Source organism: Dendrobates tinctorius, unplaced genomic scaffold, assembly GCF_039654945.1.
Source record: "Dendrobates tinctorius isolate UK_male_01 unplaced genomic scaffold, ASM3965494v1 ptg000437l, whole genome shotgun sequence".
In the NCBI taxonomy this organism is placed as follows: domain Eukaryota; kingdom Metazoa; phylum Chordata; class Amphibia; order Anura; family Dendrobatidae; genus Dendrobates; species Dendrobates tinctorius.
In genome coordinates, this window is record NW_027362100.1 from 4,731 (window position 1) to 293,088 (window position 288,358).

At 46.6% G+C, this 288,358-nt stretch overlaps 2 protein-coding genes across 6 annotated transcripts; one reads left to right on the forward strand and one right to left on the reverse strand.

Moving 5' to 3' along the window:
- The first annotated feature begins 46,982 nt into the window (after window positions 1–46,982).
- On the forward strand, window positions 46,983–56,045 carry RPL31 (ribosomal protein L31). Its single transcript, XM_073564229.1, has 5 exons — window positions 46,983–47,137; window positions 47,374–47,482; window positions 50,493–50,618; window positions 52,822–52,934; window positions 55,973–56,045. Exons 2-5 carry the CDS (start codon window positions 47,376–47,378, stop codon window positions 56,002–56,004), a joined length of 378 nt encoding a protein of 125 aa, XP_073420330.1. The 5' UTR covers window positions 46,983–47,137; window positions 47,374–47,375; the 3' UTR covers window positions 56,005–56,045.
- A 22,629-nt stretch (window positions 56,046–78,674) lies between these two features.
- TBC1D8 (TBC1 domain family member 8) lies at window positions 78,675–237,727 on the reverse strand. 5 transcript variants are annotated; one of them, XM_073564222.1, is made up of 21 exons: window positions 237,463–237,615; window positions 237,146–237,292; window positions 188,594–188,704; window positions 184,057–184,175; window positions 180,316–180,544; window positions 177,652–177,892; window positions 139,653–139,860; window positions 136,035–136,217; window positions 133,703–133,852; window positions 122,949–123,099; window positions 121,945–122,159; window positions 121,556–121,673; window positions 120,985–121,270; window positions 120,586–120,715; window positions 118,244–118,342; window positions 115,626–115,694; window positions 104,924–105,164; window positions 104,736–104,801; window positions 102,229–102,318; window positions 102,048–102,148; window positions 78,675–79,720 (listed from the first exon to the last, which is right to left on the reverse strand). In XM_073564222.1, the coding sequence occupies exons 1-21, from the start codon at window positions 237,533–237,535 to the stop codon at window positions 79,292–79,294; spliced, it is 3,456 nt and encodes a 1,151-aa protein (XP_073420323.1). In that variant the 5' UTR covers window positions 237,536–237,615; the 3' UTR covers window positions 78,675–79,291. The 5 variants fall into 5 exon arrangements, with proteins under 5 accessions (XP_073420323.1, XP_073420322.1, XP_073420326.1 ...); XM_073564221.1 differs by having other exon boundaries at window positions 188,561–188,704; XM_073564225.1 differs by lacking the exon at window positions 237,146–237,292 and having other exon boundaries at window positions 237,463–237,727.
- Window positions 237,728–288,358: the final 50,631 nt, after the last annotated feature.

The following is a 288,358-nucleotide window of genomic DNA, read 5'->3' on the forward strand; positions in this document are numbered from 1 at the left end:
CCCAGATATACATGCAGCACTGGCAAAACTATTCACCCACATCCTGAGTGCTGGCTACTTCCCAAAAAGCTGGAATCAAGGTCTCATAACGCCCATCTACAAGAATGGAGACAGATATGATCCAGCAAACTACAGAGGAATATGTGTTAACAGCGTTCTGGGAAAACTATTTAACAGCATTATTAACAAAAGGATCATCACCTTCCTCACCCAGCGGGACACCCTCAGCAGAAGCCAAGCTGGGTTCATGCCAAACCATCGCACCACGGATCACATCTACACCCTGCAAAGCCTCATCAAGACCCACATCCATAGAAAAAAAACGGGGGAAAATATTTGCATGTTTTGTGGACTTCAAGAAGGCCTTTGACTCAGTGTGGCACCCAGGTCTGTTCTTGAAACTCCTGGAGAGCGGAATAGGTGGCAGAACCTACGACGTCATCAAGAGCTCATACACTGAGAATTGGTGCAGCGTGAAGGTGAATGGAAAGAGGACGGCCTTCTTCCGGCAGTGCCGTGGGGTAAGACAGGGCTGCAGCCTGAGCCCAACTCTATTTAACATCTACATAAATGGACTGGCAGCGGCCCTGGAATCCTCCTCTGCCCCAGGTCTCAGCCTACACAACCGAGAGGTGAAGATCCTGCTGTATGCAGATGACCTCCTGCTGCTTTCCCCAACCGAGAGAGGCCTCCAAGATAGCTTGGCCGTGCTGGAAACATTCAGCACCACATGGGCGCTGCCCATCAACCAAAAGAAGACCAAAGTCATGGTGTTTCAAAAGAGGAGTTCTAAAGAAACCTCCACTTCCTCCCTCACACTAAATGGTGCCACGCTAGAGAAGACAAGCAGCTATACCTACCTCGGTCTGGAGCTAAGCCAAACCGGGAGCCTCAAGCAAGCAGCAGAGACCCTGAAAGGGAAAGCATGCAGAACCTTCTATGCCATCAGAAGACAAATGTACCACCTCAAACCACCGGTGAGAGTCTGGCTCAAGATATTCGACAGCGTCATCACACCTATACTGCTATATGGCAGCGAGGTATGGGGTCCAGCAACCTATCCAGACCAGAAAAAGTGGGATTCCAGCCCAACCGAAGTCTTCCATCTGGAGTTCTGCAAATATCTCCTCCAGGTACATCGCAGCACCTCAAACATAGCCTGTCGGGCAGAGCTGGGCCGATTCCCCTTATGGCTCACTATACACAAGAGGGCGCTATCACACCAGGCGCATATACAGAACAGCAACCCCAGCTCCTACCATCATAAAGCCCTGCTGAGCCAGAGCCAAGAGCAAGCCAGGAACCTCGGCAGCCAGCTCAACCAAAGTCAGCAACACACTCTAACTAAAGCCCAAATAAAAGAGATCTCAGAGAGCTGCAAGATGCAATACATAGAGGGTTGGAAGAGTGAATTGGAGAACTCCCAGAAACTCACCATCTACCGGTCACTGCGGAGGGACTACACACTGGCTCCATACCTGGAAAGGCTACGCCACCCCAAAGACAGGCAGACCCTGAGTATATACAGATTAAGCGCCCACAACCTAGAGGTGGAAACAGGGCGGCACCGACAGACATACAAGCCACGAGAGAACAGACTGTGCCAGCACTGCCAGCAGGGGGCTCTGGAAGATGAGGTGCATTTCCTGCTGCACTGCAACAAATACTCAGCAGTGAGGGACTCCCACTTCCAGAAACTTACCACCCATACCCCAGACTTCCCATCCATGGACGAGGAGAGGAAACTCTGCATCCTGCTGGGGGAAGAAGAATCAATGGTGGAGGTCGCCGCCCAATATGTCACCACATGTCATAAGATGAGAGGAACTAAAGACCTCCAAATGGACAATCACTCCCCATCCCCACTACCCTAATCCACTCCCCTGCCACACTTCTTTTCTTGCTTTGGCAACACTAATTGTATTTTGGTCCTGCCAATAAAGCCAATTTGAATTTGAGAGAGAGAGAGAGAGAGAGAGAGAGAGAAGGAGAGAGAGAGAGAGAGAAGGAGAGAGAGAGAAGGAGAGAGAGAGAGAGAAGGAGAGAAGGAGGGAAGGAGAGAAGGAGAGAGAGAGGGAGAGATTTTTTTTTGTCCGGCAGCCAGAAAGAATTTCGGGTTAAAATAGTGTCTGGAGGATCCGCCAGAAAAAAAAAAAAGTTGCAAGCTCCGTTTTGAAATCTTTGAGGATGATAATGGACAGCAACTTTTGGCGGATCCGCAAAAAAAACGGATGCAACGGACGGCAATCCGTCACAATCCGCCCATAATGGAAGTCAATGGGGAAAAAAACGGATCCGTTTTTCTCAAAACCTGGCGGATTGTGACTGATTGTAAAAAACTGAAGTGTGAAAGAGGCCTTACATATGACGCATGCAGGTGTAGTGCCTGGGCGTGTAGACCTGGACGCAGCTAGCAGCGTCCACACAAAGACTGAATAGACCAAACCAAATCAAATGTGAACATTAGCAAAGACAACTTAGCTCATATGTGGTTGGATCATGTCAATACCTATCACACGTAAAAGGGATGCATTACATTGGTGGTGAATCTTAAAATGCCGGGGCAGAGTCTTTAATTCAGCCATGTCCTCCGTATTTTTAGCAGCCTCAATACCTAAAACGTGTTCGCGTACTCTCACTTTTAACTGACGTGTAGTCAAACCGATATAAATTAATCCACAAGGGCATGTGGCGTAATAAATTTCGGCCTTTGATGTGCAGGTAATATGATGTCTAATTTCATAAGTTTTATGATTTCCTAAATCCGTAAAATTCCGTGCCCGATCAATATTAGGGCACGCCACGCATCTACCACAGGGTTTACATCCGTGAGGTGCTCCACTATTAGAGAGAAAAGTTACCGATTCATTCGTATAGTGGCTGTTGACTATTAAATCCCGTATATTTTTCCTATATGTAATTTTTGGTCTCTCCCCTATATAGCGTGAGATCACTGGATCTGCTTTCAAGATGAACCACGATTTTTCCAACAATTGTGCCATTAGTTGAGTTTGACCATGATACTGTCATGATCCATGCTGGATCAGGACTGATATAAAGCACAGGTAACCTTCTTTTTTTCTAAGCTGTGCTTAGGTTTGGTTTTTGCCCCTGGTGGCCATTAGGATTATTGCACTGTGGTGTCTTTTGTTCTAAATTTTCCCCCCGGTGGTGGTGAGCATCACTGCACTCTGGTTTCTTTAGTTAGTGCATATGATTATGATGCAGGTGTGATTTCTCTGGCTCTGCCATAAAAGAGTCACAGGTGTTGCAATCAGTGTTGTGATAGTGTTCATTTCAACCATCCTTTGTGGAGGAAGGAGCTGGAGAGCGTTCCTTGCAGCACTGTCTTAGCCCTGATGTGGAAGGAGTCATAGGGGGATCTCCTTGTAGCTCTGACAGAGCTTGGTGGCAGCAATTCAGGAGGAGAGCTGCATTCTGGTGGTGGACTCTGTTGCCAGGAGCAAGTGCAACAGATTAAAGCTAAGTGGTGTTTCCCTGTTTGTGTTTTTCCTTAGAGTGTATTAGTACAGCGGTGGGGCCAGTGCCTGCGCCACCCAGCTCCCTAGCAAGGGATAGATGTAGGGTGTGCTAGGGTGACAGGTTCCTGATTGGCGCCCGGTGCAGAACTGGCATAGGGAACATTAGGAGCATTAGGGACACTGACTCAGGGGAGTGCAGGAGGTCTCAATGTCCCCTTTCCCCATCACAGGGCCCACCGTTGTAACTTTTTCCCCTTTCCCCGTGTCTTGTTGCTTTAGTTACCGGCCTGCGGGCCGTGTCACACAGGACAGTATCACGTGCCGCGTCTTGTTGTTTTAGTTACCGGCCAGCGGGTCGCATCACACAGGACGGGTCATCGTGAAAAATACTGTGTTATAAACCTCACAGTTGAATCAGAAGTCAATGATTTGGTTGAGTAAAGAGTCTCCTCTTAGTGTATATTTTGCTCTGTTGTAGGCCCTCTTGATAGAGCGCCTACTATAGCCTTGTTCAAGGAACCTAGCTTTAAGTTTCATAGCCTCTTTTTCAAAATCCAGATCACTTGAACATATCCTCCTAATTCTAAGAAACTGACCAATAGGTATTGATTTAATCAGAGTTGGAGGATGTGATGAGGAGGCATGTAGAAGTGCATTGACACTCAGTTTTCGAAATAAATTGGTTTGTATATAATTTGATTCATCCCTATTAATTTTGATATCTAAAAATTCAACCGATGTCTTATCAAAATGAAAAGTCAGGTGTATATTAAGTTGATTATTATTAAGTGTTGAGATTAATTCTTTCAATGACTCAACACTACCCTGCCAGATTAAGAAAATGTCATCAAGGTACCGTGCCCAAAATAGGACACGGTCCATTGATGACAGACAATCTGACAGGAAGAGGTCCCTCTCCCACAGCCCCAGGAACAGATTAGCATACGAGGGCGCAAAAGACGCCCCATACAGAGGTTTTTTAGCACAGTACTCAGGCAAACAAGGGTGCAGAGTAGAAAAAAAATTAAGCACACTACTCCCATAGACCTGGGTGCAAAGTAGAAAAATCTGTTTTAACAGTGGGTATGGAAAGTGTTCAGACCCCTTTAAATTTTTTCACTCTGATTCATTGCAGCCATTTTGTACAATCAAAAAAGTTCAATTTTTTTCTCATTAATGTACACGCTGCACCCCATCTTGACTGAAAAAAAAAAAACACAGAAATGTAGAAATTTTTGCAAATTTATTAAAAAAGAAAAACTGAAATATCACATGGTCATAAGTATTCAAACCCTTTGCTCAGTATTGAGTAGAAGCACCCTTTTAAGCTAGTGCAGTCATGAGTCTTTTTGGGAATGATGCTACAAGTTTTTTTACACCTGCCATTCTTCCTTGCAGATTCTCTCCAGTTCAGTCAGGTTGGGTGGTGAACGTTGGTAGACAGACATTTTCAGGTCTTTACAGAGATCCTCAATTGGGTTTAGGTCAAGGATCTGGATGGGCCAGTCAAGAATGGTCACAGAGTTGTTCTGAAGCCACTCCTTTGTTATTTCAGCTGTGTGCTTAGGGTCATTGTCTTGATGGAAGGTGAACCTTCAGCCAAGTCTGATTTACTATTTTTTTATACTGTATGTATGTATATATATATATATACACATACACACACACACACACACATATAATAAATCTATATATTCTATATAACATGGGGATCTATTTGTTTAAGTGAGGTGACTTAACATATAAGTCTCAATATAAGGAAAAGAGGGAGTGTGAGTCAAAAAATAGGGGTGTGAGTAAAGATAATACACAGTATACAAGTTAAACATTATTGTTATGAATGGGTCACCGAGGAGGAAAACAAGACCAAGCCACAGAAAACCAGAGAGGTTGGTAACTACGCGGATTGCAGACCCCTGATCCTAACCACACTACTAACAGCAGCTGTGGAGCGTACCTACGATGATTCTAGACGCCTCGTCACAGCCGGAGGACTAAATAAGCCTAAAGCAAGAAAAGGGAAAATCTAAAACTGCCCCAGAGCAGACCCCAAAGGAATAGACAGCCCCCACACATGTATTGACGGTGAGACAAGATGAAAACACGAACACAGGTAGGAAAATAGGCTGAGCAAACGATGGGGCCCACACTAGCTAGAAAGGACAGGAAAGGAAAGATACTGTCTGCAATCATGCCAAAAAACCCTGCAAAAATGTCCAACACTTCTGATAGCAAAGAATACCCTGAAGTCACTAGACTTCTCCCACTATATCAGCACTCTGGCATATTCTGAGAACAGAGCAAAATGAGGCCAATCTAATAAGGGACAAAAAGCAAACTGGCACATACAGTGACATAAGAGTGGAAATTCAGCACAGCCCTAGCCGGGGCTGACTGACCACACAGACTGAATAGACCAAACCAAATCAAATGTGAACATTAGCAAAGACAACTTAGTTTGAGAAAGCAGGAACTGAGCTGGAATCTAAGACCTCTGGAGGCGGGAAAAAAATCACCAGCATGGGAATAGGGAGTCGGCTGTCTTAAATCCAGTCTGAGACTCCAGATGTCCACTCCTCTTCCTCATTATCAGGTGGCAGGTCTCTGTTAATTAGATCAGCTTCACTACCTCCTGCCACCACTAGAGGGAGCCTGGAAAGAGAACTCACAATTCCTCTGTCAGCACAACCAGCTCCCTCACCAGAAACCAGAGGCAGACCAGATAATGAGTTCACAACACATTATGATGCAATAGCCATAATCAATTCAGGCCAAAACCCATCCAGGTTAATGGGCCTATATAGCAGGTTTCTCTCATGTGTCGTCAAAACACAGAAAACAAGCACCAACTCAAAGATGCAATATGGAGGAGAGTGGGGGGGGGGGGAAAATCACAGAAAGCAGCCAAATTGTAGCTGCTCATTGAGACCATCCAGAGATATACTTCTCATGATCCACTTAGCCTCCTTCTGCAATATCAGTTGGTCCCAATCCCCCGCCACTAAGTGAGGTAGCCACTTCCATGACCATAAAGTAAAAAATTAAAATCTCCACCATGTACATCTCTAACGTGCCTTGAGATAGGGGTATCTTGGGTGTCAAAAATATCTCCCACATGCTCCCCCACTCTCCTCCGAAACTCCCGTTTTGTCTGCCCTATGAAGTCAGTAGGGCAGGTGCACTGAAATTACCCCCACCGTGTTAAAATTTGAGAAGTGTCTACATTGGTAGACCCTACCTGTACTGGTGCTGGAAAAGGTACTTGTTCTCAAAATATATTTGCAGAATTTACATCTTCCACATTTAAAATTGAATTTTTCCCAATTTTCCAACCATGTTAATGATCTTACTATGGGGGAGTAGGCACTATGCACCAGTTGGTCACGCATGGATCTCCCCTTACGGTAGGTCACAGATGGAGATTAGGCGATAAGGCCGCCCACATCCAGATCTGTTTTTAATATATTAAAATACTTTTGTATAACCTGTATCACTTCTCATTATTTATTGTCAAAGGTGCCAATAATTCTAAACTGAGAATCAGAATTCTCCTTCTCTTTTTTCTTCAATCGTGATGTCCTGTTTTTTTGCACTAGATCCCTTGAATGCATCATTCAACACCTCCAAGGGATATCCTCTGTAAGTGAATCTACAGTTTTTCTGAAGTCACGGGCCTGATGGTAAAACTTTGAGATTGATGTACAAGTCCATCTCACTCAAAGATACTGGCCCTTAGGTATCCCCCTTCTCAAGCTGGAAGAGTGGTGGCTGTCCCATCGTAGAAGATTGTTTGTAGCAGTGGTCCAGCAGGCCACAAATGTGCATGTGTCTGCACAAATGGTTAGAAACCGACTCCATGAGGATGGTCTGAGTGCCTGACGTCCACAGATGGGGGTTGTGCTCACAGCCCAACACCGTGCGGCCCTCCAAAGAAATGCCACCCCACACCATTACTGACCCACTGCCAAAACGGTCATGCTGAAGGATGTTGCAGGCAGATCGCTCTTCACAGTGTCTACAGACTGTCACATGTGCTCAGTGTGAACCTTCTTTCATCTGAGAAGAGCACAGGGTGCCAGTGGTGAATTTGCCAATCCTAGTGTTCTGTGGCAAATGTCAAGCGTCCTGCACGGTGTTGGGCTGTGAGCACAACCCCCATCTGTGGACGTCGGGCACTCAGACCATCCTCATGGAGTCAGTTTCTAACCGTTTGTGCAGACACATGCACATTTGTGACCTACTGGAGGTCATTTTGCAGGGATCTGGCAGTGCTTCTTCTGTTCCTCCTTGCACAAAGGTGGAGGTAGCGGTCCTGCTGCTGGGTTTTTGTCCTCCTACAGCCCCCTCCACGTCTCCTGGTGTACTGGACTGTCTCCTGGTAGCGCCTCTGGACACTATGCTAACAGACACAACAAACCTTCTTGCGACAGCTCGCATTATGTGCCATCCTGGATGAGCTGCACTACCTGAGCCACTTGTGTGGGTTGTAGAGTCCATCTCATGCTACCACGAGTGTGTAAGCACAGCCAATATTCAAAAGTGATCAAAACATCAGCCAGAAAGCATTGGTACTGAGATGTGGTCTGTGGTGCCCACCTGCAGAACCACTCCTTTATTGAGGGTGTCTTGATAATTGCTAGTAATTTCCATCTGTTATCTTTTCCATTTGCACAACAGCATGTGAAATTGATTGTCAATCAGTGTTGCTTCCTAACTGGACAGTTTGATTTCACAAACGTTTGATTTACTTGGGAGTTGTATTCTGTTGTTTAACCCCTTTCTGCCATGAGACGTACTATCCCATCCATGTGCCCTGGAACTAAGGCTACTTTCACACTAGCGTCGTGCGACGCACGTCGCCCTGCGTCGGGGTGACGTAGCGTCGCACGTTGTGAAAGTTTTGCCCAACGGGGGCAGCAGATGCAGTTTTTCAACGCATCCGCTGCCCCATTGCAATGTCCGGAGAGGAGGGGGCGGAGTTTCGGCCGCACATGCGCGGTCAAAAATGGCGTACACGACACCAAAAAACGTTACTTATAACGTTTGTGTGCGTCGCGGCCGCCAAAACACGACGCATCCATCGCACGACGGATGCAACGTGTGGCAATGCGTCGCAATGCGTCGCTAATGTAAGTCAATGGAGAAAAAACGCATCCTGCGGGCAACTTTGCAGGATGTGTTTTTTTTCCAAAACGATGCATTGCGACGTGCGTCACACGACGCTAGTGTGAAAGTAGCCTTAATTCCCAGGGACGGGAAACTACATCATAGCGATCAGCAGCGCCCACGTGGTGAGCGCCGCTGATTGCGGCCGGGTGTCAGCTGATTATCACAGCTGACACCCGGCACAATGTGTCAGGGGTGGTCACGGACCGCCTCCGACACGTTAACCCCTTGCACACCGCGATCAAACACAATCGCGGTGTACCGGGGTTAAAGGGAAGCATCGGCAGGGAGGGGGCTCCCTCCGTGCTTCCCTGAGCCGCCCACGGGGGGGAAATCGCCAAATAAATTGGACAAAAAAAAAAATATTCCCCCAATAAATTCATTTTTTGGAAATAAAAAAAACAAACAAAAACAATAAAAAGTACACATTTGGTATCGCCACGTCCGTAATGACCTGCCCTATAGAACTGTCCCATTAGTTAACCCCTTTAGCGAACCCCCTTAACACCCAAGGGTGGTTTGCACGTTCATGACCGGGCCAATTTTTACAATTCTGACCACTGTACCTTTATGAGGTCATAACTCTGGAACGCTTCCATGGATCCCGGTGATTTTGACATTGTTTTCTCGTGACATATTGTACTTCATGTTAGTGGTAAAATTTCATTCAAATAACTTGCGTTTATTTGTGAAAAAAACGGAAATTGGGCAAAAATTTTGAAAATTTTGCAATTTTCCAACTTTGAATTTTTATGCCCTTAAATCACAGAGATACGGCACACAAAAAACTTGATAACTAACATTTCCCACATGTTTACTTTACATCAGCACAATTTTGGAACCAAAATTTTTTTTTGTTAGGAAGTTATAAGGGTTAAAAGTTGACCAGCGATTTCTCATTTTTACAACACCATTTTATTTTTAGGACCACACCACATTTGAAGCCACTTTGAGGGGTCTATATGAGAGAAAATACCCAAAAGTGACACCATTCTAAAAACTGCACCCCTTAAGGTGCTCAAAACCACATTCAAGAAATTTATTAACCCTTTAGGTGCGTCACAGGAATTTTTTTGAATATTTAAAAAAAAATGAACATCTAACTTTTTTTCACAAAAAAAATACTTCAGGTTCAATTTTTTTTATTTTACCAAGGGTAACAGGAGAAATTGGACTGCAAAAGTTATTGTGCAATTTGTCCTGAGTACGCTGATACCTGATTTGTGGGGGGGGGGGGGAGACGACTGTTTCGGCGCATGGCAGAGCTCAGAATGGAAGGAGCGCGGTTTGACTTTTTCAATGCAAAATTGGCTGGAATTCAGATCGGACGCCATGTCACGTTTGGAGAGTCCCTGATGTACCTAAACAGTGGAGACCCCCTACAAGTGACCCCATTTTGGAAACTAGACCCCCCAAGGAACTTATCTAGATATGTGGTGAGAACTTTGAACCCACAAGGGCTTTACAGAAGTTTATAACGTACAGCCGTACAATTAAAAAATCATTTTTTCCACAAAAATGATCTTTTCACCCTCAATTCTTATTTTTCCAAGGGTAACAGCACCCTAAAAGTTATTGTGCAATTTGTCCTGAGTACGTTGATACCCCACATGTGGGGGTAAACCACTATTTGGGAGCATGGCAGAGCTGGAATTGAATTTGGCTGGAATTGAGATCGGACACCATGTCGCGATTGGAAAACCCCTGATGTACCAAAACAATGGAAACCCCCCACAAATGACACCATTTTGGAAACTAGACCCCCTAAGGAACTTATCTAGATGTGTGGTGAGCACTTTGAACCCCCCAGTGCTTCACAGAAGTTTATAACGCCCGGGCGTGAAAATAAAAAATTCGTATTTTTTCCACAAACATGATCTTTTAGTCACCATTTTTTTATTTTCCCAAGGGTAGCAGGAGAAATCGGACCCTAAAAGTTGTTGTCCAATTTGTCCTGAGTATGCTGATACCCCATATGTGGGAGAAAACTACTGTATGGGCACACGTCGGGGCTCGGAAGGGAAGTAGTGACGTTTTGGAATGCAGACATTGATGGAATGGTCTGCGGGTGTCATGTTGCCTTTGGAGAGCCCCTAATGTACCTAAACAGTGGAAACACCCACAAATTACCCCATTTTGGACACTAGACCCCCCACGGAACTTATCTAGATGTGTGGTGAGCACTTTGAACCCCCAAGTGCTTCACAGAAGTTTATAACGCTCGGACGTGAAAATAAAAAAATCATTTTTTTTTCCCACAAAAATGATATTTTTGCCCCCAATTTTTTATTTTCCTAAGGGTAACAGGAGAAATTGGACCCAAAAATTGTTTTGCAATTTGTCCTGAGTAGGCTGATACCCTACATGTGGGGGTAAAATACTGTTTGGGCGCATGGCAGAGCTTGGAAGGGAAGGAGCACCATTTGACTTTTTCAACTCAGAATTGGCTGGAATTGAGATCAGACACAATGTTGCATTTGGACAGCCCCTGATGTGCCCAAACAGTGGAAACCCCCAATTCTAACTCCAACCCGAACCCCAACACACCCCTAACCCTAATCTTAGCCCTAACCCTAGCCCTAACGGAAAAATGGAAATAAATACATTTTTTTAATTTTATTATTTTTCCCTAACTAAGGGGGTGATAACGGGGGGTTTGATTTACTATTTATGGCGGTTTATGTTTGGCAGCTGTCGCACGCTAAAAGACGCTTTTTATTGTAAAAATAGTTTTTGCATCACCACATATTGAGAGCTATAATTTTTCCGTATTTTGACCCACCGAGTCATGTGAGGTCTTATTTTTTGCGGGACAAGTTGACATTTTTATTGGTACCATATTCGGGCACGTGACTTTTTTTGATCGCTTTTTATTCCGATTTTTGGGACGCAGAATGAACAAAAACCAGCGTTTCATTAATTTCTTTTGGGGGGTGCGTTTACACCGTTTCGCGTGCGATAAAATTGATAAAGCGGCTTTATTGTTCGGGTCAGTACGGTTACAGCGATACCTCATTTAGGTCGTTATTTTATGTTTTGTTGGTTTTATGCAATGAAAACTATTTTATATAAAAAATTATTATTTTTGCATCGCTTTATTCTGCGAGCTATAACTTATTTTTCGCTGATGATGCTGTGTGGCAGCTCGTTTTTTTGCGGGACAAGATGACGTTTTCAGCGGTACCATGGATATTTATATGCGTCTTTTTGTTGGCGCGTTATTACACTTTTTGTTTGGCGGTATGATAATAAATCATTTTTTGCTTCGTTTTTTATTTTTTAACCCCTTTCTAAAAATAAAATGGTGTTGCAAAAATGAGAAATCACTGGTCAATTTTTAACCCTTATAACTTCCTAACAAAAAAAAATTTTGGTTCAAAAATTGTGCTGATGTAAAGTAAACATGTAGGAAATGTTACTTATCAAATTTTTTGTGTGCCGTATCTCTGATTTAAGGGCATAAGAATTCAAAGTAGGAAAATTGCGAAATTTTCAAAATTTGTCAAATTTCCGTTTTTTTTTTCACAAATAAACGGAAGTTATTTGAATGAAAGTCTTAGTTACTCACCGGTTAACAGTATTTTTCGGAGTCCATGACAGCACCACCTGAGAGAGGGGAGCCGCCCTTCAGGAATAGGAAACCTACAGATACAAAAGGGCGGCACCTCTCCCACGCATCAGTTGGATTACAGAGCACAGAGGACCACAATGGTTAATAGCATAACTTATATACAATACTATACACAACTATTTAAATTACCCGTGTACGTATAAGAGGAAGAAGTGCACACCCAAAATAGACTAAAAGGGAGGGAATATATGGGTGCTGTCATGGACTCCGAAAAATACCGTTAACCGGTGAGTAACTAAGACTTTATCGGTCGTCCATGACAGCACCACCTGAAAGAATTACAGAGAGTAATAACTATTTAGGGAGGGACTACAGCCTGCAGCACCCTTATACCAAAAGAGAGGTCTGTGGAAGCACCCAGGTCTAGCCTATAATGACTATAAAAGGTGCTCGGAGAGGACCAAGTAGCCGCCTTACATATCTGGTCGATGGAGACTTCTGATCTCTCGGCTCACGAGGTCGCCATGGCTCTGGTGGAATACGCCCTCAGCTTCCCAGGTGGCGACCTGCCTTTTGAAGTGTATGCTACAGAAATTGCTTCTCTAATCCACCTGGCTAGTGTATTTTTTGACACTCTACAACCTTTCCTAGGGCCTTGGTGGGAAATAAATAGGGTATTATCTTTCTTCCAAGGATCGGTAGCTGCCAGATATTCTATGAGGCATTTCCTAACATCCAGGGTATGTAGTTTTTCTTCCTTCTCATTAGCTGGATTAGGGAGGAAGGATGGAAGGACTATTTCCTGAGTCCTATGAAAGTTAGAAACCACTTTAGGTAAGTACGCCGGATCAGGTCTGAGTATTACCCGTCCTAACCTGTATATAAGGAGGACGCCTAAATAATGCCTGGATGTCGCTTCGTCTGCGAGCTGAGGTTAGAGCTACCAGGAAGGCTACTTTGAGGGACAGATTTTTAATGGAAGCTGATGAAATAGGTTTGAATGGAGCTTCCGTCATGGCCGTAAGGACTAGATTCAAGTCCCATGGCATGAATCTATCCTTCACTACTGGCCTGGACCTACCTGCTGCCTTAATGAACCTACTGATCCAGTAATTACCTGCGATGTTGCAGCTAAAGAGAGCCCCCAAAGCTGATACTTGTACTTTAAGAGTACTGGTGGAGAGTCCCATATCCAGACCTTTCTGAAGAAACTCTAAGATCTGATTTATTGGAGTTGAACCCCCAGCAACTATTTCAGAGCGCTGCAGGACCTTCTTCCAAATTCTAGCATAGATCTTGGTAGTAATGACCTTCCTACTCTTAAGTAGGGTGTTAATCAAGTCTGGGGAGAAGTCTTTTTCTTTTAAGAGTGCCCGCTCAAACTCCACGCCGTCAGATGTAGGCCAGCCACCTGAGGATGGAAGACTGGGCCGTGGGATAGGAGATCCGGGATGTCCGGAAGAACCCAAGGATCGGACACTGACATGGTCCTGAGGCATGAGAACCATGCCCTCCTGGGCCAAAATGGCGCAATGACTATGACCCTTGCTCTGTCTCTCTTGATTTTTCTCAACACCAAGGGTAGTAGCGATAGGGAAGGGAAGGCGTATGCTAGCCTGAAGTCCCACTTTATCAGAAAGGCATCTACTGCCAGGGGGTTCTCTCTGGGATTTAGGGAGCAGAATAGTCTTAATTTCCTGTTTTCCTTGGTGGCGAAGAGATCTACCTCTGGCTGTCCCCATTTTTGTATAATCAGGTCGAAGATCGAATTGTTTAGGGACCATTCTCCTTGTTTTACTAGGTTGCGGCTTAAGAAATCTGCAATCATATTTTCTTTCCCTTTTATGTGTAGTGCTGTCAAAGATAGAAAATGCTGCTCTGCTAGTTGGAACAACCGTTCTGCCACATTCATCAGGGGTTTGGAACGAGTCCCACCTTGGTGGTTGATATAAGCCACTGTGACCTGATTGTCGGAGAACACTCGCACATGATGGCCCTGCAGATACATAAGTAACTTCTTAGCTGCCTGCTCTACTGCTGTCAGTTCTTTCAAATTAGATGACATTTTTCCTGTAAGGATGGGGGAGAGTGTAAGGGCCTGTCAGTCTATACCTGGGCCCCCGTCCCCTTCCAACCCCTACCGTCTGTCGCACACATGGCTGACATAGTCTTTTGGGGTGGCCGTCTGGTAAGGGGCAACTACAGAGGGCACATTCCCTGTGCTTCTGTTTTACCGTAGCTTTCCTCCCCTGCGAAACAAGCATAAGGGAACACTGCATCAGGGTACATTCACGGAGAACTCTTACCCATGCAGATGAGGCAGGTACCGGATCACGGAGGGAGGCAGGGGGAATCCTTTAGACTGGAGGAACTTCTGCGGCTCTGCTCACTCGTCCGCTTTCTCTTCTGCTGGCCACTCGTATGAGGCTTCACCAAGGCCTCCTTCTGTGGGCGCTCCTGCACGTCCTGCTGCTCTATGGGGGAGCTGTCATATCCATCGCTGGGCCTTCAGAAGCACCCCGGCAGCATCACCTCCTGCCCTCTAAGGCCTCCCAGTATCCGGTCAGCAGGGCACTGGCGTGGCACCTCCCCCAGGAACCCTCCCCGGCATGCTCCGTCCCCCCCCACCGCCTCGGGTACCGCGCGTCCCCCCGGATCGCCGCACACACGCGGCGCACACTAGGAAGGCGGCTGGCACCCGACTTCCGGTTTTGGCGTTCCCGGCCCCGCCCCTTCTGCCGCGTCACTTCCGCCGCGCGTCAGAGGCCGCGGGAGCGCGCGGAAAGGAGCCGGCACGGCGCCCCCGGCTCCGGTATGCCCGCCGCCCCCATGCGCGCCAGCCTGCGCTTGCCGACCGGACGCAACCGCCGACCCAGCCGGAGGGGGTTTGAGACCGGACCCCGGGGGAGACGCATCAGGAGGGGCCTGCATACATACCTGGTGCCCGCTGTCCACCGGACCCTTTGCTCCACCTGCTCTAACCGCTGCCGTGGCGACCTACCCGGCCCCACCGTGGCGCTTCCAGGTACCCCGAGCTTGACCGAGGTAGGAGATCCCCCCGCTACCTGAGTCGGTCAGCCGGCCTGGGAATCCCTCGACGACTCCATGATGGATGATCTGAAGGAAGTCCCGTCCTCTAGGAACAGGAAACCAACTGATGCGTGGGAGAGGTGCCCTTTTGTATCTGTAGGTTTCCTGTTCCTGAAGGGCGGATCCCCTCTCTCAGGTGGTGCTGTCATGGACGACCGATAAATTTTACCACTAACATGAAGTACAATATGTCACGAGAAAACAATGCCAGAATCACCGGGATCCATGGAAGCGTTTCAGAGTTATTACCTCATAAAGGGACAGAGGTCAGAATTGTAAAAAAATGGCCCGGTCATCAGTGTGCAAACCACCCTTGGGGCTTAAGGGGTTAAAGGGAATCTGTCACCTATTTTTTGCCCTATAAGATGCTGCCACCTCTCCCGGCGCCTGTGCACTGCAGTACTCTGCTCTGCCCTCAACAGGGCAGAGCAGTGCACCTGCGCAGGAGCCACGACGGGAAGCAAAGAAGAGGACGTCACCGTTAGAAGATGTGAGGCGCCGGACCGTGACACCCATCGGACCAAAACCGGACCTGGACCGCCCCTGGGTGAGTACAATATAACTTGTTTTACTTCTCTTTCAGGTTACATCGGGGGCTTATCTACAGCATTACAGAATGCTGTAGATAAGCCCCTGATGGCGGTGCTGGCAGCTGATAATCGAAAAAATAGGAGACAGATTCCCTTTAAGCGTTCCCTTTATTTTTTTGAGCAGTGTATAAAGAAATTAAAATTATTAAAACATTCAGAATAAAGAATAGCAGATTATGCTAATCTTCTGATCCATAGAAATGTGTATTTTATAATGTTATTCAGCTGCTGCGTTTCCACGGGTCGTGAAATCTCTTGCAATAGAAAACATACTAATCGGCAGCGTGAACAAGTCCACATATTCTTCCTGGTTTCCTTTGTCTGTACATAGTGATTCAAGTACTGTATATTGTGCCAAGTACTATGAGTTGGCACCAGCAGTTATATGAGGGTGCCGGTCCACTCTCGCACAGAGGCCCACCGGATGATTCTCCTGTGGGCCAGTCCCAGCCTGAGGGCTTTAATTATCTGTAATGTAATGTAGAATACATTTTTTTTAATGTGTTGATGTCTATCCTGACGTCAGTGAATACTTAACAATTAGGAAACTACAAATGTCTTGTGTAAGTATAGCCATGGTTACACATTGCAAATTACACAAGTCATCACTGGATGACTAACTAGTTCCCTATTGTCTGCTAACTATACATGCGTTCAGTTTCATAATGATTGAGAAGTTTTCTCCTGACTACACCCCTTTTGTATCAATTTTATTAAATATATGACATCAGCATTCATGTGTACATACAGAGAGAATTAATTCATTAGGTAGAAAGAGGAACATAAGTTATATTTAAAATTCACAAAACACCAAAGTCAAAGAACTCTAACAGTCCCTACATTTGCTTACAATTTTACAGTATTTAATGAGTACAAAAAAAAAAAGTTAGTACCGCCAAATGGAGCTGCCAATTTTAAAGAGAACATCTGATACATACTGCCCAATCGGGCAGCATGCAGGGTCAGACTGGGGTGTCTAGAGCAGCTGACAGGGGGAATATCTGCAAATATCTGTTAGCCGTTATCCCCCTATAGTGGAGCATCGACTGTAAAACACAGGCGGCTCCTGCACATCTACTGTGCGCCCCCATAACTGGGATGTACAATTACGGCAGTTTGCATTAAAGGGTTTCTTTGGTTAAAACAAGTTATCACCGATCCATGGACTTCACAGGATAGGTGATTGGTGGAATCCGACCATTGGAAACCACACCGATCAGAAGAATGTGGATGTTTTATCCCTGATAAATCACTTATCCCCATTTTAAAATAGAGGAGCAGGTGGGATATCTTACAGCACTTCCATTCATTCTCTTTGGGGCTTCCAGAAAAAAACAAAAGCAGTGCTCGGAGCCACTGAGGGAATGAATGGATCAATGGTCAAGTCACACATGCCGCTGCATTCTAATGGGAATAAAAGCTCTACGTTATGCCTATTGGGTCCAAGCAGTCAGACCCCCAACCTCAACAGGCCAGAGAAGTTCGCCTGCGTAGAAGTGCAATGTCAGGTAGCCATGAAGCAAACAGGAGGGAGGTGTTGCAAGAAGATGGGAGGTACCAGACCCGGACTTGCGACACCCATCAGACCGGACCGCCCACCTGGGTGAATATAATAAAAGTTATTTTTCTTCTCTTGCAGGTCGTATCGGGGGCTTATCTACAACATTGCTGCAGATAAGCCTTTAATGATTGAGCAGAGAGTTGATGAAACGTTCTGCCTGATTTAGAGTACTCCTGAAATGTTCTTATTTGCAGAAATCTCTCCTTCCTGGTTCTGATCTGTATGGTCAATATAAGGCAGCAGGAGAAGCTGATATTTACAATGTAACATAGCCGCAAATGTCTCTTCCAACTCCTGACCTACAACGACCAGTATGATCAGAAGTGCAAGCTAGAAGCGATGTATACTTTGCTTTACAATTCCAGGGAATTGTTAATATGTAGGTCTAAGGTGGACTCTAGGACCCACCAGTGACATTAATTCCCAAATACTCCAGTCTGACAATGAATACAGTAGTGGAACAGAGCTCTTTTACCCTTTCTCCACTATTCAGCTTGTACATCTAAGGCCGGGTGCACACGGTCAATAAATAGCAGTACTTTGGACGCAGCATATGTCCGCTGCTTCCAAAGTGCTGTCGGCTTTTGAACTCAGGTGATTCCGCATGTGTTCATTGAACCATGCGGATTCACCGCGTCCAATACATTGCATGATTGATATTTATCTTGCGGAGACACGTGATGGGCTGTGTGGAGAAGGGGAGATGATGAAGAGGGGGATGTGCAGAGAAGAGGGGTTGATGATGATGGGTGGCTGTGCAGAAAAGGGGGATGATGATGGGCTGTATTGAGAAGACGGGATAATGATGACGGGTGGCTGTGCAGAAAAGGGGGATGATGATGGGCTGTATTGAGAAGACGGGATAATGATGACGGGTGGCTGTGCAGAAAAGGGGGATGATGATGGGCTGTATTGAGAAGACGGGATAATGATGACGGGTGGCTGTGCAGAAAAGGGGGATGATGATGGGCAGTATTGAGAAGACGGGATAATGATGACGGCTGGCTGTGCAGAAAAGGGGGATGATGATGGGCTGTATTGAGAAGACGGGATAATGATGACGGGTGGCTGTGCAGAAAAGGCGGATGATGATGGGCTGTATTGAGAAGACGGGATAATGATGACAGGTGGCTGTGCAGAGAAGGGGGATGATGATGGGCTGTATTGAGAAGATGGGATAATGATGACGGGTGGCTGTGCAGAAAAGGGGGATGATGATGGGCTGTATTGAGAAGACGGGATAATGATGACGGGTGGCTGTGCAGAAAAGGGGGATGATGATGGGCTGTATTGAGAAGACGGGATAATGATGACGGGTGGCTGTGCGGAGACGACGACGACCTGTGCGGAAATGGGGGATGATGATATTGATGATAACGAGCTGTGTGGAGAAGAGATGATATGGGGCTGTACAGAGAAGGGGGAATGATGATGAAGGGTTATGCAGAGAAGGGGGGGTGATGATGAGGGGCTGTGTGGAGAAGGGGTGGATGATGAGCGAGGAAGGTGGAGGGTGAGGGTGGAGCTGTGCGAGGAAGGAGGTCAGGAGGACCAAGGGCTGTGGGGGAAGGGGATAATGCTGCATAGTGGAGGACTGCATGCTGGGTGGCTGCAAAGCGGCTGCGCAGCGAAGGCAGTGATGCTACTCACGTGGTACTGCATGTAGGATGCTGCATTGTGAAAGGTAATTTCACTCACGTAGGGCTTATGCCGAGTGGCTGTGTTGAGAAGAGGGTGCTCTTACTCGCGTGCGGATGCATACTGGGGGGCTGCAGTGATGTCACTCGTTGGACGATGGTGGTGATGTTACCTGCATTGGCCTGCGTGCTGGGAGACTGATGCATGATTGTGCTGCGTGGAGCTGCATGCTAGGAGTGTTAAGAGTGGTGTAAGGAACTAAAAAAAAAAAAAAAAAATTAAAATGCCTTCGCCACTCGGGGTCCACCGTGCGGTGGATGACAAAACCGCTGCTGGGAGAGGCAGCGCACTAATATGCACAGGGTTCTAACTCACCCAGAAGCAATAAGGCAAGCCCTGTTAAAGCACACAGAGCTGCAGGGAAAAATAACACAAAATAGTGTCGCTGAGCCTGTTAACAGCACAGGATCTCAGCGGCACACGTGCGGTAGCCGGAAATCGGAGTAGTTAAGGATAGTCACTACAACCGAGTGGACTTACCGTGTACACGTGTGCTCGGCATCGCAACTGCGCACGCCTGGAAAGGCTGCAACCGCAAATATCGCAAGCACGATGCAGGACGCTAAGCTGCTGGAAGATGGAGCTTGTGCGCGTTGGCGTTAGCGCAGGTGCTGACAGAATACCACTCATACAGACGAAATAACCGAGGGAAGGGGTTTCATAATGAGTCAGTCACCAGTCCAAGCATCCGTCACCATACACACAGCAGCAGTATAAAAATACTAGCGCATGCCATAGCGGCCATGCGCACTTTTTATAGCATACGGGACCTGCCAGAAATCTCCAGAGCCCTGAGCTAAGCCAATGGAATCAGGAGCAGGACCTGAGCTCCTGACCTCCAATGGGAGCTCGTCCCATGGGCATGCTCAGAAGTTGGAAAAAAGGACTTCGCCTCTGGAGACAAATGTGAGAACCTGGATTCCAGCATAGGCAGCATAGAACCCAGATTCCTAACAAGGAGGCTGAAAAGGGAAGGGAATGAAGTCAATCTGGGACTGTATGCTGAGGGTCTGCATGGTGAAGGGGTGTAATGTCACTCATTTAGGGCTGTATGCCGTGCTGCTGCTCGAGTAGTGGGTGATGTTACTTGCGTGTGGCTACAAGCTGCTTGGCTGTATGGTGAAGGGATGATGTTACTTGTGTGAGACTGCATCTTTTGGGGTGTCCTGTGACTTCACATGCATGGGGCTACATCTGGGGGAGATTGATCTGCACAGGGAAGAGGGTGTTGTCAGTCTGTTCTTTTTCCTTTCATCATCACTTATCTCTAACGTGGCTTGATTCTACTTTTTTGTCTATGTATCACTGAGGTTGCTAGCTTCATTGGTATGAACCTAGAAAAATGCTCCACCACACTAAGTGCTGAGAGGGATTAATTGGCCATATTCAGGGCTAGGTTTAGTAAACATCTATAGAGTGGGTGGGAGGCTGTTCACCATATCTCCACCCCAGGGTGAGGTTTAGGAGGTAAATAGTCAGCCTTTGGTGTCATTCAGTGTTGTGTGTGCCTGGAGATGTGAACTCCAGAGCTGTATGTGAAGCAGAGGCGTAGCTAGGTGTTTGGTTCGGGGAGGCAAACTTCTGAGTGGGCCCCTAACCATGTAACCCTGATTACAACTATGGTGGCGTACCCTCACAGTGGATGTAGGGAAACCTAAGCAGATCACTGCGCTATTACTAAAAAAGATCTCCATACAAAGATAAACATCGATATTAATGCCATATGGCGACAGTGGTAGATACCAGCCCTGCAGAACATATAAGACTACAGCACAGTTATAGATGGTGGCTTACAGCTGACGATCTTTCAGGTGGAGTCATTCACTTTTCCTGTCTTTTCCATCTGACCCTGACCGACAAGACGAATTCTCCAGCCAGGACTCGTCGGCAGAGATTACAACAAAGACACATCTGACTTCTCACATATCCAGCACTGTTTCCATCTATCCATAACCTTCTCAACCTGCTCATACACCAATACTGAGCAGCTGCTGCCATGTGTCCCTATTACTGCACCTACTTTGTAGTACTGTGTGCCCTCTAATTTTTCTCCTACTGGAGCCCTAGATTTCCCTTTCATTTATGAGGTCAACAAATGTCCCCCACAAACACTAAGATACCCCCATAGTGACTTCCTCATCAGTACCCTCTACACGCATAGCATGATGACCCTACTGTAACCCACCCTGCAACTGTCCCGGAAAAGTATGGTGACCACAACACAGTATGCTCCCCCCAACTGTGACCCCCACACAACTCTCCATGTAGTATAATGGCCCCACACCTCTCCACACTGTATATTGCCCCAACACAGTATGATGGATTCTGCACAAACTTTCACACTGTATAATAGCTTGCATACAGTTTAAAGTCTTCCATATAAGCCTCTAAATATTTGAATAGCCCCATACAGCATAATGCACCCCATTTCCCATATAGTATAATGTACCCCAAGTCCCATATCGTGTAATGCATCCCCCCATGGCCCATACAATATAATGCAGTGCTCTCCAGTCCATACTCAATGCAGCAGCCAGGATCGTCCATCTGGGTAATCGGTACTCGGACGCGTCCGCTCTTCGCCAGTCCTTACATTGGCTGCCCATTCATTATAGGATCCAATTCAAAGTACTTGTTCTCACCCACAAAGCTCTCCACAGTACGGCACCCCCTTACATCTCTTCTCTCATTTCTGTCTATCGGCCTAGCCGATCGCTGCGCTCTGCAAACGACTTTCGACTAACCTCTGCACTAATCCGTACCTCCCACTCCCGACTCCAAGACTTCTCCCGTGCTGCTCCTATCCTCTGGAATGCTCTACCCCAAGAAATCAGGACTATCCACAATTTGCATAGTTTTAGGCGCTCCCTCAAAACACACCTGTTCAGAGCGGCCTATCACATTCACTAATCAAAGTCATTCTCTGTGTAAGTGTGCGTGCGTAGCCCATTCACTATCTCCATCCATCCTTCACTCCTGCAAGATGGCTGGACCTTCATTGTAAATACACCATTGTAAATACACACCTGTACTCTGTATCTCCCTCACCTCATTGTAGATTGTATGCTCTCACGAGCAGGGTCGTCTTATTTTGCTTTAATTATTGTATTGTTAGCGTTGTTACTTATGACTTGTGTTTTGAAACTGTTAAACTGTAAAGCGCTGCGGAATATGTTGGTGCTATATAAATAAAGATTATTATTATTATTATTAATGCATCCCCCCATGGCCCATACAATATAATACCTCCCCCCATGGCCCATACAGTATAGTGCATCCTCACATGTTCCTCACAGCATAATGCATCCCCCCCCCATGGTCCATACAGTATAATGCATCTCCACATGGTCCACACAGCATAATGCATCCCCATATGTTCCTCACAGAATAATGCGTCCCCCCATGGTCCATACAGCACTGTCAGTAACACCGCGCTGCACTTGCTCACTGAGCCAGTGCGCGTGTCCTGAGTACAAAGACAGTGTACAAAGATACCTGCGGAGCGAGCAGCAGTGGTGACAATGCATGCTCCAGGACCTGAAGCACTGTTGGGGGCATGGCCTAAGCTCCACAGAGCTAGGAGCTGCAGGGAAACTCCTAGAAAGGTAACTATAGGACAATGTTACCAAGGGGCAAAGACAGACAGAAACCAGATCAAGCCGAAGTCAAAGCACGAGATAGCAATACAGTGCCAAAGGATTAGACAGAATGGATAGTCAGGACATAGCAATAGATCAGAAAATCAGAACGGGCATTAGACGGTACAATAGGGGTAAACTGTAACAGAGTAACGATAGCCAAGCCAGGAGGTCAGAACCAGAAAAGACAATAGTTCCAAAACGAGAGATGGAGTACAGAGCGAAGGAACAAGCCGGGTAATACACGGGAAGCAAACAAACAACGCAGAGTACACGCATACGAGGGGTCAGACACACCAGAACAGCAGTATAACTGACAGAGAATGCTAGTTTAGAGTGAGTATAAATACCCCTCCCAGATCCAAAGAGAGGCCGGCAAAAGTTAACCCTGTGAGAACAGGACATTAACCATGTCCTAACCATGACAGTACCCCCCCTCTTAATGGGCGGCCACTGGACCACCAAGTTTATCAGGGTACCTGGCATGAAAAGCCCGCACTAGTCGATCAGCGTGCATCGAACTGGCCGGAACCCACGACCGATCCTCAACGGAATATCCCTTCCAATGGATAAGGTACTGAAGTCTCCGGGGGACCCACTGCGAATCAACGATGCGCCCTACCTCGTACTCCAGTTGACCCTCTACCAACACTGGTGGAGCCACAGATGAGGGATCTTCTCTAACTGTCCCCACAGGTTTTAATAGGGACCTGTGGAAGACGTTAGATATTTTGAAGGTGGGCAACTGTAGTCTGGTATGCCACCGGGTTGATCACCTCTACAATCTTGTATGGGCCAATAAATTTCGGGCCCAACTTCATAGAGGGTATTTTAAGTTTGATGTTACGGGTGGACAACCAGACTTTTTCCCCCACTGTCAATGCAGGAACCACCCCCCTCCTCCTGTCTGCAAAATGTTTGAACTTCTTCTGGGCTTTGGAGATGTTCCCCTGTACCTCCTTCTAGAGGGTTTTTAATTGTTGTACCATCCCCTCGGCACCAGGGCAATCCGAATCCATACGGGAAAATTCCCCAAACTGCGGAACAAACCCATAATTGACCAGAAAGGGAGACTTTCCTGTAGACTGATTAATCCGACAGTTGAATGCAAATTCTGCCATGGGTAATACCTCACACCAGTCTTCCTGTCTGGAGGAGCCCAGGCATCTCAGAAACTGCTCCAATGACTGGTTGGTGCTTTCCGTTTGTCCATTGGATTCCAGGTGATAGGCAGAGGAGAATGACAACGTGACCCCCAACTTCATACAAAACGCTCTCCAAAACCTGGCCACAAATTGCACACCCCTGTCCGACACCACGTTCACAGGCACTCCATGCAGTCGAACAATGTGCTGTATAAACAAGCGGACCAAGGTTTCAGCGGATGGTAATGCAGGTAATGGCACAAAGTGGGCTTGCTTAGAAAGTCTATCAACCACTACCCATACCACTGAGTTGCCCTTGGAAGGTGGAAGGTTAGTGATAAAGTCCATGGACAGGTGTGTCCATGGTTTATCCGGAATTGGCAAAGGCACCAATTCCCCGGCCGCCGGACCTGAGAGCTTTTAGAGCGCGCACACACCCCACAAGTATTCACAAACCTTTTTATATCAGTACCCATAGAGGGCCACCAAAAACCCCTAGCTACTGCCCCCCGGGTAGCTGCAATACCAGGGTGTGCGCTTAACACAGAGTCATGAAATTCTTGAAGGAGTGTGGGATGGAATTGTTCAGGTACAAACAATTTACCTGGGGGTTTATTCCTGGGAGCTTGTGCTTCCAGAATCTCTCTCTGTAACTCAGAAGAGATTTCGGCTACAACCACTCCCGGTTGAAGAATGGAGGAAGGAGGTTCTGGAGGGGACACAGAATCAAAACTTCGGGATAAGGCATCTGCCTTTACATTTTTAGACCCTGGTTGGAACGTGATTGTAAAATGAAATCGAGGAGAAAAGAAAAAAAAAAAAAGTGCCCACCGAGCCTGTCAATATCTTAGCAGACTCGATATAGGACAGGTTTTTATGATTAGTGATGACCGTAATGGGATGAGCGGCCCCTCCAAAAAAATGCCTCCATTCTTCGAAGGCCAATTAAACTGCTATCAATTCCGTTACCGACATCATAGTTTCTCTCGGCCGAAGAGAACTTCTTAGAGAAAAAGGCACAGGTTTGAGGTTAGTCAGGGTATAGGGGCCCTGTGACAATACAGCCCCCACCTCCGAAGCGTCGACCACGACGATAAGAGGTCTTGATGCATCGGGTTGTACCAACACAGGGGCTGTAGTAAAACTCTTCTTTAATGCCAGGAAGGAATGTTTTGTGGCCACGGACCAATTTTTTACATCTGCCCCTTTAAGAGTGAGGTCCGTCAAGGGTTTTACCACCTGCGAGAACCCTTTAATGAACTTCCTATAATAATTAGCGAAGCCCAGAAATCGCTGCAACCCCTTCAGGTCATGAGGCTGCACCCAATCTGTAATGGCCTGAACCTTCCCTGGATCCATGCGGAATCCCTCCCCAGATACAATTACACCCAGAAGAGACAGTTCTTGCATAAAAAAATGAGCACTTCTCCAGCTTAGCATACAAATGGTTCTCCCGGAGTCTCATAAGCACCGTATGCAGATGATGCAAGTGTGACTGACTGTCCTCAGAGTAAATCAAGATGTCATCCAGGTAAATGACTACGTAACATCCAATCAAGTCAGAAAAAACAACATTAATAAAATTCTGAAAAACCGCAGGAGCGTTAGTGAGGCCAAAGGGCATAACCAGATTTTCAAACAGCCCCTCAGTTGTCAGGAATGCTGTTTTCCCATTCGTCCCCCTCCCGGATCCTTATAAGGTTATAAGACCCCCGTAGATCGAGCTTAGAAAACCATTTGGCCCCCGTGAGTTGGTTGCATAGATCAGGAATCAACGGGAGAGGGTACGTGTTCTTAACAGTAATTTTGTTCAGTTCCCGAAAGTCGAGGCACGGTCGCAACCCACCATCTTTTTTCTTTACAAAGAAAAACCCCGCTGCCACAGGTGAGACCGAGGGCCGAATATGCCCCTTGCGAAGGCTTTCTTTAATGTACTCTTTCATAGCTTGGCGCTCAGGCCCGGACAAATTAAACAAACGAGTCTTGGGTAATTTGGCTCCAGGTACTAAATCGATAGCACAATCATATGGTCTATGAGGTGGGAGCGCCTTATACTCGCTTTCGGAAAACACATCTTCAAAGTCTCTCAGGTACTCCGGAATACCCTCCAGACCGACAGATGACACAGATTTTATCGGATTGACAAAAGGAACTGGGATACAACACAGACCAATATCATTACATCCCCATCGGGTGATCTCCCCCTTCACCCAATCAATAAGAGGATTGTGGCGTTGCAACCAGGGCATTCCCAATACCAGTCCTGCAGGCAGATTATTCATAATGAAACAACTTAAATTTTCCACATGAGTGGAACCCACTTTCATAGAAAAAACTTCAGACATAAAACAAATTCCATCCCGGGTAAGAGGGGATGAATCCACAGCCACAATTTTAACAGGGTCTTTTAACCTGACTGTCCCTATCTTATTAAGAGTCACAACTTGGGCATCAATCAGATTAATGGAGGAACCACAGTCAAAGGCAGTGGTCATAACAGGACCGCCAGCAATTTCCAATTCAACCTGGAGCACCATTTTTGTACGTGAGAAAAAATGTACCTGGGAGTCTGGACAACCTCCTCGATTGTTGCCCAGACTCAGTCGTTTCTCTGATGGTTTCTCTGAAGAAGGGCAGGAGGGGCAATTCCTTTTCCAATGTCCAGAGGCTCCACAGTAAAAGCATAGTAGGTTGTCTCTACAGTGCCTTCTCTCTTTCTCCTTAACCGAGACTGACCCAACCTTCATGGGCTCAGATACAGGTGCAGTGTCACACAATTTGGGGTACAAGGGAGACTCTTGTTGCATCATTCCTCTAGCACGGAGTCTCCGATCCATACGGACCGCCTGCATCATGGCGCCCTCCAGGGTATCAGGAGGCGGATGTAATGCCAGAGCGTCCTGCAGACGGTCAGAAAGGCCCCTGCGAAACAACCCCCTCAGGGCGGCGTCGTTCCAGGATACTTCGGCGGTCCAACGTCTAAACTCTGACCAGAACCATTCAGCAGAGTGCCTTCCCTGTGTCACACTCATCACCATATCCTCAGCCAGACGCACTCTATCAGGCACATCATAGATGTGCCCCAGAGCCTCAAAGAACAAGTTCACTGACATATGTTCAGGAGCAGAGGAAGACAGAGAAAGCCCATGCTTGCGGAGCCCCCCGAAGTAGGGAAATAATGACCCCCACCCTCTGGAACTCATCACCGGAGGAGCGGGGCCTTAGCGAAAAAAAAAAAAAAAAGCTTGCATCCTTCTCTGAAAGACCTGAACTCCTTTTTATCCCCTGAGAAAGGGTCGGGCAATTTGACCGGAGATTCAGGGGACGCTAATGACACATCTCTATCCCCAAAACGAGAAGCCCCTGCATCGACAGCCCCCTGCACAGTAACCACCAACTGTTGCTGGGTATGGGCCATCGTGCTCTGTTCCACATTGAGTTTATGGAACATTTGGGTCAGGTGCTTGACCTGATCAGCCAAAGCTTGTATGGGATCCATGAGGATAACACTTTTTTTTTCCCCTCTTCAGAGGAAAAAAAAAACTGAAACGGTCAGTTATAATGTCAGGAACACCGCACTGCACTTGCTCACTGAGCCAGTACGCTTGTCCTAAGTACAAAGACTGTGCACAAAGATACCTGTGGAGCGGGCAGCAGTGGTGACAATGCATGCTCCAGGACCTGAAGCACGTGACTGCTGGGGGCGTGGCCTAAGCTCCACAGAGCTAGGAGCTGCAGAGAAACTCCTAGAAAGGTAACTACAGGACGTTACCAAGGGGCATAGACAGACAGAAACCAGATCAAGCCGAGGTCAAAGCACGAGATAGCAATACAGTACCAAAGGATTAGACAGAATGGATGGATAGTCAGTGTTAGGAGTGGCGGAAGGCACAAAAAAAAAAAATTTAAAGTGCCTTCGCCACTCGGGGTCCACCGTGCGATGGATGACAAAACTGCTGCTGGGAGAGGCAGAGCACTAATATGCACAGGGTTCTAACTCACCCAGATGCAATAGGGCAAGCCCTGTTAAAGCACACAGAGCTGCAGGGAAAAAATAACACAAAATAGTGTCGCTGAGCCTGTTAACAGCACAGGATCTCAGCGGCACACATGCGGTAGCCGGAAACCGGATGTAACGTCCGTCTGCAAGTCTGGGCTGCAGAAAGACAGCGCCCTGAGTAAACCAGATACCCTTTGACCCCTATACAGGGATCTGGATTTACAGCAGAGCCCAGGAGGCGCTGTCAGAATAGGTGCAGTGTGCCAGAGCAGGACGGTCGCCAATAGAAAAGCAGGAAGGAGCCAAAAACATAGAACCAGGCGAGCAGTGGAGGTACAGAAACAGCAGGCAGAGTCGAGAGTCCAGGCCAAGGTCACAAAACGGGAGGGTGGTAGAGGTGCAAAAACAGCAGGCGGTAGCAGAGTCGAATATCCAGGCCAAGGTCACAAACTGGGAGAATAGCAGAAGTACAGAATCAGCAGGCAGAAGAGTGGTCAGGGGTCCAAGCCAAGGTCAGCGTCAGTAGTCGGGAGAAAGGCAAAAGTACGAAAACGGTAGGCAATAGAATAGTCAGAAATCCAGGCTGAGGTCAGAGTAAACTATAGTAAATCACAAAGTAACACGCAGGGGAACCAAGAATATATCCGGCGGCTTGCAAGCCCAGTCCCAAGGTATTTGAGGGATCAGGTCATCCCTCACAGGCTCCTGGGCTGATGATGTCATCAGGACCGCCCCCAGGACCAGAGCTGATGATGATGCACCAACCCCTTCATGACTGACAGAGGAGCGGAGTCTGCGTCCACTAGACGCCTGCGCAGAAGCCCTTTCACTGTTGCCGCCATCACTCGGGCGTGAGCCACGGCGCTTCCCAGTGGCCAAGGCAGGAACAGCAGGCCCCGAGTTCGACGGCGATATGTCAGTCCGGCGCCTCCTGGTGGCCGAGGCCTGGACAGCAGGCCCCGAGTCCGAGGGCGGCATGACAGTCCATCGTCTCCTAGTGGCTGAGGGCGGAACAGCAGGCCCCGAGTCTGATGGCGACGTGACAGTACCCCCCTCTCCAGGAGGGGCCTCCGGACCCTCAAAACCCGGTTTGTCAGGGTGAAGGAGATGAAATCTCCTAATTAATGCCTTGGCATGGACGTTCCCCGCAGGAACCCAGGACCTTTCCTCCGGGCCGTAGCCCTTCCAGTGTACAAGATACTGTACTGAGCCCCTCACAAGGCAGGAGTCAAGGATACCCTGGACTTCATACGTCAAGGTTCCCACAACCGAAACAGGAGGAGGGGACTTGACAGGGTGAACTGGGGAGTGATACAGCTTGAGGAGAGACTTGTGGAACACGTTAGGCAATTTGAATGACTGTGGAAGTTTTAAACGGAAGGCTACCGGGTTAACCACCTCTATAATTTCGTATGGGCCGATAAACCTGGGACCCAGTTTGGCAGACGGAACTTTAAGCTTGATTTTTTTTAGTAGAGAGCCAAACCTTGTCTCCAACTCCCAGGTGCGGCCCCTTAGATCGTCGTGTTTGCAGCCGAAGCCTGTCTAACCTGAGCCCCTTTCAAATTTGAATTTACCTCAGACGAAATTGTTTTCAGACAATGTATATTTTGCTCTACCCCAGGGAGCTCTGACATCCTGGCCGAGAATGACCCAAAGCGCGGATGCAGTCCATGGTTACAGAAAAAGGGGGTAGTCTTAATGGAGTCCTGGTATCAATTATTGAGAGCAAACTCAGCTAATGGCAGATGTTCCACCCAATCGGACTGATGTCCTGACACATAACAGCGGAGGTATTGCTTCAGAGCCTGGTTAGTACGTTCAGTTTGACCATTGGTTTCGGGGTGGTAGGCCAAGAAGGATAACTCCACACCAATGCGTTTACAGAACGCCCTCCAGAATTTTGAGACGAACTGAGTACCCCTGTCGGACACAATATTTGCCGGAACACCGTGAAGACGTACAATATGCAGAACGAACAATCTACTCAAAGTGACCAAGAGGTGTATTAAATGCTGTTTTCCTCTCATCCCCGTCCCTTATGCGGACTAGATTGTATGCCCCCCGGAGGTCAAGTTTAGTAAACCAACAGGCTCCCATTAGCTGATTAAAAAGATCAGGGATGAGTGGAAGCGGATACTGGTTCTTTATAGTGATTGCATTTAATTCCCGGTAGTCAATGCAGGGTCTGAGACCACCATCTTTCTTCTCTACAAAGAAAAATCCAGCCCCAACTGGTGAAATAGACGGTCTAATAAACCCTTTTTTCAAGCTGTCTGTTATATAGTTGTTCAAGGCCTGACGCTCAGGACCAGAGAGATTGAATATTCTCCCTTTTGGAAGACGGGCATTTGGAATCAGATCTATAGGGCAATCATACTCTCTGTGGGGGGGGGGGTAGCTTCTCAGACTCTATAACAGAAAAGACATCTTCATAGCCCCGGAGAGCAAACGGTATGAAGGGGGTTTTAAGCTTAACTTGATTTACTGCTAGTGATATGCATTTATCCTGACCCTGCGAACTCCAGCGCACCACATCTCCCAGGTGCCAGTCGATGACAGGATTGTGCTGGCGTAACCAAGGCATTCCCAAAATAACTGCAGAGGATAAATTATCCATCACAGAAAAAAAAAAAAATAAATAAAAAAATTATGATATAAGCTCGGTATGTAATGTTCCTACAGACATAGCAATCTTGGCAGTAATAAATTTAACCCCCTCCTGAATAATGGACGTGCCATTAATAGCCGTGGTTTTAATTGGGACATTAAGTTTTAGTAATGGAACACCAAGATTTTTAGCAGCCAAAGAGTCCATAAAATTCCCTTCAGACCCGCTATCCACATAGGCCTTTAAACACAGAGATTTCTGACCAAAATACAGAGAAATAGGTAATAAAATTTTAGCAGCATCTGCGGGCAGTACCTGAGCCTCTGGGCAACCATAGCAGGAGTTGCCCAGAGGCCAATGTTCCCGGGGTATGGATTTCTGATGTTCAGCGTTGTCCCTGGAGTCTCTTGACTGCAGCATGCTTGAGCAGGAAGGTGAAAATGAACTTCCAGGCTGTGCACTGAGGCTAGTAACAGGTGTTTTAGGCTAACAATCAGCTCAGGCAGAAGAAGAGGGAAAAAAAAAAAAAAAGGTTCAGGGAAACTGCTTTTATATATGTTGGGTATATATACACAAGAAGCAGTTTTATTTTGGGCCGGATATATTGTAACATCCATCTGCAAGTCTGGGCTGCAGAAAGACAGCGCCCCCGAGTAACCCCGATACCCTTTACCCCTATACAGGGATCTGGATATACAGCAGAGCCCAGGAGGCGCAGTCAGAATAGGTGCAGTGCGCCAGAGCAGGACAGTCGCCAATAGAAAAGCAGGAAGGAGCCAAAAACATAGTCAGAACCAGGCGAGCAGTGGAGGTACAGAAACAGCAGGCAGAGGCAGAGTCGAGAGTCCAGGCCAAGGTCACAAAACGGGAGGGTGGTAGAGGTGCAAAAACGGCAGGCGGTAGCAGAGTCAAATATCCAGGCCAAGGTCACAAACCAGGAGAATAGAAGTACAGAATCAGCAGGCAGAAGAGAGGTCAGGGGTCCAAGCCAAGGTCAGCATCAGTAGTCGGGAGAAAGGTACGAAAACGGTAGGCAATAGAATAGTCAGAAATCTAGGCTGAGGTCAGAGTAAACTATAGTAAATCACAAAGTAGCACGCAGGGGAACCAAGAATATATCCGGCAGCTTGCAAGCTCAGTCCCAAGGTATTTGAGGGATCAGGTCATCCTTCACAGGCTCCCGGGCTGATGTCATCAGGACCGCCCCCAGGACCAGAGATGATGATGATGCACCAACCCCTTCATGACTTACAGAGGAGCGGAGTCTGCGTCCACTAGACGCCTGCGCAGAAGCCCTTTCACTGTTGCCGCCATCACTCGGGCGCGAGCCACGGCGCCTCCCAGTGGCCGAGGCAGGAACAGCAGGCCCCGAGTTCGACGACAATGTGTCAGTCCGGCACCTCCTTGTGGCCGAGGCCTGGACAGCAGGCCCCGAGCCCGAGGGCGGCGTGACAGTCCGTTGTCTCCTAGTGGCTGAGGGCGGAACAGCAGGCCCCGAGTCTGACGGCGATGTGACACCGGAGTAGTTAAGGACAGTCACTACAACCGAGTGAACTTACCGTGTGCTCGGCATCGCAACTGCGAACGCCTGGAAAGGCTGCAACCGCAAATATCGCAAGCACGATGCAGGACGCTAAGCTGCTGGAAGATGGAGCTTGTGCGAGTTGGCGTTACCGCAGGTGCTGACAGAATACCACTCACTCACACAGACATAATAACCGAGGGAAGGGGTTTCAGAATGAGTCAGCCACCATACACACAGCAGCAGTATAAAAATACTAGCGCATGGCATAGCGGCCATGAGCACTTTTTATAGCGTGCGGGACCTGACAGAAATCTCCAGAGCCCTGAGCTAAGCCAATGGAATCAGGAGCAGGACCTGAGCACCTGACTCCTGAACTCCAATGGGAGCTCGTCCCGTGGGCATGCTCAGAAGTTGGGAAAAAGGACAGCCTCTGGAGACAAATGTGAGAACCTGGATTCCCGCATAGGCAGCATAGAACCCAGATTCCTAACATTACCCCCCTCCTAGGGTCCCCTCCTCCCTGAACCTTCCGATCAGGGGAGACGAGATCGAAAGGTCTCAGGAGGGACACCCGGGAGACAATAGGAGTTTTAGGAGGAGGCCGCCGTGTAACGGCGGGCGTAGCCACACTCCGTTCGGGAAGGCTATCCCGAGCACACAGGGTGCATGCCCGAATAAACTTTTTTACGTCCCGAGCCCTGTGCGGCCACCAATACTAACCGGCCAGAGACTTCGTGGTCTGCATATAGCCACGATGGCCGTCCGCATTGGGCGCGTGTGCCCACGCGAGGACTTTAGACCGCTGGCAAGGAGGGACAAAAGTCTTGCCTACCGACTCACCGTCAGACCACTGCGGGGCGCCTACTTCCGGAGAAGCAGTGGGTGCATGAAAACAACCGCATATGGACTCATGAGCCGGACATGTCTCAGAAATGGCGCGATACACTTCCATGGGCTCGGATGGCGGAACCTCTGGCTCGGGCGGATCCAGAGATTCAAAAAATTTGGGAGCCGGGGTACCTCTCCGTTTGGAGTGAACTCGCTCCACACCACGCTCCGAAAATCAGAGGTCAATCCGCGAGGAGATTGATATTAACTCCTCGAGACTGGTAGGAATTTCTCTTGTGGAGAGAGCATCCTTTACATGCTCTGCTAATCCCTTCCAGAAGACAGGAATCAGAGCCTTGTCTGACCACTCCAACTCGGACGCCAGTGTCCGAAAACGGACGGCGTATTGACTGACCGAGAGTGATCCTTAAGACAAGGAGAGCAGTTGGAGAGAGGTATCGTGTGTAACCCGCGGACCAAGAAACACCTGTTGATAGCAGTTAGCAGATTAGCTGCGGTCCGAATATCCGGGTCACCACGCTCCCATAGTGGCGTAGCCCATTCCAGCGCCTTACCCGACAGTAGGGATATAATAAAGGCCACCTTGGTCCGCTCTGTAGGGAATTGCGCAGCCAGCAGCTCCAGGTGGATCGAGCACTGGCTGATAAAACCTCTACAAGAGGCGCCATCCCCAGAATATTTTTCGGGTAACGGGAGGCAGGTAACTGTCGGCGTAAAGGCGGACATGGACATACACCCTACCGCGTCCGTGAGTTCTTGGACAGCAGCATCTGTGGCCTGTGAAGCTGTAAGCGTTCGCTCAAGGGTAGCCAAGCGAGTCTCGAGCTGTTGCATGCACTGCAACAGTTGCTGCTGATCTGCCATCTCCAGCCAGACCCTGGCGCTAGTAATATGTTAGGAGTGGTGGAAGGCACTAAAATAAATAAATAATTAAAGTGCCTTCGCCACTCGGGGTCCACCGTGCGGTGGATGACAAAACCGCTGCAGGGAGAGGCAGAGCACTAATATGCACAGGGTTCTAACTCACCCAGATGCAATAAGGCAAGCCCTGTTAAAGCACACAGCTGCAGGGAAAAATAACACAAAATAGTGTCGCTGAGCCTGTTAACAGGACAGGATCTCAGCGGCACACGTGCGGTAACCGGAAACCGGAGTAGTTAAGGATAGTCACTACAACTGAGCGGACTTACCGTGTACACGTGTGCTCGGCGTCGCAACTGCGCACGCCTGGAAAGGCTGCAACCGCAAATATCACAAGCGCGATGCAGGACACTAAGCTGCTGGAAGATGGAGCTTGTGCGCGTTGGCGTTAGCGCAGGTGCTGACAGAATACCACTCACACAGACGAAATAACCGAGGGAAGGGGTTTCATAATGAGTCAGTCACCAGTCCAAGCATCCGTCACCATACACACAGCAGCAGTATAAAAAATACTAGCGCATGGCATAGCGGCCATGCGCACTTTTTATAGCATACGGGACCTGCCAGAAATCTCCAGAGCCCTGAGCTAAGCCAATGGAATCAGGAGCAGGACCTGAGCACCAGACTCCTGAACTCCAATGGGAGCTCATCCCGTGGGCATGCTCAGAAGTTGGGAAAAAGGACAACCTCTGGAGACAAATGTGAGAACCTGGATTCCTGCATAGGCAGCATAGAACCCAGATTCCTAACAGTCAGGACATAGCAATAGATCAGAAAACCAGAACGGGCATTAGACGGTACAATAGGGGTAAACTGTAATAGAGTAACGATAGCCAAGCCAGGAGGTCAGAACCAGAAAAGACAATAGTACCAAAACGAGAGACGGAGTACAGAGCGAAGGAACAAGCCGGGTCATACACAGGAAGCAAACAAACAACGCAGAGTTCAGATACACCAGAACAGCAGTATAACTGACAGAGATGCTAGTTTGGAGTGAGTATAAATACCCCTCCCAGATCCAAAGAGAGGCCGGCAAAAGTTAACCCTGTGAGAACAGGACATTAACCATGTCCTAACCATGACAAGCACAAGGCATCCCCACCTGGTCTATACAGTATAATACATCCTCTCCATGGTCCTCAGTATAGTTTTATCACCACACAGTGTTCTACAAAACAATAAAATACAATACTCACCTCTCCTCGTTCCTCCGCTGCTCTGGTCTTCGCAACGCCATCTTGTCTTCTGAAGCGTCACACATCTCAGCGTACAGGATGCCATTTAGTGACGTCATCACACTGAGATGTCAGACGCTGAGGAAGAATGATGGGGGAGGAAATGTCAGCTTTCATCTACAGTATATCGGTACTCGGCAGATGCCAAAACTGGTAAACTTGCTGGAGGGGCCCTTTGACAGCACTGGAACCACCCCCCCTCTGAGACTCACGGGCCCTATAGCGGCAGTGCAGGGAGATCGTGTCACCGTGCCATGCAAAAAATGACCCAACCTGATGATATTGAGGCATTTTTGACTGTGCTTAAAGGGTTGCAGAGTGGGAGAGGCTGTCACCAAAGCAGTGTGCTGAGGTGCTGGCCCCCTATTTAATTTGGGAACCCTAAAAGGCTTATTATGACCTGGTCTTACAGGATGCAAAGTAGTATGCCAAATTAAAAACTGACATATTGGTACGCTCAGGAGTGACTATGTCAGTTAGAGCCCAAATGGTCCACCACTGAGTGACAAACCCCCTCGCTGCCAAATGTTCAACCTGCTGCATCTAGTACGGAAGTGGTTGTAGCCAGAGTCCTTCACCCCAGCCCTGATAGTTGAGCGCGTTGTTATGGACAGATTAATTCACTCCTTTCCTAGGCCGGTGCAGAGCTGGGTTGCCCAAGGAGACCCCCGGAATGCGGACAACCTGGTTGGCCTCGTAGAAAGGTACCAGGTGGTCGAGAGGTCCTTAAGGAAACCGGGCGGTGTTGCATCCCCGTATTGGGGTGCCCTGAAGGAGCTTGACTCATCTAGAGCAACAACTGGGGGGAGTCGAGGTCTCGAAGGGCCGCTGAAAAGTTGCCACAGGCCACTGTAAAGCAATTTATTTATGCTAGTCCTGGGAATATAGCTGTTCGTTGTCCTATGTCCACTGGACAGATGGACTGCAGCGTAGGAAGATGCTGTTCCTATTATGCCTATCCAGCTTGCATTGTGGACTATCCGCCCTGTGAGGGGCCATAATAAGCGTGTCAAGTAACAATAAATGGGCTACTGGTGTCCGGACTCTTGAAGTTTGGTAACCTTAGTAAGGGCCACACTCCCCCACCAGTTGATTTGTGGAAACTCATGGACATCCGCTGTATTCACGGGGATGCCAAAGACTACCCTGTTGCTAAAGTGACTATAAAAATGAACTGCGGCATGAGGTCGGAGTAGTTAGAGACCTACTACACCCAGTGATAATAGGTAGAACTTTAACTTGTTCTGAAACTTATTGCAAAAGGCAATGGTGCCAAGTCACTCAGACAGGAGCCGCTCGAAGCATGATGAATACCCATCGCTGTCGGAGGCGGATAAGTTCCCCCTTTGTGTCCTTGCTGGCGATGAGGACGAGGCAGTGACTCATGAGGTCGAGATTCCTGAGTTAGGGGCTTCTGGGAGGAAATTTTGGATTGCTCAAATGGAGGACCTTACATTAAAAGGAGACTTGAATAATGTTATTGTGATAAATGGGGTTGTCCAAGAGGTGGGGGCCAACACCAGGTTTCCATATTTTATGGTAAATGAGGATTTGCTAAATTGGGTCACTAAACTGAGAGGGAAAGTATTAGAGCAGCGGCTAACACCAGGACCATATAGACTTAAGGTACTAGACCTCGCTCATTCTCATGTCTTGGGTGGGAATCTGGTCGTGGACCTGTCCTACCTGTCAGCTAACTGCTCCCATCTCCCACTTCCACAGTCCCCTAGTGATGTTACCCATTATAGAAGTCCCACTTGACTGGATTGCCATGGACCTTGTCGGGCCCATAGTTTAGTCTGCCAGGGGGGCACCAATATATCCTGGTGGTCTTGGACTAAGCAACACGTAACCTGGAGCGGTACCACTGAGAAACTCCTCTGCCAAGAGTATAGCCCGAGAGTTAGTCCACATTTTCTCCCGGTCGGGTCTGCTAAAGGAGATCCTGATGAACCAAGGAACGTCATTCATGTCCAAACTAATAAGAGAGCTACAGTGGGGCAAAAAAGTATTTAGTCAGTCAGCAATAGTGCAAGTTCCACCACTTAAAAAGATGAGAGGCGTCTGTAATTTACATCATAGGTAGACCTCAACTATGGGAGACAAACTGAGAAAAAAAAATCCAGAAAATCACATTGTCTGTTTTTTTTCATTTTATTTGCATATTATGGTGGAAAATAAGTATTTGGTCAGAAACAAAATTTCATCTCAATACTTTGTGATATATCCTTTGTTGGCAATGACAGAGGTCAAACGTTTTCTGTAAGTCTTCACAAGGTTGCCACACACTGTTGTTGGTATGTTGGCCCATTCCTCCATGCAGATCTCCTCTAGAGAAGTGATGTTTTTGGCTTTTCGCTTGGCAACACGGACTTTCAACTCCCTCCAAAGGTTTTCTATAGGGTTGAGATCTGGAGACTGGCTAGGCCACTCCAGGACCTTGAAATGCTTCTTACGAAGCCACTCCTTCGTTGCCCTGGCAGTGTGCTTTGGATCATTGTCATGTTGAAAGACCCAGCCACGTTTCATCTTCAATGCCCTTGCTGATCGAAGGAGGTTTGCACTCAAAATCTCACGATACATGGCCCCATTCATTCTTTCATGTACCCGGATCAGTCGTCCTGGCCCCTTTGCAGAGAAACAGCCCCAAAGCATGATGTTTCCACCACCATGCTTTACAGTAGGTATGGTGTTTGATGGATGCAACTCAGTATTCTTTTTCCTCCAAACACGACAAGTTGTGTTTCTACCAAACAGTTCCAGTTTGGTTTCATCAGACCATAGGACATTCTCCCAAAACTCCTCTGGATCATCCAAATGCTCTCTAGCAAACTTCAGACGGGCCCGGACATGTACAGGCTTAAGCAGTGGGACACGTCTGGCACTGCAGGATCTGAGTCCATGATGGCGTAGTGTGTTACTTATGGTAGGCCTTGTTACATTGGACCCAGCTCTCTGCAGTTCATTCACTAGGTCCCCCCGCGTGGTTCTGGGATTTTTGCTCACCGTTCTTGTGATCATTCTCACCCCACGGGGTGGGATTTTGCGTGGAGCACCAGATCGAGGGAGATTATCAGTGGTCTTGTATGTCTTCCATTTTCTAATTATTGCTCCCACAGTTGATTTCTTCACTCCAAGCTGGTTGGCTATTGCAGATTCAGTCTTCCCAGCCTGGTGCAGGGCTACAATTTTGTTTCTGGTGTCCTTTGACAGCTCTTTGGTCTTCACCATAGTGGAGTTTGGAGTCAGACTGTTTGAGGGTGTGCACAGGTGTCTTTTTATACTGATAACAAGTTTAAACAGGTGCCATTACTACAGGTAATGAGTGGAGGAAAGAGGAGACTCTTAAAGACGAAGTTACAGGTCTGTGAGAGCCAGAAATCTTGATTTCTTGTTTCTGACCAAATACTTATTTTCCACCATAATATGCAAATAAAATGAAAAAAAACCAGACAATGTGATTTTCTAGATTTTTTTTTCTCAGTTTGTCTCCCATAGTTGAGGTCTACCTATGATGTAAATTACAGACGCCTCTCATCTTTTAAAGTGGTGGAACTTGCACTATTGCTGACTGACTAAATACTTTTTTGCCCCACTGTATGTAAGGGTATGTGCACACGTTGCAGATTTTGATGCATCGCTCTCCCCTTCCTGAGGAAGACGGGGTTTACCATAAACCATCATACGTTGTGTTGGGGAGCTTTTTATCAAGATACAATGGCTGAATCACGGGAGCAAAGGATTTAAAAAATTTATAAAAATCAATATGGTGTTGATTCACTGCTACAGGTAAGACTACAAGTTACAACAATCCCTATCGTAACATTTATCAGCGAGTCAGCTGAATTAATTCTGCTCAGTATTAACTGATACAAATAATTTAAAATAATACTAATTATATTAAGATTGAGCAGAATTAATTTCAGCCTATTGGTTCAGCCTCCACAAGTCACAGTCTTTCATGTGGCCCCATCATGAAAATAATTTGGCCACCACTGGCTGTACTCAGCATAAGGAAAAAAATTACAGCATGCTGTGATTTCACTCTGAAATCTGATGGGTGTGAGAAAAAAAAAATCAGATGCCTTACGGAACATCAGTATAACATCCGATTTTTACTGAAAGGTAGAGGTCACACTTGTGAGTGCAACGCGAGAAACTCGTGCAAGCCTCTCGCCTCAATACCCGGCACTGCCGCCAGCGGTTCGGATCAGAGAGTTCAGCTGCATAGAAAGACATGCAGCCACACGCTCCAGTCCCGAGTGCCGGCGACAGTGATGGGTATTGAAGTGAAAGACTCGCGTGAGTTTCTGGCATTGCACTCGCAAGTGTGATCCCGGCCTTACATTGGAATTCTGTACAATGGGAAGCTGTAAATGGTCCTGAAAATGATTAATAGCTGCTGAGTAGAAAAAAAAAAACGATTGTATATGGACAGCACACGGATGGCAAGTGAGAAAAAATTGTCCCAATCTCCTAGACATGAATGGGACTGATTATTTAAATGCTAGTGTGAGCAAGCCCTTAGAATTGAGCAACAGTGCTTATGCTCAGTACGAGCTCCATTCTTTTCCTATGGGGCTGCCGAGCGCTCTGCTTTTTCCAGCAGATCCATTGAAAATGAATGAAGTAGGGGTCAGGCATCCACAAAGCCACTCCAGTTTGTAACGGGAATATAAATTCCTCATTTTGCCAATTGGTGCAGGTCCCAGAGGTCGCACACTCACTGATCAGCAAGTTACCACCTCTCCCATAGTTAAGCGATAACTTTTCACTGCACAATCCTTTTAAAAGGACTCTGTCAGGACAGAATGACTATTCAAACCAAGCACATGCACATACACTCTGTGTACACTTGGTGTGGCCAAATATTTAAGTGCTCCTTCCCATCAACTTAGTTTTTTCTCTATTTCCGCCCTCCCTCTACTTTGACAGTTCTGGCTTTATAGAACCAGAGATAGAAAACAAGTAGGTGGGAAGATGCCCTTATATGTTTGGCCGCAGCAATGGTGCATTGAGGGCCTGTGCTTGGTTTGAACAGTCATTCTGTGCTGACAGACTCCCTTTAAAGCCGGCGTCACACTAAACGTATGGAAAATCTGTCTGAGTCTCCCTGCTGAGAGTCGCACAAGTGTTCTCCTTATGGTAATTTGTGTGTAATGCGTTTGCAATGCGATGATGCGATTTTCTCGCACCTGTGTATGACATCCGTATGGCTTTACATTTCTCACTGATTTTCCCCATTGAATTAAATTGCTCAGTGGGCTGCTATGAGGAAAATGTGTGCGTATTTGTCGCAAGCTAGGTGGATGGTCCGTTTGATGTCCGAGATTTTCTCGCACCCATAGGCTTGCATTGGCGAATCTCGGACGATATACGCGTACAATCGCAGCATGCTATGATTTTACACACGTTGAATACGCCTAAGGAAAAAATAAGGTGATGTGAGCTGCCCCATAGATTAACACTGGTCCGAGTGCTATGCGATGTTTTCTAGCACAGCACTCATCTGTATTCTATGGTAGTGTGACTCCGACCTAAGGCCCTCAAACATATTAGAAAGCTCTCAGCCTTACAGCCATTTGGCCGACAGCTATCTATCCTATCACATACACAGGAGCAGTTCGCCAAATGTTCTTGTGCTCTCTACACACATCACACTGTGGCTGAACCTGGCGTCTTTCGCCTTACATGCCTAGAAGCCAGTAGAATAGACAGTACTACTGTGTGCACGGTTGCATAAGATTACAGCCCTGATTCACAAAGAACAGAATTTTGCATGCCAGCCCTAATGAAATGTAAACCGGAGTAAGCTGGGCCACTTTGCGCATTTTTTTAAATTTGCAATTAATAACATTCGTTTATTATCGCTTTTTGTTATATAAAATATCACACACCGCTGATTGTTCAGTTTTGATAGAATTCAACTTTTCCTGAATGTACAAGTCTCGGCCAGCACCACTATTTTGAAGAGTAGGTGGAGATTTGCAGGGAGAGGGGTGACGATGAGAGAGCGCAGCCGACAGAATAATCATAATTTACATTACAAAAGTGTCATAAATCATGGCAGGAATGATCTCCAGTGACCCAGGAAATTCCTGTTATAATTTTACACTTCTGTATTGTAAGTTATGAGATCTCTGTCGGCTGCGCTCCGCCACTTTTCAAAATGTTGGTGCTGCGCCCAGGACTGGTGGACATGCAGCCAAAGTGCGCAATCTGCGCTGTGGGTAAGTTTTTAGATTACAAAAAGCAAAAATGCAAGTTTTGTTAAACAGAAAAAAAAAATTGCCCTATAGAAAGAAATACATAAAAAATATAAGTGTAAAAAAAAATCACGTATAACTTTTGATGTTTGTATATACGGCACAAGTAAGATGCTGACTACTAGCGTGTTTGTCATTATGAATCTCCTTTGAAACCCTGAGCGTGGTCGGGCTTCAAAGGAGACTGTGATTTCTGCTATATGCGGCGATGCTGTACCGTTGCTACATATAGCACATGCGATCAGACGATCGCATCTTCAAGCTCCCTAAGGGGGCTCACAAGAACATTAAAAAGTTTAAAAAAAATGTTAAAAAATTAAAAAAGAAAAAAAAAGTGCAAATCACCACCCCTCCTTTTCCACCATTGAAAATAAATTATTAAAAAAAAAATTAAAAATGCACATATTTGGTATCACCACGTTGAGAAGTTGGTCTGATCTAGTAAAATATAAAAACAATCAAGCCGGTTGGTAACAAATGATCAAAAAAAATCACATCTATTCCAAAATGGTACTAATAAAAATGTCATCTCACCCTGCAAAAAATAACCAGTCACTCAGCCCCATCAGACGAAAAATAAAAATGATATGGGTCTCTGAAAATAGCGACATCGCCGACAAAACTTTTTTTTTTTTGCAAACTTCAGATTTTTTTCCACCAGAATCATATTAGACGGTCAATTTTACAACAAAACGTACACCGTAAAAACAATTCCCAAAAAACAATGTGAAAGCTGTGAGTTTAGTTTACAATTTCACTGTAGAAAAATAAGAGTTCTGGCTCTGAGGAGAAGGGGGGAACGGAAACGAAGAAACAAAAATGGGCTGCGGACTTCATGAAAGGGGTTAAAAACGAGCAATTCCCTAAAAAAAAGCCATGAAATCATTACAATTCTAAAGCTGCTATCTATAATAATAAATGCCCTAACCAGCTTCCGGTTGTAACAACTTCCGTCCAGTTGTAACCGGTGACGTCACCACACACACACACGCACATATTAACCCTCAACACACCACACCGCCTCAACACACACTCCTCTCACCTTTCACCTCCACTCATGTCCACTCACTCTTTCACTCCACATACGTTCCTTTCTCTCACTCCGTTTCTCATACTCACACCGTCATCGTCGCTGCCCCGACATCTTCCTCCGCCGCCGCGATCCAGGATCCAGACGTTCTCCAGGCCGCCGACATGTTCTTGCGGGACGCCATCTTGGATTTCGTGAAATCCCGCGAGATTCAAGATGGCGTCGCCGCAACAATATGTCGCTGGCGTGGACGACATCGGGATCCAAAAAGATGGCGTCGGCGAAATCTCGCGAGATTACGCCGACGCCATTTTGGATCCCGATGTCGCCCATGCCAGCGACATGTTGTTGCGGCGACGCCATCTTGAATATCGCGGGACTTCACGACATCCAAGATGGCGTCCCGCAAGAATATGTCGCTGGCGTGGGCGACATCGGGATCCAAAATGGCGTCGGCGTAATCTCGAGAGATTTCGCCGACGCCATATTTTTGGATCCCGATGTCGTCCACGCCAGCGATATGTTGTTGCGGCGACGCTATCTTGAATATCGCGGGACTTCACGAAATCCAAGATGGCGTCCCGCAAGAACATGTCGGCGGCCTGGAGAACGTCTGGATCCTGGATCGCGGCGGCGGAGGAAGATGTCGGGGCAGCGACGATGACGGTGTGAGTATGAGAAACGGAGTGAGAGAAAGGAACGTATGTGGAGTGAAAGAGTGAGTGGACATGAGTGGAGGTGAAAGGTGAGAGGAGTGTGTGTTGAGGCGGTGTGGTGTGTTGAGGGTTAACATGGCAAGAGGTGTTAACGACGTCCGCCGACGCCATCTTGCATTCGTGAAATTGCGTAATTTACCTCACGCCGACTTGCTGTGCGGACGCTTGGCATTGCCTGTACCACCATAACTACTGCTGCCTTGGTCCTATGCCTGTTTACTGCCGGTGTCTAATTACTGGACCAATTTGCCTGTACCGCCATAACTACTGCTGCCTTGCTCCTCTGCCGGTGTCTAATTACAGGACCAATTTGCCTATATCGCCATAACTACTGCCTTTGTCCTCTGCCGGTGTCTAATTACAGGGCCAATTTGCCTCTATCGCCATAACTACTGCTGCTTTGGTCATCTGCCTGTTTACTGCCGGTGTCTAATTACAAGGCCAATTTGCCTCTACCGCCATAACTACTGCTGCCTTGCTCCTCTGCCGGTGTCTAATTACAGGGCTAATTTGCCTCTACCGCCATAACTACTGCTGCCTTGCTCCTCTGCCGGTGTCTAATTACAGGGCTAATTTACCTATACCGCCATAACTAATGCTGCCTTGCTCCTCTGCCGGTGTCTAATTACAGGGCTAATTTGCCTCTACCGCCATAACTACTGCTGCCTTGCTCCTCTGCCGGTGTCTAATTACAGGGCTAATTTGCCTCTACCGCCATAACTACTGCTGCCTTGCTCCTCTGCCGGTGTCTAATTACAGGGCTAATTTGCCTATACCGCCATAACTATTGCTGCCTTGCTCCTCTGCCGGTGTCTAATTACAGGGCTAATTTGCCTCTACCGCCATAACTACTGCTGCCTTGCTCCTCTGCCGGTGTCTAATTACAGGGCTAATTTGTCTCTACCGCCATAACTACTGCTGCCTTGCTCCTCTGCCGGTGTCTAATTACAGGGCCAATTTGCCTCTACCGCCATAACTACTGCTGCCTTGCTCCTCTGCCGGTGTCTAATTTACAGGGCCAATTTGCCTCTACCGCCATAACTACTGCTGCCTTGCTCCTCTGCCGGTGTCTAATTACAGGATCAATTTTCCTCTACTGCCATAACTACTGCTGCCTTGCTCCTCTGCCGGTGTCTAATTACAGGGCCAATTTGCCTATACCGCCATAACTATTGCTGCCTTGCTCCTCTGCCGGTGTCTAATTACAGGGCTAATTTGCCTCTACCGCCATAACTACTGCTGCCTTGCTCCTCTGCCGGTGTCTAATTACAGGGCTAATTTGTCTCTACCGCCATAACTACTGCTGCCTTGCTCCTCTGCCGGTGTCTAATTACAGGGCCAATTTGCCTCTACCGCCATAACTACTGCTGCCTTGCTCCTCTGCCGGTGTCTAATTTACAGGGCCAATTTGCCTCTACCGCCATAACTACTGCTGCCTTGCTCCTCTGCCGGTGTCTAATTACAGGATCAATTTGCCTCTACCGCCATAACTACTGCTGCCTTGCTCCTCTGCCGGTGTCTAATTACAGGGCCAATTTGCCTAAACCGCCATAACTACTGCTGCCTTGCTCCTCTGCCGGTGTCTAATTACAGGATCAATTTGCCTCTACCGCCATAACTACTGCTGCATTGCTCCTCTGCTGGTGTCTAATTACAGGGCCAATTTGCCAATACCGCCATAACTACTGCTGCCTTGCTCCTCTGCCGGTGTCTAATTACAGGGCCAATTTGCCTCTACCGCCATAAGTACTGCTGCCTTGCTCCTCTGACTGTTCACTGCCTGTGTCTAATTACAGGGCCAATTTGCCTCTACCGCCATAACTACTGCTGCCTTGCTCCTCTGCCGGTGTCTAATTACAGGGCCAATTTGCCTCTACCGCCATAACTACTGCTGCCTTGCTCCTCTGCCGGTGTCTAATTACAGGGCCAATTTGCCTCTACCGCCATAACTACTGCTGCCTTGCTCCTCTGCCGGTGTCTAACTACAGGGCCAATTTGCCACTACCACTTCATAACTACTGCTGGGCAATTACAGGGTCAATTAGTATCTGTTTACTCTACAATACTCCAGGACGCCTTCTTCACTGCCAGATAACTGCCAAATAGACTCCTTTACCTGTGCCAACATGAGTCATAACAAAAAGTATGCCAATGCCAGTGAAAGGAAAGCAGCTTTAGCACTACGACAAAAACAACGCCGTGCTAATGAGACTCCTGAGGAAAAACACCATCGCCTTGAGAAGATTAAGGCTTATAAACGCCGTCGCCTCACACACGAATCCCCTAACTCTAAATCCATAAGATTGGCTGAAGAAGCCTCTGCATGCCGTCACCGCCGACAACAGACGGCCTCTTCCTCATCATTATTATTAGACTCACAACAGGATGCTTCCACATCAGCATGTGGAACAATTTACTGCTACACTTCATCCCATATGCCATTCACTGACATAACTAATCAGCAATCTGTTTCTGCCCTATCAATACCACCATTCAATACCGATGCACAGTATGCCAATGCCAGTGAAAGGAAAGCAGCTTTAGCACTACGACAAAAACAACGCCGTGCTAATGAGACTCCTGAGGAAAAACAGCATCAACTTGACAAGATTAAGGCTTATAAACGCTGTCGTCTCACACACGAATCCCCTAACTCTAAATCTATTACATTGGCTGAAGAAGCCTCTACACGCCATCACCGCCAACAACAGACGGCTTCTTCCTCATCATCTATAATAATAAATGCCCTAACCAGCTTCCGGTTGCAACAACTTCCGTCCAGTTGTAACCGGTGACGTCACCACACACACACACACGCACGTTAACCCTCAACACACCACACCGCCTCAACACACACTCCTCTCACCTTTCACCTCCACTCACTCTTTCACTCCACATATGTTCCTTTCTCTCACTCCGTTTCTCATACTCACACCGTCATCGTCGCTGCCCCGACATCTTCCTCCGCCGCCGCGATCCTGGATCCAGACGTTCTCCAGGCCGCCGACATGTTCTTGCGGCGACGCCATCTTGGATTTCGTGAAATCCCGCGAGATTCAAGATGGCGTCGCCGCAAGAACATGTCGCTGGCGTGGACGACTCGGGATCCAAAAAGATGGCGTCGGCGAAATCTCGCGAGATTACGCCGACGCCATTTTGGATCCCGATGTCGTCCACGCCGGCGACATGTTCTTGCGGCGACGCCATTTTGGATCGGCAAAATCCCGCGATAGTCAAGATGGCGTCGCCGCAAGAACATGTCGCCGGCGAGGACGACGTCGGGATCCAAAATGGCGTCGGCGAAAACTCGCGAGATTTCGCCGATGCCATTTTGGATCCCGACGTCGTCCACGCCGGCGACATGTTCTTCCGGCGACGCTATCTTGACTATCGCGGGTTTTCACGATACTCAAGATGGCGTCGCCGCAAGAACATGTCGCCGGCGTGGACAACGTCTGGATCCAGGATGGCGCCGGCGGAAGAAGATGTCGGGGATCGTGGAGCAGCGGCGATGACGGCGTGAGTATGAGAGACGGAGTGAGAGAAGGGGTCGTATGTGGAGTGAAAGAGTGAGTGGAGATGGTGAAAGGTGAGAGGAGTGTGTGTTGAGGAGTGTGTGTGTTGAGGGTTAACATGGCAAGAGGTGTGATGCTATCGCATCCTCCCGATGCGATAGCGTCGGGCCATAATCTAGTGTATATATAATAATGCAATGTGATTATGCTGGTGCTCGGTGTCCCCCTCGCCCGGTCAGTGATGAGCCCGCTCCAGCAGATGCTGTCACCTCAGCACTGACTCTAGAATGGCGGCTCCGGAGAGATCCTCCCTACAGCACCTCCATTCTAGTCACCTCCCCAGGTCTATAGTGGAGCTGCTGGTAGGAGTCTCACAGGAGCAACTCCAATCTAGACTCAACCGCTCTGCAAGCGCTACGCTCGCAATGCGCATGCCCAGGTTTCTGACCCGGAAGTTTTCCTTCCATCGTAGGGTACACGTCTCCCACAACCCCTATCTCCTTCCTTTCCGGCATTGTCCCTAGACGAGTGAGTATGGGCCCGAGGCGGCTCCTCATGTGTATCTGTTGCCATCCTCCCCTCCTAAGCCGCCCTCCATCCCTCGGCTCCCCGGAGTCGCAGTAGAGATGCATCCACGTGTGACCGGCGCCGTATTTCTGCCTGGCTGCGGAGGGCTGGAAGCATTGTGTGTTGTGGCCGGTGCAGGCCGAGCTGCTGCCGCCGTGTGCCGCTCCTCCATTAACATGCCGTGTTTGTGTCTACAGAGATGGCTCCTGCAAAGAAAGGAGGCGAGAAGAAGAAAGGGCGCTCCGCCATCAATGAGGTGGTCACTAGGGAATACACCATCAACATTCACAAGCGGATCCATGGCATGTAAGTGTGTACACCGTACAGACCGGTCATGGAGCAGAGCCGCCCCGGTATTGGGGAGCCGTCGGTAAATTTGTCATCAGGTCGTTATACCTGCACAAAATCTAATGTAATTGGCAGGGGCGCACGCTGTAGCTACAAGGCCGGGGTAATGGTGGACGGGGGCGCACGCTGTAGCTACAAGGCCGGGGTAATGGTGGACGGGGGCGCACGCTGTAGCTACAAGGCCGGGGTAATGGTGGACGGGGGCGCGCGCTGTAGCTGCAGGGCCGGGGTAATGGTGGACGGGGGCGCACGCTGTAGCTACAAGGCCGGGGTAATGGTGGACGGGGGCGCACGCTGTAGCTACAAGGCCGGGGTAATGGTGGACGGGGGCGCACGCTGTAGCTGCAGGGCCGGGGTAATGGTGGACGGGGGCGCGCGCTGTAGCTGCAGGGCCGGGGCAATGGTGGACGGGGGGCGCGCGCCCTAGCTGCAGGGCATGGGTAATGGTGGACGGGGGCGCGCGCCGTAGCTGCAGGGCATGGGTAATGGTGGACGGCGGCGCGCGCTGTAGCTGCAGGGCCTGGGTAATGGTGGAAGGGGGCGCGCGCTGTAGCTGCAGGGCCTGGGCAATGGTGGACGGGGGCGCGCGCTGTAGCTGCAGGGCATGGGCAATGGTGGACGGGGGCGCTCGCTGTAGCTGCAGGGCATGGGTAATGGTGGACGGGGGCGCACGCTGTAGCTGCAGGGCCTGGGTAATGGTGGACGGCGGCGCACGCTGTAGCTGCAGGGCCTGGGTAATGGTGGACGGCGGCGCACGCTGTAGCTGCAGGGCCGGGGTAATGGTGGACGGCGGCGCACGCTGTAGCTGCAGGGCCGGGGTAATGGTGGACGGGGGCGCACGCTGTAGCTGCAGGGCCGGGGTAATGGTGGACGGGGGCGCACGCTGTAGCTGCAGGGCATGGGTAATGGTGGACGGGGGCGCACGCTGTAGCTGCAGGGCCTGGGTAATGGTGGACGGGGGCGCACGCTGTAGCTGCAGGGCCTGGGTAATGGTGGACGGGGGCGCACGCTGTAGCTGCAGGGCCGGGGTAATGGTGGATGGGGGCGCACGCTGTAGCTGCAGGGCCGGGGCAATGGTGGACAGGGGCGCGCGCTGTAGCTGCAGGGCCGGGGCAATGGTGGACGGGGGCGCGCGCTGTAGCTGCAGGGTCGGGGCAATGGTGGACAGGGGCGCGCGCTGCAGGGGTAATGGTGGACGGGGGCGCATGCTGTAGCTTTAGGGCTGGGGTAATGGGCAGTGGCGCACGCTGTAGCTGCAGGGCAGTGGTAATGGTGAACAGGGGCGCACGCTGTAATTGCAGGGCCTGGGTAATGGTGGACAGGGGCGCACAGTGTAGCTGCAGGGTCGGGGCAATGGTGGACAGGGGCGCACAGTGTAGCTGCAGGGTCGGGACAATGGTGGACAGGGGCGCACGCTGTAGCTGCAGGGTCGGGGCAATGGTGGACAGGGGCGCACGCTGTAGCTGCAGGGTCGGGGCAATGGTGGACAGGGGCGCACGCTGTAGCTGCAGGGCCGGGGCAATGGTGGGCAGGGGCGCACGCTGCAGGGGTAATGGTGAACAGGGGCGCTTGCTGTAGCTTTAGGGTCGGGGTAATGGGCAGTGGCGCACGCTGTAGCTGCAGGGCAGTGGTAATGGTGAACAGGGGCGCACGCTGTAATTGCAGGACCTGGGTAATGGTGGACAGGGGCGCACGCTGTAGCTGCAGGGCCGGGGTAATGGTGGACAGGGGCGCACGCTGTAGCTGCAGGGCCAGGGTAATGGTGGACAGGGGCGCACGCTGTAGCTGCAGGGTCGGGGTAATGGTGGACAGGGGCGCACGCTATAGCTGCAGGGCCGGGGTAATGGTGGACAGGGGCGCACGCTGTAGGGGTAATGGTGGACAGGGGCGCATGCTGTAGCTTTAGGGCCGGGGTAATGGGCAGTGGTGCACGCTGTAGCTGCAGGGCAGTGGTAATGGTGGACAGGGGCGCACGCTGTAGTTTCAGGGCCTGGGTAATGGTGGACAGGGGCGCACGCCGTAGTTGCAGGGCCTGGGTAATGGTGGACAGGGGCGCACGCTGTAGTTTCAGGGCCTGGGTAATGGTGGACAGGGGTGCACACCGTAGTTGCAGGGCCTGGGTTTGTGCATCCAGGTATTTGTAGTTTTCTCACTACTGGTTGCTTTGAATAGTGCAGACTCCAGTGGTAGTCTTCTAATACCCTCTAACTTATAATGAGGTCTGTCTCAGGTGGCCGCAGACTTGTCACGTGACCGGTTCAGCACTGCCGTCATCGTTGCCATTATAAGACAACCTCTCAGTGTTATTAGATGACATCTGGAACATAAGGCTGTAAGTTGGAGCTATGGGAATGGTTACCCAGCGGTTTTCTGTTAAGTTGTGGATTTCTGCCATTTACGACATCAGGACGTGCAACCATATTGGTTAATAGGCACCGTACATACTTTGCCTTTTGTGCAAGATTGTGGTGTGTGTAGCTCCCGCCATACACCGCATTATAAATAGGCCTCCCGCACCCGGCGTATCCCTTCCGGGTCCTTTGTACAAACCTTTGTTTTTTTTCACAGTATTGGGAAGCGCAGTTGGTTTTCCTACGCCGAGGGGTGCCGTAGTAAAAATGGATATTGCAATGTATAGAGTTGAAATGTTATGGCTGCTTTGTCTGTTGCTGCAAAAATTGCACAACCACATGATAGAAAAAAAGACTTCTTTTCCAAATTCCAACTCCAACTATTGCTCCGTCTTCGTAGTATATGGACAAATTTATATTTGGGATGAAAATCACCCTTGTAAGTCAGTATATCGGTGGTTTTATTTGGTGTTAGATGCAGCTGGCAGATGTGGACCACACTGTTAATTTATTGCAGTTTCCCCACATTTCAAAAACACAACATTTCATCTTCCATTTAATTTTTTGGTGCCGTTTTATATCTCTCAAGACTTAATAAGTTTGTGCTTCTTTTTCAGTGGCTTCAAAAAGCGTGCTCCCCGGGCTCTCAAGGAAATACGTAAATTTGCAATGAAAGAGATGCGCACTCCTGATGTTCGTATTGACACAAGGCTGAACAAAGCTGTGTGGGCTAAAGGCATCAGGTGAGGCTTTACATATACAGAACTGGCAAAAAAAATCTTTACAAGTTCAATGAAACTTGATTGATTGTGATGGGCAACTAAGCCAGTTTTGCTATTAGACAGTTTTTGATTATCTCCCCCATTGGGTGCTTTTTTTTGCTCAAAAAACGAGTTAATACTTTTCTAAGATTGTGGTAGGACTTGGCAGGAAGGGGCATGTTTGCCCCTGTCCTGGCAGATTATAATTCACAACAGATTGGAGTGAATTATAGTGGAAATATCTGCTCATAGTGTAGATCTCCATTTATTGTCCATAGACACCCCATCGTGCACCAAATGTGTTGACAGTTCAAACCAGTGGCATGGTCGTTGCTGGGGGTCTGCACTCTACATTGGGGCTTTAAAAGGCAGCTGTGCCTCTGCAGCATTAAATGGAGCATAAGGGCACTGAAGAGGTCTGGAGGGGATGATCAGAGTTGCCTCTGTGAGCTCTTAAACACTCCTTGCCGTGGTTGCTGCTAACTTAAGGCCCCGTTACACATAACGATGTCCCAGCGATCCCACCAACGATCTGACATGGATGCGATCACTGGGACATGGTTAGGTTGATCGCTGGTGAGCTGTCACATAGCCCCTCCAGCGATCAGGACCAGCTAGCAAGGTGGTTTCCAATGTAAACAGCGGGTATCTAAGAGCCGCACCGCTCTTGGTTACCCGCTGTTTACCTTGGAAACCAGTGTCGTTGATCGCTGGTCTCTCTGCCACGCGCAGCGATGCGCGCTGGCCAGCAGGAGACCAACGATCAAAAAACTGCCCAGGACGATCCTGCACGATCAACGATACCCGGCTGGGGGGCTGGCCGCTGACACATGTCACACACATCAATATCGCTGGCGAGATCGCTGTGGCGTAACAAAATCAGCGATCTCGCTGGCGATATCGTTGTGTGTGACGGGGCCTTTAGGCAACAAGCAGTAACTATAAGATCCCTGTTTTTGATAATAGCAGATAATTAATAAGAGACAAGTTGCAAAGTTGTTTGTGTTTATCCATATAAGAAGATAAGACAAACCCCTTCAAGACAGGCGTGTCAAATGAGGTTTTCTAAATTTCCCCCATCGTTTTCCCATCCATTCGATGTGATTCTTGGACTGTCTCATAACTGCTGCATTTCTCATCTAATCTTCAGTCGTGGTCATGTTCCAGTTTTCAAATCTCTTTTCTCATTTTGTAATTCCCTCTGTCTCGTTTGGAAAAAAAAAAAAAAACACTGCATAAAGCAGGTTAACAGCACAAGTGAAAATTTGCTCACCTGCTGTGTGAAGGAGAGGTCATTGTGGCCCAAAAGTTACGAGCTGATGGGAGACCTGGGACATAATGGGTGGGTGATTTAGAAGACTTTTATAACACTGCTTGGTGCCTCCTGTCCCAGTTTATATTTATGGTCAGACATTTGGAGGATATATCCTCTTTCCATGACATTTCTGGCCTCTGTAAGTTACAAAACTTTGCACAAGGGGCATTTGTGCCAAAAATGTTTGACCTTGTGCACCATCTGTCAATTTCTAAAGTGTGTGAGACTTTGCTAAGGGCCCAGAAAGATGCCACACATAGCTAAAATCTTTTATCAGCTTTGTGATTTTTATTTTTTGTCACATGGCAACCCAAAGATGTGCTAAATTTATCAATACATAAGTGTCTCTTATTGTTCAAAACTTGCATGTAAAACCCTGGTCTTGATGAATTCCCTCTTTCTTAGAGCGAGGACACTAGAAGTAAACACGTTCTCATGAGTACATCAACTGTATTCATGGTCACCTATACAGTATTTGATTACAGACCTTAAAAGGGGTTGTTTCATGAAGATCCCCTTGAAATGAAAGCATACAACTTAAGGCCCCGTCACACATTGATATCGTTGTCAGGATCGCTGGTGAGTCGCTATGTGTGACTCCAGCCTTAGTGTTGGAGGCAGCATAGATCCCCAGCACTAATGTTTCACTTCTAAATCCTCAGTGCTTAGATACATGGAGCATCCTCTGGTCTACATCCTGGACTGTATATCTACCTGTGACTGTACACGGGTCTCCTGTAGATACCTGTGATGTACAGGGCGCTGAAGAAGCTCATGTTCTCACCATAGGAAGTAGTTACATTGTCTCTGCTATTGAAAGCAGCTGCTGTATATGTGTTTTATTTGTATTGCTTATTTTTTTGTTTCTAGGAATGTGCCTTACCGTATACGTGTACGCTTATCCAGGAAGCGCAATGAGGATGAAGATTCTCCCAACAAACTGTACACATTGGTCACATACGTGCCAGTTACAACATACAAAGGTACTAAGCTATGTGACGTTTGTCAGTGCTTTAGTGAGCCATACTTACGTTATAATGACACATAGACTGTGTCCGCCACACTTACAGTAGACTCTAACAGTATCTCCCAAACTCCAGTCCTCACGGCCCCCAACAGGCGGTTGTTTTCAGGATTTCCAGTGAGTGAACCTGAGGAAATTTCTGATCTTCCCAACACCTGTACGATACTAGGGAAATCCTGAAAACATCTGGTGGAGGCTGTGAAGACTAAGGCTAAGTTCACACCAGGGCTGTGGAGTCGGTAAGCCAAACCTGCGACTCCGACTCCTCAATTTCCCTTACACCGACTCCGACTCCACGACTCCGACTCCCACACAGATTGCTTATTTTTAAGTGAAAAATTTATTGTAGTACAATGTGAACCTCAGACATTTAATCATTTTTATGATCCAATAATCAAGATATTTAGATAGAACAGAATATATATTGGTGTACTACCCGGTTTTCATTCTTTTTGGTACAGATACGATATGGATAGACAGATATGGATAGATAGAGCAAATTTCTAATCTGCTTTTGCTATTGAAAACATTATCTATGAGCTCAAAAACCTTTCAGGTGATGCAGTTTTTTAAAAAGCTGATCTGCTTTTGCAGCTGAAAAACGTATCCTCAAAAAACACAGGAAAAATGCTGTGTGTGAATGTAGCCTTAGATCAGGAATAGAACAGCCATTTATAGGACATTTCATAACTTTCCCAAACTCCTATGAAAAAATATTCAGCACATCCTGCATTGAATTACTGTACCCAATTTATTATATATTTTAGGAGTCGGTCCATTTTATACCGACTCCGACTCCACCAAAATGAGCACCGACTCCGACTCCACAGCCCTGGTTCACACGTAGCGGAACTCTTGCGGAAATTACCGCGAGAATTCCGGAATTCCATTCCGCGGGAAAATCTCATTTTAAATTCCCGCTGAATAGCATTTTGCAAGCGTAATTAGCTTGCAAAATGCTAGCGTTTTCCAAGTGATCTGTAGCATCTCTTGGAGAACTGATTGACAGGTTGGTCACACTCGTCAAACAGTGTTTGACAAGTGTGACCAACTTTTTACTACTGATGCTGCCTATGTAGCATCAGTAGTAAAAGGATGTAAAAAAATAATAAAAAAAATGGTGTTATTCTCACCTTCCGACGTCCCGCACAGCCATTCCCAGTAATCCTTTGCGAAAATGCCCGCAATGACGTCCGTTCTCGCAGGATCGCGATGACGTCGTGCGACTTTGCGATCCCGCGAGAACGGACGCCATCGCGGGCATTTTCGCAAAGGATTACTGGGAACGAGAGCGTGGAGAGAGGCGGGAAGGCTGCGCGGGACGTCGGAAGGTGAGAATAACAATATTTTTTATTTTAAATTCTATTTTTTACAGGGATAATGGTGCCCAAAGCCCGGAGGACAGTCTCCTCTCCTCCGGACCATGGGTACCATCCGCAATTGTTCTACTTACTTTTCGCATGGTGTGCACAGCCACATGCGGGAAGTAAGCGGAACAATGCATTCCTATGGGTGCGGGATCGCCGCGATTCCACAAAATTAATGAGCATGCTTCGGTTTTTACCGCGAAGCGATTCCGCCGCGGTAAAAACCGCAGCATTAGCACAGCATTGCGGAATCCCATAGGAATGCATGGGATGCTTATTTTTCGCGGCAAAATCGCACGGTTAAAACCGCCGCGGAAGCGCGAAAAAATGCAACGTGTGAACTCAGCCTAAAGTGTACTAAACACAGCAAGATATTTTTAAATTTAAACTATGAAAGGGGTTTCCATTACTAGATAATTACAGTCTCTTTCAGAAACTGCCACCCGACCACGGGTTTTACTTAATATTGTAAATAAGGCCCATTGAGGGGAATGGAGCTAAGCTGTAATACTACCCATGGTACAGCATGGCTCTGTTTCTCTTCATTTTCTGAGAAGGAAATTAGTAGCTACTACTTTCATTCAGGAATACCACCATTTAGCGATATTGATAAAATATAAAATCGACTAAATACGTTTTTTTGCAAAAAAAATGTATGCCAAGCTACTCCACCTCGTCAAGGTAACCCGTATTGAAGCAGTCCCTATCTAATGTATTTAAAACCTGAACATATGAACAGTGTCTAAATGAGCAGGATTAAGACAGGCGCTTTCTAGTATGGGCACGTGGTGTAAGACAGCTCCTTATGTGCATATCACACAAGAGAGGGGTGGGGTCTCTCAAATCATGCATAAGCATGATTTTTTTTTTCATGCTTATGCATGATTTGAGAGACCCCACCCCTCTCTTGTGTGACATGCACATAAGGAGCTGTCTTACACCACGTGCCCATACTAGAAAGCGCCTGTCTTAATCCTGCTCATTTAGACACTGTTCATATGTTCAGGTTTTAAATACATTAGATAGGGACTGCTTCAATACGGGTTACCTTGACGAGGTGGAGTAGCTTGGCATACATTTTTTTGCAAAAAAAAGTATTGACTAAATACCCTGTATTTGTTGTTACCTTTTATCAGCACTTGCTGACTACTGTCCTATGTCTTACTGCAAGGTATTTCTGCACATTTGTCATTCTGTGCTTTTTGTTTGTGTTTCGGTCAGTGGGTGGTGTGAACATTGTCCAACAGACTTGTTCACATTTGTGCATGTCACATGTGTTTTTAGTCAATTTGTAACTGCAGACTTGTGAATCCTCACTGTGCACACTGTCAGGATACTCCAGTGCTGGCAGTGGTCGGGCATGTGCCAACTAGATATGCTCTGTCTTGCTCAATACAAGTGAATTTAGGAAGGCCAGACTCGTCTAGTCAGAATGTGGCTGGATATGTGCAAATATCGTACTTGCGGCTCACATGGTCACTGCAGACCTGAACCCCAAGCCTGGATAACAACCCCTTTTAATAGTGTTCATCCCATGCTCAGATTCGTAGCCATTTTCAGGCTATATAGCTATTTTAGACTTGTGGGGTTTTTGTCACTAGTATTAATTTATTATTTGTATGTTTTTCAGGTCTTCAGACAGTTAATGTGGATGAAAACTAATTTGTCAGCATTGTTGAAATAAAAAAAAAATCTAAAACATGCACCAGTCTGAAATTGTTGTATTTTATGTATCTTGGCAAAGTGATTCAAAAGATTAAGGACCCTGACTTATTTAATTTGCTCCGGTTTGGATTTGAAACTTTTTTTCTTTTTTGCACCCAATGTATCATTCTAATTGTGCCTTTTTTAATTCTATTTTATATGTGCTTGACTTTTTTTCCCCCTCCAGTTTTGTGGGTGCAGTCTTAGCAATTCCAGATGCTTTAGCTTGATTCATCAATTGTGACTTTCTAAAAAGTGGTAAAATTTGACCCAACTTCACTCTAGTCCTACTCGAGTATTTTGAGTACGCTAAACTTCTGGCACAATTTTTGTAACTTTCCGGTGACAAAAGTCACAACGTTCACTAAAGGAAGAAATGCCATTTTTTTTTTTACTTTGCACCAAATTCATGAATCACATGCACCATTCTGATCAATTTGGCACCAAAACTGTAACTAATACCAGAGGACAAAGGAAAGTGACTTTAAAACCCCCCTGCAAATGATGAATCTGAAGGGGTGGCTAAGATTCTTTAGCCATTCCATCCCTGTGGGACTGTACATGGAGGTAGCTACTACTTTATCTTTTGTGTGTTAAACTGTTTCCTGACGCTGGATCTGTGCCACGCCATGGTCATTGTTGGAGCGCTGCTTAACAGCAGCCAGGGATGGTGCTAACACTTTTCTTGGCTATTTAACCCTCTGGATACCTGTCACTCTACATTGTTGCATCTATGTTGTTGTTAGAGGGATGGGGCTACTTCTCGCTCTTCCCATCTAAGGCCTGTTTCACACTTCAGTTTTTTGTGTCAGTCAAAATACGCCAAAATGGCGGAAAGCGGATCCGTTGGTAAACTGATGTGAACGGATGCCACCGGACCGTTTTTTTGACAGATCCGATGAATGAAGAATTTTAAAGGAACCGTAGCCCGGGGAGGAGAGAGAATTTTTTCCGTCCGCCAGAAATGATTTCAGGGTTAAATGTCCGGCTGACTTCCTTCCTCCGGGCATGCGCACTCTAAAATGCGGATCCTGCAGCAAAAAAAGTTGCTTGGTCCGTCCGGGCATGTCGGCGGACGCAAAAAATTTGGCGGATCCGCAAAATAACGGATCCAACGGATGGCCATGCGTCAAGATCCGCCGGTAATGCATCTCAATGGGGAAAAAAACGGATCCGCCAAAAAAAAACGGCGGATTTTGACTGATGGTCAAAAATGGAAGTGTGAAACAGGCCTTAGTGTGCAGATGGTTGTCAGACATAAATTGGCTCAAACAGGCTTCCTGTCAGTATAAAGCGTCATTCAGACATCTGTGATACACATCTGTTTGTAGATCATGATGCAAAGGCTTGCCACAGGTCTCCTGACCTGAACTTCACAACCTCATAGGGGCATATATGATGCTATTAAGCTCAGGTCAGGAGACACGTGGCAAATCGCGTACATCATGAATCTGTACACTTAACTATATTTTGTTATGTCTGAATGACATTTTATACAGGTGTAGTATGCTGAATATATGAGTATTACAGTATGTTAAACCAATGATCAGAGTATTCAGGTCCTATACTTGGGGCAGAAAAAAAACGGCCACAAACATTTTGCCACTACAAACGCATTTGTGCAAAAATAAAATTGTACATACTGGATATTGGGCCCAAAAAATGAATACTGTAAAAAAAAAAAAAAGCGCTATATTTTCATCATATACAAAAAAGAAACTGGAATCAAAAAGTTTTACAGGTTAGGTTCAGAAATATTTGGACAGTGACACAAGTCTTGGCATTTTAGCTGTTTAACAAAACATTATTCAGTTATATCAATATGGCCTTAAAATGCAGACTCTCGGTTGGTCAGTATTTTTACCTCAGTATTTGTAATCCAAAATCAGAAGTGGAACAGTCAGAGGAAAAGTATGATAGAAACACGTCACCACTTCTGCATTTATCACCCACTCTGGTTTTGACTCACAAATACTGATGTAAAATACTGAACCTGTCCTTAATTTGAGGGTATTTGCATCCTAATTGGAGTAAGGGTTTTGGAATTACAACTCTGAAAAAGAGGCATGTTAAAATGTTCCCAAAGTAATTGGACTATTATCTCAAAAGCTCTTGAATTGGCTTTCACACATTATTCCATCACCAATTAAGCAGGTACAAAGGACTGGAGATTGCTAGGTGTGGTATTTGCATTTGGAAGCTATTGCTGTGAATCCATAACATGGTCATGGGAGCTCTCAGTGGAAGAGAAACAGACCATTAATAGCTTAAGAAAAAGAATTCTGAGAGAGCAGAAATGTTAACTACAAAGTTAACAGTTTGGTACAAAAAAAAAAAAAAGTACTGGTGAGCTTGGGAACTCAAAAAAGGCCTGGACATCCATGGAAGACTAGAGTGGTGGATGATTGCATGGTGAGGGAAAATCCCCTTCACGACGTCCACCTAAGTGAAGAACAATCTACAGGAAATAGTTGTTTCAGCATCTGTCTATGATAAAGAGAAGACTATGGGTACTGATACACATAGCGACGCACCAGCGCTCCCGACAACGATACAACCTGGTAAGGATCGTTGGTGCATTGCTACAGTCGCTAGTAAGCTGTCAAACAGGCAGATCACCTCAACGCCGCAGCAACGATCCAGCGATCTGTATAATGACCTCGGCAGTCGTTGGGACCTTGTCACGCAGCAGCTATTCTGACCACTCAGACCTCCATAAGCGTGATTTCTGCGTCCGTGTCAAACACAGCAATGCATGCTGGCCAGCGGGACACCAACGATCAAAAATGGCCTGGGACATTTGAGCATGATCAGCGAGATCGGGGGGGGGGGGGGGGGGGGCCGCTGCTATGTGTCACACATAGCGAGGTTGCTGTTGCGTCACAAAATCGGTGACGTTCTAACGATCTCGCTTAGTGTGAAGTACCCCTATGAGAGCAAGTACCAGGGTTCAACAAAAGGTGCAAATCATTAATCAGCTGATTAGATTTTGACATAAAACATCTAAAGAAGAAAGCCAAGTTTTGGAAAAGCATCTTTGGACAGATAAACCAAGATCCACCTGAACTAGAATGACGGGAGGAAGAAAGTATGGAGAAAGCTTGTGATGGCATGAGCATACAGGACTTCAAATGTCACTGGGTCACTAGTGTTTAGTGATGATGTGACTGAAGATAGAAGCACCTGGATCAATTCTAAGGCTATGTGCACACGGTGCGGATTCTGCTGCTGATCCGCAGCGTTTCTGGCCCTGCGGGTCCGCAGCAGTTTCTGCTGCGTTGTACAGTACCATTGTTTCCAATGGTAAAACCAAAAACGCTGTGCACATGCTGCGATTTCACATCTCTATTGTAGAGGTGTGAAACCGCAGGTCTTTTTGACCTGCGGTTTTTCCAAAATCCGGACCACCGAAAACTACGTGTGCACATAGCCTAAAGTGTACAGGGTAAAAATTTCACCGCAAAATTCCAAGTGCGGTGAAATTGCAAAAAAGCGCAATTCCACGGCTATTAACAATTAAATGGCGCTTCCGGCAATCGCGCCAGAAATACGCACACCGGTGACCCGCCTCACGTGATCGCAGGTCTGTGGTTGTCAGGGACAGAATGCTGTGAGCGCCACCCATAGCAAGTCAGCAATTCTACTACATAGAGGCGATCTGATCATCGCCTCAATGTAGCAGAGCCGATCGGGCTATGGCAGCTTCTAGTCTACTATGGAGACTATTGAAGCATGCCAAAGGTTAAAAAAAAAAAAAGTTCAAATCACCCCCCTTTTGCCCCAATCAAAATAAAACAATAAAAAAATCAAACCTACACATATTTGGTATTGCCGCGTTCAGAATCGCCCGATCAATAAAAAAAAAAAAAAGGATTACCCTGAAAAAAAATCGAAATGCAAAATGCAATAACGGGCAATCAAAAGAACGTATCTGTAAAAAAGTGATACCATTAAAAATGTCAGCTCGGCATGCAAAAAATAAGCCCTCACCCAACCCGAGATCATGAAAAATGGAGATGCTACGGGTTTTGGAAAATTGCGGTTTTTTTTTGTTTTTTTTAAGCAAACTTTGGAATTTTTTTCCATCACTTAGATAAAAGAGAACCTAGACATGTTTGGTGTCCATGAACTTGTAATGACCCAGAGAATCATAATGGCAGGTCAGTTTTGGCATTTAGTGAACCCTTGCAAAAAAAGCCAAACAAAAAACAAGTGTGGGATTGCACTTTTTTATGCAATTTCACAGCATTTAGAATTTATTTCCCATTTTCGAGTACAGTACATGGTAAAACCAATGGTGTCGTTCAAAAGTACAACTCGTCCCGCAAAAAATAAGCCCTCACATGGCCATATTGATGGAAAAATAAAGTTGTGGCTCTGGGAAGAAGGGGAGCAATAAACATGCAAAACTGAAAAAAGCTCCGGTCATTAAGGGGTTAATGGTATGTAGGCAAAGGATTTGCCGCATATAGATCTTGTGTAAATTTTTGATTCCTTCTTTCAATAGTTTTTGTAGTGTACCTTGAAAATTGACAACAGGATCATGGTGTATTTCCTGATGGTTATTTGGATAACTTAACTTTCTAAAGTTAAGTGTCTTAACCCTAGAACGCATGACCATAAAAATTTACACTTTCACATACCTGGGGCCTTTTAGGCCCCTGTGCAAATAACATGGAATAACTCAAACAAAAATAATTTTCAAAGTTTATTTGAAAATTGCAACGTAAGGATGCATTCCCACTAGCGCTGGTGTCTGCCAGGAGGAGATCTGTAATGGATCTGACCTCCTGGTGACCTCAGCTAAGGCTGGCGGAATCCCGGCATTCCAGCAGCCTTAACTGGAGTTACCAAGAGATCAGATCCATTACGGATCACCTCCTGGCAGACCCCAGCGCCAGTGGGAACATAGCCTAAGATGTGAATAATTCAAAACATTACTATGTGCAAAAACAAAAAACAAAAGAGTAACTGAACGGGCTTAAAACGCCCAATATACGCATTCAATATAACTCTTTATAATAATGTTTTTTTGTCTAAAAGTTTTTTATATAAAAGTTGCAGTAAACATGCTGCAGGAATATCTCTTTTCAAAGGTTCCTTTTCTACTTTACTAATGACCGCAACAACTTTCATACGTTATCTGTTCGGAAGAATGCTCCTTGCAGACATTTTGTCCACAAGTAGTACAGACACGCTCGGATTTCCTGTCCTTCTTTGCTGGACAAATATAACATCGCTTTCTTTTTTTATCTCTTGGCTCTGGATGTTCCTGAAAACGTATACCACGTCGGATCATAGCTTCTGTTGTTTGCCTTTGTAAGCATTTTGTTCTGCTTCTCTCCATCATGTTAGGCATTAAAAGTTCATAGCAAAGTTCTGTCACGTATAGACGTCTCTTGTCCTTTCTGTTGGCATGGAATTCTGGATGAGTCTCACTATAAACAATATAGGTATTGAGGGCTGACACATCTAGCATATTATAAAAAAGAACTACAGGCCAACGTTTTGTCTGCCTCTTGCACTTTGGTTTTATTATAATGCAAGATGATTTTGGGTTTCTGCTTCCTGTTATTGGTGTCTATACTTCCATCACGGTGCATTGTACTCAGTAATATCACAGATTTTTCTTTCTTAGCTTTATAAGACACCATTGTCGCTTGATTGCAGAAACCAAATACACTATCATAAAGTTGTTGATGTTGATTGTGCTTCATGATTGGAGGAATTTCTCTGCGGTTTTGCTTCATTGTACCAACAAGTGTAAGTTGTTTCTGAAGCAAAAAATTGCCCAGTTCAAGATTGGTGAAGTAGTTTTCCATTGTTATATTTTTTCCAGAATAGAAAATTGGTTTCGCAAGTGTTTTCACTACGTCAGAACATAGGTCTTTCTGGACTGGAGCGTCAACATCTTTGCCACAGTAAATCAGACCATTCATTCCATAATAGCTTGTAGAATCAGACATCCAGAAAATTTTAATACCATATTTAGCAGGTTTGCTGGGCATATACTGAATGAAATTGCAACGTCCCCTAAATGCAAGAAGTTGCTCATCCACTGTCACATTGTCACTAGAATGGTAATGCTTAGTACAGTTCTTGATAAAGATTCCAGATGTAGCTAATGGGGGCTAATTTATCTGTTTCCAACCTGACAGGACGAGTTCTCTTGTCATCAAAACGAAGGCTTCTCCAAATATCCTCAAATCTATTGACTGACATTGTAGCTTTGTAATGTGGATCTGAAAAAGGGTTCATAAAGAGTTCTCTGATAGGAACATCAAATGATTTTGTACTCCCTGCCAGAAGAGTAAGGCCAATATAAGCATACAGTTCTTCTTTTGTTATATGTTTCCATGTTTTTTTTCTTCCTGAAGCGATACGTTTTCCTTCTAAGTTAGTACACAAAACTACCTCATCTACAATATCATCTGAAAAAAATTTACAGAACATATCTCTTTTGGACAAGAATTGTGGAATTCCTACAGTTCCTTGAGCAACTCTTACAATATTATGTGATGGGGTTCGTCCAAGAACCTCAGCAGTACTGTTCCAAAAAAACATTAGTTTTGGATGTTCTATTTGTACGTTCTGCTGGATCCATTACGTCTTCATCATCTGAAGAATCACTGGACGATGAAGTAGAGACATTAGCTGGTGGCATGTACTCTTCATCAGAGAAAGAAAGTTCACTGTCTTCATCACTATCAAAAATGATTGCTTCGATTTCTTGGTCAGTCAAACCCCTGGATGTAGACTGTGCCATTGTAACCTTAGAAGTCAGTAAACTAAAATGAAGAAAAAAAAAAAAAAAAGATTACAATCAGGGTTGTACACTCTTTGTTAGTGTGTGTGTGCTAAGGGTAAAGTGCAGACCCCTCCTCTCACCTTCAGCAGGTCACCACTTTCTTTTAGGTGCAGTAGAAGCTTTTGGATTTTTGGAACTTATAAAGTTTTTTTTTTTTCAAGAAACAAGAAAGCTGACTCCTTCCCCCAAAGTCTCTTCAGCAAGTAGCACACAATGAACAGTGTTCAGGACCTATGATGATGTCAGAGACGCATGACATTGTGAGGGAGTCTCCTTCCCAAGATCACATGACCATGTAGTCAGGCAGAATTCACACTCTTCATAGCAACAGCAGAGTCATAATGACTGAGTCAAAGTCTTCCCCAGCAACAGTGAAGACAAAAAGACTTAGGATCACATGTAAACCTAGTACGGGCCTAAAAGGCCCCAGGTATGTGAATATGGGGTATTCACAAAAAAGAGTTGTTATACCAAAATGCCTGTAACATAAAAGTCTTAGGATCACATGTAAACCTAGTACGGGCCTAAAAGGCCCCAGGTATGTGAATATGGGGTATTCACAAAAAAGAGTTGTTATACCAAAATGCCTGTAACATAAAAATAAATGAACAACTGGAAATGACAAACAACTATATACCTGAGGAATACCTAGAGTTTCAAAATTCTAACTAAAGTAATCTTGCAGAAAATAGAAAACAAATTAACAGGGTGGGCCTGCGAGGCTCCAGGTATGCGTTCTAGGGTTAATAACCTTGCATTCCTTAGGACAAATACTCCACCCTTATCTGCAGGTTGTACTTTTAGTTCTGCATTTGTTTTGGTCTCAATCATTGCTGGTCTCTCTTCATGCGATCAATTCTGATTGCCATTGATTTTTCTCTAATGTACAACCTTCAGTATTGGAATATCACTTTCTGTCTATTCTTAAAATGAGTCAAGAATGGATGCTCTCGTGTATGCAATGACTAAAGACTTTGGGCTGAAATGTCTCTGTTGTTTAACAACTGTGTGTTTCTGTGATTGTAAATGGGTTGTCCACTATTAGGACAACACCTTCTTAAACTAAATGTTCAATAAAATATTAAAAAAAACATATTCACCTCCCATGAGGGTGTGCCGTTCCAGGGGTCTCTGCACTCGAGGTCCTGGAGCTCTGTTGTGGTGGAATGACACATGTTGCCCAATCAGCGCTGGCATCACTGTCCCCGCCTTCGTACAGATTGAACATGAGGAGGAAGCCAGAGATCAGCTGCAGCCCAGACTTCCTCTTCATGCTTGACTGACAGCCTCTATTCTGTGTGACTTCTGTCAATGGAGTTGTCAATCAGGAGGAGGAGGCGCCGTGTGGGGAATAGAGCTGGAGTGACAGAGGCTTCAGAACTACATAGCTCTTCAGCTTAATTTACATATAGTTTAAAATACTGATTTCTCAGTTCCAGAGATACGGAATGGCCATATAAAAGTATTGCTAGATTCGTCTTTAAAAGTGTCACATGTGCATATAAATAGTGAAATCGTGATGGCAATTTTTCTTTAATTTTCTCTCCCCCCAGTGCAAGAGTAACTACTTGTACCAAAGCCTCCTAACAGTGGCTTCAACACAGTGGTGACAAGGTCTGTTGCCATTACTTTCCATGTATATTTTCTTTTTTGCAGAAAGTCCCATGTATTAAATATCATATAAATAGTGAGGGGGTGATTCATTAAGATTAGTGTAGCACCCGCCAGCCTTGAGCGGTTTTCCAACCAAGCACATTTTAATTAATAGATCTTAGAATAATAATAAGCTCCACAGTTGGATGTGATAAAAAAATATTCCTGTGTTGACAATCTTATAAATGTGACCCTGCTCTCATCAAATTGTCCAATACAAGTGGCCAAGTCCCACCTAGATCCAGGAGGCAGATTTAGAATTCCTGAAGGTTTATGAAAGGGTAAGCCCATTGCCTTATTCAATATTTATGCTGCAACCTCAGGGCAACTAATTTTTTTTAGTTTCTGAAGTTTTTTTCCCTCCTTCAGAAATTATACCCTGCGGCTTAATTGATAAGGGGGTGACTTTCATGTTCCCTTTTCTGACGTGTCGGATGAGATTTCGGTGGGGGGGTTCCCTCCTCTCTGCTAATTTGAAAAGACTGTATAATTCAGTAAACTGGTTAGGAATACGGTAACTCCCGGTTTGATCTCTGGAGAGTAGATCATCCTGGGGAAATTGCATACTCACTCTGCTCTTTTTTTGGTTAATGTTTTGGCTCTCAGATGGGAGAGGGTTGAAATGGGGTCCATTACATGTTCGGATCATGCACCGATAGTGTTGGATTTGAGTCCAGCTTCCCCTCAGTGTGGACTTGTCATTGGAGTTGTCAGGATCTTCCATACCTGATACTTTTTTCCATTCTTATTTCATTCTAAAACCTAAATCTGATAATTCCCTCGACTATGCAAATTATAGGCCAACTGCTCTCCTCAACTCTGAACTGAATATATTTACTTGTCTTCTAGCCAATAGATGTAATATTTGGTTACCACAATTGATTCACAAAGACCAGGTGGGATTTGTCCTTTCCATCAGGGCAGGGATAACACTAGAAAGGTGGTGGATTTCATTGATGTGGATAATAGTAAGGCCGGGGTCACACTAACCAACGCAAAATACGGTTAGTATTTTACATGCGTAATACGGATGAATGGCCCCTAAACAGTGCTCCTTATGTCATCCGTAATCAAGGTGTGGTCGCGTATTTTGCGCATGTCAGCATCCGTATGGCATCCGTATGGCAAGATTTTCTCGTAGGCTTGCAAAATGGACATATAATGGAGCCCTATGACAGGGTTTCTAACAGAAACCAAAGAATAGATATAGACACAATGCATATATATGTCTCAAAGACGTGTGTATATATATATATATATATATATATATATATGTGTGTGTACTCTATGTGTCTATATCCTTTCGTTTCTTTATTAAACCTGTCAGTGTGAGTTTACTGTATAGCGCACTGAATTGCCGGCTTTGCTAAAAGACACCGGGTGCGTATTTCTCGCAAGTCACATGTGTGGTCCGTGTGTAATCCGTATTTTTTTGTGCACCCATAGACTTGCATTGGCGTACTACGGCCGCAGTACGCTGACAATCGCAGCATGCTGCGATTGGCACGGAGCGTAGGATACAGATGAGAAATATACGGCTGGTGCGAGGGACCCCATAGAGAATCATTTGTCCGTGTCTAATGCGTGCTTTTAGCGCCTCTCACTCGGCCGTATTCCTCGTTAGTGTGACCCCGGCCTAAGACACAGGCTCTTTTGAGTCTGGATGTGGCGTGTTTGATCATCTTAACTCGTCCTTTATGTTTGAGACAATGAAGAGTTTTGGTGTTTCGGGTCCATTTCTGGTAGAACTAAGGGCACTTTATAAATCCCCCACAGCTTCTATAAAACTCCCTTATCACATTTCATCTAGTTTTAAAATCTTGAATAATACATGACAGGGGTGCCCATTATTAGCTATGTGTATTGAACCTTTGGCAGCGGTTATTCATCAAAATACTGATATCTCAAAGCTATATGAAAAAGATAAAATGTTTAAAATGTATCTATTTTCAGACTCTTATTAACCCTAACTAAACTTCATGTTACTCTGCCCAACTTGAAGGAGGCCTTCAGGGATTATGGGATGTTATCAGGGTATAACGCTTCAAAAACGGGAGTGCTGCCGCTTAATATTCCACAAGACGTATTGGACTATCTCAAAATAAATTATAATTGCCACTGGAAAATAGATGCAATAAAATATCTAGATGTTAACCTCTTCCTATAATACCTAGTATTTCGGTAATTTGCCATCACTTTTAAGAGACTTAAAGAATTTACTAGCTAAAGGGAAACCCTACTAAATTTCGCTTTAGGTCGTATAGTTGCTGTGAAAATTGCACTAATCCCTAAACTAACTTATTTTGAGACTCTCGAGGTAAAGGTCCTCTTAGGAGAACTTAAAGGGAACCTGTCAGCAGGATTGTGCTGAGTAACCTACAGACAGTGTCAGATCGGCTCCGTTATACTTATTAAAATGATACCTGGGGTGATTAAATCAGTGTTGTTGTTTAATCGTTATATTCACTTTTCAGTTAATGATATGGCGATCCGATAGATGCTACTGCGTAGGCACTGCCAGCGTCATTTTGCTAGAGGGAAAAAAAAATTGTCTCCACCAGAACGCTGATAGATGCTACTGCGTAGGTGTTGCCGGCACCATTTTGCTAGAAGAAATAACAAAACCTCACCAAGATGGCGTCGGCGGCACTGCGCAGTAGCATCTATCAGCATTCCAGTGGAGACAATTTTTTTTTTTCCCTCTAGCAAAATGTCTCCGGCGGCACCTGCGCAGTAGCATCTATCGGCATTCTGGTGGAGACAATTTTTTTTTCCTCTAGCAAAATGGCGCCGACGCTTGCACAGTAGCATCTATCGGATTGTCAATAGATGCTACTGCGCAGGCGTGGATGGCGCCATTTTGAGAGATTTTTTTTTCTGAATACATGTATCTCAACAAATAAAATAGTTACATGAATATTATAGATGCGATCATGATACAGTGCAGGCGCCTGCCTGTTGAATGTGAATTTTTTTTTTCAAAACATATTATATTCAGTATGTAAAATAGGGGGCAGGTCAGTGAGAGATCAGTGACCGGTCATAAGCCATACAGATGAATATGTAATCAGAGCACCACAAAGTATTGGTAGCCACATTAGGTCCCCACTGTATTTATTAGAACCCTTACAGTTTACCAGAGATATTTTGCGCTCTTGCGCAAATAAGTTTTGGTTGAAATCTCCAAATTCAAAAATGACATCATTCATCTATCAACTCATGATTTCGAATAGTTTAGAATCTTCTATGGTTTATCTGTGGTTGTTTACGTATGCAGATATTGATGATAAGTCCACACCTCTGAGTATATTAAATCTAAGCTTCCCATACCAACTGTGAATTTTTTCAAAATATTCAAATTAAACATTTGGCGTCTTCTCGGTTTGGCTCAGAGGGAGTGTTTCAACCAAACGATTTTGAGAAATTGTGTAGGAGGGGCCCTTCCACCAAAAATTTGATCTCTGATATTTATAGGATGCTAGGCCCATTGCCAGGGTCCTCTCGGGTTAAGAACTCTTATATGATCAGGTAGAAAATTTTCTTGGGGAGGGACCTGTCACAGCAGACCTGGCAGATAATTTGGGATAGGGCTGCAAAAACATAAATTTGTATATTATATAAGGAAAAATCAATATAAAATCTTAATCTTCTGGTATCACTCACCAGACCTACATAAACTTAACCCACTGTTTCCGGACGTCTGCTGGCGCTGTTGGACCTCGTCAGGTACGCTCACTCACATCTTCTGGTCATGTCCTGGAATTATGGGGTTCTGGCTCTTAGGTGAATCCCTGATCCACAAGGTATCCTGGGATCCTTTGATCAATATTCGCAATGTTTCTCCTAGAGGGATGGGTAAAAACTCATCCAAACAGCTCCTTCATGTTAATTGCAGCAGCTAGATGTTTGGTTGTTCTCCAATGGAAGAACACCCCCTCTTTTCAGTACTTGCTCTATAGAATTTCTGGTATTAGGAGAATGGAATATGTGGCGGCTGACCAGAATGCAGCAATTGCATTATTTGGGTCAATATGGGTGCCCTGGGATTATTTTTGGGCGCAACACAATAGATAATTCTTTTACATCTCTCCCTATTTCATCATTCCCTCTGTGTGTTTTTGTCTTGTCTATTGTCAGTCCTTCGATATGTTATAGATTGAACATGGCTGGGTAATATAAACTAGTATTAAAGGGAAGGTGCCGTGTTTTTTCATAATTTAATGTAAAAAAAGAAAATAGTATAAAAAGATAATGTCCCCTAAGCTTGACTCATTGGTGTGTATGTTTTTTTTTTTTTTTTTACTGTATTAATGCAGCCACTGGGGGCTGCCATCTTACCTTTCTGGCTGCTGAACGACACTTTTCATGCTCATTTACGGCAGGCCCTGGGCATAAGAGACAAGAGTCGGCTCCCGACCCGATCTGTATCATTGTAGCAGCATCAGCTGTGAACTGGGCACGCCTCTGTGGGCAGCTCAATTCACAGCTGTAGGTGTGGCCAGGCGCCATTTTATTAGAGCCCAGTGCTTTCCTTTTAGCTCCATTTTCACTCTATTGCAAGCCCTGGATGCTGTACTGTTCCAGCATAACAGGGCTTGGATATTCACTCTGCCCATACCAGCTGCAGGAGAGCATACAGGACGAGTTCCTGGAGACCAGCTGCAGCCCTTGCTCTTGCAAAACATAGAAGGAGCTGCTCCCTGCTCTTTCAAAACACTTGGCCATCTGCTGGACATCTAATCCTCTCCTGTGTGATACTGACTGCTGAGCCGTGTATCTAATCCTCTCCTGTGTGATACTGACTGCTGAGCCGTGTATCTAATCCTATCTTGTGTGATACTGACTGCTGAACCGTGTTTCTAATACTATCATGTGTGATACTTTGTGCTGAGCCGTGTATCTAATCCTATCCTGTGTAATACTGTCTGCTGAGCCATGTATCTAATCCTCTCCTGTGTGATACTGACTGCTGAGCCGTGTATCTAATCCTATCCTGTGTGATACTGACTGCTGAGCCGTGTATCTAATCCTATCCTGTGTGATACTGACTGCTGAGCCGTGTATCTAATCCTATCCCGTGTGATACTGCTCTTCTGAAATACTCTGTGCTGCTGTCACCCTGCTGGTTTTATGTGTGATCTACATGGTGGTATTGTGTATGATCTATATGGCGGCATTGTGTGTGAACTATATGGCAGTATTATCTGCTAAAAGGGGACCCATTCTGGGGTGGTTCTGGCTGAGCACCTGCACACGGGTGAGGGGTAACAGTTAGGTGCAGTCAGGGGAGGGCTGGTGAGGCAGCTGAAGAGAGGGGTCTCATTTTTATCGTTACTGTATGGCTACATTTCCCCCAGCCTGCTTCCCAGCGTCACCCCGGACTGCGCCTGTCGCCTCGCTTTCACACATCGCCAGGACAGGATCTGAGGAGGGGAATGGGGTCTTTGCATGCAAAGTCTGGATCAGAACAGGCCATCAATCAGCAGAAATGTTTCCTGGATTTCTGTGTTGCTGTCACCCTGCACCTCCCCCATATATCTCCCTCTGTGCCCCCATAGCCCAGCACACTGCTCTCCTGAAATACTCTGTGCTGCTGTCACCCTGCTCCCAGCATCCTTGCTGCCTGCCATCCTCGGTGACCGAAGACCCCATTCCTCTCCTCAGATCCTGTCCTGGCGATGTGTGAAAGTGAGGCGACAGGGGCCTGATATATGGTGGAAGGAGCACGGAGTATTTCAGGAGAGCAGTGTGATGGTCTATGGGGGGGGGGCACCCTGTTCGGTGCCAGGGATTGTACATAGAGCGCTGTGTTTTATACACATGGATGGACCGTCTTCTTGTTTGCTCCACAGAAATCCAGGAAACATTTCTTCTGATTGATGGCCTGTTCTGATTCAGACTTTGCATGCAAAGACAGTCAGTAACTTTGCAGGCCCCATCAAAATGGCTGCTCCTTGTGTTCCTAAATGTCTTCCTCTTTTTCCCTTCGCAAACACCCAGAAGGGGAGGAGAGGAGTGACATCACACCCATGTCAGCAGATTCCGCCCATAATTACTGCAGGGCAGTAATGTGAGCTAGTTGTACACTAGGTTTTTGTGCCAAATTTCAGTAGCTGCTCCCCATAGTGTTAACAAGTGTAAATGCCAAACTTTTTAAAATTATTTTTCAAAATTAAAAACAAATGATAATATATTTTAAGAAAATGTAAACATTAATTCTTCACATTTTTTCAATTGCTGAAAAAATTTTTTTTGGATGGCACCTTCCCTTTAAGTTGATTGCTTATGTTACGGGTTTGCTGAAATTTTGACTGTAGTTTTCTGCTGGATCTCGGCTGTATAAAAGGATAAAAGCTTCATTGTGCTTTACTCTGCCATACAAACTTCATTTGAATGGGGTGTGTGTATGTGTGTGTATATATATATATATATATATATATATATATACACACACACACACACACACACACACACACACACACATACACACACACACACACATTATGTTATTTGTAATTTTTCAAAAATCTCAACAAAAATTACAGTTAAAAAATAAAAAAGTGCCCCTGCTATGTACTGTGTAATGGCTGTGTCTCTGTGTCTTACCATGCAGAAACATGGTCTGATTGCACCACATCTCCTGGCCAGGGGAGGAAACACAAGATATACAGACATCACAGCACGGGATCACAGCTGATTCTTTCTGTGGGGGTAAAACAAATTTTTAAACAAGCAGGGAAGTGTTTTTCCTTACAGAAACCAACAGCTGTGATCCCATGCTGTAATGTCTGTATACTCTCTTGCTTCTCCCCCTGCCCAGGAGATGTGATCTGATCAGGCATGTCCCTGCACGGTCAGAAACAGCCATTACACAGTACACAGCAGGGGCACATTTATGAGATTATCTCAGCACAGGACCTTTTTTTTTTTTTTTTTTAAATAATTGTAATTTTTATTGAAATATTTTCATGTTTAACAAAGAGGCCTGAGAAAAGAAATAGGGATTAACAGAGTAAATCAGCCTTGTGGTATCTATGTAACATTATAGCTACATTCAAATTTCTTATATATACACAACAAACTAAAAAGTAAGGGAAATACATATAGGACATACAGGTAGACAGAGGGGTAAGGGGATGACCAAGGGTGTTAAGCGTTAAAGGGTAGGTGGATATATATGACCAAGAGGAGAAGATTCCTAAATACTCAGAAGTGCCCAAAAAGTGTCCCATGGAGACAAAATGAGGTTGAATTTCTTGACCGTTTTATTCTAGCAGTGCAATATTCAAAATTTCTGTTCTCTTTAATCTTAGTATATATAGATGGGGTGTTGATTCCATTGAGAGGCTATCACACATCTTGCAGCTGTTAGTATGTGTGGGAGAAGTCTGGAACATTTTTTTTTAAACATCTAATTATAAAACTTATTACTGTTCCAAGATCTATTGATGAATGCACTATGATTGAGGGACAATGAATCAGGAAACATGGATTTTTGTGATAACTCACCGTAAAATCCTTTTCTCCGAGACGCTCACTGGGGGACACAGATACTGTGAGTGTATGCTTCTGCCGCTAGGAGGCTAACACCAAGTGAAAAAAAGAGGTTAGCTCCTCCTCCGTCGTATACACCCTCGCCCCTTTTGCGGGCGGAACTCAGTTTGGTGCCAAAGCAGTAGGGGGACAACAAAATCAGCCTTAATACAGGTACAAGATGTCCAGAGAAGGACCACCCTTATATCACATAAATAAATCCGTATTAACTAAAGAGAAACAGAGCCAACTGGCTAACAGGGTGGGTGCTGTGTCCCCCAATGAGCGTCTCGGAGAAAAGGATTTTACAGTGAGTTATCAAAAAAATCCATGTTTCTTCTTCACCTCATTGGGGGACACAGATACTGTGGGACGTCCTAAAGCAGTCCCTGGATGGGAGATTGACTCACCGATCCAAGCTATATGCACCTCTTGTTTAACAGGTACGCCACCGCTGCTTGAAGAATACTTCTACCCAGGCTCGCATCCGCCGACGCCTGAGCATGGATATTATAATGTTTGGCAAATGTGTGCAGGCTGGACCAGGTTGCTGCCTTGCAAACCTGTTCCATCGAAACCTGGTGCCGAAGCGCCCAAAAGGCGCCCCCTGCCCGGGTAGAGTGCGCTCTGATCCCTGCTGGAATCGGCGTGCCTCTAATGCGGTAGGACTCCTGAATTGTCCAACGAATCCATCTGGCTATGGTCGATTTTGAGGCAGCGAGTCCCTTCCTGCGCCCTTCGGGGAGCACGAACAGCGTGTCCGTCTGACGAAAGGGTGCCATCCGCAACACATACCTCCGGAGGGCTTTTACCAGGTCTAACGTGTGAAGAGCCTTTTCCACATGGCGCACCGATGCTGGACAAAATGAAGGCAAAATAACATCTTCATTAATGTGAAAAGAGGACACGACTTTCGGCAGAAAAGGTGGGGCTGGTCTGAGGACCACCTTATCCCTATGGAAAGTGAAGAACGGAGCTCGGCAGGATAGGGCCGCCAGCTCTGAAACCCGCCTGATGGAAGAGATGGCCACTAGGAACACCACTTTCCAGGTAAGGTACCTCAAAGAGATATTCTGAAGCAGTTCAAATGGAGCTTCCTGCAGGTTAAGGTCCCAGTCGTCCATAGGCGCCTTATAGGGAGGTACCAAGTGGGAGACTCCCTGAATGAAAAGTCTTCACCTGCAAATTGGTAGCAATTCTGCGCTGGAACAGGATGGATAAGGCGGATATTTGTCTCCTGAGGGAACCTGGGGCAAAGCCCGAGTCTAATGCTCTACCGACTGAGCTATCCAGGTTCTCTAAGCTCGACTGGAGAAAAGCCAAGATGTTGGGGATCGAGAATCCCAGCGGGGAAACACCGCGGTGTCAACACCAAGCAAAGAACACCTTCCAGGTGTGGTGGTAAATTTGTGCTGAAGCAGGCTTCTGGGTGCCAATCATTGTAGCGACCACCTCGCTCCCGAACCCTGCCTGGGTTAGAATCCAAGGATCAACGGCCATGCCGTCAAACACAGGGTCCCTGAGTTCGGGTGGCAAATCGGCCCTTGAGACAGTAGATTTGGGCGCTCTGGCAGGCGCCAAGGAACGTCGGCAAGCAGCTGCATTAGATCTGCGTCGCACGCTCGATGGGGCCAGCAGAATCGCCGGCACCCCTTCCGTCTTGATCTTTTTGATGACTCTCGGAAGTAGTGGCAGTGGGGGAAATAGAAATGGGAGGCGAAACTGACTCCATGACAGAACCCACGTGTCCACCGCGAATGCCTGCGGGTCCCTGGCCTGAGCGACATGTGGGCACCTTGGCATTCACTCTGGAAGCCATCAGGTCCACATCCGGAGCTTCCCACAGTTGACAAATCTGCTGAAAAACTTCAGGATGTAGAGACCACTCTCCGGATGCAAGACCCTGCCGGCTGAGAAAGTCTGCCGCCCAATTTTCCATGCCCCGGAATGAGGACAGCCGAAATCACCAAGTGGTTTGCTTCGCCCACTGAAGAACAAGCTCCCCCCCTCTGGTTGCTCTGCTGCGGGTGCCCCCCTTGATGATTTATGTAAGCCACCGCCGTGGCGTTGTCCAATTGAATCCAGACGGGGTGGCCTGCTAGAAAGTAAAGAAACTTCAGCAGAGCCAGCCAAATTGCTCGTATCTCCAATAAGCTGAACGGGAGGCGTGCCTCCTGTGGCGACCACCGTTCCTGGGCTGTGTGGTGGCGAAACACCGCTCCCTCACCGAGGAGACTGGCATTGGTTGTCATTACCAGCCAATGATCTGGGGGGGGGGAAAGGTTTCCCCTGGGCCAGAGAGGAACTGGTTATCCACCATCCGAGCGACTGCCTGACTTGAGAGGACAGTCGGCACCGCCGATCGAGCGTAAAAGGATTCTTGTCCCAGGCTGACAAGAGGGCGTGCTGCAGGGGGTGAAGGTGGAACTGGGCGACAGGTATCGCTTCCATTACTGCCACCATTTTCCCTAGAATCCTCATCCCGGATCGGATGGTATGAGGGACTGGTTGGCGAAGTGTCCGGACTCCCTGCCGGAGATCTAGCGCCTTTTCCTGAGGGAGAATTACCAACCCTCGGCAAGTGTCGAAGATCATTCCTAGGAAGGAGATCCTCTGAGCTGACACAAGGGATGACTTCATTGCATTGCCAACCATCCTAAGCGGGCAAGAGTATATAGCGTGATGTTGACCCTTTCCTCGCATGCCCGTATTGACGGGCCCTTGACCAAGAGGTCGTCCAGATAAGGCAAGACGACTATGCCTCGAGAATGCAGTGTGGCCATGAAAACTGCCATAACTTTTGTGAACACTCTGGGAGCCGTGGCTAGCCCAAAGGGTAGCGCTACGAACTGAAAATGTTGATCGCAGATGGTGAAGCGTAGAAACCTCTAATGAGGAGGAAAAATGGGAATATGCAGATATGCGTCCTGGATGTCTATTGAAGCCAAGTATTCTCATTGCTCCATGGCCGTTATGACTGAACGGAGAGACTCCATCCGGAAATGTCTGATCCTGATGAATTTGTTCAGAAGCTTCAGGTCCAAAACAGGCCTGACAGACCCGTTCTTTTCGGGAACCGCAAAAAGGTTGGAATAGAAACCCTAAGCTCTTTCGTGTTCCGGCACTGGAACAATGACTCCATTGTGCTGGAGCGATTTGATGGCTCCCAATAGAGCCCTTGCCTGGGTATCCACCCTGGGAAGAAAAAACTGTCTTGGAGGATATCTGACAAATTCTATTCTGTAACCCGAGGCCACCGATTCCTTTCCCCATGAGTCGTGAGCGACATTGACTCAGAGGTAGTGAAACCAGAGTAGGCGGCCGCCCACCTTGCCGGTGTTTTCTGGTAAAGGCCTTGAGTTATTTGGCCGACGATCTTTGGGATCTGGATCCCCTCGATCTGAGCTGCTGCGTATGCATTCTCCCCAATGGGTTGGCTCTATATGAGACCTGCCGCTCCCTATCCTGGTTGGGGCGGCCTGAGGCGGCGGAATTGGCCGCTGTAGTCCTCCCGGGGTTGCGAAAGGCCCGAAAACGTGCCTGAAAACGAGTGATGAAAAAGCGTTTTGACCTTTTGTTGAGGGAGAAGTCCGTTCTTTCCTCCTGTGGAGTCGGAGATAAGTCGAACCAACTTCTCCCCAAATATATGGCCGCACTGATAAGGCAGGGAAGTCACGGACTTCTTAGAAGTAGGATCGGCTCACCATGTCCTTAACCATAGGGCTCTTCTGATAGAAATTGCATTAGCGGCAGCAAGCGCCGAGCAATTGTCCGCATCCCAAAACACATTGATTACATAGTCTCCGGCCATCGCCATCTGACCTGCGACCTCTGAAATCTCTGCAGGTAGATCCTGCTCCTGCGCGACCTTGTATTATGTTTCTGACCATGATATCATAGCCTTGGCTACCCAAGTTGCTGCGAATGAGGGAGCGAGCACTGACCCTGACGCCTCATATACTGAGCGAGCTAAGCTCTCTATAAGGCGATCCGTGGGATCCTTAATTGAGGAAACACTAGGGATGGATAGCAGGGTCTTAGTGGCTAGGCACGAAACCGGATGATCCCCCAACGGGGATTCCATCCATTTTTTACGGAGGTCCGGAGCAAACGGATACCTTGTTTCGAGTGCCTTTTGACCCGAGAAACGCCTGTCTGGACGTTCTCTGTGCCGCTGCACTATGTCCTCAAACTCCAGGTGAGAGGAAAAAATTCTGTGCAGGCGCTTCACTTGCTTAAATGCCACTTTATGCCCCGTAGCTGCTGCAGGATCATCCTCAATCCCCAGGGTCCGATTGACGTCTATGAGGCTGTCCACTGTTTCACGTGACCCTGGAGTGTCCAGGTCAAGGGGCTCGTCTGAGTCGCAATCTGAGGTCTGCTCGCTATCAACCACTGGTGACGGGGAGTGAGAAGCTGAGCTTACGGATGCCAAGGCACCGGATGGACTGGGCGACACCGTGTGGATTCATTTCCTCCGGGTCTGCCTGGAGTGAGAGCGGCCCCTGCAGGCCGGAGGCTTTTGTGAGGTGGAGGTTCCCTCTAAGGCCAGCGAGCCATTGTCCCTGCCCCTATCTGGGGCTTGAAGGGACTCTATTGCTCTCGTAAGCGACACCATGGACTGTGACAGAGATAGGGCCCACTCCGGGGACACATTGGCTACAGTCGCAGGTGAGGGCTCCTGGGCGCGTTCGGAGTCACAGGCTTCTGGCTCTGTGCTCATGGAAACCTAACCCCACAAGAAATGCATGCGGCATAAAGGAATGTGTGCAATTTACCTTTTTCGGTCATATTGCTGCCAGGCCTAATTTATATGAGGGTTGAGGGGAAGGGAGGAGGAGGAAAAAACCACCTTTAATCGCCCATAGTGCACCTCTAGGGTCGGGGGTCACACTTACCCCGTCCTGTGACCCCACGTGTTCCTGCCGCTGCGCAGCGTTCCTTTCCTCTGGGTAGGCCAGGACGTTCCTCTCCCGGTCACGGCCTACCCTGCGATGAATCCCGGGGATCAATTTGTTCGGCGTCCGCCCTAACCCAGGGGGCGGCGCCGGAAATGACATCACGCTGGAGCGGGACTTCCGCCCGCGGCCTAGTCACGGCCGAAGCCGCGGGCTAAATTTTACATGGCCACCGCAGGGGGGTGGTTACGCGCTGGCAGCCTCTGCCTTTTCCCCCTGCGATCCCTGCCGCCGGAACCCGGCGTCCCCGCCTGGCGGAAGGAGGCAGGAGGGAGGAGAGGGAAGGAGGATTGCCTTACACTCCCTAAGATGCCTGGAGCTTCAGTGGTTTCCCCGGAACGCTGCCGCAGGGCCCTCCCCAGCCCTCCATACCTGACTCCGGATCTAGCACACACGGTAGAGGGGATGGGGTTAATTTCTGGACGGTGCAGGCACCCTAGCTCCGTCTAACCCCTTCAGGGGGTGAGGAGAGGGACCGTCCGCCGCCTTGTAGCACCGCCGTCTAGCGTTGATGGAGCAGTGGGGGCAGCACAGACTAGTCTTGTGCCTCTGTACAAGCCCATGGTTTCTATACCTAGGGGTGGACATCATGTCCGGCATCATGTCCCACGTCGCGGGAGAGGATACGTGGAGGGACACTCGCACGTGCTCGCCCGTTGTTGGTTTGGGGAAATTGGAACCTTTCAATAGGATCCGTTGCCCCTGTCTTATCTTCATAAAATAAATAACAAAAATAGAAGTCTGGGGAAAAAGGCCCAGATATGTCCCTCGGTGCGGGAAAGGATACGTGGAGACGATACTCAACACGAGCTCGCCCGTTGATGGTTTGGGGAGATCGGACACTTTCAATAGGATCCATCGCCCCTGTCTTATCTTCATGGAAAAAAGAAGTCTGGAGAAACCCAGACACGTGTGCCTCCAAAGACACTAAGCAAAAAACTAAGTTCCGCCCGCAATAGGGGCGAGGGTGTATACGATGGAGGAGGAGCTAACCTCTCTCTTTTCACTTAGTGTCAGCCTCCAAGCGGCAGAAGCATACACCCACAGTATCTGTGTCCCCCAATGAAGTGAAGGAGAAAGTCTGATATATAGTGTGCACTGGCCAACCTTTCTAAAGTATGGTAAGTTACGCTACTTTAGTGGTGTAATTTATGATGAATTTGACTGGTGGGTGTGATAATGCCTCAATGTTGCCCATAACACCAATAATAATTTTGCCTAACTGCCAAATTACTGTATGTAAAAATATTGGGACTTATTGAGGTGTTTACAACAGATTTCTAGCATAAACATCTTAATGAATCGCCTTCTATATGCAAATTAAACTTTGGGGCATGTTCACACAGTAGACTTTATTTCTAAATTCTGCAGCATTATCAATGAAACTAAAGGCCCCGCTAGCGAGATCGCTGTGTGTGACGGGGCCTTAAAAGGCTGTTAGTAAAGGAAATCTGTAGTCGGGCTTGGCACTGCAGTCTGAGCACAGACAATAAAATACACACTCGTGAATTGCACTTCATTCTAAACATCCCTTTGCTATACTTGTATGAAACAAAAGGTGGTTTTGCTTCAGTTTCTGGAAGTGTTGCATAGAGCAGTGCATTTATCCACATTTAGGATACCACAGGATACCAGTAGATCAAAACCTGAAATGTCACATTGAAGGGAAGTCAATGTAAAAAAAAATTTTTTATTGAAAAGTGCAGCTCTTCACAAACCAAGACAAAAAGCACATAAGTTGACATCTTAATGACATAAAAATTCAAATGCAAATCGAACAGAATAAAAAGTTTCAATTTCCAGCATTGAAACATTACTATTAGTGCAAACACAAGACTTGAACTCACATATACAAAACATGGGACAAATGACAGAAACCCTGAACAAAAGTCAACAAGAAATGTTTGGCATGCCAGTACTGGATACAAATGAGTTTTGGAAGTTGTGAAGGCATCTCATCTCCTCAGGATGGTTTCACCAAAGTGATGCATCTTAAGAACGAGACGTCATCCAGTGTGCTTTGGTAATTCAAGAATGTCAGTGTTAGCCACTCATCTGAGGCATCTCTCCATCTTAGCAAGTCTCAACCACATGTCTTTGTGGACTGAATGGAAGTTAATCCTTTTAAAGTTATTGTTTCCGTCCTATTTTAAATTGACCTTTTTAGCTTCCTATTTAGGAGTAAGAAAGTCCAAGCTGCTCAGCCATATTGATAATTACTGGTGTTAACACTTTTAGTGTTCCTTTAGTAGGCAGATATTAAAATCTAGGAGTCCACAAGACTTGCATTTATTCAGGACAGCATGGGTGATTGCTGGCTAATTCCATTAGTCTTGAGGCTGTATGGATTTATTTTAGCACTTTCTAACTTTGGCTTCAGATCCCATGGTTTCTCAAAGAAATTCACCAATGATTGTTCTGTCAAGAGAGATGCCAAGATGTGTTCCAGAGAGACAACCCAGTCAGTTTGAGGGAGTGTGTGGGTTGGCGTACTAGTGGTCTCGGAGAAAACACAGTCATGGTCTGATGAGCAGGCCCCATTTTCTGAATCTACAAATTCATCTGAAGCACTACCTGAGCTTATGCTACTACTGCGCTGTCCAACCTCTCCAATCTGAAGTAGAAGGGTCGTCACTGTGGCAATTGCTTGATACAGATCGTTCTCCTCTGGGTCTTTGTGAAATAAGCTGTACAAGGTCTTGCAGAATTGAATGAATTCCTTCTGATAATTGAAATAAAAGAAAAGCACGTTATAAAGGGTTGCTAAGCATACGTTTCAGCTGATCTGATCTCCATATACCGTCTAAATAGTTCGATTAATCTTAGGTCACGGTTTCTTTCAATATAGATCACTAAAGAAAGCAAAAAGCAAAAAACACAAATATCCTGAACTAAAAAGTAAAAAATAAACTGCAAATAATGCATAAAGGTAATAATAATAAGAAGGGTATTTAGTAAACATAATTTTGATCAAAATAATGTACAAGCCATCCCGCCACGTCACGGCAACCCTTGTGGGACAGTCCCTACTCTAGTATTTAAAACCTTTTCACTTGCCAAGTGACGTGAATGTGAACAAGGATCGAGCGGCTGAACCACTAATAAAAGCATAGGCCAGACAGGATGGTTTTCCCAGCTCAGAAAGAGGGCGGTTTATTTTTTACTTTTTAGTTCAGGATATTTGTGTTTTTTGCTTTCTCTGGTTAATGGTCATGTGTTAATATGCACTTACATTGTGCATACACATTAACTTACTTTTTCAGTTCAGATTCCTTTTTTATTCATTTCATTGTGAATTCAGTGCATATATGGGTGTGACCGCCCTCTTTCTGAGCTGGGAAAACCATCCTGTCTGGCCTAAGCTTTTACTAGTGGTTCAGCCGCTCGATCCTTGTTCACATTCACGTCACTTGGCAAGTGAAAAGGTTTTAAATACTAGAGTAGGGACTGTCCCACAAGGGTTGCCGTGAAGTGGCGGGATGGCTTGTACATTATTTTGATCAAAATTATGTTTACTAAATACTCTTATTATTATTATTACCTTTATGCATTACTTGCAGTTTATTTTTTACTTTTTAGTTCAGGATATTTGTGTTTTTTGCTTTCTCTGGTTAATGGTCATGTGTTAATATACACTTACATTGTGCATACACATTAACTTACTTTTTCAGTTCAGATTCGTTTTTTATTTATTTTTTTTTATTCATTTTTTAATTCAATATAGATCACTAATAAAGCTTCTATAGCTGCCCAAGAGCCCTGGCCTTGTACCTCTGCATGCCTATAATTGCATGCACAGTTGTTCCTTTGTTTTTTCATTTATGAAAAAAAGTAACATTCTTCATCACTGTATGTATAAGCAATGCTTTTAGAATACAATATCTCTATACAAATGGGGCCAGGTCCATAAGGCTCTATACAATGGCCGTGTTAATGTGTCCTAAAAGGTCGCTAAAAGTGGAAGTTTTGTAGCAAAAAGTTATAGAATGTAAACACCTGCCCTGTACACATCTAAATAGAATGTACAGTACATGACCACTGCAGCAAATCAGTGCAGACTGCACGAGGTGGATATATCTAGTGATTGCCCGCAGTAGGCACATGCGTTGTAGTTGAGATGTAACCACTGCAGCAGGTGACCATTGCTGGACCTGTGGATAGGAAATGACTTAATTTTGTTACATTACTGGGGATGCCATTGCAGTCCAAAAATCTGATTCTGTAAAACACCTTTACGGCTCTAGGATTAAATGGTGGGGAAAGTAAGTATTTGATACACTGTTGACACTGCAGTTTTCCGAACTACAAAGAATGGAGAGTTCTGTAATTTTTATCGTAGGTACACTTCAAGGGTGAGACACAAACTAAAAAAAAATCATATTGTATGATTTTTACATAACTAATTTACATTTTATTGCATGAAGTATTTGATACAATAGAGAAACTTAACTTAATACAGAAACCCTTTTTTTGCAATTACAGAGGTCAGACGTTTCCTGTAGTTCTTGACCTAGTTTGCACACACTGCAGCAGAGATTTTTGCCGCACCCCTCCATACAGATCTCCTCCAGATCTTCCAGGTTTCAGGGCGGTCGCTGAGCAACATTAAGTTTCAGCTCCCCACAGAGATTTTTTATTTGATTTAGTTCTGAAGACTTGCTAGGCCACACCAGGAACTTGAAATGCGTCTTACAGAGCTACTCCTTAGTTGCCCTGGCTGTGTGTTTCGGGACATTGCCAAGCTAGAAGACCCAGCCACAACCCTTCTTCAATGATCTTACTGAGAGAAGGAAGTTGTTGGCAAAATTTTGCGATACATGACCTCATCCATTCTCCCTTCAGTACGCTGCAGTTGTCCTTGTCCCCTTTTCAGAAAAGCACCCCAAGAGTAGGTTTTCCCCCACCATGCTTCACGGTTGGGAAGGTGCTCTTGGGGTTGTACTCATCCTTCTTTCTCCAAACACGGCAAGTAGAGTTGATACTAAAAAGTTCTATTTTGAAACTATGGTTGGAGGTCAGTCAATGATATTTTTATATTGCAGGACCATTCTGACTACTCTTTAAACATATGCCTTTGATCCAATGATAGTGATTACACTACATGGTTATGTTATGTCTATGCTATAAAATTACGCAATCATATCTGATATTATATATGTGCAATGTATATGTATGCTGATCAATTTGAATTATGAACCACACTGCCCTAACTAGTTTTAAAAGGGGTTTTAGGGTCTGATTTGTAATTTAGTCTGTGTGTGATTTATAATAAAATTATTGTTACTAAATAAATTATTATATACAGTATGTACAATTACTTTCTAACTACTCCCAAGTGGCGTAATAGTCTGGAATAAAACGGCAACTAACAAAGGATGCTGGATGCACTACAATATGACCACTAAAATTTACAAGGTACCACCAAATGCATGGAAACAAACCTGGGGAACATATGTAAAAAAGACCATGACATATAATCAGTGCACACTTAAATATCCATAAGCGTACAATTTTATTAACATCACAAAAACACTCAAGGGTTAAAAACAATTAAAACCAACAATCCGTGCCCATGTCCACTAGGGGACAGCCGTGAGCTATACTCTATGTGCAAAGCATACATGTATACACATACATAATCTGATGAACACCTCTCAATTGAAGAATACCATAAACTTAACTTCTATGTGCAAACTATACATGTGTACACATACATAATCTAATGAAAACCTCTCAATTGAAAAATTATACCAGATTGCTATACATGAATACAGACAGATGGCTGTCGAGGGCGTCCCCAGAGACAGCAACACATCAATTAAAGAGGAAGTAATGTCTATAAGAGCCCTAAATGGTCCCCTACCCTAATTCTCACTAGCAGACAGAAAATGGCTAAAATAGTTGGAAAATATGTAGAAGGTATAGAATGTAGCTGTATGCATTTATATGCGTTTATTTGTGGAAAAAAAACTGAAATTTGGAGAAAATTTAGCAATTTTCAAACATTTAATTTTCATTCTCTTAAATCACAGAGATATGTCACACAAAATACTTAATAAGCAACATTTCCCACATGTTTACTTTACATCAGCACAATTTTGGAACCAAAATTTTTTTGCTAGGAAGTTATAAGGGTTAAAAGTTAAACAACGATATCTATTTTTTACACCACCAATTTTTTTTTAGGGACCACATCACATTTGAAGTCAAAAACCACATTCGAGAAGTTTATTAACCCTTCAGGTGCCTCACAGGAATTTTTGGAACATTTAAAAAAAAAAAAAAATAAATAAATTATTTTCCCAAAGGTAATAGGTGAAATTAGATCGCAAAAGTTGTTGTGCTATTTGTCCTGAGTACGCTGATACCCTATATGTGGGAGAAAACCACTGTTTGGGCGCATGGCAGAGCTCGGAAGGGAAGGAGCGCCGTTTTACTTTTTCAACGCAAAATTGGCTTGAATGAATATTGAATACCATGTTGTGTTTGGAGAACCCCTGATGTGCCTAAACAGTGGAAACCCCCCACAAGTGACACGATTTTGGAAACTAGACCCCCCCAGGAACTTATCTAGATGTGTGGTGAGCACTTTGTTTTCCAATAATTTTTATTAAGGTATTTCAAATTTAACAAACATAGGAAAAAAGGGTATGGGAAATGGGATACAGAAGGAAAGGGAAGGGAAAAGAAAATACAATAGGAAAATGAGTGATCATTTATAGCCATTACTCCATAAGCATCTTAAAGCTAAAAGCTAAGAATATAACTAAAACTTAACATCTGAAGTCTAAAATCTAAAATAAACAGAAGAAAAGAAAAATAAGATCCTATCTGGATTCATCAGTGACAACAAAACTAGTTTTTTGTAAGAAAAGTTTTATTCCATACTTCCCACTTTTTATTATATTTGTCCAAGAAGTTATTATGTAGAGCAAAGCGTCTTTCTAATGCGCTATGTATCAGAAGATTGTGAAAAATATCTTTGAATTTTGGTATATCGTTTTTTTTTCCAGTGTGCTGCTATTGAGTTTTTAACTACTAGTAAAATATGTACTATCATTAATATATCTGAAGAGTCTAAATTTTCTAGATCTAATAAAAGAAGAGCCATACTAGGGGAAATAACCAATTTCCTTCCCAAAAAGGTGTTTATATGAACAGATACTTCCTTCCATAGACTCTTAACATTAGGGCATTCCCAAAATATGTGATATATGTTTCCCACCATTCCACATTCTCTCCAACATAAGTTGGAGTTACCTGGATTTATAAAATTCAGCCTCGAAGGGGTATAATACCATCTCACAAACATTTTGTAGTAAGACTCTTGTAGTGTCATTGAGATTGTTGCTATGTAAGAAAACTTCAAGGCATCTTGCCATTGTTCCAGTGTGGGTGTAATGTTTAATTCTGACTCCCATCGTTTCATATATGCGCTCTTTAGTATAAACGTGTCTTTATTGAAAATGTTATATATGTTCTTTAAGCTCCAAACGTTCTTTTTCTCTATGTTTCCCAAGTATAAAGATATAATGTCCAAATTTAGTGGCTTAATTTGGGAGAATTTTTTAATGTAGCTTTTTAGAATGGTGAAAAAGAGAAATTCTGAGGAGGGAAGATTAAATTTTGTTTTAATCTCACTAAAGGAAAGGAAGGTACCATTGTATATATCTCCTATTTTTTTTTAATATTACATGTAGTCCAAATTTCTGGAATAGTACACTTGTAAAAGATAGATATTAAGTTTAGTGGAAAATTACACATTTATCTCACTTTGTTCCAATTTCTCCCTGGTCTAATAAAATTTTTCCAATCCAAGAGTATGGCTTGGAATATGGGATGAGAAGGCAAACTTGGTCGGGAACCCAATACATTAGCAAAGAAAATATTGTGGAATATGTCATTATTACTTTGACTTTCTTCCAAGGCGATCCACGCAGGTGTTGTATTACGACTAAACCAATAAGGCTTGGTAATAAGCTGTGACATTCGGTAGCCCCAGACCTCCATTTTTTTTTACTTTTATAAAGGATGTTCGACGCAATTCTTGATTTTTTGCCATCCCAAACAAAGGAGTTTATTAATTTTTGAATTTTTGACAATTGCGCTGAAGGAATGTATACTGGAAGGATCCTAAACAAATACAATATCTTAGGTAAAACAAATGACTTGACAGCCAATATTTTCCCGAACAAGGATAAACCAATACGTTTAAAATTTACAAAATCTGTGGTGATATTGTGAATTAAGTTGTTAAGATTAATTGAGATAGTTGAATGTAATTGTTTGTCAGCTTCATCCCCAAATATCCAACTTCCTCCTCCTTGCACGAAAATTTTGAGAGAGTTCCTAAACGTTCCACTTCTTGAGGATTTAAGTTAAAGGGTAAAATCTTTGATTTTGAATGATTTATTTTAAAATAAGATATATTTGAGAATAGCTTTAAATCTGATGACAATGCTGTGATAGAAATCTCTGGGTTTAAGAGTGTCAGCACTATATCGTCCGCAAACAGACTGATTTTAAATGTGCGTTGAGGAGTTTCAAGGCCAAAGATGTTAGGACTAGATCTGATTTTTTCTGCCAGGGGTTCTATTGCCAAAACAAATAAAAGTGGAGAAAGGGGACACCCCTGCCTTGTACCATTTGAAATAGGAAATGACTTTGATAAATGATTATTCATGTATACTTTTGCACAAGGCTCTGAATACAAGGCCATAACTGAAGAAATGAAGTGATCATTAAATCCAAATTTCAATAATGCTTTCTTTAGATACGCCCAATCTAGTCTATCAAAGGCTTTTTCAGCGTCTAGCGTAACTAGAACTGAAGGATCTGTACAAAATTTAGTAGCGGTAATTATATTGATGATCCTTCTAGTCCCGTCAGCAGCTTGACGACCTTCTACAAAGCCAATTTGATCGTCTTTTATTAAAAAAGGTAGAACCTTTTTAAGTCTTTCAGCCCATATTTTTGAGTACAGCTTTGCATCCCCATTAATGAGTGAAATTGGTCTGTAGCTCTGAACCTTGTCAGGGTCTCCCTTCTCCTTAGGTATCATAACAATCGTAGCTTCTAACATTTCCTTTGGAAAGGAGCCCTGACAGGTAGCCAAGTTAAATATGTTTTCCAGATAAGGAGCTAGGATAGTTTGAAAGGTCTTATAATATTCATTGGTAATCCTGTCAGGCCCCGGTGATTTCTGGGCTTTAAGTTTATTAATCGCATCAAATATTTCTTCTGTTGATATGGGTCTGTTTATATGTTCCAACTCTAAAGGATCAATTCGAGGGAGATCTAATTTGTCTAAGAATGTATCTATCAATTTAACATCTGGTTGTGCTGTTTCAGCGTCCGAAGCTAAATTGTATAAGCCTTGAAAAAACTCTGCAAAGGCGTTTGCAATATCCCGAGGATGAGTCTTAACATTTCCGTTGTTGTCTTTGATTTTAACTATTCTCTTATTAATTCTCTCGTTTGAATCTTTTCATCATATATGCAGTTGGTTTGTTAATAGATGAGTAAAATTTAAATTTTGAATTTTTGATAACTGCATCATAATCCGAAATGATTGCATTTCTTAATTCCTGCCTTAATTTCAGTATTTCCGAGTGAATACTCGAGGATGGAACCGGCAAACTGTTTTGAAACTCTTCTTTCAGTTTTATCTGAGACTGTAAATTTGTGATTGTCTGTCTTTTTATCCTTTTTGATTTGGACGAAAATTGAATCAAATGGCCTCTCAGGACTGCCTTGCGAGCGTTCCAAAGAACGAACGGATTTATATCACCAACGTCATTTTCTTTAAAATAGTTAGAGATTGTATTTGAAATTATTTCCTTATATTCGGGATTTTTAAATAAAGTGGAGTTCGCTTTCCAGAGAAACATGTTTTCTGAATAGAATCCCAATTCAAACTCCGCCAGCACAGGGACATGATCTGATATAGATTTGCCCAAGATACTAATTTTTTTGAATTTAGAAATAGCAAAAACATCTGTCAATATTAGGTCTATTCTCGATGATGTTTTGTGCGTGTCCGAATAGTGCGTGTATTCACACGAAGAAGTATTCAGACAGCGATAAATGTCAAAGAGTTCATTAGAAATTAACCATTTACTAAGAGAAGGTGCTTTATGGCGTACTGGTGATGAAGAATCCATTGTACTATCAGGGACTATATTAAAGTCTCCTGCGAACATAAGCATCCCTTTCTTAACTTTATTGATCTTATCCATTAATCTATTTAGATATGAAATGGTCTTTTTATTTGGAGCGTATACATTAATTATTGTGCAAAGTTTATGATTGAGTTGACATATGAGGATATGATATTCCCTTGTGGAGCTGTGATTTCTTCTATTAATTCAAATGGAATATAATTTTTTATAAGTGTAATGACCCCGGCCTTCTTTTTCCCTTTCAGGGATTGAAACATATGTGGAAATTTCTTATTTTGAAAGAACGGATGATTTTCCCTAGTAAACTTGACTTCTTGTAGACATACAATGTCCGCTTTGCTATATTCTATCTCCCTCCAAAGTGTATGCCTTTTATAAGGGATATTTAGGCCCCTAACGTTGAAAGACAAAATTTTAAGCTTCATGTTTATGTCGCTGTGAAATAAAGTAGGAAGTGGAACAAATCCAAATAAGACTCCTAACTACAGCACTGTAAATACCAAGTGATAGAAATAAGACTTCAGTAAGTCTGTGTAACAAACAACAATAAAAAAAAAAAAAAAGAAAAGAGAGAAACAAAAGAAAAATAAAAAATCAAAAAGTAAACTCGAATGAGTTCCCCTGGAGGAATCCAACCTAGAAGGATTCTCACCTAGTTTGGGGATATATGAAAAAAAAAGTGGTTCAACTCCTACCCTTACACCTAATATTTCTATTAATCCTTCTAATTTTTAAGCATTATAAACATTCCAAATAATGAAAGTGAAACCCGGTACTTCTTGACAATAAGTTCAGCCAATGTCATCCTGGAATGATTGGACGAAAAGCATTGCTTCTTCTGGTGTAAAAAAAGGGATTGTCTTCCCCCTATACCACACCAAAAGTTTAGCAGGATAACCCCATCTATATGAAATGCCAAGATCTTTTATTTTTGTATTTACTTCTCTAAAAGATTTTCTGAACTCCATGGTTGCCTTGGAGAAATCTCCAAAAACTCTTATGTTGGTATAAGGATCTGGAAAGTTTCCCTTGTCTCTGATATAGTGTAAAATTGTTTCCTTTGTTTCAAAATAATGCATATGGAGGATAGTATCCCTCGGCTTATCGACAGACAAGCCTCTAGGATGCGGAATACGGTGGATTCTGTCAATCCTGAATTCAAAATCTGGAAGATCAGGTAGAGCCTTTTTAAATATAGTTTTCGTGTAGTTGGAAAGCTCATCTTGTGAGATATTTTCAGGGATACCTCTTATTTTAAGATTATTCCTCCTACTCCTATCCTCCACATCCATCAATTTAGTTTTCAATGTCTGTATTTCCATTTTCAATTCAGAATTCTGTTTAAGCAAAGTATCTGTTTTATTTTCAACAACAAAGATCCTGTTTTCATTCTGTTCTATTCTCTTAGTGATTTTGTCACTTACTTCATCCATTTTCTTATTCTGAGCTTCAAATCCCAAAGCCATAGAGTCACTAAGCATTTAGCAAAATCTAGCCATAGAGCCTTCTGTCACTACCTTTTCAGAGGCTAAAAGTATATATCTAGATCAGTGGGAGCTAGCCCTTGTTTTAAAGGTTGAGGAGATGAAGGTCGATCTTTTTTAGCACGTTGTCTAGTTGGACTACTGTCAGGTGAAGGGTATTCTGAGTTGTTTCCAGATTCGGCTGGTGTTGAACTTTCAAGTTCTTTTCTTTTTGTGGATTTGGAAGTATCCATTGCGTCAGAGTTAACCTCTTTAATTGTGGGCACCTGAATAGGATGATTAGGCTCTAGTCCTTTACCTTCTATATCCTTTTTTGTTGGTTTACTCTGAGCTGTTGTAGGTACCTGACTAGCCTGTGGATCCCTTTTTAATGGAGACCTTGATTTCATAGGACTTAATATGTTGGGGGAGTCTTCCCTGGGTTTATTATAAGACCTATGTGGAGGTTGCTTTCCTTTTTGATTTCTGTTTGAAGAGGTCATCTTATGAATTAAGACAGTTTAATATACAGAATATTAATTCCTGATTATTTGTAATTGAATAATCACCTTAATAGTATCTATGAATCAGATAGTTAGAATCCTGAATTCACTCAAGGGTCTACCCAAATTGGCAACAGGGATTATTATCCTATTAAATTAGTTAGGAGTTAGAGATATCACAAAAACAAACTCTAGAACCTCAAAAAGGCCTAAGTTAGAATAATACCTGACTTATGTATCGTTGCCTATCAACAATAGTACTAAATATTTCCTATAGATCTCTATATCCTATATCTTTCCTAAAAAGAGAAAAGAGAACAAAAGCCTATATATAGAGTTGTGTAGGATATACTGCTAATAAGCAGCTAAACCAAAGATTATTGTATATGATTTGAAATATTAGTTATGAGGATAGAAATAATATATAGTATATACAACCACAGTAATCAAGTAAGCATCTAACAATAGCATATAATATATATCTAATGTCGATTGGATTATCAGAGCCAGGTGAATAATAGTAAAAATGTATATAATTTGTACTGCTATCCAGGTACCAAATTATAAGTAATAAAATATAAGTTATGTTCAGGAGCTCCGTAGCTTTAAATATCTAACAGCCGCAATCACCTAAAGCTCAGCTTCCACTCTCTATCCTCAGTAGCCTTAAGTATCAAACAGCCGTGATCATTTAAAGCTCAGCTTCCACTCTCTATCCTCAGTGGCTTTAAGTATCAAACAGTCACGATCATTTAAAGCTCAGCTTCCACTCTCTAAGTATCGAACAGCCGCGATCTTTTAAAGCTCAGCTTCACTCTCTATCCGCAGCAGTCTTAAGTATCAAACAGCCGCTATCATTTAAAACTCAGCTTCCACTCTCTATCCTCAGTGGCCTTAAATATCAAGCAGCCGCGATCGTTTAGAGCTCAGCTTCTACTCTCTATCCTCAGTGGTTTTAAGTATCAAACAGCCGCTATCGTTTAAAACTCAGCTTCCACTCTCTATCCTCATTGACTTTAGGTATCAAACAGCCGCGGATTTTTAAAGCTCAGCTTCCACTCTTTTTCCTCAATGGTTTTAAGTATCAGACAGCCACGAACACTTAAAGCTCTATCAAACAGCCGTGATCATTTAAAGCTCAGCTTCCACTTAAGTATCAAACAGCCGCTTTCAGTAAAGCTCAGCCCCCACTCAGATATCAAACAGCCGCTTTCAGTAAAGCTCAGCTTCCATTCAAGTATCAAACAGCCGCTTTCAGTAAAGCTCAGCTTCCACTCAAATATCAAACAGCCGCTTTCAGTAAAGCTCAACTTCCACACTCTCCTGACCCACCAATATCTGCTTATCAGGGATTACAAAGTTCTCCTTGTATTCCAATATATCAGGACTCCGTCTTCTTCCTTAAAGTCTCCTTGGCGCCAAAGAAAGGGATTTCCCACGGATCAAGCCAGCAAGAGGAATGCAACACCACAGCGATCGCGGCAAATCTGGGAGTATAGCAGTCACTCAAATCCAGTGCCAGTACCCTCTCTTCTCCTCCCCAGGGGCCCACTCAAGAAAGGACTCGGAGATCCGGATTGGCAAGGGCTCACAACAAACCTTAGACCGCGTTGAATCTGCGCACGGCAGCAGCTGTCAATCATCTGCCTGCTCCTGCTTCTCCTGCCCCGCCAAGGATTTTAGCCAATAACTCCTCCAATTTTCAGCAGATTTCTTCGTGCCCGGTCTTGATCTGCTCAGAATATCTCTCCGGATCCTACTAAGCAGGATCACCCGGGATCATGTCCACTGGCGTGGTACAACACCCCGAAAATCGCGGCGGGTCTGTGGATGCCGCTGCTGCTAACGTCACACTCCAAGTCCTGCTCTTCTCCTTCCTTGGTCTTCCGTAGCCACCTCAGAGTCCAGGAATATTACCAAACACCGGCCGCTTGCACTTTTCAACAGTATGCTTCTCTCCTGAAGCCCTTTTCCTTCTCCAACAGGCAGGCAACAGCGGGTAGTGTAGAACGCAGGCCTGAACAGGACCCACGGACAAGCGCCAGTCCTCCGGTCTCTGCACACAAACAGCCCGGTTACCTCCACTCCTCCTGATCACCGATACAACAGGATAGCTGTTCGGTAGATGTGAAACTCTTCCACCTCCTTTCTTCTTCTGCAGGAGTCAGCTACAGGCCCCTCTCCTCTGCTCAGCACAGGAAAACAACACTGCTCCTCCTCAGTAGCTGTAGTTCTGTTATTTTTGGTCCAATCTTCACATTCTTGGTATCAAAATGCTCCAGGCGACTTCAAGACTCTTGTTGTGAGTATGAATTCTTGATTGGAGAATTCCTGTCGCTTCATATAGGTAGTTGAGCAGGTGCCCTGAGCAGACACTTCCTCACACCATCACAGCTCGGGCCACGCCCCTGTGGTGAGCACTTTGAACCCCCAAGTGCTTCACATAAGTTTATAACGTAGTGACGTAAAAATAAAAAAATCATTTTTTCGCCCCGAATTTTTTATTTTCCCATGGGTAACAGAAGAAATTGGACCCCAAAAGTTGTTGTGCAATCGCTCGAGTACGCGGATACTCCATATGCAGGGGCGCCATATTGTAATTCAGATTTTGCTGCACTTGTTTGAGGGTGCCATGTCACATTGGCAGAGCTCCTGAGGTGCCAGAACAACAGAAACCCCCTATATGTGAACTCATTTTACAAACTACACTCCCCAATGAATTCATCTATAGGTGCAGTGATCATATTAACACCATATGTGCCTCGCAAACTTTTTGCCATGGAGTGGTTAAGAATAAATTACATTTTTACCACTAAAATGTTATTTTAACCTCAAGTTTTTAATTTTTCTAAGAGCTAATAGGAATTTTTTTTACAACAAACTAATACCCTACGTGTAATCTGGAAATATTTTTCAGGCACAGTGCAAAGCTCAGAAGGCAAGGAGTGCCAGATTTTACTGTTATGGTTTGCAGGTGCAATGACCCACTGGAAGAGACCATGAAGTGCCAAACAGCAGAACCCCCCCATAAGTGATCCCATTTTACAAACTACACCTCTCACTGAATTCATCTAGGGGTGCAGTGATCACATTAAGGCTGTGTGACCACATTCAGGATTTTTCACATTTTTTTCGTGCTTTTCCGCTGCAAAAACGCTTAAACTCATACATTAAGCATCCCATTATTAGAATGCATTCCACAATTTTTGTGCCCATGATGCGGTTTTTTTCTGCAAAAAAAGCATCACGGTGAAAAAACACAGCATGTTTATTAATTTTGCAGAAAATCTGCGGATTTACCACTATAGTATTGTATTAGGAGGCTCCGGAAAAAAACACACAAAAACGCGAAAAAAAAAGCGGATTTCCTGCCAAGGAGTCCGGTTTTGGTCAGGAAAATTCTGCTTACGTGGGCACATAGCCTGACACCATGGGTGTGTCACACAATTTTATACCATTGAGCATTGAAGACAAAATAACTACAATTTTGTTTTAGCCAAAGATTTTACATTTTCACACAATAAGTGGGTAAAAATGGCACCAAAATTTGTCCCACAATTTCTACTGAACGTGGCAATACCCCATATGTGGCTGTACAGTACTACTTAGCCATACAGAGAGACTCGGGAGGAACGGAGAGCTATTTGCCTATTCAAGTGAATGGGTCTGTGCACGTCAGTGTTTCCATGGACCATGTGTCCGTGGGCAAAACACGCTGACATGTCCGTTTTTTAATGTCAGCACGGGCCACAAAACGTGCCGCACATGTGCATACGCAAAACACACATGGATGTCATCCATGTGACACGCATCGGCGTCGGGGATGAAGCGTTACAGTAAGCGCTGTTCCCTGGTGCTGAACACGGCTGTCATCATTCACCCCTGCTCTGCCGGCATCGGCACAAACAGGGGAGAATGATTAGAGTTACATTTAGGTGATAAAGAGGCAACAGGCAGCGGCTGATGGGACTCTTAATCCCATCAGCCTACCCCTGCTGCTGTTAATAACAGTGACAGCAGGAGAGGCTGATGGGGGTATTCATCAGCCGCCGCCTGCGCTATAAAATAAATAAATGAAAAACAGGGATTTTTGTGATAACCCACTGTAAAATCCTTTTCTCCAAAATGCTCATTGGGGGACACAGACCATGGGGACACAGACCATGGGTGTTATGCTGTGGCCAATAGGAGGTTGACACTAAGTTGAGACAAAAAAAAAAAAAAAAAGTTAGCTCCCCCTCCGCAGCATACACCTTCCTGCTGGCCTCAAGTGAACCAGTTCAGTGCGAAAGCAGTAGGAGATAATATCATATTAGAGTACAATCGCCAACCTCATATCACAGTACAACCCACTGAATGGGAGACAAGAAGCAGAAGCCGTCAGGCTAACAGGGTGGGGTGCTGTGTCCCCCAATGAGCGTCTCGGGGAAAAGGATTTTACGGTGAGTTATCACAAAAATCCCTGTTTCTCCTTCGCCTCATTGGGGGACACATATCATGAGACGTCCCAAAGCAGTCCATGGGTGGGCAACAATATAACAGATTTAAAACCCCATGCAGTGGCTGAGTAAAGGTGCCCTACCGCCTGTTGCAGAATAATCTGCCGAGGACTGTACTGCGGAAGTCTGAGTATGAGTAGTGCTTCAAGAATGTGTAAATGCTGAGCAAAAACGCAGCCTTGCAGACCTGCAGACTTGTTCGGTCGGCATGCGAAGCCGAATGGCCCAGAGGGCGGATATCGACCACATAGAATACGCCCTAATCCCTACTGGGATGAGCCGCTTCTACAGTAGTATAACTCCTGAATAGCCAAATTAATTTCTCTGGCTATTGTGACCCTGAAGTAGCTTACAAGAGTGTTCCATCCTCAGGACATACGTCCTGAGAGCCGTCATTGCATGCAGGGCGTGCATAACTACATCCATCCGAAGTACCAGTGTCAGGCCCAAAAGAGGGTAAGACCAAATCATTGTTTAAAATAAAAGGGTCAACCAACGCTGGAAAAAAGGGGAGGAAACGATCTGATGACAATTGTATCCAAGTTGGAAAGCAGAGAGAAAAAAAACAAATGAGCTAAAAAGGACATGGCTGTCAGCTCCAAGCGTCGCATAATAAGTGACACTGCGACAAGAAGGGCGACTTCCCAAGACAGAACTGCCCGCGAGACATCATGGAACGGTTTGAAAGGCATCTCTTAAAGCGCACCCAGGACCGAATTAACATTCCAGGCTTCTATCGGACCTTTGTAGGGGGGTACCCCTGAGAATGAAAGTCATGAATTATGTCTTGGAAGCAATCCTGTGCTGAAACAGAGACAGGTAGAGCCAAGAACTGGCCCTTGAGGGAGGTGAGCGTCACGAACCTGAGTCCAAGTCAGTCTGGAGAAAACTTTCAAAAGAACTGGAGCGGTGAAGACGCAAAGAGAATGACCGTGGACCTAACACCCTGCGACAGAAGGTGTTCAGGAGAGGTGAAAGATGCGACCTAACGTCGGCCTCTGGGCACCAACCATAGCGGAGACCCCTGAGAAGAGTAGATTAGAGCCCAGGCTTTGAAAGCCAGATCATTAAACACCAGATTGTGTGATCTGGTGATCCATTGGACGTTAGGAGAGCATGTCTGGACGATGCAACAGTCACCTGTGGACGGCGTGTATGATCTGTAGTAACTCTGAATATCACGTCCAGCGAGACCAATCCTGGATGCCTAGGGAGACTGGAAACGTCCACTACCTCGATTTATGTGATGACCGTTGCCAGGAAAGGAAGACGAAACTGGTGCCACGGAGTAACCAGTCATGCCACCCCTATGGCGTTTTGGATCCCAAGACCAGGCTCAGACTGCTGAGTACCTTGGCCCTCAGTCTTGAAGCCATCAGATCCCCATTCGGATTCTCCTAACAAAGGCAGTCCTATGTGGTGTATGCCACAACCGTGGAGATATGTTATTGATTCAAATGGAGTGATACACGAGCAGATACTGGAGCTGGTGCCGGGTAACCCGGATCACTTGAATTACAAGGATATACAAAAAGACTGCTCTCCAACCAAGGAGGCTGGTATTGATAGCCAATACTGGTGATTAAATCAGAGGGAGAACCTCAATGTCCACCGCCTGTGAGGCTGTCTGACGTGCGGGGGGAGCGGCGCCGCTGCCGAGGAGAGCAGTCTTCTGGCGCCGACTGCCAGAAGAGAATACAATAAATTGAAGAGGATCACCTCAATTGTTGATGTGATCTCTCCCCACCCCGTACCTCACGGCATTCCGGAAGGACAGAGGAGATGAGTGCCAAAGAGTGTTAACTGAAGATGCTGTTCACAGTCGAGGTAAGAAATGAATGGAGGGACTCCATCCGTGGATGGTGTACCTTGGCCAAGATCCAGCGAGGGCCCTACAGATCCGTCTCTTCTGGGAAGCATGGACAGGTTGAATAGGAGTAGGTGATCGCTACATTCTGTAGCATCGAATAATGGTTCTGTCCTGATGCCGTACATGTATGGCTCGGAAAAAGAAGCCCTTGTTCCACCTAGGTTCTTTGGAAGACGTGAAGGAAAAAACATCTTGTAGAGGGACGATAAGAAAAAAGGAATCTTTGTATCTAGAAGACCCAGGCTTTGGGCTCATTCGATACGAACAGCATACAAAAAGGAGACCTCACAAACCAGGAACAGGCAGCCATTCGTAATGCTGTGCTTCGACTGCTTATGCTGGAAATCACTGGGTGGAAAACCATCAGGGACCTATCTCTCTCAGGTCCGGACACTTTGGGGAGGACCCTTACATTGCTGACTGAACCCATGGGAAGACTGGGATTCCTTGCCGATGGGAGCGCCGGATATATGCGAGAGGACCCATATCAGATTTGTTGCCGAAGGCAATGGGGTAGATGCTCTAAGCCCTGCTGGGGGAAGACATTTGTCCTTCCTTCTATGGCCTTATAGATAAGCTGAACCCACTACTACCCAAGTAAACCCACTCTGGTAATAAAGAGATGTCAGAGTTCCTTCTGTGGGTGCAGCCCTCCCTCCATTCCGTGAGCCATATTGCCTTATTGAGTGTGATGGCATTTACCGCTGTGGTGCAGCCGGCCGCATGTGAAAAGGGCGTCCAGCTAAAAAGAGAAGAGAGCTGGTTTCGAAGCTCACAGAACGGAACAAATCAGGCTCTCGTCTGTCAGTCTGTGGGACCTTTAATTGACTATCCACCTGGCCTGGATGGTCCAAGGATTCAACCCAATGTTTCCGCTAACCAGCTGAAAGCAAGGGGGATTCCTCCCTTCCGGAGGCTTCTGATTTGGTTATCCCATCGCTCCTTTTCCCAGTCAACTATGCCGCGAGCCACCCGGAGTGTGGTAAACCCTGTATTATGGGGTATAGTTCAGCGGAAGAACGTTACGATTCGGGACAGGCCAGGCATTAACCCTCAGAAAACTATGTGAGTGCCATGAAAAAGACAAAACTTCCAGTTCTTTCCTTTTATTCTTCCTCTTTAGAGAATCCAAAATCAAGGCAAAACAAAGCTGACACAGAGTCCTGTGCTCTGTATACCAGTGGTGAAGGGGAAGCGAGACACAGAGCATATGGACATTTAAGCCGTAGTTGGTCGAATAGCGTACTGTGAGCGTTTAGCAAATAACATAGACGGGACCAGGGATTTCCAGATGGTCTCCCATTATGGTACTGGCCCAGCCTCAAGCTGCTTAGCAGCTGCCACCTGACGAGAGCAGTCACCTTCTGCCTAGAAGGGCCGGTGACCCCTTTCTCTAGATGTCTGCGCATTTGTAGAATGCCTGCGGCTGCTATTCGACAGATGCTGTGATCCTGTGAACGCTCTGATGCACAGAGGGTTCGAGGATAACCTGTGCCAGATGAGAAGCCCGCCCAGAGGTGGGGGGGGGTTCATAAGTCGGGTCCAGTGTTGACGGAGTCTAACACTGGCATGGTGAGATGGCCTATGGATCTCCACGAATCAACCTTTCGGGCATGCGCAGGGCAAGTATAATTCCTGAATAAATACTGCTGAAAACTAGCATTCCCATCCTCTGGAATGCAGGCTGGCCGGGAATATAGAGGGTCAAATAACACACATATATATATATATATATATATATATATATATATATATATATATATATATATATATATATATATATATACACACATACACATACATACATACACACACACACGCATACACACAACAGACTGTGGTCCTCCCCAGGAAAACAGCACTCTTGTCAGCGCTGAATGGGCGCTATGCTTGCCCTCAGTGTTGTATGACCCTTTAAGTCATATAAGGGTGCCCCCATACCTTTGTCTCCAGAACGGTGGTAGTTGCCCAGCCTCACGCAGCTTAGCAGCTGCCACCTGACGGATGGAGCGACCGGCGGCGCACCCCGGTGGAGGATGAGAGCGACAGTCCTCTGCTGACGGACCATAATTCCTCGAGGGGTATGATGCCACAGCCAACACGTCAATGTACGTAATGCAGCCCAGCAAGAAATATGTTCACCGGGATTAGATCCCCCTCCTCCCCGGCGGCCAGGGGGCGTCTGACACAACGCAATGTGTGTCCCGGCATGCCGGCATGGAGCCTCCGCGATGGGACCTCAGCATGGAGGCGGGCGTTGCCATGAGAACCACCGCCGCATCACTCCAGGACAGGGTGGCTCCTCCGAAGTAGGCCGAAGCCAGGACCTAGATCAGGGGTGGGGAACCTTTTTACATCCGGGGGCCATTTGGAAATTTCTACTATCATTCAAGGGCTACACAAAAATGATCACCTTGAGGCTGTGTACCCACGTAAGCATTTTTTTACCAGCAAAAATGCTTAAAAGAAGCATCCCATTCATTTTAATGAATTCCGCACTTTTTGTGCATATTGATGCGTTTTTCCACGAAAAAAACGCATCGCTTTAACAAACGCAGCATGCTCATTAATTTTGCGGAAAAATCCGCATTTCTAGCTATTTTCTATGAGACTGGGGACGCGCAAAAAACGCGCGGAAAAAAAACGAGCGTTTTTTGGGAAGGAGTCCGGTTTTCATGCAGAAATTTTCTGCATACGTGGGTACATTGACTAAATATACCGGGGTAATTTTCAGGCTAACAATTAATTACGGTAACTCACCCTTAATGTGACGGTTGGAGCTGCTTCTCCATCACTGGGGGCTATATATATCACAGGTGGTACGATATACAGTACTCGGAGGGATATACAGCACTTTCGGGATAAATGCAGCAGCTGTGGGGGGATATATAGCACCGGGGGGGACAGGGATCTTCGGGGAGGCTCATAGATCACCGGGGGGGACAGATCACTGAGGGGTGACACGAAGATCACAGGGGTGCACATAGCTTTGGGTGACAGACCACAGGGGGCACATGGGAGCACAAACATCACAGGGGGTACAGAGCAGGTGGACACATAGATAACATGGGGCACAAAGCTGGGAGCCACAGATATCACAGGGGTGCACATAGCTGGGGGCACAGATCAGGGGGGGCACATAGCTGGAGGGCACAGATCACAGGGGGCATAGATATCACATGGGGAAACAGCTGGGGGGCACATAGATGGAGGGCACAGATCACAGGGGGTATATATAGGTGGGGGGCACAGATCACATGTGGAAACATAGCTGAGGGCACAGATCACGGGGTATATATAGGTGGGGGGCACAGATCACATGTGGAAACATAGCTGGGGGCACAGATCATGGGGTTTATATAGGTGGGGGGCACAGATCACGTGTGGAAAAATAGCTGGAGGGCACAGATCACGGGGTATATATAGGTGGGGGGCACAGATCACATGTGGAAACATAGCTGGAGGGCACAGATCACATGAGGAAGTATAGCTGGGGGCACAGAGATCACGGGGGGGCACATAGCGGGAGGGCACAGATCACGGGGTATATATAGGTGGGGGGGCACAGATCACATGTGGAAACATAGCTGGGGGCACAGATCATGGGGTTTATATAGGTGGGGGGCACAGATCACATGTGGAAACATAGCTGGGGCGCAGATCATGGGGTATATATAGGTGGGGGGCACAGATCACATGTGGAAGTATAGCTGGGGGCGCAGATCACGGGGTATATATAGGTGGGGGGCACAGATCACATGTGGAAACATAGCGGGGGGCACAGATCATGGGGTTTATATAGGTGGGGGGCACAGATCACATGTGGAAAAATAGCTGGAGGGCACAGATCACGGGGTATATATAGGTGGGGGGCACAGATCACATGTGGAAACATAGCTGGAGGGCACAGATCACATGAGGAAGTATAGCTGGGGGCACAGAGATCACGGGGGGCACATAGCGGGAGGGCACAGATCCCCAGGGAGGCACAGAGCTGCGGGCACGCACTCACAGAGATCGCTGACTCTCTGGCAGCATCTCCTCTTCCGGGACATGTGGATGGGAGAGCATTGGGCGCTAGTCCCGCCCACCCAGACGACGTCATCATCATCATGTGCAGGGCAGGCAGCGTTTTGTAATAAATGCTGCGTGCCCGTGCACTTGGGGGTTAAAGGGCCGGCAGCTGACAGGATACAGCAGCCGCCCGAGCATTGACGACTCCAGGGACCTACCCGCAGGCCGCATGAAAAGCCACTGCGGGCCGTATGCGGCCCACGCGCCGGAGGTTCCCCACCCCTGACCTAGATTATTGACTGGCATGGCTACAGGGAAGGAGTCCGTGGACCAAGTACCTGCAAGAAATGCCAGGCAGGTGGGCGGGACCTTCGACGTGACGCACGGTTGGTGGGCAGAGAAACCGCCTGCGGCCTAGTAAGGGCCGAAGCCGGGGGCTAAATTAGCGGTGCCCGGCCGGAAAGAACGACCGGGCCCGGGAGGCACCCAGAAGCCCCCTTACCGTCACGCTAGGGGGAGTGAGAGCAGAGCATCTGCCTGCAGGCCAGTGCTGCGACAGGGACGGTGCAGGAACCCTCAATCCACCATTCCCTCTGAGTGGGAGGTGGAGAGGGACCGTCCAGCTCCCTGCAGCACCGCTGTTCCATCAGTGGTGGTGCAGAGGTAGCTGCGCGGACGCCGTGGGGGGCCTCTGTGTATCCTAAGGGTTCACTCCACTAGGATTTCACAGGGTTATGTCCGGCTGTGGCAGAACTTGTGCTGCGTGGCTTCACGAGACCAGTCACGCTCCGCCTAGAATGGCCGATGGCCTGGCACTCACCGTGGTGCGTGTCCCGGCATGGAGCCGCCGCGATGGGACTTCAGCACAGAGGCGCAAGTCCCCCAGGCGACCTTCGGACTGTTCGGTCACTTATCCGATCGCTTTAGGGGCCATGGGTAATCTTCAGGACGGTAAGGGGTAAGTGAATGCCTCAATCCAGCATCCCTTAGAAGGGAAGTGGAGAGGGACCATCCGCCTCCTTGCATCATCCGCTTTTAAAAGTGGTGAAGCAGTGGGGGCTGCACGGACGCCATGTAGAGGCCTCTGAGCATCCTATGGGTTCAATCCCTAAGGATGGGCAGGGCAGGTTTGTCCGGCATAAGACTGGCTGCGGAAGAGGATACATGAAGGCAACACTCCATGTGCTCGTCCATAAGTCGGTGCCCTTTAAGAGACCCGTCACCCTTGAATCAGCTCAGGCACAGGAGAGGATACGTGGAGGCGACACTCGCACGTGCTCGCCTGTTGTTAGTTTGGGGAAATCGGAACCTTGAAAGGCTCCGTTGCCCCTTCATCCGGATTAAAAAATGAAAAAAGTAAAATTCAAAAATTAAAATAACACATGGTCTGAAGACCAGACCAGTGTGCCTCCTACAGACACTAAGCAAGAACTGGTTCACTTGGGGCCAGCAGGAAGGTGTATGCTGCAGAGGAGGAGCTAACTCTTTTTTTGTCTCAACTTAGTGTCAGCCTCCTATTGGCCAAAGCATAACACCCATGGTCTGTGTCCCCATGGTCTTTGTCCTCCAAAGAGGAGAAGGAGAATGTCCCCCAATGAGGCAAAGGAGAAAAAAGGCATGGGTTCCCCTGTATTTTCTATAACCTGCCAGGCAAACTCACAGCTGGGGGCTGCAATCCTCAGCTGTCAGCTTCAGCAAGGTTGGTATCAAGAATAGAGGGGTCCCCACGCTGTTTTTTTCTAAAATTATTTAAATAAATAATTTAAAAAAACAGCGTGGGGTCCCCCCATTTTATACAACCAGCCTTGCTAAAGCTCACAGCTGGGGGGGCTGGTATTCTCAGGCTGGTAAGGGGCCATGGATATTATAATTGCATTCATCAGGCCATGGCGCAGGTGCCGCCGCCGGCCTAATGAATGCAATTTTTTATTTATTTTTCTAAACCATAATTCTATGCAGTATATAAAATAGGGGGCAGGTCAGTGAGGAATCAGTGACCTGTCATAAGACATACAGATGAATATGCACACAGAGCAACACATGAAGGCCCCCCTGCCCCACAGGCCGCAACAGAGCACGAGAATCTCATTAATCTTTATTTAGAGTTTTACGTTAAACAACAACCATAAGATGGATTTCATCAAGCTATGCACCATTTTAATCAGTATAACAACACCAACCTGACACTGTTTGTAGGATACTCAGCAGAATCCAGCTAACGGTTTCCCTTTCAGGTTTGTGAGAGCCAGAATTCTTGCTGGTTGGTAGGTGATCAAATACTTATTTCATGCAATAAAATGCAGTTTAATTATTTAAAAATCAAATAATGTGATTTTCTGGTTATTTTTAGATTCTGTCCCTTACAGTTGACGTGTGCCTATGATAAAAATTACAGACCTCTCCATTCTTTGTAGGTGGGGAAACTAGCAAAATCGGCAGTGTGTCAAATACTTATTTTCTCCACTGTACATAAGGTTTTCTTATAGGTCAGAGGTTTAGAGATGGAGAGGAGACTATACCTGGGTCATTTTGGGTAATTCTTTTTCTGTGCTTTTGTCCTTCTCTCTTGCCAAATCTTTAAGCATTTGCTTTAGTTGTTTTTGATAATCCTTTTCCCCACCTGTGAAAAAATAAACTTAAAATCTCATCTAAATAAATAAGACATTTATCGGTCAAGGAGAAATGATAATGAGCACATACTGTTTGGTTTTGTAAGCTTCAATGGTCTAGTAGTGGATAACAATGGCCCCTTAAGTGGTGATTGACAGTCATGGTCACTCTCTGTTAGAGCTGTCAAAAAAAAAAAAAAGGTCAAGTTGACCAAAACAGCAAAACGGATACAGACATTTAAAAAACATGAAAACATTAAAGAAGTTGACCACTACTTGGATAACTCTTTGTTACACCCCACACTTGGGCCCCAATAAAATAAAAAAGCTTATACTTGGGGCTCCTGTGCTGTTGTTGTGACTCATGGCGGCACTGTCCCACCGCCTCCTGTCGAACTGAACATCTAGACAAAGTCAGAGAGCAGCCTCAGCACTGACGTCCTCTTCATATTCAATTCGCACGAAGGAGGGACAGTGACACCAGGGCCGATTGGGCGTCGACCTCATGTGCCACAACAACTGCACGATAGCCGAGGGAGCGTGAGTGCCGACGCCGGCAAAGGGACACGCGTATAAGCTTTTTTTTTTATTTTAACGGGGCCAAAGATTTAGATAAAGAAGGGGTTGTCCTAGAGCCAAGTTCACACCTGGATATTCTAGGTTCAGTCCTAGGGCCCCTGCTCTTCTCCGTTTACACCTTCACACTCGGACAGCTCATAGAATCTTATGGTTTTCAGTATCATCTCTATGCTGATGACACACAGATCTACATCTCTGGACCAGATATCACCTCCCTACTAAACAGAATCTCTCAATGTCTGTCTGCTATTTCATCTTCTCCGCTAGATTTCTAAAACTTAATATGGACAAAACAGAATTAATCATCTTTCGCCCATCTCACGTGACCCCCCAACAGACCTATCCATTAAAGTAAACGGCTGCCCACTCTCTCCAGTCCCACAAGCTTTCTGCCTCGGGGGTTATCCTTGACACTGATCTCTCTTTCAAACCACATATCCAAGCCCTTTCCGCTTCCTGACGACTTCAACTCAAAAATATTTCACGGATCCGTACATTCCTCAACCAAGAATCTGCAAAAACCCTAGTCCATGCCCTCATCATCTCCCGTCTTGACTATTGCAACCTCCTGCTCTGTGGCCTCCCCTCTAACACACTCGCACCCCTCCAATCTATTCTTAACTCTGCTGCCCGACTAATCCACCTGTCCCCCCGCAATTCCCCGGCCTCTCCCCTCTGTCAATCCCTGCACTGGCTCCCCATTACCCAAAGACTCCAGTTCAAAACCCTAACCATGACATACAAAGACATCCACAACCTGAGTCCTCCGTACATCTGTGACCTAGTCTCCCGGTACTTACCTGCACGAAACCTCCGATCCTCACAAGATCTCCTTCTGTACTCCCCTCTTATCTCCTCTTCCCACAATCGCATACAAGATTTCTCCCGCGCATCCCCTCTACTCTGGAACTCTCTACCACAACATATCACGACTCTCGCCTACCATGGAAACCTTCAAAAAGAACTTGAAGACCTACCTCTTCCAACAAGCCTACAACTTGCAGTAACCACCGATCCACCAAACCGCTGCACGACCAGCTCTACCCTTGCCTACTGTATCCTCACCCATCCCGTTGTAGATTGTGAGCCCTCGCGGGCAGGGTCCTCTCTCCTCCTGTACCAGTCGTGACTTGTATTGTTTAAGATTACTGTACTTGTATGTATTCTGTATACCCCTCCTCACATGTAAAGCGCCATGGAATAAATAGCGCTATAATAATAATTCTATTTGTCTGATTAATGAGTTCATGTCCAAAATGGATCTGCTACGTAACTGAACGAAGAGAAAATGCGCCCCATTGATTTTCATCCAGTCTGTCTGGGTTCTGTTATGTGTTTGTTTGAAGAGCGAAAAAAAATCTGCCTAATGCGCTTTTTCTTCTTTTCTAAAGAATGACGCATAACAGAACCTGTTAGTTACTGGATCCCTTATGCTTCCATCAGTTATGCAACAGATCCATTTTGGACGAGCGTTCCGTACATCTGTTTCTAGAAATGGAACAGGCTAATAGGATGCTCAAAGTCAGGTGTGAACGTTGCCTTATAATATACCAGAGGGACACCCTACATAACCTATGAAAACTGCTAGTTTCACTTTTTTACATCAATGTGTCCAAAGAGAGAACTTTGTAAACAAGGAGGAAGGTGAAAATGTTATTACTGTTACCACCAATAATGACCACTTTTAGTGTGAATGTAATGACAAGAAAGCAGTCTGTTAGGTTTCCTTGCTTACTGTATGACAGCGGCTTGCACTCTGGAGTAGTAAGTGTCCCCAACCTACCACTGTGCGACAAGCCACTTCGATCATCACTGAAGGCATACCTTAATGACAAAACTAAGGTTTACAGCTAGGAAGTTCACTTTTCCAAAAGTAACACTTTTTAATTTATTTCACATTCTGCTTTTTTTATACAATACTAACAACTTTTCATCACCTTTTGATTTGTACATACATGGTGGCTCGGCCATCAGTATGACATTAGCATGTATACACACATCTAGGCTGATATTTCTCACCTGGTGGTATATGGAGTCTATATAACAACTTGATTTTCTCGTTCATCTCGCCGTGATAAATAACGTCTGAAAGAAAAATAAATAAATAAAAACAGTATGGATATTAATTGATCATATAACGGCAGACTGCCATACCTAAACCTGCACACTATAGGATCCTTACTGTGATCATATACAAACAAAATTACCTAAACACCATGCAAAAGACTTGAACTCAATCAGAAGGTCCTGATTTTCATCCAATATCCGGAACATCCTTTCTGCTAAAACTTCAGTGTGAGAACCCCAGGGCCAAGGCGAGCACAACCTGAAGAGGGATGCAAACTGGCGACCATCGATCTTGTACTGTTCGGCATACGGTCGTCTAGGGTCATGGCGCTCAACTAATGAAGAGATCTCTTCCCAGTAACAACTGATGAAATGCTCTCTCTGAAACGATACAAGACAGATTTACGTGACAGAATGGTTCATAAATTATACTTCCATTATATCTCATCACTTGTCATCTTGTCACATTTGGCAGTTTTATGTCAGTCCCGACCAATTCCACTCACTTTTTGAAAACTGGTCAGAGCTTAGATGGTCTATAGTTAGACCACAAAAGTGCCATAAATTACGACAGAAATGAACCCCAGTATCTGAACGGAGCAAGTTTTGGCCGGTAGCTGAAAGATGGACCAAATTCATTAGGAGGTGCATCTTGCTAAAGTGCACTATTCATCAAAACTGGAGTGCAAAAAAAAACCACATTTATGAATCGGGGCCTTGGAACGAAATATGCAGCCAAAAAACAATTGGTGTAGCCTTCCAATTCCCCCTTTATAGAAAAATCTAGCATATGACTAATGTGCAAGTTGTTTGCTACATTTTCCATTGCAAATACTCAGCAATAAATTCTGATAACCGTTCTACAGCCAAATTGATTCAGAGACAAAAACAGTTGAACTTGGCTAATTTTGTGGCACTGAAAACGAATATGATACTTAAATTTGCTGATTGGCTTTAATTTTCAAGATCCAGAGGAGGTTGTAATTACTTATGACACCTTTCATGGAGGCTTATAGAACACTTGCGTCTGTTATTTCATCATTAGTATTGCATTGTTAGTAGCTAATCAACCCTTAGGCCGGGGTCACACTGGCGAGGAATACGGCCGAGTGAGAGGCGCTAAAAGCACGCATAAGACACGGACCAATGGTTCTCTATGGGGTCCCTCGCACCAGCCGTATATTTCTCATCCGTATTCTACGCTCCGTGCCAATCGCAGCATGCTGCGATTGTCAGCGTACTACGGCCGTAGTACGCCAATGCAAGTCTATGGGTGCGCAAAAAATACAGACTACACACGGACCACAAATGTGACCTGCGAGAAATACGCACCAGGTGTCTTTTAGCAAAGCCGGCAATTCAGTGCGCTATACAGTAAACTCACACTGACAGGTTTAATAAAGAAACGAAAGGATATATACACATAGGATACACATAGAATGCATATATATATATATATAGATATATATATATATATATATATATATATATATATATATATATATATATATAGATATATATATATAGATATATATCTATTCTTTGGTTTCTGTTATAAACCCTGTCATAGGGCTCCATTATATGACCATTTTGCAAGCCTGCGAGAAAATCTCGCCATACGGATTGCATACGGATGCTGACATGCGCAAAATACGCGACCACACCTTGATTACGGATGACATATGGAGCACTATTTAGGAGTCTGTCATCCGTATTACGCATGTAAAATACTGACCGTATTTTGCGTCGGTTAGTGTGACTCCAGCCTTATAGTCCGTAATGGTGGTGACCATCGGACATGAAGAGATACCAAACTTAAAGTTAAAAACCATAATGTTTTATTAATATATAAAATTTTATATTAAAAAGACAAGGCAAAGAAGCCGCCAAAGAAAAAGGGCTGGATACAGCAACTCAGATCAAAAAATGCAAAAATGAAACATTAGTATCAAACTGTCATAGGCGTAACAATACTGTTGGTAAATAAAGTGCAAATGCATGTTTAATAGTCTTAAGCAAATCCCGATATATTCTGGGATGAGTGAGAGGTGGTGGAGACACAAAAGGATAATTATTTATGAGTAGATCAAGGTGATCTCAAGCTGTGGAAGGTACTATTTTAAGTCTCACTCATACCATCCCAAACATCAAACCAGAAAAGAGGGGAGCGTTCCTGACCAAAATCCACCTGTTGGTCTCCACAAGAATCAAACACAAAACACAAATGTAATTCATAATGTTATACCTGGAGAGGGGACAGACCAGGAAAGCAAACTGAGGCCTGCATCCAGACCACACCCGACGGGCACAGTTTCACTATAGACTTTTTCTGGGGGCATTTACATAATCCTAACTACAGTTGCATCACCTACTTTTATAAATGCGCTCTCTGTGTAAGGTATTCAGTTTTAAGATTTCTTGCTTTAGTTTCTTAGCACATTGACATGTTTCTATATGTTTTTTTCAGATATGCTTTGTTCTTGCATTAACAAAGCATTTTTGCTACATATGCGGAAGTGTCACTTTTAGATCACAAAAGCGAACTTGACTACCATGATAAAAAAAAGCCTACAACCTGTAATTTGTGGTTTTGGAAATTACTCTATCTGAAAGGGAACCTGTCCCCTCTTTTGGCCGCTATAAGATATACAGCCTTCTATAATGCTGTAGATAAGCCCCCGATCCAACCTGCAAGATAAGAAAAATAAGTTTTATTATACTCACCCGGGCAGCTGTCTGGTCCGATGGCGTCTCAGGTCCTGGAGCCTCCCATCTTCATGCCATGCCGCCCTCCTGTTGCTTCATCTCTCCCCGGCATCGCGCTCATGCACAGGCGTACTTCTCTGCCCTATTGAGGGCAGACCAAAGTACTGCAGTGCGCAGGCGCTGGGAGAGGTCAGAGAGACCCAGAGCCTGCGCACTGCAGTACTTTACTCTGCCCTCGACAGGGCAGATAAGTACGCCTGGGCAGGAGCGTGATGCCGGGGAGCGATGAGGAAAGCAGGAGGGCGGCATCGCAAGAAGATGGGAGGCGCCAGACCTGCGACACCCATCGGACCAGACCGCAACGTCACCAAAATTGACACACTCAGACAACACCTCAGCCCTGGCTCCAAATTAGCAAAAGAATGCTGTAGATAAGCCCTGAAAGGTAGTGGCTGTATCTTATATCAACCAAAACTGCTGACAGGATCATTTTAAAAGAACTATGAGTGAAATCCTTAGAACAGAAAACATGGTAATAATCCGTCAAACACTATACCTAGTGGTGGAGGGGCTAAAGTAGCACAAAAGACTCCAATAATTAATGAATACACAAAGAAAAATAGAGCAAATTTGCTCTATTTTTCTTTGTGTATTCAACATTAAAAGAACTGAAGGAATTTCTGGCAAGCACTGGTTGTCAACTACATGTGACTACAATCTTCTACATTCTTCATATATCTGGCTTGTGGGACAGGGGAGCAAGATGGAAGCCTTTCCATACAAAGGAAAACTTCCCAGCCAGGCTATGTTTGCCAAAACCTACATTGTGTCTGCCAAAAGCATGTGTAAAACATGGTGTGGTCTGATGATACCAAAGTAGAACTTACTGGCCATAATTCAAAAAAGTATGTTTGGCATAAGCAAACACTACTCATCAGCAAAAGAACACCATACCCACAGTGAGGCACAGTGGGGCAGCATTATGCTTTGGGACTGGTTTTTGGCAGCTGGGGCTTTAGTCAATGTGGAGGGAATTATTACCAATTCCAGTTAATTATTCCTCAAAACCTTCACCTTTCAGCGCGACATCGACCCTAAGTATACCCCCAGGGCTGTGGAGTCGGTAAGCCAAATCTCAAACTCCTCAATTTCCCTGACTTACGACTACACAGCACTGGACTCACTATTGAGAGTGTACATAAAAAGCAGCACAGATTCATCTCAACTAAAAGCCAAGTTCCTTAGATCAGGAACAGAACAGGCATTTATAGGATATTTCATAACTTTCCCAAATTCTTAAGAAAACCACGTACATCACATACTTCAAAGAACTCCTGCACCCAATTTATTATATATTTTAGAAGTCGGTCCATTTTACACAAAAGCCAACGTCACCAAAATTGACATAGACTTAGACCACACCTCAGCCCTGGCTCCAAATCAGCAAGAGAATGGCTTTTGCCAGAGTAAGATCAAAGTTTTGGAAAAGCTCAGCCAGAGCCCAGACCTAAATCCAACTGAAAATCTGTGGGTAGTCTCTGAGTAACCCAAAGAGGGCTCTATGGCCAGGAGATGTCCTCACAAATCTGACAAATATGAAGCGCAACTGCGAGGAGCAACGAATGCCATTCTAGATGTGCTATGCAGATAGACTCCTACCTAAAAAGGCAGAATGCTGTCTTAAATTCAAAGGGTACTTCAACAGAGTATTAGTTTAAGGGTGTGAATATTTATGCAATCACATTATTTTAGTTCTTCATTTTTCAGTTTATTTTTCAACTGATTTGTACAGACTGCAGCAAAACCGCACAAAAGAAGCGACATGCTGCTTTTTTCAATCCGCAGCAAATCTGTGCACAGCGGATTTTGTTTTACATAGCCAATAATGGTACTGTACATTCACCTGCAGTTCTGCTGCAGCTCCGCAGGGCCAAATCCGCTGCGGATCCGCAGCAGAATCCGCACCGTGTGCACATAGCCTAAAGGTGGATAAAGTTCTGAAATTATTACTATTTGTATAATTTTTTACAAGACAAAAATCTGGTACTTTAACAGGGATGTGTAGAGTTTTTACATCCGTTGTAGGAAAACAGGGATTTTTGTGATAAACTCACCGTAAAATCCATTTCTCTGAGATGCTCATTGGGGGACACAGGTACTGTGGGTGTATGCCGCCTGGAGGCTGACACTAAGTGAAAAAAAGAGGTTTAGCTCCTCCTCTGCAGTATACACCCTCGCCCTGATTGCGGGGGGAAACCAGTTTAGTGCAAAAGCAGCAGGAGAACAACAAAATCAGCCTTAATGCAAGTAACAATATGTCTAGAAAATAACTACCTCAATGTCAACGAAAATGCACATTAATTAAATAAACAAGAGCCAACTGGCTATCAGGGTGGGTGTTGTGCCCCCAATGAGCGTCTCGGAGGTAAGGATTTTACGGTAAGTTTATAAAAAAAAAAATCCCTGTTTCTCCTTCGCCTCATTGGGGGACACAGATACTGTGGGATGTACTTAAGCAGTCCCTGGGTGGGAAGTTGACTCACCGATCCAAGCTACATGCACCTCCTGTCTAAAGGTGCGCCACCGCTGCTTGGAGAATCCTTCTACCTAGGCTCGCGTCCGCTGAAGCCGGAGTATGGATATTGTAATGTTTGGCAAATGTGTGCAGGCTGGACCAGGTTGCTGCCTTGCAAACCTGTTTCCGTCGAAGCCTGGTGCCAGTCAGGAAAGGTATGACAAGGAGACATCCTGTAGCGGCTCAAATGGTGCTTCCTGCAGAACGCCTAGGACCAGGTTAAGGTCCCAGGCCTCCAAAGTCTATAGCTGTAAATTGGCAGCAATTCTGTGCTGGAACAGGACGGATAAAGCCGATATCTGTCTCCTGAAAGAGCTCGGGGCCAATCCTGAGTCTATGCCAGACCGTAGAAAGGCCAAGATGTTGGGGATAGAGAATCTCAGCGGAGGATAACTGTGGTCTCGACACAAAGAAAAGGACACCTTCCAGGTGTAATGGTAAATTCGTGCCGAGGTTGGCTTCTGGGCGCTAACCATTGTAGCCACCACCTTGCGCCCAAACCCCGCCTGGGTCAGAATCCATGATTCAACGGCCATCCTGTCAAACACAGGGCCCCTGAGCTCGGGTGCAAGATCGGGCCCTGGGAAAGTAGATCTGGGCGCTCTGGCAGTCGCCAAGGAAAGTCGGCGAGCAGCTGCACTAGATCTGCGTACCACGCTCGACGGGGCCAGTCTGGGGTCAGCAGAATCGCTGAAATCCCCTCTGCTTTCATCTTCTTGATGACCCTCAGAAGTAGTGGCAGCGGGGGGGGGAATAAGTATGGGAGGCGAAACTGATTCCATGGCAGAACCAACGCATCCACGGCGATTGCCTGTGGGTCTCGGGACCGAGCGACAAACATGGGCACCTTGGCGTTCACCCTGGAGGCCATCAGGTCCACATCCGGTGTTCCCCACCGTTGGCAACTCTGCTGGAAGACCTCGGGGTGCAGTGACCATTCCCTGGACGCAAGACCCTGCCGGCTGAGAAAGTCTGCCGCCCAATTCTCCACGCTCGGGATGTGGACCGCCGATATCACCGAGTGGTTCTTTTCGGCCCAGTGAAGAACGTGCCCTACCTCGCGCATGGTTGCTCTGCTGCGGGTGCCCCCTTGATGATTTATGTAAGCCACCGCCGTGGCGGGGCGGCCTGCTAGAAGGTGCTGAAACTGTTGCAGAGCCAGCCAGATCACTCGTATTTACAACAAGTTGATCGGGAGGCGAGCCTCCTGCGGCGACCACTGTCCCTGGATCGTGTGGTGGCAAAAAAAAAATGCTCCCCAGCCGAGGAGGCTGGCATCGGTTGTGACTACCAACCAATGGTCTGGGAGAAAAGGTTTCCCCTGAAGCAGTGCGGAACTGACTGTCCACCACTCGAGTGACTGACTGACCTGAGAGGACAACCAGCACCGGTGATCAAGCGTGAATGGGTTCTTGTCCCAGTATGACAAGAGGGCGTGCTGCACGGGGGCAAAGATGAAACTGGGCGAACGGGATTGCTTCCATCGCTGCCGCCATCTTTCCTAGTATCCTCACCCCGAAAATGGATGGTGTGAGGGACCGGTCGGCGAAGCATCCGGACTCCCTGCCGGAGCACTAGGGCTTTGTCTCGAGGGAGAATTACCAACTCTTGGCAGGTGTCGAAGATCATCCCTAAAAAGGCAATCCTCTGAGCTGGGACCAGGGATGATTTCTTCATGTTGACCAACCATCCTAATGGGGATAGAGACACTTTCCTCGCATGCCCGAATTGAAGGGCCCTTGACCAAGAGGTCGTCTAAGTAAGGCAAAACGACTAGCCATGATGACTGCCATGACCTTTGTGAACACTCTGGGGGTGGTGGCTAGCCCGAAGGGCACCGCAGCGAACTGGAAATGTAAACCGCTGATGGCGAAGCGCAGAAATCTTTGATGCGGAGAGGAAAATGGGGGATGTGCAGGTAGGCGTCCTGGATGTCGATAGAGACCAAGTATTCTCCCTGCCCCATGGCCGATATAACTGAACGGAGAGACTCCATCTGGAAATGTCTGATCCTGATAAATTTGTTCAGGAGCTTTAGGTCCAAAACAGGCCTGACCGTCCCGTCTTTCTTGGGGACCGCAAATAGGTTGGAATAGAAGCCCTGAGCCTTCTCGTGCTCTGGTATAGGAATAATGACTCCGTTGTGCTGGAGTGATTCGATGGCTCCTAGTAATGCCCTTGCCCGGGTCTCCCCTTTGGGAAGACGAGAGAGAAAGAACAGCTTTGGGGGGTACCTGACAAACTATCTTGTACCCTGAGGACACCAGCTCTCTCACCCATGAGTCGTGTGCGACGGTGACCCAGATGTGGCGAACCAGAGTAGGTGGCCGCTTACTTTGCTGATGTCGCCTAAAGAATGCCTCGAGTCATTTGGCTGAGGATCTCTGGGACCTGGTTCCCCTCGACTTGGGCTGGCGAGCACGCAATCTCCCCAACGGGTTGGCTCTGAGACTTGTCAATCCCTATCCTGGTTGGGGCAACTTGAAGCGGCGGAATTGGCCGCTGTAGTCCACCCGGGGTAGCGAAAGGCCCGAAACCGTGCCTGAAACTGGTGGCGAAATGGCGGTTTGACCCTTTGTTGGGGAGAGAAACCCGCTCTTCCCTCCTGTGGCGTCGGAGATGAGCTGGTCTAACTTCTCTCCGAATAGGCGGCCGCACTGATAAGGTAGGGAAGTCAAGGACTTAGTGGAGGTTGAATCGGCCCGCCATGTCCTTAACCATAAGGCTCTCCAAATGGAAACTGTGTTTGCGGCAGCCAGTGCCGCGCAATTGGCCGCATCCAAAGAAGCACTGCTTAAGTAGTCCCCAGCCATAGCGATCTGACTCGCGATCTCTGATACCTCTGCAGATAGTTCCCTATCCTGCAAGGCTCTGTTCAATGATTCAGACAAAGAAATTATTGCCTTGGCTACCCACGTTGCCGCGAACGAGGGAGAGAGTGCTGATCCTGCCGCTTCAAAAACTGAGCGAGCCAAGCTCTCTATGAGACGATCAGTGGGGTCCTTAATAGGAGAACCACTAGGTACGGATAACAGGGTTTTAGAGGCCAAGCGTGACACGGGTGGATCCACCGTTGGAGATTCCGTCCATTTTTTACAGAGATCCGGGGCAAACAGATAACTTGCTTCCAGCGCCTTCTGGCCTGAGAAACGCCTGTCTGGCCATTCCCTGTGTCGTTGCACTATGTCCTCAAACTCTGGGTGAGTACAAAAAACTCTATGCGGCCGCTTAGCTCGCTTAAATGACACCTTATGGCCTGAAGCCAGGGTGGAATCATCCTCAATCCCCAGAGTCTGATTGACGGCTTCGATGAGGCTGTCCACTGTTTCTCGACACCCTGGGGTACCTAGATCCAGGGGTTCGTCTGAGTCATAATCTGAACTTTGCTTGCTCTAGACTGCTGGTGAGGGAGAGCGACAAGCAGAACTCACGGATGCCGAGGCACCGGACGGGCCGGGAGACGCCATGTGGGTTCGTTTCCCCCCGCGTCTGCCTGGAGTGAGAGCGGCCCCTGCAGGCCGTAGGCTCCTGTGAGGTGGAGGACTCCTCCAAGACAGGCGAGCCACTATCCCTGCCCCTATCTGGGGCATGAAGGGACCCGATTGCTGCGACAGTGATAAGGCCCCTTCTGAAAGACCGGGCTCAGTCGCAGGGGAGGGCTCCTGGGCGCGTTTGGAATCGCAGGCTTTGCATAATCGCTTGCTCTGCGCCCACGGGAAAGAGGCCCGACAAGAGATGCATGCAGCGTATAGGAACGTGTGCGTCTTCACTTTTCCGGAGATGCTGTATCTGCCAGGCATCAGTGCTGCAGCCTGCTGGGGGGGGGGGGGGGGGGGGGAACACTCCTCGTCTACCCGTAACGTGGCCTCTCCGGTTAGGGTGCAGCACTTACCCCAGTCCTGTGCCCCCTACATGTCCTGGAAGTGCCAGGCGTTGCTCCACTCAAAGAAGCGCGCGCCACAGCTGCGGGCGGGCTGTCGGAAGAGGCGGCATCCTAGGTGGTACTTACGGTTGAGGCCTAGCGCTGGTCCAAAGCCGGGAGCTCAATTACTTCGGCGCCCACCCAGGCCACGGGGGGTGGGCCGCCGGAAGTGACACGAAGAAGGGAGGCGGGACTTCCGTCTGCGGCCCAGCATTGGCCGAAGCCGCGGGCTGGATTTTCAGAGTCTGCCCGCGAGAGGGGGACGCCACCGACCGCCAGCCGAAGATACGTAGCCGGACGCCAGGACACGCCACCATGAGCGATGGGGGTGACTACCTTCGCCCGCAAGAAAAGGCTATGGGCTCCAGCCCTGTGGACGCTGCTGCAAGAGCCCTCCCAGGCCATCCCCTCCGTGACGATGCTTCAGCTTCCCAGCTCAGGTAGAGGGGAGGGAGGCCACATATAGGACGGTGCAGGCACCCTAGCTCCATCTAACCCCTTCAAGGGTTGAGGAAAGGGACCGTCCGCCGCCTTGCAGCACAGCAGTCTAGCATTAGTGGAGCAGTGGTGGCCGCACGGACTATGCTTGTGCCTCTGTACAGCCCATAGTTTCAATACCTAGGGGTGGTCAGGGCTAAGTCCGGCATCATGTCCCACGTTGCGGGAGAGGATACGTGGAGGCGACACTCGCACGTGCTCTCCCGTTGTTGGTTTGGGGAAATCGAACCCTTTCAATAGGATCCGTTGCCTCTGTCTCATCTTCATGGAAGATAAAAATAAAAAAAGTCTGGGAAAAAAAGACCAGATATGTCCCCCGTTGCGTGAGAGGGTACGTGGAGGCGATACTCACACGTTGTTGGTTTGGGGAGATCGCCCCTGTCTCATCTTCATAGAAAAAGGGAAAAAGAAGAAAAAAGAAAAAAAAAAAAAAGGAAGTCTGGAGAAAAAACAGACAGGTGCCTCCAAAGGACACGAAGCATGAACTGGTTTCCGCCTGCAAATCAGGGCGAGGGTGTATATGGCGTAGGAGGAGCTAACCTCTTTTTTTCACTTAGTGTCAGCCTTCAGGCGGCAGTAGCATACACCCACAGTACCTGTGTCCCCCAATGAGGCGAAGGAGAAAATAATGGTTTTCTATGGTACTCAGTCTGTGGCTGAGCTTTAGAGAAGTATCAATATTGCAACCATGGTGGCCTTCAGCAGTCTCCCAGCTGCCATGGTAACACATCGATACCCGATAATTGCGAGAAGGGGCAAATGTTCCATTTAAATGCTTCTGTCAGAGATTGACAGTGGCATCTAAATGATTAACAGCAGTTCAGCTCCAGCCATGGCTATTAGTCACATGCCAGCTATGTAATATAGCCAACATCTACCACGTGTGAATGGGCTCGGACTCTTGCCCAGGGTGTTATCACATTCTAATGAAGGAAGGGGTTAAATACATATTTGAATTGTTCATGTCCACGTACTTAATTGGAACAATATTACTGATAAAGTCAGAGTATAAACAGGTATGGCCATGCTTGCTGCAGATCAACAGTGCACGCACACCTGACAGGTAAGCAAGTACAGCAGTAGAGGGACATGAAGATGGATGTGCCCAAGACGTTACGGATGTCCAGATCCTCTCTCTTACCTTAAACATGTCAAAAAGATCTTCTAAATCTTCATGAATAAAAGACACATCAGGGGCAACAACTCTAAGCTAAAAAGGAAAGAGACATCTGGTGAGATTTAATGGGCGTCAGTGGCACAAATAAGTGAGAACTACAACTCTCAGAAATTATACACAGAAGATCTGTGCTATCCGATATTATTCAATATCGCCATTACTCAATATGAAGCAAAGACCTGTTGTATTAGATTATTATTAGGGCTATATGCTCCCCAAATATCTGGTATTAGTGGAGTCATAGGCTGGGCTGTTTGTGATCCTGTCCCATAGAGATCAGAGGCCCATGCATGAGGCAATATTTTTAACAACTTTCATGCTGTTTTAGTGAAATAACAGGCAGGTTTGCCTTTGCTGAACATGCACATTAAAGGAAATTTGTCAGCAGGTTTTGCTATGTAATCTGACAGCAGCATAATGTAGGGACACAGATCCGGATTCCAGTAATGCATCACTTAGTTTACTGGGTGCATAAGTTACGATAGAGACACAGTGTTCTCTGCTGCAGATCTAGCAGAGCTCAGTTGTTGAGCAGTGTATAACCCTACCCACACCACAGCTTTCTGTGTACATTGGATAGCAGTCATGCACAACTCAGGTCCTCAAAGGCCATCAACAGTGCATGTTTTCAGGATTTCCTTAGTATTGCACAGGTGATAATTTAGTCACCTGCACAGGTGATTAATCCAACACCTTGTGCAATGCTAATGAAATCCTGAAAACACGCACTGTTGGTGGCCCCTGAGGACCGGAGTTGTGCATGCTTGTTGTATAGTGACAGACCTGCTAATCTATGGTGGGGGAGTTATTGGACTAAAGGTACTGTCACACTTAGCGATATCGCTAGCAATATCGCTATAACTTGTGATGTTATAGCGATATCGCTACGTCTGATACTTACCTACGACCCGCTCCCCCGCTGGTTATCGCTGATTGCGCGAGAACATCCAGGACTGTTTCTCGTCGTCAGCTTCCTGTGGAGAGACGAGCGACGAGCATGGAGCCGGGCGGGAGGACGTCAGGATCGCCTAGTGTGACAGGTAAGTAGCGACCCCCGACCCCTTCGATGTCGCTGGTGAGATCTGCCTGTGTGGCAGCTCACTAGCGACCACTTAGCGATGCACCAGTGATCCTGACCGCGTCATATCGCTGGTCGGGATCGCTGGTGCATCGCTAAGTGTGACAGTACCTTAAGAGGCACAAGAGCAGTTTATCCTGTAGTGATTATCTCCTGCTGATAAAACACTGATTCTATTGGAACAGCAAAACACAGTAAAGGCCCAGTCACACTAAGTGATCTCGCTAGCGAGATTGCTGATTTTGTGACACATCAGCGATCTCGCCAGCGAGATCGCTGTGTGTGATGGGGATCAGCGACCGGCCATCCTGCCAGTTATCGCTGATCGTGCTGGATCGGCCTGGGCCGTTTTTCGATTGCTGGTCTCCCGCTGCCCAGCACGCATCGCTGCGTGTGACAGCGAGAGACCAGCGATCAGCGACGCCGGACGCTAATGTAAATGTCGGGTATCCAGGAGCTCCTGGATACCCGCTGTTTACCTTGGAAAACGGCGTACACGCTGGTTTCCAAGGTAAACGTTGGGTATCCACGAGTCGCGCGGCTCCTAGATACCCGATGTTTACCTTGGAAACCAGCATGTACGCCGGTTTCCAAGGTAAACGTCGGGTATCCAGGAGTGGCGCGGCTCCTGGATACCCGACGTTTACATTAGAAACCAGCGTCCAGCGTCGCTGGTCCTGATCACTGGGGCTGTCTATGTGACAGCTCACCAGTGATCAGCCTAACGATGTCCCAGCGATCCCATCATGTCGGATCGTTCATGGGATCACTGGGACATCGTTTAGTGTGACTGGGCCTTTACAAATCACTGGAAAAACCTACTGACAGATTCCGTTTCATAGGTGCCGACAACAATGTTAATTACATTACGGGGAAACAGTCATCTCATTTTTAGCATCTAAACTGTCCCTAGTGTGTTATTAGTGATGCAATGTGCATCACTAACAGGTTTTTTTTTTTTTAATTAAAAATGGCGGTCTAATCATGTGCAAAAAGCACTTTATATAGTTAGATCATACCTGCTCATTTAGATATAAGGGTGTGCTTTATTTTCGTTCAGACATGGGCGTTAATTTGATTGATGTTCTGGGTTGCGTTGATGTCACTTAAATCCGTTGTAAAGTCCCGCGCTTGCGCAGTATGGAGCTGTGCTTGCCCAGGGTGTAGCATGGAGCTGCATTTGAACAGTGTCAAGCGGGGAGCCTCTGTTGCTACACAATGTGCAATCGCGGCTCCATGCTTCACCCTGCGCAAGCCTGGAACATCAATGAAATTGCGTGGGTGGTGACATCCGTGACTGAACGAAAATAAAGCAGACCCCTATGACTAAATGAGCAGGTATGATCTAACTATATTAAGTGCTTTTTTGACATGATTACAGAGCTGGTTTTAATGAAAAAACCATGCTAGTGATGCACATTTCATCACTAACAATGCATTGGGGACAGTCTACATGCTGAAAAGGACAAGACAGGTTCCCTTTAACTATCCACAAGGTACTTACAACATTTTGTTTTGTAGTATCCTCATGGCTCTGAAGAACCTGGATCCTATTTTTACAGCGCAAGCGTTCAATTTGTTCAACAGAGCCGTTGCCAAATTTCTGAAATTACATAAAATAAATCAATCAGTTATATTCATGGGAATAGCAAAATGATAAACTGATCACTTTAAAAGAGAGAACCTCTGTGCACAAGCGACACAAGCACATAGCACTAAATGATTGTATTGATCAAGACAGATTTTATTTAGATATCGGTCGGCTTTTTCCTTCTCACACACTATATATACAGTTTTGCTCAAAAGTTTACATACCCTCGCAGAATTTTTGCGTTCTTGGCCTTTTTCCAGAGAATATGAATGATAACACCAAAACGTTTTCTCCACTCATGGTTAGTAGTTGGATGAAGCCATTCATTGTCAAACTACTGTGTTTTCTCTTTTTAGATCAATATGACAACCTAAAACACCCAAATGACACTGATCAAAAGTTCACATAGCCCATTTCTTAATACCATGGGTTGTCCCTTCTAACATCAATGACAGCTTGAAGTCTTTTGTGGTAGTTGTGGATGAGGTTATTTTCTCAGATGGTAAAGCTGCCCACTCTTCTTGGCAAAAAGCCTCCAGTTCCTGTAAATTCCTGGGCTGTCTAGCATGAACTGTGCACGCTTGAGATCCCCCCAGAGCGGCTCAATGATATTGAGGTCAGGAGACTGAGATCAGGAGACTGAGATGGCCACTCCAGATCCTTCACTTTGTTCTGCTCTAGCCAATGACAGGTCAACTTGGCTTTGTGTTTTTTATCATTGTCATGTTGGAACCTCCAAGTATGTCCCATGCGCAGCTTCCGGGCTGCAAATTTGCCTCAAGTATTTGCTGATAACGTGCTGCATTCATCTTTTCTTCAACTTTGACCCAAGTTTCCTGTGCCTTTGTAGCTCACACATCCCCAAAACATCAGTGATCCGCCTCCGTGCTTTACAGTAGGAATGGTGTTCTTTTCATCATAGGCCTTCTCTCCAAATGTAATGTTTATGGTTGTGGCCAAAAAGTTCAATTTTGGTCTCATCACTCCAATTACCTTGTTCCAGAAGTTTTGAGGCTTTTGTCTGTGCTGTTTTGCGTATTTTAGGCAATACTTTGTGGCATTTGATCAGTAATGGCTTTCTTCTGGCGATTCGACCATGCAGCCCATTTTTCTTCAAGTGCCTCCTTATTGTGCATCTTGAAACAGCTACATTGCTAGTTTTTAGAGAGTCCAGTATTTCAGATGATGTTATTTGTGGGTTTTTCTTTGCATCCCAAACAATTTTCTTGGCAGTTGTGGATGACTGTGGTTTTATTTTTACAGAGCCCCTGATTTTCCATATATTAATCACAGTTTGAACGCTGCTGACTAGCATTATAAATTCCTTGGATATCTTCTTGTATCCCTTTCCTGTTTTACACAGTTCAACTACCTTTTCCCGTACATCCGTTGACAATTCTTTTGCTTTCTCCATGACTCACAATCCAGGAACGTCAGTGGCTGGATGAAAGATGGAAGAATCTGTCGGGATCCCAGAAACTCACTCAGCTTTTATGATTACAAGCAAACAGGTCACAGGTGAGGATGTTACCTTTAGTAGCCAGTTAAACGCATTTGTGTCAACTTCTGTGCATGTTAACAGGCCAAAATCACAAGGGTATGTGAACTTTTGATCAGGGTCATTTGGATGTTTTGGGTTATCATTATAATTTAAAAAGAGAAAACACAGTAGTTTGACAATAAATTGCTTCACCCAACGACTAACCATGAGTGCAGACAAAGTTTTGGTGTTATCATTCATATTCTCTGAAAAAAGGAGAAGCAAAAATTCTGCTGGTGTATGTAAACTTTTGAGCACAACTGTATATATATATTTATTTATTTATAATGGCCATGCATGTATTCTAAACGGAGAGAGGGAAGTTAGCTTCAGCCAGACACCTGTTTGACAGATTATGTCCCTTCTGCAGTCTTCACACTTCTATGAATCACTGTCCGAGTACGTATTGTGATACAAGGACCGACCCTAGGTCTCCATTCCCAAAATCTGCAGGCTCATTGGCATGTACAAGGCTGCAGGAGACCTATGGCTAGTCCTTACATCGTAGTCTGTATTTGGACAATGATTCATGGATGTGTGTAACAAAATTAAGAACAAAAAGGTAGGGCCATGTTGAAGTTTAATGTGTCCCACCATTCTTTTCCCCAAAATCAACAGGCAGCAGCGAACCAGGCACATTCAAAAATGTTACATAATTATGGCCCTTTTTACAGTAGATTTTATCAATAATCATTTCAGGCTTTCATGTACATACCTCATAGGAATCCCGTATTAAATCTGCTATATCAGTTACCGGGTAAAGTTCCTGTTCATTATTCAATAAACTGTGTACGTTTCCAGTCTGTGGCAGAGGACTATCCTCATTCTTGACATGCTCTAAAAACCTATTCACAAGAACATTTTTCACTAGTAACTGCCATTCTATGGGAAGGTATGTACAAAATAGAAGCAGAACAGCAATATTACCATATAGCAAATTCCATGTGTTGCCTAATAGTCCTTATTTTTGATAATACCAAGTAGAAAGTGGCTATTCAGTCAAGGTCATGATACACTTTTGATATTATGTAACATTAACAGATTTAGTTATAATAATATTTCCAGTAACTAAAACTGAAATGGAGCAACAAAGAAAATTAGAAGTATCTCTAACCTGCTGAGAATCATTAGGGCCTGTCCGTCATCTTTACTGCCACACAGCTCCACAGCTGTGGCATCCAGAACTGCCAGTCCGATCTGGAAAATGGCCTTAATGCCATCAAAGAAGAAGCAGTCCACGACACTGACAGCGCTCTGCAGGGGCATAATGCTGATGAACAGCGTCAGGAACCATGACAAGGATATGGAAGCCAAAGTGGTCAAGTCAGTGATATGCTCTGCCAGCTCGGGAAGCCGCTCATGTATCAGCTCTTCAAAGACAGACTGGTCGACCTGGGCCCCTGTGAAGAACATTCCAAGAAATTAGTGACTTGAATACAATTTAGCAGATGATGTTTTCCATTTCTGCATCTGAGTATCACCATTTGGAAGTAAAGACAGTAGGGCAGTTCAAAAATAAACAGACCTCTATTTTGTACTTGTGACTATGAAGCATTATTCAGATATTCTGCTTTCCTTATCCATACAATGGCAGTATTTCTCTATCATCATATTTAATTAACCTGTAATTCTTCTCTTCACCAGAAGCTGGCAGACGTCTCACAGACTGCAAACGATAGACTCACCCAGGACCCGATGATTAAAATAATCTGGAAGCATCCTTTCACATACTGCAACCAGCAGCCAAAACGCTTCTTCTTCTTTGGCATAAAGTAGTAAGACTGAAGTAAGGATATTCATAGACTAAAAAAAAAATAAAAAAAAAAATAAATGAGCCATGTATTTGTCTGAATAATTAAGTGATGAAAGCAAAGCCCCATAAATACGCGAGGGCCGAACAGACTGACAATATTACAGAAATACGGATGCATACAGTCACATGTATCATCTATCTGCGTGATCCGTGAGGTCACTCTAGGGGGGGTCACCCACTGGGGGCCATACAGATTGCTCACAGTAGTTGGATTCCCACCACTGAAAAAAAAAAAGCTGATGACCTGGTGTCCGGCTTTACCTGACAGTATCCTATTTTCGGGTTTCTGTAGGCATACGCAGTGAGCACTCTCCTTAGGGCTGCGATGCCGGTTTCATTCTGGAAGGCTGGATGTTCGGGCAATGATCGGTGCAGATCGCGCTCGATCTCTTCTGTCACCACACAGCTCTTCCCCATGGATTCATCCACCAGTCTGTGGTAGTAACCTGGATGTGAGGCCAGGTCAGTCACTGCATCTATAGGCAAGGAAACACACTATAACTAAGGCTCAGAAACTAAAATCAGAAACAGACCTCCCAGTAATTTGTCTATAAGATGTATATCAAGTGGTTTCTGTGGCCTAGGTCCATGTACATCACTGGTGGGCCAATGTGTATGCTTCAAGACAGCAAAGTACATAAATCAATGGGAAGTGATTGTATTTTGTGATTACAATTTTGGGTCAATAATGCTTGGCAAAACTTAAAGGCGTTTTCCACTACTGGACAATACCAGTTTAATCAAGCCAAACCCCAAATAAAAAAAACACACAACTGTATACGGACCACCCACAGAGGCGCCATTCCAGTGATGTCTGCACCGCTGGTCCTGTTGATGACATGAAGTTGTTGTATCACATGTCAACTAAAGCCTTTACTATTTCATCAGTGCAGATGCCCGACGTAACAGAAAATTGATGAGCTGCAGGAGACAAGCAACCACTCGTTGACACAATAATGTTATATCACTGCTGGAATCAGAAGTTCCAACATAGCTGGAGTGGCGCTGCTGCTGGAGGTGAGTATACACAGTTTTTATTTTAATTTGGGTCCTGCATTGGATAACCTGGTGGACTACCCATGTAAAAGTATTGGCCATGGCCATGCCCAACTATACCCTAAATGGCTGTCGTTATGAGGTTATCTTTTGCCGCAAACAGTAAATGAACAGCTGATGGCAAAATAGTGGTCCAGGCTGGAGATGGATATTAATACCAGTAAAATGAATTTTTCCAATACTTGTCCGGTAGAGACTTTATTGACAACCTGAAAAAACGAGCCAGAGTTCTCCACGCAGGGATTCAGGAATTCCCATAGCAACAAGTTTCCGGATCTTCTCTGTGCGGAACATACAAACTGTCCTCCCATACTCCGCAAAATGGTCCATCCACAAATGTTCTTTTACTTGTTCTCGTGTCTGTAAATTAGACAAATCAGAAAAACCCAAATGTAGAAAGAGCACTCCAAAAAAAACTACCTGTAGTGAAGACTTGAAAGGTAGAAATACAAATAAAATAGCTGCCAGGCGAAAGCTCAGCAACAAAACACAAGATTGAGCATGTCGAATCTTTATCTTGGATACCGATCTCAGGAATGTAATGCTCGTTACATAGATGGCCAATATCAGATTGCAAAAACAAAGAATAGGACATTAAACTGAGGATTTGTTCCATTTTACCTTCTTGACTGCATGACTTTTGTCAAGAGTGCTCAAGTATTTACCTTTACTTTTAATCTCTGAAAATCAGGACACAAACAATAGCTTACAGTTTTAACACATCCACCAATGTAGAATTCTGTATTCTATCCTGCAGAGTAGTTTGTTTACATAAAAAATAAAACTCACCCTTCCGGGTTCAGCACCGAGTCTCCGCTGATGTTCCCAGTGCAGCGCTGATGTCAGGCCAATAGCCGTAGCCAATAACAAATATGAGCGGCTTTGCTTATACAGATGACTTGAGCGGCTCAGCCCAATGACTGATTGGCTGCAGCGCTGTCGAGGTGCTGTAAGTGCTGCAACAGAATAAAAGACCCTGGGAACAGCAGCAGAAACTCGGGCTGGAACCTGGGAGAGTCATTAAAGCAGAAATAATATTTTTTTTTAACCCCTTAAGGACCGGGGTTATTTTCGTTTTTGCATTTTTGTTTTTCGCTCCCTTTCTTCCCAGAGCCATAACTTTTTTATTTTTCCGTCAATATGGCCATGTGAGGGCTTATTTTTTGTGGGACGAGTTGTACTTTTGAACAACACCATTGATTTTACCATGTCGTGTACTACAAAATGGGAAAAAAATTCCAAGTGCGGTGAAATTGCAAAAAAAAGTGCAATCCCACACTTGTTTTTTGCTTGGCTTTTTTGGTAGGTTCACTAAATGCTAAAACTGACCCACCATTATGATTCGCCAGGTCATTCCGAGTTCATAGACACCAAACATGTCTAGGTTCTTTTTTATCTAAGTGGTGAAAAAAAAATCCAAACTTTGCTAAAAAAACAAACCAAAAAACCCACCATTTTCCGAGACCCGTAGCGTCTCCATTTTCCGTGATCTGGGGTCGGGTGAGGGCTTATTTTTTGCGTGCCGAGCTGACATTTTTAATGAAACCACTTTTATGCAGACACGTTCTTTTGATCGCCCGTTACTGCATTTTAATGCATTGTCACAGAGATAAAAAAAAAGTAAGTCTAGGGTTTTGATTTTTTTTCCTCGCTACGCCATTTAGCGATCGGGTTAATGCTTTTTTTTATTGATAGATTGGGCGATTCTGAACACGGCAATACCAAATATGTGTATGTGTAATTTTTTTTTATTGTTTTATTTTGAATAGGGCGAAAGGGGAGTGATTTGAACTTTTATATTTTTTTTTATTTTTTTCATATTTTTTAAAATACTCTTTTTTAAATTTTGTCATGCTTCAATAGCCTCCATCGGAGGCTAGAAGCATGCCATACTTGATCGGCTCTGCTACATATAGGCGATGAGCAGATCGCCCATATGTAGCAGAATTACTGCATAGCTATGAACGTCGACCACCGAGTGGCGCTCATAGCAAAGCGGCATCAACAATCATAGAGGTCTTCAAGAGACCTCTGGTTGTTATGCCAACGCATCAATGACCCCCGATCACGTGACAGGGGTCAGCGATGACCTCATTTCCGGCCCGGCGGCCGGAAGCGCCGGTTAAACGCCGTTGTCAGCGGCGTTTAACGGGTTAATAGTTGCAGGTGGATTGCGATGCCACCTGCGCCTATTGCGGGCACATGTCAGCTGTTCAAAATAGCTGACATGTCCCAGCTTTGATACGGGCTCAGCGCCGGAGCCCTCATCAAAGCAGGGGAGAAGTCCAATGACGGACTGTGTCCGTTATTGGACATTAAGGGGTTAAACAAACTGTGCCTGAGGACAGGGGTTTTCTTAAAAAAAAAAAAAAAACCCACAAACATTTCTCATCTATACTAGAGGATTTCTTACTTCTACTCCCCGTAAAAGAACCATTTAATTGACCACGGAAATGTATACGGAGAGAAAAATATTCAAGTCTTACCCAATTCTGTCACCCCATTTATGTAGAATTCAACCTTAGTGGGTAAGTTAAACCTGTATCCTAATATTTATGTCCTGATTTCAAAGATAAAAAGAAAAGCTAAAAACTTGAGTGCTCTTGACGAAAGGCTCAATCTATTATAGGAAGGGAAAATAGGAAAATTGCTTTACTTTGATAAATTTAGTTGAAAGAAAAAAAGTGAAACATCAGCCCTTTCATCATACACTGTAAGCTGCTTGTGAAAAAGCTCTAATGAGCCTTCTACTTGACTTGCCTATGTTCCTTATATTCATGAGCCCCTCTATTGGCGCGCACAGTTAACCCCCCTACTGTGGAGGATTGGACCTGCACAGTAAAAACAATCAATACCAATTGATTTCAATGGATGCTCTAAGAAATGGAAATTTAACTCCAGCAGTACTTAGACTTACTGCCAATGGCTCACTTACGAACCTATAATCATCTAATCTGTAGAGCAGTGGTCCCCAACCTTTCTTACCTTGAGGGACGTATTTCAGCTCTGCCACATCCGGAATCCCGAATAGATGCATCACGCTCCCACTTCCCCCCTTCCCAACAGTAGTGACACCCCACAAAAATCACACCGAGGAGGTATACTTGCATCCAGAGAGTTCCCCTGCTGCAGAGGAACATTGTAACAATTGTGTATTTCCTCGCACCACTAATCATTAAAGCCATTGGGTGGTGTGTAAAATGCACTGACGTGATAGAAATGCTCTTTTCTAGACACTACGTCCTGGCATTATGAGGTTCATAAAAAAATCCTCATCCAAGCGAAGAAGAGACAGGAAGCTTTATGTAGCAATGATGACCTCTCGCATGCACAAAGTGAACAGCATAGCCCAGGCTTTTTTTCTTCACCATTCCAAGATCTGACATGTCCACGAGAAATATATTTCATCTCCGTGAGGAATTTAATCATACAATGGCAAACGCCTATAAGCCAAACCATTACACAGTGTGTGTGGGGACTTTGTGAACATTCTGCATGGTGCCACATTCCTGACCCACATAGAGCACACATACTCCGCTCCCACCACACAATGTCCGGAAGATCAGCATTCTTCAGAGGAAGAGATTCCAAACTGCATTTTATCTAACGTACACTTAATAAAATTCATTGTGAAGAGAACCAACTAATCTATAATGGTAATTACAGTGCAAGCCGTTTATTCTATCATCACTGGGAGCAGACAGGTGCTAGAATAGTGGTGTAAAGGTGCAGGAGGTGCGGGCTCGGAGGGAAGGGAGTGCCTGGGTCACAGGGAAGACACTGCTTTTTCTGCATTTTCGATCCTTGTACTACCACTTACTCTGAGAAGTTTCAGGCTGCTTTAGGCCTGCGGCCAACCAAAGGTCGGAAGAGCATGGATTAAATCTGTAGCCGCAATTATGTTACAGGCAGGAAGAAACAGGATCTTGCTGCTCTTATTGGGAGAGGGGAAACATCAGTTTGATTTTTTTTCCCCAAAATCTAAACATGATGGGAGGACACAAAGGGGATCGTCATTAATGGATGTAGGCACCAAGAGGGATATTACAGAAGGGGCACTACTTCAGGTAGGAAGAACAAAGGGGGATATTACAGAGAGCACATAATTATTGCATGCAGTCACAAAGAGGGGCAAAATTATTGTCTGGAAGCATAAAAAGGGACCTAATTATTGTTAAGGGTCAGGAAAAGGGACAACTACTCTATAAAAGTACAAAGAGGGGCATAGTTATTGTGTGCAGGCACAAAGACAAGTAAACTTATCAAATGGGGGCACATAGCTATTGTACAGAGGCACAGAGGGGAGCATAACTAGTGTATAGAGGCACAAAGAATGGCATAATCATTGTATGGGAGTGCAATACGTGAATTATTGCATTGAAGCACAAAAGGGAAAAAATTGTATGGAAGCACAATCTGGGTAATGGTTGTATGGAGACACAAAAAGGGAGCCAAGTAGTGTATGGGGGCACAAAGGGGACATTACCTACATGAGGGCACTATTGCTGTTTGGAGACATAGTGAGGAGACTAAAATATATATACATAGATATAGATATATATAGATATATACAGTTAGGTCCATATATATATTTGGACAGAGACATGTTTCTAATTTTGGTTCTAGACCTTACCACAATGAATTTTAAACAATTCAGATGCAGTTGAAGTTCAGACATTCAGCTTTCATTTGAGGGCATCCACATTAAAATTGGATGAAGGGTTTAGGAGTTTCAACTCCTTAACATGTGCCACTCTGTTTTTAAAGGGACCAAAAGTAATTGGACAATTGACTCCAAGGCTATTTCATGGACAGGTGTGGGCAATCCCTTCGTTATGTCATTCTCAATTAAGCAGATAAAAGGGCTGGAGTTGATATTGAGGTGTGCTTGCATTTGGAAGGTTTTGCTGTGAAGGCATCATGCGGTTAAAGGAGCTCTCCATGCAGGTGAAACAAGCCATCCTTAAGCTGCAAAAACAGAAAAAACCCATCCGAGAAATTGCTACAACATTAGGAGTGGCAAAATCTACAGTTTGGTACATCCTGAGAAAGAAAGAAAGCACTGGTGAACTCATCAATGCAAAAAGACCTGGGCGCCCAAGGAAGACAACAGTGGTGGATGATCGTAGAATAATCTCCATGGTGAAGACAAACCCCTTCACAACAGCCAACCAAGTGAACAACACTCTACAGGAGGTAGGCGTATCAATATCCAAATCTACCATAAAGAGAAGACTGCATGAAAGTAAATACAGAGGGTTCACTGCACGGTGCAAGCTACTCATATGCATCAAGAATCAAAAAGGCTAGACTGGACTTTGCTAAAAAAAAAACATCTAAAAAAGCCAGCACAGCTCTAGAAGAACATTCTTTGGACAGATGAAACCAAGATCAACCTCTACCAGAATGATGGAAAGAGAAAAGTATGATGAAGGCATGGTACAGCTCATGATCCAAAGCATACCACATCATCTGTAAAACACGGCGGAGGCAGTGTGATGGCTTGGGCATGCATGGCTGCCAATGGCACTGGGTCACTAGTGTTTATTGATGATGTGACACAGGACAGAAGCAGCCGAATGAATTCTGAGGTATTCAGAGCCATACTGTGTGCTCAGATCCAACCAAATGCAGCCAAACTGATTGGTCGTCATTTCATACTACAGATGGACAATGACCCAACACATAAAGCCAAAGCAACCAAGGAGTTTATTAAAGCAAAGACGTGGAATATTCTTGAATGGCCAAGTCAGTCACCTGATCTCAACCCAATTGAGCATGCATTTCACTTGGTAATGACTAAACTTCAGACAGAAATGCCCACAAACAAACAGCAACTGAAAACCACCACAGTGCAGGCCTGGCAGAGCATCAAAAAGGTGGAAACACAGCGTCTGGTGATGTCCATGAGTTCAAGACTTCAGGCAGCCATTACCAACAAAGGGTTTTCAACCAAGTACTAGAAATGAACATTTTATTTACAATTATTTAATCTGTCCAATTACTTTTGGTCCCTTTAAAAACAGGGTGGCACATGTTAAGGAGCTGAAACTCCTAAACCTTTCATCCAATTTTAATGTGGATACCCTCAAATGAAAGCTGAAAGTCTGAGTTTCAACTGCATCTGAATTGTTTTGTTTAAAATTCATTGTGGTAATGTCTAGAACCAAAATTAGAAAAATGTTGTCTCTGTCGAAATATATATGGACCTAACTGTGTGTGTATATATATATATATATATACACACACACACCGGTATATATATATATATATATATATATACACATATACATATACACATATACATACATACATATACACGTACACACACACACATATATATGTGTGGTAGTACATGGGATACTCAGTTTTTCAGTGGAATGCTGGTATATGGCAAAGGGGGATGGAAATATTACGCTGTCGGGCACTATGTTTGTGTAAAGGTGAGTAGACTGAGAAGGGTACTGGTAAAGCGATGACAAACATTTCTGTATATTATATTCTACAGAAACAGGAAGACTTTGTCATGGCGTTCTGGGCAGGATGAAGAACAGGGGAAAAGAATGAGGACTATCAGAGAGCTGCACTGGATTTATCTATTCAGTAAACATACATACCGTATATACTCGAATATAAGCCGAGATTTTCAGCCCGTTTTTTTGGGCTGAAAGTCCCCCTCTCGGCTTATATTCGAGTCATATACACCGGGGGGTCGGAGGGGGAGAGGTGTCAGGTCATACTTACCCGTCCTGACGCTGTCTCTCGAGCCCCCAGCTTCTCCGCGCTCTCTGTTCCTGCCTTCAGGTCACGTGGTACCGCTCATTAAAACTCATGAATATGCGCATATTCATGAGTTTTAATGAGCGGTATCACCTGACCGCAGGAAGAGAGAGCGCGGAGAAGCTGGGGGCTCAAGCGACAGCGTCAGGACGGGTAAGTATAGCGATACTCACCTGTCCTGCGTCCATGGCTGCTTGCTGCTGTCTGTCATCGGTCAGTGACTTGAGACAGCAGAGGGTGCGGTGACGTGTTAGTGTGCGCCGCGCCCCCTGCAGTCTGAACGTCACTGACTAATGACGTGGCAGATAGCGGTGAGCAGCCATGGACGCAGGACAGGTGAGTATCTGACACCCAGCGACGGAGAGGTGAGTATGTCTTTTTTTTTATTTTTACATGCTGCGGCAGCACATGGGGGAATAATCTATGGAGCTTCTAATGGGGGCAGTATATGGGGGAACAATATGGAGCTTCTAATGGGGGCAGTATATGGGGGAATAATCCTTGGAGCTGCTTATGGGGGCAGTATATGTGGGAATAATCCTTGGAGCTGCTTATGGGGGCAGTATATGGGGGAATAATCCTTGGAGCTTCTAATGGGGGCAGCATATGGGGGAACAATCTATGGAGCTTCTAATGGGGGCAGCATATGGGGGAACAATCTATGGAGCTTCTAATGGGGGCAGCATATGGGGGAACAATCTATGGAGCTTGTTATGGGGGCAGCATATGGGGGAACAATCTATGGAGCTTGTTATGGGGGCAGCATATGGGGGAACAATCTATGGAGCTTGTTATGGGGGCAGCATATGGGGGAACAATCTATGGAGCTTCTTCTGGGGACACCATATGGGGGAATAATCTATGGAGCATTTCCCACCCTAGGCTTATACTCGAGTCAATAAGTTTTCCCAGTTTTTTTGTGGCAAAATTAGGGGGGTCGGCTTATACTCGGGTCGGCTTATACTCGAGTATATACGGTACATAGTATACAGAGCATGCATGTACAATTGGTATCTATAACCTTATGGTAACTGTATGATGGTGATACTGCTCTTAGCATAACGTTTTTTTGTTAATTATCAGTATTGTGGTAGTATTCGGTCTCTACACAGTGTTCCAAATTATTATGCAAATGATATTTTTCTCTGATTTTCCTAAATAGTCGGTACAAATGACAGTCAGTCTAATAAAAGTCATCACCGGTTAGAGTATGCATCAAATTTTATTGAAGAAACCTCCCAATGATAACAGTATAATCTCCAAAATGAATAAAAACTCAAATTGCACTGTTCCAAATTATTAGGCACAGTAGAATTTCTAAACATTTGCTCTGTTGTAAAGAACTGAAAATGCTCATTTGTGGAATTTGCAGCATTAGGAGGTCACATTCACTGAATAAAAAGGATATTTTGGATAGCTTAGCTTAACAGGCCAAGTTACATGTTAACATAGGAACTCTTTGATGTCACCTTCACAATTCTTGCATCCATTGAACTTGGAAGTTTTTGGAGAGTTTCTGCTTGTATTTCTTTGCATGAAGTCAGAATAGCCTCCCAGAGCTGCTGTCTTGATGTGACCGGCCTCCCACCCTCATAGATCTTTTGCTTGATGATACTCCAAAGGTTCTCTGTAGGGTTGAGGTCAGGGGAAGATGGTGGTCACACCATGAGTTTATCTCCTTTTATGCCCATAGCAGTCAATGACTCAGAGGTATTCTTTGCAGCATGAGATGGTGCATTGTCATGCATGAAGATGATTTTGCTCTTGAAGGCACGTTTCTGCTTTTTATACCATGGAAGACAGTTGTCAGTCAGAAACTCTATATACTTTGCAGAAGTCATTTTCACACCTTCAGGAACCTTAAAGGGCCCTTACCAGCTGTTTCCCCATGATTCTGGCCCAAAACACGACTCCTCCACCTCCTTGCTGACGTCGCAGCCTTGTTGGGACATAGTGGCCATCCACTACTCCATCCATCTGGACCATCCAGGGTTGCTCGACACTCATCAGTAAACAAGACTGTTTGAAAATTAGTCTTCATGTGTGTCTGGGCCCACTGCAATCGTTTCTGCTTGTGAGCACTGTTTAGGGGTGGCCGAATAGTAGGTTTATGCAGCACAGCAAGCCTTTGAAGGATCCTACACCTTGAGGTTCGAGGGACTCCAGAGGCACCAGCAGCTTCAATGATCTGTTTGCTGGTTGGTAATGGCTTTTTAGCAGCTGCTCTCTTAATCCAATGAACTTGCCTGGCAGAAACCTTCCTCATTCTGCCTTTATCAGCACAAACATGGTCTGTGCTCAGAATCAACCACAAATCTCTTAACAGTACAATGATCACGTTTAAGTTTTTGGGAAATATCTAATGTTTTCATCTCTTGACCAAGGCATTGCACTATTTGATGCTTTTCAGCAGCAGAGAGATCCTTTTTATTTCCTAAATTCCTTGAAACCTGTGTCCTGCTTAATAATGTGGAACATCATTCTTAAGTAGCTTTCCTTTAATTGAGCTCACCTGGTAAACTAATTATCACAGGCATTTGAGATTGATTTCTGTGATCCAAAGAGCCCTGATACACAATACCATCTATGAGTTTATTTGATAAACAAAAAATTACATCTTTATGACACTTAAATCCAATTTGCATAATAATTTGGAACACAGTGTATGTGGTGGTAATATGTGGTCATGGTATGGAGGTATTATTTGCTCCATGTATAGCGGTAGTATTGGTATTAGTACTATGGGACTTGTTACGTATAATTGTGGTATTATTTGATAACTGAATGACGGAGTTGCCTTATATAATATTTTTTTTTTTTTTTAAATATTGAAATTTTTTTTCCTCAAGTCGTTGGACTTATTTACTTTTTTACAGTGGATGTGTTCCTTTGAAGTCCGCAGGCTTGAATAAACAAGATTGAGAGTTTGTTTTCTTTCTTTGTAAGTCTGTTATAATGGAAATGCATTACTTTGCAAAGTGACTGCACAAAAATCGGTAAGAAAAGTTTAAAGAGGTGGTCTACTACAATGTATAATGCACCCATCCATTTAAACCATTTAAAGCATCCAGCGTGCGCTTTCCGTCTGTCCTCGACTTTCACTGGCCACATGCACATGCTAGATACTGGGCTGTTTAACCGCCGTGAAACATCGCCCAACCCAATCAATCAGGGGGGTGCGTGCGACTGGGTCACGCCTCAGTGATGTAAGGGGGTCAGGAAGTTGACGTGACATCAGCAGATGTCAGCAGTAGCAGTGGAACGGAGACCACCACAACACCCACCAGAGTGGTGCACTGCGACCTCCAGTCTCCCCACAGAGCTGTGATCACACCGCTCTCTCCTCAAACCTGTGACTGCTGCAGCCCCCCTGCAGAGCTGCACTCCACACACTGAGACTTAGGGGTACTTCACACTAAGCGAGATCGCTGATGCGTCACCGATTTTGTGACGCATCAGCGATCTCGCGGTGTGTGGCACGCATCAGCGACCGGCCCCCCTCTGCCGGGTATCGCTGATTGGCCCAGGACATTCCTCCACATTTTTTGATTGTTGGTCTCCCGCTGGCCAGCACGCATCGCTGCGTGTGACAGCGGGAGACCAACGATCAGCGAGCTTCCAGCGCTGTAAGCAGACGCTGGGAGCTGGTATCCAGGGTAAATAGCGGGTAACTAAGCGCTCGCTTCGCTTAGTTACCCGCTGTGTACCCTGGATACCAGCGTGCTCGCGTTGGGAGCTGGTATCCAAGGTAAAAAGTGTCCTCACTGGTCCTGATCGCTGGTGAGTCTGCCTGTTTGACAGCTCACCAGCGATCATGTAGTGACGCACCAGCGATCCTGACCAGGTCGTATCGTTGCCGGGAAGCTGGTGCGTCGTTTAGTGTAACGGGACCCTTACCATATTATATTTCCATTGTCATGCTCATCAGTGTAAAGTATAGGACTGGGGATATACATAGGAGAGTCTGCCATTGCCCACGTGCATCTATCTTTCAGGTCTTGCTGTATAAGCAATAAATCACTAAAGCTGCCAACAACTGATGGCACTCAGTTGTCTTTCGCCACACACAGCAGCTATAAATTAGAATTTTACATGAAATGTCCTACAACTAAGCAATTAAAGTGTCACTGTGTGTGGTTCCTCCTTTCAGCAGCCAGGGATCTATGAAGCAATTATAATGTACCATTCCAGTGTCGGGATTCCCAGTTCCAGTTAGATGAAAAGAGGACATCAACGCTTCTGCATTTGTTGCCAACTTCTCCTTTTCATTTCCACCTTCCACATCCTGAGTAACTATTAGGTTCATATTCCCGAAGCCTTCTTTACCAAACACCTAATCATGGGGAGAGAGCTAGGTTGGAAAGAGTAAAGTATAGTTGCCGCTAAACCGCACTTTACAGTGAAATAATGACACAAAAAAGGGCATTTTTTAAGTAAAGCACAAAACTAATCTTATATGGGTTGTAAATTATTCAACAGCTGTAATAATTACATTTCCGATTAATGATAAACCTTCTGACTGTTTCCTATAACAAACACCCCTGATAACTGAGCTCCTTCTATCCAGGAGGATAGTTCACCTTTGCGAGATCGGAATTACCATCATGCACATTACCAGACGTGGAAACAGAAAGGAATGCTGGGAGAATGTAGGATATTAACTGTACTGCCGCTTACAAAGAATAAGTACATTATATTTTTTTATGTACCATATATTTTGCGGATTATAAGACGCTCCAGATTATAAGACGCACCCCAAATTGAGGAGAAAAAGGATAAAAAAAAAAATCTTTTTTTTAAAAAAATGTAATCCCTGCGTCTTATTGCTTACCGGGGGTGGTGGCTGCAGTGAAGCGGGATCCCAGGCTTACTGCTAAAGGAGACAAAGAGAGGGGCGATGCTGCGGGTTGGGATGAGGGGGTGTTCGGATGTGCGGCACTGCTGCGCGTGTCTCCGATGCTGTTGCGAGTGTCTGGTGCTGCTGCGGGGGCTCAGCTGACATTTTGTAAAAGGCCAGAGCCCCCGCAGTTCCATGCGCAGATGGAGATCTCAGCACCAAGATCGCGGGAGATGAGAGCTCCCTGCTGCCCCACAGTCGGTAAAGTATATCCACATTATAAGACATACCCTCATTTTCCCCCAAAATTTTTGGGAAAAAAGTGCGTCTTATAATCCGAAAAAACCAGTAGTTTCAATATTTAGTGTCTGCGAATTAAAGGAAACTTGTCAGGTGCCCCATGCCTCCAAAACTGCCCCATATGGATTCCCAGCAATAAAATCACGCCCATGACGTATCATACAGTTCTTCTTATCCGCACAAAAATGACTGCAATTGCCCTGATTCACATATGTGAACTATCTCAGACTAGTCCAGCGGGCGCGGTTTTGTTATAACAGGCCGGATTCACAGTCACTGATCACGCCCCCTTAGGAGTGATTGACATTTGCCACACGGTCCACAGAACTTCTCAGTACATTCCTCCCAGGTCAGGCGCGATGTGCCTATGAAGCCGGGGAGAGTTCACCTTGCTTCTTTGCATCTGCCCAGGCTGAGACATGGTGTGGGCCTTGTGGAGAACGTCAATCACTCCTTAAGAGGCATGAAAAGCAACTGTGAAGTCGGACAGTTCCATGAAAACAAAGCCCACTGGGCTAGTCGGAGATCATTCGCATATGAGTGTCATTTTTGTGCAGAGATGAACTGTATGCTACATCAGGGGCAAGATTGTATTGCTGGATAATGGCTGCTAATCATGGGGTACTTTGGGAGGTCTGGAGGACCTGACCGCTTCCATTTATGTATATCCTTCTCATCTTAGAGCAGACCTGGCTGTATCGCTTGCCTGCCTCAGAAAGTTCTCATTCACTTACAGAAAACAACTTCCTAAAATGGTGAGGAGCGGAAAAACAAATTACCTTAGAAAGATGCAGAACACTGCAGCAAATGATGCTAAAAGAGGATCTGTCGCCATATTTCACAATACAAATTGCACACATTATTAAAATAATAAACCTTTCATACCGGATGAGGCTGGTGTACTTACTTTGAAAAAACATGTCCGAATGGTTGTCTAATCTTTTTTTAATGTTCTCTTTTCTTTTAGCCAAAATATGCACGTAATGAGTCCAGCTAGGACATTTTATACATTCTCCAGTGGATTGTAAAATCATCCGGTCTAACATGCATTTCATCTATGGAGGCTGTGTTGTGAAATCCGGTGACAGATCCGCTTTAAATGTGAAGGATGGGATGACATAAATCGACAATACCGTACACAGCTTATTACCACTCACACAATATGAAACAGGATTATATCTCATCTATCCAATGGAGTCACATCTCATAGCTGAGACTTAGAGGAAGTTACAGATGATGAAAAAATAAGCTACTGTATGACGCATGGAGCCAGCATAAATACATATCTCTCGTGGCCTCCATCTAATTAGTTTTTCCAGCGATATAATGATTGCGTATTACTATGGCACAAGAACTATCAGTCATGTGTATACGGTACCAGGTCTCGGTTTCTTGGACACAATGAGCTCGTGTTGACTTGCTGAAGCCTTTGGAGTAAACCATTAACCAGACTCTCTCGATCTTTCAGCTCAATAAACTGGAAAGCCATCTGTTGCCTTATGCTGATAATGATCGGGTTTGGAAGAAGACTGGTGTCCTCCATCTTCTCCACACTTACTACCTAAAATTATGGAAAAAAATTAAAGCAAAAGGAACAAATTAAATATTGTCACCTACTAGTCTACCCTTTGGCCAGGGTCACACGTTCAGTATTTGGACAGTATTTTACCTCACTATTTGTAAGCCAAAACCAGGAGAGGAACAATCAGAGGAAAAGTCCAATAGAACACGTCACCACTTCTGGATTTATCACCCACTCCTGATGACATTACAAATAATGATGTGAAAAACTCACCAAATACTGAATGTGTGAACGTGGCCTAGTAGAATTAATGCATGTTCAGGCTGCCATATGCCATAGTCTGAAATATATCCCAGATTTGTGCTGAGGGAGATTTTTGCTCTATTTTACGACAAGCTCCATTCTGCCAAGTTGAGCCTACTTTTTAAAAAATTGTTGACGCTGGCGAAAAAGGGAAAAAATGTGTGACTTTTCATTCACTTGCAGAGAACTGGTGCAAAAAAAGATGATAAATTGGACCCTATGGAGCAGATTCACCAAGATTGACGCTTTGTTGCAGGTGAAATATGCCCCAAATTGATTAATGAATGTGGCGCATCTTTCAGCTATTTAGTTGGTGTGTGACAGTGTAAGAAATGCACTGCAATCACAGACTGTCGTAATTTACAGCACTTTTTTGGTGTTCATTACGGTGAATTTGTTGGGCTGTGCTCAGCCATGTCCAGTTCACCAAGCTCCAAAAGTGTAGTGGTGCTGTGGCAAAATAGCAAAAATTCACAAATTAGGAAAAACTTTAAAATCTGCAACATTTATGCAAGATTTCTGACACATAGCATTTGCTTAGGCTACTTTCACACATCCGTTTTTTTTCAATCCGGCACGATGCGGCGAAAACTGTGAAAACTGGATCCGGAATTGGATCCGTTTTTTTCACACAGAATGTAATGATCGCCGCATCGTGCCGGATGGACATGCGGCGCCTCCGGGTTTTGCCAGATACGGCAAACATGCGCCGTCCGGCGTCTGCAAAAAACATTGGCTGCAACTTTTTTGCAGCGCCGGACCGGCTTTTTCAACAGCGCATGCCCGGGCACTGTGAGTTTTAACCCCACAAGTGCCCGGCGCGCATCTCTCTCTCCCCCTCCCCTTCTCTCTCTCTCTCCATACGCTTTATACCTTTCTTTGGCTGGCTCTCTCGTCCCCCCTGTCTCTCTGGCTGCTCTCTCGTCCCCCGCTGTCTCTCTGGCTGCTCTCTCGTCCCCCGCTCTCTCTCTGGCTGCTCTCTCGTCCCCCGGTGTTGCGGCTCCTTTAAATGTCCTCCAAGCCGCATCAGGTGCCGCATGAACATCCGGTGTCACCGCTGCAGGCCGGATCCGGCGGCCCGGCTTTTCGCCGCACCGCTGTAACTGGATGTCTGAAAGAGGCCTTAGTTTGACCTTATATCTTTAAAGGTATGTGAAGACTGTTCAGTAATTGTCCGCTGCGTACAAAGCGCTGCTGGCTATTGAATGCAGGCGATTCCGCATGTGTTCACTGAACCGTGCAGATTTACCATGGCCAATACATTGTATGGATGAAATTTCTCTTGCGGAGACTCACATCTCCACTATATAAATAGACATGCTGCGGTCTGGAAAGACACATCACATGTCCATCTCCGTGGTTGATCCGCAGGCTTTGGATTTCTTAAAATCCCATCCACTACTCTGACATCAGGACGCTGCGGGATGGACGCTGCAGAAGTGCGCAGCATCCAACCCACTGCATTTACTGACCGTGTGCACACACCCTTAAACTATAGAAGCTCAAGAATTTCTACCCCTTTTCTTAAGTTTCGATACCACCTCCTAATTCTATAAACTGATAAGGCAAGAAGATTATGTACACCAGCAAGAGAATAGTAATTTACAGAAAGGTATATAAAAAAAACAACACAAGCTTTCAACTTCTACATCTGTCAAGATATCAATGAGGAACCTGAGGCCGGTTCCTTTTCTGTTCCATTTCTAAGGGCCTGGATAAGTTCTCTGTACATGTGTGTACTTTGCTGATGGTGATTTTGTTGTCTATAGCAATCAGATTCCAACTTCTACATTTCTATGGCCATTTGGAATATATTAAACATTAATCCAATTGGTTTAGCATTGCTGCTAATCCATCAATAATGTCTGTACGACCACACTGATCCCAACAGGACATGTTCTCATTGGATCCTCCCAGGATATAGACCTATAACTTCAACACACACTGCAACCATTGTCAGTTTCTAGATGGTTTTCAAAAGAATAAAAAATACCAGGGCACTAGTATAAAAATACTCATTTATAGATTAACCATCATTTTAATTTTTATTTCATAGATCAATAGTACTAATGAAAATAAGCAACTCTAAGAGAAATCAGCTTCCCTCTTCTCCTAAGCTGACCTTTCAATTCAAGGGTAAAAGCTGTAAAATCTATATTCAGTTTTGTCAGATATTCACATTACTGGATATAGATAACAACAGTTGGTGTTTATAAGATTCTATGGAAAGGGACGCTGAGGAGCGAGCTAGAGGCAGACATTAATTTGCAAGTTCTCCTGAAACAAGTACATTTTACATCTATGGTTAAAAAAGTGCAACTATTTCAGGAGAACTTGCAGCAGAATGCCTGTCTATAGCTCCTCCCTTCTAACCCCCTCTTCATAGAACTTTATGAGCACCAACTGCCATCTCCCATATCAATAATGGGAAAATTGACCTTTAATGAAGACGGATTTTATCTGAGAATTGAGAGTTTATTAAAGAGCAATCCAGGAGGATAAAAAGGCAGATTTCTCCAATAAGATAGAATACAAAACTGTTTATTTTCAAGTGCACTACTGATTTATTAAATAAAAAATAATACGATGGTTACTCTTTAAATGTCTTAAAAACAATGTATTTTGATGTGACACTCCTCTTCCTCATATGAAGAAGACTGAGCATTCTTTTCTATTAGTCAGGCTATTATAAAAAGTTATTATATATATATATATATATATATATATATATATATATATATATATATATATATATATATATATATATATATATATATATATATATATATATATATTACATTTGGTAGACTCATGTTATAAAACACATAAAATTCTAAAACACAAAAATTGCAAATCATTTAGGCTGGAGCTACTTGTCGACAGGCCACGATGCAGGTTGTGTGGCCAAAGACCGCCCTATGCCTCTGCTACATCACAGTGTAATGCAGTCATATAAGGTAACACTGTGACCAGCAAAGTGCTGCGACTGTTTCAGAAGTTGCAAAAACTAGGAACCAGAAGGATTATTTATTTTTTTTTTTTTTAAACTTGCTTGCCATAGTCCCTGTACCTTGCAGATCACATTGCAACCACAGTCAGCCCCTATTAGTTGCATAGAGCCATTTTTGGCTGTGTGGCCTGTGTCATGGCCAACGTTTCGTAAAGTCCTACCTCTGTGAGTGGTATAATAACATTGCACACTCCGTCTTCCTTGCTGGCAAAGCAGAGATAGCTGTCAGAAGTATATATCCTGCCTGGTGTATGGCATCGGCTGAAGGGGGTCCATAAGGAACAATCCACAACGTCATGCAACTTTTCAATTCTCGGAAGCTTAAACATTGCTCGGAAAAACTCCTTTTGTGCTCTTGCTTCTAGATCCCTTTAAAGAAAAACACCAGAGTTCTTGATACAAACTAATATACATGGTCAGTGAAACTACATTATGTGAACCATTAATATTCCAAAACTTAAAGTCACAAAGTACACTTCTGAGTTCTTACATGAGAAGGTGAAAAATGGGCAGAACTCAGCGCCTCCTCAATAATAATAATACCACATTAAGGCACCTTTCACATGCAGCATGTATCTGCGGCGTTTTTGTTAATACACATTAAAAGCTTCTTTTTACAGTACCACAAAAAGCTATGAGATTAGGGAAATCTCACGCACACTTGACTGAATGTGAACTGCTTTTTTTTTTTTTTAATTTGCAGCATATCAGTTTTCGCAGTATTTTGAAAACATTGAGAAAGTGGGAAAAAAACTGCAAGAAATACAAAAATAAAAGTTCTTGCAGCATTTTCGCCTTGTTTTTGGGTAATTAAATTAACTTTATTAAACATGTACTGTAGACAAAGCACACACATAATCCGCAACCAAAAAACAAAAACGGCACAAAAATCCAAGTCAAAATGCGGCGAAAAAGGGGTGTTTGAACAGAGCATTTTTACTTCCAACAAAGCAGAAAAAAAGCAGCAAAAACACTACATGTGAGCATACAACTGCTTCTCACCAAGTTAGAATACCATCAAAAAGTTAATTTATTTCAGTTCTGCAATACAAAAAGTGACACTCTTACATTATATAGAGTCATTACAAACAGAGTGATCTATTTCAAGTGTTTTCTTCTGTTAATGTTGATGATTACGGCTTACAGCCAATGAAAACCCAAAAGTCATTACCTCAGTAAATCAGAATAATTAACAAAAAACACCTGCAAAGGCTTCCTAAGAGTTTAGAAAGGTCCCTTAGTCTGTTTCAGTAGGCAACACAATCATGGGGAAGACTGCTGACTTCACAGATGTCCAGAAGGCAGTCACTGACACTCCATAAGGAGGGTAAGCCAAAAAAGGTCATTGCTAAAGAAACTGGCTGTTCACAGAGTGCTGTATCCAAGCATATTAATGGAGAGTTGAATGGAAGGAAAAAGTGTGGTAGAAAAAGGTGCACAAGCAAATCGGAATAACCGCAGCCTTGAAAGGATTGTTACGAAAAGGCCATTCAAAAATTTGCGGGAGATTCACAAGGAGTGGACTGCTACTGAAGTCATTGCTTCAAGAGCCACCACACACAGACGTATCCAGGACATGGGCTACAAGTGTGGCATTCCTTGTGTCAAGCCACTCATGACCAATGGACAACGCGAAAAGCGTCTTACCTGGGCAAAGGAGAAAAAGAACTAGACTGTTGCTCAGTGAGTGGTCCAAGGTGGTATTTTCAAATGAAAGTAAATTTTGCATTTCATTTGGAAATGAAGTCTGAAGGAAGAGTGGAGAGGCACACAATCCAAGCTGCTTGAGGTTTAGTGTGAAGTTTCCACAATCAGTGATGGTTTGAGGAACCATGTCATCTGCTGGTGTAGGTCCACTGTGTTTTATCAAGACCAAAGTCAGCGCAGACGTCTACCGGGAAATTTTAGAGCACTTCATGCTTCCCTCTGCCGACAAGCTTTTTGGAGATGGAAATTTCATTCTCCAGCAGGACTTGGCACCTGTCCACACTGCCAAAAGTACCAATACCTGGTTTAAAAACTACATCACTGTGCTTAATTGGCCAGCAAATTCACCTGACCTTAACCCCATAGAAAATCTATGGGGTATTGTCAAGAGGAAGATGAGAGACACCAGACCCAACAATGCAGATGAGCTGAAGGCTGCTATCAAAGCAACCTGGGTTTCCATAACACCTCAGCAGTGCCTCAGTAATTGATGCAAAAGGAGCCCCAACCAAGTATTGAGAGCATTTACTGAACACACATTTCGATAGGCCAACATTTAGGATTTTAAAATCATTTTTCAAGCTGGTGTTATAAAGTATTCTAATTTACTAAGATAATGACTTTTGGGTTTTCATTGGCTGTAAGACATAATCATCAACATTAACAGAAATAAACACTTGAAATAGATTTTGTTATGACTCTATATATGAGTTTCACTTTTTGTAATGAAGAACTGAAATAAATTAACTTTTTGATGATATTCTAATTTGGTAAGAAGCACTTGTAGCTTTGAAGTGTTCAAAGACGAGATTTTCCCAACGGAAACGGCTTTAGCAAGCACCGCTTCTTTGGGGAGTTTTTTCTTGAACAGTTTTTGATGCATTTGGAAAGTTTTTCCTAAAGCTTTTTTTGCAGCCATCTGATTGGACGGTGCCACGTTACATGAACTGCAAAGCGAATTTCCGATTCCAAGCAGTTTTTGATACAGACTTTTGAGCAGATCCACTCCAAAAAAAATCCTAAAAAATCCTCTGCGTCAACTTAGCCTTAAAGTCTGGCAAATAGAATTCATTATAAGAAAAGTTTCCAATGGCTATATATTACCGTGTTTCTCAAAATCCTGCAAAAAAAAATTTCACTCTATCAACCCAGGCTATCTTATTAATCTGGTCAGTGATTTCCTGAAGCAGCACAGCAAACCTCCGAGAAACTGCTGATCTGTGAAAAAAGAGCATGGAGGTAGCCAGGACTCCTTAGGATAACAGAGCCCTAATGGACGCCATTAGTCAACTATTTGCTGGAAAACTGAGCAGTCAAAACTTTCTTACAAACACAAGCCACCACATTTTATTTTAAATACATAATTCTACAGTAAAAGAGGGACAAATTTGCATCAGAAATTAAATAAAATACATAATACAGATGTGCTGAGAAGAAAAATTCTAGTTAAATGTGTCTAAATTAGTAAGATATGCAACTTACAAACACACTTCTTTTCTTAACCCCTTTATGACCAAGCCTATTTTGACCTTAATGACCAGGCCATTTTTTGCAATTCTGACCAGTGTCCCTTTATGAGGTAATAACTGAGGAATGCTTCAACGGATCCTAGCGATTCTGAGATCGTTTTTTCCTGACATATTGGGCTTCATGTTAGTGGTAAATTTAGGTCGATAATTTTTGCGTTTATTTGTGAAAAAAATCAGAAATTTGGTGAAAATTTAGAAAATTTCGCAATTTTCAAATTTTGAATTTTTTTTCTGTTAAACCAGAGAGTTACGTGACACAAAATAGCTACTAAATAACATATCCCACATGTCTACTTTACATCAGCACAATTTTGGAAACAAAATATTTTTTTTTTTTAGGAAGTTATAAGGGTTAAAAGTTGACCAGCGATTTCTCATTTTTACAATAAAGTTTACAAAACCATTTTTTTTAGGGACCACCTCACATTTGAAGTCAGTTTGAGGGATCTATATGGCAGAAAATACCCAAAAGTGACACCATTCTAAAAACTGCACCCCTCAAGCTACTCAAAACTACATTCAAGAAGATTAACCCTTCAGGTGCTTCACAGGAACTAAAGCAACGTGGAAAGAAAAAATGGACATTTTAATTTTTCCAATTTTTTCATTTTGACATGGGCAACAGGATAAAATGGACCCTAAAAATTGTTGGGCAATTTCTCCTGAGTACACCGATACTTCATATGTGGTCATAAACCACTGTTTGGGCGCACGGCAGGGCTCAGAAGGGAAGGAGCACCATTTGACTTTTTGAATGGAAAATATGCTGGAATATTTAGCGGTTGCCATGTCACGTTTGGAGAGCCCCTGTGTGCATAAACATTGGAGCTCCTCCACAAGTGACCCCATTTTGGAAACTAGACCCCCCAAGGAACTTATCTAGATGCATAGTGATCACTTTTAACCCCCAGGTACTTCACAAATTGATCTGTAAAAAAAAAAGTACTTTTTTTTCACAAAAATTTTCTTTTAGCCTCAGTTTTTTCATTTTCACATGGGCAACAGGATAAAATGGATCCTAAAATTTGTTAAAAAAATTTCTCCTGAGTACACCGATACCTCATATGTGGTCATAAACCACTGTTTGAGCGCACAGCAGGGTCCGGAAGGGAAGGAGCACCATTTGACTTTTTGAATGGAAAAGTAGCTCCAATCCTTATCGGACACCATGTCGCGTTTGGAGAGCCCCTGTGCACCTAAACATTGGAGCTCCCCCACAAGTGACCCCATTTTGGAAACTAGACCCCCTAAGGAAATTATCTAGATGTGTAGTGAGCACTTTGAACCCCCAAGTGCTTCACAAAAGTGAAAATAAAAGGAGTGAGGAGTGAAAATAAAATTTTTTTTTTTTTCCTCAAAAATGATTTTTAGCACCCTATTTTTAATTTTCACAAGGCTAACAGGAGAAATTGGACCACAAAAGTTGTTGTCCAGTTTGTCCTGAGTACGCTGGTACCCCATATGTGGGGGGGAACCACTGTTTGGGCACACGGCAGGGCTCAGAAGGTAAGGAGCGCCATTTGACTTTTTGAAATGCAAATTACTTCTAATCGTTAGCGGACACCATATCGTGTTTGGAGAGCCCCTGTGTGCCTAAACATTGGAGCTCCCCCACAAATGACCCCATTTTGGAAACTAGACCACCTAATGAGCTTATCTAGATGCGTAGTGAGCACTTTGAACCCCCAAGTGCTTCACAAAAGTTTATAACGCAGAGCCATGAAAATAAAAAATATTTTTTTTCCCTCAAAAAATTATTTTTCAGTGCGCAATTTTTTATTTTCACAAGGGTACGAGGATAAATTGGACCCCAAAAGTTGTTGTCCAGTTTGTCCTGAGTACGCTGGTACCCCATATGTGGGGGGGGGAACCACTGTTTGGGCACATGTCGGGGCTCGGAAGGGAAGTAGTGACATTTTGAGATGCTGACTTTGATGGAATGGTCTGCGGGCATCATGTTACATTTGCAGAGCCCCTGATGTACCTAAACTGTGGAACCCCCCCACAAGTGACCCCATTTTGGAGACTAGACCCCCCCAAGGAACTTATCTAGATGTGTGATGAGCACCTTGAACCCCCAAGCACTTCACACAAGTTTATAACGCAGAGCCGTGAAAATAAAAAATTTTTTTCATCATAAAAAAGATTTTCAGCCAGCAATTTTTTATTTTCACAGGGGTAGCAGGATATATTGGACCCCAAAAGTTGTTGTACAGTTTATCCTGAGTACGCTGGTGCCCCATATATGGGGGGGAACCATTGTTTGGGCACACATAAGGGCTCGGAATGGAAGTAGTGACGTTTTGAAATGCAGACTTTGATGGAATGGTCTGCGGTCGTCGTTACGTTTGCAGAGCCCCTGATGTGCCTAAACAATAGAAACCCCCCACAAGTGACCCCATTTTGGAAACTAGACCTCCCAAGGAACTTATCTAGATGTCTGGTGAGCACTTTGAACCCCCTAGTGCTTCACAGAAGTTTATAACGCAGAGACGTGAAAATAAATAAAAAAAAATTTTCCACAAAAATATTTTTTAGCCCCCAATTTTTTATTTTCCCAAGGGTACCAGGAGAAATTAAACCCCCAAAGTTGTTGTGCAATTTTTCCTGAGTACACTGATACCCCATATGTTGGGGTAAACCACTGTTTGGGCACACATCGGGGCTTGGAAGGGAGGGAGCACCATTTAACTTTTTGAACGCAAAATTGGCTGGAATCAATGGTTGCACCATGTCGCATTTGGAGACCCCCTGATGTGCCTAAACCCCTCATTTCTAACTTCAACCCTAACCCCAACACACCACTAACCACAGTCCTAACCCCAACACATCTCTAACCCTAATCCCAACACACCCCTAACCCTAATCCCAACCCTAACCATAACCCTAACCACAAGCCTAACCCTAATTCCAACCCTAACCCTAATTCCAACCCTAACCCTAATTCTAACCCTAATTCCAACCCTAACCCTAATTCCAACCCTAACCCTCTTTCCAACCCTAACCCTAATGGAAAAATAAAAATAAAAATAATTTCTTTATTTTATCTGTTGATCCTGCCTATGGGGTGATAAACGGGGGGGTTTATTTACATTTCATTCTATTTTGAATACTGTGAAAGTGATCAAAATGAATGAATGGAAATTGGAGCCGGCGGGCGCACTGCGCATGCGCCCGCCATTTTCCAATATGGTGGCGCCCATGGTCCGGGACCGCGGGACACCGGGAGCCATAACGGCACTCGGTGAGTACCGGGAGGTGGGGCAATTGGAAGCCGGGGGGGGGAAGATGATGACAGCAGCGGCACATCGTCGCTGTCATTCAGTGGCGGGGGGGGTCGGATCGCTGTCACCAGCCATGTCCGATACTACAGCAGCGTCGGACATGGCTGGATTGTAATATTTCATCAATTTTCATTGATGAAACATTACTATCGCTCTGATTGGCTGTTAAAAGTGAAACAGGCAATCAGAGCGATAGTAGTCACGTGGGGGCGAAGCCATGCCCCCTATGTGGAAGAACAAAGCCCCCTGTATCTGCAGGTCAGGTGGCCTTTCAGTGACCTAGGTCACCCGACCCGCAGGGGGGCTCTAAAGTCATGACGCCACATAGGAGTCACTGGTCAGATTTGCACCAGTTTTCATGACGCCTATGTGGCGTCATTGGTCGTGAAGGGGTTAAAAGTGCCATAAATCTTTGGCTACAAGCTCCTGTCCTTGGCCCCATCAAGTCTCTTCTGTTTTGTGTCTGACACAGGAAAATGTTTCCTGCATCAACACAACAGGAAAGGTGTGTAAAGGGGCTTGGATGGCTTCAGTAGCTAAGCCAGTCCCCTTCTCTTTCTACATATCAGCTGTGACAGAGAATGGAGCTGGCTTTAAGGTGTCATAAGCTAGGTGAGGAAGGAACTACCATATGACTGATCGCTTTGATCTCACGTCTTGCTGTGCCCACAATAAAATAATTTTACAGAGGTCCTGGACATGTGCTAGTAACACTGAGTGATCACTGTGCTGACGACGATACATTTAGGCTGTGTGCACACGATGCGTTTTTTTAAGCGTTTCCGCAGCGTTTGAGCCGGCTCAGACGCTGCAGAAACGCTTAAAAGATGCATCAAATTAATTAGCATGCGTTTTTGGCTTTCTGTGCCAATGCATGCGTTTTTAACCGCTCAGGAATCGCTTAGCGGCTAAAAACGCAGCATGCTCATTAATTTCCGCATTGCTGAGCGTTTTTAGCCATCCCCAATGATCCCAGAAATCGCGTGTCAAAAAACGCGTCAAAATCGCGTCAAAAATCGCGCAAAAAAAGCGCGGAAAAAGACGCGCGATTTCTGGGAAGGGGATCCTTTTCCTGAGCGTTTAAAAACGCTAGCGTGTGCACATAGCCTTACAGTGTGTGTACATCATGGTTTGGTGAGGATTCTCAAACTCAGCAGGGTAAATGAGCCGCACATAGAAAAATATTTGAATATAAAGGGCCGTGTTCTTTGCGGGAGAATATAACATTTTTAGTGATATCACTACTTTTCTAAATGGCTTTTTTTTATCATTTGTGGAGTTTTTTTTATTCTCTGGTGTTTATCATACGAATTATGGCACGGGTCTTTTTATTTTACTTAAGTTTCTATATAAACAGCATTTTTAGTGGCCAAATATTTTTCAGTTATTTTTTCAGGCTTTATTTTTTTTATTTTTAAAAAAAGGTTTCTTTTTTAGACCTCAATCAGCCCCATACAGAATTATTGTTTTATTAGCCCTGTATAGTAATTCTTGCACCCGTCCTGTAATAGTCCTCCTTCCTATAATAATGTCCGCAATCCTGTAATAATGCCCCTAATTCTGTAATAATGTCCCTTAACCTGTAGAAATTGGTCCCCATCTTGCATTAATGTCTCCATCCTGTAGTGATGTCCTCATCATATAGTAATGTCCCCATATAGTACCTGAATACAATATCCTACATTCTATCGCTCTTTACACACCCACACAGAAAAAAAAAATCCTTCTCATCCGACCTCGCTCCCTCAGCGGACAGCCGGGGCGGCACAAGCAGCAACGTCATGCACGACCACGACAGTGATGCAGACATGAGCTGCCAGCCTCTAACTGGTCGGTGGCTTGTAGTAAAATTGCGGTGGAGAACCAGTGTCTGCGCTGCAATACACTTCAATTTGAACTGCACAGTGAGTTGAAAAGAAACGCCGACAATGACAGCCCCTGGACCGGGCCGTGATCATCTTAGGGTTCCAAGGGCCACAAAATGGAGCCTCGTGTTTGAGACACCTGGTTTAGAGTAATGTGTGCAGTGATCTTCCAACCAAGCCGCACAATTAGAAAGGAGTACAGAAATGTACAATCGGTCAACTCTATGCAAAGACAAACTTATTTTATTAGAACCCCAAGAGTATTACAAATTTTAGGCTACTTTTACACTTACTGCATTTTTTTGCGGTCCGTTATTGTGGCCCGTTTTTGCAGGCCGTATCGCCACATTTTTGTGGTGTGCCGCAATAACGGGCCGCAAAAAAGTTTGCGGATCGCAGTTTTTTTTCCCCCAATACTATGGAAATAGTATTGGGGAAAAAAACGGCATTCCGCAAAACCGGAAGTGACGGTGCGCCGCAAAAACAATCTTCCGTTTGTTTTTGCAGCCCCATTGATTTATAATGGGGGCCGTGTCCCTACACCGTACATCACGGCCGCAATAACGGCCCTTACGGCCGTATGGAACAAGGTGCGTACCATGGAATTTTTGTGGGCCGATTTTGCTGCCCCATAGAAATCTATTGGGGCTGCAAAAATCGGCCTGCAAAAATACGGTAAGTGTAAAACCAGCCTTAAACAGACTAGTTTTTGTGTTTTTTTATGAATTTCCCAGTAATTACTTAATAACTAAATATCGAAGACACTGCCTCCTTCTTCTGAGAAGCACACGAGGTAAAATATAACTTTCCCAAACCATAAAGTCATAAGGAATACAGCTCTCTTCTAAGAATCGCCTGTGAAAGCAGAAGTCCTGCGCGCATGTCAGTAACAATACTGTGTCTCTTTATCGCTGCAAAAAGTTAAAGACACTATTCAGGATGTAGGTCAAAGGGACCATCTTGTACAACCCTCCACTGCAATGCATTCTGCTGCTAATAAAAGCAAAATTCACCTATGTGAGCTGCTGGGGTTTGTGTGCCAGGGCTGCTTTTTTGTCCCAGTCCGGCCCTGTGCCCATGTACCAGTCATTCACATGTTAATTAACACATAATTCATCAGTCTAGTGGTTTTGCCAAAACAATTTGACCATTATTAAATATAGAAGTAACTCAGTTCTTAAGCTTGCCAGATTTTTCTTCCTTCTCTCACATGACCATCAACTTCACGTTCTGACTATTCACTTGCTGCCTAATCACCCCTTTTCAGGTGCCATTGTAACAAGATACTCCCTGGTATTCACTTCATCTGTCAGTCATTTTCATATTATAGCTGACTGGCGTTGATTCATGCATTTGGCAAGGAGTGGAAACACTCGGCTGCGGAGTGCATCAAGGGTAGGAAGAAAAAAAAAAACTCAACTGTCAAGACACATTTTGTCTAGCCAAAAAGTAAATTTACCTGAATGAGTTGGCGGTTACGATTTCATGAGCTCTGGCAAAAGATCACAGACGGGTGGGTGACACAGGTGCACCTGCTGCTATCTTTTTGTCAAGGGAACTCAACTCCGCTGCCTCCAACCAACAGCCCAATTGTCTGATGAGTGATAGACGAGACTGTGGCTGCTTTCACCACTAGGTCAGTTATTTGAGAAATAACAGTGAGCGTATTGCATGTATACCTGCGATTCCAAAGCATTGAATATACATATATACCCCCAGTATGCTCACTGCCATCTCCACTATAACAAAAAGTAACTACTCTAGCCCACCACCAATCATTTATACAGGACTGGACACCAGTTACGGGCAGCGTGTTGTTGCACTGTTGCAGGAAATACCGAGAAAGGGGCTACTCCCCTATCCCCAAAGCTAGGAGCGCCCTAGCTATCCCTGCTTCCCAGATTACTTCTGAAGGTGAAGAAACTAGGGCCACATGCCTTGCGGAACTCATAAATAAGTCTTCATCTGTACCCTCCACCACCCAGGGAAGTAGGTAGTTGCAGTGTATAAGAATACACAAACCAGATTAACAAGGGAAGACATCACGTACAGATATAAATGAAAATACCAATCATACAAATATTCACGCACAAACAAGTGTGGAACACTGGTAAGTAAAGGAAAAAACAAATAGGAGAGGACGAGTATATGCACACAGACAAATCACCACGCAACAGTCTTCTGAACAACACTCCAAACGCCTCCTCAAACAACCAACACCTCCAACTCCAGAACTAGGCAGTGCGAAACTAACACTGGCAATCCCTTTTTTGCCACAGGAGAGAGTGTGTGTGTGTGTGTGTGTATATATATATGTATGTGTGTGTATATATTATATATTTAGCAGAGGGGAGTGGCCAAAACTGGACAGCTGAGACCATCAAAACAAGAAAGCTCCAGGAGCTTTCAACTGAACAGATTAACCCCTGCACTGTTTAATATGATGGTGAAATGCTTCTAATTAGTGAAGGAGTGCGTGAAATCAGACACCCCGGTCTTCGGGCCCCTAGCTATAGAGTTAAACCTGTGACAGATAGCTTTTGGGGTGCGGTTAACAGAGAAAGAGCTATTGCATTTTATATTTAATCCAGAAACATAGGCAGTGTTTATAAAAAAAAAATACAAAAGATTTCACAAAGGTGACAAAACATTACAGCATATACAATTACATAAAATAAAAAAAGGAATAACGAAAGAAAGATGTCACAGAAATGTCTCAAATTTATTGAGAGATTAAGATTCTGTCCCTCACATTTGAAGTGTACTTATGATAAAAATTACAGGCCTCTCCATTCTTTGTAGGTGGGAAAACTTGCAAAATTGGCAGTGTATCCAATACTTATTTTGTCCACTGTATTTATTTATATAATTGCCTCGTAATGTTTTCATTTCCTGTTCTGTCCAGATGTCACCGTATACTAGAATTCTAAGCGGAGGAAGTTCACCGACCACCATATTGGGACACCCAAGTGATGGCTGTCTCAATATGGAAACTGCTGCTGGTACCAACCTATTGCGCGGTATCACCAGCGGAACACCATCTCACCACACACTCACACAGCCTCTTTCATAGTACCACCAGCGGAACGCCATCGCACTGCGCCTGCGCGAATTCCGCGCGGGTGCAGTGAATCATTCAGCTGCTCCCAGCGGCAGATGTGCAACATGTCTACAGGCAGAGGAAGCCGGTCACATTAAAGGGGTTTTCCCACAAACGAAAGCTCATTTTAAAAACGGTCTGTCTGACCGTGTACGGAGCATACCACATCTCCTGGGCAGGGGAAGAAGCAAAAGAAAAAACTGACATTACAGCAGGGGATCACAGATTCATTTTGTGAGGTAAAATATTTCACTGACTGTTTTTAAACAATATTTTACCTCACAAAATGTATCCTCTGTGATCTACTACTGTAATGTCAGTATTGTCTTTTGCTTCCTCCCCTGCCCAGGAGCTGTATGTTCTGTACATGGTCAGACACAGACAATTTTTAAAAAGAACTTTCGTTCGTGAGAATACCCCTTTAAATAGATATTCCTCCTGACATGCTGTGCACTGACTGTTTAGTGATGGGTACACAGGTCAAACAAGAGATGAAATGAGAGGAGAAGACAGCAGATGGGGGAGAGAGAAAGCACACAGGGGTGAGAGAGACAGAGCACAGGGGGGAGACCGCTCAAACGGGACAGCATATGAGGGGAGAACACAGCACAGGAAGGAGAGAGACAGCAGACAAGGGGGATAGCACATGGGGTAAACAGGTCAAAGAAGACAGCATTGTCGGGAGAAGTCAGCAAATGGGGAAAGAGAGCGTGGACAGGTGGGTGAGCACATGGGGTGGTAGATTATCAACACTAAAAAAGCCTGCCCTCATCGTGATAATACCGCCATCCCGATGCGATAGCTTCGGGCCTCCATCTAGTATCACAAATATCAGATACAAACCCAAATATTACTATGTAGACCCTGGAGCCAGGATGGTTAGTCTGTGTTGTGTGAATGGAAGCTTTGTGCCTGGGAAAGCACACTTCTCCTCTAGTAAACACTTCTCCTTTTGATATCTGTTGTTCCATAGAAGACCTTTCCTGTTTAATTACCTGTACACTACAGGGAGTCTCTGTCTCAAAGAGGTTATTGGTGTCTCTCTCTCACCAATTCATCTGTTAAACTATCTCCTCTCACCTCTCCATATGTTCTTCCAAAATGAATTTAAATTGTCAGCTCTGCTTAGGTCTTAATTAATATTGCACATTTCCTAGCTATATGTAATTCTCCCTCTTCGCCATATGTCCACTTTTGGGAGGACATCTCCCTGGAGATGTGTTATCGATTTTAACCTATGACAAGCTCAAAAGACAGGTAACTCATATTACGTTCACTAGATAGTCATATAAGTACAATAGTTTATGGATGATTAGGAAGATGAACTGCTAAGTAACAGCATGCAACGCTGGTTGTGATATTCCATTGTGTCTACCACAGGGTGCTATGTATGTGGAGTTGGTAAGATTTCCAAGCTCAAAGCCTCAATTCTATAGGACAAATAAACAACAAGTAAATAAAATGCTCCAATACATTAACGTCATAAAAAATGTCAGCCTGGAGCTTGCTAACTACTTTCAGTCTGCACACAATGCAAGCCTTACCGTAGACCACAAGGTCAATCAGGTTTTGTTTTAAGCAGCTCCAGAAAAGTCATGAATAACTTGCGACAAATTTCACAAAAATTTGTAACTATTTTCATAGCTGATTGAAATAGAAAAAGTGTCAAAAGCAGGGAGTTCTTCACAAAGACAGATTTCTAAGATTTTTTTTTCTAAGAAAATGGCATAATTTTTGGAGCAATTTAATTTTCAAAAAATTATACAATACCAAAATGTGTATTTCACTGACTAATCCAATTGGAGTAATAAGAAAATTAAAAACATAACTTTTAATAATAGTGATATAAAACCGTTCTCTTTTATCTTAATAGAAAGGTAAAAACACCCATCCATCCTGACAGCACCATGGGGTTGTCCTTCCTTCATCACAGGGACAGGAAATGCACGAGAGGTTAAAAGGTCCCCTCCCACTCTCAGACTCCAGTGATTTTCCAAGTACCACACCAGTATGGATGCAATTATTATTTATTTAGATTTAGTACAAGCATATTATTACCAATACAAATCATCGGGAGGAAACTACCAGTGCTGTCAGGATGGATTCCTGGAAATAACATTACCGGTAGGTCTAATCTCTGTTTTCCAGGACGTCCTATCCTGACAGCACCATGGGGAATACCAAAGTAGGAATTTGCTTAGAGTGGGACTACTGCTTTTAGCATCTTACAACCGACCGAAGGTCGTCTGGCTAGCTGCTAGCGTGTCCAATTTGTAGTGTCTACAGAAAGTGTCTAGTGTAGACTAAGTGGCGGCCCAGTATATTTGCTCTACTGAGGCTCCCGCCTTCTCTGCCCATGACGTTGCTATCGCCCTAGTGGATGGGAACGTGATAGTATGCGCTTCTGGATCTATTGTGCCTGTTGTGGCGATCTGATCTATTCGGGAAATGGTGGTTTTCGGGACTCCATTTGAAATTTTGCATCAGATCCCTTGGTTTAGTAGTTCTAAATTTATAATGGTCCGACTCTCCACCGGAGGTGTTCCTAGAACCGGGACCATTACTTCTGATCTTAGTAGCTCTATTACGTCTGCCCATATAGGGTCTATAAGGGTTCTGGGCTGGGATTCGTAACTACAAACCGTGCTGGGGGTTATAAATTTGCGGGTATAGCACTGGGAACCTGTATTCAGGATCCGCTGGTTCTGGGAGATGAGCCCTTGGTTCCGGGAAGTGTTTTGAGGCGCCCCCCAATCAGTATGGTGTCACTGCCTGTTGAGGAACTTTGTCCTGAGCGAGAAGGGGGATCATACTCTTCCCCCCTTCTGGTGATACCAGCGAGTCGATTTACCCTCTTTCTATATTCCTGCCTTTGGAAAGGACGGGACCACTGAAGGGAAAACCTTTGCTTTCCCACGGGACCGTTTTTTAATGTCAGTGGCATTCTTCCGTGTTGTATCTAAGACCGGTCCAACTACCTTTCTGTCTGAAAAGGTATGGCACCTAACTTATTTTTCAACTGGTAAACCCCTGACCAGATCTTCATCCATAAGGCCTGGCGAGCCGTTTTGGGTAAAGAATCATTCCTAGCCGCGAAACACACCGATACGGCCGAAGCGGCCAACAGGAATCTAGCTGCAACTCTCCCAGGGAAAGGTCCTCTAAGAAATCACTTCTAGGGGTTTCCCCTGTAACTTGGTGCTCCAAATGGTTGATCCTAGATACGTGGATCTGGCGACCGATGTGCCTTATCTGCTACTGCAGACCCAAGCCCTCTTTAGGAGCCTGTCGGCCTCTTGTCCCTGGGTCTTTTGGGGCTAGAGGAATCTTCAAAGGGAATTGAAGTGTTCCTTGACACCCCCTTGGGTTGTCGATCCTAGGAATTCCATCCCAAGTGTTAACCTGGTTGATGGTAGGAGAGCCTGAAGTGTCAGGAGACAACGAGCCACTTCTCAGCGTCCTCGCATTCCTCTAGAATGATTTATACTCGTCCGATGATTGACCGGACTCTCATCCTGGCCGCCTAGCGGCTGACACCTGACTAGCGCCGGCTGCTCAGCCTAACACCTCTTAGTGTGGGGTGGAAGACAGAGAAGGTAGCTGTCCTGGGACGGAAGTGTGGACCTCCTATCTGACCCCTATGCGCATCTCAGCTCCGTGCGACCAGCGATTGCGGACTTGTCTGCATGTGGGATAGATGTATTAGGCGTCAAGTTTCCCCCACTGCACAGGGGGAATCTCAAGCCCTGTCCTCTGCGGTCTCCCATCCTTTGCAGCCGCAGAGGTTCCTGCCCAGCAGAGACGTCATATCTCAACAAAAATCGTCATGGGAGGTACCATGAAGACTCAAGAAGTGAAGACAATGATAAATGTAAAAATACAATTTTTATTAGTTATCAATTAAAATTAACATAATTGTATTAAAAAGACAGGACTAATTGGTCTCCAACATGGGGGATTAGGATAACCAGCAAGAAAACATTATTGCGTCTTCATAGAGTGCAAACTACATAGGATAATCGAAAATCTGACTTGGTTCAAAATAATGTACCTCCAGAGATCAAAAAAATCCCTCCAAAGCAAAAGTAGTATATTGAGGCCTATATTTCAATAGCAGTTGCAAAAAGATGCTAAACTTGCCAAAAAAGCGCTATAAGCACTAAAGAGAAAGTTGCCTATTCAATATAGAAAAGATAGATGGCCAAGGAGAGGAATTGCACCTCAGAGAAATATATCCAAAAGACCCCAGGGCACAGCAAGGAACATATCAAGAATAATAAAGTGCAAAGCAATTTTAAGATTAGGATTTTACCTGTAGCTGGCCACTGGAAAAAATGAGCTGACGTAAAGGCTAAATGCTGGTAAAACTTCTCCCCCACCGCCGCCCGACAGCGCTGTTTCGCATAAGTTGCTTCTTCCAGGGGCATTTATCATTGTCTTCACTTCTTGAGTCTTCATGGTACCTCCCATGACGATTTTTGTTGAGATATGTCTATTGAAGTGACTACTGCCTTTTTTTGATCTAGGATCATGGGTATAACCAGCAGAGACGTCAGTCCAGGTGATTTGCCCGGCTAACGCTAGGCGTCTTGACAAATGCAGTCATGCTGGCACGGACGGGTATTAGATCTGCCTGGTTTGCTGGAGGTTGAAGCTGCAGGAGTCGGTGCTGTCTTTTGCTATCATAAAGTACAGGAGCTTTTTGGTTAAAGCTCCTGTCTTAAGTATGTCCATCCTGTCCACTACTTAGGCCTCTTTCACACTTCCGTTTTTGACAATCAGTCAAGATCCTCCAATTTTGAAAAAAAACGGATCCGCTATTTTTCTTTGCGGATCCGTTTTTTCCCCATTGACTTTCATTATTGGCGGATCCTGACTGATTGCCGTCCGTTGCATCCGTTTTTTTGAGGATCCGACACAATGTTAGTGTCAACATCCTCAAAGATTTCCAAACGGAGCTTGCAACGTGTTTTTTGGCCGGCGGATCGTCCAGACACTGAATTAACCCCAAATTCATATCTCTCTCTCTCTCTCGCCAGCGATTCCTTTAAATTTCCTCATTTTCAGGATCCGTCTAAAAACAGATCCTGTGCCATCCGTTCACATCAGTTGAGAACAGATCCGCTTGTCTGCCTTTTTGGCGGATTGTAACTGATGCAAATAACTGAAGTGTGAAAGAGGCCTTACAGACATTGGTGGTTCAGGGTGATCGCTGGGTTTCCACAGCGCCTACCATGGCGGTGTCCCGTGCAGCTGACCCACCCCATCGTCCTACCTTGTCTTGAGTGGGTCGATTGAGCCTCACGCTGTCTGCCGCTTCAGCCGTCGCTGCCCCAACCGCGTCGCTGCTCCAGCCGCATCGCCGCTCCGTTCCCACGCTGGGACACCACCGGAAGCTGTCATCTGGCGCCCGGAAGTGATGCGGCCCTGGGGATGATGCGGCATGTGACGGCGGGAGCAGAGAGCCCCGCTGAGGGGAAGCGGCTCCGAGTCCCGGAGCAGCGCTCCACGGGATGCCTGGCGGAGAACCCCCCTTAGGGGGGGTGCCGCCTCGGACCATCTGACGGGGAGAGCTGGTGTCTGGACCCCGATCCCCCTGGCCCGTGAGTAAGCTTCTCTTGGATGCCGCGGCTATCTTCCTACGCGGAGCTCTCGTGTCTGTCCTTACAGGGACAGGAAAAACACTGGAGTCTGAGAGTGGGAGGGGACCTTTTAACCTCTCGTGCATTTCCTGTCCCTGTGATGAAGGAAGGACAACCCCATGGTGCTGTCAGGATAGGACGTCCTGGAAATATCGGTTAATCATTCACCCCTAAAAGGATTTTGAGGGGATGATAATTTTGTTTGCGCCCATATCATTAGCCGGGATTGGCATCTCCACCGTCGCAGCTACAGCCACAAAATTTTCCACAGTCACATGTATGGACCCCGAGAGCATCATAGGCTATGTTGTAAGGTGACATTTTAACCCCACGCATTCCAATTCACCAATTTTGCCTATTATTCTTATCATTTCTATGGTGTTATCGTCCTTCTGTAAAGCTGGAAATAAACAATTTATTACCGTGCCAACACAGACCACCCTCTGACACAGACTGCAGGGGGAGCCCAGCATCACACAGGATAGGATTAGATACACGGCTCAGCAGTCAGTATCACACAGGATAGGATTAGATACACAGCTCAGCAGTCAGTATCACACAGGAGAGGATTAGACACATGGATCAGCAGTCAGTATCACACAGGATAGGATTAGATACACGGCTCAGCAGTCAGTATCACACAGGATAGGATTAGATACACAGCTCAGCAGTTAGTATCACACAGGATAGGATTAGATACACAGCTCAGCAGTCAGTATCACACAGGATAGGAATAGATACACGGCTCAGCAGACAGTATCACAGGATAGGATTAGATACACGGCTCAGCAGACAGTATCACACAGGATAGGATTAGATACACAGCCCAGCACACAGTATCACACAGAATAGTATTGGATACACGGCTCAGCAGACAGTATCACACAGAATAGGATGCTGTGCTAATGCTGCGTTTTTTTCCCACGACGGAATCGCATTGCGGAAAAAAACGCAGCATGCTCATTCTTTTTGCGGAATCGCCGCGATTCCGCACCCACAGGAAAGCATGAGATCCGCTTACTTCCCGCATGTGGCTATGCCCACCATGCGCAAAGTGAGCGGCTCATGTGCAGATAGTACCTACGGTCTGGAGGTGAGGAGACTGTCCTTCAGGCCCTGGGTACCATATCCATGTGAAAAAAAGAAAAAAAAAAAAAAAAAAAATTGGGTTATATTCACCTTCCGGCGTCCCGCGCAGCCTTCCCGGGCCTCAGCGATGCTCCCGTTCCCAGCAATGCTTTGCGAGACCGTTAGATCTTTTTAGGCTAGTTTCACACTAGCGTTTTGGAGCGCAGCGACGGCATGCGCACGGCCGCCGCTAAGCCCCGCCCCGCCGGTAGCTCCGCCCACCGGCGCATGACGCTGCATGCGCCCTGCATCCCCTATCTTTATCACAGGGGGCGCAGGCCGTGCGCAGTATGCGTTTGGCGGCGCATGCGCCTTTTTGACGGTGCGCCGACGCAACCAAACTGCAGCAGGTTGCGATTGGCGCAGGTCGGCGCACTGTCAAAAGGACGCATGCGCCGCCAAACGCATACTGCGCACGGCCTGCGCCCCCTGTGATAAAGATAGGGGACGCAGGGCGCATGCAGCGTCATGCGCCGGTGGGCGGAGCTACCGGCGGGGCCGCGGCGGGGCTTAGCGGCGGCCGTGCGCAGGCCGTCGCTGCGCTCCAAAACGCTAGTGTGAAACTAGCCTTACTACTGATGCTGCATAGGCCTCAATAGTAAAAAGTTGGTTCACACTTGTCAAACACTATGTTTGACGAGAGTGACCAACCTGTCAATCACTTTCCAAGCGATGCTTCAAATCACTTGGAAAGTGCTTGAATTCCGCACGCGAAAATCGCGGGAAAAACGCGAAAATAACTGCGAAAAAATTGCGCCGGAAAAAACGCGCGTTTTCTGGGAAGGAGTCCGGTTTTGTGTCAGGTTTTTTCCGCATGCGTGGGCACATAGCCTTATGCGTTATACCTATTCTTTCTAATATTATATTGCTTATTACGATAGATATAGAGACTTGATTTCAAATGAGCCGACAAGTACCGTATGTTGGGAGGATCAAAAATTTAAAAAAAAGGTGGGAATGTAAAAGAATGCATGCAGATTCGATACTGAAAATGCGTATTTACTGTTATGAAGGATTTAAGGCAGGATTGGCAATCAGGAAGAAAGAAGCCAATCAAGATTGGATGAAGCATGAAAAAGAAAGAAATGTAAGACAATTTTGAAAAGTTTTTGAGGTTGATACAGTATATTTGAGTTCATTATTGAAAAACCTGAAATTTAATAAAATTTTGAAAACATTGCAGTATTCAAGGATTTTTATAATTTAGCCCTTAACACAGATCATTCAACCACACAAAATCTCTAACATTTAGCATATGTCTTTTTTATTTTAACACCATTTTCATATGTACATTTATTTGGGGCACCAGAAGGATTAGTTTTAATTTTTCACGTTTTCCAAACATTTCTAGTAACCTTTATTTTTTATTCAATTTTCAAGTGGTTTTCATGGGCCATGTGCTTATACACCAGAATACCCTTTTCCACAAATCATCTGATTACAAAACGTAATCCCTGAAAGTATTAAAATAGCATTTAGAAAGTTTCTTAACCCCTTCCCCCCCCCCCCCCAAGGGTGGTTTGCATGTTAATGACCGGGTCAATTTTTACAATTCTGACCACTGTCCATTTATGAGGTAATAACTCTGGAATACTTCCGTGGATCCCAGTAATTCTGACCGTTTTCTCGTGACATATTGCACTTCATGTTAGTGGTAAAATTTCTTTGATATGACTTGCGTTTGTGAAAAAAATGGAAATTTGGCGAAAATTTAGCAATTTTTCAACATTGAATTTTCATGCCCTTAAATCACAGAGATGTGTCACATAAAATACTTACCGGTAATAAGTAACATTTCCCACAAGATTACTTTACATCAGCACAATTTTGGAGCCAAATCTTTTTTTTGTTAGGAAGTTATAAGGGTTAAAAGTTAAATGGCGATTTCTCATTTTTACACCAGCATATTTTTTTTTCGGGACCACCTCACATTTGAAGTCACTTTGAGGGGTCTATATGACAGAAAATACCCAAAAGTTACACCATTCTAAAAACTGCACTCCTCAAGGTGCTCAAAACCACATTCAAGACATCTATTAATCCTTCAGATGCTTCACAGGAATTTTTGGAATGTTCAAAAAAAAAAATTAACATTTAACTTTTTTTTCACAAAACAATTACTTCAGATCCTTTTTTATTTTTATTTTACCAAGGGTAAGAGGAGAAATTGGACTCCAAAAGATGTTGTGCAATTTGTCATGAGTACGCTGATACCTGATATGTGGGGGGGAACCACTGTTTGGGCAAATGGCACAGCTCAGAAGGGAAGGAGCGCCGTTTTATTTTTTCAACGCAAAATTGGCTGGAATTAAGATCGGGCGCCATGTCGAGTTTGGAGGGCCCCTGATGAGCCTAAACAGTGGAAACCCCCCAGAAGTGACACCATTATGGAAACTAGACCCCCTAAGGAACTTATCTAGGTGTGGTGAGCATTTTGAACCCCCCAAGTGCGTCACAAAAGTTTATAACATAGAGTCATAAAAATAAAAAATAATTTTTCTCACAAAAATTATCTTTTTGCCGCACAATTTTTTATTTTACCAAGGATAACAGGAGAAATTGGACCCCAAAAGTTGATGTGAAATTTGTCCTGAGTAGGCTGAAACCCCATATGTGGGAGGGAACCACCATTTGTGCACATGGCTGAGCTCAGAAGGGAAGGAGCACCACATTTTACTGTTATGGTTTGCAGGTGCCATGACCCACTGGGAGAGCACATGAGGTGCCAAAACAGCAGAACCCCACATAAATGACCCCATTTTACTACACCTCTCAATGAATTCATCTAGGGGTGCAGTGATCATACTGACACCATGGGTATGTCACAGAATTTTATACCATTGGGCAGTAAGGACAAAATAACTACAGTTTTACCACCAAAATTTTGTTTTAGTCAAAGATTTTAAAATTTTCACACAAGAAGTGGATAAAAATGGCAACAAAATTTGTCCCACAATTTCTAGTGAACGTGACAATACCCCATATGTGGCTGTACAGTGCGGAGAGACTTGGGAGAAACGGAGCACTATTTGCCTATTCAAGTGAATGGGTCTGTGCACGTCAGTGTGTTTCCACGGACCGTGTGTCCATGGGCAAAACACGCTGACATGTCCGTTTTTTAATGTCAGCACGGGCCACAAAACATCCAGCAAACATGCATACGCACAACACACATGGATGTTATCCATGTGACAAACATTGGCGACGAGGAAGAAGCATTACAGTAAGCGCTGTGAACACGGCTCTCATCATTCTTCTCTGCTCTGCCAGCGATTGGTGCAAGCAAGGGAGAATGATGAGAGTTACATTCAAATAAAAAGACAGCAGGCGGCTATCAGTCTACCCCTGCTGCTAACAACAGTGACAGCAGGAGCGGCGGATGGGAGTATTCATCTGCCACTCCTGCGTTGTAAATAAATAAATAAATATGGTAGTTAAAAGATAAAATGGTGGGTTCCCCCCTATTTTTCATAACTATATAGTGAACATGGTAAATCCACCCCCCCCCCCCCCAAAAAAAAAAGAAAAAACTGGAATTTTTTTTGACCATTCTCCAGTACACTATATGGTAAAATCAATGGTGTCATTCAAATGTACAAATCATCCCTCAAACCCTCATGTGGCTATATTGTTGGAAAAAAAAAATTACGCTTCTTGGAAGGAGGGGAGGAAAAAAAAGAAAAATCATCTGTGGGTGAACTAGTTAAAAGGGAAAAAGGCGATTCACATAAATTTGCACTTCAGACTTCATATTAAAAATATTTTAAACTTTTTTTTTTATCTAGTCCCATTATGGGACTTGAACATTTAACTCTGATTGCTGGTACAATATACTGCAATACTCAAGTAATTTAGTGTATTACACCTGTCACTTTCACATCAATATCTATTCCATTAGATACAGAGGGCATTATTAGGCTATGTTCACCGGTTACGTTTTTTTCTGCAGGCAAAACCTGCTCTTTTGGCAGTAAAGCATGAGGCAACTTCCTTAGGTTTCTACACCAAAAATACAGCAAAACCGTTTTTGCGCTTACTCATTGCTATGGGTGAATAAACACTGCAAAAACGCTGAAATAAGTGACAAGCTGCATCTTTCAAAAACTCATCAGTTTTCCAATTCTATCAGGAAAAAACTGTGTGTGCATGAGATTTCTGAAATCTCACAGCTTTTGCTACTACTGTAAAATGCAGCTTAAAATTTGCCTTTAAAAAACGCAATGTGTGAACATAGCCTTAGGCCACCGGTTGCATCTTGGAGGAAAAGTGGGGGAGAAATTTGAATGGGAGACAGTGGGAGCCTTCTCCCTCCATTAACTTCCTCTTTCCCTGGTCACTATCGAGTTAAATAGTTGACATCGGTAATATCACGAATCCCAGCCTTGCAGAAAAGGTATCAACTATTTGTTCCATGAGATATCCACCAATATAAATTCATGAGCCCTCCCCATCAGCATGTTGGGTTTGGATCCACCTGCCTATGGCATAATAATAAATCAGTGAGGGGGTTAAAAATACCAAATAATGGCTTTCTGGGATGGAAGATGTTAATATTGCGCACAACATATTTATGACTAGCGAGCATTAGTGTAATGCTCCACATCAAATTTCATTATACCACTCCAGTCAATTTGCAAACCTAACCCAGCTGTATCATGCAACATCAGTCTGAGATTAGAGGGAGAAGAGAAACACTACGGATGGAAAGTCAATAAGCAGCAGGATGCCTATTAGCCATAATTATTATGTACTCATGAGCAGAGCCTGGAGAATATTTTTAATGACTAATAAAGATTGTTTCATTAAACATTTATGGTTTGTACAGATCTGGACTGCCAGGAAGCACAATACACTGGAAGTCCCTGTGACAGACTGAAACAAAGGAATGTAAAGACCATATCTTTCAAGGTCAAAGAAGAATTGATCAGGTCACACTCCCGATTACGACACTGCTGTATTATGTGGACTTAGGAGTTGAGCATGCATGATACCGCTGGACACCACCTTCACTGCTGCTAGCTTGTACGGTGGGGGCAGCATTATTCCGATACCCCCACACCTGACAACAGAAAAGATGGAGGCTTTGGCCTTCTTGCATTAAAATGTGCTTTTCAGGTTATGCCTTCAGTACCTTCAATTACATCGTCCCTCCAGGTAAAACCCACCAGTTCATGGATCATTTTGCAACTTGGTTTCTGACACAGCCACTTTCATGATCCATTTTTGGATCTGTCAGATTCTGGATTCTCTTTTATAAACTTTTTCCCTGTCAGGCCATCGGGGGTTAATGTCAGTCTTTGCCGCTGATGTTACTGATGTTACTGCAACTGCCGTCCTACTCCAGCCCTGCCTCCGGTGTTCCTGTTCCATCCTGCTCCAGTCCTGCCATCCTACTCCAGTCCTGCCTCTGGTGTTCCTGTTCCATCCTGCTCCAGTCCTGCTGTCCTACTCCAGCCCTGCCTCCGGTGTTCCTGTTCCATCCTGCTCCAGTCCTGCCGTCCTACTCCAGTCCTGCCTCCGGTGTTTCTGTTCCATCCTGCTCCAGTCCTGCCTCCGGTGTTCCTGTTCCATCCTGCTCCAGTCCTGCCTCCAAACGCCCATTTTTTCTGGTGAGCCATGGCCCTAATGCAGAACTGTTTACAATTGCTGCAGACCCTCACTGAGGAGCGTGGGGTGCTGTAGAAGCTGCTGCAGCAGTTGGTGGGGCTCGGGGCCTCAGCTCAGGTTCAGGCTCAACCAGAACCCAAGTTCTCTCTCCCAGACAGGTTTTCTGGAGGGAGAGATTTTTTTTGTTTTTTTCAGGAGGCCTGCAAGCTACACTTCAGGCTCCGCACACGTTCTTTAGGGAGTGAGGAACAGAGGGTGGGATTCATCATATCCCTCCTTAAGGGTGATCCATTTTTTTTAGGGTCTGCCCAGCTAGCGCCAAATCTTCGGTACCAGCTAAGAAGCCGCGTCCCCCTGGTCGGGTGGAGGGAGGCGACCAGGGAGTGTACATTTCCTCCATTTCTTCCCCTCAGTGTTACCTGTCTGCGGAAGTGGTGCTTGGCGCAGGAATCAATCTGGTGGATGCTCACTTCGCCCGGACCCATGGCCTGAGGTGTAGGACGCTAGCCAAACCCCTAGGCGTCCAGGCCATTGACTCTGTCCCACTTAGCCAGGGGAGGTGGACCCAAGTCGTAGATAACATGCATCTGCATATAGGGACTCATCATGAAGTGTCCATGTCATGCTACGTCTTGGAGGGAATGCCAGCACCTATCGTTTTAGGCCTCCCGTGGTTGATCCCAGTCGACTACTTCCCTAGACCACCAATTTATTTCCGGGTTGTGATTCTTCAGTCATGTGAGGGCTGCTGCCTGGGGGCTACTGTCTCTGCCGTCATACTACAACCGTCCCCTTCTTCTCCAGTGGGGGCAGCAGAGGTGCTGCCAGGGAGAAGGGGCAAGTCTCTACCCTCGCCACATGCTAACCCTGGGTGTCGGAGTCCTTTTAGGAGGAGGGGTCAGGGGAGGGTGGTGATTCCTTCTGAGCATTGTGGGGGGAATGAGTGTGACCACCCAGGGGGACGCCTCTGTTGTCGGTGCTGTGAAGAGTTCACCATCTTGTGGCAGACTTGTGCATGACAAAAAACGTTCAGGTCCGGACCTGTGTGTGAATGAGGACGTATTGCTGTCCACCAGAAACATCCGGTGGAGATTTGATGCTGGAGTCTGGAGTTCTCGGGTGATCAGACCGTATCGGGTGTCGGCCATCCTCGGCCCGGGGACTTACCAGCTGGAGCTACCCTCCATAGTGCCCATACTCAACTCATTCCCCAGGTCGGCGCTCTGGAGATTTGTAGTGCCTCCGGAGCATACGTTGCCACTCCCATCTTCCCACGTTTGCCTTAAACCTGCGAGTCAGGTGGTTGCTGAGGTGAACTCTGGTGGATCTAGGAGTCCTCACTGTAGGTGGTTTTCTGGTGAGGTGCAGTGTTGAGGGTCCAGAGGCCCCTCATTGAAGGAGGGGTACTGTCACGATCCATTTTTGGATCTGTCAGATTCTGGATTCTCCCTTATAAACTTTTTCCCTTTCAGGCCATCGGGGGTTAATGTCAGTTTTTGCCCCCGGTTGCCGCTGGTGTTACTACAACTGTAGTTGGTCGGCTGCTGGCCCCCCCCCCCCGGTGGCCGCTGGTGTTACTACATGTTTAGTCAGCAGGTGGTGACTACTCCTGCTTCCCTTTATAAGGCCACCTGGTGCTGCAATTCACTGTTGGTAATACTGGTCATTTGCTAACCAACCTTGGTTAAGTCTGGACCTACCTGGTGCAGAGGGGGTTCAGCTTATTTGGAGCAGTGGTGATGCTGCTGATCGGGTGCCTTACTCTACTGCTGGGAGCATTGGCAGCAGATAAAGCTAAGTTTTGGTTTTTAGTTGCTTTAACCCCGTGGTGTCTGTTTTATATTTCCTTTCGTGTTATTGGTGCAGTTCACTTTATTCCCTGTCTCACCTCCTGGGGAGGGGGTTGGGTGTTTAGCTCAGGGAAAACAGGAGATAGACAGGTCGGGGACTTGGGCCTCACTACCATCAAGTGTACCCCCAAGTTAAGGAGAGTCAGGGCACCCCCTTTAGCCTGAGGGGCAGTTCAGGGGCCCTGGTTCCACGTCTCCTGTTTCCCCGCAACTGCCCCATGACAGCCACTCTCATCATGGGGGACTTAACATTGCCACTGATATTTCCCTCTTCCCATTTGTCACTCATCTTCTATCTCTACCCTACTCCCTAGGTCTTTCATAGCTTACTTACTCTCCTACACATGAAGATGGGAATACACTGGACCTGGTCTTCTTCCGACTTTACTTAGTCAATGACATTACTAACGCGCCTCTCCCGCTCTCTTTCTTTGTATGTTAAGATCTGTCACTCCACTCAGGATATTCCTTCATACCACATGCACAGAAACATGGATTTTTGTGATAACCGTAAAATCCTTTTCTCCGAGACGCTCATTGGGGACACAGATACTGTGGGTGTATGCTTCTGCCGCTAGGAGGCTGACACTAAGTGAAAAAAAAAGTGTCAAAAAAGAGGTTAGCTCCTCCTACGTCGTATACACACTTGCCCCTATTGCGGCGGAACTCAGTCTGGTGCCAAAGCAGTAGGAGGACAAATAAATCAGCCTTAATACAGGTACAACATGTCCAGAAAAGGACCACCCTTATATCACATAAATAAATGCATATTAACTAAACAAAAACAGAGCCAACTGACTAATAGGGTGGGTGCTGTGTCCCCCAATGAGCGTCTCGGAGAAAAGGATTTTACGGTGAGTTATCACAAAAATCCATGTTTATCCTTCGCCTCATTGGGGGACACATACTGTGGGATGTCCTAAAGCAGTCCCTGGGTGGGAGAATTGACTCACCGATCCAAGCTACTTGCACCTCTTGTTTAAAAGGGGTGCCACCGCTGCTTGGAAAATCCTTCTACCCAGGCTCGCATCCGCCGAGGCATGAGCATGGATATTACAATGTTTGGCAAATGTGTGCAGGCTGGACCAGGTTGCTGCCTTGCAAACTTGTTCCGTCGAAGTCTGGTGCCGAAGCGCCTAAGAGGCGCCCACGGCCCGGGTAGAGTGTGCTCTGATCACTGCTGGAATCGGCGTGCCTCTAATGCGGTAGGACTCCTGAATAGTCAAACGAATCCATCTGGCTATGGTCGATTTTGAGGCAGCGAATCCCTTCCTGCGCCCTTCGGGGAGCACGAACAGCGTGTCCGTCTGACGAAAGGGTGCCGTCCGCGACACGTACTTCCGGAGGGCTCTTACCAGGTCTAACGTGTGAAGAGCCTTTTCCACACGGTGCACCGCTGCTGGACAAAATGAAGGCAAAACAACATCTTCATTAATGTGAAAAGAGGACACGACTTTCGGCAGAAAAGGGGGGGCTGGTCTGAGGACCACCTTATCCTTATGGAGAGTGGGGAACGGAGCTCGGCAGGATAGGGCCGCCAGCTCTGAAGCCCGCCAGATGGAAGTGATGGCCACTAAAAACACCACTTTCCAGGAAAGGTACCTCAAAGAGATATCCTGAAGCGGTTCAAATGGAGCTTCCTGCAGAACACTTAGGACCATGTTAAGGTCCCAGGCGTCCATAGGCGCCTTATAGGGAGGTACCAAGTGGGAGACTCCCTGAATGAAAAAGTCTTCATCTGCAAATTGGTAGCAATTCTGCGCTGGAACCGGACGGATAAGGCCGATATCTGTCTCCTGAGGGAACTTGGTGCAAAGCCCGAGTCTAATGCTCTATTGACTGAGCTATCCGGGCTCTCTAAGCCCGACTGGAGAAAAGCCAAGATGCTGGGGATCGAGAATCTCAGCGGAGAAACACCGCGGCCTCGATACCAAGCAAAGAACAGCTTCCAGGTGTGGTGGTAAATTCGTGCTGAAACAGGCTTCCGGGCGCTAATCATTGTAGCGGCCACCTCACTCCCGAACCCTGCCTGGGTTAGAATCCAAGATTCAACGGCCATGCCGTCAACACAGGGTCCCTGAGTTCGGGTGGCAAATCGGCCCTTGAGACAGTAGATCTGGGCGCTCTGGCAGGTGCCAAGGAACGTCGGCAAGCAGCTGCATTAGATCTGCGTCCCACGCTCGACGGGGCCAGTCTGGGGCCAGCAGAATCGCCGGCACCCCTTCGGTCTTGATCTTTCCGATGACTCTCGGAAGTAGTGGCAGTGGGGAAAATAGATCTGGGAGGCGAAACTGGTTCCATGGCAAAACCAACGTGTCCACCGCGAATGCCTGCGGGTCCCTGGCCTGAGCGACATATGCGGGCACCTTGGCATTCACTCTGGAAGCCATCAGGTCCACATCTGGAGCTTCCTACTGTTGACAAATCTGCTGAAAAACTTTGGGATGTAGAGACCACACTCCGGATGCAAGACCCTGCCGGCTGAGAAAGTCTGCCGCCCAATCTTCCACGCCCCGGAATGTGGACAGCCGAAATCACCGAGTGGTTTGCTTCGGCCCACCGAAGAACGTGCCCCGCCTCGCGCATGGTTGCTCTGCTGCGGGTGCCCCCTTGATGATTTACGTAAGCCACCGCCGTGGCGTTGTCCGATTGAATCCGGACGGGGCGGTCTGCTAGAAAGTGATGAGACTTCTGCAGAGCCAGCCGAATCGCTCGTATGTCCAATAAGTTGATCAGAAGGCGTGCCTCCTGTGGCGACCACCGTTCCTGGGTTGTGTGGTGGCGAACCACCGCTCCCCCACTGAGGAGACTGGCGTCGGTTGTCATTACCAGCCAATGATCTGGGGGAAAAGGTTTCCCCTGGGCCAGAGAGGAACTGGCTATCCACCATCCGAGCGACTGCCTGACTTGAGAGGACCGTCGGCACCGCCGATCGAGCGTGAAAGGATTCTTGTTCCAGGCTGACAAGAGGGCGTGCTGCAGGGGGCGAAGGTGGAACTGGGCGACAGGTATCGCTTCCATTGCTGCCACCATTTTCCCTAGAATCCTCATCCCGGATCGGATGGTATGAGGGACTGGTTGGCGAAGTGTCCGGACTCCCTGCCGGAGAGCTAGCGCCTTTTCCTGAGGGAGAATTACCAACCCTCGGCAGGTGTCGATCATTCCTAGGAAGGAAATCCTCTGAGCTGGCACAAGGGATGACTTCTTTGCATTGCCAACCAACCTAAGCAGGCAAGAGTATCTAGCGTGATGTTGAGCTTTTCCTCGCATGCCCGTATTGACGGGCCCTTGACCAAGAGGTCGTCCATATAAGGCAAGACGACTATGCCTCGAGAATGCAGTGTGGCCCTGACAACTGCCATAACCTTTGCCAACACTCTGGGAACCGTGGCTAGCCCAAAGGGTAGCGCTACAAAATGTTGATCGCCGATGAAGCGTAGAAACCTCTGATGAGGAGGAAAAATGGGAATATGCAGATATGCGTCCTGGATGCCTATTGAGGCCAGGTATTCTCACTGCTCCATGGCCAATATGACTGAACGGAGAGACTCCATCCGGAAATGTCTGATGCTGATGAATTTGTTCAGAAGCTTCAGGTCCAAAAAACAGGCCTGACAGACCCATCCCTTTTTGGGAACCGCAAAACAAAAGTTGGAATAGAACCCCTGAGCTCTTTCGTGTTCCGGCCCTGGAACAATGACTCCATTGTGCTGGAGCGATTTGATGGCTCCCAATAGAGCCCTGCCTGGGTATCCACTCTGGGAAGCCGGGGAAGAAAAAACCGTCTTGGAGGATATCTGACAAATCCTATCTTGTAACCTGAGGTCACCAATCCCCATGCGTCGTGAGCGACATTGACCCAGACGTGGTGAAAACTAGAGTAGGCGGCCGCCCACCTCGCCGGTGTCGTCTGGTAAAGGTCTCGAGTTATTTGGGCGACGATCTTTGGGATCTGGATCCCCTCGATCTGGGCTGCTGAGTATGCATTCTCCCCAATGGGTTGGCTCTATATGAGACCTGCCGCTCCCTATCCTGGTTGGGGCGGCCTGAGGCGGAATTGGCTGCTGTAGTCCACCCGGGGTTGCGCAAGGCCCGAAATGTGCCTGAAAACGGGTGACGAAACAGCGTTTTGACCCTTTGTTGAGGGAAAAGATCAGCTCTTTCCTCCTGTGGAGTCGGAGATAAGTTGATCCAACTTTTCCCCAAATAGGTGGCCGCACTGATAAGGCAGGGAAGTCAAGGACTTCTTAGAAGTAGAATCGGCTTGCCATGTCCTTCATCATAGGGCTCTTCTGATAGAAATTGCATTAGGGGCAGCAAGTGCCGAGCAACTGCCTGCATCCAAAGAGGCATTGATTACATAGTCTCCGGCCATCTCCATCTGACCTGCGACCTCTGAAATCTCTGCAGGTAGATCCCGCTCCTGCGCGACCTTGTTTAATGTTTCTGACCATGATATCATAGCCTTGGCTACCCAAGTTGCTGTGAAGGAGGGAGCGAGCGCTGACCCTGACGCTTCATATACTGAGCGAGCTAAGCTCTCTATAAGGCGATCCGTGGAATCCTTAATTGAGGAAACACTAGGGACAGATAGCAGGGTCTTAGTGGCTTAGTAGCTAGGCGCAAAACCGGAGGATCCACCATAGGGGATTCCATCCATTTTTTACAGAGGTTCGGAGCAAACGGATACCTTGTTTCGAGCGACGCTGCTGCTCGCTATCAACCACTGGTGACGGGGAGCGAGAAGCAGAACCAACGGATGCCAAGGCACCGGATGGACTGGGCGACACCGTGTGGATTCATTTCCCTCAGGTCTGCCTGGAGTGAGAGCGGCCCCTGCAGGCCGGAGGCTCTTGTGAGGTGGAGGTCCCCTCTAAGGCCGGCGAGCCACTGTCCCTGCCCACACCCGAGGCCTGAAGGGACTCAATTGCATGAACTGAGACAGTGATAGGGCCCACTCTGGGGGGCTTGGCACATTGGTCGCGGTCGCAGTAGAGGACAGACACTGAGGTTCTGTTAGGCGTCGGGTTCCGGGCGCTGCACAATGGGAATCCCGAGCCTAGTCCTCTGCGGTCCGCCCACACCAGCATTGTGGGTTCGGTCGCAGGGGAGGGCTCCTGGGCGCATTTGGAGTCACAGGTTTCACATAATTTTTTACTCTGCGCTCGTGGAAAACTGGCTCCACAGGAACTCCATGCGGCATAAAGGAACGTGTACGATTTCCCTTTTCCGGTCATATTGCTGCCAGGCTCAATAACCCCCTCTGTTTTCTATAAGAGGGTTGAGGGAAGGGAGGCGGAGGAAACAAACTCCCTTTTATCGCACATAGCGCGGCTCCAGGGTCGGGGTCGCAATTACCCTGATCTTGTGCCCCCACGTGCTCCTGCCGCTACCTCTGTGCTGCGCTCTCCTGCGCTCCTTTCTCCCTTGAGTAGGCCGAGACGTCCTCTCCCGGTCACGGCCTACCCTGTAATGAGACCAGGGGCTCAATTTGTTCACGTCCGCCCTAGCCACAGGGGGTGGCGCCGGAAATGACATCACGCCGGGGGCGGGACTTCCACCCCCGGCCTAGTCATGGCTGAAGCCGCTGGCTAAATTTATACCCCTGCCCGCCCGCTGGCGGCCACACAACCATGGTGATCCCGCCGGCCCTTCTCTGAGCCGCTCCATGGCCCGGCATCCGCGCTGGCGGCCCCCGCCTGGGGGGGTAGGAGGGAGAAAAGGAAATGCTGTGGACCAGGTGAGCACAACCTTCCGCCTGGAGCCTTCTCAATGGAGCTCCCGGAACGCTGCCGCAGGGCCCTCCCTAGTCCTCCATACCTGCGATAACCTCCACTACAGATCCAGCGCACCAGGTAGAGGGGATGGGGTAATCTTCTGGACGGTGCAGGCACCCTAGCTCTGTCCCCCCTGTAGGGGTGAGGAGAGGAACCGTCCGCCGCCATGCAGCACCGCCGTCTAGCGTTGGTGGAGCAGTGGGGGCCGCACAGACTAGTTTTGTGCCTCTGTGCAAGCCCATGGTTTCAATACCTAGGGGTGGACAGGGCTAAGTCCGGTATTATGTCCCACGTCGTGGGAAAGGATACGTGGAGGGATACTCGCACGTGCTCGCCCGTTGATGGTTTGGGGAAATCGGATCCTTTCAATAGGATGCATTGCCCCCGTCTTATCTTCATAAAATAAAAAAGAAAAATAGAAGTCTGGGGAAAAAGACCCAGATATGTCCCACGGTGCAGGAAAGGATACGCGGAGACGATACTCATCGCATGCTTGCCCGTTGAGTTCCCCCCACAATAGGGGCAAGGGTGTATACGACGGAGGAGCTATCCTCTTTTTTTCACTTAGTGTCAGCCTCCTAGCGGCAGAAGCATATACCCACAGTATCTCTGTCCCCCAATGAGGCGAAGGAGAAATCTACATTCCATCAATACTTAGCAACTTAAGAATTTATTGTCATCATTGGCCCAAATCTCCTCGATATCCTGCCCTGTCTTAGTTTTGCAAAAGTGGCCTTTATGGAAAGTGAATTTGAAGAAGCTGCACCATCTACACTAGCAAAGATGATGGCCACCTTGGCACACAAAGGAAACACATTTTCTCCAGCTGTGCTGAATGTCTGTGAATAAAATCACTTTGCAAAACAGAAGCCGCGGAGACACCATCACATGTTTCTCAACGCAAGCAATGACCAGCCAGGTCTTTCCCCGGGAAGGAACAACCACGGGAAGGGCAGTCTCCAATGAAGGAAACCACCTATGCCAAAACATGGTATCCACAGACAGCTGTTTCGGCGTATTGCCCCTCATCAGTGTGGAGTAGGAAACTGGCTGGTAGGAGCAATGCCTAGTAAAAGACTGTGAAAAATGAGGATGAATGAACTCATGGAGATCAACATCCGACACTGCGGAGACACCATCACGTGTTTCTCAACGCTGTGATTCTAGAGCACTGCCCCCATCTAGAATCACAGCGCTGAGAAACACGTGATGGTGTCTCCGCAGTGTCGGATGTTGATCTCCATGAGTTCATTCATCCTCATTTTTCACAGTCTTTTACTAGGCATTGCTCCTACCAGCCAGTTTCCTACTCCACACTGATGAGGGGCAATACCCCGAAACAGCTGTCTGTGGATGGATACCATGTTTTGGCATAGGTGGTTTCCTTCATTGGAGACTGCCCTTCCCGTGGTTGTTCCTTCCCGGGGAAAGACCTGGCTGGTCATTGCTTGCGTTGAGAAACATGTGACGGTGTCTCCGCGGCTTCTGTTTTGCATGTTTTGCATATTTCCCATAAGGGATGGGGGCAGTGCTCTAGAATCACAGCGTTGAGAAACACGTGATGGTGTCTCCGCAGTGTCGGATGTTGATCTCCATGAGTTCATTCATCCTCATTTTTCAGTCGTTTACTAGGCATTGCTCCTACCAGCCAGTTTCCTACTCCACACTGATGAGGGGCAATACCCCGAAACAGCTGTCTGTGGATGGATACCATGTTTTGGCATAGGTGGTTTCCTTCATTGGAGACTGCCCTTCCCGTGGTTGTTCCTTCCCGGGGAAAGACCTGGCTGGTCATTGCTTGCGTTGAGAAACATGTGATGGTGTCTCCGCGGCTTCTGTTTTGCATATTTCCCATAAGGGATGGGGGCAGTGCTCTAGAATCACAGCGTTGAGAAACACGTGATGGTGTCTCCGCAGTGTCGGATGTTGATCTCCATGAGTTCATTCATCCTCATTTTTCACAATAAAATCACTTTGGCAGAAGACTTCATACAGTATGAGCTTATGCTAAAAATACATAACACTGCCCTTCATCTTGCTAAATAGACCTACTTCACCAGACTCATTACATTACTAGCTGACAATCCAAAATGACTGGCATTTTTCACTTTCTACTTACTGTATTTTTCAGACTATAAGACGCACTTGGTTTTAGAGGAGGAAATAAGGGGAAAAAAATTGAAGCAAAAAATGTGGTCAATTCTGTACTCAAAGAGAACCTGTCACCTCGTTTTGCCGATATAAGATGCGGCCATTGCCTTTCGGGGCTTATCTACAGCATTCTGTAATGCTGTAGATAAGCCCCCGGTCTGACCTGAAAGATAAGAAAAACAAGTTTTATTATACTAACCCGGGGGCGGTCCGATGGGTGTCGCAGATCCCAGGTCCGGCACCTTCCATCTTCATGCGATGTCTTCATCCTGCTTGCTTTATGCCACGCTCCTGCGCAGGCGTACTGATCTGCCCTGTTGAGGGCAGAGCAGATTCCTGCAGTGTGCAGGCCCTTGGCCTCTCTGACCTTTCCCGGAGCTTGCTCACTGCGGCACTTTGCTCTACCCTCAACAGGGCAGATCAGTACGCCTGTGCAGGAGCGTGGCACGAAGTAAGCAGGATAATGACATTGCATGAAGATGGGAGGCGCAGGACCCGGGACCTGCGACACCCATCGGACCGGGCCGCACCCAAGTGAGTATAATAAAACTTGTTTTCCTTCTCTTTCATGTTTTACCAGGGGCTTATCTAGAGCATTACAAAATGCTGTAGATAAGCCCCCAAAAGGCAATGGGCGCATTTTATAGCAGCCAAAACAGGTGATAGGTTCCCTTTAATATCCCCTAACCTGGTATATATGGCCCCCTCATCCCTATCCTGATACGCATTGCCTCCCTCATACTATCCTGGTGTGCATGGCCCTCATCCCCATCCTGGTATGCATGGCTCCTCATCCCTAGCCTGGTAGGAATGGTCCCCATCCTCTATCCTGGTGTGATTGCCCCCCCCATCAGAAAACAAAAAAAATTACACTTACCTTTCCGGCGCTCCCGCAGCGTCCTGTTCCGTTGTTGTCAGCTGCTTTATGCTTGTAAACAGCGCATGGCAGGGACGTAATGCGCTGCTTGCAAGCCGAAGGGCAGCTGCCGGAATACTCAATGCTCTGTACGCTGGGACTGTGTGCGCGCAAAGCAGTGATTATTCATTGTTCTCTAGCAAGCACAGTGTCAGAGCTGGAGACTTCCTGCAGAACCGGCCACATGTGCCGATACTTAAGAAAAATGAATATTCATGGAATGGGGTGAATATTCATTTCTCTTAAGAATCGGCACATGTGACCACATGAGACAGCAGGAAGGTTCCGTCTGACACTGTGCTCGCTAGAGAGCAATGAATACTCACTACTTTGCACGCACACAGCCACGGTGTGCAGAGCATTGAGTATTCTGGCAGCTACCCTTCGGCTTGCAAACAGCGTATGACGTTTCTGTCATGCGCTGCTTACAAGCATTAAGCAGCTGCTGGCATAAGAGCAGGACGCTGCAATGGAACGCCGGGAAGGTAAGTGTAATGGGATGGGGGTCTATCATACCAGGATGCCATTAAAGAGAAATGAATATTCATTGCCCTCAACGCCCATGGACGTGAAATGCAGTGAATATTCATTTCTCTATAGCAAAGGGCACAGGAGTTAGCCGCAACCGCCGGCTCCTGTCTATGTAACCCACTGCTTCGCCGAGACCACTCCCCACCACAGCCAGAGCAGGTACATCGGACTAGAAGATGCTTCCCCCCCATTTTCCTCCACATTTTTGGAGGAAAAAATGTGCATCTTTGTCCGAAAAATATGATAATCTTATAGTGCAGGCTCTTAACACCAACCTTAGCCATGACAATCCATTTGTTTCAAAGAAGAAAACTGACCATATCTGAAAGAAAATTAATGTCTTAAACCTCTCATATCATGGATCCTCTTCCCTGCCACATTTCGCTAGATACATATGCTGCCTTTGAATCAAAGGAGAACTTACCAGGTTCCGCTCTTGTTTTTCACTACTACATGCTCTAGGACCCGATTCCATGTCATCGCCTCCAATCCTTCTCCCCGACTGCCACTACTCGCCTAACTAAAATATTTAATTTCTTTCCTCTGGTATTTTTCTATAACAAAAATAACGGAGGAAGTAAGATGGTCTTAGAACCCCATCTAAACCCTCACTAGAAGATCATAAAATGTAACTTTTATTTCTATTAATTATAATAAAGAATATGCAAAAGGTATAAAACGTTTTGTCCCTAATCTGTCTCAGAAGTCTGCAGTTATTCTACGCAGTATTCCTGCTAGTTTATGTTTAGAAAGCGTATAGCACCTGTGATGCTAATACATATTGGCAGAATAGGACAACAAATATTAGCACCAGCATCCCCTCCAACATGTTTCAACACACTAGCGGCATCATCAGGGGATGGGATATAGGCATAAAATTGAAAACTGCCTAAATAACATCTCCAGGGTCGACTTTTTTTTTTTTTAACCCATGAAACTGCCAAAAATCTTACTGTCATTCTAACTCATTCTCACCTTGACTACTGCAACTCTCTATTAATTTGTCTCACTCTTACCAAACTCTCCCCTCTCAAATTTAACACGAACGCAGCAACAAGGCTCATATTTTCTATCCAGCTGCTACACCGATGACTCCACCCTATGCCAGTCATTGCACTGGTTGTCTATCTATACAATAAAAACAAACCCATGCGTTCCACCATTGCTAGGAACAGGAAGTTACTTCACAATGGTGACGTCATGACCGGATGCACCGATATTTCCTTTGTACTTGTCAATTTTTTTAAATGAATATATGACCTGGCAAATACTCCACACACCTATTTCTTATCATAGTGGGGACAGGCTGAATTTGACCATGTGACCATTGTTTGAGAACTACAGCCTCCGGTGTATGGGCAATTTAAATATTCTCGCATCCCTCCATCTAAACACGCCCCAGGAAGAAGACAGGCGAAACCGGCTCCTTCGGTTCTTAATAGGTACCGTAAATACTGACCATATGAACAGTGATTTATTGAACTCATATACGCTGACACTTTGGTTTTTCTGGGTGTATCTCCTATCATACTTTATGTACATAGTGTTAAGTATTTACCATCTTTCTAGCTACATGTTAAGACACGCATGGTCATATATCACAATATGGTATATTAACCCTATGTTCTGCAATTTATTGCTAGTATGTGCTGTGTAGAAGAAGAAGAGACAAGCCATGTGAACAGGGATCACCTACAATGCAATATTATTTTATTTGGTACAACACAAAAAGCTGAAATACACATAAAAACATTTAAAAAGTCATAAAATGACATGGGTGTGGTACAAATGGCCCACAATAGAGCCACAGCCCTCAAACACGAGACATGACAAAGAATTAATACAGGTTTAAATATGCATGCAAAAAAGGTATAAACTTAAAGGATCAGCACACCAGGGAAAAATATATGATACAATGTCAAATATATAGATTGTAATAAAATAGACAATTTCCACTGCAGTTGCTTCTGTGATACTTTGGTCACTTCGTTTTTGAGGGTGCACACTTGCAACATCCCGTATATAGTGATATGGGAATGCTTTGTTTATAGGCTATAATACACCATCTACAGATGCTTTACATCTTTGGATAACCTCTCTGCATGACTGCCTATTCCCAGTGGAAATTATCTTTTTCATTACAATATAGAAATTTAACATTGTATCACCACATATTATTGTTTTCCCTGGTGTGCTGACCATTAAGGTTTATACCTTTTTTGCATGCATATTTAAATCTGTATTAATTCTTTATGTCCTGTCACATGTTTGAGGGCTGCGGCTCTATTGTGGGCCATTCATACGACACCCATGTCATTTTATTACTTTTTAAATGTTTTTTTTTTGTATGTTTCAGCTTTTTTGTTGTACCAAATAAAATAATATTGTATTGTAAGTGATCCCTGTTCACATGGCTTGTCTCTTCTTCTCTTCTTTCTTGACATGCCTCAGGTGTATCTCTCCTATTTTTTGGTGCCTTCCTTTTGATTTCTGTTATAGTATGCGCTGTGTGCTCATAACACTGCATTGTTCCACGGAGATTGTAAATTGATATCTATATATTTATTGACTGCTTGGGTGATGTATAGATATCTTTTTTTACTATATGCACTGCAGTCGGCACAGCGATTGTGATCTTGTGGAAAATTAATACCTAAATTTATAGTTGACCTACAGCACTTAGCCATGCGATATTTTTAATTTCTCTCATATTTACCTCCGATGGAAATTTAACACTTGTTACTACAAGTTTATCCTCCATGGAAACATACAGTTTGTTTTCAATTTTGTATAACATACTGATGCAATTTATCACTTGTATTCTCAAATTATATAAATTATATGTTGCTGCGTCCCTTTTTGACACAAGACATCTTATTTTAATTTGTTCTATTTGATCAATTAAGAATGGTTTTATGATATATTTTTGATATACACTCCTTGACTTTGGGTTCTTATCCAGGGTTTGTTTCTGTGGTACGAAGTGTAACCTTCTATTGAAAGGTTTATTGGACTAAAATGTATGCTCTGTAATTTAGTTATGCTGAAAAACAAAAACAAATAGAACACTTACCTCTTACTGATTTGAGTTGGTTGCTGCAAATTTTGGTCTAGTTCAAAGACTTCATTGTCCAGCAGTCTCCTAACCGTCACATCTGCAAGCTGCTCCATTATTCTAAACACCTCATTGATGTCAAGGAACATGGAGAACTCCCGCTCCTTTCCACGTGTATAGACCATAATGATGTCAACCATAAGAACATTTGATGCCCTTTCAAGTTTCTGAACCTCTACCCAAGGGATCACAAGTTTTACTAAACAAGAAAAGAAAATATAACGTAAAAAGTTTCACCATCAAACAAATCCCAATACAATCTACCCAATAGATTCAACTTTATATTAATGGTGCAATGTCTGTCTAATATACTTCAAATAAGAAGATTCTTTTTTTTTTTTTTTTACAGGTATGATCGGTATAATCTGTAAAGTGATATTACAATTTCTTTGCAAAATAAAAACAACTATTAAACACAAAGATGTTGCATAAAAATAATAGAAGTATAAATACATTTCTATATACGCACACATATTATAGATTTATTCTGTGCACATACCCGGGTGCTCAGTTCTTCATAAAGAAAATCAAGCTTTGAAACCACATGAAAAATGACTAAGCCATAGTGAAATGCACCTCATCAGTTAATGTTCTCTTTACAGAAATTGAAGACAAGTGTGTCTAGTGGGCCTTGTACATCTTGAGTTTACACTTAAGACATAAAAGGTTTCTAAGAAATAACCAAAAACAGGTTCTGCTACTTTCAGATCAGGAGAATTTTGGAGGCCACTCACACAAGGATAATTAAACATACTCCTGAGAACTTCTTAGAAACTTGCATGAAAGGGCACTATTGTTCAGAACGCGTAACATAAAGCAACGAGACAAATCCCGTCTGTGCAAGGAAAATTACAGAGGAAGGGGTGCACACAGTAATATGGGGATAGCCAGACCACCACACTTTGGGTTATTTAATCGATGTGCGGAACCGTGTCTAATAAACAAAGAAGGGGACACATCGGTGTCTGTGGCCTCTAAACAGCGGGACTGCGGTTTTACAAAAATTAATTTGCTTTTACATTGCCATTTTCTGAGAGCTGTAACTTTTTTTTTTTTGGACGAACGAGCCACATAAGGTCTTGTTTTTTGGAGGACAATTTGGTGTTTTCATTTATACCATTTCTTTTTACATGTCTTTTATTATCGCTTTTTGTTTAAAACTTTAGTAATTTAATTCACCAACGCTGAAAATCAAGATTTAAAACCCCAAGTAAATTAACCTGGAAGTGCATTGGGGCTTATCAATGCACTGTGAGTGCTCCCTAGCCATTTCCAAGCAAATTAGCATGGTGCGTCAAAGCTTGATTTCTCACCACTGGTACATTAATATTTCTACAAAATTGGATTCTTGCTGTACCAGCACCACTAGATTCAGAAGTTTTTTTACCCTTACAGGTTACTGTGAACTTTCCAGTAGGCTGTATTCCACTTCCATGAATGATATAATCACATCATGTGATGCTATTCACACTCCATTAAAAGCAGATAGTGTAAGGGTACCATTACACCTAGCGACTCACCAGCGATCCCGACCAGCGATATGACGTGCTCAGGATCGCTGGTGAATCGCTGGGTGGTCGCTAGTGAGCTGCCACTCAGGCAGATCTCACCAGCGACATCGCTGGGGACGGGGATCGCTACTTACCTGTCAGACGCGGCGATCCTGCGTCCTCCCGCCCGGCTCCACGCATCGCTCGTCGTCACAGCAGGAAGCTGACGACGAGAAATGGTCCAGCAGCTTCTCGCGCGATCAGCGATAATCAGCGGGGGAGCCGGTCGGAGGTAAGTATCACATGCAGCGATATCGCTAGTAATATCACTGCAACGTCACAAAATCGATGACTTTACAGCGATATTGCTAGCGATATCGCAGTGTGTAACGGGGGCTTAAAACTTGCAACAAATTTAGCACTCCTCCAATTTCGTCTTTCTTTTTTGTTTCCAAGATGGAACATAATAGAATTCACACTGCAGGTGTTAACTCAGCCTCACAATAGTTTCATATGTTCATGATACACAGACCCTGCTCTGATCACAAAATCCAGCTTTATCACTGGGTCTCCTGACCTGAGCTAACTCCTACTATGAAGCAGCTGCTCAGGTCAGGAAACGCAATTTATGGGCCAGGTATCTCGAACCAACCACAGTTTGTGTTTTAGAGACATGAAACCGGCCTAAGAAACACTTGTTAAAGGGAAATAGGACAAGATCTGTAAAATCCAAAATCTCTCACTGTCCGTGCAAGACTGGTTAGGGATACCAAGCAAGCATCAACATATCTCCTTCAAGGATCAGCAGGAGAATTTAGTTGCTCAAGATGCCACGGATCAGCATACCCTTAAAGTCTCATATGCTTTGGGGTGTGTGGCAGCTAAAATATTTTGTGTATAAAAGGAAAGAATTAATGTTAGCCAAAATAAATTTTAGAAGCATCGAAATTCTTGTAAGAAAACTTAAGCTGCAGCTTTAAAAAGAAAATAAAATAAAAAGAAAGTTAGCATCATTTAACATACTAGTCAATGCGGGCCACTTTTTGGATTTTTATGCTACCATTTCATACTCTAATGTATATCATAACTTGAGATTTAAAAGCAAACCGTGAACAGAGCTCCAGTGACTTACATTCTTTTCCCAGAAAGAAGGAATAGAAGCAAAGGTGATTGATGCTCAGGTACAGCCAACCCTGGCGTGGCACTCTACCCTTCCAGCAGCAGCAGGAGTAAAATGTGACCAGCTTTTCAGCCTCTGGGAAGTTGAACCTGCTCTCAAATTTTACCAATCCCTCACGGAATTTTTCAGGATCTTCCTCTTGCTCGGCCAACCTGCTGCTGGTCTCTTCCGCAATAAGACCCTGCGGTAAATGTAGAAGGGAGAACATGGTCATGAGCCCTTTAATAGTGATATAATAATAGCAGTGAATAGTACTGAATAATTATTCAAACTAAAAGTATAATGTATTTAGATCACTTTATAGTCTGTGGGGTGCACCAATTGTGGAGGTGAAGAGGATGCAGCACTGATCAAGCACCATATCCTTTTTCAAGTTTTCCCTGCAGAGAAATGCTCCTACCCATGAAATGTGCAAGGAAATGCCATACAGATTCATTATAGCAAATGGGGCTTTACTGCAAACTATCCCCGAGTAGCCATGTAACCAAAAAAAATTGCTATATTCTTAATAGAGAGGGGAATAAGCAGTTGCCAGACTCTGCATTCTCTCCTATCACATCATCAGATCGTTGGCCGAGCCTACTGACATCGATAGGCTTTGTCAATGTTCATCTGGTACATTGTGTTGGGCCACTGCTTTCCGAGCATGGTTTGTGCCTGGTATTGCAGACCTCCTCCAATCACTTCAGTGGGCCTTGGTTGCTACACAAAACCTATAGTCATGGGTGACGCTGTTTCTGATAGAATGCAGCCATGTTTTTCAAATTTTTGACCAGACCTTTAAAAAGGGAGTTAGCAACTTATTATTTATTTTAAGAGCACCATTGATTCCATCAATAACATGCATAATACAAATATACATTGGAGTGAAGAAACTAATAATGAGAGACTGGTACAGAGGGGAGAGGTCCCTGCCCTTGCGGGCTTATGTTCTACATGATAATGGAAAAGAAGACAGTAGGTTGGGGGGGGGGGGGGTTAAGGTAATTCGGGTTGAATTGAGGTGTGTCATTGCAGGCTGTAAGCTTTTTTAAAGAGATGGGTTTTCAGGTTCTGTCTGAAAGTTCCGAGTGGCGGAATTGGATGTGTTGTGGCACATAATGCCAGAGGATGGGGGATATTTGGGAGAAGCCTTGAAGGTGATTGGGTTAGAAATGTATGAGTGTGGAGGAAAGAAGGTGGTCTTGGGAGGACTGGGGGTTGTGTGTTGGAAGAGAACAGGGATTAGTTGTGAGGTATAAGAAGGAGACAACTTATGGATGGCTTTGTAGGTCAGCGTTTGCAGCTTGAACTGGATGCATTGGGGAATGGGGAGCCAATGAAGGGATTTGCAGAGGGGAGAAGTGGAGGCATAGCGTGGAGAGATGGATATTTTAACAGATTGAGGGTTGATCTAGATTCTGGAGGCAAGAAGAGCTTGGATGTATGGTTTGAAGGACAGGGCAGAGTCTAGGGTGTGGTGTCATTAACTGTGATAGACAAATCGGGTATGGGGGTTAGGTGAGATGGAGGAAAGATGAGGAGTTCAGTTTTGTCCACATTGAGTTTTATGAAGTGACAGGAGAAGGAGGATATGGCTGATAGACACTCTGGAATTCTATACAGCAGAGAGGTGACGTCAGGCCCAGAAAGGTAGATCCAAGTCTCATCAGTGTATAGATGGTAGTGGAAGCCATGGGACTTTATAAGGTAAAAGGTACAGATTAAGAGTAGGGGTCCCAGAACAGAGTTTTGAGGGTCGCAAACAGAAGGCGGGATGAGGATGTAGTGTGGGAGTGGGAGACACTAAATGTGCATTTAGCAAGTTATCGCCTATAGTTGGAATCCCAAAGATTCCCAAAACTGGGCCATAAAGTCCCTCACTTGAATAAAGCAATTCCTTTGCATGTTTTGTATTTGACTATATGCGGCAGTCATACATAACAATAAATGGAGCAATGTGGCACAAGAGTTGCCATCACTTCATGCAAATAGGACACTTCATAGGCCACATTTGCTGATCGGCGAATGTCATATCTGGGGACTCCTAATGATCAGCAAATTATCATTAATGTTGTAGATAGATGGAATAACTACTATGAAGAACACCATCAGTTTAAAAAACTAAATAGCACCTTCAGTAAGCTTTTCAGTCCTGTGTTAAAAAAAAAAGAACCAATAGTGCACAAGTAAAGTATTAGGGAATGGGAGAATAACATAAGTTTCTTATGCATTTAAACTAGAACGATTTTTAGCAACAAAAAATTTGCCACATATTAAAGGGAATCTTTCACTTCCATTAGACTACTTTATAAAGGGCAGCAGAAGACAATCATATTGATAAAAGCATTGTATCTCTGACATAAGCCTGTATTGTCGTTTTTGTTAAATTTAAATTGTATAAGTTGAAGCAATCAAAAACCATAAAGTGTATCTGTTAAAACGCCCCTTTTTAAAGGAAATCTGTCAGCAGGATTTTGCTGCCTCATCAGAGAGCAGCATAATATAGGAAAGGAGACCCTGATTCCAAAGATTTAGCACTTCGTTTACTGAGTACAGAAGTTCTGACAAGCAGAGATTTTAGATTTAGATGTAGCAGAGCTAAAGAAAGCTAACCTCACCCACACCACAGCTTTCGGTGTACATTATCTATTGAAAGTGAGCTGCTTATCAGAGGAGGGGGGAGAGTTGGATGACTTGGCATGAGGCAGGTAGTCTGAGCAGTGATAAAGTCCTAGTGCTAAAACCTTCATTATAAGGCTATGTGCACACGGTGCGGATTATGCTGCAGATTCGCAGCGGTTTTGGCCCTGCGGGTCTGCAGCAGTTTCTGCTGCATTGTACAGTACCATTGTTTTCAATGGTAAACGCAGTGCACATGCTGCGGATTTTTCCGCGCAGATTTGCTGCGGGTTACAATCCGCAGCATGTCAATTCTTTGTGCGGAATCCGCTGCGGTTTCACACCTTATCCATTATGAGGTGTGAAACCGCAGGGCAAAAACCACAGGCTAATCCGCAGGTCTTTTGACCTGCGGATTTACCTGCGGATTTTACAAAATCCACAGGGAGAAATCCGCAGCACCTAAAAACTACGTGGGCACATAGCCTAAGTAAACAACAGCACATGGCCCAACTGGTGACACATCGCTGAATTCAGTGTTTTAACCCCTCCCTCATGCGGTCCTTAGATGACATAGTAAAAACCTGCTGATAGATTCCCTTTAAAGATTGGCATAAGCTCATGCATCCCATTTATTCACGAGAAATGGGGTCCCCCACTCTCCAGACACTACATGACAGTTTCCTCCGAAAGCATAATAATGGAAAAGGATGTTAATCAGAGGAATAAGGTGGGGAGAACAAGTCGCTCATGAACAACAATGGTTCTTGAGCTTATGGATATCACACGTGAGCATTATAATTAAAAAAAAAAGGTCAAATTTTAACAATTACTGCACAATGGCACATATAACAGCCAAAATGTTGAAATCAAAATATACCTTATGATGCCCTCAGAGAAGGTAGCATAAAGGAGAGTTCAGACTCCCTTTAAACATAAATAGCTGACATATCACCCAATACGGAGCAGAAATTGTCCGAAATGTGTGTGGCTACCTATATTTCGGTACAAAAGACAATGCATCCAAGCCTTTGCATGAAAACCTTATGGACATGCAAAGTAAATTAAATTGAAATATTCAGTAGCCCTTACCTTAACCTTTCCCTTTACAAAGTTAGCTATGTCATCTTTGTTATCAAACACGGAAAGAGTGTGGAGCAAGTTCTGTTCTATCCATTCCCAGTGCTGGAGAATCTCTTCTATGGTGGCTCCTGGTAAAGACAGAATGGAAGCTGTATTCCTACAGTCTATGTAAGGTCTAAATAATACAGTCTATGTAAGGTCTAAATAATAAAAAGTCAATCAGTAAAATCACTTGGAAAATCCGTTATCCCCAGCCTCTCTAAAGCAAAATAAAGTCTACAGCTGATTCACGGTTATCATGGAGATTCATTGTAAAAAGAGGTCTACAAAAAAAAATAAAAAAAAAAATCAAAAACCGACTTAAAGGGAATCTGTCACCCCTTTTTTGAGATATCATATAATGATATCATTCAATTGTGTGTCACATAAGGATTCTCTTAGTACTTTTGCTTCTCCCTGACCCCGCACCTTTCATGCATAAATCGCTTTTTTATATCGGTTCAGATGTATGTAAATTGCCACTGTTCGGTCCGATGGGCGGGGCTTATTCACCTGCTCCCCCCCCTCCCTGTTTTGCTCTACACAAGAAGAAATGCGTAGAGCAAGACAGGGGGGGGGGGGAGCATGTAAATAAGCCCCGCCCAGCGGACCGGACAGCGGCAGTTTACATACATCTGAACCAATATATAAAAGGTATTTATGCATGAAAGGTGCGTTGTCAGGGGGAAGCAAAAGTACTAAGAGAATCCTTATGTGACACACAATTGAATGATATCATTATATGATATCTCAAAAAAGGGGTGACAGATTCCCTTTAACAGAATAAAGTTGAAATGAACAGCTGCAGGCTGCCATGGCTGCATAATATACAAACCAAAGAGTAGGCAGCAGAGCCGTCTAAATTTCACATTTTCACTGTTGGCATACATTTTAGTGCTGCTGTATTCTTTGGTTTGTATATTATGCAGTCACAGCAGTTTGCACCTGTTCACACTTGCTTCATTCTGTTAGGATGTGTTCATCAGTTTTTTGCACTATACTATTGAAGGTGGTGACACTTTCGAATTTGGCTGAGCACTCTTAGGGTATGTGCACACGCTGCAGATTCTGCTGCGGCTTCGCAGCGGATTTGGCCCTGCAGTTTCTGCTGCGTTGTACAGTACCATTATATTCTATGAAAAACAAAAAACGCAGTGCACATGCTGCGGATTTTTCAATGCGGATTTGCTGCGGGTTCAAATCCGCAGCATGTCAATTCTTTGTGCGGAATCCGCAGCGGTTTCACACCTTCTACATTGTAGAGGTGTCAAACCGCAGGCTAATCCACAGATAAACTGCAGGTCTTTTGACCGACGGATTTTACCAAATCCGCGCGGAAAAATCTGCAGACCAATCCACAGCGTGTGCACTTAGCCTATAAGGGCTGGATCCTACCTACTCTTTATATTTGTTGGCTATTAGCCCAAGAGGCGCATGTTTGACAAATATTAGATCTAGGGTCTCATCAGGAAAAGATTGCCTTGTTATGGTTGGCCAATTTGTGCAGCAAGTACCTTCACTTTATAAGTGTCATCCATACAGCAGTAATGTAGTTTAAATGTCACATATTCAATGTTTGCATATATCTTAGTGCATACAGTGTGCAGCCGTATTCTATGGTTTGCAAAAAAGTCTAAACAAAAGTAAAAGCTTTAATAGGAAAAGTGGTTGTGTGCCTGTCATTTGTTTCCAAAAAGACAGCCAGCAGCCGAAGGATAAGGAGTTCAGAAACAGGAAAATCTTGAAAAGGTAACACAACAATGTGACAATGTTTACTATTTAAACAAATAAAAAAAGGGAAACAAAAAACCTTATAAGCTAGAATCATTTCCACTCCTACTCTAAAGAAATAAAAGTATCACTAATATTAAAAAAAAAAAAAAAAAAAAAAAAAAAAAAAGGGGAAGAAGTCTACTCCCCGAATACACAAGAAAAAAAAAGTAGTAGACCTCAGACCATTCTGCAGCTCCTATGAACGTTGGGTGTCACCATAGAAACAAAACACAAAATAAAAAAACCCTGCAGTAGCAATGGAAGAATAGCTACGCAAGACCCTGGATCGGCAACCGCATCAGTACTTCATGACAGCGAGCAGCGAGACAGGAGCCGCGCAAATCTTTTTACCCATCGCTACTTACCTGACTGCATACACGGCCCCTCTTTGGATTATATGCACGTAATCACTGCGGTTAATGAAAATAAGAGCGAAGCATGCAGTGAGGTAAGAGGCAGCTCACAGGCCTCCTGTCCAGCGTTCACGGAATACAGACCTGGCCGCTGGACCACTGTCCTGTTAATTGATTCTCCCAGCTCTACCCTGCAGTCATCCTTCCTTCCGCCCACTTATCTGCAATATACATTTGAAATGTGCAAATAAGGGCTCATGCAGACAAAGGTCCAAGTGTGACCCGATAAAACATTGGATCACACTCAGACCAATGTTAGTCTATGGGGCCATATTTTTCTATGAACCGAGATGGTCCAAAATCGCAGCACGCCCAAGTTTGTTTGCACTCGGCCATGCAATTCAATGAGTGCGTGGAAATCATTGAGTGCAGTCCAATTTCAGCACACTCACACAATGGAGAAGATGGAGAAATTTTGTTCTCCATCTTCTCCTCAGTGTGCCCCCATTCTCTCATCTGAGAATTTGGATTGTACTATGAGGACACTCTGACCAGAATTTGATCAGTGTAATTTGCATAATCAGCCAAATTCTCTCAGATGAGAGACTATTGTCATCTGCACAAGCCCCAAGGAAAACAACATGGAACGGAGTAGGACTGAGAGAATCAGACTACCCAGGACAGGACATGTTTGTACTCTGTAGCCATGGAGATATCTAGGTCTTAGAGAGCTGCAGGCATTAAAATGGTAATCTTGCTATACAATAGTCTACTTGTGTATCTTTTCATTTTTAATATTTTTATTGAACAATCCTGTAAGTACAAGGCTATGGTAGGAAGTCAAATTCCTTAAACTATCCTCCTGGGTGCTACAGAGTCCAGTGCTTTCTAACCTTACACTGTACCTCTAGATATAAACGACAAATTACGGTATATGCTTTAGCGCTTTCTCTTAGGGTATGTTTCCACGTGGCGTAATACCGCAGGATTTGCTGCGGATTGGACGCTGCGTACAGCCGCAGCGTTCCGATGTTACAGCATAGTGGAGGGGATTTTATGAAATCCCTTCTCCACTATGCGTTCAAACACGCAGGTGACACAACCACGAAACCGCACATGCGGCGAGTCTTTATAGACCGCAGCATGTCTATTTATCTTGCGGAGACGCTCCGTCTCTGCAAGATAAATAGCCCAGTCTATGGATACGATGCAGTGGTTCCACATGTGTTAAATGAACACGTGCATTATCACCGAGCGTAAAAAAGGGGACAGCGCTTTGGGTGGAGCGGGCTTTCCGCTGCGTCCAAAGCGCTGCTCCAACGCAGCGTGGAAACATACCCTTATAGTTACTGATAAACAGCAGGACATATGCCCAGGTTGCATAGCCAAGCAGGAGGCTTCTGATATGAGGTCTGCAGAAGAGACTTCCTTGTTCATACAGATTCCTGGGAGACGGAAACATCTCCAAGACATGCCATTATAAGATCATGCTCTCTGTTTCAGCCTGTACCAGATAGATGATGTCAGTATCAGCAATAAGGGAGTTGCTCAGAGGTAGATGACAAAACATAACAACAAAACAGAAGACAGAAAGAAAATCTCTAATTTCACAATATAAAATGTGTACATTATTAAACAGACCTATCAAACAGGATAGGCTGGTGTATTTATTTTAAAAATACATATCAGAATAGCTGTACAACCGCTTAACTTAATCACTGCCCACCTAGCCTGCCTGACTGCTTCTCAGCGTCCCTCTTGCTGCTGGAATCTCACACTGCTGAGAACAAGCTGCAACTGTCCGTCAGGCTGCGTGGGCAGAGAATATATAAGTCCGGAGTCGTGAGCCATTTCATTCTACAGCTGGGCTCATAAAATCGTCATATAAATATCAGGAATATACAAGCATTCTGACGTGGATTATCATATACAAATATACCACCAGTCTCATCAGGTCTAAGAATGTATAAATACTGTATGTACAGTTTGTATTGTGAAATCTGGTGACAGATCTGCTTTTAGGACTTTATTTATAGAACAGTATCAACTGCCCGTTCATCAGTCGCTGGCCTCAGTGGTGAGGCGACTGTATGGAAGTGACGTCATGAATCACGCTCCTAGCAGAGACCCCTTAGAGTGGCTTTGGTTTGGACAGTAACAGTTCATTATTTTAGAACAATTCCTTTCTTTGCCTTGTATGTACTGAACGTCAATATTTTTCTTTTTAAAGGTTTGCGTTAGTCAATGGTGTCATTAGCGGTGTAACACTGCACACAACACTGTTACTTTCGGTTACCGTAACATCCACTGTCATGCAGTTACACGACATGCTTTGGATGTAGACTCACCAATTGCTAGGGCCCAGTATACCTCTGACTCACCACAAGCGATGCTTGAGTAAACCTGTGACCCAGGGACTTGTAGTAGTATCCGAAATGGGGACACTCGGGCGTTGGAATCCAGTACAGCATCCAGAGCACCCACCAGGCGACCTATTGGAAGAAACAGTAATGACTACTTGTGTAGGTTAGTAAACTCTTACAACATTATTAAACTTGTATCTTTCATTTCACACCTAACAGGAACTGGTCTTAACAAAATACTCCAACAGAACATATTGGTTACATGATCACACTGGGCGTGTACAGAAGTCTCAGAACCAGACTGTATGGGTATGTGCCCACGTTGCAGTTTCTGCTGCGGTGTACAGTACCATTTTAACCAATGGAATATAAAAAACGCTGTGCACATGCTGTGGAAAATTCCGCGCAGATTTGCTGCGGTTTATTTTCTGCAGCATGTCAATTCTTTGTGCGGAATCCGCAGCGTTTTCACATGCTCCATTATCGAAATCCGCAGATGTAAGGGTATGTGCACACTAGGGTGACCGAATCTCATATGGGGGGGAAAAAATGTCAGAATCTTGTTCGTCTGGACCCCACAAAACGATTCCCCTTTCCAGATATTGAGAGAGCCAAAATTTGAGCTCAAACGACTTTAACCCGTGCCGCTCGTCGCTCAAAGTTTGAAAAAATCCAAATTGAGGTATTTTAAGATTTAGGTATTTTGCATAGTCTCTTAGACTATAAAGAATGTGACAACAACATTGCAGAAATAGCCCTGACCAAATTTTCGAACCATTTGTGGTATTTGAATGCAGAGTTGGTGGGATTATCGTTTTTTGATCCCACCATTACAGACAATGAAAAGTTGTTAATGGCTAATAAATTGCTCAGTAGCACAGATGAACCATCAGAGCACGCTAACCTACATGAGTTGATAATTTTACATAGTTATCTAATCTATTCTAGAGCTTCTGTTAAAGTAGTTTTTGAAACGTCAGAATATAATGCTCGGCATTTGCTTACAACTTGCAGGACATATTGCTTTTGTTCTTCATCTTTTGTCAGAAGGTCGTTAAAGTCGGTTACTTCCTACCTCTTTTAATTTTTCTTTCCTAACTTTTGGATTTTCAACCCTAGCGTGCTCTGATGGTTCATCTGTGCTACTGAGCAATTTATTAGCCATTAACAACTTTTCATTGTCTGTAATGGTGGGATCAAAAAACGATAATCCCACCAACTCTGCATTCAAATACCACAAATGGTTCGAAAATTTGGTCAGGGCTATTTCTGCAATGTTGTTGTCACATTCTTTATAGTCAAACAGACTATGCAAAATACCTAAATCTTAAAATACCTCAATTTGGATTTTTTCAAACTTTGAGCGACGAGCGGCACGGGTTAACGTCGTTTGATCGAGCTCAAATTTTGGCTATCTCAATATCTGGAAAGGGGAATCGTTTTGTGGGGTCCAGACGGGCAAAATTCCGACATCGATTTTTTGCGGTCACCCTAGTGCACACGCTACGGATTCTGCTGCGGATCCGCAGCGTTTTTGGCCCTGCGGATCGGCAGCAGTCCCGCAGACATAGTACAGTACCATGTTAGCCAATGGGATTTCAAAACCACAGTGCCTACGCTGCGGATTTTTCCGTGCGGTTTTAAATCCGCAGCATGTCAATTCTGCGGATTCCGCAGCGGTTTTACACCTGCTCCATTGTCCGGGTGTCAAACCGCAGGCAAATCCGCAGGTAAACCACAGGTCACTTTACCTGCAAAGCCGCACTGAAAAATCCGCAGGTGAATCCGCAGCATGTGTACATGCCCTAAAACCGCAGGCGAAATCCGCACAAAATCTGCAGAAATTCTGCACTAAATCCGCAGGTAAAACGCAGGTCATTTTACCTGCGAATTTAGCAAAATCCGGGTGGAAAAATCCGCAGGGTAATCCGCAACGTGTGCACATACCTTATCTCCGATGTAACCCAAGGCCTGGATCTCATGTAACATCTTAAGTGGTTGTGAATTTTAATAGGCATGTCAGGAGAATATTAGTTATATTCGCTTTATCTACTGTACATAGCACAATATTTATAGCAGCGTTCGGATACATTTTCAGCTACAAACTGCCAAGTGTAAAAGTGGCCATAGACCTTAGACGCTATTCTTCATGACCCCCATATAGATGGAAGCTTGGTCCAATAAAGAGAGGACACCTCTAGTGTCAGTGTGTCTCGTCACAACAAGAGCATCGGGCATGTAGAAATTAATCATGTCTGATCCTTCTTTAGGCTATGTGCCCACGTAGCGTTTTAAAATGGACACTAACACCGGACTCCTTCCCAGAAAACGCGCGTTTTTTTCACGATTTTTGCGCGGTTATTATTGCGTTTTTCCCGCGATTTTCACGTGCGGAATTCAAGCACTTTCCAAGCAATTTGAAGCATCGCTTGGAAAGTGATTGACAGGTTGGTCACACTCGTTGAACACAGCATCAGTAGTAAAAGATCTAATATTAAAAATAATAAAAATAAATAAAATTTAAAAAAATCGGGTTATATTCACCTTCTGGCGTCCCGCGCAGCCTTCCCGGGCCTCAGCGATGCTCCCGTTCCCAGGAATGCTTTGCGAGACCTTTGAAGACTTGAGGTCTCGCGTTACTGTAGCGGTCTCGCGAGGAATAGGGACCGCTACAGTATCGCAGGACTGCGACGTCATCAAAGGACTCGCAAAGCATTACTGGAAACATGAGCATCGCTGAGGCCCGGGAAGGCTGCGCGGGACGCCGGAAGGTGAATATAACACCATTTTTTATTCTTTTTTTACAGGGATATGGTACCCAGGGCCTGGAGGAAAGTCTCCTCTCCTCCAGACTGTGGGTACCATCTGCACATGAGCCGCTCACTTTGCTTACTTTGGATCTCCTGCATTCCTATGGGTGTGGAATCGCGGCGATTCCGCAAAAAGAATGAGCATGCTGCGTTTTTTTCCGCGATGCGATTTCGCAGCGGAAAAAAACGCAGCATTAGCACAGCATGTGCGGAATGCCATAGGAATGCATGGGGTGCGTTCAGTATGACGTTTTTAAGCGTTTTCGCGCCGAAAATCGCGGCAAAAACGCTTAAAAAACGCAACGTGGGACAACAGCCTTACACTGGGAACACAACCTCGCATTGATTTAAGGTTTGTTAGAAGTGGTGAAGTACCCTGTCGCCCCAATACTGTCACATGGGACCTATACTAGTGGCCCCCATACACATTAGACTAATGTAGGAATCCACTGATATCGGTCGACAGTCTAACTGTATATGTGAGCCTCCCCGAATCACCCCTGACCTTGAGACCTGACGAACGTTCGGCCGACATCTGTGTAGTGTGTATAGGGGCCCTTATTGTTATGGATGATTTACATAGAATATACACATTAGTTTATGTTCCTGCAATGTATGCCTGGAGAGATCCACATCAACAGATGTTTTATATGTAGATCTTTATGCCTCTACAAATATGCATGCTGTGAAATGCTTAACATCACAACTCATGGGGTAAATTGCATTTTGATCGCCATTTAAGAAGCTTCCAAGTCATTTGTAAACTATGCTACAACACCCAGCTATTTTCAGCATGCAATGCGTCCTGCAATGAGCTTTCCTTCTATTTACTGTGTAATATAATCAGCCTGGCGCCTGCCTGCCACATGGCTGACTGGTGAGGTATGCTTCTATGTAAGAGAAGGCAGCCAATTGTGCATCATGTCTCTGGCCTGGTGACACAGGCAACATCTTCCGATAATTGGATTAATAGCTCTGATATATTGCGTATCTGTACAGCCAACAGAAGCATCACATCACAGCCGCATCAGAAGGAAATCATCTCTTGAATGGTGAGAACTAAGCATAAGGGGCTACAAGCTTACAGCAGCCCACCAAGCGCAGGGCCTTCATTGCTGGGAAGGTGAGATGGCCAATGTGACCAGGGCTGTGGAGTCGGAGTCGTGGAGTCGGAGTTAGTTTTGGTTGGAGTCGGAGTCGGTAGAAATGTACCGACTCCAGCTTTAAAAAAAATGTATTAATATTTCATAATTGAACTTTCATATGAATTTTATAAATGTTACTCAAATATATATGTTCTATCAAACTATGAACAACAGTGATAAGCAGTTCTGCTGGAGATAGAGACATTTCTTACTTCTTGTGTGTCACTGTTCTCCACTGCCCTTATCTAATCTTATACTTGGTTAACCTCATGCTGCCCCAACCCCCCTACTTACAATGTATGAAACTGAAAGTGAAAATGTGTTGCAAATTCTTAGTAGTAAAGCTCCTCCTCTAGACTAGATCATACTAGGTGTGCGTCTTCCAAGCATCTCACAGCTGCCTGCTACTCAGAAGAGGAAGACTGTAAGAAGTATTATCCTTTCAACAAACTTTGCATCAGTTAACTGTGAGTACATGAGGAATAATAACAGTATTACTGACCACTATATCAGTTGTACGACCTGGCAATAATTTTGTACAATTGTTTTTAGGAAAAACAATTGTCATTTGGATTGTGAATGCAGAATTAAAAACCTGAGAATGTCAAAAGAAGCATCACATTAAATCAGCTGTATTTGAACATTTCACCATCACTCAAGATAGAAAATATTATGTCTGTCAGTGTATGACAAATGATCCAGACGAAAACAAATGCTGTGAAGCCAAGATGAGTGCATATTCAGGCAAAGATAAAAATGCTCCTACCAGAGCTTCTAATCTAAAGAGACATTTACAGCGCTTTCATCCAGAAGTACTGAAAGCAGTGGATGAGAAAGACTGCATTCAAACCAATGAACCAGTGCCCAGCTCTTCCAGCCAAACAAAGGAGCAGAGAACTTTGCAGCCATCAGTTGCAAGATATTTTGTCAGTGACAAAGTTACTGTGACAATGACAGTAGATACATTTAAAAAACAGATCATAGAGCTTGTTGTTAAGGATAGTGTGCCTATTTCATTATTTTCACGACCAGCTTTTGTGTGTCTGAATGGGGAAATGGCCCGCAAGCTTGGTGTTTCTCTGGAGAGAGAGAGTATTAGAAAATTAGTAATCGAAGAAGCTTTTAAACAAAAGGAAGAACTTAAAAAAACTCTCAAGGGACGCTTTCTGTTTCTTAAAATGGATGCCTGCACACGTCACAGAGTGAACTATTTTGCCATCAATGTCCGATTTGTTTGTGACAAAAATGAAATAGTTACCAAGACATTGGCAGTAAAAGACACCAAAGCTCATCACACCAGTGAGTTTCTCCAGGTCTTGGTGGAAAAGGTTCTGCAAGACTATGAACTTAAAAAAGAGCAAGTTCTTTCTGTCGTAACTGACAATGCTTCAAATATGATAAGTACTATTAAGCTAATGAATGAGAGTAATGATGGTGACCAGCAGCTAGAAGAACATTCTGGGTCCACAGAAATGTTTGAAATAGAGGAACACAGTATTGTAACTGAGGAGCAAACTGAAGTTGCTTCAGATGAACAGCAACATGATAGTTTAGATGATCTTGTTGAAACTGTGTCAATATGTTCTTTCATTCATCACATGCGCTGTGTTGTGCATACGCTACAGCTGGCTATAAGAGACAGTCTGCAAGAAGGACATGCTGCTGCACTGATTGGCAAGGTGAGAAAATTGGCTACTGTTGCCAGAAGCCCTAAAGTTGACTCAATTTTGAAGAGACGTGCTGGAAAAGGGGCAATTATTGATCAAGCCACACGATGGGGCAGTACTTACTTAATGATTCAGCGCTTGGTTGAACTGAAAACCTTTCTTGTAGACATGGCTAACCCTCAACTGACGCTAAATGAAAGTCAGTGGAATCAGGTGACTGAGCTGGAAAAATTGCTAGAGCACCCATTTACAGTGACTAAAAAATTACAAGCAGAGGACTTAACTCCAGGTATTTTCTTACAGGAGTGGAAGAACCTGATGTTTCGCCTGTCCCAAAGAGGAGGGTTAATTGCAAGTGGCATTGCTACATCAATGAAACGGAGAGAGGAGCTACTATTACAAAATAACATTCTTTTGGCAGCTGTTTATGTAGACCCAATGCATCGGATTCTTCTAGATGATCAACAGCTAAGTAAAGTAAAAGAAGCTCTGTTTGAAATAGCAGTAAGGATGAAAGGGTTGCAGAACAGTCAGGAGGAACAAGAAGAATTTGGTCGTCCTGCCACATCTTCACCCTCATCATCAACTGATGAAGAATTTAATTTCGAAAAATATTTGGATCACATGGACCGTGCAAAGCGTTCCCGCATAGAAGAAGAGTCATCCCCATCAAGGAACACAGCCAGTACATTTCAGCAGAATTTTTCATGTGCACTAAAAGAAATTGAGAAATTTGACCGTTCATCAAAAATAACAGTGCAACAACGATTCCTCTGTATCCTGACATTGTCAGAGATGTTGCCCGAGTGGTTACTGCTTTGCCACCAACACAAGTTAGTGTAGAGAGGTTGTTCTCTGCTCTCAAAATAATTAGATCAGATTTGAGGGCATCCATGAAGGAGGATCTGACAGAGGCAATACTTTTTCTGAGGACAAATTTATAGATTTCTTCTTATTAACTGCATAAAAGTGTTTATTGCATATTTACTTACAGTTTAGAAAAGTTTATAAAAGTTATTTGCTATATTCTAATTGTATTCTAATAAATGTAGTGTTTGCTCTAAGTGGTCTGATTACTTATATGATGGTGAGAAACTGAATAAGCACGATGTTTAATATTTTACAACAGTAAATTTGTTGTTATGAATTGGCCATTTATGAAGGAGTCGGAGTCGGAGCCTGATAAAATCCAGGAGTCGGAGTCGCAACTGTGGCTTACCGACTCCACAGCCCTGAATGTGACACAAGTGGTTTGCTCATCACCTGGGTCCTTGAATCAGAAAACATGATGTAGATCATACTAGTTTATGACTAAATACATGGCATATATATGGCTTACAATGTAAACCCATTATGTCATCACTACCTGATCAATTGGGTTCCCGCTGCCAATTCTCAGCAGAATATTTTAGATATTGAGTCATGCACTCACAAGAACATATGGCAGGATACGCGAATATGTAGTGGAGTTCTTTACATTATGGAACATAGGAAATTTACGAGAAAAATAATGCAGCAATATTAACAATTTACACTTTATAAAAGCCTGGTAATATAAAAAGTGTGATCTCTTCTCTCACGGAGAATGTTATGTGCGCTAAAATACTATGTGATCAGTAGAAACACCACAGGAAACTCCACATAGCGCGTTACTTCCTCATTCAGCGCTGGTGAACAACAAGGCAGACATCAGGACCGGCGGCCAACTATGTTTATATACTGAGATTATCCAGAGAGGAAGGCGTCACAGAATAAATAATAACGTCTGAAAATACCCAACTACTGCTCCAGTAAGGTCTGAGGAAAAAATGGGGCTATGACCCTCACCGATCCAAGCACTGACAAGATGCCATCCCATTACCACTACAGTCAATCGGTGGCTGCAATGGTCAGGTACGCCACCTACAAGCACTATGGCTCAGTGCTGTTTGTTGATGCTAGTAGCATGGCATATGATTACTGAGGGCACTGATTGGCTGCAGTGGTTATATCCTGGGCTGGCAGCTTGAGCAGGATCAGTGGGGAACAGAAGAAATTAGTAGTTTTTCTTTTTGAAAGGACTGCCCACTACGCAACAGCCCCTTCTTAAATGATTAAGGCTGGTTTCACATTTGCATATCTGTGCGCAGCGTTTGATCCGCATGCGTCATGCGTACATATCTTTAATGTTATGTTACACTGGCTACCCATCCACTCCAGAATTCAGTATAAAAACTTATTACCCTTACCCACAAAGCCCTCCATGGCTCAGCACCACCCTACATCTCCTCCCTTGTTTCAGTATACCACCCTACACGCGCCCTCCGTTCTGCTGATGACCTGAGGTTAGCATCCTCAATAATCAGAACCTCCCACTCCCGTCTCCAAGACTTTACACGTGCTGCGCCAATTCTTAGGAATGCACTTCCCAGGTCAATACGATTAGTCCCCAATCCCCACAATTTTAAGCGTGCCCTGAAAAAGCATTTATTCAGACTGGCCTATCGCCTCAACATATTAACCTAATCTATCCCTGTGTGGCACAGCCAAAAGTTTTACCATAACCAGGTTCACCGCATCATGTTCCCACATGCTTTATGCATCCATTAGCCCTCTGTTTCTGTACTGTTACACACTTAACATTATGGCTGGTCCATACAATCAGGGCAACTGTTACCACCCACCTTTCGTGTCTCCCCTTTTTCCCTCATAGATAGTAAGCTTGCGAGCAGGGCCCTCATTCCTCTTGGTATTTGTTATAATCTATGTGATTATTGTTATGCTGTAATGTCTATTGTCTGTACAAGTCCCCTCTGAAAAGTAAAGTGCTGCGGAATATGTCAGTGCTATAGAAATAAATATTATTATTACTATTATTATTAATGTGGTGTACGCAGGAAATGCGTTTGCATGCGGATGCGTCATTTTGCGGCGTGCGGCGGTGCATGGCAAACGCAACATGTGGCATTTTTTGAGGCGTCAAATATGCGCAGGCATGCACATGCAGATGAGTGCGTCAAAAAACGCATTACTGTCTATGGAAACGCAAGGATATGTGTACGCATGCATTCGATATGCATGCGTACTTCAGACTGAACAATCCTCCAATTGACTGCCACTTCCCTTGTAACAACTTCCCCGACCACTCCTAACCAACCATCACAGCCCAACACCCCCCAGATCCACAATGTAACTCCCTCCCGCAAATCCCAAAAGTAAAGCTCTTTTTTCCCTTTCGTTATTTGTCAAATTTCCTCTTGTTGTTAATAAAAATTATTTTGGTTCACAATATCTGTTTCTTTATCTCTTTACTTAAACATGTGTGTATCGTTGAGTGAAATATTAACGGGTGTTAAGCCCCCGTCTCAGCTAGCGAGATCTCGCCTGCGACCTCGCTACGTGTGACACATAGTGGCGATCGGGCCCCTGCTGCGATGTCGCTGATCGTGCTCGAATGTCCTGGGCCATTTTTTGATCGCTGGTGTCCCGCTGGCCAGCATGCATCACTGTGTTTGACAGGGACAATGACGAATGACCTCAACACTACAGGTCTGAGAGACGGTCCCAACGACCGTTGTATCGTTCCGTATCGTTGCTGCGTCGCTATTGAGATCTGACTTTGACATCTCACCAGCGACCTCGTAGCGACGCACCAGCGATCCCTACCAGGTCGCATCGTTGTCGGGATCGCTGGTGCGTCGCCAAGTGTGACGATACCCTGACAGTAAAGGTGTTTATTATTAAAGTTACTGAGAAGGTGTTAGAATTAAAGTCAGCAAACCGTACAGATAACCAACATTACAGCTACATTTTACTTAGCAGCTTAAACCATTTCGTCTTGCAATGCCACACGTCCAATACCAGAAACAAAGTAGGCAGCAAATGTATCCCTCATTTGGGCAATGTCCACTGTAGTCCTCAGTGGGTGATCTTGGTAATCCTGCAATGTGGTAGTAACAGGTTCATCAAATTGTAAGTGGTGTCGCTCTTTCATGAGGATGTAATTGTGCAGAACAACACACGCTTTCACAACCTCATCGACTGTCTCAGTTTTTAGATTGATAGCCGTTCCCAAAATGCGCCATTTAAATACCAGCAATCCAAAAGGCACACTCCTTCATGCCCTTGTCAGTCGGTAGTTGTAAATCAGTTTGGTGTGATTCAAGTCCCGACTTGAGTATGGTTTTATGAGGTTGGCACACATTTGAAACGCCTCATCCCCAACCACAACAAACGGCATTGGCGGTCCTTCAATGTTTGGAAGAGGTCGTGGCTGTGAAAAATTAAAATCATTATCATACAAACGTTGGCCCATGTCAGAGCTTTTGTAATTGAAATACTCGGATCCACTTCCAGCAGGTTTCATAATCCGAATGTGTTTGCCTTCCACAAATGTCATGGAATTTTGCAGCATTTTCTAGCCAGAGTTCCATTGTGGGAGGAATTCTTCATGCAGAACATCACAAAGCACAGCAGATGTCTCCAACAATCCCAGAAAGCATGGACACTCCAATCCAGAATTGAAAATGTAGAGATGATAAAGTCTCTCTGGCAGCCAGGAATCTGCCGAACAGAAAATGGAAAAAAAAAAAAATTAAGTGCATGGCTTTTATAAAATAATAACGGTATGTGTTTGTTTATTTCAAAATTACATACCTCAGGGTCACAACAGACATTCCTTAGCAGGAATTGCTTGATGTAGCTGTGTGTCCTGCCTGGTGATGGATCCTTGGATACGTTGCAGCAAGTCATCAAAGCTCTGTTCCGACATTCTCGTGTACTAGAAAAACTTCTCCAGGTTTTTACGCAGCTCAGAGTACAAGGAGTGGTAGGCTCCATGGCTCTCTCGGACTTCAACGATGGGGTGTTGCCAATAGCGACTACGACGTCTTCTCCACCTTTCTCTTCTTCTTCACAAGCAAAAGCAAAGGAAAGAGCCAATTTCAATGGCAAATCAAGATGAAGAAGGAAGCACTCCATGCCAAGATCCATCTTGCAGCTGGATACAGCAGCCAAAGACGAGGATTTCATCTGTGCAGTGTGTTTTATATATATATATATATATATATATATATATATATATATATATATATATATATATATATATATATATATATATATATATATATATATATATACACACATATACATACATACATACACACACACACACTAGATTATGGCCCGATGCTATCGCATCGGGAGGATGCGATAGCATCACACCTCTTGCCATGTTAACCCTCAACACACACACTCCTCTCACCATCTCCACTCACTCTTTCACTCCACATACGACCCCTTCTCTCATACTCACGCCGTCATCGCCGCTGCTCCACGATCCCTGACATCTTCTTCCGCCGGCGCCATCCTGGATCCAGACGTTGTCCATGCCGGCGACATGCTCTTGCGGCGACGCCATCTTGAGTATCGTGAAATCCCACGATAATCAAGATGGTGTCGCCGGAAGAACATGTCGCCGGCGTGGACGACGTCGGGATCCAAAATGGCATCGGCGAAATCTCGCGAGTTTTCGCCGACGCCATTTTGGATCCCGACGTCGTCCTCGCCGACGACGTGTTCTTGCGGCGACGCCATCTTGCGTATCGCGGGATTTCGCCGATCCAAAATAGCGTTGCTGCAGGAATATGTCGCCGGCGTGGATGCGGTCGGGATCCAAGATGGCGTCGGCGAAATCTTGCGAGATTTCGCCAACGCCATTTTGGATCCCGACGTCCTCCACGCCGGCGACATGTTCTTGCGGCGACGCCATCTTGACTATCGCGGGATTTCGCCGATCCAAAATGGCGTCGCTGCAAGAACATGTCGCCGGCGTGGAGGACGTCTGGATCCAGAATGGCGCCGGCGGAAGAAGATGTCGGGGATCGTGGATCAGCGGTGATGACGGCGTGAGTATGAGAGACGGAGTGAGAGAAAGGGTCGTATGTGGAGTGAAAGAGTGAGTGGACGTGAGTGGAGATGGTGAAAGGTGAGAGGAGTGTGTGTGTTGAGGAGGAGTGGTGTGTTGAGGGTTAACATGGAAAGAGGTGTGCAGTGACGTCACCGGTTACAACTGGACGGAAGTTGTTAGAACCGGAAGCTGCTTAGGGCATTTATTATTTTATATATCTATCCCATAAGACACGCCCATTGGGTGTCTGGTGTCATATCGAACCATTTACTGTGACATAGAAGAAACCTATATCTCCAGCGTCCCTCTCAAATGAGGGGAGAGAAACATAGTCCATACAACCTGTACACTGAAGTTTGCCTGGTAAAGTGCCTATAATGGACCCAAAGACATGGTGATAAAAATAGAGTGGTGGAAAGCGACAAGGGCAAGGATAAGCCCGACACGTGTCGCCAGAGAATCTGGCTTCCTCAGGGGCTGCCAGATTCTCTGGCGACACACGTCGGGCTTATCCTTGCCCTTGTCGCTTTTCACCACTCTCTATTTTTATCACCATGTCTTTGGGTCCATTAAAGGCACTTTACCAGGCAAACTTCAGTGTACAGGTTGTATGGACTATGTTTCTCTCCCCTCATTTGAGAGAGACGCTGGTGACATAGGTTTCTTCTATGTCACAGTAAATGGTTCCTCCCTTTGACCATTACTTTTATTCTCTCACAGCTTAGTAAGATTCTTAAGCCACATATCTGCTTTTTTATACCAACCTATATTGTTCTGGGTCTATTGCTTTTGGCCCTGTGAAGTGGTCATTATCAGTGGGATATACAGTGGGGAAAAAAAGTATTTAGTCAGTCAGCAATAGTGCAAGTTCCACCACTTAAAAAGATGAGAGGCGTCTGTAATTTACATCATAGGTAGACCTCAACTATGGGAGACAAACTGAGAAAAAAAAATCCAGAAAATCACATTGTCTGTTTTTTTTTCATTTTATTTGCATATTATGGTGGAAAATAAGTATTTGGTCAGAAACAAAATTTCATCTCAATACTTTGAGATATATCCTTTGTTGGCAATGACAGAGGTCAAACGTTTTCTGTAAGTCTTCACAAGGTTGCCACACACTGTTGTTGGTATGTTGGCCCATTCCTCCATGCAGATCTCCTCTAGAGCAGTGATGTTTTTGGCTTTTCGCTTGGCAACACGGACTTTCAACTCCCTCCAAAGGTTTTCTATAGGGTTGAGATCTGGAGACTGGCTAGGCCACTCCAGGACCTTGAAATGCTTCTTACGAAGCCACTCCTTCGTTGCCCTGGCGGTGTGCTTTGGATCATTGTCATGTTGAAAGACCCAGCCACGTTTCATATTCAATGCCCTTGCTGATGGAAGGAGGTTTGCACTCAAAATCTCACGATACATGGCCCCATTCATTCTTTCATGTACCCGGATCAGTCGTCCTGGCCCCTTTGCAGAGAAACAGACCCAAAGCATGATGTTTCCACCACCATGCTTTACAGTAGGTATGGTGTTTGATGGATGCAACTCAGTATTCTTTTTCCTCCAAACACGACAAGTTGTGTTTCTACCAAACAGTTCCAGTTTGGTTTCATCAGACCATAGGACATTCTCCCAAAACTCCTCTGGATCATCCAAATGCTCTCTAGCAAACTTCAGACGGGCCCGGACATGTACAGGCTTAAGCAGTGGGACACGTCTGGCACTGCAGGATCTGAGTCCATGGTGGCGTAGTGTGTTACTTATGGTAGGCCTTGTTACATTGGTCCCAGCTCTCTGCAGTTCATTCACTAGGTCCCCCTGCGTGGTTCTGGGATTTTTGCTCACCGTTCTTGTGATCATTCTGACCCCACGGGGTGGGATTTTGCGTGGAGCACCAGATCGAGGGAGATTATCAGTGGTCTTGTATGTCTTCCATTTTCTAATTATTGCTCCCACAGTTGATTTCTTCACTCCAAGCTGGTTGGCTATTGCAGATTCAGTCTTCCCAGCCTGGTGCAGGGCTACAATTTTGTTTCTGGTGTCCTTTGACAGCTCTTTGGTCTTCACCATAGTGGAGTTTGGAGCCAGACTGTTTGAGGGTGTGCACAGGTGTCTTTTTATACTGATAAAAAGTTTAAACAGGTGCCATTACTACAGGTAATGAGTGGAGGAAAGAGGAGACTCTTAAAGAAGTAGTTACAGGTCTGTGAGAGCCAGAAATCTTGATTGCTTGTTTCTGACCAAATACTTATTTTCCACCATAATATGCAAATAAAATGAAAAAAAAACAGACAATGTGATTTTCTGGATTTTTTTTTCTCAGTTTGTCTCCCATAGTTGAGGTCTACCTATGATGTAAATTACAGGCGCCTCTCATCTTTTTAAGTGGTGGAACTTGCACTATTGCTGACTGACTAAATACTTTTTTGCCCCACTGTATATTTGGTATTATGTGGTAGTTGTTTTGCCATTGAGGAGGCTACTAATAAAAGCTTGCACTATATTTCCAGGAAAATACTATATGGGGTTTCTATTTATATACTGTATTATAGTTGTGACCTAATAAGATTATTATTATCAGTTTCTCTTCATAGTGCCTATATATCGTGAGTAATTATCTATTGTGGAGAGACCCTCATTTTTGTTGCTTGTTTGCAATTTTAAAGGTTTTTAAAGTGTTTGCAATGTTGTGAATTGTGTCGCATAATAAAAATTTATATTTTTTGGGGTATTTTGTGGTGATCCCTGTGTTCTTGCATGCTTCTTTTTCTTGGTTGTTTATAGCTTGCATTATAGCATGCAATAGGTGATCCCTAAACGGTGGTCCCTCCTATCCAGGGGTGGATTAAGGGTAGCCAGGGCCCGGGGCAGTTCAGACTCTGTGGGCCCCCCTCGTCACGTGACGGGGGTCACGAATCGTAGAGCCACACTCTACATAGAGAATAATGGGGCCTCCAGCACCGACCTCCACCCGCAGAGCCACACTCTACATAGAGAATAATGGGGCCTCCAGCACCGACCTCCACCCGCAGAGCCGCACTCCACATAGAGAATAATGGAGCCTCCAGCACCGACCTCCACCTGCAGAGCCCCACTCCACATAGAGAATAATGGAGCCTCCAGCACCGACCTCCACCCGCAGAGCCCCACTCCACATAGAGAATGGAGCCTCCAGCACTGACCTCCACCCGCAGAGCCGCACTCCACATAGAGAATAATGGGGCCTCCAGCACCGACCTCCACCCGCAGAGCCACACTCCACATAGAGAATAATGGAGCCTCCAGCACCGACCTCCACATAGAGAATAATGGGGCCTCCAGCACCGACCTCCACCCGCAGAGCCCCACTCCACATAGAGAATAATGGAGCCTCCAGCACCGCACTCCACATAGAGAATAATGGGGCCTCCAGCACCGACCTCCACCCGCAGAGCCACACTCCACATAGAGAATAATGGAGCCTCCAGCACCGACCTCCACCCGCACTCCACAAAGAGAATAATGGGGCCTCCAGCACCGACCTCCACCCGCACTCCACATAGAGAATAATGGGGCCTCCAGCACCTACCTCCACCCGCAGAGCCACACTCCACATAGAGAATAATGGGGCCTCCAGCACCGACCTCCACCCGCAGAGCCGCACTCCACATAGAGAATAATGGAGCCTCCAGCACCGACCTCCACCCGCAGAGCCACACTCCACATAGAGAATAATGGGGCCTCCAGCACCGACCTCCACCCGCAGAGCCACACTCCACATAGAGAATAATGGAGCCTCCAGCACCTACCTCCACCCACAGAGCCGCACTCCACACAGAGAATAATGGAGCCTCCAGCACCGACCTCCACCCGCACTCCACATAGAGGATAATGGGGCCTCCAGCACTGACCTCCACCTGCAGAGCCGCACTCCACATAGAGAATAATGGAGCCTCCAGCACCGACCTCCACCCGCAGAGCCGCACTCCACATAGAGAATAATGGAGCCTCCAGCACCGACCTCCACCCGCAGAGCCACACTCCACATAGAGAATAATGGAGCCTCCAGCACCGACCTCCACCCGCAGAGCCGCACTCCACATAGAGAATAATGGGACCTCCAGCACCGACCTCCACCCGCAGAGCCGCACTCCACATAGAGAATAATGGGGCCTCCAGCACCGACCTCCACCCGCAGAGCCGCACTCCACATAGAGAATAATGGAGCCTCCAGCACCTACCTCCACCCACAGAGCCACACTCCACATAGAGAATAATGGAGCCTCCAGCACTGACCTCCACCCGCAGAGCCACACTCCACATAGAGAATAATGGGGCCTCCAGCACCGACCTCCACCCGCAGAGCCGCACTCCACATAGAGAATAATGGAGCCTCCGGCACCGACCTCCACCCGCAGAGCCGCACTCCACATAGAGAATAATGGAGCCTCCAGCACCGACCTCCACCCGCACTCCACATAGAGAATAATGGAGCCTCCAGCACCAACCTCCACCCGCAGAGCCGCACTCCACATAGAGAATAATGGGGCCTCCAGCACCGATCTCCACCCGCAGAGCACCACTCCACATAGAGAATAATGGAGCCTCCAGCACCGACCTCCACCCGCAGAGCCGCACTCCACATAGAGAATAATGGAGCCTCCAGCACCGACCTCCACCCGCAGAGCCACACTCCACATAGAGAATAATGGAGCCTCCGGCACCGACCTCCACCCGCAGAGCCACACTCCACATAGAGAATAATGGAGCCTCCAGCACTGACCTCCACCCGCAGAGCCGCACACCACATAGAGAATAATGGAGCCTCCAGCACTGACCTCCACCCGCAGAGCCACACTCCACATAGAGAATAATGGAGCCTCCGGCACCGACCTCCACCCGCAGAGCCACACTCCACATAGAGAATAATGGGGCCTCCAGCACCGACCTCCACCCGCAGAGCCCCACTCCACATAGAGAATAATGGAGCCTCCAGCACCGACCTCCACCCGCAGAGCCGCACTCCACATAGAGAAAAATGGAGCCTCCAGCACCGACCTCCACCCGCAGAGCCGCACTCCACATAGAGAATAATGGGGCCTCCAGCACCGACCTCCACCCGCAGAGCCGCACTCCACATAGAGAATAATGGAGCCTCCGGCACCGACCTCCACCCGCAGAGCCGCACTCCACATAGAGAATAATGGAGCCTCCAGCACCGACCTCCACCCGCACTCCACATAGAGAATAATGGAGCCTCCAGCACCGACCTCCACCCGCAGAGCCGCACTCCACATAGAGAATAATGGGGCCTCCAGCACCGACCTCCACCCGCACTCCACATAGAGAATAATGGAGCCTCCAGCACCGACCTCCACCCGCAGAGCCGCACTCCACATAGAGAATAATGGGGCCTCCAGCACCGATCTCCACCCGCAGAGCCCCACTCCACATAGAGAATAATGGAGCCTCCAGCACCGACCTCCACCCGCAGAGCCGCACTCCACATAGAGAATAATGGAGCCTCCAGCACCGACCTCCACCTGCAGAGCCACACTCCACATAGAGAATAATGGAGCCTCCGGCACCGACCTCCACCCGCAGAGCCGCACTCCACATAGAGAATAATGGAGCCTCCAGCACTGACCTCCACCCGCAGAGCCGCACACCACATAGAGAATAATGGAGCCTCCAGCACTGACCTCCACCCGCAGAGCCACACTCCACATAGAGAATAATGGAGCCTCCGGCACCGACCTCCACCCGCAGAGCCACACTCCACATAGAGAATAATGGGGCCTCCAGCACCGACCTCCACCCGCAGAGCCCCACTCCACATAGAGAATAATGGAGCCTCCAGCACCGACCTCCACCCGCAGAGCCGCACTCCACATAGAGAATAATGGAGCCTCCAGCACCGACCTCCACCCGCAGAGCCGCACTCCACATAGAGAATAATGGAGCCTCCGGCACCGACCTCCACCCGCAGAGCCGCACTCCACATAGAGAATAATGGAGCCTCCAGCACCGACCTCCACCCGCACTCCACATAGAGAATAATGGAGCCTCCAGCACCGACCTCCACCCGCAGAGCCGCACTCCACATAGAGAATAATGGGGCCTCCAGCACCGACCTCCACCCGCACTCCACATAGAGAATAATGGAGCCTCCAGCACCGACCTCCACCCGCAGAGCCGCACTCCACATAGAGAATAATGGGGCCTCCAGCACCGATCTCCACCCGCAGAGCCCCACTCCACATAGAGAATAATGGAGCCTCCAGCACCGACCTCCACCCGCAGAGCCGCACTCCACATAGAGAATAATGGAGCCTCCAGCACCGACCTCCACCTGCAGAGCCACACTCCACATAGAGAATAATGGAGCCTCCGGCACCGACCTCCACCCGCAGAGCCGCACTCCACATAGAGAATAATGGAGCCTCCAGCACTGACCTCCACCCGCAGAGCCGCACTCCACATAGAGAATAATGGAGCCTCCAGCACCGACCTCCACCCGCAGAGCCACACTCCACATACATGGCTGCTCTCAGTGCTGTGCGCACAGGACCTGTGATGAGGTCACAGGAGGGGAGGAGACAGGGGTCACATGATCGGGGGCCCTGACACCTTACCTCCTGTGATCTCATCACAAGCCTTTGCACGCTACCAGCAGCATCAGCGTTCACGCTACTTGTAGATGCTGCTGGTAGCAGAGCACATAATGCCGCCCCCACGGTCACTCACTTTTAGGTGGGGAGAAGATGGAGTGCCATTGCAGCAGCCAGCAGGAATGTGGTGGGGGCCCCCTTAGAAGCTCTTGTGGTGGGGGCCCCGGGGCTGAGGCCCCGCCTGCCCTGCCTATAATCCGGCCCTGCGCGGTGGCGGATTATAATGGGGCAATTTACTGGCCTGGGCTGTGGGCCCCTTAACCCCACTGGGCCCGGGGCAACTGCCCAAATTGACCTCATTATAATCCGCCACTGCTCCTATCCTTCATTATTTATGATGTGAATAAAAAATGCTGCGTAAACATGCATTTTTGCATGCGTATGATACGCTGCGGACTCAAATGCTAATGTGAACCTAGCCTAAGTCACCCATATAAAATAGAAAATAAACATACTCACCTCCCCCAGATCAGCACTGTTCCAGCGATGTTATGCCACGTGATCGCTGCAGCCCGTCAGCGGGCACAGACAGAACTCTGCAGGACTCGCGGCCCAAGAGGTGAGGATATAATTTTACATAGGTGCCTACTGCATTCAAAAATGGTAGTTCAATACTGGACAACCCCTTTAAGACATCTGGCTTATTTTATTGATTCATTTTTGCATACACTGGACAACTTCTTTAATCCCTTCATGACCCAGCCTATTTTGACTTTAATGACCTGGCCATTTTTTGCAATTCTGACCAGTGTCCCTTTATGAGGTAATAACTCAGGAACTCTTCAACGCATCCTAGCGATTCTGAGAATGTTTTTTCGTGACATATTGAGCTTCATGATAGTGGTAAATTTAGGTCGATAATTTTTGCATTTCTTTGTGAAAAAAATGAAAATTTTGCAAAAATTTTGCAAATTTCGCAATTTTCAAATTTTGAATTTTTATTCTGTTAAACCAGAATGTTATGTGACACAAAATAGTTAATAAATAACATTTCCCACATGTCTACTTCACATCAGCACAATTTTGGAAACAAAATTTTTTTTTTTGTTAGGAAGTTATAAGGGTTAAAAGTTGACAAGCGATTTCTCATTTTTACAACAAAATTTACAAAACCATTTTTTATAGGTACCACCTCACATTTGAAGTCACATTGAGGGGTCTATATGGCAGAAAATACCCAAAAGTGACACCATTCTTAAAACTGCACCCCTCAAGCTACTCAAAACTACATTCAAGAAAATTATTAACCCTTCAGGTGCTTCACAGGAACTAAAGCAACATGGAAGGAAAAAATGGACATTTTAATTTTTCCAACAAAAATTTTTTTTAGCATCAATTTTTTCATTTTGACATGGGCAACAGGATAAAATGGATCCTAAAATTTGTTGGGCAATTTCTCCTGAGTACACCAATACCTCATATGTGGTCATAAACCACTGTTTGGGCGCACGGCAGGGCATGGAAGGACCATCATTTGACTTTTTGAATGGAAAATTAGCCTCAATCGTTAGTGGTTGCCATGTCGCATTTGGAAAGCCCCTGTGAGCCTAAACATTGGAGCTCCCCCACAAGTGACCCCATTTTGGAAACTAGACCCCCCCAAAGAACATATCTAGATGCATAGTTAACACTTTGAACCCTCAGGTGCTTCACAAATTGATCTGTAAAAAAAAAAAAAAAAAAAAAGGACTTATTTTTCACAAAAATTTTCTTTTAGCCTCAATTTCTTCATTTTCACATAGGTAACAGGATAAAATGGATCCTGAAATTTGCTGGGCAATTTCTCCTAAGTACACCAATACCTCATATGTGGTCATAAACCACTGTTTGTGCGCACGGCAGGGCCCAGAAGGGAAGGAGCGCCATTTGACTTTTGAATGGAAAATTAGCTCCAATCGCTAGCGGACACCATGTCGTGTTTGGAGAGCCCGTGTGCCTAAACAATGGAGTAACCCCACAAGTGACCCCATTTTGGAAAATAGACCCCCCCCCCCAAGGAACTTACCTAGATGTGTGGTGAGCACTTTGAACCTTTATGACGCCAAGCCGTGAAAATAAAAAATCATTTTTTTCCTCAAAAAATGATTATTTAGCCCGCAATTTTTTATTTTCACAAGGGTAACAGGATAAATTGAACCCCAAAAGTTGTTGTCCAGTTTGTCCTGAGTACGCTGGTACCCCATATGTGGAGGAGAACCACTGTTTGGGCACACGTCGGGGCTCGGAAGGGAAGTAGTGACGTTTTGAAATGCCGACTTGATGGAATGGTCTGCGGGCGTCATGTTACATTTGCAGAGCCTCTGATGTGCCTAAACAGTAGAAACCCCCCACAAGTGACCCCATTTTGAAAACTAGACCCCCCCCAAGGAACTTATCTAGATTTGTGGTGAGCACTTTGAACTCCCAAGTGCTTCACAGATGTTTATAACGTAGAGCCGTAAAAATAAAAAATCATTTATTTTTTTTTTCACAAAAATGATCTTTTTGCCCCCAATTTTTTATTTTACCAAGGGTAGCAAAAGGAATTGGACCCCAAAAGTTATTGTGCAATTTGTCCTGAGTATGCTGATACCCCATGTGTGGGGGTAAAGCACTGTTTGGGTGCAAGGTAGAGCTCGGAAGGGAAAGAGAGCAGTTTGACTTTTTCAACACAGAATTGACTGGAATTAAGATCGGACACCATGTTGCATTTGCCTAAACAGTGGAAACCCCCCACAAGTGACACCATTTTGGAAACTAGACCCCCTAAGGAGCTTATCTAGATGTGTGGTGAGCTCTTTGAACCCCCAAGTGCTTCACAGAAGTTTATAACGCAGAGCTGTGAAAATAAAAAATCATTTCTTTTTCCACAAATATTTTTTAGCCCCCAATTTTTTATTTTACCAAGGGTATCAGGAGAAATTAGACCCCCAAAGTTGTTGTGCAATTTTTCCTGAGTACGCTGATACCCCATATGTGGCGGTAAACCACTGTTTGGATACATGTCGGGGCTCAGAAGGGAGGGAGCACTGTTTGACTTTTTGGACGCAAAATTGGCTGGAATCAATGGTTGCGCCATGTCACGTTTGGAGACCCCCTGGTGTGCTTAAATAGTGGAAACCCTCTCAATTCTAACTCAACCCTAACCCCAACACACCCCTAACCCTAATCCCAACCATAACCCCAACACACCCCTAACCCTAATCCCAACCATAACCCTAACCACAAGCCTAACCCTAATCCCAACCCCAACACACCCTTAACCCTAATCTTAGCTCCAACCCTAACCCCAATTCCAGCCCTAACCCTAATTGCAACCCTAACCCTGATTGCAACCCTAACCCTGATTGCAACCCTAACAGAAAAATAAAAATAGATATATTTTCTTTATTTTATTATGTGTCACTAGCTATGGGGGTGATAAAGGGGGGCTTTATTTACTTTTTTTGTATTTTGATCACTGTGATAGTTTATCACAGTGATCAAAGTGTACCTGTAAAATTAATGAATGAATGAATCCGCCGGCTGGCAGACTCGTGGGGGCACTGTGCATGCGTCCGCCATTTTGTAAGATGGCGGCGCCCATGGAGAGAAGACGGCGGGACATCGGAAGGTAACAGGACTCATAAGGTACTGGGGGGCCTATAGGGGGAAATCGGAAGGCAGGGGGAAGCGGAGGGGGAGCAGATTATTGCGGCGGCTGCCGACTGCCGCCGTCAGAAGGTGGTGGCGGCATATCGCCGCTGCCAGCCGGGTGGGGTCGGATCACGATCTCCAGCCATGTCCGATGGTATTGCAGCATCGGCCATGGCTGGATAGTAATATTTCATCAAATTTCATTGATGAAATATTACTATCGCTCTGATTGGCTGTTTCACTTTTAACAGCCAATCAGAGCGATCGTAGCCATGTGGGGGCGAAGCCACGCCCCCTGTGGTGAAGTACAAAGCCCCTTGTATCTGCGGGTCGGGTGACCTTTCATTGACCCCCGGTCACCCGACCCGCAGGGGGGCTTTAAACTCATGACACAGCATACGAGTCATTGGTCGGATTGGCACCGACTTTCATGACGCATACGCTGTGTCATTGATCGGGAAGGGGTTAAAGGCAAATAAAAAACATCCAGGAAATAAGGCACAAATTGTATAAAAAAAGTCTAAAATTAAAGGGAAGCCATCATTAGAAAATTACCTATTGCTTAATTCAGTTTTTTTGTGTTACATATATTTTTTTATTTTCTAATTTTTTCAACATTCATTCTTATTAAACCAAAACAACAACTGTTGCAATTTTCACAATGTTCTCTGGGGCTTTGTATACTCAAATTTTCTTAGGCTCCACATGATTACAATGACTAATAACACCTCTATACACAACTCATAACACAGGACAAACAATAAGTAATGTCACCGCTGACCGTGCTACCCTTCACTTGTGACCTTTGCACACGCTCATTAAATTCTTGAATACAAAAGGTAGGGTTGGGGTCTGACCATTGTGGCTATGTACCATATGTTTCTGAGTCTTAAAGGGAACCTGTCGGCAGGATAGTGCACAGTAACCTACACATAATGTCAGGTCGGCGCCGTTATACTGAATAAAATGATACCTTGGTTGATGAAATCCGTCTTGTGGTTATTTAATCTTTATTCGTAGTTTTCAGTTAATGAGACATTAAAATAATTAAATGGACATTATAGACTAGATGGTGGCCCGATTCTAACGCATTGGGTATACTAGAATATGCATGTAGTTTTGCGGGCGAACTGCACCTATTGCTGATTGGGCGCGCCCAATCAGGCTAGCGCCGGTCTTCTCATGGCTGCGTCACCGCTGACCTCCGTGCAGCAGGAGATGAGCCGCGGCAACCGTCGGGAGATCAGCGGCTAGCGCCGCAGATCTCCCGACAGTAGGCGTGGTGTGCGTCTTTCAAATTCCGCGCCAATTCGCGGCCGGGCTGCGCCTGTCGTTGATTGGTCGCGACCAATCAGCGACGTGGGATTTCCGTTACAAACAGAGAGACAGACAGAATTAGACGATTATACAGTAGATGTGATCATGGCTGCTGAATGAGAATTTTTTTAAACATATTCTATGCAGTATGTAAAATAGGGGGCAGGTGACAGATCAGGGACTTGTCATAAGCCACACAGATGCATATCTAGGCAGAGGACCACATGAATACCCTCCCACAGGTCACCCACAGCTGCGTCCGCAGGCCGCCCTGGAGCACGGGAACCTCATTAACTGAAAATGAAGATTAAACAACAACCACAAGACGGATTTCATCACCCCGGGTATCATTTTAATCAGTATAACGGCGCTGACCTGACACTGCCTGTAGGTGACTGTGCACAATCCTGCTGACATGTTCGCTTTAGAAAAGCTATAGTGGCCAATGTGAAGACCTCTATATTTTATTTTTAATACAGATTGTGTTAAGAGAAAAAACAGTCAAACATTAAAAAAATATTTAACACAAAAAGCCTTATTTAAACAATAGATCTTTTTCTGATAGTAGCTTGTCTGCAATAAATTGTAGTATTAAAAAAATAACCAGTCAGTCAGAGATGGTATTCCAGAAAATATATTCTTTGCAAATTAATAGTTGGTTATTTGTGTGACTTCTTAAACAATGACCTATAATTTGTCATGAGAACGCCCTCATGGCATTTGGCCAGAGATTTTGTGTAAATGCCTATTCTCCTGGTTTTACAATCAGATCTCTGCCTGCTGTGATTCTGTGGTGATTTCACGCGGCAATGTCACTATGATTCTTTTTTTGTTTCCTCTTTTTATGGAACCTCATTTCTGGGTAAACTACTGTTTTCACCATGTGACAAGAACGGGTCACCAGTGTGGTGGAGAATGCGGGCACATCTCACACAGCCTAGGCTATGGTAAAGAGCTACCAGTCAGCGTTCACCTCAGGTTGCTGTATTAGTTGTCCTAACAGAAGTCTGTAAGTTTGCACAGAGAAGGGATGTGAACATATTTACAGTGTCACACAATGGGTTAGGAGCAGCCCATAATTTTGAGAATTTGACCTCTTCATAGAAACAAACTAGAATTCTGCTGCCCAAGTAAGTATCCATGATTATATGTGTTGCCCTCAAGAAGGCAAAGAATGATTTTCCAAAAAAAGTAGCCAGAAGAATTGTGCTCACACCTCCAGGAGCCCCCTTGTCCATTTCCCTCAGTACCTGATGTCACCTACAATGCCTTTTCTCTAAAATTCTTCTACACTTCAGTCATCAGCCTCAGCAGTAGAAGGGGTGCCCCTCCAGCCACCAAATGTGTTTGGGGTTCTAGTTAGAGGCATGTTGGATGCCATGTTGCTTTTGGCATCTTCAGTCTGTTAGAATTAAGCAGCCAACTTAAATGCATTCATTGTGAATGGAATGGTCAGAAAAAGCCAAGCACCATTCCAATGTTCAAAGCCAAGGTCTCAAAATCAATGGGAGACCTGGAGGTCAGACCATCAGAAATTAGCAAGATATTATCACCTATCCCATGGATAAGTGACGACTTGCCTAGTTGGAAATAGCTCTTTAAAGGGAATCTGTCACCCCATTTTCAGCCTATACGCTGCTGCCACAGCCATCAGGGGCTTATCTACAGCATTCTGTAATGCTGTAGATAAACTCCTGATTTAACCTGAACAATAAGAAAAATGAATTATATTATACTCACCTGGGCATCCGGTCTGGTGGGTGTCACCGTCCGGTCCGGTGCCTCCCTCTCTGACCTTTCCCGGCGCCTGCGCACTGCAGTACTTTACTGTGCCCTTAATAGGGCAGATAAAGAACACCTGCGCAGGAGCCAAGGGAGAAGTAAGAAGGAGGACGGTATCGTATGAAGATGGGAGGTGCCGGACCGTGACACCCACCGCACCCGACTCCGCCCCCCGGTGAGTATAATGTAACGTGTTATTCTTATCTTTCAGGTTTCATCGGGGGCTTATCTACAGAATGCTGTAGATAAGCCCCTGATGGCGGTGGAAGCAGCTTATAGGCCGAAAATTGGGTGACAGATTCCCATTAAAGGGAATCTGTTACCAAATAATTTTTACTACCCCATCTGAGAGCAGCAAAACTTGGGAGCAAAGTCCCTGATTCCAGCAATTTATCACCTGACATACTGGTCAGCTAGCTGCAGTTTTGATAAAATCACTGTCTTAGAACTACCAGCTCTCTGAATGACGAGCTGTGCATACCCACGTCCACAACACTGACAGCTTTGTATACATTGTGCTTAAGCAGAAAGCTGCCAATCAATCGTGGGTGTGAAGGTATAAAGAACTCATGTATATGGTGGACTACCCTAGTCCTCTAGTGATCATTCTCTGATTTTATCAAAAAGTACAGAAAGGAGCCCAGTAAGTGCCACATTGCTGGAATCAGTGTCTTTACATCATGCAGCTCTCAGATTAGGTGCTAAACACATGCTGATATGTAGCTTTTAACAATAGCTTGTTTCTGCTATCTGATGTGAAGCAACACCATATCACAGGAAAATATGAAACATCCCATGAAGCAGTCATTCATGCTGGGTTCAGATAACAGAGTATTATTGGAAGGCAAACTAAGGGGATGAACACAATATCAAAATATCGCACTTATAATGGGGTAATGGAAAACCATAGCCTGAAGTAATATCCAAATTTGAAAAAACTCATATAAAAGTCTCCAAATCATGAATAATCCTTTCTGGGAATGACACTTCAATGCATGTCATGAAATCTCTATAACAGACAGTAATCAAAGGCTGGCGATTGTCCCTTGAGCACAAATTATGTCACCTTCCCTGACCGCTATCAAAATGACTTACAGCTTAGAGCAAATGAAATAAATGGCGCTATATAAATGTATAAAAACGCTGATGTTGTTCTTCTTTAATGACTGCTAATGACATTGATAAAAGGTCACTACATTGGTGACAAAATACACACCTAAGTATATGTATGGATCATATACAGTATGTATCCTAAGAATGTATAAAAACTTTTTTTCCCCTAACTACGTCAAAAGCATAACACTTTTGTAAAATAAGAAAATGAAAAATTATACATATTTTTCATAAAAAATTATTTTTTGTGCAAATTTTAAAAGTAAATGCATTTAAACGCATTGTATTGTAACTTGTCTACTGCAGCTAATCAGAGGCTGTGGATTGGCTGCAGCCCTCAGTGTTTGTTCACATCACACCAGAATCAGGACACAAGTCTTTGTTACATCAGGCCTCCTAATGAGCCCTAATGGGTGAAACACGTCGAGGCGTATAATTCTCTATGGCTGGTGGCAGTTAACCAGATGAGTACCATCATTCTTGTGGCAGCAATATGCAGCATTCCTCATCATATCAGTTATATGTGGCTGTTTCTCTTTCCTGATTATCAGTTGTGGGGTTCCTCCTGCCATGAATGTGTTGCATCTCGGATCCTTCATTGACCTGATTGTAGTTTCAAGTTGGTTTAGCATTGTTACTCATCTGTGTTATTAACAATTGGCATTAAAAAGCAGTATCTATTGCAGCAGTTTTTTGAACTCAGTCTGCAAGCTTAGAAACCACTTCCATCTTATACACATGGTTAATGATGGGGTTATAACTTCTTTTGGGCAATATCATGCAGCATTTTTTGGCACATTTGAAATGTGGCATTGTTGGTCTTTTTGTTGCTATTGGAAAAAGTGTGAACATACACTGCATGCTTAGAAAACACTGATTTAACCAACATTAGGTTTTTCCTACAGTGCAGTGACCACATCTGAGTTGGCTCTAATAGTTTTCTGAGCACCATTTTTTCATCTATACCAACTATTAGTTGGCAGTGTAAGCAGTATCTAATTTCTGCAGCAACTTTTGAAATTTAGTCTGCACGTTAAGAGACTACAGTCTATTTTGGCAAACCAAGGGCCCAAACCCCTGGAGTATTGTTATCCTTTGACCACTTGTGAAATTATTTCAATCGTCACCAATTGCCTATTGTGTTCTTTTTTGTTTTTAATTGGGGTCTAGGGTCCTCTTAGATATAGGATCGTCTATGTCTATTGATAGGGGTTCCTTTAGGACATCGGGCAGGAGGGTTCCCCTAGTGGCTGTAGAGTGTTACAGGGCTCCCAGGGTCAGCCATCGTGGAGCGGGGGTGCCACAACGTTCCACCCTAGGGTGCCAACCTCCACAGCCAGGAAGGCGACAGCCTAGTTGACGCAAGAGGGACTTCTAGCTTACCCATTTTTAATTGGTAATTTTGGAACACGGTTGTTTTTGTTTGTGCACTTTTTTTGGTGTGAACCATTGCATATGGTTTTTCAATCAATAAAGATAATTTTTAGGGATATATATGATTTAGCAGCCCTCAGTGTTTGGTCAGAGCGGAAGACAGCTCAGATGAAATAATAAAGGCTTCAGCAGATCAGTGGTTGTTGATTGGCTGCTGCACTCATGTGACATAATGAGTGAGTGCCAGGAAAGAGAGAGTGCTGTGATCAGGGGAACAGTGCCGAAAAGTGGTGAAGCAGGTAGTCTGCGATTTTTTTTTTATCTTATGATGAACATTTTAGCCGTTACTATGTTGTTCAGTAGTAAACAACCACTTTTCAAGAGACTGTTTCTTTCATATGATCCGTTTTGTTAGAAGAGTCCTCCAACCTTTAGCTTATCACACTATGTCTCACTGCTGGAACCTACCATTTTTCCTGTTAAAAATCATTAAGGTGGTAGCAGAACCCAGGTGAAATATCACATTACACACCTACTGAAATAAATGAGAGCCATCCCCATCTGTTAACTCAAGATTCCAGGTACAGAAAACTCAGACAAGCGCCTGAGGATTTATTTAAGATGGCTAAGAGCACTTCGTGTTTGTAGCTGTATTCTTAATTATTACACATAATATGATAAATGAAACAATTACCGAACAGTGCAGGACCCACATAACACTGCTGAACGTATAAGCAGCCAAAAGGTAGAGAAAAACCAAGTCACAGCCACAGTTGTGACTTTCTTTATCAAAGTGCAAAGGAAATGTTTCTAGGAAAAATTAAGAAAATAATAATAAAAAAAAAACATTTCAAAGACCTCACAGCAGTAGTCATTTTCCATATCCTGACCCTCCTAGGAAAGAAACATAACAGGAACCAGACACTCCAGCCGGCAGGGCTCCTTGGCACATTGACTACATTTCTTTGAATATTTCGGAAATTCAATGGGCCTATCGGTTAGAAAACAATCAATTACAGGAATCAACTGTGAATAGAGCAAATTACCTTTCTTGCAAAAAGGAAGAAACTACCGTATCTCATCAGCATGGCCTGACGGACTAGCACCCCAAAATAGGCGCAGCACATGGGTTTCTGGCTTGGCATGTTGCATGGCTGGGGACAGGGCCGCCATCAGGGCATGACAGCCCTTACTGCTGTATGGGGCCCGGTGAACAGCAGTACAGAAGGGGGGCCCGCATGTCAGGGGCCCCACTCCTGTGCTTTTAGTCATCGGGCCCCAAGTAATGTGTGCTGCGGCCAGGCCCTAAGCGTTGTGGCCGCGCCTGCGGTGCGGCGCGCACACATCAGAAAAGCAGCAACAGCGGCCGACGTCAGATGAAAGCTGTGCAGAAATGAAAGAGGTGAAGGACCTGTGGTGACGTCTTCAGCTCCGCCCCCTGATCACATGACGATGACGTCACCACAGGTCCTTCAGGTCACAGCAGCAGCTGCATCTTCACTGCAGGAGCGCGGTCAGGTAAGTAGAAAGTTGGTTTTTTTTATTTAAATACTGACAGCGTCCAATATGTTTCCCTGGCAGGATGAAGACACATGGACCATGTGTCTCCATCCTACCAGGGCAGGATTGGAGATACAGGGGGTAGAATGGAGATACAGGGGGTAGAATGGAGATACAGGAGGCAGAATGGAGATACAGGAGGCAGAATGGAGATACAGGAGGCAGAATGGAGATACAGGGGGCAGAATGGAGATACAGGGGGCAGAATGGAGATACAGGGGGCAGAATGGAGATACAGGGGGCAGAATGGAGATACAGGGGGCAGAATGGAGATACAGGGGGCAGAATGGAGATACAGGGGGCAGAATGGAGATACAGGGGGCAGAATGGAGATACAGGGGGCAGAATGGAGATACAGGGGGCAGAATGGAGATACAGGGGGCAGAATGGAGACGCGGGGGCAGAATGGAGACGCGGGGGCAGAATGGAGACGCGGGGGCAGAATGGAGACGCGGGGGCAGAATGGAGACGCGGGGCATGATTGGAGACGCGGGGCATGATTGGAGACGCGGGGCATGATTGGAGACGCGGGGCATGATTGGAGACGCGGGGCATGATTGGAGACGCGGGGCATGATTGGAGACGCGGGGCATGATTGGAGACGCGGGGCATGATTGGAGACGCGGGGCATGATTGGAGACGCGGGGCATGATTGGAGACGCGGGGCATGATTGGAGACGCGGGGCATGATTGGAGACGCGGGGCATGATTGGAGACGCGGGGCATGATTGGAGACGCGGGGCATGATTGGAGACGCGGGGCATGATTGGAGACGCGGGGCATGATTGGAGACGCGGGGCATGATTGGAGACGCGGGGCATGATTGGAGACGCGGGGCATGATTGGAGACGCGGGGCATGATTGGAGACGCGGGGCATGATTGGAGACGCGGGGCATGATTGGAGACACGGGGCATGATTGGAGACACGGGGCATGATTGGAGACACGGGGCATGATTGGAGACACGGGGCATGATTGGAGGCACGGGGCATGATTGGAGGCACGGGGCATGATTGGAGACACGGGGCATGATTGGAGACACGGGGAAGAAGAATGGAGATACGGGGAAGAAGAATGGAGATACGGGGCAGGATTGAATACACTGGGGGCAGGATTGGAGACAGATGGGGCAGGGTTGGAGACAGATGGGGCAGGATGGATACGATGGAGACAGATGGGGCAAGATGGGGAGATCATATGGGGCAGAATGGATACTCTTGAGGGCAGGATGAGAGAACATATGGCTGAAGCCAGGAATGAGACACACGGGGGTCAGGATGGGGGATATTATTACCACCATAGGGGCTAATTAAAGAATATTATTACTGCAGTGATGTATTTATTTTATTTTTTGAGTATACTGTTTTAAATGGGGGGGCTTTCCTGTTACTGTGCAGAGTGATACTATATCACCTTTTTTTCTTCATGTGGTGTAATGTAGAAGTTGGGAAAAAAATAAGTAATGTGTTCTGCAAGCAGAGCTCTAGATAACTGTTATTTCCTGCAGAGAGGAGCCCTGGCTGGAAGACGTGATGGCGATCTGTGCTGGATTAAAGATGAAAAGCGAAGATGAAGGACTTCACCTAGAGACGTCACTGGCGAGTTAGTGTGTTACCTATATACTGTATACTATATACAGAGCTCCTGTGTATAATGTCATGGATCACTGCATTACCTGTATGCAAATGGCCGGCCTCTTCAGAGAAAAAGAGGACTTGAACTCTATAGCGCCACCTGTTAGTAGTAGCGATCCTACAAGTCACAATCAACCCTTTAACGAGTCTTGTAATATGACTTAGGATAAGTCATATGACTTATCCTAAGTCATATTACAAGACTCGTTAAAGGGTTGATTGTGACTTGTAGGATCGCTACTACTAACAGGTGGCGCTATAGAGTTCAAGTCCTCTTTTTTGCTGAAGAGGCAATTTGCATATTATTTTCCCAGAGGAGCACTGCACGGCGAATAAGCCTCATTATTACCTTGACAAGCCAGAGCTGGCATGTCACTCTCCACAAGGAGAAACCTTACCCCTTAGACCTGTATTAACTGTACACAGACATTGCATACTAAGTACAGGTCTCCTGTGTATAATGGCACTTATGGTGAAAGTATTGTGTTATTTTAATACTGATCAGTATTGTAGTATTCAGTCACCATGTGGTGGTAATATGTGGTCTGGACATGGTGTAGCGGTATTTGTTCCTTGTATGTGGTATTATTCGGTCACTGTGGTGGTAAAATGTGGTCTGGTCATGGTGTGGCGGTATTTTTTCCTTGTATGTGATATTATTTTGTCACTGTGGTGGTAATATGTGGTCTGGACATGGTGCGGTGGTATTTGTCCCTTGTATGTGCTATTATTTGGTCACTTTGTGGTGGTAATATGTGGTCTGGACATGGTATAGCGGTATTTGTTCCTTGTATGTGATATTATTGGTCATTTTAAATATTGAAAAATAAATAAAAATATATCTAAATTGTATTGCATATTTTAACAAATATTTAATACAGTAGAGTAGAGCTCGGCCAAAAGTGTCTACCCTGTTATGGTGGTGGCTTAAAAAATCTTTTGGCCAAAACAAAAGCTGCCAAAAGATTATATGGCTATATGTATGATCTCGTGATGGGAACTGTTAATGTGTGATAGGTGATAAGTGGAGTTTTTCCAAGAGAGAGCAGTGGGACTGTGGACAGTTGGAGGGGTGGAGGGCAGGACTGGGGTGGAGTCTGGGTGGAGTCTCAAGGGGGCCCCGAAAATTTTGCCAGTATGGGGCCCCGAAATTCCTAGTGGCAGCCCTGGCTGGGGAAAAAAGTCATACACTGACTAACAGGGCAGCCAATTTTCCTTGGTGGTACTTGTGAGATAAGTTTCTCACAGAGCAGAAGAAACTAATTTGCATATTATTTCTCCCAGGGATCAACATTTCTTCTTTTCTCTACTCTATGTAGAAACATGAATTCTGGTGTCCCTGCAAAAATCACTCTTCTCCTTAAAGAAGTTGTCCACTACTTGGATAACTTCCTGCCATACCCCTTGCTGGCCCAAATAAAATAATAAAGCCTATACTCACATCCCAAGCCAGTGACGGTCCTGGGTCTCCCGTGCGGTGTTGTGACATGTGACGCCGGCACCCAATCAGCGCTGGCATCACTGTCTCTGCCTTCGGACAAACTGAACATGAAGAGGAAAGTCTGGGATCAGCTGCAACCCGGACTTCCCCTTCATGATCGATTTGTCCAAACTCCAAAGAGACTTTTGCACTGACTCATGAGTCATGCAGGGAAAATTGACCTCCTGTTTCTATATAGAGCTTTACAAGGATTCAGCTAGTCAGTATTTAATCACATGATGTCATAGACCTAATGGAAGACAGAAGAATTATCTGGGGAGAAAGGCAAAATGAGCAATTGTAAGTCCAGTGTCTTGCGAAAGTATTCAGCCCCCTGGAACTTTTCAACCTTTTCCCACATATCATGCTTCAAACATAAAGTTACCAAATGTAAATTTTTGGTGAAGAATCAACAACAAGTGGGACACAATTGTGAAGATGATCGAAATTTATTGGTTATTTTACATTTTTGTGGAAATTCAAAAACTGAAAAGTGGGGCGTGCAATATTATTCGGCCCCTTTAACTTAATACTTTGTTGCGCCACCTTTTGCTGTATTTACAGCTGCAAGTCGCTTGGGGTATGTCTCTATCAGTTTTGTACACCGAGAGACTGAAATTCTTGCCCATTCTTCCTTGGCAAACAGCTCGAGCTCAGTGAGGTTTGATGGAGATAGTTTGTGAACAGCAGTTTTCAGCTCTTTCCACAGATTCTCGATTGGATTCAGGTCTGGACTTTGACTTGGCCATTCTAACACCTGGATACGTTTATTTATGAACCATTCAATTGTAGATTTTGCTTTATGTTTGGGATCATTGTCTTGTTGGAAGACAAATCTCCGTCCCAGTCTCAGGTCTTTTGCAGACTCCAACTGGTTTTCTTCAAGAATGGTCCTGTATTTGGCTCCATCCATCTTACGATCAATTTTAACCATCTTCCCTGTCCCTGCTGAAGAAAAGCAGGCCCAAACCATGATGCTGTCACCACCATGTTTGACAGTGGGGATGGTGTGTTCAGGGTGATGAGCTATGATGCCTTTCGCCAAACATATCGTTTGGCATTGTTGCCAAAAAGTTCGATTTTGGTTTCATCTGACCAGAGGACCTTCTTCCACATGTTTGGTGTGTCTCTCAAGTGGCTTGTTGCAAACTTTAAACGACACTTTTTATGGATATCTTGGAAAAATGGCTTCTTGCTACTCTTCCATAAAGGCCAGATTTGTGCAGTGTACGACTGATTGTTGTCCAATGCACAGACTGTCCCACCTCAGCTGTAGATCTCTGCAGTTCATCCAGAGTGATCATGGGCCTCTTGGCTGCATCTCTGATCAGTCATCACCTTGTTTGAGATGAAAGTTTAGAGGGACGGCCGGGTCTTGGTAGATTTGCAGTGGTATGATACTCCTTCCATTTCGATATGATCGCTTGCACAGTGCTCGTTGGGATGTTTAAAGTTTTGGAAATCATTTTGTATTCAAATGGGCTTTAAACTTCTCCACAACAGTATCACGGACCTTCCTGTTGTGTTCCTTGGTCTTCATGATGCTCTCTGTGCTTCAAACAGAACCCTGAGGCTGTGTGAACACGATGCGGATATCCAGCGGAGCCGCAGCGGATTTTTCCGTGCAGAAATGCTGCATATCCGCATTGTGATGTAGAGTAGCATTTAAATCTTTGAAAAAAAAAAAAAAACCCGCTGTGCAGATGCTGCGGATTTTTCCGCGCGGTTTTCCAGCGGTACAAAATCCGCAGCATGTTACTTCTTTTGTGCGGTTTTCCACCTCCCTTGTCTCCAAATCCGTAGGGGGGAATCCACAGTGGAAAACCGCAAGAAAACCGCATTAAAAATGGAAGAAATCCGCAGGAAAAATGCAGGACATTTGACCTGCGGATTTCTTCAATTCTGCGTGGAAAAATCCGCACTGCAAAAAAGTCCGTCTGCACTCAGCCTTAGACTATCACAGAGCAGGTGCATTTATATGGAGACTTGATTGCACACAGGTGGATTATATTTATCATCATTAGTCATTTAGGACAACATTGGATCATTCAGAGACCCACGATGAACTTCTGGAGTGAGCTTGCTGCACTGAAAGTAAAGGGGCCGAATAATATTGCACGCCCAACTTTTCAGCAAAAATTTTGAAAGTTTTGCAATTTTCAAACAATTTTTGTACATTTCCCTCATGTCAACTTTACATCAGCACAATTTTTGAAACGTAGTTTTTTTTGTTAGGACGTTATAAAACTTAAAAGTTGACCAGCGATTTCTTATTTTTCCCAAAAAATTGACAAATCCATTTTTTGAAGGGACCACCTGACATTTGAAGTGACTTTGGAGGGGTCAATATGACAGAATACACCCAAAATTGACACCATTCTAAAAACTGCACCGCTCAGAGTGCGCAAAATAACATTCAAGAAGTTTATTAACCCTTCGGGTGCTTCACGAAAATTATAGCAATGTGGAAAGAAAAATTAACATTTAACTTTTTTCACCAAAAATTTACTTTAGACCCAAACTTTTATTTTCACAAGGGTAACAGGAGAAAATGGACCATTGCATTTGTTGTTCAATCTCTCCTGAATATGCCAATACCTCAAAAGCCACTGTTTGGGCACATAGTAGGGCTCAGAAGGGAGGGAGCACCATTTGACTTTTTGAACGCAAAATTGGCTGGAATCAATGGCAGGCACCATGTCGCATTTGGAGACCCCCTGATGTAACTAAACAGTGGAAATCCCCCAATTCTAACTCCAACTTTAACACAGCCCTAACCCCAATACACCCCTAACCTTAATCCCAACCCTAGACCCAACACCACAACCCCAACTGCAAAGAATGGAAAAAAAAAATACTATTTTCTTATTTTGATCACTGTGATAGGATTTATCACAGTGATCAAAATGAACCAATAGGAAAAATCTCGTAGTGCTGCCGGGCGGATCTCGGCAGGTGCACTGCGCGTGCGCCCGACATTTTCTTTTTTCTTCTAGGAAGATGACGTGGAATAACGGGGGAAGGGGCAGGGGGGTCCGGCGAGACCCCATTTCTCTCTCCTCTGGTATGCTAGATCATATCAGAAGAGAGAGAAATTAATTGAAAATCTGACTCTTTTTTTGCGATAACTGTTATTCGGTGAATAACAGCAATCACAAAACGGGATGGTAAAAACCAACCTGAATCGTGTTCTCTGGGGTCTCAGCTACCCCTAGTAGCTGAGACCCCAGAAATATACCGACGCTGGGGGGTGCTATACACTTATTTCTCAGCACCATTAAAAAGCGGAACTGAAGAATAAGTACCCTTAACTGTCGCCGCTAAAAGGTGTATCGGTCCAAACATCTTTTTATGCAATCCGCAAGCAGTGAATTTCTCTCAGGCTAGGTTCATATTGCGTTATGGCATTGCGTTTAACGCATCCGTTAACACACCCATAGACTGCCATAACGTAGCGCATCGCTAACACGTCATAATCGGCATGCGTTAGCGATGTGCCGTCATTCTGTGACGGACCCTCGGACGCGGTCTCCAGCATTCAAGGGTCCGTCACTGCTAACGCACTTGCATAAAGCGATCAAAAATAAGAGTAGCATTAGCGCAGTCCATTTAACGCATACGATGAACGGACTGCTCTAACGCAATATGAGCCAGGCCTTACAGGTACACTGCGTTTAAGGTGCAGATTTTTCCCCATATACTTAAATTAGATGCGGAAAATCAGCAAGTAAAACAGACATAGGCAACACGTAAAAAAAAATACATGTAATCCGCACGTGACTATTTCAATAAAGTTTTGTCAAAGACAAATACCAAGAAGTATCAAAAACAAAGCAGCTTTGTATAAAACATAACATACCAACAAGAGGAGACAGAAATCCCAGCGTACAAAACATATGATAAAACAAACGAATAAAAAAAAAAGTTCAAGTAACCTAATTTAGCTAAAATAGGTGCAAAAAGTCTGCATCAAATACCGCGGGAACGTAGTCTGACACTTTATTTTTGTTACGATGGAGAACGAATGACTGCAGAACAAAGCTTAAAATATGAGAGTGTGGCTAATACTATAAGGTCAAACATGGCAGTAACAGGACATTACTCTGAAATATAACACAAGAACACGACTGGAGTTAAATTCAAGTACACAGATGATTACACACAGTAAAGCAATAATAGGCTAATGGTCCGCCATAAACTGCCTCCATTATACAGTAATTAAAGTCTATTGAACCATTAACAAGGAGATTCATGTCAGAACCATCACTAGATCACAGGCTAGTCAATCTTGGGGGGGAAAGATGAAGGGATGGAGCACAGGTATGCAGCTCTGAGGATGAAAAGGGTAGAAAGCAGTAGAGATCACAACCAACAATACCTGGCCGCCCTGTCAGGCAGGTACATGCCAGGATCAGCACGCCAAGGGTTCTTATAAAAACAAAGCACAAAACTAATCAAGTAATGTTCCCTCACTGAGCGTGACCAAGGTTCACACAAGTGTATAAAAATCGTTCAGTCTCATCCAGAAAGCAGGAGGTTTATTTCTCACTTCTCATCCGTATGCAATCTGATTTTTTACAGCAACAGCTGTTCATTTATAGTTTCCTATGTTACAGAATGGCAATATATCTGTAAAATGCAGAAGCCTGTTTGCGCACAAATGGGTGAGTCTCATCCAATTTTCAAACAGATCCAGTGCACGACTTTTTGCACGTGCAGATTCGGCCAGTGAAAAAAGATTAAAAATCGCTCTGTAGTGTGAATGAGCCCTTATAGTTCTTCTCCAACAAGTAAAGTAGATATACAAACACAGAAGCGCACATATTTGACCTCCTTTTTTGCAAGCTGTTTAAGGATGATAAAATAGTGTAATCCTCAACGCTATACTTTCCTACAAAGGAGAAGTATATGTGACATAGTAATCCAAAGACACGTATAAAAAAACCTGACTTTAAGGCTATGTGCACACGTAGCGTTTTAAAACACTTACTAAAAACCGGACTCCTTCCCAGAAATCGCGCGGTTTTTTCCGCGCGCTTTCACCGCGATTATGATCGCGATTTTGCCGCGATTTTCGCGTGCGATATTCAAGCACTTTCCAAGCGATTTGAAGCATCGCTTGTAAAGTGATTGACAGGTTGGTCACACTCGTCAAACATAGTGTTTGACAAGTGTGACCAGGTTTTTACTATTGAGGCCGCCTATGCGGCATCAATAGTAAAAGATAGGATGTTAAAATGCTAAAAAAAAAATAAAAAAAAAATCGGGATATATTTACCTTCCGGCGTCCCGCGATGCATTCCCGGCCTCAGCGTTCCCAGTTATGCCTTGCGAGACCTGTGATGAGGTAGTCTCGCGTTGCTATAGCGATCTCGCGAGACCGCTAGAGTCACGCGAGACTACGTCATTACAGGGCCTTGCCACAAGGCATTACTGGGAACGCTTAGGCCGGGAATGCATCGCGGGACGCCGGAAGGTAAATATACCCCGATTTTTTATTTTTTATTCTTTTTTTACAGGGGTATGGTACCCAGGGCCTGGAGGACAGTCTCCTCTCCTCCACATCGTGGGTACCAACCGCACATGAGACGCTTAACTTCCCGCATGGTGGGCATAGCCACATGCGGGAAGTAAGCGATTCTCATGCATTCCTATGGGTGCGGAATTGCGGCAATTCTTTGCGATTCCGCACAAAAGAATGAGCATGCTGCGATTTTTTCCGCGATGCGATTCCGCCGCGGAAAAAAAAAGCGCAGCATTAGCACAGCATGTGCGGAATGCCATAGGAATGCATGGGGGGCGTTCTGTACACGATTTTTAAGCGTTTTCGCGCCGAAAATCACGGCAAAAACGCTTAAAAAATCGCTACGTGGGCACACAGCCTAAGGCGTTTTTGTAAGCGTTTCCGCAGCATTTGAGCCGGATCAGACGCTGCAGAAACGCTTAAAAGAAGCTTCCCATTAAATGTAATGCATTTTTAGCTTTTTGTGCCAATGCATGCGTTTTTTTCCGATCAGGAAACGCTTAGAGGCTAAAAACACAGCATGCTCATTAGTTTCCGCATAGCTCCGCGTTTTTAGCTGTTTCCAATGTTCCCAGAAAACGCGCAGAACTAAAACACGCGGTTTCTGAGAAGGAGTCCGGTTTTGTAAGCGTTTAGAAACGCTAACGTGGGCACATAGCCTATGGGTATGTGCACACGCTGCGGAGTCCGCTGCGTTTCCGCAGCGTTTTTGGCCGCTGCGGACCCGCAGCAGTTTTAGCTGCGGTGTACAGTACCATTCAAATGAATGGTAAAAAAAAAACGCTGTGTAGACGTTGCGGAAAAATCCGCGCGGATTTGCTGCGGTTTTGAAACCGCAGAAAGAAGGGACATGTCAATTCTTTCTGCGGAATCCGCAGCGGGTTCCTATCTCCACCATTGTGGAGATGGTGAATCCGCAGGACCAAACCGCAGATAATCCGCAGGTCTTTTGACCTGCGGTTTTTGCAAAATCCGTGCGGATTAATCTGCAGCGGATTCCGCAGCGTCTGCACTAGGGTGACCGGATCTCATATGGGGGGGAAAATATGTCAGAATCTTGTTCGTCTGGACCCCACAAAACGATTCCCCTTTCCAGATATTGAGAGAGCCAAAATTTGAGCTCGATCAAACGACGTTAACCCGTGCCGCTCGTCGCTCAAAGTTTGAAAAAAATCCAAATTGAGGTATTTTAAGATTTAGGTATTTTGCATAGTCTGTTAGACTATAAAGAATGTAACAACAACATTGCAGAAATAGCCCTGACCAAATTTTCGAACCATTTGTGGTATTTGAATGCAGAGTTGGTGGGATTATCGTTTTTTGATCCCACCATTACAGACAATGAAAAGTTGTTAATGGCTAATAAATTGCTCAGTAGCACAGATGAACCATCAGAGCATGCTAACCTACATGAGTTGATAATTTTACATAGTTATCTAATCTATTCTAGAGCTTTTGTTAAAGTAGTTTTTGAAACGTCAGAATATAATGCTCGGCATTTGCTTACAACTTGCAGGACATATTGCTTTTGTTCTTCATCTTTTGTCAGAAGGTCGTTAAAGTCGGTTACTTACTACCTCTTTTAATTTTTCTTTCCTAACTTTTGGCTTTACAACCATAGCATGCTCTGATGGTTCATCTGTGCTACTGAGCAATTTATTAGCCATTAACAACTTTTCATTGTCTGTAATGGTGGGATCAAAAAACGATAATCCCACCAACTCTGCATTCAAATACCACAAATGGTTCGAAAATTTGGTCAGGGCTATTTCTGCAATGTTGTTGTCACATTCTTTATAGTCTAACAGACTATGCAAAATACCTAAATCTTAAAATACCTCAATTTGGATTTTTTCAAACTTTGAGCGACGAGCGGCACGGGTTAACGTCGTTTGATTGAGCTCAAATTTTGGCTATCTCAATATCTGGAAAGGGAAATCGTTTTGTGGGGTCCAGACGGACAAAATTCCGACATCGATTTTTTGCGGTCACCCTAGTCTGCACACACCCTTACACTTTGCCTATGATCCAAGCCTATTTGAGCTTTTTTGGTAATGTAGCATTATAGAATATTTCACAGCAATGTTAAGACTATGTGCACACACAGCGCTTTTGATACATTTTTTTCTGCAGCCAAACATGCTCTCTTGGCAGTAAAAATGCTGACTTCAAAACAGGTTTTGCGGAGTTTTTTGTTAGCTGAGGATTGCATGTGTGTTTAGTCCACACTTTCTCATTGCTTTCTATAGGTGAAAAACGGTGCAAAACCGCAGAATGAACGGACCTGCTGCAGATTTATAAATTGCCTCAGCTCTCCAATTCAGTTGTCACGCTCGTGCCTTGGCTGAATGGCGCGAGCCGGGGGGGTTGTGGCCCCACTGTGCCACAAACCAGACTACCCTGGAAGGGGCGTAACTACGGCAGCTACCATGGTCTTCACTGGAGCCTCTGATGGTGAGGTCAGGCTTGTGCGGCAGGTAGCTGCCGGGTGCCACTCCAGGGTGGTGTCTGGCTGTGGCTGCTGATCCCACTCGGGAACAGGACACCTGGACAGGTGCGAGTGACAAACAGGCTGAGACACAGGACAGGCGGGCACGGCTTGGAGACAAAGGACAGGCGGGCACGGCTTGGAGACACAGGACAGATTGGCGTGGTATGAGAAGGAGCGGTAGGGACCTGTTCACACAGCAGGTGTAGGCAGGAGGGAGTGGTGTATGCTGGAACAGGATCTGGATCTGTTCACACAGGAGGTGCAGGTATGGATATAGGCAGGAAGGAGTGGAATATGAAGGAACAGGTTTAGACCTGTTCACACAGGAGGTGCAGGCAGGCAGAGCCGCAGGAGTGCGGAGCAGGCAGAGCCGCAGGAGTGCAGACAGAGCGGCTAGGGAGCCGTGCAGACAGAGCGGCTAGGGAGCCGTGCAGACAGAGCGGCTAGGGAGCCGTGCAGACAGAGCGGCTAGGGAGCCGTGCAGACAGAGCGGCTAGGGAGCCGTGCAGACAGAGCGGCTAGGGAGCCGTGCAGACAGAGCGGCTAGGGAGCCGTGCAGACAGAGCGGCTAGGGAGCCGTGCAGACAGAGCGGCTAGGGAGCCGTGCAGACAGAGCGGCTAGGGAGCCGTGCAGACAGAGCGGCTAGGGAGCCGTGCAGACAGAGCGGCTAGGGAGCCGTGCAGACGCACAGATAAAGCGGCGAGGGAGCCGTGCAGACGCACAGATAAAGCGGCGAGGGAGCAGACGCACAGATAAAGCTGCGAGGGTGCAGACGCACAGATAAAGCTGCGAGGGTGCAGACGCACAGATAAAGCTGCGAGGGTGCAGACGCACAGATAAAGCTGCGAGGGTGCAGACGCACAGATAAAGCTGCGAGGGTGCAGATGCACAGATAAAGCTGCGAGGGTGCAGATGCACAGATAAAGCTGCGAGGGTGCAGATGCACAGATAAAGCTGCGAGGGTGCAGATGCACAGATAAAGCTGCGAGGGTGCAGATGCACAGATAAAGCTGCGAGGGTGCAGATGCACAGATAAAGCTGCGAGGGTGCAGATGCACAGATAAAGCTGCGAGGGTGCAGATGCACAGATAAAGCTGCGAGGGTGCAGATGCACAGACAGGAGGGGCACAAGGAAAGACACTGCAGAGAAGGAACCACAAACAAGGAGACAGACAGAGGTAAGACTGAGTCCAGACAGAGACACCGGGACAAAGACACAGGGACCAGGATATTCTGCCTCCTGGCAGGCGGACAGAGAACAGACAAGGCACTGGGAACAAGACTCAAGGATCAGGATATTCTGCCTCCTGGCAGGCGGACAAGATACAAAGCGAGACAGAGTATTCTTACAGAGAAGGAGATACACAGAACAGGGCCTGGCTTCCTCAGTAGAAAGATACTAACTGAGTATAGACACTGCACAGACAATGTTTCAGTGGGAGTGGCGAAACTAAATAGTCAAGGGCTCAAGGTGATTGGTAAGGGACAGACTACACAGGTGAACCCTGACTGCATAAGAACCAGAGAGTTCAGGCGCCGCCCACCTATACACACAGTCTGGAGACATGGAGAGCAGAGGCACAGAGCTGGCAACAGACAGAATTCACAGCATGGCTTGAAGCAGAAAGTAAGTTGGTGTGCGGGGATGGGAGGCCATGCAGTGATGCCAGCAGGGTTGTTACATCAGTGAACAGGATTTCTTAAGTCTGATGGTATTTCGGTATGTCTACATACAACAGGTCCTAGTCCAATAAGATTATAACTTTTGCAGTAATGTAAAGCACCAGTGCAACGACTGAAATCACATGCAGATTAGCGTGGAAGTACACGGGTGGGCTGATACAATTGCAAGCACACTGACATGCCCCAATTCTGACATATGTAATGACTTCAAATCAGGCATGGTTAATTGTTTCGGTATGGCAGTGCAGGTCTTAGTACTTGAGGTGGGAAAATTGCCCTGCTAGCTTCCCTTTAATGCAATCTGGGTTATTTCAGTATCACAGGCATAGAAGTGAGTTAGGGTATTTGCACACGCTGCGGATTCTGCTGCGGATCCGAAGCGGTTTTGGTCCTGCGGATCTGCAGCAGTTTTTGCTGCGGCGTACAGTACCATTATTTTCAATGGAAAACAAAAACCGCAGTGCACATGCTGCGGATTTTTCTGCGCGGATTTGCTGCGGTTTCAAAACCGCAGCATGTCACTTCTTTGTGCGGAATCCGCAGTGGTTTTACACCTACTCCATTGTACAGGTGTCAAACCGCAGGGGAAACCCGCAGGATAATCCGCAGATAAACCGCAGGTCTTTTGACCTGCGGATTTACCTGCGGATTTTGCAAAATCCACGCAGAAAAATCTGCAGCAGTATCCACAGCATGTGCACACACCCTAATAGTAGCAGACACAGAAACCGACTAATGATCATCGTAGTATGGATTACTAGGCATAGCAATGAGTAATAGTAGCATGGACACAGAACCCGACTAATGATCATTGTAGCATGATTACTAGGCATAGCAATTAGTAATAGTAGCATGGACAGGACACAGATCCTGACTAATGGTCATTGTAGCATAGATTACTAGGCACAGCAATGAGTAATAGCACGGCCGGACACAGAACCCGACTAATGATCATTGTAGTATGGATTACTAGGCACAGCAATGAGTAATAGTAGCATGGACACAGAACCCGACTAATGATCATTGTAGCATGGATTACTAGGCATAGCAATGAGCAATAGTAGCATGGACACAGATCCTGACTAATGGTCATTGTAGCATGGATTACTAGGCACAGCAATGAGTAATAGCACGGTCGGACAAAGAACCCGACTGATGATCATTGTAGTATGGATTACTAGGCATAGCAATGAGTAATAGTAGCATGGACACAGAACTCAACTAATGATCATTGTAGCATGGATTACTAGGCATAGCAATGAGCAATAGTAGCATGGACACAGATCCTGACTAATGGTCATTGTAGCATAGATTACTAGGCACAGCAATGAGTAATAGCACGGTCGGACAAAGAACCCGACTAATGATCATTGTAGTATGGATTACTAGGCACAGCAATGAGTAATAGTAGCATGGACACAGAACCCGACTAATGATCATTGTAGCATGGATTACTAGGCATAGCAATGAGCAATAGTAGCATGGACACAGATCCTGACTAATGGTCATTGTAGCATGGATTACTAGGCACAGCAATGAGTAATAGCACGGTCGGACAAAGAACCCGACTAATGATCATTGTAGTATGGATTACTAGGCACAGCAATGAGTAATAGTAGCACGGACACAGATCCTGACTAATGATCATTGTAGCATGGATTACTAGGCATAGCAATGAGTAATAGTAGCACGGACACAGAACCCGACTAATGGTCATTGTAGCATGGATTACTAGGCATAGCAATGAGCAATAGTAGCACGGACACAGAACCCGACTAATGGTCATTGTAGCATGGATTACTAGGCATAGCAATGTGTAATAGTAGCACAGACATAGAACCTGACTGATCATTGTAGCATGGATTACTAGGCATAGCAATGAGCAATAGTAGCATGGACTCAGAACCCGACTAATGGTCATTGTAGCATGGAATACTAGGCATAGCAATGAGCAATAGTAGCTTGGACACAGAACCCAACTAATGGTCATTGTCGCATGGATTACTAGGCATAGCAATGAGTAATAGTAGCACAGACATAGAACCCGACTGATCATTGTAGCATGGATTACTAGGCATAGCAATGAGCAATAGTAGCATGGACTCAGAACCCGACTAATGGTCATTGTAGCATGGAATACTAGGCATAGCAATGAGCAATAGTAGCTTGGACACAGAACCCGACTAATGGTCATTGTCGCATGGATTACTAGGCATAGCAATGAGTGAGTAATAGTAGCACGGACACAGAACCCGACTAATTGTCATTGTAGCATGGATTTCTAGGCATAGCAATGAATAATAGCAGCATAGACACAGAACCCGACTAATGGTCATTGTAGCATGGATTACTATGCATAGCAATGAGTAATAGTAGCACGGACACAGAACCCGACTAATGATCATTGTAGCATGGATTATAGCAATGAGTAACACGGACACAGAACCCAACTAATGGTCATTGAAGTAGGGATTACTGAATATCAAAACTATTTCATCACCACTAGCAGCCATAAACAACGTTTTTTCACCACCCCGAATATGCCGACAAGTTACTGTCCCTGGCAGGTGCTGCAGTACTTGTCACTTCTGCAGCGGCACCAGAAACAAACATTGAATGCATTTCATAATAAGTAACCATTAGGCTATGTGCACACATCCGGAATTCCCACGGATTTTATGCGTTTTTGCCGCCTTTTTTCACCGCAAAAACGCATAAAATAAGCAACCCATTGAATCAATGGCATTCCGCCCATGCTGTGCTAATGTTGCGTATTTTTCCGCGGTAAAATCGCATCGCGGAAAAATACGAAGCATGCTCATTCTTTTTGTGGAATCTCGGGAATTCCGCACAAATAGGAATGCATTGTTCCGCTTACTTTTCGCATGTGGCTATAAGTAAGCGGAAAATGTGCGGATGGTACCCAGGGTCTGGAGGAGAGGAGACTGTCCTCCAGGCCCTGGGTACCATATCCCTGTAAAAAAGAATTAAAATAAAAAAATCTTGATATTCTCACCTTCCGGTGTCTTACGCAGCGTCCCCAGGCCTCAGTGATGCTCCCGCCAACTCCCGTTCCCAGTGATGCCTTGCGACAATGACCTGTGATGACGTAGTGGTCTCGCGAGATGCTGCGTCATCTGTGGTCATTGTCGCAAGGAATCCCTGGGAACGGGAGTTGGCGGAGCATCACTGAGGCCTGGGGACGCTGCGTAAGACAGCGGAAGGTGAGAATATCAAGATTTTTTAATTTTTAATTATTTTTAACATTATATCTTTTTACTACTGATGCTGTATAGGCAGCCTCAATAGTAAAAAGTTGGTCACACTCCTCAAACACTATGTTTGAGGAGTGTGACCAACCTGTCAATCAGTTCTTCAAGCGATGCTACAGATCGCTTGGAAAATGCTAGTATTCTGCATGCTAATTACGCTTGCAAAAAGCTAGTTTATCACGGGAATTCTGCATGTGGAATTCTAGCGTACTTCCCGCGGCAGGGAGCTGCGGAATTGCCACAGAAGTTTCCGCGGCAATTCCGCACGTGTGCACATAGCCTTAAAGCGAACCTGCCATCTTGAAAACGGTATCTGACCTGCAGGTAGGGTGTTATACAGCCGGGGGTTGGAGCTGATCACAAACATTGCTTGGGGAAAAGTTTCAGCGAACCGTATATTTGTTAAAATCCCTGGCAGGCATACGAGTCCAGTGGGCGGTCCTATTCAGCGATTGCAGTCTTCCCTGTATGACTGTGCATGCAGCTAGCTGTCAATCACTGAGTAGGACCGTCCACTGGACTCCTATACATAAAAACACCAGAGATTTCAATGATTACATTACAAGTTAGGCCATGTTCACATATTCAGTATTTGGTCAGTATTTTACCTCAGTATTTGCCAAAACCAAGAGTGGGTGAGAAATCCAGAAGTGGTGACGTGTTTCTATTTTTATAGTTTACCTCTGATTGTTCCTACCCTGGTTTTAGCTTATAAATACTGATGTAAAATACTCACCGTGTGACCACAGCCTGACACTGATTCTTTTCCTACAAACCTATAGATAATTCCGCTCAGCTTCTCCTTCTCTACACCGCGCTGTCCACTAATAGGCCTGCATGTACAATGTGACAGGCTCCCTTTCATGGTTTAGCCCTGAGATTAATATCACAGCTTACTCACTGTAATTCTAAGCTTTACTCCAGTCTGCTAATGTCTTGTGAGACGCAGGAGTGGAACAGTGAGCACAGTGGCACCCAATGCCCCATGGGGCTCCCTTTAATACAATGACAGTGGTGCTGTACAGTGGCATTTCCACCACAGGGGCAGACAGACGAATATTCTCTCATCTAAGAGAATCGGGACCGGTACACAAATTACTCTCTCAGAGTGTTAGCGTAGTGTGCTACAATTGCCTCGGATGAGGACAAGATGGAGAAAAAAGTGTCTCCATCTTGTGAGGCCGCAGAAATCGGTGTCATCCGAGTGCAGTCCGAGGTTTTCCACGCACTCATTGACTTGAATGGCAGACTACGATCCGAATATCTGTCCAAGGAAAGAAAAAAACGGGACATGTGCAAGACCCCAGAGACTAACATTGGTCTGAGCACTAGCCTGTCCATAGCATGACAGAACAGTAGGGCTCATGCTGTGTACCCTGCTGCTAGTCGGCCACATGGGCACTTTCCAACATGGACATATCCTATGGGCACCTCACACAGGGCTACGGGCACGATAAACAGTCCTCTGGATATGTCACATGGTATGTCACAAATGGCTACGGGCAAGATACACAGTCCTCTACTGGCACATCACACAGTCCTACGGGCACCTCACACAGTGCTATAGGCACGTTATACAGTCCTATGGGCACGTGACAAATGGCTACGGGCACGTCACACAGTCCTATGGGCGCGTCACACAGGGCTACAAGCACGTCACACAGTCCTATGGGCACGTCATACAGGCCTATGGGCACGTGACAAATGCCTACGGGCAAGTTATACAGTCCTATGGACACGTTACACAGAGCTATGGGCACGTCACACAGTCCTATGGACACGTTGCACAGGCCTACGGGCACGTTATACAGTCCTATGGACACGTTACACAAGGCTACGGGCACGTTATACAGTCCTATGGGCACGTTATACAGTCCTATGGGCACGTCACAAAGGGCTACGGGCACGTTATACAGGCCTATGGGCACGTTATACAGTCCTATGGGCACGTCATACAGGGCTACGGGCACGGTATACAGTCCTATGGACACGTTATACAGTCCTATGGACACGTTACACAGGGCTATGGGCACGTCACACAGTCCTACGGGCACGTTATACAGTCCTATGGGCACGTCATACAGGGCTACGGGCACGTCACACAGGCCTACGGGCACATTATACAGTCCTATGGACATGTTACACAGGGCTATGGGCACGTTATACTGTCGTATGGGTACGTCACACAGTCGTATGGGCAAGTTACACAGGGCTATGGGCACAACGCGTTACACAGGGCTACGGGCACGTTATACAGTCCTACAGGCGCGTCACACAGTCCTACGGGCGCGTCACACAGGGCTACGGGCGCGTCACACAGGGCTACGGGCGCGTCACACAGGGCTACGGGCGCGTCACACAGGGCTACGGGCGCGTCACACAGGGCTACGGGCGCGTCACACAGGGCTACGGGCGCGTCACACAGGGCTACGGGCGCGTCACACAGGGCTACGGGCACATTATACAGTCCTATGGACACGTTACACAGGGCTATGGGCACGTTATACTGTCGTATGGGTACGTCACACAGTCGTATGGGCAAGTTACACAGGGCTATGGGCACAACGCATTACACAGGGCTACGGGCACATTATACAGTCCTATGGGCGCGTCACACAGTCCTACGGGCGCGTCACACAGGGCTACGGGCGCGTCACACAGGGCTACGGGCGCGTCACACAGGGCTACGGGCGCGTCACACAGGGCTACGGGCGCGTCACACAGTCCTATGGGCGCGTCACACAGGGCTACGGGTACGTTACACAGTCCTATGGGCATGTTACACAGGGCTACGGGCACGTCACACAGGGCTACGGGCACGTCACACAGGGCTACGGGCACGTCACACAGGGCTACGGGCACGTCACACAGGGCTACGGGCACGTCACACAGGGCTACGGGCACGTCACACAGGGCTACGGGCACGTCACACAGGGCTACGGGCACGTCACACAGGGCTACGGGCACGTTATACAGTCCTATGGACCAGTTACACAGGGCTACGGGCACGTCACACAGGGCTACGGGCACGTCACACAGGGCTACAGGCACGTCACACAGGGCTACAGGCACGTCACACAGGGCTACAGGCACGTCACACAGGGCTACAGGTACGTCACAGTCCTACGGGCACGTCACACAGGGCTACGAGTACGTCACACAATCCTACGGGCACGTCACACAGGGCTACGGGCACGTCACACAGGGCTACGGGCACGTCACACAGGGCTACGGGCACGTCACACAGGGCTACGGGTACGTCACACAGTCCTACGGGCACGTCACACAGTCCTACGGGCACGTCACACAGTCCTACGGGCACGTCACACAGTCCTACGGGCACGTCACACAGGGCTACGGGTACGTCACACAGTCATACGGGCACGTCACACAGTCCTATGGGCACGTCACACAGGGCTACGGGCACAACGCGTTACACAGGGCACGTTATGCTGCTGACCGACCGCAGTGCCTTAGTGCAGACCATGGCTGCCCCGGAGCTCTCCTTCCTCCATACGGTGCAGTCTGCGGGCCTGTGGCGGTGGCCTGGCTGCACTCGTGCAGGACTCACCCGTGAACTTGGCGGCTCCGTCCCCGTGCCCGCGGCGTCGCTGCAGTATGAAGTACTGGTTGGACTTGTGTGTGACCCACAGCCGCAGCGCGTTCTTCAGCAGAACCTCCTCGGGCTTCAGCCACATCTCGTCGGTGCGCGGCGGCTCTGCCGGGAGAGAGAGCTGTGAGCGCACGGCGTCGTCCTGCCAGAGCTGTGCTCAGCTGCTACACACGGGGCTTCTCCCTCCCCAGTAATTACTGGCGTCCACACAGCCAGCGCCATTCATCTGCTCCTGTCACCCAGCGCCACAGAGCGCCCCCCATCGTCCTGTGTACCTGTGGCGCATGCACGGCGTCCGTCCGGATCTGTGTTGTGTTTTCGTACACACTGCACGCACAGTTCCGGCATCCAGAGAGGAAGTTCTTCCCCAGCCTGCCCTGTACGGGAGGGAATGTCATCCTGCCTGCCCGCCGGCTCCTGGTTGGCAATTACAATGTGATGTGTCAGGCTGCTGGGGGTTACAATTAGGAGCATATCCACCATAAGGTAAAGCCCAGATCCATCCATTCTGGGGGTCACAACTAGGAGAGCCCAAGCCCCCAAATGTAAGGAGCATATCCACCATAAGATAAAGCCCAGCTCCATCCATTCTGGGGTCACAACTAGGAGAGCCCAAGCCTCCAAATGTAAGGAACATATCCACCATAAGGGAAAGCCCAGCTCCATCCATTCTGGGGTCACAACTAGGAGAGCCCAAGCCTCCAAATGTAAGGAGCATATCCACCATAAGGTAAAGCCCAGCTCCATCCATTCTGGGGGTCACAACTAGGAGAGACCAAGCCCCCAAATGTAAGGAGCATATCCACCATAAGGGAAAGCCCAGCTCCATCCATTCTGGGGTCACAACTAGGAGAGCCCAAGCCTCCAAATGTAAGGAACATATCCACCATAAGGGAAAGCCCAGCTCCATCCATTCTGGGGTCACAACTAGGAGAGCCCAAGCCTCCAAATGTAAGGAGCATATCCACCATAAGGTAAAGCCCAGCTCCATCCATTCTGGGGGTCACAACTAGGAGAGACCAAGCCCCCAAATGTAAGGAGCATATCCACCATAAGGGAAAGCCCAGCTCCATCCATTCTGGGGTCACAACTAGGAGAGCCCAAGCCTCCAAATGTAAGGAGCCATATCCACCATAAGGGAAAGCCCAGCTCCATCCATTCTGGGGTCACAACTAGGAGAGCCCAAGCCTCCAAATGTAAGGAACATATCCACCATAAGGGAAAGCCCAGCTCCATCCATTCTGGGGGTCACAACTAGGAGAGACCAAGCCTCCAAATGTAAGGAGCATATCCACCATAAGGGAAAGCCCAGCTCCATCCATTCTGGGGTCACAACTAGGAGAGCCCAAGCCCCCAAATGTAAGGAGCCATATCCACCATAAGGGAAAGCCCAGCTCCATCCATTCTGGGGTCACAACTAGGAGAGCCCAAGCCTCCAAATGTAAGGAGCATATCCACCATAAGGTAAAGCCCAGATCCATCCATTCTGGCGCCACAACTAGGAGAGCCCAAGCCCCCAAATGTAAGGAGCATATCCACCATAAGATAAAGCCCAGCTCCATCCATTCTGGGGGTCACAACTAGGAGAGACCAAGCCCCCAAATGTAAGGAGCATATCCACCATAAGGGAAAGCCCAGCTCCATCCATTCTGGGGTCACAACTAGGAGAGCCCAAGCCTCCAAATGTAAGGAACATATCCACCATAAGGGAAAGCCCAGCTCCATCCATTCTGGGGTCACAACTAGGAGAGCCCAAGCCTCCAAATGTAAGGAGCATATCCACCATAAGGTAAAGCCCAGATCCATCCATTCTGGCGCCACAACTAGGAGAGCCCAAGCCCCCAAGTGTAAGGAGCATATCCACCATAAGATAAAGCCCAGCTCCATCCATTCTGGGGGTCACAACTAGGAGAGACCAAGCCCCCAAATGTAAGGAGCATATCCACCATAAGGGAAAGCCCAGCTCCATCCATTCTGGCGCCACAACTAGGAGAGCCCAAGCCTCCAAATGTAAGGAGCATATCCACCATAAGGGAAAGCCCAGCTCCATCCATTCTGGGGTCACAACTAGGAGAGCCCAAGCCTCCAAATGTAAGGAACATATCCACCATAAGGGAAAGCCCAGCTCCATCCATTCTGGCGCCACAACTAGGAGAGCCCAAGCCTCCAAATGTAAGGAGCATATCCACCATAAGGGAAAGCCCAGCTCCATCCATTCTGGCGCCACAACTAGGAGAGCCCAAGCCCCCAAATGTAAGGAGCATATCCACCATAAGGTAAAGCCCAGCTCCATCCATTCTCGCGTCACAACTAGGAGAGCCCAAGCCCCCAAATGTAAGGGGCATATCCACCATAAGATAAAGCCCAGCTCCATCCATTCTGGGGGTCACAACTAGGAGAGCCCAAGCCTCCAAATGTAAGGAGCATATCCACCATAAGGGAAAGCCTAGCTCCATCCATTCTGGGGTCACAACTAGGAGAGCCCAAGCCTCCAAATGTAAGGAACATATCCACCATAAGGGAAAGCCCAGCTCCATCCATTCTGGCGCCACAACTAGGAGAGCCCAAGCCCCCAAATGTAAGGAGCATATCCACCATAAGGTAAAGCCCAGCTCCATCCATTCTCGCGTCACAACTAGGAGAGCCCAAGCCCCCAAATGTAAGGAGCATATACACCATAAGATAAGCCCAGCTCCATCCATTCTGGGGGTCACAACTAGGAGAGACCAAGCCTCCAAATGTAAGGAGCATATCCACCATAAGGGAAAGCCCAGCTCCATCCATTCTGGGGTCACAACTAGGAGAGCCCAAGCCTCCAAATGTAAGGAACATATCCACCATAAGGGAAAGCCCAGCTCCATCCATTCTGGCGCCACAACTAGGAGAGCCCAAGCCCCCAAATGTAAGGAGCATATCCACCATAAGATAAAGCCCAGCTCCATCCATCCTGGGGGTCACAACTAGGAGCGCCCAAGCCTCCAAATGTAAGGAGCATATCCACCATAAGGGAAAGCCCAGATCCATCCATTCTGGCGTCACAACTAGGAGAGCCCAAGCCTCCAAATGTAAGGAACATATCCACCATAAGGGAAAGCCCAGCTCCATCCATTCTGGCGCCACAACTAGGAGAGCCCAAGCCTCCAAATGTAAGGAGCATATCCACCATAAGATAAAGCCCAGCTCCATCCATTCTGGGGTCACAACTAGGAGAGCCCAAGCCTCCAAATGTAAGGAGCATATCCACCATAAGATAAAGCCCAGCTCCATCCATTCTGGGGGTCACAACTAGGAGAGCCCAAGCCTCCAAATGTAAGGAGCATATCCACCATAAGATAAAGCCCAGCTCCATCCATTCTGGGGGTCACAACTAGGAGAGCCCAAGCCTCTAAATGTAAGGAACATATCCACCATAAGGGAAAGCCCAGCTCCATCCATTCTGGCGTCACAACTAGGAGAGCCCAAGCCTCCAAATGTAAGGAGCATATCCACCATAAGATAAAGCCCAGCTCCATCCATTCTGGGGGTCACAACTAGGAGAGCCCAAGCCTCCAAATGTAAGGAACATATCCACCATAAGGGAAAGCCCAGATCCATCCATTCTGGCGTCACAACTAGGAGAGCCCAAGCCTCCAAATGTAAGGAGCATATCCACCATAAGATAAAGCCCAGCTCCATCCATTCTGGGGGTCACAACTAGGAGAGCCCAAGCCTCCAAATGTAAGGAACATATCCACCATAAGGGAAAGCCCAGCTCCATCCATTCTGGGGGTCACAACTAGGAGAGCCCAAGCCTCCAAATGTAAGGAGCATATCCACCATAAGATAAAGCCCAGCTCCATCCATTCTGGGGTCACAACTAGGAGAGCCCAAGCCCCCAAATGTAAGGAGCATATCCACCATAAGATAAAGCCGTGCTCCATCCATTCTGGGGTCACAACTAGGAGAGCCCAAGCCCCCAAATGTAAGGAGCACATCCACCATAAGATAAAGCCCAGCTCCATCCATTCTGGGGGTCACAACTAGGAGAGCCCAAGCCCCCAAATGTAAGGAGCATATCCACCATAAGGTAAAGCCCAGCTCCATCCATTCTGGGGGTCACAACTAGGAGAGCCCAAGCCCCCAAATGTAAGGAGCATATCCACCATAAGGTAAAGCCCAGCTCCATCCATTCTGGGGGTCACAACTAGGAGAGCCCAAGCCCCCAAATGTAAGGAACATATCCACCATAAGATAAAGCCCAGCTCCATCCATTCTGGGGTCACAACTAGGAGAGCCCAAGCCCCCAAATGTAAGAAGCATATCCACCATAAGATAAAGCCGTGCTCCATCCATTCTGGGGTCACAACTAGGAGAGCCCAAGCCCCCAAATGTAAGGCGCATATCCACCATAAGATAAAGCCGTGCTCCATCCATTCTGGGGTCACAACTAGGAGAGCCCAAGCCCCCAAACGTAAGGAGCACATCCACCATAAGATAAAGCCCAGCTCCATCCATTCTGGGGGTCACAACTAGGAGAGCCCAAGCCCCCAAATGTAAGGAGCATATCCACCATAAGGTAAAGCCCAGCTCCATCCATTCTGTGGGTCACAACTAGGAGAGCCCAAGCCCCCAAATGTAAGGAGCATATCCACCATAAGGTAAAGCCCAGCTCCATCCATTCTGGGGGTCACAACTAGGAGAGCCCAAGCCCCCAAATGTAAGGAGCATATCCACCATAAGATAAAGCCCAGCTCCATCTATTCTGGGGGTCACAACTATGAGAGCCCAAGCCTCCAAATGTAAGAAGCATACCCACCATAACATAAAACCCAGCTCCATCCATTCTGGGGTCACAACTAGGAGAGCCCAAGCCCCCAAATGTAAGGAACATATCCACCATAAGAAAAAGCCCAGCTCCATCTATTCTGGGGGTCACAACTAGGAGAGCCCAAGCCCCCAAATATAAGGAGCATATCCACCATAAGATAAAGCCCAGCTGCATCTATTCTGGGGGTCACAACTAGGAGCGCCCAAGCCCCCAAATGTAAGGAGCATATCAACCATAAGATAAAGCCCAGCTCCATCCATTCTGGGGGTCACAACTAGGAGAGCCCAAGCCTCCAAATGTAAGGAGCATATCCACCATAAGATAAAGCTGCTCTCCATCTATTCTGGGGGTCACAACTAGGAGAGCCCAAGTCTCCAAATGTAAGGAGCATATCCACCATAAGATAAAGCCCAGCTCCATCCATTCTGGGGGTCACAACTAGGAGCGCCCAAGTCTCCAAATGTAAGGAGCATATCCACCATGAGATAAAGCCCAGCTCCATCCATTCTGGGGGTCACAACTAGGAGCGCCCAAGCCTCCAAATGTAAGGAGCATACCCACCATAACATAAAGCCCAGCTCCATCCATTCTGGGGTCACAACTAGGAGAGCCCAAGCCTCCAAATGTAAGGAGCATACCCACCATAAGATAAAGCACAACTCCATCCATTCTGGGGTCACAACTAGGAGAGCCCAAGCCTCCAAATGTAAGGAGCATATCCACCATAAGATAAAGCCCAGCTCCATCCATTCTGGGGGTCACAACTAGGAGAGCCCAAGCCTCCAAATGTAAGGAGCATACCCACCATAACATAAAACCCAGCTCCATCCATTCTGGGGTCACAACTAGGAGAGCCCAAGCCTCCAAATGTAAGGAGCAAACCCACCAAAAGAAAAAGCCGTGCTCCATCCATTCTGGGGTCACAACTAGGAGAGCCCAAGCCTCCAAATGTAAGGAGCATACCCACCATAAGATAAAGCCGTGCTCCATCCATTTTGGGGGTCACAACTAGGAGAGCCAAAACCCCCAAATGTAAGGAGCATATCCACCATAAGATAAAGCACAACTCCATCCATTCTGGGGTCACAACTAGGAGAGCCCAAGCCTCCAAATGTAAGGAGCATATCCACCATAACATAAAGCTGCTCTCCATCCATTCTGGGGTCACAACTAGGAGAGCCCAAGCCCCAAAATGTAAGGAGCATATCCACCATAACATAAAGCCCAGCTCCATCCATTCTGGGGGTCACAACTAGGAGAGCCCAAGCCTCCAAATGTAAGGAGCATATCCACCATAAGATAATGCTGCTCTCTATCCATTCTGGGGTCACAACTAGGAGAGCCCAAGCCTCCAAATGTAAGGAGCATATCCACCATAAGATAAAGCCCAGCTCCATCCATTCTGGGGGTCACAACTAGGAGCGCCCAAGTCTCCAAATGTAAGGAGCATATCCACCATAAGATAAAGCCCAGCTCCATCCATTCTGGGGGTCACAACTAGGAGCGCCCAAGTCTCCAAATGTAAGGAGCATATCCACCATGAGATAAAGCCCAGCTCCATCCATTCTGGGGTCACAACTAGGAGAGCCCAAGCCTCCAAATGTAAGGAGCATACCTACCATAAGATAAAGCACAACTCCATCCATTCTGGGGTCACAACTAGGAGAGCCCAAGCCTCCAAATGTAAGGAGCATATCCACCATAAGATAAAGCCCAGCTCCATCCATTCTGGGGGTCACAACTAGGAGAGCCCAAGCCTCCAAATGTAAGGAGCATACCCACCATAACATAAAACCCAGCTCCATCCATTCTGGGGTCACAACTAGGAGAGCCCAAGCCTCCAAATGTAAGGAGCAAACCCACCAAAAGAAAAAGCCGTGCTCCATCCATTCTGGGGTCACAACTAGGAGAGCCCAAGCCTCCAAATGTAAGGAGCATACCCACCATAAGATAAAGCTGTGCTCCATCCATTCTGGGGGTCACAACTAGGAGAGCCAAAACCCCCAAATGTAAGGAGCATATCCACCATAAGATAAAGCACAACTCCATCCATTCTGGGGTCACAACTAGGAGAGCCCAAGCCTCCAAATGTAAGGAGCATATCCACCATAACATAAAGCTGCTCTCCATCCATTCTGGGGTCACAACTAGGAGAGCCCAAGCCTCCAAATGTAAGGAGCATATCCACCATAAGATAAAGCTGCTCTCCATCCATTCTGGGGGTCACAACTAGGAGCGCCCAAGCCTCCAAATGTAAGGAGCATATCCACCTTAAGAAAAAGCTGCTCTCCATCCATTCTGGGGTCACAACTAGGAGAGCCCAAGTCTCCAAATGTAAGGAGCATATCCACCATAAGATAAAGCCCAGCTCCATCCATTCTGGGGGTCACAATTAGGAGAGCCCAAGCCTCCAAATGTAAGGAACATATCCACCATAAGGGAAAGCCCAGATCCATCCATTCTGGCGTCACAACTAGGAGAGCCCAAGCCTACAAATGTAAGGAGCATATCCACCATAAGATAAAGCCCAGCTCCATACATTCTGGGGGTCACAACTAGGAGAGCCCAAGCCTCCAAATGTAAGGAACATATCCACCATAAGGGAAAGCCCAGCTCCATCCATTCTGGGGGTCACAACTAGGAGAGCCCAAGCCTCCAAATGTAAGGAGCATATCCACCATAAGATAAAGCCCAGCTCCATCCATTCTGGGGTCACAACTAGGAGAGCCCAAGCCTCCAAATGTAAGGAGCATATCCACCATAAGATAAAGCCCAGCTCCATCCATTCTGGGGGTCACAACTAGGAGAGCCCAAGCCTCCAAATGTAAGGAACATATCCACCATAAGGGAAAGCCCAGCTCCATCCATTCTGGCGTCACAACTAGGAGAGCCCAAGCCTCCAAATGTAAGGAGCATATCCACCATAAGATAAAGCCGTGCTCCATCCATTCTGGGGGTCAAAACTAGGAGAGCAAAAACCCCCAAATGTAAGGGGCATATCCACCATAAGATAAAGCCCAGCTCCATCCATTCTGGGGTCACAACTTGGAGAGCCAAGCCTCCAAATGTAAGGAGCATACCCACCATAAGATAAAGCCCAGCTCCATCCATTCTGGGGTCACAACTAGGAGAGCCCAAGCCTCCAAATGTAAGGAGCATACCCACCATAAGATAAAGCCGTGCTCCATCCATTCTGGGGTCACAACTAGGAGAGCCCAAGCCTCCAAATGTAAGGAGCATATCCACCATAACATAAAGCTGCTCTCCATCCATTCTAGGGTCACAACTAGGAGAGCCCAAGCCTCCAAATGTAAGGAGCATATCCACCATAAGATAAAGCTGCTCTCCATCCATTCTTGGGGTCACAACTAGGAGCGCGCAAGCCTCCAAATGTAAGGAGCATATCCACCATAAGATAAAGCTGCTCTCCATCCATTCTGGGGTCACAACTAGGAGAGCCCAAGTCTCCAAATGTAAGGAGCATATCCACCATAAGATAAAGCCCAGATCCATCCATTCTGGGGGGGTCACAACTAGGAGCGCCCAAGCCTCCAAATGTAAGGAGCATATCCACCATAAGATAAAGCTGCTCTCCATCTATTCTGGGGGTCACAACTAGGAGAGCCCAAGCCTCCAAATGTAAGGAGCATATCCACCATAACATAAAGCCCAGCTCCATCCATTCTGGGGGTCACAACTAGGAGAGCCCAAGCCTCCAAATGTAAGGAGCATATCCACCATAAGATAAAGCTGCATCCATTCTGGGGTCACAACTAGGAGAGCCCAAGCCTCCAAATGTAAGGAGCATATCCACCATAAGATAAAGCCCAGCTCCATCCATTCTGGGGGTCACAACTAGGAGCGCCCAAGTCTCCAAATGTAAGGAGCATATCCACCATAAGATAAAGCCCAGCTCCATCCATTCTGGGGGTCACAACTAGGAGCGCCCAAGCCTCCAAATGTAAGGAGCATACCCACCATAAGATAAAGCCGTGCTCCTTCCATTCTGGGGTCACAACTAGGAGAGCCCAAGCCTCCAAATGTAAGGAGCATACCCACCATAAGATAAAGCCGTGCTCCATCCATTCTGGGGGTCACAACTAGGAGAGCTCAAGCCTCCAAATGTAAGGAGCATACTCACCATAACATAAAGTCCAGCTCCATCCATTCTGGGGTCACAACTAGGAGAGCCCAAGCCTCCAAATGTAAGAAGCATACCCACCATAAGATAAAGCCGTGCTCCATCCATTCTGGGGTCACAACTAGGAGAGCCCAAGCCTCCAAATGTAAGGAGCATACCCACCATAAGATAAAGCCGTGCTCCATCCATTCTGGGGGTCACAACTAGGAGAGCCAAAACCCCCAAATGTAAGGAGCATATCCACCATAAGATAAAGCACAACTCCATCCATTCTGGGGTCACAACTAGGAGAGCCCCAGCCTCCAAATGTAAGGAGCATATCCACCATAAGATAAAGCCCAGCTCCATCCATTCTGGGGGCCACAACTAGGAGAGCCCAAGCCTCCAAATGTAAGGAGCATACCCACCATAACATAAAGCCCAGCTCCATCCATTCTGGGGTCACAACTAGGAGAGCCCAAGCCTCCAAATGTAAGGAGCATACCCACCATAAGATAAAGCCGTGATCCATCCATTCTGGGGGTCACAACTAGGAGAGCCAAAAACCCCAAATGTAAGGAGCATATCCACCATAAGATAAAGCACAACTCCATCCATTCTGGGGTCACAACTAGGAGAGCCCAAGCCTCCAAATGTAAGGAGCATATCCACCATAAGATAAAGCTGCTCTCCATCTATTCTGGGGGTCACAACTAGGAGAGCCCAAGCCTCCAAATGTGAGGAGCATATCCACCATAAGATAAAGCCGTGCTCCATCCATTCTGGGGGTCACAACTAGGAGAGCCAAAACCCCCAAATGTAAGGAGCATATCCACCATAAGATAAAGCACAACTCCATCCATTCTGGGGGTCACAACTAGGAGCGCCCAAGCCTCCAAATGTAAGGAGCATATCCACCATAAGATAAAGCTGCTCTCCATCCATTCTGGGGTCACAACTAGGAGAGCCCAAGTCTCCAAATGTAAGGAGCTTATCCACCATAAGATAAAGCCCAGCTCCATCCATTCTGGGGGTCACAACTAGGAGCGCCCAAGCCTCCAAATGTAAGGAGCATATCCACCATAAGATAAAGCTGCTCTCCATCTATTCTGGGGTCACAACTAGGAGAGCCCAAGCCCCCAAATGTAAGGAGCATATCCACCTTAAGATAAAGCCCAGCTCCATCCATTCTGGGGGTCACAACTAGGAGAGCCCAAGCCTCCAAATGTAAGGAGCATATCCACCATATGATAAAGCCCAGATCCATCCATTCTGGGGGTCACAACTAGGAGAGCCCAAGCCCCCAAATGTAAGGAGCATATCCACCTTAAGATAAAGCCCAGCTCCATCCATTCTGGGGGTCACAACTAGGAGATCCCAAGCCCCCAAATGTAAGGAGCATATCCACCATAAGATAAAGCCCAGCTCCATCCATTCTGGGGGTCACAACTAGGAGAGACCAAGCCTCCAAATGTAAGGAGCATATCCACCATAAGATAAAGCCCAGCTCCATCTGTTCTGGGGGTCACAACTAGGAGAGCCCAAGCCCCCAAATGTAAGGAGCATATCCACCATAAGATAAAGCTGCTCTCCATCTATTCTGGGGTCACAACTAGGAGCGTCCAAGCCTCCAAATGTAAGGGGCATATCCACCATAAGATAAAGCCCAGCTCCATCCATTCTGGGGTCACAACTAGGAGAGCCCAAGCCTCCAAATGTAAGGAGCATCTCCACCATAAGATAAAATGAGTATAAGAGAAAAATATCAGCGGGTTCATCAATGATATAATCAAAAGCACATAGAAAAAGAGGAAAAAAGCAGTAGATCTTAATTTGGGAACTCCACAATATATGAGAAGACAAATATTTTATTGGTTCAAGACACATGTACAAAACAGCAAAACATTAAAAACATTTAAAAAATGCAAAAAAAAGTGCAGTCATGTCAAAATCATACAATAATGGTATAATGACTCTCCCACAACAAAAAACCCATCTAGTAATGGTCTATATGGGGTTTTTGTTGTGGGAGAGTCATTATATCATTATTGTATGATTTTGACATGAACCTACAGACAAGATCACAGGCCACCCAAACAGCATGGACGTCACACCATTGTGATGTCACCAGAACCTACAGACAAGATCACAGAGAGTCAATTGTGACATCACTAGTCAGAATATTCTCAGCCGGGCAGCATGTGAGCAGCATGACAAGCAAGGTACAGTGAAGTGTCATCTATGGCAGTTCCCTCACATGAAAGGGTAAAGTAGTGGACAGCCCCTTTAGGCTTTACTCCGTGTAAAAGGCTCAACTAGGGTTTAGATTCAGGGGGGACGAAGTTCTGAATGGGCCCTTAACCAGTTACAGTTAACCTTAATTACAACTGTGTGACGCAACCTAATAGTGGATGTAGAACAACCTCAGCAGATGACGACGCTGTTGTTGAAAATAATCTGTATACAAAGACCAACATGGATATTACTGCCATATGATCAGTGGTAGATACCAGTCGTACGGATCATGTACAGTGCCTTGCGAAAGTATTAGGCCCCCTGGAACTTTTCAACCTTTTCCCACATATCATGCTTCAAACATAAAGATACGAAATGTAAATTTTTGGTGAAGAAACAAGAACAAGTGGGATGCAATTGTGAAGTTGAATGAAATTTATTGGTTATTTGAAATTTTTGTGGAAATTCAAAAACTGAAAAGTGGGGCGTGCAATATTATTCGGCCCCTTTAACTTAATACTTTGTTGCGCCACTTTTGCTGCGATTACAGCTGCAAGTCGCTTGGGGCATGTCTCTATCAGTTTTGTACATCGAGAGACTGAAATTCTTGCCCATTCTTCCTTGGCAAACAGCTCGAGCTCAGTGAGGTTTGATGGAGATCGTTTGTGAACAGCAGTTTTCTGCTCTTTCCACAGATTCTCGATTGGATTCAGGTCTGGACTTTGACTTGGCCATTCTAACACCTGGATACGTTTATTTGTGAACCATTCCATTGTAGATTTTGCTTTATGTTTGGGATCATTGTCTTGTTGGAAGACAAATCTCTGTCCCAGTCTCAGGTCTTTTGCAGACTCCAACATGTTTTCTTCAAGAATGGTCCTGTATTTGGCTTTATCCATCTTCCCATGAATTTTAACCATCTTCCCTGTCCCTTCTGAAGAAAAGCAGGCCCAAACCATGATGCTGCCACCACCATGTTTGACAGTGGGGATGGTGTGTTCAGGGTGATGAGCTATGATGCCTTTACGCCAAACATATCGAGAAATATCAGACCATTACTATATGGGGTTTTTGTTGTGGGAGAGTCATTATATCATTATTGTATGATTTTGACATGACTGCACTTTTTTGCATTTTTTAAATGTTTTTAATGTTTTGCTGTTTTGTACATGTGTCTTGAACCAATAAAATATTTGTCTTCTTATATATTGTGGAGTTCCCAAATTAAGATCTACTGCTTTTTTCCTCTTTTTCCCCCAACTCCATCCATTCTGGGGGTCACAACTAGGAGAGCCAAAGCCCCCAGATGTATGGAGCATATCCACCACAAGATAAAGCCCAACTCCATCCATTCTGGGGGTCACAACTAGGAGAGCCAAAGCCCCCAGATGTATGGAGCATATCCATCATAAGATAAAGCACAACTCCATCCATTCGGGCGGTCCCAACTAGGAGAACCCAAGCCCCCAGATGTAAGGAGCACATCCACCATAACATAAAGCCGTGCTCCATCCATTCTGGGGTTTCACAACTAGGAGAGCCAAAACCCCCAGATGTAAGGCGCACATCTGCCATAAGATAAAGCCAAGCTCCATCCATTCTGTCCTGGCTAAGTCCTTATTATGATCTCAGGAGAGATCTCCAGTGACCATTGTCATGATCCAGGACGGGGTTTCGCTTTGGCCCATCCTGGTCAGACAGGGGGTTAATTGTTTCTGCCTCTCTCTGGCAGAGGGTGGCTATTTAATGCTCACTGGACCTAGGTCCGATGTCAGTTATACTCCTGCCCTCGGCTGAGTTAGTTGACCTCTTGTGTACGTGTGCCTTGTGCCTGATAACTTGTTGCTTGTTTGGTTTTGATCCGGTTCTGTCCCTGTTACGAGTTCTGCCTGTCCCTCTAGTACCGCACCGCCCTCTCGTGTGTATGACTCTCTGCTTGTGACTTGACTATTCTCTGCTCGTCCCTTTGGTACCACACCGCCCTCTCGTGTATGACCTCTGCTTGTCTGACCTGCGTTTTCCTCTCCTCTACTACAGTATCCCTGCAGTAGGTACATTACATCATCTGCAGTAGTAGGACGCTAAGCCCCGCCCCCTGCAGTCACATGATCGTAGGTCCTGGTACTCCTTACTATTTTCCGTGCCTCAGGTCCTGTCTGCTTAAACCTTCACTACCGTATTGGGCCCCGTGCTCTCTCGCAGTGTGGGTAAGTCACCCTGCTCAGCCGTGGCAGTTGCCGACGCTGACAGGATCCTGACAGCCATGTTCCCATGGGTTTATACAGCGAAATATAAATACCCCCAAAATAATATTTTCTGACATTAGTTTGGAGCCTCCACAACTAATTTCAGATTGTGAACCACTCATTTTTGTGTTTGGTTTCACTTCTCTCCTATTTAGAAGTCTCGCTCTTGTACCCTCTTTTCTCAGTGCTATACACATTAACGTAACCCTTTGGACAAGGGACCACATTTTAAGGGGGTTGTCCCTGTTCAAAAATGATTGCTTCTGGTGTGAAAAAAACCCTCCTTGGGTCTAGTGTTACCTATGGCCACTGCTAAGGTCTTTGTTGATAGATGCAGTGAGGACTTCACGGATGTGTCAGAGGCTGCAGACCATTCAACTGCATCTGTCTGCAGAAGGTCTCAGTCATTTACTTCACAGACGAATGGCCACCTCCCCCGGTATTAATGGTCAAACCTGGACCTGAGTGTTGATATACTTCCTGCTTGCAAGCATGTGTGATATTTTCTATTTACATTTCCCTGTTGAGGCTTGGAGCTGTAGCAGTTGGCTATCGTCCTCTTTGGAGCTTGGAGGACGTGGGTGTTCCTCTCTGAGTCTTCTCAAGCTAAGTGTTCCCTTGTTTTGTTTGTCTATCAAATTTGCCTTTAGTGGTAGTGAGGATTGACTAGCACACATCCTGCCCCCCCGCTCCTGCCCCCCTTCCCCGATGCAGGGCTTATCGCCAGGGTCAGGCAGGGATTAGGCATCCTGCTCGGCGATAGTTGCGGAACCTATATAGGTCAAATAAAATAAAAAAAAATTTCTATTATTAAATATTATGTTGGTGGTGTTCCCAGTCTATGGGCAAGTCGCTTTTTTGCACCTTATACTATTGTCTGATTGACATGCCTTTGGAGAACCCCCATGCAATATAGTGGTGCCCTCCTTTACAAACATTTTCAACACGCACAATATCAGTGACTGAGTCCTGCTAAACTGAGTCCTGTCCACCCAAACAGCATGGACGTCACACCATTGTGATGTCACCAGAACCTACAGACAAGATCACAGGCCACCCAAACAGCATGGATGTCACACCATTGCGATGTCACCAGAACCTACAGACAAGATCACAGGGAGAGTTAATTGTGACATCACTAGTCAGAATGTTCTCAGCCGGGCAGCATGTGAGCAGCATGACAAGCAAGGTACAGTGAAGTGTCATCTATGGCAGTTCCCTCACATGAAAGGGTAAAGTGGTGGACAGCCCCTTTAGGCTTTAATCCGTGTAAAAGGCGCAACTAGGGTTTAGATTCAGGGGAGCCCTTAACCAGTTAACCTTGATTACAACTGGGTGACGCACCCTAATAGTGGATGTAGGACAACCTTAGCAGATGACGGCGCTGTTGAAAATAATCTGTATACAAAGACCAACATGGATATTACCGCCATATGATCAGTGGTACATACCAGTCGTACGGAACATGTACAGTGCCTTGCGAAAGTATTAGGCCCCCTGGAACTTTTCAACCTTTTCCCACATATCATGCTTCAAACATAAAGATACCAAATGTAAATTTTTGGTGAAGAAACAACAACAAGTGGGACACAATTATGAAGTTGAATGAAATTTATTGGTTATTTGAAATATTTGTGGAAATTCAAAAACTGAAAAGTGGGGCGTGCAATATTATTCGGCCCCTTTAACTTAATACTTTGTTGCCCCACTTTTGCTGCGATTACAGCTGCAAGTCGCTTGGGGTATGTCTATATCAGTTTTGTACATCGAGAGACTGATATTCTTGCCCATTCTTCCTTGCCTAACAGCTCGAGCTCAGTGAGGTTTGATGGAGATCGTTTGTGAACAGCAGTTTTCAGCTCTTTCCACAGATTCTCGTTTGGATTCAGGTCTGGACTTTGACTTGGCCATCCTAACACCTGGATATGTTTATTTGTGAACCATTCCATTGTAGATTTTGCTTTATGTTTGGGATCATTGTCTTGTTGGAAGACAAATCTCCGTCCCAGTCTCAGGTCTTTTGCAGACTCCAACAGGTTTTCTTCAAGAATGGTCCTGTATTTGGCTTTATCCATCTTCCCATCAATTTTAACCATCTTCCCTGTCCCTTCTGAAGAAAAGCAGGCCCAAACCATGATGCTGCCACCACCATGTTTGACAGTGGGGATGGTGTGTTCAGAGTGATGAGCTATGATGCCTTTACGCCAAACATATCATTTGGCATTGTTGCCAAAAAGTTCAATTTTGGTTTCATCTGACCAGAGGACCTTCTTCCACATTTTGGTGTGTCTCCCAGGTGACTTGTTGCAAACTTTAAACAACACTTTTTATGGATATCTTTGAAAAATGGCTTCTTGCCATCTTCCATAAAGGCCAGATTTGTGCAGTGTACGACTTATTGTTGTCCTATGGTCAGACTGTCCCACCTCAGCTGTAGATCTCTGCAGTTCATCCAGAGTGATCATGGGCCTCTTGGCTGCTGTTCTATCTAGACAGTTTGGGCCCCATCATTTGCTTACTCTATTTTCTGCCTGTGTTTGTGCCTCATCTTGTCTCACCGGTAATGTACAGGGGTTGGACAAAATAATGGAAACACCTGGAAACATCAACAAAAGTTAGTTTAATATGGTGTAGGTCCAACTTTTGCGGCGATTACAGCCTCAATTCTCTGAGGTATAGATTCATACAAGGTGTGAATTGTTTCCAAAGGAATTGTAGCCCATTCTTCAGTTAAAACACCCTTCTTTGAGCGACGATGGCGGCGGAAATCGACGTCTAAATTGAATCTCTAAAATCGACCATAAATGCTCAATAATGTTGAGGTCTGGGGATTGTGGGGGCCAGTTGAGATGCTCAACTTCATTACAATGTTCCTCATGCCATGCTTTAACGATTCTAGCTGTATGAATTGGTGCATTATCATCCTGAAAGATGGCGTTCCCCTCTGGGAACAGTGCTTGAGCCATAGGATGCACTTGGTCGCCCAAAATGCCTAAATAATCGCGGCTGTTAATTCTTCCATGAAGGGATATCATTGGCCCGGCGGATCTCCACGAAATAGCACCCCAGATCATCAAAGAACCTCCGCCATGTTATACGGTTGGGAGAAGGCAGTCTGGATGGAATGCTTCTTTCGGCTGTCTCCAAACGTACACTCGGCCGGAGGTCAGAAATAGGGTAAACGATGATTCGTCTGAGAATATCATATGTTTCCACTGCTCGAGGGACCAATTCTGGAGGTTTCTACACCACTCTAAACGCTTGGAAACATTTGGCATTGAGTGCAGCGGTTTTCAAATTGCAGCTCTTCCATGGAATCCAGATTTGTGCAGCTCCCGATGAACAGTTTTCGTGGAAACTGGGTTCTGTAGATGTTCATTGAGCTCAGCAGTGATTTTCGGAGCCGTGGTCTTGCCATCCTCTCTCACATTTCGCTTTAGAGTCCGACGGTCTCTCTCAGTCAACTTCGACTTTCGGCCGGACCTGTGCTTTGCTGCGGACGTTTTTCCTTCTCTTTCAAACGCAGTCATTACTTTGGAGACAGTACCTCTTGACACGCCAAGCATTCGGGCACTTTCTGTTACACTAGCGCCTGCTATACGAGCACCAACAATTTGGCCTCTTTGAAAATCTGAGAGGTCTGCCATTGGTATCAGGTTTTCATCAATGTTCTTACAATTCTGCAAAACAAACAGTTAATTTACATACACATATCACATAATACAAATAATCAACTACAAAACATTACCATATGTCACGGTTTGCATGTTTATAACATGTTCGAACATTATGATGCCAAAACGTTAAGTGTTTCCATTATTCTGTCCAACCCCTGTATGTTTGGGGGCTATCTATTCTTTTGGGGTTCTACTCTGGGGCAGTTTAGCTTTCCCCTTTCTTGCTTTAGGCTTAGTTAACTCTTTGGCTGTGCTGAGGCGTCTAGGGCATCGTAGGTATGTCCCACGGCTAATTCTAGTTGTGTTGTTAGGTTTAGGGGTCTGCAATCCGCTAAGTTACCAACCTTTCTGGTTTTCTGGTTGCCTAGCTTATTCCCTGGCTATCCTCCTCGGTGACGTAATCGTAACAGCACACTGTATATTGTATAATGCAGCCCCCATAGGCAGACTCTATATTGTATAATGCACCCCCCATAGGCAGACTCTGTATAGTATAATGCATTCCCCATAGGCAGACTCTTTATTGTATAATGCACCCCTCATAGGCAGACTCTATAGTATAATGCTGTCACGATTGACATGGGATAGTCCAGCAGACGACAACACATATTCCAACAATGGGATGGAATACAGAGAGGAAGACCCTAACAGTAGGGAAAGAGGGATGGGACATCTCCTGACTCCAACCTGAGCCTCTACCTAAGCTCCCCTAATGCCCTACACGGGTCCTTCCGCCTCCGCCATCAGGTGCCTAGTCCCTAATTATAGAATGCTGAAGATAAGCCCTGAAAGGCAGTGGCCGCATCTTATAGTAGCCAAAAGAAGTGACAGGTTCCCTTTAATTATCTGGAGATAGGAAGATCCTGCCAGTCACAGGAGGTTCTTTAACACCTTCACGACCTTAGATGTACCCAGTATGTCAGTATGTCATGGTTGGGTAGTGCTCCTCGATCTATGACATTCTGGGTGTTACGGTTCTGCAGCACAGGACTAGGGTAGGAGGGGGAAAAGTGACCCTGCACTGCGAAAAGGCTGAGACCCTACGATGGAGTGGGCGACCCATTCCTTGTGAATAGACCCACTGACGATCCTAGGCTAATCTCAAGCAAAGACCTATAGATAGGGGGAAGGGGGTCCCTGAAAGATATAAGGACTGGGTACAAAAACTGGTCACCTCCTAACAAAAAACACAAAGAAGGCTGCAGAAACAAACTGAAAACAGAAAAACTAAGACTAGCAGAACCAGAGGTCCCAGAACTGCACTAATTAAACACACAGAAAGCAAAGCAAGGCTCCAAGCCAGACTTCAAGCGGATTAACACTGTTGTCCAGCAAAGAATGGGAGACAGGTGCAGGCTAATAAAGGGTGATACAATCACCTGACCAAAGGCAAACCCAGCACCAGGGGAAAAAGTCCAGCAGCCAGAACACTACAAGAAAATGTCGGATAGTCACAAACTGAGCAGATTCTAACAGTACCTCCCCTTTAACGAGGATCCCCCGGATCCTCTAGGCCAAGCCTTAATCGGAAATCTCCTGTGAAAAGCCTTAATTAATCTTGAGGCTGAGACGTCCACAGCTTTCACCCAGGAATTTTCCTCGGGACCGAAACCCTTCCAGGACACGAGATACGGTAAGCCTCCTCTGTGCCACCTGGAATCAAGAATGCGTGAAATCTCAAACTCACAGTCCTCATCAATTGGAGGAGCAGATGGTATAGCCATCTTATCAGGCGTGTCAACTTTCTTCAGCAAAGATACATGAAAATAGAATTAGACTTACCAGTAATTCGGTTTCTAGGAACCTTCCACGACAGCTACATCTGAGGATGTCTACCCCGCCCTAATAGGGGACAGGAACAGGAAGAGGTTAAATATCCCTCCCCTTTCTGCAACCACCAGTGTTTTCCTGGACACCAGTATGAATAGTTACCACCAAAGTGCAGGAATCACCCAATAAGAATATCAGATAGGGAGGGAAATTAGTGCTGTCGTGGAAGGTTCCTAGAAACCGAATTACCATCTAATTCTATTTTCTCTAGTCACCTTCCACGACAGCTACATCGGAGTAATACCAACAGCCAATTTCTTTAGGGGGGGAATCACGGCCTGCAGCACTCGTCTGCCAAATGTTAAATCCCCATTGAAATTTAGCCTGTAACGCCTGGTGAACGTGTGGATGGACGACCAGGGGCGGCTCTGCATATCCGCTGTGATGAAGCATTCCCCTTCTTTTTTTTTTTGCTCATGACGTTGCTATCGCATGGGTAGAATGTGCCTCAGTGAAGCGGGTGGAGCCAGCTTCTGTGATGCGTAAGTCAGGCAGATAGATTGTGTGATCCAATTCGCGATCGTGTTCTTTGACTCCTACTTGCCTTATTTCGTCCTGAGAACTGGATGAATAGATTCTGGTGAATCCGCTAGGCTTCACTCTATTGTCGGTAGACAGGACCACTCTGCAAATGTCAAGAGTGTGGAAGGTCTCTTCCTTAGGGTTGGAAGAGCTTGGGCCGAATGAGGACAGTACAATGTCCTGATTCCTATGAAATTTTGAGAAGACAGGCATGATCTAATCTCAAGATAATATCTGTAATGATTGCAAGGTAAGCTTCTTGAATTGACAGGGCCTGCAATTCTCCCATACGTCTAGCCTCAGTAATTGCGACTAAGAGGACGGTTAAAGGGTTAGGTTTCCATGGTCAAGGAATCTAGAGGCTCAAATGGATCTTAGGTTTGAGCACGGTGTTGAGATCCCAAGGAGGCCCCTGACTGCGGAGTATAGGACGAATCCCGGCTGCCGAAGCCATAAACCGTAGGATCCAGCGATGGCTGGCCAGGTCAAGATCAAAAAAGGTGCTAAGAGGTGATATTTATACCTTTAGTGCTGGGGATAAGGCTCTGTTCCAGACCTTTTGTAAACATCTAGGGTCTGTGCTGCACTGAGATGGAAGGGATCAGGGGTGCCTGGAGAGCACCAGGGCGTAAACCTTTCCCAGACCTTGGCATAGATGGCCTTGGTTATTGGTTTTTGGCTTTCCTGAAGGGTTTGGATTACCCTATCCGAGAGCTATTTAGCTCTTAGGAATTCGGCCTCAATAACCATGCTGCCAGGTTCCCTTTGCCTACGTCTGGGTGTAGCAGAGGACCTTGGTGAAGGAGGTCGCCCTTTTTGGGGCAGAAGCCAGGACCTTCCTGGGCCATGGCAGGTAGGGCACTGTACCACTTCTTCCGGGTCACCGCGGGGCGATTAGAATTGTGGGAACTCGGTCCGTCCCGCATCGGTGTGGGTGGGCAGGTATATGCGAGGTTGGAATCCCACCATTGGGTGAAGGGCACCTATTCCTTGCACTCCGTCCATGTGGTTGAGGGAGACGAATACCCCTGTCTTCGCATTTTGCCTGTTGGCGGCTAGGTCCACCTCCACCCATCTGGAGGCTAGGAACACGAATACTGCATGGTCCAGGTGCCACTCCTCCGGATGAACGTCTTCTCGACTGAGGAAATCTGCCTGGGTGTTGTCTGATCCGTTCAGACGCACTGACCAGGAGAAGATCCTTGTTGCTATTGCTTTCAGGCTGGCGTACTTCGTACCCCCTTGGCTAGAGATAGGCCACTGTGGTCATGTTGTCCGAGTAGGTGCAGACGTGGCGATTTTGGATTAGCGATGACGTCTTTTAGCGCTTTTCCTACCGCCTTCAGTTCTCTCAGATTTGAGGAACTGGTGCTGATGCTCGGCAGCCATCGCCCCTGAAATTAGGATCTCTCTACTACTGCGCCCCCGCCTCGTTGGCTAGCATCTGAGCGGAGTGTTTTCAGGGGAAGCTGAATCCGGCTGACTCCCTTCTGAAGATTTCGGTAGTTCAACCACCACCTCAGGGCCAGTTTAACCTGACCAGGGAGGGGGAATCCTTCAGGACAATGGAATTTGTAGCCGCGTAGGCCAGACGGATCCTGGAATGTAAAAGCACGTGGCTTTGTGGGCCTGAGCCCAAGAAACTGCCTGGGTGCATGTGGTCTGAGATCCTAGAGCATACATTGACTCTGAGGGTCAGTGCCCGCTAGTCCTGAACCAGGTCCTTGGTGGACAAGGTCGACCTGACAAACCATAGGTAGGAAGGATGTCTTTCCCCTTGAGTCAGAGAGAACTCCCAGAAGCTTCCCTTTCGTGGAGGGATAGACCAGGTTCGGTATCCAACCCAGGGATCTTAATATCCGCGGGTCTTTCCTACATCCATCTTCTGACACAAGATAGATGGTATAAAGAAGAGGAAGCCGTCCAAATATGGGATAATGCCTATCCCCTGGTGCCGGATGAAAATCACTGCTTCCGCCATGATCTTAGAGAGATACGTGGTTGGATGGATTGGCACATGGTAATATGCACCCTTCAGCTCTACCGTTGCCATTACCGAGCTCAGTGCGATGAGCGGGACTGCCCCTGATTGACTCCATTTTGAATTGCCTGTACCGGACCGATTCGTTTAATGGCTTCAAGTTTATGATGATTCGGTTCTTCTCTGATGGCTTCCTCACCAGGAAGGGATGTGCATAATGGCCGTGTCCTTCTCCCGCTTTGGCACCCTCGCGTTCTACCGGAGCAGATCTTTGGTAAGGAGCCCTGAAGGAGTGGAGGCTGTAGGGAGGTTACCCCTAAGCATTACGGGGAAGGACTCTCGAACCCAATTTTTTTTTTTTTTTTTTTTTTTTTTTTTAGTCCATCTCATATGGTACGATGGACCCACTGATTTGTGGAGATGGACTGCCAGCGGGTAAAAAAAGAGCGAGAGACGACCCCCAACCGGGCGTCATTGCTTATCTTGGGTATGTTGATGGTTAGGGACAAGGATGTTCCTGCCCTTGTCTCCCTATACTCTTCCTGAGTATGTCAACAAGACCAGGGAATCTCAGCCAGTCTCTCATGCCGGTACTGGCCCAGCCTCAAGCTGCTTAGTGGCTGTGATCTGATGAGGGCATGCAAATTCAGCTTAGATTAGCTGTTGACAGAGGTTTGGTCACGGGAGGGACGAAAAATCCGTCTCCTAGGATTTCTATGTTTCGGAAGAGATGCTTTTGTCCGAAGCTGTGTCCAGGACAGGCTTGAACCCATAGTGGCCCTGGAAGGGGATGGCGCACCATTTGGAGATAAGTCGCCTCCCTTAGGATTTTAACCAGGGCACTCCTCTAGAGGAGTCAGAAAGGACGGCCGCTTTTGCGGCTATCCGGACCTGGTGAGAGCAGTCATGCTCAGCCTAGAAGAACCGGTGCATTAAAGAATTACCCGAAACCTGCGAATTACAGGCTGGTCTTCCTGGTCCCGGCCTGGTCGCAAGTTGTTAGCGACTGCCAGCGGAAGCATCGGCTAGGAACCTCGTTGCTTTCTGCAGTACGGGTAGGGCGTCAGGTATCTTTCCCCCTAAGGTGTCCTGAGTCTGTGCGTAATCACAGAGACAGGGCATGTGAAAGCCATATTAGCTTTCAAGCAGATTTGTAGAGGTGTCCCAGGACTTCCTTGATAAGCTCTCAAATATATATATATACTAGCTGAAGAGCCCGGCGCTGCCCGGGCATAGTAACTAACTGTGGTTAGTTATAACAAATTATAATTATCCTCCATCCCATCGTCCCGTGCCCATATACCCATCATACATATCCTCCATCCCATAGTCGAGTGCCCATATACCCATCACACATCCTCCATCCCATAGTCCCATCCCCATATTCCCATCATACATATTCTCCATCCCATAGTCCCATGCCCATATACCCATCATACATATTCTCCATCCCATAGTCCCATGCCCATATACCCATCATACATATTCGCCATCCCATAGTCGAGTGCCCATATACCCATCACACATCCTTCATCCCATAGTCCCGTGCACATATACCCATCATACATATCCGCTATCTCATAGTCCCGTGCCCATATACCCGTCATACATATCCTCCATCCCATAGTCCCGTGCACATATACCCATCATACATATCCTCCATCCCATAGTCCCGTGCCCATATACATATCCTCCATCCCATAGTCCCGTGCCCATATACCTGTCATACATATCCTCCATCCCATAGTCCGGTGCCCATATACTCATCACACATCCTCCAATCCATAGTCAACCATTATGACATCATAATGAGCAGCGGCAGGGCTTGCAACCTTTAATGACATCAGCGTCGCCATGGCAACCATTGTGACATCATAATGAGGGGCGGGGCTTGATACGCACACACTGCTTCCCCAGTATGCAAATAGGGGCATTGTGACATCATAATGAGGGGCGGGGCTTGACGCACACACACTTTTTCCCCCAGTATGTAGATAGGGGCAACATTGTTTGGTGAATTGGAATGCGCGGGGTTAAAATTTCGCCTCACAACATAGCTTAGGACGCTCTCGGGGTCCAGACATGTGACTGTGCCAAATGTTGTGGCTGTAGCTGCGATGGTGCGGATGCCTATCCCGGACATACAAACATACACACACACATACATACACACTTTGAGCTTTATATATTAGATTTTTCCCCAATCCATTGGATCTTTGAGCTGGGAGGAGCCCTCATTTTTATATATGGAGGCCTCCTTTTATGGAGGATCAGATTCTGTACGTTCTCGTGTACAGGACACCTCCTTTGGGCTTCAGCCTAACATCTCGTCCTGTACCGTGTATTTAACTTCTTCCTCCTCCACCCCTATGGTGCTCTTAACCATACTGATTAGCTCACCCACATTCCCGGAACCAAGTGTTATTTCTTGTTCCCTGGTTTTAGGGGTGGACGTGGAAGAGGAACCCTCAATCTCCCGAGCGTCCTCTGAATCCGAGGACTGAATTTCGTCTGAGTCTGTTTCTATCAGAGCTTTCTTCCTCCTCCTAGAGGGAGGCGGTCTGGGAGAAGGGAGCCATGGAGGAGTGAACCTCCTGTATTATGAGGGATTTGATGCTATCCAGGAGAGAGGGCTGCTCAGCGCGAAGGACCTCTCTGTACAGGACGGGCAGAGTTTCCCCCGTATGTCGAGGGAGTCTGGCAGCACACATTTTACACTTGTGGCTGGTTCTCATAGGGTCAGAGACCATTTCTCCCCATATTAGAAAGAGAGGTATGCTACGCCATTTTAGTAAATAATGCTGGATAGCCAGGGCAGACGCCTGCTACTTACAGTAGGAAGGGATATGCTGGGCTCTGCAGACGCAGAGAGAGAGGGCTTGTCACCGTCCATGCCATCTACAGTCAGTGTCAGACAGGTCTTACCAGGTGATCTCACCCGGACCTTGAAAGATCGAGGGTCCAGCATTGTTTGTGCACCTCCTCCTCCCTTTGGCCCAATGGGGGGAACCACATGAGGACGCCCCAGAATGTGACCGCCGGTCCCAGGAGTAACGCGCCCCCCGGCGCGCACGTGCGCTCCACCGTGGAAACATAGGGACAGACCAGAAGTGACGCGCACCCCTAAGCGACGCACGCCCCAGTGGAAAGCCCAGTAACGCCCGAAGTGGAGGAACGCCACCCCCGGCCAGCGTGAACCCCCGGGCACCGGCAGCACGGAGGAGGAGGAAGCCGGGGAGCTATCTGGAGGACCCCGGTTTGCACATCACCGCCTCGCTTTACCCCCAAAGGAGGCGCAGGAGAGGCAGGAGAGTCTCGAGTCCCACCATGCAGGCGGAGACGGGAGCAGCCATCGGAGGAGGAGAGCAAGGCCCCCGACCTCTGTTGCCCGGCATCTGACAGGTATCCCAGCTGATACTGGGCATGGGGTGCTCCCGATCGCCGGCCACGGCAGCACCATCGTAGACTTCTTCATGCCCCATAGGGGACAGGAAAACTCTGGTGGTTGCAGGAAGGGGAGGGATATTTAACCTCTTCCTGTTCCTGTCCCCTATTAGGACGGGGTAGACATCCTCCGATGTAGCTGTTGTGGAAGGTGACTAGAGAAAAACTGAATTAATTTTCCAGGACGAAGGAATGTCCAATCTGACCGCTGCAGAGTTGACATTCTGAACCACTTTGAAGGGTCCAGCAAACTTAGGCCCCAATTTTTTGGAAGGGATTTTTAAACGCAGATTATTAGAGGACAACCAAACCATGTCCCCAACAACAAACCTCGCCTCCCTTCTTTTCTTGTCAAAATATTTCTTAGACCTCCTATTCGCCTGATTCAGATTATGGCATACACTGGTCCAAACTCTTTCCAAATTTCCAGAAAAACTCTCCTCCTCAGGCACCGCTACCCCAATCTTAGAAAAAGGACCAAAAGATGGATGCTTCCCAGTACAACAGAAATAAGGAGAACACCCTGTCACTGGGCCGTAGGGGGAAAGTGACAAAAATGACAAATGAACCTTACTGTAAGTCTGTCACAAAAGGCATGCCAAAATCGAGCCACAAACTGTGGTCCCCTATCGGAGACAGTGTCCGTGGGGACACCATGGAGTCTGACAATCTCTCACAAATGCCTTGGCAAGTGTCTTAGCGCAGGGTAATTTATTGAACGGTGTGACGAACGGCCCACCACCGTTCGTCCAAATACGGGCGACTGACGGGGGTCCTGCTGCCACCAAAACGCGACGGACAGCGGACCCTGTGTCACCACTATGTCACAGTCCCACCACTGACACGGGTGTATCAGCGGACGGAGGTACGAGACACACTGCCGGCACACGGCTATCACAGGCACAGTGGGGGCTTATCTTAGTTATCCCACCACTGGCACCATGTGACCAAAAATATCCAGCAAGCTAATCTCGCTCTACAATTTATCGCAGGGGGGGTATTTTGGGTGCCCCACCACTGCTATCAATCTTCCAAGTACTACAAGGATTTATGTATATCCCACTTTCTCTCAGTTCCACTTTGGAACTCGCAGCTCTCCGGCGCCCCCCTTACCCTCAGGTCAGTCAGGGAACTGCACCGTGCACCGTGCACAACGCGCTGCCACCAGTCACGGTTACTTAATTCACAGTGTTAAATTAAGGGGGTCTGTGGCAAACCCCTTGAATTAGTAGCGATTATCTATCAAAGGCGTATAGTTCAATTTTTAGAGCATGGAGACAGGCTAAATATTAAATCATTTATTTTCCGAAAGAGGACTGTGATTACGGATAAAAGTTGCTATAAAGTTGAGACATAAAATATGTACAGTACAAATATAAAATAAAGGGATTAAAAACAGAGCTACACTCACGGTTGTTCATGACTCTTTAGGCAAACCCATGCGGCTGAGAAAGAAGGCGGAGCCACACATCTCCACTCATCTGGAGTTCTTGTCAGCACAAGGACTGGAGCTCTTCTGAGCTGGTTTTGCCAAGGGAATGCCTTATAGACTTTGCTATGTGACATCACGGAGAGATGCATTCTGGGTTAATCCCACCTCTCTCATCCCAGTAATAATTTGGCTACAAAACTTAGATTAGCTATAACTTTATGGGAGAAGCTGGTATGGACTCATCAGTGGTATCATGTTTCCCAGCGTAATGAGCCCATCAAGAAAACATCAAACATCTATGTGATATGACCGTCCATTTGGGAGCAAATCATATCTCAGGTTCTGGACATGGTAGAACTGCGGAAGTGACACTGTAGCGGAGCTGGGACCGCTCAGATTAGCAAAATATGATTTTCATATCTCTACTTTGTACGGTTTTCGCAGGGCAGGCTCTTAAAGGTTTACTTCTAACTCCTGATTTCAGACAAAGAGTTTTTTTTTTCCCTCTCTTTTTTCTCTCAGCTGTGGAGAGGAACCAAATGGTTGTAACAGCAGGGGGTCTCCTATTACTAGTGCGAACACAGGCTGTAAAGGAGGGTGGTGACACTGCTCTGTGTGTGTGAAGGGAGGAGGGGTGAAGCTGCAGAGCCAGCAGCCTGCATTGTCATATAGTGCTGGATCTTTCTGGAAAGTTACAACAGAAAACATCATATTTTTGTAGACAAAACCCCGTACCTCACAGACATTGTATATCACAAACGGGACCAGATGACACATCTTACTAAACCGGTCTACCACAACCCAGATGACAGAAAAACCCTCAGAGACCGGCAGGTCAGTGATAAAATCCATTGCAAGATGCGTCCATGGGAAACTAGGAACCTCTAATGGGCACAGCAACCCTGCGGCTGGAGCATAAAAAGTTTTAGGCCTAGCGCACACGGTACACTGACGCACCCACTTGACGATTTCTCCTTGCCACCCCGGCTACCAGAAATTCCGACCGATCGACCTTCTAGTTTCGGCAATCCCTGGATGAACCGCCAGATAAGACTCATGACATTCCGTAAACAAAGCTCTCCTCAGCGCTTTAGGCTCAAATAATTTATCATACGGAGTCTTGGTTGGTGCTGCATCCTGGGCTTTAAGAATGCTATTTTCCAACTCAGAACCTAAAGCTGCCACCACCACCCCTTTCTACTGAATAGATTCCTCCTTTTCAGTATTAACCGCTGGGGAGAAACTTTGAGACAAAGCATCAGCTTTAACATTCTTTGTCCCAGGGATATATGTCACAGAAAAATGGAACCGGGCAAAAAACAATGCCCACCTGGCTTGACGAGCATTCAAGCGTTTGGCAGCATCCAGATAGATCAGATTTTGGTGATCAGTAAAGACTTGTATAGGATGTATAGCGCCCTCCAAAAAATGTCGCCAATGTTCAAACGCAAGCTCAATAGCCAGCAATTCTCGGTTCCCAACATCGTAGTTGAGCTCCGCCTCCGAAATTTTTTTTAGAGAAGAATGCACAGGGATATACCCCATCCTCTCCTCTGAACTGGGTGCAATATCCCTCAGCGTCACCAGAACCCTGTTTCAGCCGTCTGAGTTTTGCCTCAGCTGTAGTGACTCAATCCGGATCGTCATAAATTAATCCCATAGCAGAAAAAAACGCTTCTACTGACATCAACTACTGACGCAATGAAAATGCCCAAACTTGCGGCTCCCCTCGCAATAAGGACATAATAATCCCCACACGCTGTAATTCAGCTCCTGAATACCTGGGTCTAAGCCGAAAATAAAGTAAACATGCATTTTGAACAAAAAAAATGTCCTGCCGTTTACCAGAAAAACATTCAGGCAAGCTCACCTTAGGCTTTTCGGGGCGGACCCCTGGGCAGTTACTCACGTGCTGTTGTAAGCCGGAAACTTCCAGTGATAACTGTTGCAGGCGTTGAGCGAGATCTTGAACGCTGTTCATACTGCAGAAATCCGGGAGGTTTTTTTATTTATGCTTTTTCAGGCTGGACAAACTGTTACAGTTCAGCAGCACAGGACTAGGGTAGGAGGGGCAAAACTGACCTTGCACTGTGACTAGGCTGATGCCTTACGATGGAGTGGGCGACCCATTCCTTGTGAATAGACCCGCCGACCATCCTAGGCTAATCTCAAGCAAAGACCTATAGATAGGGGGAAGGGGGTCCCTGAAAGATATAAGGACTGGGTACAAAAATAGGTCACCTCCTAACAGAAAACACAAAGAAGGCTGCAGAAACAATCTGAAAACAGAAACGAAGACTAGCAGAACCAGAGGTCCCAGAACTGCACTAATTAAACACACAGAAAGAAAAGCAAGGCTACAAGCCTGACTTCAAGCCGGATTAACACTGTTGTCCAGTAAGGAATGGGAGACAGGTGCAGGCTAATAAAGGGTGATACAATCACCTGGCCAAAGGCAAACCCAGCACCAGGGGAAAAAGACCAGCAGCCAGAACACTACAAGAAAATGGCGGATAGTCACAAACTGAGCAGATTCTAACACTGGATACGTCATGGCTATGTTGAACGCACAGGAGGGGTGACCCAATGTGGTAATGGCGACAGCCATATATGGAGTATCTGTAGATGGATTCTGCAAACTATTCTAGGAAAATTTGCGCTGCAGGAGGTAAAAAGAGCTACATCCCTCCCGAGTCTCTCCATATGGCTAAGCAGTACTGTACAGCCACATATGTTTTTTTCTACAGTTAGTAGAAATTGTGGGACAAATTTTGGTGTCATTTTTTTAGGTGACGAAGCGCGAGAACAAGGTGACGGACTTGGAGAACGACGTGACGGAGAATGAGGTGGCGGAGCACAAGGACGACATGATGGTGCGCAATGATGAGGGAGAGGAGCGCGAGGACCAGGTGGCAGAGCACGAGGACCAAGTGGCAGAGTGCGAAGTTGAGGTGTCGGTGCGCGAAAACTAAGTGGTGGAGGACGAGGTCGAGGAGCGCGAGGACAAGGTGGTGTAACGCGAGGATGAGGTGACAAAGCGTGAGGACGAGGTGACGAAGTGTGTGGACGAGGTGACAGAGTGCTAGGACAAGGTAACGGAGGACGAGGTGACGGAGAGCGAGGATGAGGTAACGGAGCGTGAGAGGACGAGGTGACCAAGCGTGAGGACGAGGTGACGGAGCGCAAGGACGAGGAGACGAAGCGCGAGGATGAGGTGACGAAGCACGAGGACGAGGAGATGAAGCACGAAGACGAGGAGACGAAGCATAAGGACGAGGTGACGGAGCACAATGACGAGGTGACAGAGTGGTAGGACAAAGTAACGGAGGGCAAGGTGATGGAGCGCGAGGATGAGGTAACAGAGCGCTAGGACAAAGTAAAAAAAAGGACGAGGTGATGGTGAGCGAGGACGAGATGACGGAGCACGAGGTGACAGAGCGGTTGAACAAGGTAACGGAGGACAAGGTGACGGAGCGCGAGGACGAGGTGACAGAGCGCTAGGACAAGGTAACAAAGGACGAGGTGATGGAAATTGAACACGAGGTGATGAAACGCGAGAACGAGGTGACGAAGCGTAAGGACGAGGTGACGGATCGTGAGGTCGAGGTGACGGAGCGCGAGGATGAGGTGACGGAGCGCGAGGATGAGGTGACGGAGCGCGAGGTCGAGGTGACGGAGTGCGAGATCGAGGTGACGGAGCGCGAGTACGAAGTGACGGAGCGCGAGGATGAGGTGACGGCGCGTGAGGACGAGGTGACGAAGCGCGAATACGAGGTGATGGAACGCGAAGACGAGGTGACGGAGCGCTAGGACAAGGCAACAAAGGACGAGGTGACGAAGAGTAACGACGAGACGAAACGCGAGGACAAGGTGACGAAGCGCGAGGAAGAGGTGTCGAAGCGTAAGGATTACATGATGGATCGCGAGGACGAGGCGACGAAGCGCGAAAATGAGGTGACGGAGAGCGAGGACGAGGTGACGGAGAGCGAGGATGAAGTGACAGAGCGTGAGAATGAGGTGAGAGCGCGAGGACGAGGTGACGGAGCGCTAGGACAAGGCAACAAAGGACGAGGTGACGAAGAGTAACGACGAGACGAAACGCGAGGACAAGGTGAAGAAGCGCGAGGAAGAGGTGTCGAAGCGTAAGGATTACGTGATGGATCGCGAGGACGAGGCGACGAAGCGCGAAAATGAGGTGACGGAGAGCGAGGACAAGGTGATGGAGCGCGAGGACGAAGTGACGGAGAGCTAGGACAAGGTAACGGAAGAAGAGGTGATGGAGAGTGAGGATGAGGTAACGGAGCGTGAGAGGATGAGGTGACGGAGCATGAGGACGAGGTGACGGAGCGTGAAGACGAGGTGACCGAGCGTGAGAATGAGGTGACGAAGCGTGAAGATGAGAATAGGCGCGAGGACGTGGTGACAAAGCACGAGGATGAGGTGACGGAGAGTGAGGACGAGGAGATAGAGAGCGAGGACGAGGTGACTGAGCGTGAGGAGGACGTGACGGTTCGCGAGGACGAGGAGACAGAGCGCTCTAACAAGGTAACGGAGGACGAGGTGAAGAAGCGCGAAGACGAGGTGATGAAGCATAAGGACGAAGTGACAGAGCGTGAGGACGAGGTGACGGAGAGCGAGGATGAGGTGATGGAGAGCGAGGACGAGGTGATGGAGCGACGGAGAGCGAGGACGAGGTAATGGAGCGCGAGAACGAGGTGACGGAGTGCGAGGACGAGGTGACGGAGCGCAAGGATGAGGTGATGAAGCGCAAGGACGAGGTGACGAAGCGCAAGGACGAGGATGAGGTGACGGAGCGCGAGGATGAGGTGAGAGAGCGCTAGGACAAGGTAACAGAGGACGAGGTGACTGAGAGCGAGGGCGAGGTAAAGGAGCGTGAGAGGACGAGGTGACTGAGCGTGAGGACGAGGTGACGGAGCGTGAGGATGAGGTGACGGGGCTTGAGGATGAAGTGACAGAGCGCGAGGACGAGGTTATGGAGCGCGAGGACGAGGTGATGGAGCGCGAGGACGGGGTGACAAAGCGCGAGGACAAAGTGACGAAGTGTGAGGACGAGGTGACGAAGCGCGAGGACGATGTGATGAAGCTTGAGGACGAGATGACGGGGCGTGAGGACGAGGTGACGGAGCCGAGGTTTAGGTGACGGAGCGCTAGGACAAGGTAACGGAGGAAAAGGTTACGGAGAGCGAGGACGAGGTGACTGAGCGTGAGGACGAAGTGACGGAGCGTGAGGACGAGGTGACGAAGCGCAAGGACAAGGTGACGAAGCATAAGGACGAGGTGACGGAGCGCGAGGACGAGGTGACAGAAAGCTAGGACAAGGTAATGGAGGACGAGGTGATGGAGAGCGAGGACAAGGTAACGGAGGACGAGGTGACGGAGAGCGAAGACGAGGTGATGAAGCGCGAGGACGAGGTGACGAAGCGTAAGGACGAGGTGATAAAGCGCGAGGACGAGGTGACGGAGTGCAAGGACGTGGTGACGATGCGCGAGGACGAGGTAACGAAGCGAAAGGATGAGGTGACGAAGTGTGAGGACGAGGTGACGGAGCGCGAGGACGAGATGATAGAGCGCTAGGACAAGGTAAAGTTGGACGAGATGACAGAGCACCAGGACAAGGTAATGGAGGACGAGGTGACGGAGAGCATGGAAGAGGTAATGGAGCATGAAAGGATGAGGTGACCAAGCATGAGGACGAGGTGACGGAGAGCGAGGACAAGGTGATGGAGTGCTAGGACAAGGTAACGGAGGAAGAGGTGACGGAGAGCGAGGATGAGGTAACGGAGCGTTAGAGGACGAGGTGATGGAGCGCGAGGACGAGGTGATGAAGCGCGAGGACAAGGTGATGGAGCGTGAGGACGAGGTGACGGAGGACGAGGTGACAGAGCGCTAGGACAAGCTAACGGAGGACGAGGTGACTGAGAGCGAGGGAGAGGAAAAGGAGCGTGAGAGGACGAGGTGACGGAGCGTGAGGATGAGGTGACGGAGTGTGAGGACGAGGTGACGGAGCGTGAGGACGAGGTGACGGAGCGTGAGGACAGGGTGACGGAGCGCGAGGACAGGGTGACGAAGCGCGAGGACAAAGTGACGAAGTGTGAGGACGAGGTGACGAAGCGCGAGGACGATGTGATGAAGCACGAGGACGATGTGATGAAGCACGAGGACGAGATGACGGAGCGTGAGGATGAGGTGACGGAGCCGAGGATGAGGTGACGGAGCGCTAGGACGAGGTAACGGAGGAAGAGGTGATGGAGAGTGAGGATGAGGTGACGGAGAATGAGGATGAGGTGACGGAGCGTGAAGACGAGGTGACGGAGTGTGAGGACGAGGTGACGAAGCGTGAAGACGAGGTGACGAAGCGTGAAGACGAGGTGAAAAGGCGCGAGGCCAAGGTGATGAAGCGCGAGGCCGAGGTGACGAAGCGCGAGGCCGAGGTGACGAAGCACGAGGACGAGGAGACGAAGCGCAAAGACGAGGTGATGGAGAACAAGGACGAGGTGACAGAGCGAGGATGAGGTAACGGAGAGTGAGAGGTAGAGGTGACGGAGCATGAGGACGAGGTGACGGAGCGCGAGGACGAGGTGACGGAGCGCGAGGACGAGGTGACGGAGCGCGAGGATGAGGTGATGGAGCACGAGGATGAGGTGACGGAGCGCGAGGACGAGGTGACAAAGCACGAGGACGATGTGATGAAGCACGAGGACGAGATGACGGAGCGTGAGGACGAGGTGACAGAGCTGAGGATGAGGTGAGGGAGCGCTAAGACAAGGTAACGGAGGAAGAGGTTATGGAGAGCGAGGACAAGGTAACAGAGTGAGAGGACGATGTGACGGAGCGTGAGGACAAAGTGACGGAGCGTGAGGACGAGGTGACGAAGCAACGAAGCGCAAGGACGAGGTGACAAAGCGTAAGGACAAGGTGACAGAGCGCTCGGACAAGGTAAAGGAGGACGAGGTGACGAAACGCAAGGACGAGGTGATGAAGCACAAGGACGAGGTGACGAAGCATAAGGACGAGGTGACAGAGCACGAGGACGAGGTGACGGAGAGCGACGATGAGGTGACGGAGCGCGAGGACGAGGTGACGAAGAATAAGAACGAGGTGTTGGAACGTGAGAACAAGATGATGCAGCGTGAGGACGAGGTAACGAAGCGCGAGGACGCGGAGACGAAGCGCGAGGATGAGGTAACGGAGCATGAGAGGACGAGGTGACGGAGCACGAGAGGAAGAGGTGACAGAGCGCGAGGACGATGTGACGGAGAGCGAGGACGAGGTGACAGAGCGGTAGGACAAGGTAACGGAGGACAAGGTGATGGAGCGCGAGGACGAGGTGACAGAGCGCTAGGACAAGGTAACAGGACGAGGTGATGGTGAGCGAGGACGAGGTGACGGAGCACGAAAACGAGGTGACGGAGCACGAGGACGAGGTGTCGGAGCGGGAGAACGAGGTGACGGAGCGGGAGGACGAGGTGATGAAGCGCGAAGACGAGGTGACAGAGCGCTAGGAAAAGGTAACGGAGAACGAAGTGACGGAAAGCAAGGACGAGGTAACGGAGCAAGAGAGGACGAGGTGACTGAGCGTGAGGACGAGGTGATGGAGCACGAGGACGAGGTGACAGAGCGCTAGAACAAGGCAACAAAGGACGAGGTGATGGAAAGCAAGGACAAGGTGATGAAACGTGAGGACAAGGTCACGGAGCGCATGGACGAGGTGACAGATCTCTACGGCAAGGTAACGGAGGACGAGGTGACATAGCGATGACGAGGTAATGGAGCATGAGAGGAAGAGGTGACGGAGCATGAGGACGAGGTGACAGAGCGCGAGGACGAGGTGACGGAGCGCGAGGACGAGGTGACAACACGCGAGGACGATGTGACGAAGCACGAGGACGAGGTGATGGAGAGCGAGGAAGAGGTGTCGAAGCGTAAGGATGACGTGATGGATCGCGAGGACGAGGTGATGGAGCGCGAAGATGAGGTGACGGAGAGCGAGGACGAGGTGTCGGAGAGCGAGGATGAGGTGACAGAGCACGAGGACGATGTGACAGAGCGCGAGGACGAGGTGACAGAGCGCGAGGACGAGGTGACAGAGCGCGAGGACGAGGTGACAGAGCGAGAGGACGAGGTGACGAAGCGCGAGGATGAGGTGACGAAGTGCAAGGACGAGGTGACAGAGAGCGAGGATGAGGTGATGGAGCGGGAGAACGAGGTGACGGAGCGCGAGGACGAGGTGACAGAGCGCTAAGAAAAGGTAATGGAGAACGAGGTGACGGAAAGCGAGGACGAGGTAACGGAGCAAGAGAAGATGAGGTGACCGAGCGTGAGGACGAGGTGATGGAGCACGAGGACGAGGTGACGGAGAGCGAGGACGAGGTGACAGAGCGGTAGAACAAGGTAACGGAGGACAAAGTGAAGGAGCCCAGGACGAGGTGACAGAGCGCTAGGACAAGGTGACAAAGGACGAGGTGATGGAGAGCGAGGACGAGGTGACGAAGCGCAAAGACGAGGTGATGGAGAACAAGGACGAGGTGACTGAGAGTGAGGACAAGGTCACGGAGCGCATGGATAAGGTGACAGAGCTCTACGACAAGGTAACGGAGGACGAGGTGACAGAGTGATGACGAGGTAACGGAGCGTGAGAGAAAGAGGTGACGGAGCATGAGGACGAGGTGACGTAGCGCGAGGACGAGGTGACGGAGCGTGAGGACGATGTGACGAAGCGCGAGGACGAGGTGACGGAGCCGAGGTTGAGGTGACGGAGCGCTAGGACAAGGTAACGGAGGAAGAGCTTACGGAGAGCGAGGACAAGGAAACAGAGCGTGAGAAGACGATGTGACGGAGACTGAGGATGAGGTGACGAAGCGAAGAAGCGCGAGGACGAGGTAACGAAGCGTAAGGATGAGGTGACGGAGCACGAGGTGACAGAGAGCTAGGACAAGGTAGCGGAGGACAAGGTGACGGACAGCGAGGACGAGGTGACGGAGCGCGAGGAGGACGTGACGGAGCGCGAGGACGAGGAGACAGAGCGCTCGGACAAGGTAACGGAGGACGAGGTGACGGAGAGTGAGGACGAGGTGACGAAACACTAGGACGAGGTGATGAAGCGTGAGGACGAGGTGATGAAGCATATGGACGAGGTGACACAGCGCGAGGACGAGGTGACGGAGCACGAGAACGAGCTGACGGAGCACGAGGACGAGGTGACAAAGCACGAGGATGAAGTGATGAAGTGCGAGGACAATGTGACGAAGCGCGAGGACGAGGTGACGGAGCGTGAGGGCAAGGTGACGGAGCCAAGGATGAGGTGACGGAGCGCTAGGACAAGGTAACGGAGGAAGAGCTTACGGAGAGCGAGGACAAGGAAACGGAGCGTGAGAGGACGATGTGACGGAGCCTGAGGATGAGGTGACGAAGCGAAGAAGCGCGAGGACGAGGTAACGAAGCGTAAGGACGAGGTGACGGAGCACGAGGTGACAGAGAGCTAGGACAAGGTAGCGGAGGACAAGTTGACGGAGAGCGAGGACGAGGTGACGGAGCGCTAGGACAAAGTGACGGAGCGTGAGGACGAGGTGACGAAGCATAAGGACGAGGTGACGGAGCGCGAGGACGAGGTGACAGAAAGCTAGGACAAGGTAACGGAGGACGAGGTGATGGAGAGTGAGGACGAGGTAACGGAGCACGAGGAGGACGTGACGGAGCGCGAGGACGAGGTGACAGAGCGCTCGGACAAGGTAACGGAGGCGAGGTGACGGAGAGCGAAGACGAGGTGACGAAACGCAAGGACGAGGCGATGTAGCGTAAGGACGAGGTGACAGAGCGCGAGGACGAGGTGACAGAGAACGAGGACCAGGTGACGGAGAGCGACGATGAGGTGACGGAGCGCGAGGACGAGGTGACGTAGCACGAGGACGAGGTGACAGAAAGCTAGGACAAGGTAACGGAGGACGAGGTGATGGAGAGCGAGGACGGGGTAACGGAGCACGAGGAGGACGTGACGGAGCGCGACGATGAGGTGACAGAGCGCTCGGACAAGGTAAAGGAGGACGAGGTGACGAAATGCAAGGACGAGGTGATGAAGCACGAGGACGAGGTGATGAAGCATAAGGACGAGGTGACAGAGCATGAGGACGAGGTGACGGAGAGCGACGATGAGGTGACGGAGCGCGAGGACGAGGTAACGAAGCGCGAGGACGCGGAGACGAAGCGCGAGGATGAGGTGACGAAGCGTGGTGAAGAAGCATGAGGACAAGGTAACGGAGGACGAGGTGACGGAGAGCGAGGACGAGGTAACGGAGCATGAGAGGACGAGGTGACGGAGCACGAGAGGAAGAGGTGACGGAGCGCGAGGACGATGTGACGGACAGCGAGGACGAGGTGACAGAGCGGTAGGACAAGGTAACGGAGGACAAGGTGATGGTGAGCGAGGACGAGGTTACGGAGAGCAAGGACGAGGTGACAGAGCGGTAGGACAAGGTAACGGAGGACAAGGTGATGGTGAGCGAGGACGAGGTGACGGAGCACGAGGACGAGGTGACGGAGCCCGAGGACGAGGTGACAGAGCGCGAGGACGAGGTGACAGCGAGAGGACGAGGTGACGAAGCGCGAGGACAAAGTGACGAAGTGTGAGGACGAGGTGACGAAGCGCGAGGACGATGTGATGAAGCATGAGGACGAGATGACGGAGCGTGAGGACGAGGTGACGGAGCCGAGGTTTAGGTGACGGAGCGCTAGGACAAGGTAACGGAGGAAGAGGTTACGGAGAGCGAGGACGAGGTGACTGAGCGTGAGGACGAAGTGACGGAGCGTGAGGACGAGGTGATGAAGCGCGAGGACGAGGTGACGAAGCGTAAGGACGAGGTGATAAAGCGCGAGGACGAGGTGACGGAGTGCAAGGACGTGGTGACGATGCGCGAGGACGAGGTAACGAAGCGAAAGGATGAGGTGACGAAGTGTGAGGACGAGGTGACGGAGCGCGAGGACGAGATGATAGAGCGCTAGGACAAGGTAAAGTTGGACGAGATGACAGAGCACCAGGAAAAGGTAATGGAGGACGAGGTGACGGAGAGCATGGAAGAGGTAATGGAGCATGAAAGGATGAGGTGACCAAGCGTGAGGACGAGGTGACGGAGAGCGAGGACAAGGTGATGGAGTGCTAGGACAAGGTAACGGAGGAAGAGGTGACGGAGAGCGAGGATGAGGTAACGGAGCGTTAGAGGACGAGGTGATGGAGCGCGAGGACGAGGTGATGAAGCACGAGGACAAGGTGATGGAGCGTGAGGACGAGGTGACGGAGGACGAGGTGACAGAGCGCTAGGACAAGCTAACGGAGGACGAGGTGACTGAGAGCGAGGGAGAGGAAAAGGAGCGTGAGAGGACGAGGTGACGGAGCGTGAGGATGAGGTGACGGAGTGTGAGGACGAGGTGACGGAGCACGAGGACGAGGTGACGGAGCGTGAGGACAGGGTGACGGAGCGCGAGGACAGGGTGACGAAGCGCGAGGACAAAGTGACGAAGTGTGAGGACGAGGTGACGAAGCGCGAGGACGATGTGATGAATCATAGAATCATAGAATCGTAGAGTTGGAAGGGACCTCCTGGGCCATCTGGTCCAACCCCCTGCTCAAAGCAGGATTCGCTAAATCATCCCAGTCAGATGTCTGTCCAGCCTCTGTTTGAAGACTTCCATTGAAGGAGAACTCACCACTTCTCGTGGCAGCCTGTTCCACTCATTGATCACTCTAACTGTCAAAAAGTTTTTTCTAATATCTAATCTGTGTCTCTTCCCATTCAGTTTCATCCCATTGCTTCTAGTCTTTCCTTGTGCAAATGAGAATAAAGTTGATCCTTCTACAATGTGACAGCCCTTTAGATATTTGTAGACAGCTATTAAGTCTCCTCTCAGTCTTCTCTTTTGCAAACTAAACATTCCCAAATCCTGCAACCTTTCCTCATAAGACAGGGTTTGCAGACCGGTCACCATTCTGGTCGCTCTTTTCTGAACTTGCTCCAGTTTGTTGATGTCTTTTTTAAAATGTGGTGCCCAAAACTGGACACAATATTCCAGATGAGGTCTGACCAAAGAGGAGTAGAGGGAAATAATGACTTCACGTGATCTAGACTGAATGCTTCTGTTAATACATCCTAGAATTGCATTTGCCTTTTTTGCTGCTGCATCACACTGTTGACTCATATTCAGTCTGTGATCTATTAGTATACCCAAGTCTTTTTCACATGTGCTGTCACTTAGCCCTATTCCTCCCATTCTATATATGCTTTTTTCATTTTTATTGCCCAGATGTAGTACTTTGCATTTCTCCCTGTTAAAAACCATTCTGTTAGTTGCTGCCCACTTCTCCAGTTTATTTAAATCTTTTTGAATCCTCTCTCTCTCTTCTCTAGTATTAGCTATCCCTCCTAGCTTTGTGTCATCAGCAAATTTAATCAGTTTACCCTCAATTCCTTCATCTAAATCATTGATAAAGATGTTGAACAATACAGGGCCCAGGACAGAGCCCTGTGGTACCCCACTTGAGACATTCTTCCAACTGGATGTGCAGCCATTTACGACCACTCTTTGGGTCCGATCACTAAGCCAGTTATGAATCCACCTAACAGTTGCCTTGTCCATTCCATACTTAGTCATTTTTTCAATAAGGATTGTATGAGAGACTTTGTCAAATGCTTTGCTGAAGTCAAGATATACTATATCTACAGCATTTCCTTGATCCACCCAATCAGTGATACCGTCATAGAAGGAAATTAAGTTAGTCTGACATGACTTATTAGTTAGAAACCCATGCTGACTCTGTTTAATCACTTCATTCTTATCCAGGTATTGACATACATGTTGTTTAATAATTTGTTCAAAGATCTTTCCTGGTATAGAAGTCAGACTCACCGGCCTATAGTTGCCTGGGTCCACCTTCTTCCCCTTTTTGAAGATAGGAACAACATTTGCTCTTCTCCAGTCTTCTGGCACTTCTCCTGTTCTCCAAGAATTTTCAAAGATTATGGAGAGGGGTTCAAGGGGTGAAGCACGAGGACGATGTGATGAAGCACGAGGACGAGATGACGGAGCGTGAGGATGAGGTGACGGAGCCGAGGATGAGGTGACGGAGCGCTAGGACAAGGTAACGGAGGAAGAGGTGATGGAGAGTGAGGATGAGGTGACGGAGAATGAGGATGAGGTGACGGAGCGTGAAGACGAGGTGACGGAGTGTGAGGACGAGGTGACGAAGCGTGAAGACGAGGTGAAAAGGCGCGAGGCCGAGGTGATGAAGCGCGAGGCCGAGGTGACGAAGCGCGAGGCCGAGGTGACGAAGCACGAGGACGAGGAGACGAAGCGCAAAGACGAGGTGATGGAGAACAAGGACGAAGTGACAGAGCGAGGATGAGGTAACGGAGAGTGAGAGGTAGAGGTGACGGAGCATGAGGACGAGGTGACGGAGCGCGAGGACGAGGTGACGGAGCGCGAGGACGAGGTGACGGAGCGCGAGGATGAGGTGATGGAGCACGAGGATGAGGTGACGGAGCGCGAGGACGAGGTGACAAAGCACGAGGACGATGTGATGAAGCACGAGGATGAGATGACGGAGCGTGAGGACGAGGTGACAGAGCTGAGGATGAGGTGAGGGAGCGCTAAGACAAGGTAACGGAGGAAGAGGTTATGGAGAGCGAGGACAAGGTAACAGAGTGAGAGGACAATGTGACGGAGCGTGAGGACAAAGTGACGGAGCGTGAGGACGAGGTGACGAAGCAACGAAGCGCAAGGACGAGGTGACGAAGCGTAAGGACAAGGTGACAGAGCGCTCGGACAAGGTATAGGAGGACGAGGTGACGAAACGCAAGGATGAGGTGATGAAGCACAAGGACGAGGTGACGAAGCATAAGGACGAGGTGACAGAGCACGAGGACGAGGTGACGGAGAGCGACGATGAGGTGACGGAGCGCGAGGTGACGAAGAATAAGAACGAGGTGTTGGAACGTGAGAACAAGATGATGCAGCGTGAGGACGAGGTAACGAAGCGCGAGGACGCGGAGACGAAGCGCGAGGATGAGGTGACGAAGCGTAAGGACGAGGTGAAGAAGCGTGAGGACAAGGTAACGGAGGACGAGGTGACGGAGAGCGAGGACGAGGTAACGGAGCATGAGAGGACGAGGTGACGGAGCACGAGAGGAAGAGGTGACAGAGCGCGAGGACGATGTGACGGAGAGCGAGGACGAGGTGACAGAGCGGTAGGACAAGGTAACGGAGGACAAGGTGATGGAGCGCGAGGACGAGGTGACAGAGCGCTAGGACAAGGTAACAGGACGAGGTGATGGTGAGCGAGGACGAGGTGACGGAGCACGAAAACGAGGTGACGGAGCACGAGGACGAGGTGTCGGAGCGGGAGAACGAGGTGACGGAGCGGGAGGACGAGGTGATGAAGCGCGAAGACGAGGTGACAGAGCGCTAGGAAAAGGTAACGGAGAACGAAGTGACGGAAAGCAAGGACGAGGTAACGGAGCAAGAGAGGACGAGGTGACTGAGCGTGAGGACGAGGTGATGGAGCACGAGGACGAGGTGACAGAGAGCGAGGATGAGGTGACAGAGCGGTAGAACAAGGTAACGGAGGACAAGGTGACGGAGCGCGAGGACGAGGTGACAGAGCGCTAGAACAAGGCAACAAAGGACGAGGTGATGGAAAGCAAGGACAAGGTGATGAAACGTGAGGACGAGGTCACGGAGCGCATGGACGAGGTGACAGATCTCTACGGCAAGGTAACGGAGGACGAGGTGACATAGCGATGACGAGGTAATGGAGCATGAGAGGAAGAGGTGACGGAGCATGAGGACGAGGTGACAGAGCGCGAGGACGAGGTGACGGAGCGCGAGGACGAGGTGACAACACGCGAGGACGATGTGACGAAGCACGAGGACGAGGTGATGGAGAGCGAGGAAGAGGTGTCGAAGCGTAAGGATGACGTGATGGATCGCGAGGACGAGGTGATGGAGCGCGAAGATGAGGTGACGGAGAGCGAGGACGAGGTGTCGGAGAGCGAGGATGAGGTGGCAGAGCACGAGGACGATGTGACAGAGCGCGAGGACGAGGTGACAGAGCGCGAGGACGAGGTGACAGAGCGAGAGGACGAGGTGACGAAGCGCGAGGATGAGGTGACGAAGTGCAAGGACGAGGTGACAGAGAGCGAGGATGAGGTGATGGAGCGGGAGAACGAGGTGACGGAGCGCGAGGACGAGGTGACAGAGCGCTAAGAAAAGGTAATGGAGAACGAGGTGACGGAAAGCGAGGACGAGGTAACGGAGCAAGAGAAGATGAGGTGACCGAGCGTGAGGACGAGGTGATGGAGCACGAGGACGAGGTGACGGAGAGCGAGGACGAGGTGACAGAGCGGTAGAACAAGGTAACGGAGGACAAAGTGAAGGAGCCCAGGACGAGGTGACAGAGCGCTAGGACAAGGTGACAAAGGACGAGGTGATGGAGAGCGAGGACGAGGTGACGAAGCGCAAAGACGAGGTGATGGAGAACAAGGACGAGGTGACTGAGAGTGAGGACAAGGTCACGGAGCGCATGGATAAGGTGACAGCTCTACGACAAGGTAACGGAGGACGAGGTGACAGAGTGATGACGAGGTAACGGAGCGTGAGAGAAAGAGGTGACGGAGCATGAGGACGAGGTGACGTAGCGCGAGGACGAGGTGACGGAGCGTGAGGACGATGTGACGAAGCGCGAGGACGAGGTGACGGAGCCGAGGGTGAGGTGACGGAGCGCTAGGACAAGGTAACGGAGGAAGAGCTTACGGAGAGCGAGGACAAGGAAACAGAGCATGAGAAGACGATGTGACGGAGACTGAGGATGAGGTGACGAAGCGAAGAAGCGCGAGGACGAGGTAACGAAGCGTAAGGATGAGGTGACGGAGCACGAGGTGACAGAGAGCTAGGACAAGGTAGCGGAGGACAAGGTGACGGACAGCGAGGACGAGGTGACGGAGCGCGAGGAGGACGTGACGGAGCGCGAGGACGAGGAGACAGAGCGCTCGGACAAGGTAACGGAGGACGAGGTGACGGAGAGTGAGGACGAGGTGACGAAACACTAGGACGAGGTGATGAAGCGTGAGGACGAGGTGATGAAGCATAAGGACGAGGTGACACAGCGCGAGGACGAGGTGACGGAGCACGAGAACGAGCTGACGGAGCACGAGAACGAGGTGACAAAGCACGAGGATGAAGTGATGAAGTGCGAGGACAATGTGACGAAGCGCGAGGACGAGGTGACGGAGCGTGAGGGCAAGGTGACGGAGCCAAGGATGAGGTGACGGAGCGCTAGGACAAGGTAACGGAGGAAGAGCTTACGGAGAGCGAGGACAAGGAAACGGAGCGTGAGAGGACGATGTGACGGAGCCTGAGGATGAGGTGACGAAGCGAAGAAGCGCGAGGACGAGGTAACGAAGCGTAAGGACGAGGTGACGGAGCACGAGGTGACAGAGAGCTAGGACAAGGTAGCGGAGGACAAGTTGACGGAGAGCGAGGACGAGGTGACGGAGCACGAGGACGAGGTGACGGAGCCCGAGGACGAGGTGACAGAGCGCGAGGACGAGGTGACAGAGCGCGAGGACGAGGTGACAGCGAGAGGACGAGGTGACGAAGCGCGAGGATGAGGTGACGAAGCGCAAGGACGAGGTGACAGAGAGCGAGGATGAGGTGATGGAGCGGGAGAACGAGGTGACGAAGCGCGAGGACGAGGTGACAGAGCGCTAGGAAAAGGTAATGGAGAACGAGGTAACGGAGCAAGAGAGGACGAGGTGACCGAGCGTGAGGACGAGGTGATGGAGCACGAGGACGAGGTGACGGAGAGCGAGGACGAGGTGACAGAGCGGTAGAACAAGGTAACGGAGGACAAAGTGAAGGAGCCCAGGACGAGGTGACAGAGCGCTAGGACAAGGTGACAAAGGACGAGGTGATGGAGAGCGAGGATGAGGTGACGAAGCGCGAGGATGAGTTGACAGAGCGAGAGGACGAGGTGACGAAGCGCGAGGATGAGGTGACGAAGCGCAAGGACGAGGTGACAGAGAGCGAGGATGAGGTGATGGAGCGGGAGAACGAGGTGACGGAGCGCGAGGACGAGGTGACAGAGCGCTAGGAAAAGGTAATGGAGAACGAGGTGACGGAAAGCGAGGACGAGGTAACGGAGCAAGAGAGGACGAGGTGACCGAGCGTGAGGACAAGGTGATGGAGCACGAGGACGAGGTGACTGAGAGCGAGGACGAGGTGACAGAGCGGTAGAACAAGGTAATGGAGGACAAAGTGAAGGAGCCCAGGACGAGGTGACAGAGCGCTAGGACAAGGTGACAAAGGACGAGGTGATGGAGAGCGAGGACGAGGTGACGAAGCGCAAAGACGAGGTGATGGAGAACAAGGACGAGGTGACTGAGAGTGAGGACAAGGTCACGGAGCGCATGGATAAGGTGAAAGAGCTCTACGACAAGGTAACGGAGGACGAGGTGACAGAGTGATGACGAGGTAACGGAGTGTGAGAGAAAGAGGTGACGGAGCATGAGGATGAGGTGACGTAGCGCGAGGACGAGGTGACGGAGCATGAGGACGAGGTGACGGAGCACGAGAACGAGGTGACGGAGCGTGAGGACGAGGTGACGGAGCCGAGGATGAGGTGACGAAGCGAAGAAGCGTGAGGACGAGGTAACGAAGCGTAAGGACGAGGTGACGGAGCACGAGGTGACAGAGAGCTAGGAAAGGTAGCGGAGGACAAGGTGACGGAGAGCGAGGACGAGGTGATGGAACGCGAGGAGGACGTGACGGAGCGCGAGGACGAGGTGACAGAGCGCTTGGACAAGGTAACGGAGGACGAGGTGACGGAGAGCGAGGACGAGGTGACGAAACACTAGGACGAGGTGATGAAGCGTGAGTACGAGGTGATGAAGCATAAGGACGAGGTGACACAGCGCGAGGACGAGGTGACGGAGCACGAGAACGAGCTGACGGAGCACGAGGATGAGGTGACAAAGCACGAGGACGATGTGAGGAAGCACGAGGACGAGATGATGGAGCGTGAGGACGAGGTGACAGAGCTGAGGATGAGGTGACTGAGCGCTAAGACAAGGTAACGGAGGAAGAGGTTACGGAGAGTGAGGACAAGGTAACGGAACGTGAGAGGACGATGTGACGGAGCGTGAGGACAAAGTGACGGAGCGTGAGGACGAGGTGACGAGAAGACGAAGCACACGGACGAAGTGACGAAACGTAAGGACGAGGTGACAGAAAACTAGATCAAGGTAATGGAGGATGAGGTGATGGACAGTGAGGACGAGGTAACGGAGCACGAGGAGGACGTGACGGAGCGCGAGGACGAGGTGACAGAGCGCTCGGAGAAGGTAACCGAGGACGAGGTGACGGAGAGCGAAGACGAGGTGACGAAACGCAAGGACGAGGTGATGTAGCGTAAGAACGAGGTGACGGAGAACGAGGACCAGGTGACAGAGAGCGACGATGAGGTGACGGAGCGCGAGGACGAGGTGACGGAGCACGAGGATGAGGTGACGGAGCGCTAAGACAAGGTAACGGAGAAAGAGGTTACAGAGAGCGAGGACAAGGTAACGGAATGTGAGAGGACGATGTGACGGAGCGTGAGGACAAAGTGACGGAGCGTGAGGACGAGGTGACGAGAAGACGAAGCACACGGACGAAGTGACGAAGCGTAAGGACGAGGTGACGGAGCGCGAGGACGAGGTGACAGAAAGCTAGGACAAGGTAACGGAGGACGAGGTGATAGAGAGTGAGGACGAGGTAACGTAGCACGAGGAGGACGTGACGGAGCGCGAGGACGAGGTGAGAGAGCGCGAGGACGAGGTGACAGAGCGCAAGGATGAGGTGACGGAGCGTGAGAGGACGAGGTGACAGAGCGTGAGAGGACGAGGTGACGGAGCGCGAGGTTGAAATGACGGAGCGCGAGGTTGAGGTGACGAAGCACGAGGACAAGGTGACGAAGCGCGAAAGGACGAGGTGACGGAGCGCGAGGACGTGGTGACGGAGCACGAAAGGACGAGGTGACGAAGTGCAAGGACAACGTGACAGAATACGAGGACGAGGTGAAAGAGCGCTAGGATGAGGTGATGAAGAGCGAGGATGAGGTGACAAAGAGCGAGGAAGAGGTGACGAAACGCCAGGACAAGGTGACGAAGCGCGAGGACGAGGTGTCGAAGCGTAAGGATGATGTGATGGATCGCGAGGACGAGGTGGCGGAGCGTGACGACGAGGTGACAGAGCGCAACGACGAGGTGACAGAGCGCGACGACGAGGTGACAGAGCGCGACGACAAGGTGACAGAGCACGAGAACGAGTTGACGGAGCGCGAGGACGAGGTGACGAAGTGCGAGGATGAGGTGATGGAGCGCGAGGACGAGGTGACGGAGCGGGGGGACGAGGTGACGGAGCGCTAGGAAAAGGTAACGGAGAACGAGGTGACGGAAAGCGAGGACGAGGTAACGGAGCAAGAGAGGACGAGGTGACAGCGCGAGGACGAGGTGACAGAGCGCGAGGACGAGGTGACAGAGCGCGAGGACGAGGTGACAGAGCGAGAGGATGAGGTGACAGAGCGAGAGGATGAGGTGACGAAGCGCAAGGATGAGGTGACGAAGCGCGAGGACGAGGTGACAGAGAGCGAGGATGAGGTGATGGAGTGGGAGAACGAGGTGACGGAGCGCGAGGACGAGGTGACAGAGCGCTAGGAAAAAGTAATGGAGAACGAGGTGACGGAAAGCGAGGACGAGGTAACGGAGCAAGAGAGGACGAGGTGACCGAGCGTGAGGACGAGGTGATGGAGCACGAGGACGAGGTGACGGAGAGCGAGGACGAGGTGACAGAGCGGTAGAACAAGGTAACGGAGGACAAAGTGAAGGAGCCTAGGACGAGGTGACAGAGCGCTAGGACAAGGTGACAAAGGACGAGGTGATGGAGAGCGAGGATGAGGTGACGAAGCGCAAAGACGAGGTGATGGAGAACAAGGACGAGGTGACTGAGAGTGAGGACAAGGTCACGGAGCGCATGGATAAGGTGACAGCTCTACGACAAGGTAACGGAGGACGAGGTGACAGAGTGATGACGAGGTAACGGAGCGTGAGAGAAAGAGGTGACGGAGCATGAGGATGAGGTGACGTAGCGCGAGGACGAGGTGATGGAGCGTGAGGACGAGGTGACGGAGCACGAGAACGAGGTGACGGAGCGCGAGGACGAGGTGACGACACGCGAGGACGATGTGACGAAGCACGAGGACGAGGTGACGGAGCGCAAGGACGAGGTAACGGAGCGCGAGGACGAGGTGACGGAGCAGGAGAACGAGGTGACAGAGCGCGAGGATGAAGTGATGAAGTGCGAAGACGATGTGACGAAGCGCGAGGACGAGGTGACGGAGCGTGAGGGCAAGGTGACGGAGCCGAGGATGAGGTGACGGAGCGCTAGGACAAGGTAACGGAGGAAGAGCTTATGGAGAGCGAGGACAAGGAAACGGAGCGTGAGAGGACGATGTGACGGAGCCTGAGGATGAGGTGACGAAGCGAAGAATCGCGAGGACGAGGTAACGAAGCGTAAGGACGAGGTGACGGAGCACGAGGTGACAGAGAGCTAGGACAAGGTAGTGGAGGACAAGGTGAAGGAGCCCAGGACGAGGTGACAGAGCGCTAGGACAAGGTGACAAAGGACGAGGTGATGGAGAGCGAGGACGAGGTGACGAAGCGCAAAGACGAGGTGATGGAGAACAAGGACGAAGTGACTGAGAGTGAGGACAAGGTCACGGAGCGCATGGATAAGGTGACAGAGCTCTACGACAAGGTAACGGAGGACGAGGTGACAGAGTGATGACGAGGTAACGGAGCGTGAGAGAAAGAGGTGACGGAGCATGAGGATGAGGTGACGTAGCGCGAGGACGAGGTGACGGAGCGCGAGGACGAGGTGACGACACGCGAGGACGATGTGACGAAGCACGAGGACGAGGTGACGGAGCGCAAGGACAACGTGACAGAATACGAGGACGAGGTGACAGAGCGCTAGGATGAGGTGATGAAGAGCGAGGATGAGGTGACAAAGAGCGAGGAAGAGGTGACGAAACGCCAGGACAAGGTGACGAAGCGCGAGGACGAGGTGTCGAAGCGTAAGGATGATGTGATGGATCGCGAGGACTAGGTGATGGAGCGTGACGACGAGGTGATAGAGAGCGCGACGACGAGGTGACAGAGCGCGACGACGAGGTGACAGAGCGCGACGACGAGGTGACAGAGCGCGACGACGAGGTGACGGAGCACGAGAACGAGTTGACGGAGCGCGAGGACGAGGTGTCGAAGCGCGAGGATGAGGTGATGGAGCGCGAGGACGAGGTGACGGAGCGGGGGGACGAGGTGAGGGAGCGCTAGGAAAAGGTAACGGAGAACGAGGTGACGGAAAGCGAGGACGAGGTAGCGGAGCAAGAGAGGACGAGGTGACCGAGCGTGAGGACGAGGTGATGGAGCACGAGGACGAGGTGACGGAGAGCGAGGACGAGGTGACGGAGAGCGAGGACGAGGTGACAGAGCGGTAGAACAAGGTAACGGAGGACAAAGTGAAGGAGCCCAGGACGAGGTGACAGAGCGCTAGGACAAGGTGACAAAGGACGAGGTGATGGAGAGCGAGGACGAGGTGACAGAGCGCAAGGACGAGGTGACAGAGCGCGAGGACGAGGTGACAGAGCGCGAGGACGAGGTGACAGAGCGAGAGGATGAGGTGACGAAGCGCGAGGATGAGGTGACGAAGCGCGAGGACGAGGTGACAGAGAGCGAGGATGAGGTGATGGAGCGGGAGAACGAGGTGACGGAGCGCGAGGACGAGGTGACAGAGCGCTAGGAAAAAGTAATGGAGAACGAGGTGACGGAAAGCGAGGACGAGGTAACGGAGCCAGAGAGGACGAGGTGACCGAGCGTGAGGACGAGGTGATGGAGCGTAAGGACGAGGTGACAGAGTGCTTGGAAGAGGTGACGGAGAGCGAGGATGAGGTGACGGAGAGAGAGGACGAGGTGACGGAGAGCAAGGATGAGGTGACGGAGAGCGAGGACGAGGTGACGGAGCGCGAGGACGAGGTGACGAAGCGCGAGGACGAGGTGATGAAGCGTAAGGACGAGGTGACGGAGTGCGAGGACGAGGTGACGGAGCGCGAGGACAAGGTAATGGAGGACGAGGTGACTGAGAGCAAGGACGAGGTAACGGACCGTGAGAGGATGAGGTGACAGAGCGCGAGGACGAGGTGACAGAGCGCGAGGACGAGGTAACGAAGCGCGAGGACGAGGTGACTGAGCTCGAGGACGAGGTGACAGAGGGCGAGGACAAGATGACAGAGGGCGAGGACAATGTGACGAAGTGTGAGAACGAGTTGATGGAGCGCGAGGACGAGGTGACAGAGCGCTAGGACAAGGTAACGGAGGACAAGGTGACGGAAAGCGAGGATGAGGTAACGGAGCATGAGAGGACGAGGTGACCGAGCCTGAGGACGTGGTGACGGAACGCAAGGACGAGGTGACGGAACGTGAGGACGAGGTGACAAAGTGCTAGGACAAGGTAACAGAGGACAAGGTGACGGAGAGCGAGGACGAGGTAACGGATCTTGAGAGGACGAGGTAACGGAGCATGTTGACGAGGTAACAAAGCGCGATAACGAAGCGTATGGACAAGGTGACGAAGAGAGAAGACAAGGTGACGGAGCGCGAGGACGAGGTGACAGATCTCAACGACAAGGTAATGGAGGACGAGGTGACTGAGAGTGAGGATGAGGTAACGGAGCGTGAGAGGACGAGGTGACGGAGAGTGAGGACGAGGTGATGGAGCATGAGGACAAGGTGACAGAGCTCTACGACAAGGTAATGGAATACGAAGTGACTGAGAGCAAGGACGAGGTGACAGAGTGCTAGGACAAGATAACAGAGGACAAGGTGACGGAGAGCGAGGACGAGGTAACGGAGCATGAGAGGATGAGGTGACGGAGCGTGAGGACGAGGTGACAGAGCTCTACGACATGGTAATGGAGGACGAGGTGACTGAGAGCGAGGACGAGGTAATGGAGCATGAGAGGACGAGGTGACAGAGCGTGAGGACAAGGTGACAGAGCTCTACAACAAGGTAATGGAGTACGAGGTGACTGAGAGCAAGGACAAGGTAACGGAGCGTGAGAGGACGAGGTGATGGAGCGCGAGGAAAAGGTGATGGAGCGCGAGGACGAGGTGATGAAGCGTAAGGACGAGGTGACGGAGGGCATGGACGAGGTGACGGAAAGCGAGGATGAGGTGACGGAGAGCGAGGATGAGGTGACGGAGCACGAGGACGAGGTGACGGAGAGCAAGGACGAGGTGACGGAGAGCGAGGACGAGGTGACGGAGCGCGAGGACGAGGTGACGGAGCTCGAGGACGAGATGACGAAGCGTAAGGACGAGGTGACGGAGCGCGAGGACGAGGTGACGGAGCGCGAGGACAAGGTGACAGAGAGCAAGGATGAGGTGACGGAGAGCGAGGACGAGGTGACGGAGCTGGTAATGGAGTATGAGATGATGTGACGGAGCGTGAGAACGAGGTGACGAGGCACAAGGACGAGGTGACAAAGCGTAAGGACGAAGCGAAAGAAAGCGAGGACGAGGTAACGGAGCGCGAGGACGAGGAGACAGAGCTCTATGACAAGGTAATGGAGGACGAGGTGCCTGAGAGCGAGGATGAGGTAAAGTAACGTGAGAGGACGAGGTGACGGAGTGTGAGGACGAGGTGACAGAGCTCTACGACATGGTAATGGAGGAGGAGGTGACCGAGAGGGAGGACGAGGTAATGGAGCGTGTGAGGACGAGGTGACGGAGCGTGAGGACGAGGTGACAGAGCTCTACAACAAGGTAATGGAGTACGAGGTGACTGAGAGCAAGGATGAGGTAACGGAGCGTGAGAGGACGAGGTGACGGAGCGTGAGGACGAGGTGACAGAGCTCTACGACAAGGTAATGGAGTATGAGGTGACTGAGAGCAAGGACGAGGTATCGGAGCATGTGAGGATGAGGTGACGGAGCGTGAGGATGAGGTGACAGAGCTCTATGACAAGGTAATGCAGTACGAGGTGACTGAGAGCAAGGACGAGGTAACGGAGCGTGAGAGGACGAGGTGATGGAGCGCGAGGACAAGGTGATGGAGCGCGAGGACGAGTTGATGAAGCGTAAGGACGAGGTGACGGAGCGTATGGACGAGGTGACGGAGAGCGAGGATGAGGTGACGGAGAGCGAGGACGAGGTGACGGAGCACGAGGACGAGGTGACGGAGCGCAAGGACGAGGTGACGGAGCGTGAGGACGAGGTGACGAAGCGTAAGGACGAGGTGACAGAGCGTGAGGACAAGGTGACAGAGAGCGAGGATGAGGTGACGGAAAGCGAGGACGAGGTGAGGGAGCGGGTAATAGAGTATGAGAGGACGATGTGACGGAGCGCGAGGACGAGGCACGAGGACGAGCTGACAAAGCGTAAAGACGACGCGACAGAGAGCGAGGACGAGGTGACGGAGCGCGAGGATGAGGAGACAGAGCTCTATGACAAGGTAATGGAGTACGAGGTGACTGAGAGCAAGGACGAGGTAACGGAGCGTGAGAGGACGAGGTGATGGAGCGCGAGGAAAAGGTGATGGAGCGCGAGGACGAGGTGATGAAACGTAAGGACGAGGTGACGGAGGGCATGGACGAGGTGACGGAAAGCGAGGATGATGTGACGGAGAGCGAGGACGAGGTGATGGAGCACGAGGACGGGGTGACGGAGAGCAAGGATGAGTTGACGGAGCGCAAGGACGAGGTGACGGAGTGCGAGGACGAG

What these genes read in the sequence shown, in the direction of transcription:
- RPL31 (XM_073564229.1), top strand. Translation starts at nt 47,376, where the DNA reads ATGGCTCCTGCAAAGAAAGGAGGCGAGAAGAAGAAAGGGCGCTCCGCC. An exon ending in GTGTGGGCTAAAGGCATCAG is followed by an intron (nt 50,619 to 52,821) that starts GTGAGGCTTTAC and finishes TTTTGTTTCTAG; the next exon opens with GAATGTGCCTTACCGTATAC. An exon ending in GCCAGTTACAACATACAAAG is followed by an intron (nt 52,935 to 55,972) that starts GTACTAAGCTAT and finishes TATGTTTTTCAG; the next exon opens with GTCTTCAGACAGTTAATGTG.
- TBC1D8 (XM_073564224.1), bottom strand. Translation starts at nt 237,694, where the DNA reads ATGGATGGATCTGGGCTTTACCTTATGGTGGATATGCTCCTAATTGTA. An exon ending in CGAAAATAGGATACTGTCAG is followed by an intron (nt 121,674 to 121,944) that starts GTAAAGCCGGAC and finishes TTTTTTTTTTAG; the next exon opens with TCTATGAATATCCTTACTTC. An exon ending in GAAGCTTACAAAACCAAACA is followed by an intron (nt 102,149 to 102,228) that starts GTATGTGCTCAT and finishes ATTTTTTCACAG; the next exon opens with GTGGGGAAAAGGATTATCAA.